This window comes from Vanessa atalanta, chromosome 6 (assembly GCF_905147765.1).
Source record: "Vanessa atalanta chromosome 6, ilVanAtal1.2, whole genome shotgun sequence".
In the NCBI taxonomy this organism is placed as follows: domain Eukaryota; kingdom Metazoa; phylum Arthropoda; class Insecta; order Lepidoptera; family Nymphalidae; genus Vanessa; species Vanessa atalanta.
The window spans coordinates 5,804,333-6,092,690 of NC_061876.1; the positions used below are offsets into that span (position 1 = coordinate 5,804,333).

The 288,358-nt window shown below is 31.8% G+C and overlaps 10 protein-coding genes across 15 annotated transcripts; 6 read left to right on the forward strand and 4 right to left on the reverse strand.

Moving 5' to 3' along the window:
* Window positions 1-715: 715 nt before the first annotated feature.
* LOC125064849 (late secretory pathway protein AVL9 homolog) lies at window positions 716-5,420 on the forward strand. The gene is made up of 7 exons (XM_047672131.1): window positions 716-895; window positions 1,127-1,324; window positions 1,463-1,679; window positions 1,750-1,939; window positions 2,655-3,373; window positions 3,495-3,678; window positions 3,943-5,420. The coding sequence occupies exons 1-7, from the start codon at window positions 827-829 to the stop codon at window positions 4,259-4,261; spliced, it is 1,896 nt and encodes a 631-aa protein (XP_047528087.1). The 5' UTR covers window positions 716-826; the 3' UTR covers window positions 4,262-5,420.
* A 607-nt stretch (window positions 5,421-6,027) lies between these two features.
* LOC125064845 (kinase D-interacting substrate of 220 kDa B) lies at window positions 6,028-54,782 on the reverse strand. Of its 3 annotated transcripts, XM_047672113.1 has the most exons (28): window positions 25,798-26,465; window positions 24,691-24,825; window positions 23,839-24,036; window positions 22,157-22,266; window positions 21,348-21,568; window positions 20,255-20,412; window positions 19,425-19,628; window positions 18,965-19,108; window positions 18,453-18,750; window positions 17,738-17,945; window positions 17,371-17,508; window positions 15,512-15,682; window positions 15,220-15,336; window positions 14,715-14,922; window positions 14,463-14,642; window positions 14,022-14,036; window positions 13,476-13,670; window positions 13,049-13,331; window positions 12,665-12,830; window positions 12,354-12,532; window positions 11,790-11,905; window positions 11,361-11,651; window positions 10,951-11,115; window positions 10,765-10,867; window positions 10,594-10,691; window positions 10,355-10,372; window positions 8,946-9,060; window positions 6,028-7,193 (listed from the first exon to the last, which is right to left on the reverse strand). In XM_047672113.1, exons 1-28 carry the CDS (start codon window positions 26,299-26,301, stop codon window positions 6,382-6,384), a joined length of 5,550 nt encoding a protein of 1,849 aa, XP_047528069.1. In that variant the 5' UTR covers window positions 26,302-26,465; the 3' UTR covers window positions 6,028-6,381. The 3 variants fall into 3 exon arrangements, with proteins under 3 accessions (XP_047528069.1, XP_047528071.1, XP_047528070.1); XM_047672115.1 differs by lacking the exons at window positions 14,022-14,036; window positions 25,798-26,465 and adding an exon at window positions 54,333-54,782; XM_047672114.1 differs by lacking the exon at window positions 10,355-10,372 and having other exon boundaries at window positions 25,798-26,464.
* A 1,689-nt stretch (window positions 54,783-56,471) lies between these two features.
* Window positions 56,472-58,544, forward strand: LOC125064852 (tRNA (guanine-N(7)-)-methyltransferase). Its single transcript, XM_047672137.1, has 6 exons — window positions 56,472-56,683; window positions 57,081-57,199; window positions 57,353-57,537; window positions 57,622-57,735; window positions 57,817-57,918; window positions 58,004-58,544. Exons 1-6 carry the CDS (start codon window positions 56,610-56,612, stop codon window positions 58,127-58,129), a joined length of 720 nt encoding a protein of 239 aa, XP_047528093.1. The 5' UTR covers window positions 56,472-56,609; the 3' UTR covers window positions 58,130-58,544.
* Window positions 58,545-58,657: 113 nt separating this feature from the next.
* Window positions 58,658-63,137, reverse strand: LOC125064846 (tetratricopeptide repeat protein 37). 2 transcript variants are annotated; one of them, XM_047672116.1, is made up of 2 exons: window positions 63,012-63,137; window positions 58,658-62,930 (listed from the first exon to the last, which is right to left on the reverse strand). In XM_047672116.1, exon 2 carries the CDS (start codon window positions 62,928-62,930, stop codon window positions 59,112-59,114), a length of 3,819 nt encoding a protein of 1,272 aa, XP_047528072.1. In that variant the 5' UTR covers window positions 63,012-63,137; the 3' UTR covers window positions 58,658-59,111. The 2 variants fall into 2 exon arrangements, with proteins under 2 accessions (XP_047528072.1, XP_047528074.1); XM_047672118.1 differs by having other exon boundaries at window positions 63,020-63,135.
* A 1,247-nt stretch (window positions 63,138-64,384) lies between these two features.
* LOC125064679 (rotatin-like) lies at window positions 64,385-91,468 on the forward strand. Its single transcript, XM_047671846.1, has 33 exons — window positions 64,385-64,582; window positions 64,668-64,855; window positions 65,352-65,548; window positions 65,631-65,741; window positions 65,835-66,030; window positions 66,196-66,333; window positions 66,409-66,621; window positions 66,895-67,064; window positions 67,163-67,370; window positions 67,478-67,936; window positions 68,062-68,206; window positions 68,559-68,708; window positions 69,040-69,164; window positions 69,388-69,602; window positions 69,851-69,987; window positions 70,309-70,521; window positions 70,696-70,936; window positions 71,062-71,234; window positions 72,089-72,358; window positions 73,353-73,573; window positions 74,508-74,670; window positions 75,212-75,342; window positions 85,154-85,262; window positions 85,799-86,021; window positions 86,489-86,646; window positions 87,001-87,165; window positions 87,999-88,268; window positions 89,202-89,380; window positions 89,533-89,731; window positions 89,999-90,168; window positions 90,364-90,565; window positions 90,842-90,945; window positions 91,204-91,468. The coding sequence occupies exons 1-33, from the start codon at window positions 64,540-64,542 to the stop codon at window positions 91,345-91,347; spliced, it is 6,030 nt and encodes a 2,009-aa protein (XP_047527802.1). The 5' UTR covers window positions 64,385-64,539; the 3' UTR covers window positions 91,348-91,468.
* LOC125064850 (cytochrome P450 6a2-like) lies at window positions 79,939-83,330 on the forward strand. Its single transcript, XM_047672132.1, has 2 exons — window positions 79,939-81,424; window positions 82,506-83,330. The coding sequence occupies exons 1-2, from the start codon at window positions 80,110-80,112 to the stop codon at window positions 82,670-82,672; spliced, it is 1,482 nt and encodes a 493-aa protein (XP_047528088.1). The 5' UTR covers window positions 79,939-80,109; the 3' UTR covers window positions 82,673-83,330.
* Window positions 91,469-93,278: 1,810 nt separating the features above from the next.
* On the forward strand, window positions 93,279-174,689 carry LOC125064851 (inositol-trisphosphate 3-kinase homolog). 3 transcript variants are annotated; one of them, XM_047672133.1, is made up of 5 exons: window positions 93,279-93,714; window positions 95,626-95,727; window positions 96,183-96,239; window positions 173,176-173,337; window positions 173,557-174,689. In XM_047672133.1, exons 1-5 carry the CDS (start codon window positions 93,640-93,642, stop codon window positions 174,475-174,477), a joined length of 1,317 nt encoding a protein of 438 aa, XP_047528089.1. In that variant the 5' UTR covers window positions 93,279-93,639; the 3' UTR covers window positions 174,478-174,689. The 3 variants fall into 3 exon arrangements, with proteins under 3 accessions (XP_047528089.1, XP_047528090.1, XP_047528091.1); XM_047672134.1 differs by lacking the exons at window positions 93,279-93,714; window positions 95,626-95,727; window positions 96,183-96,239 and adding an exon at window positions 153,501-153,732; XM_047672135.1 differs by lacking the exons at window positions 93,279-93,714; window positions 95,626-95,727; window positions 96,183-96,239 and adding an exon at window positions 172,835-173,054.
* A 1,354-nt stretch (window positions 174,690-176,043) lies between these two features.
* Window positions 176,044-179,230, reverse strand: LOC125064848 (protein claret segregational-like). The gene is made up of 2 exons (XM_047672130.1): window positions 179,105-179,230; window positions 176,044-178,860 (listed from the first exon to the last, which is right to left on the reverse strand). Exon 2 carries the CDS (start codon window positions 178,858-178,860, stop codon window positions 176,962-176,964), a length of 1,899 nt encoding a protein of 632 aa, XP_047528086.1. The 5' UTR covers window positions 179,105-179,230; the 3' UTR covers window positions 176,044-176,961.
* A 539-nt stretch (window positions 179,231-179,769) lies between these two features.
* LOC125064901 (7SK snRNA methylphosphate capping enzyme bin3-like) lies at window positions 179,770-183,467 on the forward strand. Its single transcript, XM_047672210.1, has 5 exons — window positions 179,770-181,118; window positions 181,281-181,471; window positions 181,732-182,087; window positions 182,237-182,461; window positions 182,831-183,467. Exons 1-5 carry the CDS (start codon window positions 180,061-180,063, stop codon window positions 183,374-183,376), a joined length of 2,376 nt encoding a protein of 791 aa, XP_047528166.1. The 5' UTR covers window positions 179,770-180,060; the 3' UTR covers window positions 183,377-183,467.
* A 67,643-nt stretch (window positions 183,468-251,110) lies between these two features.
* Window positions 251,111-280,779, reverse strand: LOC125064677 (G-protein coupled receptor dmsr-1-like). Its single transcript, XM_047671844.1, has 6 exons — window positions 280,623-280,779; window positions 265,599-266,463; window positions 262,595-262,775; window positions 256,792-256,958; window positions 253,527-253,598; window positions 251,111-251,501 (listed from the first exon to the last, which is right to left on the reverse strand). The coding sequence occupies exons 2-5, from the start codon at window positions 266,364-266,366 to the stop codon at window positions 253,581-253,583; spliced, it is 1,134 nt and encodes a 377-aa protein (XP_047527800.1). The 5' UTR covers window positions 266,367-266,463; window positions 280,623-280,779; the 3' UTR covers window positions 251,111-251,501; window positions 253,527-253,580.
* Between the last annotated feature and the right edge of the window lie 7,579 nt (window positions 280,780-288,358).

The following is a 288,358-nucleotide window of genomic DNA, read 5'->3' on the forward strand; positions in this document are numbered from 1 at the left end:
TATAACCCCAACCATATGTTATACGTGTTCAATTTGTAGTTTAATGACAGTTAGCAGTTAGCATTTGAAATTACTAAAATGATTTCTGATGTATACATCCTGCAGAATGTCTGATAGTACCTTTATAAATAAGGCAAAATTTTATTTCTGTGATAATTTAATTTGTATCTTGTCGCGTAATGTAAAGTTAATTTCAGTATTTTCTAGAAATTATATAGTTTGTTTTCCACAGTGTCCAGAATCAGCCTGAACTTGTTTTAATTATATCAAACAGCACTAAATATTTTTTTAAATTTTTAAAATATTTTTGTGTAAAAAGCTTTGCATGTGTTTTTCCTATGTGGCCTCAAGCAGCATGCCACCATATTGAGTAAACTTTCCACAGTGCATTGCATTTCCAGAGCTGGGCAAGCAGTTATTTTAATTTTCTAGCGGCGATGATTGATAAAAAAATATATTTGAATGCTTGATGTTAATTACTATATTATATTCAAACTTCAAGCAATTAATAGCATTAATTTAGAGTGGTCGATTTAGCCTAATATAGGTATAAGAAAATAAATTGTAGCTGTTTTTGGGCTAATATTTTAATATGTTTTTGAATTTTAATAATATATTATGTAAGTACGGAACACAGCAGATACTAATTTTTTGTTGCCAACACTGACTCTTACGATGTCTAACTAATGTCAATAACTAATAAGTCAAATCAGTCGGTCTATGACGCAAAGTTATTCATATTTGTGACTGTAAAATTGTTCTTGAATTTATAATATATTTGCGAAACTATGTTTTCATTAAGTTGGAAAGAAATTATTTAATCAAAATGTCGTCTATAAATGAACCTGTGTTGAACATTATAGTGGTGGGCTTCCACCATAAGAAAGGTTGCCAGGTAGGCGTCATGAATATTCTTTAATCAATACTGTTTTTGTGAAAAATAACAAACATTTCAGAAGCAAGCCATCGTAATATATATTTTTTAATATCATGTAAAACGTGTAAAAGTACAGCGAGGTATATTAAAATATATAAAATATGAATTTTATTAAATTATATAAAGAATAATATAATATTCATTGGTTATAATATTTTTCTTGCTTTCTTTAACCTGGTAATTGTACAGGTGGAGCATTGTTACCCCGAGTTGGTTGCCGGCCGTCCCTCGGAACTTCCACCTGCATGGCGCTATCTACCAGCTTTGGCTTTACCAGATGGATCTCACAACTATCTTTCTGATACAATATTTTTTAGCCTACCAGGATTGACTGAACCAGCACATACAGTTTATGGTATATCCTGTTTTCGACAGATACCATTGGAAGTAAGAATATAATAATATAATATTGTAATAGAATAATGAATATGTTAATCCTTTCTGATATTGCTGGTGTATTTACTGTTATGAATTATCATTTTATTGGATGTAAATTTTAAATCTTAATTATTATTTATTTTCTAGCAAGTGGCCCAAAAAACAGAAGATATGACAAGGAGTTCAGTCCAAAAAAGCGTCTGTGTGATATGTCGAGTGCCTCTCTTTGGTCGTCTTGCTGTGAAAATGGAGTTAGTTGTTAGAGCATGGTTCTTGCAGGGTGATTTTTCACAGACAAAACTTCTTGAGGATGCCTTTAAACATCTTAATAGTTGTCCAGTTCAAATAGATCAAGCTTTTGAGGGTAAGAAAAATCCAATTAAATGTTATGTAAAAACCTTTGTAAATTTTCTTAATTCCTAATTTATTTGTAGGTTTTTCAGTTCAAAAATTAGTAGAAAGTTGGCGACATAAAGCGTTATTGCTATTTAAATTGTTACTATTGAGAAGAAAAGTTCTTATATATGGATCCCCAGCCGGTGCATTGTCAGCAGCTTTGTTGACGCTTATATCTCTCATGCCACGCTGCTTAGAATATGGATTATCTCAATCAGCAAATGTTGTGTAAGTAAGATATTATTTGGGTAGAATTAAAAAATACTTCTTATTTTGTATTGTAGAATGTATAACATTTTTAAGATAAAAATGGATAACCTGATCAAAAATAGAAATGGATTAAACATAGAATAAGCATACTATCTCCTTATATATTTATTTTCCTTTAGTTTCCCTACTCAGTATTTTTTAGTTGTCACTTGTTCTACTTTAGAATCTACATGTTACCATTGTTTTTTATAGCAAAAGCTTTATCATTGTATGGTGTCATTTTTAGCCTAAATCATAATGATGGACTAAGAAGTAAACTAATAAACAATTTTTTTCAATGTCTTTAACATATTTTTTTTTTAATTGTGCCTTTAGAAACAATATGTCAATGTTTCATTGTGAGATGCTATTAAATAGTTGTTCAGTGTAGGCGGGAGCCATAGTAAAGGGATTATACTGTATGGTTTTCTGTAACAAACAAGTTAGTTCTAAAGATAATTTTTATATATTTAGAATAGGTAAGCACACTGGCAAGCTCACTTGATGGGTGGTTACTATAGATTTTGTCCTTGGGAATTAAGATGTTATGTCCTTGCTCACTCATCTTTCATCATATAGTGCTCTTTGGCAGTAGAATATGTGATGAGTGCATGAAATGTGATATGATGAATTTGGGATAAGTAACCTATCTGTATCTGAAGAGATATGCCATTAAATATAGCATTTTTTTTAGGCTCTCAAGGCCATTATCTCCAATTCCTCCTGTGATACAGGAGGATAAAAAACTAGATATTGCTGATACAGATTCTTTTAAAGAGCCTCTTGTTAATGGATCAAATCAATTAGATGAAGAACTGTCCCCAAAAGAGACTGGAAACATGTTGGAAGAAAAAGATAGAGTCAGCAGACAGAGCTTTGATGAGTCAATATTATCAGATGTTGTTGACCGTCAAGAATTATCAAGTGGGAGAGAAAAATGCCACAGCATTGGGGAAAAATATAAAATACAGAAGTCAGTGGTGGAATCTCAGCAAAGTCCTACTATGGCCAGGGATATGAGCGTTGATGGATTATACAACTTAACTGGTCAGATTGATCAAACTGAATGTGGATTCCCATTGCCATTGTTTGAGGATGGATATATTTGCTTACCCTATTTATCGCTCCAATATTTAGATTTATTGTCTGATCCAGCTGTGCAAGGGTTCGTCGTTGGTGCATCTAATGTACTGTTCAAGCAGAAGAGGCAATTGTTTGATGTATTAGTAGAGGTCAATGAAATGAGGATAGAAACCGCAGATATGAGCCTCAGGAGGCAGTTAACTCTTGGCACAGAAGATCTTCGATTTGCAGACCATGTAGTGCGTCATGCTTCTACTCAAGGTGACACTTGGATAAGAGATCAATTTGCTAGTTATTTAATTTACTTATTAAGAACGTCACTCTTGCCAGGTAAATATTAAATTTGTATTTGTTTTTTTTTTTTAATTTTAATTATCAATTAAATTTAATTATTATATATTAAATTTAAAAATTTAAATATCAAATCTAATGAATATTTTCCATTTTGCAGAGGGAAGTAGGGAAATCGAGTCTTATAATACCCAATTTATGGCTGCATTTAAATCAACGCCGGCGTATGAAAAATGGTTAAAAGAGACAAACAATGCAGAAATTGAATCCTTTATAAATCTCACTCCAATGCACCCCTTCTCTGGACAGTTGTCGGTAGCCGATATGAAGCTAAAACTGGCACAGTAATTATATATACTTTTCATTTTTACCAAAAATTTATCAACTTGCTCTGAAGCTCTGTGGTGGAGTAAAGCTGCAAACCTCTTTTAAAGCACAGCTGGGCGGTGGGATATTTATAGATTGTGTGTGTGACACAACCTAACCTAACCTAACCTAACATTTTTTCGAGAATACTATAATAACAGAGTCAAGAGCTTGATTAAAGAGCAATTATGAAATAAATGTAATCTTTATAGAATTTGTAATGATAAGAATCTAATTCGCAGCACGATGTCGACGACGGAGGGTGGGCGCAAAGTGTCGGCGGCGGTGGCCAGCACGGGGCGCGCGGTGGCCAGCACGTCGCGCGCGGTGGGCGGCGCGCTGTCGCACGCGCGCGGCGCGTTGTCGGGCTGGTGGAGCGCGCTTACCGCGCCCGCGCCCGCCGCGCTGGACGGCGCCGACCCGTGCGACGCGTCCGACGCGGACGAATACGAGCACGACAGCGAGGACAACAGGCGCCATCCCGACGCGGAGGCGGATCCGCCCGACAAGTTCATCGAGGACGATACCGCCACGAGTATTAGTAAAATACGAGTCATTTGAAGTGTGATACTTAAATTAGTCAATTGTTAAATCGTTCCCTGACGTCGTGTAAGTGTAGCTACTTTAGTTTAATGTCGCTTCCGACTACTCCACAGTGTGATTATGAATCTTCATAATTTTTTGTTTTAATTTTTTTATACAAATTATAGTAATCACTTATCTAGTTAGTTGTACAGCCAGTTAGTAATGACAAAGTTTAATTTATATTTTTAATAACTAAAAGAAAAACTGAATCGTAAACTTTCAATTATGGTACCTTGTAAATACGAAATAGTTCGATTTTTTATAAATACAGTAAAGTGCGACGCGTAAATTAAAATCTGTTAAACAATCCTTTATAAAACCACTAATAGTGCTCTGTACTTAAAAAAATATGCCAAAAGAAATAAATTAACTCCGTAATCGAAATATTTGTATAACGAAGAAATGATTAAGTGCTAGCCACTTTTATTAAGTTATAATGTGAAGAGATTATGTTTTATGTTGATTTAATTGTATTTTTTTACTTGAAAAAATTGTTAAAAATTATTTACATTTAATTTGCCATAGTTGTTAATATTGAATATTATTTAAATCCGTGTAATGTTTATAGTAAGCATACCAGAAATTTTAAATATCATAATTGGTCTGAAGTGTTATAACTAAACATCAAAATTTAAGAAAGCTAATTGCATTTTTCACATTATACGTATATATGTATATTAGAAAAAAAATGAAATATTAACGGCGAAACATTTTTAAACTATTTGTATATTTCAATTATCGAATAATAATTTAGATCGGAAAGCAGTTAGTGTTATAAAGAAATGCTTATAATTAATATGGTCAGTATTTCTAGTGACGTATCTCTCTTTTTAATAATTTTAGTAAGCCTTGTGTTGACATAAAATTGGCGAAACAATATATCAAATTAGTCACAATCTGAAGTTGTATAAATATGTAAAGGGAAATTATTAGATAACTGATGTATAGTTATAACATATTTTTATAACGACCATTTTACAGGGAATAACTTAGTGTTAAAGTTTTAATTCAATGAAATTATACCTTTCAACATGCGTGTACTCTTCATTTCTGTATCTGCAGAATATATAGTAATATAAGTTTTGTTATTTATAATGTAGACATGTAGTGATTCCGCTCGTATGTATAATTTGTGATCTCTAATATATACTTATTGTTGATATTTTATTTATAGTAAACAATAAATATAATTTAATTTAAAAACATACCGTATTTTTGTTTGTTAACCTAAAATATCATATATACATAATTATTTTAAACATTAAATTTGAATTCCGTAGATATTATCTTTGCCTATTGTTAAATTTAAGTTTTATGTCCAAATAGTAATAAGTAAAGCATACACCTTAATACAAAATTTTAATATAATAAAACAAAAGCGTAAATTTAGTGTTCGTTGATTTCCATAAAGGACATATAAATTAATAATTTGAAACAAATACGGGGTCTCCTGCTAGTTCTTTTCAAATAAACTTACATTTCGAGTCAACTTAATGTGAACATGACAAATGCAAAAGTGCTCTTAGAATCATAGAAGTAATTAAGCAAATTTTATAAAATTAAAATATCTAAAGATTTTGCTTATTATATAGAACTCTTCGCTTCACTTAAGTAACTAATATATATATACTGAATAAATAATGTATGCCGCTGTAGTTTTGCATCGATTCGAAACGATTGAATACTAATTTTGAATAGGAAGCATGTTTTATTTAGTTGTGGTCAAAATAAAAAGCAATACGTGGTTATTGATATTTCTTATGCTACATATTTATTATTTTGTAAACAGAATTTACGGAAAGCTAGTTTTACTAGCACATTAAGATAACGTAGTTATATCTACGCGATTATTTACTAAGCATTATGATTGTATTAACTGTCAAATTAAGTACATAGAATTACTAACATTAAAATATTAGGGATATCGAAGATATTATAAGTTTTATTAAACGTGTCAAAGTTTTAACAGCACAAATATGCTTAAGCATTAAATTGATCGATGATAGGAATCACGCTTTCGGCGCTCATCAATGTCGATGTTTCCATTAAAAAGCCTTAGCGGCGACTGGTAACTCAAACCCAGAAGCGATGCACGTTCATACGGCAGAATCCGGCTCGTGCCAGGGGGGATCCGAGTCCAGTGCGTCCTGCCGCCAAAGGCCGCGCAGCCCTTCCGAAGCGCCGTGTGCCAACAGCCTCATGTTGTAGGGCTCCATCATGTCGTACAGCGCCTCGCTCGGCTCCCCGCCGAGACGCGTCCGCGACGTCACGCGTGCGCAGCCCTTGCTCTCCGGCAGCAGGTCGAAGTCTGCGGCGCTGCCTCGCGGCGACTCCAAGTCGGTCGCGTCCGACCGCGGCGAGAAGTCCGTGCTGGCAGTCGCGTCCCGCGGGCTGCCGCACTCCACGCCCACGGGCCGCGGCGCGCTCGCGTCGCCGTGTCGCGAGCTCGAAGGTGAAGGGCCCGCCGGTGACGGACTAGAGTCCACGGAGCCCTGGGGCGCGGCGCACGGTGGGGACGCGACGAGGGGCGCCGACTCGTCGTCGCTTCCGGGCTCGTCCCGCGGGGGACTACGATCGCGGGAAGCGGGTGCGCGCGATACGATCTTATCCTTGAGCCTAACGAGCCGCTCCGCGGAGCCTACCTTGCGGAGGACGTCGGCGGTCCGGCGGAGGCCGCGCAGCTTGAGGTCGAGGATCGGGGAGCCGGTGCGCGTGGAGTCCTCGACGGAGAGCGAGCGCGCCGAGAGGCGGGCGTCGGGCGCGTCGTCGACGAGGCGCAGCGATGAGGGCCGCGGGCGGGTGAGCGCGCGGCGCGGGCGCGGCCGCACGGAGAGCGCCACGCGCGCGTCCTCGTCCTCGTTCTCCACGTTGAAGCTGACGGTGGGCGGGCGCGGCTCGCGAGCCTCGTCTGAAAGCAAGGGGTCGTCAGGCGAGGACGCTCGAGGCGATGCGGAGCGCCGCGACCGGGCGAGCGTCGACCCTAAGAATCCTTGGGGTAAAGTTACTTAGCGATCAGAAAATAAAACAACCTTTGATTTTTGAAATCATTTATTTTTATAAATTTATAATTTAACTACCTACGGAATGATATAATTACTGGAAGTCTATATGGCGAGGAATCTAGCTATCTTATAACTCTTTCGATATTACTTTGTTTGATATGTTCGTTAACATCAGATCTAATACAATACTAAAATCAGTATACGAAATATCACTAGGACTCGTTTACATATGTAAATGAATCGAGCTACAAAGCGTTAAAAATGTCTTTTATAAGTACTTTTATTCAATACGTTAACATGAGTACATAAGTAAGTACGACATCGGTTACACTCAGAAAACAATTCTATATTTAAATAACAGTTTCGAGAATATCTTTTTACTACAAAATAAAAGAAAACAAGGAACTTAAATGAATTCCTTAATTTAAACAGTTGATTGAGTTCACAATGTAAAGAATTGTGGACAAAAGTTCCTCCAAAATAGTAATAGGACATTCATTGAATGTTATTATAATGTGCACATCACAACCGGAAGTAGAGGCGAGAACCAACAAAATATATGAATAAAACTTACATTCTACATACTGCAAAAAAATAGGAATGATAAATAAAAACTAACCTAAGCAAAAAAAAATCTATACAATAATATTAATATAGCCTCAAAATACATGCAAGTAGACTACGATTTGTAAAGAGGAATCTAAAGTTTTAGGCATTATAACAGTGAAAATGTTTTATAAAAAGTAGTTATCACGTACTTTTTCAATAATACATTAGCATAAATGTCCACAGCTCTAAAAAGTTTCACTTTTAAAATATTATTATTACATTAAATATTATCAATATTTCTTCATACAAAATACCATCTGTGTTTAAAATTCTAGAGGAAGTAAACATAGCTATGCTAAATAATTATGATGGCATAATGAGATCTTGTATAAAGTCTCCCATGTTTTAATATTAAAACTATAAGTAAAAAATAATAATAATTAAGCTTTATTAATTAACAGGCCGATGGAAATGGAACACACTCTCAATGTTTTGCTACAATTCTTGTGTGTGTATGTATGTGTGTGTTAGGGAAAAAATCACGCTGAAATTAAATTTATGTTTGGTATTTTTTATGACGTGTAAGACTTTTTAGATTGCCATTACATACTATAAAAATGGGTAAGCTATTTTACATTTAGTAAAAAAAATGTTACAGTACAATGCATGAAGTACAAAAAAATTACTTTTTAAGTGTAATCGCTTTACTTTTACCTATAAATGAAAAAAAAAAACGCGTATCGCACCATAATACGAGACTACAATAATTAACGTTCATGTTTAACCGGTGTCGATATGTACTACAGTATTTATCAAATACGCTATACTTTTTCACGGGGACGTGATTTTAAATTCTTAACATAATCAGGCAAAATCCATACAAAAAGAATCGTGGCACTAATATCACAGAAATACGTCATCGGAAAGGTTGACTATCACATGTTCGGGGCGCTGCTCGCCCTCCTCCGAGGAGGTGTCGTTGTGTGAAGCTGTGGAGGCGGTGGAGGGGTCGGACGGGTCGGAGGGGCTGCCGGTGGGTGCAGGGGAAACGGAGAGGGCTCGTAGAGGAGGCGCGGGGGGGAACTCGCGGATGGTGCGCAGAGCCTCACCTGAGGGCGCAGGAGCATCGGGGAGGGCAGAGGACTCCGACTGGAGCACGTCTTCCATTGCCTCTTCATTAAGGGTTTGTAGCGCACCACATATCATTTGTTCTTCGAGTGTCACCTGTAACATACAAATAACTTATTTACTGTTTTTGATAAGATTTACTAACTTTACATATATAGTGTAACTACTGTCACTTATGCTGATTTTTTATACATATATCTTGCAATTTATTTTAGCTTCGGGTTGTTTGTGTATGAATAGTATTAATACACTTTATAATGACGAATAATCATTTCTATTTTTGCAAATATAAACAATGCCAAAAATTATATTAGATTATGATCAATACGTAACATTGGCGAAATAATCTGTAAGAATTGAATTGAATGATCAATTATCAATTTTTAATGAAATCTGACACTAACAACGTGATTTTAAAATGATTATTACTACTACAATTTTAAATGACACGAAGGGTAAACAGTAGCGGAGTTATACTATATAATGTCATGACTATGGCATAGACTAAACGAGAGTGTACAGGTGTGTAAAACGTTTGGTACAAAATTAGTAAATGCTTCATCAATTTTTTATCCAATCTAACTTCCAATGTTGGCTAGTTTTTTTAGGTCCAAGTTTTTCAAACTGAATTAAAATTACACTTATCCTACTTATGTTTAAATGTTAGATGTTGCTTAAATTTTAATGGAAGTGCTTTTTTATGGTAAGCCTGACCTGATACACCTAGAAGTGGCTCTGCTAAAAGGAGCTCCTCGACGTTTATCAGCAAAGACCCGAAATTTTGTATATATACGAGTTATATTGTTTTTAAAACTTTTTTTTCAATATATTTTTCCTCTCGCTTTGATGTAAGCTTTGGGAGTGCCTTCTTGAAAAGAGACGGAAGTTTGTACGATGTAAGTTCTATTTGATTGAACTTTTGAGCGCGTGCAGTGTTTGAGTTGCCCATCAGATTGTAACCCATTTACTGAGAGGATAGCATATTAATGTTGGTTATGACCAAGTTGAATTATATGTTACATAGGATAAGGATCGTTCAATTTTTATTATGTACGTTACAATTGCAGGAAGAATTTTTCGACACTATTCTCGCTTATACATAACGTAATTTTAAATATAAAATTACTGAAAATGGAATGAATATAAGTGTTTAAGAAATCCAGAACGAAACGTTTTTATTTGAGTTGTAATTCGCTATCAAAATAATAGATAAATAGATTTTGAGTGAAAGGTGGAACCTACTGCACACAGTAAAGACTTTCTTGTTTATTTATGTTTCGTGTCATTTGAAAGTGCCGTAACTTAATAATTTAACCATGCTTAACGAACAAAATCAAAATAAAATAAATGTAATGACAATTTTATGGTAAATAAATTTAATTCGTCTGACCTGGTACTCCGCAAAATGCTGCAAGTGCAAAAATACAGATAATAAGTCACTATATCTGGATAAGACATATTTCAAAGTTCCACCAGTATCTTCCGTAACGTAAGAAAATTTAAAATTTCTTTTATATCCTCAGAAATTGAAATTTATGACTATTTATTTTGGCCTATTCATCCTCGTGTTTGGGACATAATTATTTCTAACTTTAGAAAGTATTTTCATGAAATATTCTTTTTCATTACCTGTTTTTCAACATTAGACGGGCGACTTCTTTGGTGTTCCAATACTGGTCGAGGTTTGATGGAATCAGGTTCAGATTCAACAGATTTATCCGCTACAACTGAAATTAAATATAAAGCTTCAACCCTTTCCACAGTTCCAAAAAACATAATTATTATGTATTCACAACTCACCAGTGACAGAGGGCGCTGTAATCGGCACGCTCGCTTCCAGTTCGCGTAAGTTCATTATGAGCATTTTGAACAGCTCCCAGTCACCAAACGGTAAATTTAATATCTGAAAAGTCAATGATGATGAGATGAATGATTAATTAGTGTGTTATTATTTTTTAAACAGTACATTTCGTCACAACAACGCACCGGCTTGAGGTCGTTCAGCCGGCACACGGCGAGCACGAGGCCGCACACGCGGTGCGCCTGCAGCGCCGCCGCCGCCGCGCCGCCTCCCGCGCCCAGCGCCGCGCGCGCCACCGCGCACACGCGCTCCACGCTCAGCGCCGACAGCCGCAGCGCCGCCGTGTCGCCCTGCGCCGGCGCATGGTTAGCCACTCGTAATGTGTAATTATATATATCTTATTAATGTTTTTTTTTTAACCAAAGATACACATTTTGGCAAAGTCAAATGGCAGAATTTCATCCTTAGACCTACATTTTGCACAGAGACGATACTTGGCAGCCTTTACCAAAATTACTTGCCTTATCGAAATGAAATGAATAGTCGAACATTAGTTGACTTATAGGAAACACAGATATAGAATTATTTCACTCACCAGTCCAGGAAAAGCAGTCCGGAGCAAAACTGTGGGGTTGACTGCGACTGGGGGGACGATCTGTGTGGGCACCGCGTACTCGGACTGTGTTTGTGAGTAAGGCTGCGTCTGTGAGTAGGGCTGTGCCTGCGAGTAGGGCTGTGTCTGCGAGTAAGGCTGTGCCTGCGAGTAGGGTTGCGTCTGCGCGGGAGGAGCGAATGTGTTCGCCCATCCCACCCATAAAGGCGGCTGTGCTGGTACTAATGTACTCGTTGTTCCCGTTGTTGTGGATTGAGCAATCGTTGTGACTTTCTGTTTAAAAGTAAAATATATTCGATGCTTTCTAAATTGATCAAGACAAGTACTACTACTTAAGCAATATCTATGGATGATATTAAAATTTACGAGTTCTCTGTTTTATGTGTTACTGCAACGCTCTATTACGTGTACCTGTTTCTTATGGAATGGTTTGGAATGCGGTTGTCGGTTGCCGTGCGGGCCCCACTGCACGGTAGCGGCGCCGCCTGCACCTATGTCTTCTTCCGCGCCCGCCTGAACTTGTTCCTCTGAAATTATAAATGCGTCTTTTGCTTTAAATAGAGTCTAATTGAATGAGCGTGTTGTATATAAATATTTGAGTGATCACAAGTATTGAAATCTTTAGCATAAGTCGTTTTTTTTTATAATTGGCAATTAAAATCATTGGATACATTCAGACTAATATACTGATATAATAGATGATATATTTAAATTTGGGCCTCGACAGCCGAATTATATAAAATTAACATTTACTGTGCTTCCAAAGTAAACTCAAAGGAATGAATAGAATATACGACACATGTTTTCATTTTTTTTTTGTATATTTTTGCTAATTTCAATATTTTTTTTAATCTTTAGTCCATTAATTAATGTGCCGCATTATTTCGATAGTTTTTAAAAGAACTTCCATAGAAAGTTGGCGAGGGAGCAGATTTTTTGTAGTGTCACATGTGAGACATTGTACTTATATTATACCTTTAATAACTTTCTTAATATACGGGTCGAGATTAATTGTGAATGGCAGAAATATCTTGAGGTCAGCAGCAGTGAGTGTTGCGCGGTGAAAGCTCAGGAATACTTCTAGTTTGCGCTCGTCGCGGTCTAACTCCATCAGGGTGCTCGCCTCCCGAAGTCCTCCTATTAGTGGTCGTACTCTGTGAATTAGGTTATTTTATTTTACTTTCAGGATAACAGAGCGAATGAGTGTCTATTGATAAGCGGTAGTCTTTTTCCATAGACATGGAGAAGTGTAAGCAACTTTAATACATAATTAATTTTATTCTTACTTTTCGTATATATGTTTCAGAGAAGTAGAATCATCAATGTGTTCTTCGTATGTTTCGTGGTGGTAAATGATCCACGAGGTGCGGTACGGCCACTGTTCTGTCAGATTCACCCACGATGCCAACTGGTACCAATTGAACTCAATTTGAAACGCTTTTAGAAGGCGACCTGAAATTTAACGTATAAAATATGTATAAATGCAAAGAACAAAATTTTATGGCTAAAAAAATATACGAGATAGAGCCTAATCTAATCGTCTGCGTCTATCAGCTTTTTATTTGGATCCACGAGAAAAGTATGCGACAAACTAATGACGTCCGTCATAAAGATAACTTTGGAAGCTGAGTTTGGGAGCTGAGGAATGAGAGCCAAAAAAGCATTCGGACCCGTGACGTAGAGCACGTTCATGAGGCGGCGCATGCTGCGCGGGTTGACGTCGCTGAAGTAGTCGTCGGTGAGCAGCACGCGGCCCAGGTCGGCGGCGCCGGCGGCGGGCGGGGGCGCGCGGTGCAGGCCCGAGGCCACGGACGACGCCACCGACTCCGACATGCGCAGGCGCCCCGCGCGCTCCCCGCGCTCCGCCCGCTCGCCGCGCTCCCCGCGCGCGCCCTTGATGCGCTCCTGGCTCGACATCAGCTCCGACGTGGACGACAGCCGCCGCGCCGACACCTGACGCGATCGAGACGATTATGAGTGACTTCTAGCTCATTCGGTTTTGTATGCTCGTTATAGATATACGTATCGGCTTATATTACGATGTATGTTTGTATTTAAATTGTACATTATTGTATCTTAAACTTGCTATTATCTTACGGATCGCTGCAAAGAGGTGCTGAAGTCGTCCGAGGCGAGGGTTTGGAAGCGGCGCGTGGCGGTCTGTTGCGCCACCTTCACGCGGCGCAGGGCAGAGTTTTGCAGGTAGAAGGGCAGCTGCACCATGTTCCGCAGGTAGTCCCATCCTCCGATGTTACTCTCGGACAACGCTCGACGACTGTTTATCTCTACTGCCTGAATGATGGGTTGGGGAGACATTGTACGTGAACAAGTTTGGGTAACCGAACAGATTATATAAGCTGCGTTGATCGTTCCATATAGTCATGTATTATTATTTATAGAAATAAGTAAGAGTTTTATGGTAATGTATTACGGAACTATTTACATTTGGTAATTTAAAAATTCTAAAAAATTAAAACGTTTTCATGCAACATCAAAGGCAAAATAATATAAATTCACAATAACGGGAACAAAATCTAAATAAGTCCGATCATGCAAGCACACGATAAGACATCGACATCGATGTCCGTGAGCACAACACTGGCGGTCGGACAGTCTAACGAACACACCCAACACTTAACTAACCTCCATCCAAGCAACCTGCGCATTTGAAATTTTTGATAAATTGCCTATTTTAATGAAAACTACCAAAAGGTATCATATACAATATATTAGTTATATTTATGTTTTATATTATTTGAATTGCCATCAAAATTAAAAAAGAATTAATGTTTAGAAAAAGTAGTGAAATAAATCGGTGTATGCTAATGTGCTCGGAACTCGATATTATTATATCGTATAAGTACAATATGTTTTTAAAATCAAGTGAATGCTGAGCCTATTAATGGAGTACTGAAAAAATATATTTTTAGGAAAATTGTAATAATGATTCTTCAGTTTATTTGATTGAAGAATAATATAGTTGATAATATATTCATATAATATACTAGAAATAAATAGAAGTATAATTTAAAAGGAAAAGGATGAGTCCTTCGCAGTAATATGTTGGTGTAATTTTGTATTTACCTTGCTGATAATGTGCGGGTCAATGGCTAACAGCAGTATGAAGGGGCTCTTGGGGTCCGAGCAGAGCGCGTGCACGGCATTGAGCAGCGCCAGCACCTTCTCCTGCTCGCAGCTGTCCAGAGCGTCCACCACCACCACCAGCCGCGTCTGCTGCCCGGTGAAGGCATCCAGGCATGACACCTAACGAGGGTTCGGTCGATGAGTATCGGATGTCGGCTACCCGACGGCACGAGCGAGTCGACGAGCCCTCACCGTGTGCGTGAGCGCCTGCACCTCGGGGCGGAGCGCGGCGGCGTGCGCGCGGTCGCGGCGGATGTTGCGCGCGAGGCGGGCCAGGCGCGCGCGCGGCGGCAGCGCCAGCGCGGCCAGCGCGCGCGCGCCCGCGTACAGGTTGGCGAGCAGCACGGCGCCCGCCGCCGCGCACGCGCCCACCATCAGCCCCTGTTGCACGTCACGCCGCCTGACACACCGCGCGGCCCGGCTCAATCTCGACGCTCGCGTGCACGAGCGCCGAAGCTGAGTCGGGGTTTATATGGGGAACTTTTTTAGAGCTCGACTGGGAAAGTAGACTGAGCCGAACCGACGAGAATTGAATTATAGTTATTAGTGTATATAGTTTTACTTAGAAAACTGTCATGCGATGCCTTCATATTTTTCTTCCAATGAACACGATAGTAGTACTAATACTAATAAAAAATGGATATTATTGGCAAGAGTTTAAAATGTTGTAAATATACTAAATAAATTGTATTCTTACGATGGGTCCGTCTCACTGTCCGTGAAGTATATAATGAGTACACAGACTCCGACGAGCACGCAGGTAAAGCTCAATTCGAATGTTATTATGTGCGGAATGCAACAAGCTCGGCGCCATCTGAAACGAAAGATTTATTACCTGTCTATCTTTATCGACATTTATAAATCTTTAGTATAACCGGTACTGATATTTTCCAACTCGAAACATAATATTCGTTAATTAATAGGAAACATTTTATAAAACAGCTCGCTTTAACAGCAAGGCCCAAAGATGCAGGCAGGCAGGTACTAACTTCCAGCCGGACGTAGAGGACACGGGGCGCGGGCGGAAGGCGCGCGCGAGGCGGGTGCACACGCGGCCGTACTGGCACTCCAGCGCCTCGGCCAAGCTGCCGATCATTTGCACCACCATCGCCTCGCCCTCCTGTCCCGCGCCGCCTTTCATGCCTTCCGTGAAGTGAAACCTGCAGTAACCATTGCTCGATAAATTTCCCACTTGGACTTATTAAATTACTAACGATATTTTCTTAATAAATATATTTGTATTTCTCTAAGGACTCACTGCAAACCCTAATTTAACTTTGTATATATTAAGGTTCTGTTCTGTTACTTATTTTCCGTTAGAGAGAGCAACAGTTTTTGTTGACATACCGCACGCGTGCCATAGTTAGAGTTTTTATCATAATACATTACCGATACAAGAAATAGGTAACTACTGACCTTTAGAGTAGTTAATTCGATAATAGGTATTGTTGCTTATTAGATTAAAAAAGAATTTCATCCAACAATAATAGAAATGAATTATAACCTTGTCTATATATGTGATAAGTGAGTATGCACCACGTCACAAATTCTACCGCAAGATATCAATATTTAGATTATGTTCCAGTTTGACGGGTGAGTGTGCCACAGTGAGTGTAACTGCAGTAGCAAGGGCCTTAATATCTTAGTTCCCAAAGTTTGGCAGTTTGTTTCGCATTGGCGATGTAAGGAGTGATGTGCCGGTGACCACGTACTATCAGAAGGCAATTGTAAAAAAAAGAAAGAATATGGAAAATATTCACTTAAAATGTATTGTACTTCAATCTAATATTCAAAATGAGTTTCGTGAATGATTTCAAATTCTATCGTTTAATTATTATTTTTTTATGATATCGGTAGGCGGACGAGCAAATGGGCAACCTGATGGTGGTCACCACCGCCCATAGTTGTAAGAAATATTAACCATTCCTTACATCATCAATGCGCCATCAAGCTTGGGTACTAAGATGTTACGTCCCTTGTGTTACACTGGCTCACTCACACTTCAAAACGGAACACAAAAATACTGAGTACTGCTGTTTGGCGGTAGAATATCTGATGAGTGAGTGGTACCTACCCAGACAGGCTTGCACAAAGCCCTACCACCAAGTAAATAATTAATAAATAATTGCAAAAACTTCGCTTTCTTATTTCAAAATATGAGGCAACAAAAATTGATTCATTCATTATTGTTTGTTTAATGTTGAACTTTCTTTACCATGTTTTACAATGATAGGACAGAAATTGCAAAATAGTATTATTTAAAATCAGGAACAAAGGATATAGATCTTGTATGACATGTATTTAAACAAGCGACAATGCTTGGCAATATTTTTATTTTTATAATGTTTTTTTATAGGTCAGTCATGTGGTTGTAGTGACTAACTTGGCAAGTATGGCTAAATAGTGTGTAAATAATAATGATGACTAATATTAATTCTTCAACAAGTCATTGCTTTTCATTCCGACACCAAATTACGAAATCAATATTTATATGCCAATAAATACTATTGTAAATAACAATACAATAAACGAACCTTAGATTTACATATTCCATCCGATTTGGAAATAACTAATAGTATAAGTTCATTTATAGTGTCCATTTGATTACTTAAATATTTAGTTTTTTCTTAATATGTATTTTTTTTTTCATTAATATGTATATAAAATAATAACTGAAAATTTCTAGGTATATTGTCAATGTTGTTTCATTTTGAAACCTCATGTCCCTTTCCGGTCTCTCTTTGCTTATGGCACTCCAAATGAATAATATGATATTTATTTCACTTATTGTTTCTATGGATTCAATATATGAAGCATAACAGTTGTATAAAGATTACAAAGTTGCTACCTTATGGGCGTAGCGGGCAGCGCACGAGGGTCGTCAGGTCCAGGAGGATGGCAAAACATCACTTGCAGCAACAACAGCAGAGAGCTGAATCGGCGTCCCAGGGCTCCCACCATTCCACCCGCCCACCACCATTCGTATCTAGTAAAAAAAAGTTTAATCGTTAAAGTTATTTTATTATTTTATAATAACAATTGAATGTATCTATTTCTATACTGACATACAATAAGTATTTTTTGTATACACTAGGTAAATAGTATGTATAGTATACAAAATAGTGATGTATCTTATCTTTTTAACAATTAAAAAAAAAGTATCAAAATAATCAAGGAATAACAAGTGGGCTCGATTAATTGTCAGAGACACTCACCTATTGCCCAGGTACCACAGCAAGTAGAAGGTGAGGTAGAGCGCGGCGAAGAGTGCGAACAGCACGCAGAGGGCGACGTACGCCGGCGCGCCCGCCACCGCGGCCACGGCGGCCGCCGCCAGCGACACGTGCCACGCCGCCCACGACACCGCCCACGACCACGCCCAGCCCGTCTCGCTCCACTGCCGGGCGAAGTTCTTCATCTCCTCTGAGGGAACGTTGCTTTTAAACTCGGATTGAAAGCTACTTCTTCCGATTCGAAGGGTGCCAGTCTGCTCACAGGTATAACAGATATGACACCTAAGAGCGTATAGCCGGTTTAAATAATGGTATATATTCCTCACAATGTTAGTGTATAAAACCGTGGTGTACACTGCATCACGTGATTGTTTACCAAACTTCGTCCTACCTCTCATATAAATTCATATCGAGTATTAGGGGCTCTTAGTCCAATAAATATATTATACGTGTTAAGTCACCGCTACATATTGTCGCTCTTAGGTAAGATATTTTATCGTTTTTAATGATATACTATTTGGCAAGTCTAGCTGACACCCGTCACGAGTCTCGATTGGCTCATTAAGCATGTGACGGTGGCACCTGCGATGGCATCAATCTATGCGGATTAGATTTGTGATTTAAGTGTCTCGTTTGAAAATTAACTTATAGATCATTGCAAGTGAGTTGTTCCATATTTGATTGTAATGTTACTTACCTTTGAGTTTGTTGAGCAAAAACGATTTTCCAGATCCCCATCTAGCGTAGAGACCCACGGTGATGGGGACGGACAGACTCGGTTCTGAGAGCATATCAGCTAAAGCTGCGCTGTACAGCTCGTAGCCGAGCATGTTTTCATTGTCTTCATTAGTGTTTAACTTTCGCGCACCGAATATTTGACCCAGTATTGTCTTGTTGTAGCTCATGTCGATATTGTACGGCGTTTCGTTCATTTTATTAGGTTTGTACAGAAGTTGGCTATTTTTTGGATTTCTTAGTAGAATTTCCACTATTTGCTAAAAATAAATTTTTAATTATTATTAGGAAATATAACAACAGTTATAATTTTATTCCAACATTATATATATAAAGGAGCTCAAAAATTATAATCAGGATTACTAAGAAACTTTATATATTTTATACAATAATATTTATTATATATTTTTAATATCTCTCTACAAGGCATAACTGTTATACCTAAGTGAATTTAAAGTGGTCCAGGAGACTGACCTTGGAGCGCGCCCGCATGGCGACGTGCAGCGCGGTGTCGCCGCGGTTGTCTGCGGCGGCCACACGTGCGCGGCGCTCTAGCAGCAGCGCCACCACCTCCGCGTTGCGCGAGCGCACCGCACGCAGCAGCGCCGTGTCGCCGCTCTGTGGAACGTGTTTATTTATTTAATGGGTTGAAATCTCAGGTCAGGCCCGTAAAAAGTTACTGGTCATTGATTATTTTTCAAGAAATCTTAGATTAGTCTAGAGCTTAGAAGTCGGTAACATATGCCTAAATTACGTAAAAGTACCTAAATCGGTTAAAACTGAACTTAACGAATTCCAGTGAAAATCAAAGTGCCTCACTTTTAACATCTGATATAATTGAGTGATCGCATAAACACTTGTGTACTTTTTAATGAATCTCATTTTTAACCACTGTATATTTCACATAAGGCAGTATAATCCAAAAAAACCTTACGCTAGTACAATGTTCCAAATCTGGATTAGACGCCAGAAGTAGTTTCATTATGGCAACATGTCCTTTCTCTACGGCCGTGTACACTGGGGTTTTCTTTTCTTTCCCGGGAAGATCGACATCCACGTGCTTTTTTAGTAACGCCTCCACTATATTCTTATATCCTCCCTTCACTGCGTATATTAGAGGAGTATCTTTTGAGTGATCCTGAAAAAGATAATAGACAGAGATAATTGTAATAAAATAGATTACGAAAGGCTACAAAAATCACTAGATTAGTTAAAGCAAATCTGCTACGTTAAACATTTGATAGAAAATGTTATTTCATTCGCATTAAAATGAATTTATATTAATAATTATACGAGTGTATTATTAATAAGACACAACATGTTTAAGCGATGTGTCAAGTTTTATAGGTCATAACGTATTTACCGGAAAATTTGTGAACCGGTAATGTCACTAATTTATCGAGTAAAGACTTAAATTTGGCATCACATTTATTACAAGGTTACATTGAAGCTGTCATAATTAAAGCTAATGACAAATTGAATCGAGCACATTTGGACTGTAATTACCTTTCAGACTTTACAAATAAATTACTTAATTATATAGAAATACTATTTATTAATCAGTTATAAAAATGTAATTGTTTTTATTTATTTGATATAAAAAATATATAACAAAAATTATCAATAAAACTACAGACTGTACCAATATTTGTATGGATAGATACACTTTGGTAAATATTCAAGGGATGACCGAGCTATTGTTAAGTGTCTCTTACAAAGCAGTAAGTGTGGCAGTAGCTTTGATTTTTAAATATGAAAAATTACCTGTACGTTAATATAAGCCCCTGAGTTTATCAAAGCGAGTGCAATATCGTAGAAACCTTCTTTGCAAGCGATGGCCAACGCCGTGCAGCCGTCCTTGTCCAATGCGTTTACATTCGGTTTATGCTCCAACAACATTTGAACTATTTCAAAATGGTTACCTGTAAGATTAAATTCATAGTAATATTTAATTATTATTAAACAAAGATATCGAAAACGACTACTATTACTACTACTCTATGAATACTTGTGTAGTTATTCCTTTCATAAAAATATATTCTGATTTTTTAGTGTGGTTTAATTAGTCTCCCTTAGTATTGTGATACTTATTATTACGATGTAAAATATATTGTTCCTTTTAAATGTTCTTTATTTTTATTTTTTTTTTGAAACGAGGAATATTTGGTGTAAGTTAACATATATTTTTAGGCAACAATTGCTGACAAAAACGGAAGCAACGTAACTGAATTTTGTATATTTCACGTAATCACGTAGTATATCCACGCCTTGACAGGCCGTTAGCAAGTTCTTGTAGATCAATAATTTATGAATAAAATTAGTTTTACAAACTCGAACATAATGAGTCTTATACAGAATGATTTGCTTCTTAGTTTTTTGCTTACTATGCAAAATTCAATTAAATATAATTTTCATTATCATAGTATAAGTGATATACCCACACTATGATACAATTTCCCGTATAAAATGTAAAAAATATCGTTATTTTAATTTATTGTATAAACAGTTGCATGCTTTCAGTTTGGCTACCAACCAAAAGTGGCGTAAGTTTGCCGCGGTGCTGTCAAGAGTAAATGTTTTCCTGGAGCTTCAAAGACAAAATCTTGTTATATTGCGATATTTGGCATTCGGACAATATTAGTCACATACGTGACTAATATTGTTTATATTAAAACAATATTTATCGAGAGGGAAACAATTATATAATTATTTATTGTTGCCAAAATGTTTTAAGCTAAAATGACCGATATATTTTATTTTTATAAATAACGCCTAGTTACTTAATAATTATTTCGTTTTATAATTCGAATTCGATTCCGTTATAAATGGTGGTCGCGCGTGAAGTCGTGACACGGACCGTGGGTGGCCTGCAGCAGCGGCGTCCAGCAGTACATGCCGGAGGTGTTGGACTCGGCGCCGGCGCGCAGCAGCGCGGCGCAGGACGCGACGTCGCCGGCGCGCGCGGCCCACGTGAGCGCGGACGTGGCGTACTTGTCGCACGAGTTGGGCCGCGCGCCCGCCGCCAGCAGACGCGCCACTACGCCGCTGTGTCGCCGCCCCGCCGCCCATACTAGTGAACTACGACAACAAGGACGCTGATTACACTTTATATTTTGAGTTGTGGTCCTGATTTGACAAATATAACTACTTATTCAATTACTAATTACCCAGATCGTTAGCAAAACAATACTATAATAATTTCAACAGTTATGCCATTGGTGGCTTGTTTATGATCTGTATATTCTCCATTCTTATATTAGTAATTAGATGTGCTATAAAGTATGTAAGTTATTGTACTGTTTGTTACGTAGACCCCGATATGAATACAATTTATGAATATACTCCTTGATTTTAATTTTAATCTTAAACTTAGTGACTTTTCAGACTAGACTACGCAAGAGATATAATTGTACCCCTTTTATTGTGAGTGCAAACAGGGTTTACTCTTTCTCTCCTCAATCTTAAAGTCCAATGGAATGGCAATCTGACGCGAACGTAGCGTTTACAGTACCAATAGCTCTAGATGCTTTCCGGAGCACGGTAGTACAAACATCGCGAATGTTATTAACTCGGGACTGTTACCGAGAATTACTTGACATACATTTCATATTTCACGACATCTGAAGAGGTTAGCCATTAGACTAATGAAGTATTTGCTATACGTACTTGATATTATAGTTTCCATGCGCATGAACATCAGCACCTTTTTCAAGGAGCAATGTAACAATTTCCTCGTGTCCTTTGTAGGCGGCCCACATGAGAGGCGACCATCCACCCTGTAATAAAATGTTGATGCAAAAATTGATAGCTAAAATCGAACACTTATTACTTTTTATTTTCAAAGAATCCTAATATGATAACTTGCCTAAAATTGTGAAGAGGGAATGACATTGTCTTGTTCTAAACCGATTTAAATTGGTTATACAGAAACCCGGAATATAAGTTTTCAAAAATTAGATGAAATGATAAATCCTGAACTTTATTCAAGAAATAACATAATTTTCATATTATTTGAAAACAATTGCTCAAAATCCAAAAGTTGAGGCAGCCGTATAGGACACGATATATGCAGCAACAAAAGTATTGTTGGTATAAATAATATATCAAACAAATGAAACAGCGGATCCTCCAATTTTACACACAGACCTGACGCACGTTTTTGTACATACATAGAAAGAATTCATTAAATGGTGCGTGTATTTGCATACAAATTGGTTTATGTATAAAAAATCAAGGTCGATTATATTCAGTCAGTCATTTTCCATACATTAACATATATTTATTATGAAAATCGTCTTAATTGATTTAAAGTAAATATTGTTGAAGGCATTCAATGGGCGACACATTTCAAATACAAGAGCGCTCGAGAACAAAGAATCCATTATAAGGAATGCATTACACTGGTCGTCATTATTAGGCGGGTAAAACATTCTATAAATACAATGTTATTGTTAAAAGAAGTTATATTATAAGTATACTTTATACAGATTTAAGAATGTGGGGATGTCGCTGATTTCTTGGCAATGATCCACCTCAAGTATAAATATACAAATTTTTGGTGCACAGTCCAGAATACACATGGTCAATGCTCTATTATAGTTATTTGGGTCACAATCAGTCATAACATCTCTCAAACGGAACATAATTCAAAGCTTTCAAAAATATGGAAAATATTACGCGCTGTCGAATATTAATTCGAACGTCACCCATTTATTGAATACCATACGTAACAGATAAAAACAGTTACGAAAATTGAATTGCCAAAAGGAAACAAAATACATTTATATCAAACACATATCTTAATTATATTTCTATCAAAGTGTCTAAGGAGCAAATATTTCGACAAATAAATAAGAGTTGGACATACATTAATACAAAATCTAAATGTAAAGATACAGTGAAATTCAATCTACTTATTTTAAAAACAAATAAAAGTAACTTTATATGTTTGTAGTTATATATATATGTATTAATTATTTACATCACATGTATAATAATGAATGTTTTGAGTAGCCAAGTGTAATACAAGTAACTATAAGTAACGTGTGTTTTATAATTGGATTCATAAGACTTAGTATAATATGTATGTATTACATATCTTTTTCAAATAGTTTATAATAGGTTTAAGTTCGCATTCCAATGTATCAGCATTACTGGAGATAAGTGACAAGTAAAAGATCACGTACTATGCTAGCATGCAGAATTTAAACTAGTGTTAAGCACGGTCTTGCTGGAGTATTCCATTGTTTAATTGTAGACACGTGAACTATCTACTCGAATAGTTACTTTTATAATGGTTAGGTATAGTTTGTAGGTGCAATCGATCGCAATATATAATTATAACTTACACAATCTCTGGAATCAACTTGGGCACCAGCGTCGAGAAGCTCTTGAACAATTGATATATGTCCCCCTCTAGCGGCGAAAGCGAGCGACGTCCACCCGTCGGTGTCGGCCGCGCAAGCGTCCGCGCCCGCTCCGAGCAGCAACCGCGCGGCCACAACGCGCCCGTTTTCGCTTGCGCACATGAGCGCTGTTGTACCATTCTAAATCATTAATTATATGTATCAGTTTTTATTTATTTTTCGTCTTATCTGTATTTGTATTTTTTAGTAGTTGAAAATTGGTGGTGCTGGTGTCACGGATAAAAAGTATCCTATGCGCTATTCCAGACTATATAATCTATCTCTATTCTAAATTTCATTCCGATCAGATCAGCCATCCTGGCATAATTGAGTTATAATCATCCCCATCAAAACCTTCACATTTATAATATTAACAAGGCACAGATAACTTAATAAGTGTATTGAGTAAAGGTTTAATATAAAATGTACTAAAAATTGTAAATAAATTTAAAACTAAGCAATAACTAAATTGAATTGAGACGTAATTAAATATAAAAAATCGTGTTTTTGTTCCAAAAACAAAAATATATTTTATCAATGTAGTAGGTTAATTACAATTTTATCTTTGCCAAAATGAAAAACAACAATAAAAGTTATTTTCTTCCCCTTCAATTACAAAGGCTGAATACATGACATTCAAACATTGCTGCTTTGTTTAAGAACAACATCGTACCTTTAGTGTTCTTGGAATCTTTCGAGTACCTCCTTCGTTCGCATAACTGACAAAACGTTTTGTACGTTTTATATTTATTTCATTTTTGTAAGTATCGATTTATCAAAGTTACTTATACAAACCTCGTCTCTGTCGTCGACATTGATGTTTCTGTTGGACGATAGATAGTTCTGAAGTTCATTCCCGTCGCTGTTCACCAATTGAGAGAGCGTCTTGAAGCACGCCAGGGACACCATCGACTCGCTCCGATGGAGGCTCTGTTGCCAAAGCAATATGAATCATTATACATTTTTAATTTATATCGTTAGACACATAAACTCACAGCGTTACGCTATCGAAAACCAATACATAATTTTTTGGGTAAAATTAAAGTATGTGAGTATAGGAGAAAAAAAAATGTTTTAGTAACTTATTGCATGAACTTTTTTCACAAGCTAAATTGTAAGCAAATAATTTAGATATCTTCTATAGCTGTTATTGCTATTTTGTTAAGATTAAAGTATATCAAATGTACTCAGGTAAGTATTTACCAGATGTAAAATAAAATGATGTTAAATAATAAAAAAATATGGTCAATTTTATGTTACACGCAGGCTCAATACGTCAAAATCATGCAGGTAACATTGAGTAATAATAGTCTATTATATGCATTGATTAAAATAACACCTCAGTCGCTTGCAAGCTCCAACGTAACATGGCCACAACACTTATCAATTTCAGGAGTTAATTAATTTATTTCAAGTAAAATACTCGAGAACTTGTTAACGTTTGCACACTACAGCTCAGAATGTATGTAATGAATACAAATTATAGATATAATGATAAAGAGAGATATCACAAGGCAATTCCATAAACTACACAATAGTGTTTACAGGCTGAAATGACGTTTTATTAGTATTTATATCCTCATATTAATTATGTATTCGGACTGATACGCTAATCTACATTTGATATATATATGTTACAAATAACTTAATACAAATCCTTATATATCAACGCAAAATACTCGTTCAGATAAGTATCTACTGAGTATAAAATCATTTGTATTTTATATTTATCAGATTGAATATTGGTCTTAAATGATTTTCTTTTAAAAAAAATGAATGAGACATAAAATAACAAAACATGCACAAGTTAGTAGATACAAGGATGTTGTGTTTATCAAACACAGCCACTCAGTGTTGTTATTAATTGGAAGGCACAACACTAGTAATGATTTCAGCGCAGACCGTATTTGAGTGTCGACGGAGAGCGAAACCATGGAATGGGAACCCATGACTGAACCGGCGATGTTCTCCTGGCGGCGCCGTGACGGTAAACCGAGGCACGTTGAGGTGTGGGCCTGCAGACAAGGGGCCTATGTGTTCGTTGCCACTGCCAATTTGCAGATGCATAAATGAAGGCCGTCGGAGCTTATGCAGAAGCGGCGGCGCCAACATTGCACCCGCGAAGCTGTTACTTTTAGCTCGCTGTGTTGCAGGGCCCTCTTCCGGTTTGTCCAGTTCGGCTACATCGGGCTTATCAGATTTATCTGATCGCATTGAATCTGATTGACTGCGGTCAGTATCCGACGATGAGGCTGACTCTTGAGCCACCTCCTGGAGCGAATCTGGTAACGCTGGTGGCCTGGACACATTTCGCGGCTTGTGTATATTTGCAATAAGGCAGCGGATATGTACGTATTCATTATTATCGGTGTTTGATGGTGTAGGCAGTTCGGGCATACGGGACATATCGCGGCGGTACACATAATACTATGAGCGCGCAGCAAAACGTCCAGTGACAGATTTGCGAGCGTCGTGACTAAGCCGCGTGGGGAACTCGGACTGTCTCGCGTGATCACGATGGGCGGATACTATTTAGAGAGCAACGTAGTGAGGGCGGGCGGAGGGCGGATGCAATGAATGAACGCGACGGATACGTACTAAAGAATAGGTACTGTAGGTTCTTAAAGAAAGACGTTTGAAGATCGCGGAGGCGGTGCGATGGACGGCTCGCTCCGAGGGTAGCATGTCGCTCGGTGTCCGGGCACAGTGTGTCGGTGAGTCGACAGTCGACTATGAGATTGATACCAGTGCCCGAGTCAAAGCCCTCCCCACCGACGCTGTTGTTCTCTAGGTTTTTTAAATATCATGTATAGATTTTTTACGGAATCTAAAGATCATAATGTGAATGAAATAGTTTTTTTGTTATAAAGGAAACACTACGTCATGTTTAAAGAAAACAAAACGGGTTAGCCTACGGTGAACTGCTGAGAGGAAAATGTTGTATTCTAAATAAGCGTGATTGCGCAAAAAACACGTTATTTTTTTCAATTAAATTAAGTTTATACATCAAATAACAATATATATACAAAATAATGCTAATTAAAAATGATGTAAAACAGTGTCCGGCATATCGTTCCGCATTCCTGAGCTACGATAAATATAAGCCTATGTTATGTGAGAGGTTAAATAATTATTGAAATTTCGATTGAACTTGAATCAATTAAAGTCAACGTACTTTATCATAACGATGCTGTAAGAATCATCGCTTACTTCATACTCATTGTGTTCGTAATAACCAGTTCGTGAGATCTAGTTAGTGGTATCAGAGAGCAAAAGCAAAAAGGATTGAAGGTGAAGATCCGCAACGCATGCGAAGGTAAAAAGAATAACGGGGTTACAGGATTCCGCCCAGTCGAGCGCCATGCTGTGACCGCTCGTCTGGAAATGTGTGCCTATTACGTTCTTCGACTAATCGTGTTGTGTATAAGGATAAAATTATTGGCATAAACATCTATAAAACATAAAAATTATATATTACTCATTAATCTGACATTACCAAATAAAAAACAAAATATATAAGTTGCATATTAATAACTATAAGGCCAAATATAATTTTAGCTGAGAAAAGTATCCATCGCCATTTACAAATATAAATGTATCATTTACATTACGTAGGTTAGTTAAAATATATCGAAATGTTAAAAGTTAAAACACTGTTTTATTTCAAAATAATTATCCTAAACATGAAACTACGATTCGGTAGTTAGGTTAACCTTTGTAAATACGTAAAAGGAAGTAATTAATATTTAATATTTGGGTACTATTAATAATAAATGACTGTCAGAATTTTCATATTTATAATTCAATTTTTGCATGCAATTAAAACATGTGTAAATATTTATAATATTTTTTTGCATTAGCAGCCCGTAAATGTCCCACTGCTGGGATAAAGGCCTCCTCTCCCTTTGAGGAGAAGGTTTGGAGCATATTCCACCACGCTGCTCCAATGCGGGTTGGCGGAATACACATGTGGTAGAATTTCGTTGAAATTAGACACATGCAGGTTTCCTCACGATGTTTTCCTTCACCGCCGAGCACGAGATGAATTATAAACACAAATTAAGCACATGAAATTTCAGTGGTGCTTGCCTGGGTTTGAACCCGAAATCATCGGTTAAGATGCACGCGTTCTAACCACTGGGCCATCTCGGCTCATTTATTTATAATATATATTATTATAAAGTCTATTTACCTATGTTTAATATAAAGTCGTAATATAATTATAGATGAATACAGTATATATTACGTCAGGCACGCATTTTTATTTTTTAAATAAAATAATTGTGATGTAGTAAGAAATATTTGTAAAAAACTATCAAATTAATTCTAAAGATATACTTTTGAGACTTTAAATTGCCAGGAAAATTTTAGTGTTCAAAAATGCTCTCGATAACATCGTCGAATACAAAAAGGAAACGACATACAAAGTTAATTGAATAACAGTTGTGTCTCCATAAAAAAACGGTCGCCTAAATGATAATCAAAATAGCAACATTTTTACACGATACAATAGCAATATTTTTTTTAAACGAATACTTTTTTCTGCACTATTAATAATTAAGAATATTTGTTTGTAAGATTTATAAAAACATTCTATATTAAAATTCTGGAGGGCAACGTTCCAGTTGGGAAGATAACCGAGGCTAATAATTATACGTCATTAATAATGGCGTCAGTTACTGTAAATATACCTGACGCGATCGCTCATATACATATTAGTACATATATAATATATATATATATAGGAGACGTCATTACTCATTTATGCCAGTGTAACAAGCAGCAATAAATACGTTTTCTGACAAGCTCATATATGATTTCAAAATTACGATAAAACTTTGTTTTAATTGATGTAATGGTGGACTTCTTCATAATTGAAGCGTAAAGCTTTTTATTTTTTAATATCAGTATACCAAGATTTATTCACCACGTAAACTTATCGGAGTTGTAATAAAATAACAAATATAATCAAATATGTTATTTTTTTGCTGCCTTAACTCTGAGTCCTTACTCGCGTTATTATCGGCATGCGTCAGTATGCACGCCGATAATAATTTAAGGTAGAAGGGCGCGCCTTCTTGAGTAAATAAATCTATAATATAATTACCAAACACAAAGTATTGTGAAAAATAAAATAATTTCATTGTACCTGTCCATAAGTCCGTATAAAAGAAGCCGCACGTAGCATTTCGTCCAAGTGTCATCAGTCATTAATCGCTTGAAGCTATTTTAAACTTACATGAATCACATATATAGTATACGAATAATTTTTCATTTCCTATTCGATAGTTACGACAAAACACAGTGAACATGCTACTGGATATTTCTAACTTTTATACGGTGGCTCGGTAAACTCGGATTGTTTAATGTCGGATAAAATCGTTTTCTTTAAACAAAAAGGGTTTATCTGATAATCGGATGTTTTCTTGCACCATAATTTACTCGCGGCCCATAAAATATTATAAGATAATATAGTTTACCGTTAAACCTCGGTGAACTGATTACATAGTTAGCTCTTATGAATTTCAATGCCATTATCCGTTAAAATAAACGCTAGTGAGGATTCATGCCCAGATACAATTACACGGTAGCAACAGGTTATAGGCGATCATCCTGTTAACTAAGTAGTACTTAGTTGCTTATTTTCCATCTTTCACCGTGTACGTTTCAATAATTTAAAAAGGAAATTAAATTCATTAATCATTACTTATTTTAATGATTAGTTAACTAATTATTCATATTAATTAATGATTTAATTAGACTCATAATACATATTATAGTAGTTAAATAAAATGGTTACAATGAATACATTTTATGGTTTGAAGTAACATAATGTTAGGCACTATAACAATGAAACCGACATGAATCGAAATAAATTCAGTCACGCGTATTCGTTATGTCAAAGTGGGACACCGTAGTGGATAATGCATGGCGGATTATAAATTGTGATTACAACAGAAGAGGCATTAACAAACTAAACAAAACAGTAATTTTAATTTATTCTTGTCAAAAATTGTTGCTTACTCAGGAAACATTTATAAAGTGAACAAAAAACTGACTCGAGTGACCTTATTTTTATTATTGAGTTAGTAGTATTTTTGTATGCTTCTAATGTTAAAAAAAGTTATTTACTTCACATATATTGGCACTGCCAGCTGCTAATGCATCTGTGTCGAATTTAAAAATATATTAATGCGCTTTCGGCGCGACACCTTCGTCAGTTATTACTATCTGAACCCGCGGCTATACACGCGCGGAATGATAAAACTTCACATCATATACAAAGTTTTTTTCTCAAAAATCGTCTAAGCAACCGAAAAGTTATATTAAAATGAATCAAATAATGATTCGCCCCATACATACCTCCACCCACTTTTTACAACCTAAAGGGAGGATTTCTGTAATACAAACCTACAATATAACCTTTTTTTCTTCCGCGAGACTCGGAAATATCTCCTTACCAAAATTCATCTAAATCGGTTCAGCGGTTTAAGCGTGAAGAGATAGCTGAGCTACATTCGCATTTATAATAAATATTAAGTAAGGATTCTTGATGTGCTAAATATTAAATTTGAGTTATTAGATTAATTTAAAGAATGATGCAATGCATGCCCCTTAAAAAAAAGGAAATAATATATATATATATATATATATATATATATATTGCGTGGCTTTTACACATCACGAAACTAAGGTCTCATAACATAAGTTTCATAATGATTTTTTTTGTTCTTAAGGCATTTATGGAGAAAAAATATCAAAAAAATATTGAAATAATATCTTTTTCCGTCTCGCATTTTTAAATTTGGAACGATTATTATTGTTTTAATATTGACGAATAACCAGTGTTTATTCGTTTTTATAAATCAGAAGAAAAAAATAGATTTTAATTGATATTTTTTTTTTTTAATAAATTTTTTAAGTTGCATTTTTGACTTATTTTGAAAAATTCTACAAAACGTTATAGCTCAAAAATGGTTCAATTCTGCATCATGCATATGGGGGTTAAAATTATCGCAAATAATCACCCCTATCACCTCCTAACGAGAATACGTCGAATTACCAATAACCCTGTGTAATAAGTACAAGTATATCACTGACTTATTTTGTGAATTTTAAATTTCGAGCAAAAATGCAAGTTACATTAAGAAACTGAAGATCTAACAAGATTTGAACCCACGGTCTTGTATCCCAGTAGAGTAATTTAGAGGGGTTATTCCACTGGAATAAGCTCCACTTAGCCAAGCTCAAGAGGAGAGAGGCCTCGTCAACTGTAAAGCAATGGAAAATTTATGGGCTGTTACTGTTTTTTATCACAGCGTATTCCGGTATTTATAAATTATAAGGTACGCATTAATAAATTATTTTCACACTTTAATGATATTTTGGAGATAAACTTTAAGAAAAACTATAAAAGTTAATTAAAAAAAATTTCATATGATCTTTAAAACAAAATGTCAAAAATAAGTTGGAAACTTGTAATATTGACCAGTGAGAATGTTAATTTGACTTGCGTTTTAAACTAAGCATTTATATTTGGAAATCTTATATTTAAAAAAAAATCATATTACTTACGAAAATTCATTAAAAAAGGGGATACTACGTAATGTAACAATTTCCAACTGAAACACGTTATCCTCTAAGTGTTTTTAAGAATTTTACAACATCAATATCAGTTTCAAACTAATAATATTAAAACGCTTTACGCATGAACACTTAAACACAATACAATTATATGCTTTATAGAACAAATAAATACACAATCACCTCATTGGTTATTGTTTCGCTTAACGCATCTCTCATGAATCTGTAATATGGAAACACGCTTCCATAACTCCTCGGTACTCTAAATGGGAGGACGATAGGACGCCTCTCGGCAGAATCTGATGAAGAAGAGGCCGCTACCCTATCCATCCAAGCAGACATTTCACATAATTTTGTTTAAAACATTATCACTTTCACTCTTCACTTGTATGTCAACTCGCAATACAATCACTTAAAATAATAAACTTATACATTTTAATAAACGTGGGTAAGCATAATAAAAACATATATGACGGGCTTACAACAAGTGATTCGGTCCTGCGGCCACCGACGTGCCACTTGTATTGATAAGAATTGATTGAAGTAATATTATTAAATTAAACAGGAGTGCTTATCACAGTTATCACTTTATTTGCAGAGTCCTACACGTAGGCAGTGTTAATGCGTGTTGGATGCGTGCCTATAATATTGAATTTTAACGTGTTTAAAATGTGTGTGTGTTTATAATATAACGTTTAAAAAATTACATTAATTAAATAAAAGTGTTTTATAAAAGCTAATTATTGTGGCAAAAAATAAATTGATAATTATTTAGATGTAGTAACGATACTTTAAGTTATTTTCGTTAACTATCATTAAAACGATTACTTAATTTAAAAAAAACATATATATTAAAAGCTTTCATGGGAAATCTTGAAAAGTTGAATTTATTTTTAAAATGATTCCTATGTATTGTAATGAGATGAAACGCACGAACAATTATTATAAATAACACAACGCCATCTATTGGCGAATGTTTATACTAAATTATTCATTATCGAACGATGTTGATTCGAGCATTCTACACCTGAAAGATATTTTAATAACGCATAATGCATGCAGATGGCGTTACTAGCTACTTTATTTCATAAGTATATATCCTAAAAAATACTTCAGCTTTTGTGTTGTATATTGGTGAAAGTAAAATAGTTGGTAACGGTTTCTTTACGTAAATAAAATATAAAATAGATTGCCGATAAAAAATTACGATATGAGTTTATGAAGAGTTGAATATCTAAATGAAATTAAAATTAAGAAACACAGAGGATATAAAAAGTGAAAATAAAATATCTCGAAGGATACCCGGTTAAAACGAAGTACGCTATGTATCTATATAGCAATACTATTGATTACGGCAATACTATCGATAGTATCGCTAGCTCTCTGTTACCAATACTATTGGTAGCAGCGATACTATTGATACTATCGATAGTATCGATAGTTTTGGACAATAGTCCAAAACTATCGATAGTATATATATAGTTTAGGTTAAAAGTAATGGTTTTTGCAATACTATCGATAGGTTATTGATACTATCGCTAACACCTTAACTACAGATAGTCTATCGATAGTCTATCGATAGTGGACTATCGATATGCAACACTACTATGTAATACATATCAGTAACAATTAAATAAATGAACAACGCTAGAATAATTAAATGACAAGACATAGAATTGTTATTAAAAAAGCCGAGAAGAATTAAAACGATACCAAAAAATAACTTAAAATAATGTTTTATAAAACCGTGATACTAAAAGAGGTCAGAGAGAAAAAGAAAGAGTTGGAAAGGTCGCCTGGAGGGGGATGAGGCTTTTTCATTATGTGACGATTTCTGCCAGTTCACTCTATTGTAAATCGTGTTGAAGAACTTTGTTCCAACAAAGACCGATGATTTATTAAAGACTATTACCTACCTTAATCTATATAATAATAAGTAAATAGTATATAACAAAGTCGCTTAAAATTTCTGTCTGTAACTCCGCTTACTTCTTCTTAGCAACTCAACGGATTTCGATAGTTTTCTCAAGTAGAAAGAGCGAAAAACGGCGAAATGTACCTATTGTAAATATTTAGTACAAATCGCTGAAGTGTTTTATTAAAAGTTTTATTTAATGGTTATCATAAGGTTTACCTTAAAGTATACTTTAAAACAATGTTCAATAATATAATAATCATTTAATTAAATTTATCTATTACAGATTAGTAAAAAAACTATCATCATAAGTATTTTTTATGCAAATAAATATTTTAGTTACCCAGGACATTTAATACAGATTAACTTCGTCTTTTACATCTTATCATTCGAATGAATACTTAAGAAGATATTAACTTGTTCTTTTATTATTATTTTTTTAATTCTTCGCTTTGGAACGAACGCAAAAAATATGTAACAATATTATTTTGAAATTTTTGTAGTTAAAATTTCCTAAATTTCATTCCATAAGACGTGGTCAAATTTTGACCTGTTTCACAGTAAAATTACGACTTAAACCAATTTTTATAATATTTCTCATGTGTCATATTTTTATAAACAAATAAATAAACGAACGTTATAAAATACATATACCTACTTCATATTTCCTTGCTAAGCGCAATTCTCATTTTTTTAAATTAAATTGAAATTGTGAAGTATCTCGGGTCGCTGGTTATGAATAAAATTAAAATTTAAAAAAAAACTACAAAAAATACGCAATGTTTATCTTATTTATTATTATTTTAAAGAGATATCCATTTTATAACTCTGTTAACTATTAAACAAAGTCGTTTACCTACGTTGACACCAAATTAACAATTTCCTGACGGTTAAATTGGATATGCTTCCGTAACTCATGCCCGTGGGGTTAAGTGTCCATAAATAAATGAAAATGTAGTTTTTAAAAATATGATTATATCATAATCATATTTTTTAATAACTATATTTTATGTGATACAATGAATAGTGCCAATTTATAATTTAATTTTCCTTTAAACTTACTATCATTAGTTTTTTTTTTAAATTATGAAAATAACTAATCAAATTTAAATGATAAACCGAAGTGAGAGTAGATAGAGGAAGGTTATGACGGAGTTATGGCTGAGAAATGGGAAACAAAGCAGCGGCAATAGGGTCCACAACATTGCCGAGCCTCGTCTCGAATCTGATCTAGGGACAGGACCGAGCGGTTTAAGGAATGATGTTAATAATAACGCGGTTAATTCTTATCAGTATGCCTAGGTAATAAATTCAAGATATTTTTAGTTTTTGAATTTCGAATTACAAATATATGTTTTTTATTTAATTTACCAAAATCCACGGGCTCACAGTGGCCGGTGCCTTTTTAAACATTCTGCTTTAATAAATTTGGGCGTTTTATATTTTATATTATTACTGATCTACGCTGGATTTCGAGCTAGTCGTCTTCTTGGAAGACGTGACCCACATTGACTTATAAACACATTTGGTCTCACATTTTAGTTTCACACACATTGAAACAATTAAAAAGCTTTACTGCAACCGAGCTGGCTCTGCTTCGCGCATTGAATTACAAATATTAAAAATTGATAAGTTTTATTGATAACACGCGTGCCGATTTTTTAAATTAAATTTTAATTTTTGCGATCTAACATAACGGGTGTCAACAATAAACAAGTGATAAAAATTAAGGCTAACCTGCAATTGTGTAAAGTTACATTTTATTACAGTATACGAGGAGTCGTATATTAAAAGGGTGATTTTGGGGGTTTTCATAAAATATAAAAGCGCCACACATGCCGCCCTCTGTACCGCCAAAACTGTACTGTTACCGCCAAATTATATGTCAATAGCGCATATCGTTATATTGTTGTGATTATTAAACTTGTTTAAGTTGTTTTTCTATATACTAGAGAACGTCCGGTGATCGAAATTCGAGCGTATTTATAGTTGAAAATTTAAGGTAAACAAATAAATTTAAATATATCGAACATTTTTGTCTATACTTATTTCTATTTTTTTTTTTATTGTTACACACATATACGTCAATAACTACCAAACATAAAAAAGGAGAGTAAGGTACTGTACTGTTTTGTCTTTTCATATACTATGATGATATTATTATACAGAATAAATAAAAAGCAAAACTAATTCTTTTAACAGCAACAATAACACCCATTTGAAACCGCTAGCGAGTTGTTGCCTGCGCAGGCGGGCAGGTACAGGTAGCCCGCGTCAATACAAACAGATGGCGGTTGTCGCTAACAAAGCCAGTATGGGTGGATGCCCAATAAAAATGTGCACTTTATCATAAAAAGTCATATAACTACTTTATTTATATTTTATTGGTAATGTAAAAAAAACTTTTATTATTATATTTTTTGTCACGAAATTGCTATAAAGCAAGATGTATTTATAATATACCTATTACATTCTAAGCTAAAAGGCGCAAAAAATCGATGTGGAATAAGTTTTAAACACTCGTACGCGGATAACTCTATTCTTGTTATTAGTACAAAATACTGTTAAGTGTTTAATTTGTAAAATTTGTGATCGGTGTACTGTCTCTTTCTTTTCATATGTCTCTATCCTATTCTTCAGTTGTATAAATCACTACTTTCTTGTAGACGTCATCGCCCACACAGTAACAAAGAGGATGGAGGCACTCTTTCGGTCTTGCCTTTTAGCTATTAAATATTACACCTAACACTTGTAACATGACATACCTATATCATGATTATCTGCGATCGATAATCCTTTCAGTGTTTATGTCGCGAACTCGTGAAGTATCACTCGAAGTATCATTCGTACTACTTTCAAACTTCCTCTCATATACCTACTCACTTCGTGTGCCGTCCAGACACGTATCATAATTTATGTAACTTATTACGAAATCATTACTAATTTTATGATAAAGTAACTCTGTATGTTCGTCTGTTACGCTATCAAAATAACTGATATTTATGCAGTTTGGTAGTAGTAATTTTGAGAAATTATTATTATAAAATAATATTACCAAAACTTATTTGTACATTTAAAATTTTTTTAACTAAGGTAAATACCTCAATCATTTTCGAAAATTAGTGTTGAAAGCAATAACGCTGCGATTCAAAAGTCTTATCTACAAAAACAAACTTAAAAACTAAATACCGCAGTATTTGTTTTGTAAATCGTAGTTTTGACAAATTATTATAACAAATCCTAATTAATAAATACAGAATAAAGTAATTAACATGTATACATAATTATCTAATTCATAAATGATTATTTAAATTAATCAAATAAAAAAATCATGTTTTATCTTATTTATTGTCAAACTATAAAACAATTGATATTTATATTTTTATACATGTTTTGTATACATGACATGTGAAGATAAATAATTAGCGTCATCATGTGCAAACTATTGTATCTGGGGATCGCAGACATTTTATTGCAGGGATATAAATAGAGCTAAAGAAAATACACGTGAGATGTGACACCTATTCATTCTTATAATAACATAATGCTTCACATAATTTCCAATCAATAGCCATATCTAGAAGAACAGATTTTATAAATACGATAATTACGTAAATATTGTTAATTTTAGGAAATGTCCAGGTATTAAGTTAAATTGAAATTTTGCAATTTCAAAATTAACTTTGTAGGACGTACTCGTAAAATACAGAATTAGGGAAATTCAAAGCTGCATTTAAAATAGGTCGACGGGTTTTTGTCGTATCAAGGCCAGTACTGAATAGTTTTTTAATTTTCATTCAATTAAGTATAAAGCAACCTATAGATGTCTAACTGTTGACATATTATCCTACGGGTTGTGATATATGATTAAAAAAGGAAGGTATTATATCACAACCCGTAGGATCATCTTGGTAAAATGCTCCAAACTATCTCCTACATACAGAGCCTTTGCCCAACAGGGGCACATTTTTGGGTTCTTTACTGTATTTGATATGGGATTGAGATTTTATGATTTGTTTAATAGAAATAACATAAAAACCAAAGTCGACAATACGTAGCTACTATGCAATCAACAATATTTTCAATCGGCTCTTTACTATTTAATAAAAACTTAACACGTAGGTATATAATTAAAACAAGGTTACGAATTTCAATCAACTGCGATAAGGAACGACCTATCGTCTATCAATATCAAGAACCATTGAAAGTCACTGATTTATGAGTCTTAATAATAGACATGACAAAGTATCAAAGCGTGATAAGATCGAAGTCATTGTTTCACAGATAGCCGTGTGATAAAAAAAAAATATCGTGCTGGTTGAGATATTTTTCCGACTACGGAACTTTTATTAATTATTATTTTATAAATCTTGTATGACTTATAGTAACATATAATTCGAGGTCGATCATTCCTAAGTTACAATTGTTATGAGATAATTTACAAAGTTATCTTGGCGTCATTCCACCGATTGCAAGACTGTTTGGAAGCCGTGCCCCTTAATTAAGAAATCGCGCAACGAGGAGTCATAATTCACTCACACGATTGTGGCGATAGCTAGGATTACTAGTTTATGCTTGTTGATACACCGAACTTTTTAAATAAGATGAATACATTCATATATATATATATATATATACATTCTAAAAAGGACAATATTAATCTTCAATGTTTTGTATTTCAATTAAATATTCATATCCTCGATCGATTTCGACCATAGTTGCTATTCACGGCAGAGAATAGCGAACTACGCAGGAGATATTATAGTGTGTGTGTTGTGTTTGCACAAACACAGATACGCCCTCTATTCCCTCATTGCCATGATCCGGTGGACACGGCCGGAGAGTTTTTGTTTTTCCGAGGCAAGGAATGGTAAATATTACCAACTTCCAACACCGAGTTTCTACTAACGATTTCATCAGAACTGCACGAAGAACCTCGGTCTGCAGCTTTGATAACCTTTCAAAAAACGACAGTTTCTCTATTATAATTATAAAGTGTTTTTATATTATAAATACAACGTTTATATATTGAAACAAGAATCAATTGCAACTCGTTTATTCCAAGGCCATCTCTTCACAAGGTACATGGGATTTATTGGAGTGCAACATTAAATAGCGAAGGCAAAATGTTATATGTTTTAAGGCTATTTCCGCCACAATAAAAGACTATCATACTTGTTAAACTATGTCAATATAAACGAAGAAATCAACAACAATGCTCTTGACTAATAATAACAGTTCATAAGAAACATTTATACTACCTGTAGGCAAATACGACCTCGTTTGTGATTCGTGGAAAATTTGTGTTTATCGTCTAAAACAGCCGTAAAACAGGAAAGTTATACGTATACATTAGCTATTAACCTTCAGAGGACACTGTTCGTATTCGGGACACATCATAATCTTATCTATTTCATGTTCTGCATTTGTAAAATCACACATTTGTCTTCGATTCATCGCAAGCAATAGGCGCGTGAATGTATACAGTATAAGCGTGACGCTACTACCGTTATTTTTCAAAGAAAATGAATCATTTTTTATTCGATTATTGGAAACTATATTTATATGAAACAATTAGTGTATAAATCGTACAATCTATCTCACTCGTTATATATGTATGATCCAATTACAATCAAAGGGAAGATAGGTAAGCAAATCAATATACTGAGCACCCATGAATAGACATTGCCATTACAAAAGGTATTGTGTGCTATACGTACTTCAATAGCAAATGTGTTGCTAACCGTTGAAATCAGTGATCGTATTTAAAGTATATTTTTCTTCATATAAAAATCACCCAATGTATCTTAGTTAGAACTTTAGCTATCGTCAAGTCCTATTGATAAAGGCGTCACAATTGGGACAAGGTGATGATGTCAGACAAAATTAACCAAACGCGTTTTACCCGACTTTGAGTCCACACACCCCGTCCGAGCAAACCAAGCTTTGTGCAAATGAAGGGACGCGATCTTTTTGCGTGATTACGTAATTCGTATAAAATTAATGATTATATAATATGTACATATATGTACATATAAATATATATATTTATACATACATAAAAAAACGTAAGGTTAAAATTTAACAAATGCTATTAAATGTTAATCAAAGTCAAGCAAGAATAAGAATAAGAAATATGAAAAACTTTTAACCTTTATTCCTCAAGTTCATAGAAAACCTGGACAACAAGCAAACGTTGTATAAAATTATAACGCTTTATATAACATAGAAATAGTTGAAGGCCTTACGGAATATGAAGGGTTGGCTTATTTATTCATCACTCATTTGGTAATTTCAGGATGATAGAAGATACTTTTCCTTGCTCTATATTCTCTGTCTAGCTCTATATAAATGCTCTATATTATTTACTTTAACAGCTTTATCATACTGGGTTACTGAAGCAGTTTATTGAGGCCGCTCGAAACTCAAAATACCCTCAAGTTATCTAGCATAATTATTAACATAAAATATTTATTCAAACGGTTATGTTCAGTTGGTACGATTTACCTTTCATATATTTTGAATTGTATCTTGGGAAATATATTATTTATTGATAGACTGAAAAGACGAAAAAAGTATGATGAATTGAATACAATTTATAGTCAAGATAAAATTCTAAGCTTATCTAAAGTAACTCTCCTTATCCTACATGATATATATAGTAGGTAGGATTAGTAGGTTAGGTATTAGGTAGGTAGGATTAGTATTATCAAGCAAACATTGATTCAAACAATTCCATAAATAAATGCATTATTTTAAAGAACATGAACACTTCTTACATTTTAGCCCTTACTTAAATAAAATCTTATTGTCAATACCTACGTTTCGTTGAAAAATTAATGGAATAACCGATAAATCAATTCGACTGTCATGAAAACGTATTAAAATAAATTTGTAGACCTAAGAATAGGTAAAAGGAACGCCTTGTTGAGTAAGCAAGCTAACATAATAATACCATGTGGCAAAGTAGTTTCAGCCAGTTTCCGCAGTGTTCGCGAGCCGGGATTGTGAGCGTACGACTTCTTACGGTCAAATTAAAGTTTTAACTATCTAACTCAGGGACTTTGTCGTAAAGAAACACAAGATGAATTTTAAAAAAGGATACTAAATTTTAATTACATACGTAATTGTTAGAAGTCCAATGTATTTTTATATGTTAGTATTTTATTCTTTGTTAACTAGAAACGTAAAATCTCATTTCAGACGTACGTATTGCGACTCTTTCTTTTACTGACAAACGGTAAAAAAAAGTGGTGATTAAGCTTGTTCCACAAGAAGGTTTTATCTAAGTAAAAGTAAAATACCAGCCTATGAATGACCCAGAATTAGGCTGAGGTCTCCTTTTAAGGAGAAGCTTTTGAGAATATTTCTCGGTGTTGGTGGATACACATGTTACAGATTTTTACCCGGCACATCCAGGTTTTCTAATGATGTTTTCCTTCACCGCCGAAAATCAGATAAATTATAAATATAAATTTAGCACCTGAAAATTAAATAATGATTGCCCGTGCTTAAGATCCACGTGTTCATACCACTGAGCTGCTCCAGCCATAATATATATATCTAAAAAAAATTGTTTAAAAAAAAACACCTGTAACATTTTCTGAGATTATATTCAAGGAGTGGTTATTGCACTTAGTACAGAAATGTAGATACAAAAGTTAAGGATGTTTTAATAAGCTTTAATGCTCTTTTTTGATTTCAACGATTTACATCTACTTTACGAAAGAAATTAAATTAAATTTTATAATAATCACAAGATGTGATCGTACTTTAAAATTTCGAACTCCTGGACACATTAAATTAAATTTAAAAATTAGAAACGACATTTTTACAATATAATTATTAAATGTAAAGATAAAAAGCCAGTATTTACTCCCGACGAATACTAACAGTAAGACATTTTTGAATTAAAAGATTTGTAAACACCTTCTTAAAATAAAGTTTCAAAGTGAGGTTAATTTTATTTCATTCATTACGTCAACATATTGAGCATTTGTAAACTCATAAAATATTAATCCGTTTTGCCGAGAGTATTTTCCAAACACTGGTTACTTTACGCACACATTGAAAACATTGTAAACATGCCACCGCTACGCACACCAACAAATACTAGCAGCTTAATAATGTGCCTTGTTTGTTCTACACGGCTCCGTCTTATCTTATTCTTTGGTCTGAAAATATTAATTTTAACCTTTTATTTGAGTAAAAAAATAAATTTTACGTATAGTAATTGAAACCACTAGCTTGAGAGAGAATTATATTCGAAAAAGAAGCATTTTCTTATTAAAGTTAATAACCATTAATTTAATATAGGCACTTATTATGACACTCGGATATATCTAAGAATTCTAACAATACCACATATTTATATCAACTTTAATTTGTACAGGCATTTAACAATGTTAGTGTAATAAATAAACTTACACACCCAAAAAAGGGAGTGTAATGTTTTCACGAACCCTTGAGGCTCTCATGTAAAAATACGTGGGACGAATGGCAACTGGTATTATAAAATCACCTTTTTGTATGACAGCTACGTTGTTAATTAAAAAAAAAAACACATTTCAACTTTTACAAAATAAAGTAGTAAAAATGTTTGTTTAATTCAATATACATTTAGTTTCTTATTGCCAACGAAAGCTTTGTTTACTGTTCCTGCAGCACAGTGGTCGTAATTGTTATTTATTGCAGTTTGGGTAATAGACTTATCTTAGCTTAACACCGATTTATTTTCTACAATAGAAAAAAGAACTGTTTTCGACTAAACCGTAATTAAAATATACGCCAAATGTTATGTATTGTAATAATATTATTCGATAAGTAAATACCTATTCACAATATATATCTACAAATATTTTATTGGTAAGTACTACTTACATACTAATGTGATTATAAGCAACATAGTATTTGAGAAAATTACATAAATAATCTTTTCATACATATATCTTTTGTGTGACGTTTTATGTTCGTTGTTAGCTTCACAATTATTTTTGTAAGTGCATTTACAGCAAGCAGTTTAAATAAACCGCTATGCATTTTCTGTGACCAAATCTGTAAAATATACACATACATGGTTTAACTAAACACGAATAATTTCTAATTTATATGCTCAACAAATTGCAAAGTTGCTGTTGTTGGTTATTTAATAAACAGCTAAAATACGTAGCTCGCTATGACTCCCTTGAGCCACTCACGAAGATCACTAACATTCACCCTACCTATCCTAGCGTCTCCACCCCGCACAGTTTATGCACGCATTTATAAATTACATTTTTATAAAATTACTAAAAATTTTATCTTTATAAAATCACTTGACTGATACGAATATAAGTAATTATATATGACATTGTAAATTACCCACTTTCCATATAAAAACGTGAACAATGCGTGTATCTTTGATCCGCAATACTATAAAGTCGAATATATTATCAGATTTTTTTATGATGACAGTAATTTCTACAAAAAAAATATAACTCAATTAAATATAAAAGGTTAATGAACGCATAACAATTATCATAAAGCGTAATGTTATTCAAACGTTATATAATTAAATGTTATAGAATAAAAATCTGAACAAGGAATAATTTAAGCCACTAATTGGCTAGCTTTTAAAATTTTCTATGTCATGGCTGTTGAGAATTTTAAAATCGTATAAAATATGAGTTTATAGATAAAACAGAAATCGCTCGGGTTATCGGTACATGGCGCTCAGAATTATTACCGAGCTAAGAGACTAAACAACTCGTAATACAGTAAATCGTTTTCAATGGCCTGTCACTTATTCTAGTTATGTATTTCAAATCTTTCTATTCATTTATATTGTATACCATTTTAGAAACAGATATTTGTATGTTGCGTTCTAAAAAATAATAGACGTAGATAACTTTATTGTATTCGTGCAAATTAAAGGAAACGTACGTGTTCATTTTATAATTATTTTAATAGATAATATATTATTTGATTGTTAATTAGAAAGTATGTAAGTATTAACTACCGGCACTGTGAATTAATAGTCTAGTCTTCAATTTAATTTCTTCCTGTATTAGTTATTACGCATTTAACCATAAAATGTTTAAAAAAATACGTCGACATAACTACATCAAAAGCCAGTCAAACGAGCAGTTATATCGCGTTTAAAAGATTTATCTGAATCTTTGATATAACTATTTTTGTATAAACTTTTTACTAAAGAAAAAAATATATGAAGGCACAATAAAATCTACATCAGGAAAATAAGTTCACTTGCTTTACAGTTATTTTAAAAAAGATAACTTTATATATAACTAATGAGGAATGTTGTTCATTTTGGGTATCATTGTACATATGTTTACAGGTTGTGTTAGTACGTTATGCACCTCAATAAGTAAATTACAAATAATTATGTGTTTATTTTATTATGCCAACATTATCTGATTACACTAGTATTAGTATTACTTGCTTAGAATAATATTTAGGTAGGTACTTGAGACTTATGTCAATATGCGTGGAACTCTATCAAGGCATTGCAATGAAAATTTATATGGTACTATAGTGCTCGTTCTGTTTAACCTTAATTATTCTGATCAAGTACTTATATTATACACATTTATTATGTAGGTGGTATCTTATGAATATTTTTAGTACTATTGATGTAATGCGTAATTTATATAGGAAGACCTCAATTAACCTGTATTAATTAAAGAAAAAGTGCATTGCACAATAATGAAAACGGAAAGATTGTTTGAATTTTATAAGTATAGACAAGGCTAGACAACATTTTTTACTATAATTAATGTTCCGTTTTTTTTTTCAATATTGTATTCATTACCATTTGCCGTCGTCTCGATTTTTTTTATTTTCGACAGTATTATTAATCCCATCCTTAACACATTTGTGAATATCCTAAGTTTCTGCTTCCCTATACTTCTATAAATAAGTAGTTTTATATTGGTATTATTATTTGTAAAATAAATATATTGTGCTTTAGATAAGACAAACGTGTCGATGAAATCTCAGCTTAATAGATTGGGAGTTATCAGTAATTTGTCATTTTTGACGATTAATAGCTCTAATTAAATATAAATCAGTGTAATACTAAATAAAATGAAAAAAAAAATATGTTTACAGTTTTTTTCGAATAATTAATTGCGTCTAAGTCTCTAAACCGCTTGTTATGAATTATTGTCATAGCGATATCCTGGAACCTGGCTTAAAACATACAGGATGGATTTAAGAAAAAATTATATGTGAACAGAAAACGACAAAAAATCCAAACTAAAATTAGTTACCATTCATTAAAATATTAAGTAAAGTATGACTTATAATAGAGTATTTATAATTGGGTGTGTGATGAACAGAACCGAGTGTCCAAAATTTCACTCGATTGAGTACTAACAAATTGGCACTTTACACAAAACGTAAATGTTGACGTTCAGCTGTTTTCTTATTTAACTAATATCACGATCCAGTTCGGTTTGGTCGAAGTTGGATCAGAATACAATCGAGATCGTATCATCGCTGATATAGGTAGAATTGAAATAAAACTAGTTTTTAACGGATTTAATCGCGTATATTAATTATTTTTAACATCCCGACGTTTCGAGCACTTTGCAGTGTTCGTGGTCACGGGCAGGCAGTCTGCCCGTGACCACTACGCGATTTAATCCGTTAAAAACTAGTTTTATTTCAATGTGTAATAATCGCGAAAATCTAAGACAACATTAGGTAGAATTGATCCAAAGTTACGACTAAGCTGTGATTTATTTTTGTGACGATTAGTTGAAGTTAAATCGGAATAGAATCGAGAACGTATCATTTTAAGGCCTTTTGGGTAGGTATAACCCACTCGTAAGATATTCTACCGCCAAATGCAGTCCTCAATTTTGCTGTGTTCGGTTTGAAGGGTGTGTGAGCCAGTGTAACTACCGGCACTAGAGACATAATATCTTAGTTTCCAAGTTGGTAGCGCATTGGCGATGAAATATGTTTAATATTTCTTAGAGTGCCATAGTGTATGGGCGATGGGCGCCCACTTACCATCAGGTGGCCACTTTGTTCGTCCACCTACATATATTATAAAATAAAAAATCATAACCGTTATTAAATAGTAGAATTATCCCCTGATTTTAAATTTGACCACACACGAACAAGTGAATTTAAATAAATTTTAGTAAATATAAATTAAAATTAAAGAATGACTTCGTATTTCTTTAATTAACACATAAATAAATTATTCTAAAGATCTGTTGCATAGTGTACGGTTATAATCGGTACGAGTAGGATACATAACGTTATACATAGCCCATAACAAATGTTTTGTTCTTAGTTTCCTACATTAATTTTGATCGTATCTCCATACTTATGTACTAACACATAATTACATACAATAATATATTGTGTGTATTTTTTATAATAGATGCGGGAAAATTTTCAAGTCTATAAATTAAGATAGTCATAACTTTACCATTACTTGCTTAACCTCGTATTGTATATAAAATAATCTTTTTAACGTACATTCACAGAGTATATTCGTTTAATGTTATTATAAAATGCATGTTTATTAATACTCCATTCATTTTACGCTATCTTATCCTACCCTGCGCCCTTGACATTTACCCGTGTAGTCATGTTAGATTATTCACGGAAGGCTACCCTAATAAGACTGATGTTCGTTTCACTTTAACTAATACAATAGATTACCTTCGTACAGTTTAATCCATTTTAAAACCCTTAAAGAACGTCCTTGGCATGACACTGGCTTAAACTACTACAGTTTTGCTAATAATATTATGTTTTCATAATACTTTAAGATTATTAGATAGATATTAAAATAAATATTATTACTGTTGTTCAAGAAGGTTTTTCATCCTTTTCATATATTTTTAAAGTTGCCTAAGTACAACGTAGTTCCTGACGTGACCTTTCATCATGCCAAATACTATCAGAATCGATTAAGCAGTTTTCTCGTCAAAATCAAACAGAAGTACGATTATTTACGCATTTCATTTATGAGTATGGTTTGATTGCCCGATGCCTCACTAAATTAACTGGATCACGTGTCGGATTAGACTAAACTCATTAAAAAAACGCTGACACTCACGTTTAAAAAGGCATTTCGAAATATGACAAGCAAGTGCGTCTATTATAAAATTATAAATATACATTTTATATGCATTGTTTAATTACACAACTTACACAGTGACATTTTTTAAGTATATTAATACTGACAACCAGCAGTAACTATGTGACCGACGAGAAAACATATCGTAATAAATTAAGTATTACCATATGAAACCATCAAAGGCATAAATTGTATGTATGTACATGTATGTAAGTAAATTAGTTATTGTTCCTTAAACTCAATAAATTTACGGAACCTGCCTCGTAAGGTCTAGTGATCAGTTTATACGCATGCAGATCCTTAAAAACTCGGATTTAAATCTGAGTCGGACCTATAAAAGTTTTCTTTCAGAATTAATTCGAATTTTGAGAGTGTTATTCACTACGTGTTACTGTAGTGTCTGCGTCTGATTGTTTACGCATCGGACACATCGTTAATTCATATTCCACATATAGTATTTATTCCCTTACATTTATAATTAAAGAAAAGAAATATGATCATTGTAATATATTGATAACTAAAAAAAACAATGAATTATTGAGCATTAGATACACTATAAAAGATTAACGTAATAATTGCATGATTTAGTTAGGTTTGACGTCATAAAAGATTTAAAAGTGCTAGTTACGCTTGCTTCATAATTATAATTGCAAAGTCAGTTTAAGTATGTAGGCATAAAGATAAGGCTTGAACAACAATAGAGCCGTTATTTGAGAGGTATAGTTACTTTAATGATCTGTAATAATACCTATTACCTATTTAAAAAAATACAGTTTAAAGCGCTTTTTAAATTATTTAAAGTATTACATAAAACTAAATTAAAGAAGATTATTTATGGCAATTATCATTATGGCAATTGTATAATATATAATAAGAATGAATGTATGAATAATCAAAAATTATAAATTAAATCTATATTTTCTTTAGAATTGATTTGAAGTACGAGTTAGTAGATCGGTATAATAACATTTCTAGATCTTCAAATTACATTTATCTGATTTGGTTTGACTTAATCATCAATTAAAGTCGAAAGGCTTTTTTTATTTTGTACAGGTTAGGCGAACTGGCAAAATTAACGACCTGATCGTAAGACCACGACTCATAGAATGGCAATGTGAATAATATTTATCAACCTGAACTTCAATGCAACACCAACCTACGCATTCGCCTGAAGCTACTCTGGTTTGCAAACCGGAACTCAAAAATACTATGTATTTCTGTTTAGAGGAAGAATATATGACGAGTGGGTGGTACTTACCGAGACGTTTACACAAAGCCCTACCATCAAGTAAAGGTTAGTCCTTAACTCAATGTTGTTTGAAAATGTCTTGTGCTCTAATCTCTTACGAAAGTTTAAAACAAATTAAAAATCGCTAGGGGGTAAATCTGAAATTATTATTTCAACGATATCTGAAGTGGTGGCTTGAACCGGTTTTAAAGGGCAGAGGTCGTCTTCAATAGATTCTCAACCTGGTTTAAAGATACCATGCTACGTGTAAAACATGGTTTTCAAAGTCACCAATGTTTTATCAGCATAAACGGCTTACATCTTGGTCTATACCTACAACAGCTCAATGTTCAATTCAATTTCTCTGTTAATGAAGGTTTATTCAGTTGTTACTTGAATTATTATTACCAAAGGATACGTCATACAGTTAAAACTTGGTACATATATACTTTCACGACTTCCCAATTAAGAGAGAGTGAACAACTAGCTCACTTGAGCTTTATGAATTACATTTACTTATAAATCAATTAGATGCTACTTGTAACTGTCAAATGCACTATATAAAATAAACAGTGAATCTTGTCATGGCGATGTAGGATTATCAAAGATTTGATATAACGATATCTAGAACCCAGAAGTAGGTACAAAGTACCCAATCTGTAAATTGTTGTAGAAAATCCCACCTCTTTCTTATTGTTTTTATTTTTAATATCATTCCATATACATAATTCAATTACTTCAAAATTATTGGGTTATATATTTCGAAAGGATAACCTCAATAAAAATGACTATAGAATATTAAGCGCGTTTACGAGCCTCTATATAAGTGGTATTTTGATTGATTTTGAACGACCAATCTGTAATTGTGCAAACAAATGAAACAGATAACCTCGTTTTTTTAATATATGAACTAATCGATTAGAGAAATAGGTTTGTGTTATATCTATCGATACTTATAAAATCGTTTGTCCTGGCTGACTATTAACATACAGCTAATACTGCCTTGTCTAAAAAGCTGAAGTTTGGAAAATAGATTTATTTCATAGCGTTAGCATACATGAAGAAAAGATCTTTGGAAATTTCAACTTTAGGGGCGAAATACGATAAATTTTACACGTACGAAGTTGGGATATGAGAGGTAGTAAGCATATAAGTTTAAAGCATCTTAAGCATATTGTGTAATAGTCGTTCGTAATAGAGCGTCATTCGTAGTAACGTACTAGCCGCGACTGCAGTTTCAATTGTCAGGATTAAATTGAATGGACGCGACTCATTGCTAGTAATTGATCAGCGTTGTCATACAAATCACTCATTCCACGCAGCTGTGAAGAATATCGCAGTTTGTATAAATAAAACATTTATCATTGAAATAGAATTTGAAACTAAATTCAGTAGCGTTAACAAGAGATAAAAAAATATACTAATATATTTTCTTTTTTATTTTGTTTTCTTTTATGTAAATGGGCTATCTGATGGTAAGTGGTCACCACCGCCCAAAGACAATGGCGCTGTAAGAAATATTACCCCTTTCTTACATCGAAAACGCGCTACCAACCTTGAATGCTAAGATGTTATGTCCCTTGTGCCTGTAGTTACACTGGCTCACTCATCCTTCAAACCGGAATACAACAATACTGAGTACTGGTGTTTGGCGGTAGAATCTATTATGAGTGAGTAACCTACCCAGACGGGCTTGTACAAAACCCTACCACCACACAAAGTTTTTACTTTTCTTTTTTTAAGAATTCATGCATAATTGCGAAAATAGCATTTCAATAACATCAATAAGGAATAAAAAGATGTATCAAATTTATAAAAATATACCAATATTATAAAAAAATAAGTTTTACTCGCTTATTTCTTCGGATTTACGAAACTTTTACACCAATTGAACTATCAAATTATAATAGTCAATAGTTTCAGAGTGGACTTGCTAAATTTTGTACATAATATATTAAAATTTAAGCAGCTTTCAGAATAGTCAGAACGAAATGCGGCCAAGCGCTTTCCAAGTTAGCGTTGCCAAAACTATAATAAATACAAAAAGTATTGTATATGAGATTTGTAAATATCTAAGAACTACTATTACTACTAAAATCATCATTTTGTTTATCTGAAGGCTTTAGAAATGTTTATTATTTATTTATATATTCAAACAAACTAAACCTAAGTGTAGGGAAATCAAGTTATTATAACTAATAAAATTTGTTCCTACGCTTGTGAGCTCAATGTTGTTATTTGTATCTCCATGGCAAACATTTGAGAATTTACGAAATTAATACCCATACTGAAATCTTAATTAAGCTAGCCTCAGTAACGCGTCGCCTAACGATTTCATAGATACTTTTGTGAGTACATTTTCTGAGCTTCCTATAATAATTGCCTTTCCATCAATCACCATTCATCAAAACACGAAACAGCAGTGCGATTTTGTAAGAAATCACTTCGTATCTCACTCGTGAAATATTGGCAATCGACATAGTCGCCAAGTTGTCTAAAAACGATCGCATTTTTACGAGAGTCATAGTCTCATGACGTCACCGCTATCCTACAAAACCAAGAAGATGAAGTACTTATCGACCCGTCCTCGATTTTGTTATTTCTTTTTAATAATTTAATTGTTCTTAACCTTTCATTTTACAATCTAACAGCATAAACTTATCTATAATCTAATATTAAATATATGGATCATAAAAGATGTAACAGTTATTTCTTACGTGTATTTTATTTGTAGCAATTTTTACCTATTCAGTAGTGTATATGTTGTCTTCGCAACCATTAGTCATAAAAACCTTTAACTATTGAATTTAAAATTTCAAAGAAATAGCTTCTTTGACTTTATCAATGATACTCTACCGACACTACTGACGTAAAGACGGTTTAATGGAGAGTATATTCTTAATTGATAAATTTATTTGGAAGACAATACAATACAGTTTTTTAATTTCTGATTATTTTTTTAACTTTAAATGATAATATCGCGTATTTGGCTTTATCAAAAGATATACGAGAATCTACTTTTATGAATACCAATAATGTATTATTAAAATTCCTTGAATAATAAATATACATGAAACATTACAAGATGAAACTAACGCAGAAGTAGTTTTGTCGCTTTAAGTAAGTTTCAAGTTATATATTTTTTCCAGATTGTTTATTTCTTAATAATGATGATTATTTTTTATTTTCTACCTAAATAAACGTACACGACATTATATTACATAAAATGAAATGGAATAGGAAGGGACAAAGGCACCCATACTAAGTAAAACTTCCCTGGATTACAAAAATAACTAATTGCTTTAAAGTGCATGTTAGGGGTAAAATATATGATGAGATCGTTTTTTAATAATCTAGGTGTATTTAAGGTTGTATGTGTGTGTGATCATATAAAGGTCATATGATCATATAAGGATTTAGAGAAAATCTCCTTTCCTATTTAATTTTTAAGGAAACTATAATATTCTATAATGTCCATTTTGCCTAAACGCAAAGATTATAAACTATAGGTTTTATAACAAAACTGTTATTTTTATTCATACTTTATATTTTTAAATTTATACGGTTGCTTACATCAATGTAGGTAAAAAATCTTTTAACGATAAGAAGACATAAATTATGTACTAAGTCAATACATTAATATGTCATAGTTCAATTATAAAACGATAATATAATAATCTTAATATATCATATAGAAATTAAATTATTTAATACTAGTTGTCGACCGTGGATTCGTTAGCGATTTAGGGCTGGTCGTCAAATATAGGCTTAAAAAATGGCCGGCGTGGCCTAAGCCCTCCCTTTGAGTTCAAGCTTCCTTCATTCGAAATTTTATCAAATTCGGTTCAGTGGTTTGGGCATCAAAGAGCAACAGACAGACAGACATTCGCCTTTATATTATTAGTACAGATGCTATATATGTCTATACTATAAATCATAATATGATGTTGTTTACTTTGGGAACACCGGTACATCCTCGTGCGACGTCATCGTACGTCAGAAAATACGAATGATACGCTCGGTTTGTGTTTTCAATAAACACGCGGCATCCAGCTAACTCCTAACTTCAGTTTGTGGTAATATGACATTTTCATTTGATATGTTATACGAATAGGCTGAAAAAGTACTGGCAAAATTTTAAACTATGTGTACCTAATGCCTTCAAAGATTAGTCATAACATGAGTAATCAAATCTAGCACACACTATTGTGAAACAATCATAGTGATGCTATGGATTTGCGAAAAAACGGCGTTTTGAATGTCGGCGAAACTGTAATCGGAATTTTGGAAGTAATATTAAAGTAAGTGTAATAGTATATATGTGTATAAATATATATTAATCATAAACTCTTAGTAGTGCACAAATAGCTGAGTTATTAGCAAAGCACATGAAATACGTGAATCTAAGGTTTGTTTATCTTTTATCCTACTTCCATTGGAATAGGCTTTAAGTTTTATATATTAATAGCGTAAGCCGATTTTTGTACCAGTTATTATGGCACGATAGCTGCACATACAAAAACGGTTATGGTCTCATTTTGAAGATGACCAGCCGTAGATGTGCAGAAAATTAAAAAGGACTATTGATTGCAATTTACTAAATTTTTACTATTTAACAAATAATTAATTTTAGAGAGCAGAAAAATGTTACTGGCTCTTTAGACAGCAGTACTACGGCAAAAAGAGGTTTCATCATTCATTTTGGGTTTTTAAATGAATTCAAATCATTTTTAATTCATTTGAAATTTCTAAAAAATCTTTTTAATAAACGCGAAGTTTATTAGGTAGCCCACTAGTATAAATCATTTTTGTAATTAAAGTATTTAAGAAACTTAAAATTTCACAAGCCACAGTGACCATCGACGAATTGATTGACCAAATTGACGAGTTACTACTTTTGATTATTTAACTATGAACGTTTACAACGTCAACGGTATGTGTCCTATGAAATTACAAATGATCTGATATATCTGTTGACGATGGAAAACATCATGCAATTGTATATATCACACATGAAATAATTATAATATCACGGTTTTCACAATAAATCTTACTCTTAATCTTAAATACATTTACTTTGAAAGATTTATAATACAATAACTTATGTACTGTATATATGCAATAAATCGTTGTTATAAATCTTTGGATAAAACATTTTTTCCCGTTATAACAAAAATATCAACATTTCAGTATTTAAAAAATAATACATTAAATAAATAAAACCTAAACTAACCTGTATTAGCGAATTCGCAGAATTTTTACTGCGATGGCATTAATACAGAAGTACCAAAATTACAAAAATGGTTTTGACCATAATTCAACGACAGTATTTAAAACGGGATATTTACCATGTTTTTTATTTTTATTTGTTGGAGCTCGATATTACGACATTATCTACGAATGTCTTGTTCACGAGACATAAATAATTCAACAACTTTAGAAAAAGTAGTTACAAACGAAAAGACACGATAAGCGACATGTTAATAGTATTTTCTTGTTTATTAAAATCGTTTGGAAAAAGGTTTAGAATTTTAAAATTCTTCATTTAATAATTTTAATGCAAAATGGAATTCTAACAACGATATTCAATAATTACACATATTAAATTCAATATTCAGCGGCCTTGTTCTATTGTTCTACAAGTTACGAGGTCGTGGGTTCAAAAATTAGGGCCATGACAGTTAAATTTAATGCGGTTTTCTACCAAGATATTCTACGTAGCTGTCCGTACTTTGTATGTTGTTAGCGTGAAAAGCATGTTATTACATAAATTCGCTGGTCCACATCCCCGCTCTGGACATCACGTTTTTTATACAAAAAAAAATATTTTAAAATCAAAATACATTGTTAAAACTGATTTGAAATATAGAATGATACGTGAAATACGTTTCGAAATCTTATTAAAGCAAAAACAATATAATCTTATCTTGATTTGATTTGCTTAAAATTTTTAAGATATTATATAACTTAAATTTTCAACGATCAATTTATTTTCTTGTAATAATTAACATTAAAATTGAATTAACTCAATAATTATTATTGACTTTGTTATGCATAAGTTTTATCATTTAGTAAATAGTAATAATAATAATGTGGGTACTATTACCGTTAACGTAATACCTATAAAAATGCTGGCAATATAAAAATACTTAAAATTAAGGATACTTAACACTATTAAGCATTTAAATGAACGACCTTTACTTTATGACATTTTCAGCGTTTCTATGTTTATTATAAATAAAAACAAAATCACAAGTTCAGTTATATTGATTGCAGCTTCGAGATAATGACCTAGATTTTTTATGGTTACGGTATTGTTAGATTAAAGAAAAAGGAGACCAAGGCTACAGAGACAAAGAATCAGTTGCGTAAACATCAATTTGGTAAAAGCATCTCGTTTCCCAAATGTTTGAAGAAAGTTCATCGCTTTGTTTTGTTTAAATAATATTAAACCAAGACTGACATGATATCAGTTGAAAGTTACATGACACAATGACATAAAAACAGCCGTCATAGGGGGGCAACCAGCAACACAACAGCGATTTACAAGTTTGCGTAAAAATATCAAAGAAGAGAGAGAAAGAAACATTGTGGTTTAATATCTATACCTCGTTAGCTTTATGCGGTTCTCCGCCCCAAATATCTCTCCAATGAATAAGGTGATGAAGATGGTTCTTATAATTGTGATGGCGATTTTCGCGTTTCTTGCGAAAATCGGTGGGGGACGGCGGTGCAGTAAGTGATTGTCGTCGTGCACTGCCCATAGCTACGACGACCGGGGTCTGTGAATTCAGCAGCCTTTCGGTCTCTGGCTCATCAGACGAAATACTATCGGTGAGCAATCGAGCCGACCTCGAAGCGCCTCTGCTCAAGCTATATTGAGAGTCTTCCTTCTTCATTTTGTTACACGGCACTAAGAAAACAAGCACTAAATGAGTAACAACAATCGCGGATCGGAGTACAATGTTATGAACGCCTCGCAAACGTTGATAACATTCCGCGAAGTTTTGATAAGCGCGGTCTGTATGAGTGGGATGGCGGGCGTGTGGCGCGGGCGACGCCAGCCTCAGACTGCGGCGCGGTGCGGCGCTGCCCAACGCACGTGGGTGCCGAAGTTCCGACGTCAAAACAACGCACTTTCGTATGCCACGAGTGTCAACTGCATCTTGCGAATATTCGAATCAAATTTAATTTTGGTGTTTGGTGTGATTTAATTTCGATGACTGAACATTATTTATAGATGTTTCTATTTTATTATTGGATATTAAATACTTTTATATTTTGCTTTTATATTTTATTATTTTTTGCTGTAATATTAAAGGTTTTTTTCTTCAAAATTGACAATTATTTTATTTTCAAAACAAATTTAAATATACAGACAAAGAAACATTTGATAAAAAATGCACATATGAAATATATAAACCTATAAGCTGTGACAAAGCATTAAAAATGTTACATGTCAATGATAAATATCTTAATTGTAAAACTTGAAGCATAATCTAATCAAAATTTCTTTCCTTCTTACTTTTCTCCCCCATTATTCTCTGATTGCCATGTACAAAGTGTAATAGAAACTACTTTCCATTAGCTATCTAAGCAAGAAAATTAATGTCACAAACATGATATAATGAATCATTCCTAAATTTTTTATATGGTTTCCGATTAAGAACTAATAGATATGCGCTTAAACCCCAAGAGGAATTTATAAAAAATTTCAAACACATTTTGTCTGCCCCAGAATTAAGAAAACTCTAAAAGGAGATGGGGCCTGGAAGTTATAAGAAAAAATTTCAAGTAATTTTTGTATTATAAATGAAAAAGGCATGAAAAATAATTTATATGAATAACCTTAACAGATGAGGAAAACCTTATAAAATTGAGAATATAATTTACCTTAAGGTGGTTTTATATTTTTCTAATTTACTGTGATCCATGGACACAAGGAACCTATTACAAAATAATATTGGAATTAATTCAACAACGGAATTGTTACTGAATCAATAGTGAATTGTAAAATAAAACTTTAATATATCATATTTATAGTGTGGGAGCATAATATTTAGAAATAGAAATACACTCATATTTTCAATAAAACTTGCACTTACTTGAACTGCAGTTTCCGTTTAAAGAACAATGAGTATAGGGTCCTCTGCAATGTACATATCTCAAAGTCACTACACAAACTAATTTTAATATATTTAAATTAAGAAATATATTTTATTGTTTCGGGATTTTCAATATATCCACATTAAATGGAAAAATTGAAAAGACAAACAGAAACAGTCCAATCTCAGTTTCAAATTCAGTTGACTTATACATTGACATGATTGACATTTGGCAATGGTAAAAAAATGTACCGAAGTTCAAACCCCAAAAAGTCAATTTCACTAGGACAAAAATAGAATCAGACTATATAGAATGTAGTAGTTAAAATTACAATCAATATAGTGAAATAAAAATTATAGTTTATATCGTGGTTTTTTTTTATGTATACGTTATAAGAAATGTAAAAAACGATGTAATTAAATTTTATTTAAACAGAATGAATGTATGAAAAACATTTATATATGCAGATTTAAAAAAAATAGGGAGGTAGTGAAAATGAACTATAATTTATTGACAATATTAGTATTTTTTTAGTTTATTGGATTAATTTTTACAAAAGTGAATATGTTTTGTTATTTGTTTAGTGAAATTGGTTTAATTTTTTAGTGGCAATGATTTTAAGATTCTTCGTGACTATTGACATGTCGATGTCAGATCAGTTAGTACTTTAGTAATGCCAAAAATCAAAATGAGTTATCAACAATACCACATGTGTTTTACAAAAGATTAAGTTTTGATTATCAAACGATTTATGAAATATAGCTTAAACTTAAATTAAAATGTCTCTTCCACAAAAGAAATACTACAGGCAACGCGCTCATTCTAATCCTATCGCTGATCATTGTTTTGAATAGTGAGTATTTAAACCAGTATAAATTTGGATATTTTCAATTCGGTTATTTTATTATAAATGATTACAATAACTATGTAATCTGGGCAATATTTATTCAAGATACACTAAAAGTGAAATTTTAATATAAAATCAAATAAGATATTTATTTTAAAAGTTCCAATAAGTGTACTGTAAAATTTTAATAACAGAGACAAGTAGCAGTATTGCAATGTATTATTAGTAGATAAATATATATTTCTAAAAGTAACATACAGTTCTTAGTTCATCATTCAACATACATGGTTGAACTCACATTCTTCAGATTAATTTATTTTAACCTGTCCATCTCAGCAAATTAATTAGATAATTTATTGTTATTAATACAGATAAGCTTTCTAAGCTGCCTCTTTTCTTGTAGCCCTTCTCATCCAGATGAATATGATTGGTCAGAGTTATATCCAGTTTTGAAGAAAGATAGCGCTATTAAGAATCAAGTTGAATTCTTAGATGTTGGTTGTGGATATGGTGGACTTTTAGGTAAATATTAATTTAGGTATTATATTAATGATCTCCCATGTTGCAGAAAGTATATAGTAAAGTAAAAAATATAATATGAATATATATTTGTACATAATGATTTTAAAAGAAGACTTTTTTAACAATATAATTATGTACAAAATTAATTTCCAGTTACTCTTTCACCAATGTTTCCGGAAAATCTTATGTTAGGTCTAGAGATACGTGTTAAAGTCTCAGATTATGTGAATGACAGAATACAAGCCTTACGATCTCAATGTGAAGATAAATATCAAAACATTGCAGTTCTAAGAACAAATGCTATGAAATATTTACCAAATTTTTTCCATAAGGGTCAGGTAATAAGTTTTTTAAATGTATCTTAAATTTAATAAATGTTACTAAATTGCATCAAAATTGACAAAAGAAATGATTTGTTCCAGCTTAAAAAAATGTTTTTTTTGTATCCAGATCCACATTTTAAAAAAGCTAAGCACAAATGGAGAATTATAAATAAATGGTTACTCTCTGAATATGCTTATGTGCTGGCTGAGCAGGTTAGTTTCATAATTGTAATTAACAAAATATAGATGTGCTAGATTTTGTTTCAAATATACATCCAATTGTATTTTTTGTAGGGTATTGTTTACACAATAACAGATGTAAAAGATTTACATGAATGGATGGTAACACATTTTGAAGAACATCCATTGTTTGAAAGAATTTCTGATGAAGAATTGGTAAGTTTTCTGAAGTTGTCATTAAATATTAGTAGGTACAAAATTGTATATATTTACTTTACAATATTATGCTTTTTTATTTTAGAAAGATGATAAAATTGTGGATAAACTCTATGAAAGTACAGAAGAAGGACAGAAGGTTACAAGAAATAATGGAGATAAGTTTCTAGCTGTCTTTAAAAGAATACCAGATGATATACTCCGACAATAATAAATAATTTATCATGCATTCATAAAAATGTTCTTTCTTTCAACCACACCATATATGTAGTTATAATGAGAATAATAAAATATTTTTGCAATATTAGCTACTAGCTCCAAAATAATAGAATAAAATTAATTTTGTAAAATTTTTCAGTAATAACCATTGACTTGTATATATAATACTAGTGATTTTTTAAGTTCTTATGTCTATTCACTCACTTTTACTTACAAATTAAGTAGGTGATGTTGTCAAGAGCGCTTACAAGATGTCTTAGATGTGCGATGACTAAGAGTAAAGACAGCAAAAAAATACAAATTAAATAATATTTGTATATGATATTGATATTTTATTAAAAAAAACCTTTATGACATGTATTTGCTTACATTGTGGTGCTTATAATATTAAAGCTCTTCAAAAAATATTAGTATTGAGTTATTTTTATCAATGTTTTTTTGAACAATATCATGAACAAAAAGTTAAAAATCGTAACATAGGATCGATTTCGGCAACCTGGAAAACTTCAAGTTGACGTTTAGAAGGTATGGCTGTAGATGGCTGAATCCGAAACCGAAGCTTCGGTCGGACGTAGCGATATAAGTATGGTAAGTTTATAATAAATCTAGAAAAATAAAGGTAAACTGTTAAAAATTTATAAATAATGAAAGATACTACTTACCTACTTGATTGTAATGTTACTAGTTGTAGCTATTGCGTTGTGACGGAGAATCTTGCACATTTATTAAATTAGAAACGATAAGGGAAAGATAAAAACATTAAGAGAAATGTATTTCTGGCATCTTTACTCATAAACCATGCGATACATTTATAAATGCCTAATAATATTATATAATTATTGATATAAACGTATAAATTAATTTTAAGCATTAAACTTAATTTAAAACAAATCATCTTATAAATTAAAAAATGTCGTTACAATTCAAAAGCAAACAATTAAAAAATGTCTTTATAAATAAAAACATTTGTGATTTCAGGAAGATAATTGTTTATTTAATTTTTTTTCTAAAAGATTAACCCACCTACTTAGAACTCTAGTTGTTTCAAGATTTTTTCGCATGTGACCAGCTCTATTTAAAATCCAATTTGTTCTTTTTGACCACATTTTATTGTTTAAAACAGAGAAAAGTAATGCAGCCCAAATGTCTGATTGGCATGGATACATGTGAAGGCCTCCTTTAGCTAATAACATTGCTTTCTTTCTGTCTCCTACAATATGCTCTGCAATACTGGCAGTAGCAAGCATTTTGGCTGTTATTGCAAAGTTTTTATTTTCACAATTGTAAGCAGAGCACAAAGCTCTTTGTGCGCAACAACTAGCGATTTTAGCTTTTGTATTGGTTACATTTAGACAATATTGGGCCAAGCAAAACCATAGATGTGTATTGTCAGGATGATCATGGAGCGCATCACTCATTATTTTAATTGCTTGATTTAAATCTTTATCCACTACAAGATAAGACTTCAAAAATCCAATATCATAACCATATCTACTGTCTTTTTCATACTTTTGTAGTTCACTCAATGCTAATTTTGACAAACCTTGATCTGCATGAATTAACCCTAAAGAGCATATAGCAAATAAGCTGTTTGCTGTTGGTTTCTTTTGTGATACTTGAATACTATGAAAGAGCAATGTTTTGGCATCATCCATATCTTTAAACATGTATACTATTCCAGCCATTGCAACCAAAAGATCAGCTTTGTCATCATCAGTATTGCTAAGCCATTGCAAAGCTGTGTCATATGCGGAATATGCTTCTTCATAGAGCCCCTTTTTAAATAATCCAAATGCTAAGCCACACGCCGAATTTAGGCTAGCTTCTGTAATAGCTTTGTAAATTTTAATAGCTTCATCATATTTTTCTAATCGTAACAAAATTCTTCCAATATTCAATAGAATTATATTTTGGTAGTCTTCTTCTGCATACTGTAATGCTTTTTGATATGATTCTAAAGCTGCAGATAGAAGCCCACTCCTTTCTTGGAGAATACCAAGAATATTACAAGAACAAGCATTGTTTGGTTCATAAGTAGAAAACCACATTATTAAATCCATGGCATAAGGTATAGCATCAAGACTGTCTATAACATATTTTAATTCAGAACTATTTTTGTAATCATCATGTTTAATAGTGCGACATACCCAATCAGCATATCCAAGAGCACTTTCAGGGTGGTAGCCTAACCGAGATGCATGTCTGAAAAGATCCATTGCTTCTTCTTCACGAATTACTTCTGCTATTAATCCTTGGCCAATCCAACTAAGAGGATAAGAAGGCGAAGTTGATTGCCCACGCCAGAAACAGTAATTAGCAAGTTTATGTTGATTCATCTTCAAATAAAGAGTTCCAAGATTACACCATACATCTGCCACAGACCATTTTCTCGTAACTAATAATGCCTTAATTAAACAATGTTGAGCAAGTGCATACTTTTTTCTAAAAATACATATTCTACCCAGCAAGTTCCAATTTCGCCAAGCGGAAGGTTTCAATTTAATGCAAGCCACTGTTAATTGATAAGAAATCTGACAGTGCATCATATTATTTGATGCAAGATAGTAATCAAGGTATGTAGAGGCTAGCTCATATGATGTAAATTGAAGTTTCTGTTTTGCAATCATCGAATAACATGCTAAAGCTTGAGGATAAATGTCTAAGTTTTCTTTTCTTGATACTTCCATGTTTTCGTCCGTTTTTAGCCATGCAAAACAGAATTCTTTAGGTAGTTTAGTTAAAAAAATTAATGCATTTCCTAGCAAGTTCCAAAAACATAAAAACTTTTTCTCTTTGGATAGAGCTTTAATTATATAGTCAATAGCATTTTGAGCTGTATCTCGAGCACTGCCATATAATTTAGCATTAAATTTTTTCATTGCAATTCTCAAATATGTTTCTGCAATTCCTTTTAAAGCTAACATTGAGTATGGTTGAATTTCGAGAACTTTTTTGAAGGTTGAAATTGCATCTTCATATTGTGTTAATATAGAATGTATATATCCAATTCTAGTAAGGCAGTGTATTTTATTAGAATTCATCTTAATTACTTTATTATAAGCTTTTAATGCAGATGTAAATGATCCTCTTGAAAAGTAGGCATCTGCTAAGCACTCAAAAGCAACTATGTCATTGTGATTGCTTTTAATTACATTTCTAAACTGAATAATAGCATTTTCCCACTCTCTACTGTTTATGTAATGAAGTCCTAATCGAAAGCTTATCCATGACTGATTTAGCATAGCATTCTGGCTAGCTTTATATAATAATTCATAATTGTTATCCTTAAGTTGTAGTTTTATATACACATCACTTAAATGCTTTATAACATTGCAATCTGAATTGTTTAGACTATAGGCTTTTTCATAACATTTTTTTGCTTTAGCATAATCTGTTTTACAGTGATGATAATACATTCCCAAATACAAAAAAGTTTCAGCATGCTCAGAATCAAGTTTGGCAGCTTTAAGTAAATTTAGATGTGATTTGTCATATTCTTGCAACTCCCAATATGCTTTGCTGATGTAAAATAATTTTAATGGGGTGTCCATTATTTTTTCTAACAAGGCAATTGCCTCGTTGTATTTTTTTTGCTTTAAAAGGGAAAGAGCTTCAAGCTGAAGATAATATTCTGTTGTCTGGAGGTTTTTCATGATATGATCAGCTTGTTCATTGACCTCTATATAGCATTTTGCTAGAATTGCCAGTTCATTTACATTGAAAATTTCTGTAGGTATTTCCTTTGAAACAGTTATTGCTTGTTTCCATTTCTGTTGTTCAGCCAGTGATAAGAATAAAAACTTCTTTAAAACTATTGCAAAATTGTTATCTCTAACTTTAATTAAAAAGTTTGTTGCTAGTTTTTGTGCAACTGACCACTTTTTCAACATAATTGAACATTTTATTATAAATGTGGCCTCAGTAACATCTGCTTCTTGGTAATTTACCAATGGAACACACTGTTTATAAGCATCTAAATATAAGCCTTTGTTGTAACAAATCATACTATTTAGAAGAGCAGGATATTTAGAATTTTCAATTCCTAAAATTATTTTGTCTTTATATCTTTCCACATCAAGCCCACAGAAAGATTCATGTTTTATAAAATTTGTACATAAGTATTTACATAACCATTCACGAAATACAACACTAGATTCAAAATAACATAATTGCAGCACTTCTTCTATTGCTTCAACATAATTATTTTTTTGTAAAATTACTTTTCCTAACAAGATGTATATGGAATCATTACAATCTTTTGAAACAATAACTTTCAGACAATCAATTAGTTTTATAATATACTCTTCTTCACACATTATATCTGATTTTACAAGTTCAAGCAATGACTTTTCAGCAATTACATATATTTTCGCATCAGGCTTTTTATCCATAAAATTTAATATAATACTAATCGCTTTACTGTTTTTGAGAAAGCATCCAAGCTCACCAATCTTACTTATGATTTCCAATGTTTTTTCTTCATCTATTTGTAACTTTAACATCTCATCATAAATTGATAAAAGTTTAATTTTAGATGCAGTGTCATCTTTCTTTTCGTAATAATTGGCAAGACCTTGCCATGCTAATGGAACATCTGGTTTACTTGCTATTGCGTTTTGATAAGCTAGTGGTGCTTGATCAGATTCCTGTAACGATTTTCCGAGTAAAACAAGTCCTAAATAATTCTGCTTATCTTTTCTTAATATGTTCTTGCAACATTCTTGTGCTTCTTTGTAGTTCTTTTCGTCAATTAATTTTCTTGCTTCTTTAAGAAGCGTTTTTAAATCGGCCATCTGAAATAAACATATTTTTGATATAAAAATTTAGCAGCTGTCGCAAAATTAGTTAATACATTATTAAATTTATTTGACAACCTTCGTACTTTAACAAAAGATACAAAAATATTATAAATGCATTTGAACAATTTATTTTATGATTGACTTAAACCGGCAGGAAGAATTATTCAATGTTAGTCACTTTTCAGTTTTACGAGTTTTCCGATCAATTTTGATTTTTGACATTTGACGTGTATTATGGTACAATATGACTGCCCTACACATTGTAACCTATTCCGGTAAATATAAGATTCATACATTGATGGATTGACATAATCTTTTACTAACGACAACTAGAATCTTCAAAAAGTAAGCCATGATACGGAGCTCAATGGCGTAAGACTCTATTCATAGCAGTCCCTGTCATCTCAAATTTTTGATAAGAGTTAGTAAAATTGTAATTTCATTGAATACAGACAGACAGGACGAATAATAAAAAACATATGCAAGAACTAAAATGTTAATAGTGATAATAGGGTGAATTAACTTATTTTGTTTCAAACGATGTTTCTTAGAAAAACAAAACAAAATCGTCTTTTTTGGTAACAAAGAATGGGATATCATTATTTTTATATTTACATATAAGATGCCATTAATGATAAAAGAAAACATATAAAAAAAATGAAATAAAAACAAGATAGCTAAATATCATTTCTAGTTCGGTCACAAAATGACTTTGTGTATTTTCCTTTTAAATCATACTGAGTACACGTAGCAAGATCAATTATTATGCATTTTTGTTATAAGTTTAAATTATTTAGTATACATTAAAATCAGTTGGCATTCTATGAACTCTTAAATTATTTAATAATATCACTAAAAACATTATGTCATCAATTTTTCATCATTTCTGTTTTCTTATACTTAATTTAATTTAATAGAATAATATTATGCAACGGTCGCTTCCCATGCCATTAATCTACCAAGTCAATTACAGTCGTACGTGTTAGATTTAAATGTGAAAAACGATACTGTTTTGATAAGTTTTACATTTATATGGCAGTAGAATATTAATTAGTGAGTTGAGTCACCCAGTAATACACTAATGTAAATAACCATACTTGAATGCAAAATAATTTGTACTTTTCATTCTACACAGTAATGATTCTTACAGTACCAATTATTTTATTAAATATTTATTATTATTATTATTATTATGTATTACAAGATGGTATTTCAGATGTATAGCAATCCTTAATTTGGAAAGCATAGTTTAAGTTATGACAGTTGAAATTTATAATCTGTACATAGAGCAATACAAAGTACAAACAAAAACATGTCAAATTTTGAAATTTGAATCTTCTTATAGTTTACATATTATTTGAATTGGTAAATAATAATTAATAAATATTAAACACTTTTAACAATTATCCTTTTCATTGTTCAAGTAGGAATTATAAATGCATTTGTTATATTATTGGAAAAATAGAATACAAACATTTATGTTTCCTAATTGAATTAGAAATACAAATAAAATCATTGTAATCGAGACATAATATCATTATATATAAACAGTACCTTTATAAAACTAAAGTAATAACAAATTACAAACATTTATTTATGTACAATGTCGCCGGTAGAATTATCATCTGCTTATATTCGCAAATTAAGTAAGTACTTTGATTTTGATTTTGTTGGCTTTAACTTTTTCTCTTAAATTAAATTAAAATGTATTATTATGATTTTTTTACATAGATCATCCTCTTAAAGAAATACGTGAAAGAACATTACAATTATTAGTGACGAAGCTTCGACTAGGATGGGAATTGGAGGATGAGTTGGGTGGAACGAGAGAATTACTTGAAGCCTTGCTGGCTTGGTTCCATGTCCAAGAACCTTCATTGCAACGTGAAGCTCTGGAATTATTGCTTACTGTTGTTAAAGTATGTTGGTCCTATTATGTCATAATATAACGAAAGATAAAGCAATCATAAAAAAGTAATCTTCTATTTGAATAATATTTTATTTGAAGGCTATATAAAATGATTTTGACATATATTGTGTATACAAAAAGATCTGCAATGTTTTTAACTTAATAAGATTAAAACAGTGGCAGGTCCACTTTTAGGAATATGTTCCAACATTCTATATTTTTTATTTTATGGATGGGCAAATTGCTGGTGGCAAAAGGCCACTACCACACAACCATTGGTACTAAGAAATATTAACCTTTTCTTGCATAACATCATTGAGCCACCAACATAAGATTTTATGCCCATTGTCCCTGCAGTTACAATTGCTCACTCACTCTTCAAACCAGAACACAACAAAAATACAAAGTACTGTTTGGCAGTAGAAAATCTGATGAGTGGGTGGTAACTGGTGACCCAGTCAAACTTGCTAAAAAAAAGCTATTATATGTTCATTTTTAATTTTCAGACTAAAGCTGGATCATACATAGCCAAAGAATTTAATATTGATAAAATTTTGCTAACTTTAAATAAAATTAAACCTAAATTAGTACCAAATGCCATTGATGTGTTTGATGATATTGTGGAAACTCTTAATTTTATGTATACTGTTGATTCTCAAGTAAATGTCAATATTCCCCATCTCAATCTAACACCAGAGACAAGGTTTGTGTGTAGAATTCTTTATTATTATTTTTTTCAAAATTTATTTTGTACTATGAATGTCAAATGTAATTTGTTTTCATAGTTCAGCAAGTAATGGATCAAGTAGCAGCTATTATAACATAGGATTAAATAAGATGTCTTCAAATGGGACTCCAGATTTAAATGAAGACCTAGATACATATAAAACAGAAAAGTAAGCACACATTTTTTTATAGAATATGTCTGTTAGTAATTATGTTAAACATTTAGTTTAATATATAATATAAAATCATTTTGTTATTTCTAGATGTCATCCTGATGGTGTCAATATACTTCTTTTACCTTGGGTGGATTTGAGCCCGTCTGATTTTAAAACAATTGTCCTTATAGGAGATTCATTAAAAGTTTTAAAATCAACCCGTCGGTGTTGTCGATTCATCAGAGATGTCTTTTTAAGAGATTTTCCTGTGGAGATATTTTTAAATCGACCTGTTATAATTAAGGTAAGTTTAAGTAATTTTTTTATATACAGTGACATAATTCATCATATTTAAAGATTAAATTTTGCATGGTGATATGGAAAGATAAGAAATTAAAAAATAATAGTGTAAAATTGTCATACAAAGTAAAAATGTTTAGCATTTAGTAATAAGTGTATTAAATTACAGACTTTATTAGCTATATGTGATGGACAAAGTGGAGGACATCCAGGAGAAGCCTTACACACACTTTTATGCATAACACAATCATTACATACAAGATTTTCAACTTTATTCTCTTTGGACTTGGTATCGCAACCATTTAAGGTTTCTTATTTTATTTTTCTTTATTTTATTTTAAAGTTTTTTGAACAAATAAGCTAATAAATAAACCTCTTTTAGGTTTCAGATGATAAAGAGAGTAATGATGATATAAATGCAGAGCTGGAACAATTTGCAGGCAACTTTTCACAACCAGTGGATGATGCTTTAGTTACATTGAGACAGTTGCCAGTTCCAGTATATGCATTGGATGCTGCACAAACTGTACTGACAATAATGACTCGTAGTGTAGTTTTAGTTGACTCCAATGATGATAATGGTGTCATTGATATGGTAATTTCAATTTGCCTCATTGTGTAAGATTAGCTTAAAACACGGTAGATTAAGTCTTAATAAAAGATCAAAGTATTTGGTTTTCAGTCAAATAATTTTGAGTAGCATAAATTCTTATTATTTGATAAATTAATTAATCTGGTATGGCAAACGTTTTGAGACTGGCAATATGCCATTCGGTTATTATAATTGTACATTGAGAAAAGATTTAACTTTAGCACTAAGTCTAAAATAAGTGATCTACAGTAATGATATGATATTATGTTATTGCAGAATGATTTTAACACAGGTTTATGTCTTGTTGAAAGTCTGATTGAGCTACTGTTAAGATGTGTCAGTGAAACTTTCTGGGTTCAAGACCACTCATCAAAAATACACAGAGATATTGCTCATAAAGCATGTATGGTTATGCGGATGTTGGGCGAATTAATGACGAAATTCAAGTAAGTAGTGAAGAAGATATCTCATATTAACAATTATAAAATATTCATCATAATTTCTTCTATAGAGGTGCTTTCGCTAACTTATATAAATGTTTTAGAGCATCATGTAACAGAGATCCAGAGCGCTCGCATCACAGAGTGGCGTGGCTGCGTACAGTGTCATGTGGCGAACGGCTTCTGAATTGGACTAGAAACTCAGCTTTGGCCCCTACCTCGATTATAGTAGCTTTACAAGCGGCTCTTATTGATCCAGCTTTGGAACTTCTGTACCCAACGCTTGCTAAAAAATTGGCCGCCGTTATATTTGTATGTTTTTTATTAATATACCTTGCAACCTACAGACACATACACTCACAATAACTAAATTATTGAATGTGATATCTACCTTTAATGTATGTTGTTTATTTTGACAGAACTCCAAGTCATTAGTGGATCAAGAGTACAAAAGTAAATATAGAGAGTTAAATAAATTATTCGTCAGTATGGACTATGCCGTTCAGTTCATGAAGCAAAAAGAATCTAGCAGAATATCTAAGAATATCCTTACCTGTATTAAAAATTCTATTCCAATATTATATTTAAATGTTGGTGATAATTATTTAAAAGATATTGCAGAAATTTTGATGAGAAAATCTAAAGATCTAGATCTTTGTGACAGTGATTGGTCTATAGCACGAAGCATTGCGTTAAATCTGATGGCACACAGCTTGGAATGGGTGCAGGTCAGCTTCTACAAAATGTTAAGCGAAATGGTGAAATCGGTTCTGATGGGAGAAGACGAATACCAATCTGAAAATGAGAAGTGTCTGACTTTAATATGTGATGTCGGAATTTTGACTGAAATATGTTGTCACGGATTATCTTCAGAGAAGGTAGGTGTACCTTACACACAAAAAAAAACAAAATGTAAGTCTTTAGTCTTCCGGTCGTGAAATGACCGAGTTTAAAGTAACAAGGACAAGAGAATGACGTTGAAGCTGTGATGTTGTGTTCGTAGGTGGGGAGTAGCGCGAGCGAGATCGTGCTGTACGTACTGCGCGGGCGCCTGGTGCTATCGGCCGGCTGCTGGTGGCGGCTGCTGGCCAGCCTGCTGCCGGTGTTGCCGCTGCTGCACGTGTACGCGGCACACGACACACAGTTAGGTAATTTGGTTTAGAATCAGGATACTTAGTATGCGGTGGAGTGTAGAGTATATTTATTTATCTATATCTTAGTAGTACGACTAAGATTATACGAGTATACTAACATATATATTATAGATACTTTATGCATTATTTACTTTTGTTTACCATGCCCAAAAATAATAATGAACTAAAGTAAAAATTATTCGATAATATCGAAAAAATTGTATAAAGTCTAAAACGATCTTTATATAGAATTGTCTTCCCCCGAACTTGGAGTATACTATTATGTATGTTAATAGTTAAATAATTTTAAATAGAGTCGCGTGGCATATTGACATTTCATTATTATATATGTGTTTGTTTTTTTCAGGAAAAGCAATCTGTAAATCTTTGGAGCCCGATATAGTTGAATGTATGGGAATTCCTAATGCAGAAATGATTGCAGGGCTTATTAGACTGTTGTTTGTGAACTGCGCTCCTGTACAATTGGATGCTGCATACGCTCTATGTCGACAATTAGGTGAGTAATTGTTCTTATTATTCTGGTATGGTATTATATCTGATTTATCTGCTCGCTTAAGATATTGCAGATCCTGAGATATTGAGTTAATATTTTTCGGTTCGAGCCATTAAAAGGTATCGGATTTTTTTTTCTGTCAAGAAGAAATAGACAGCAGTTGGCAGAGTTTTCATTTTCGTGTCTCTAAAAGCGCGCAAGCTGTTTTTTTCTGACACAAATATTTCTCACCCTTTTGCACAGCAATATCTGCTCTGAGACCCCTTAACAAGTTTACATACAATGTTTATATACGATGGTTATTACTTTTAAGCATTAAATATTTATTTTGCAGATGACGAAAGATTTTTGCCACCTCGAGATTCACTGCGTTCCGATGTCATACTGAATGCTCTGAGACGCCTCGAAGTACAAGATTTCAATATCGACCAATCCAGCTCGCCATCGAAGAATCCACAGGTTATAATGTTTTTTTATAAAAAGTGCATAATGTTTTTGTTATTAAATATTTAATTATAGAGATGTTATAGTAATTTAAATTTTGTTTTTGGTTATTGAAGTGAACTTCAAATTCGAAGTTATCTTTTTTGGTGCGATTCAAGCTCAATTATTATTCATGTAGGTGGGTAATAGTTAGATCATTAGTTTTTTTTTACAATAATTAACATTAATACACTTTCAGACAGCTGGTCTACTCCAGATCATTGAAGTGTTAAAACAAGACTTAGTTCTGAATGAGACATTAGAATATACGGCTCAAGGTCACAGTCGGCCGGCCCTCGAGCCGTCTCTACGTCGCAGCACGTTGCAGCAGCTGGCCGTGATGATGCGTCAGCAAGAATTGCACGAAACATTTCTTCAAAGTGACGGACTCAATCTCGTTGTTTCTCTTCTCAGGTTTGTGAATTTGTTTATGAAGCTGGTCAAGTCAAATGAGACTTTTCATTGAGAGATATTTCACACAAAAATGTTTCACCTAGAAAAGTAGAAGTGGTGTTTTAAAAATAAATTTGTTAAATAAACTAATAAACAATTTACTTATGAGTGTGTGAAATATGAAAGTAAAAATCTAAATAAAAGCAATATTTAAAATAAACTAAGATATTATTTGTATTAGATTAATTAATTTATTGTTCTTGTTCTAGATTGTCTCTGATGGTAGATGATTATCTAGCGTTTCCTGAATGCGCCATCAGCTGTGTATCGGTTCTGAATAGTATTTGTTTTGTGAGCCGACATAATTTGGTGAAAATATCGGATTTACCCTTATTATTGATTAGAGGTAAATATTTTTTTTTTAAATTATAGGTCTCCTAGCGATTTATAAGTTGCAAGATCTCGTTTTTTAAACTATTTTGCCAACGAGTGGAAACTTTTATAACTCGGTGTGTGAATATCAGTAATTATGTAAGACTAAAGTTCGCTAGTCTTTTCTTAATTTAATAATGGTGTATTTAATGCTAGATATAAATTATAACATACAAACAGAATAGGATGCTATAATTTATTGTTTCCTTATATTAAACTAATAAATAAATATTAACGTAACCTGGAGTTTAGAAAGAATTTGAAATAACCGTATTAATAAAAAGCACCTTTGCAGTGATTCTAGTATTTCCCGCAAACGACAGCAGCGTGTTGACGTGCGCGCAGCTGCTGGCGCTGCTGGCGTGGGCGGGGTTCGCCCTGCAAGAGCTGGACGCCTCTCGCCGACGTGTGCCGGCCTTACCCCTGAATGTTATTCAGCGGACATCCCTCCCCTTCACCGCCAATAGCTACTGGAGTACCAGTCCCAACACTGAACATTCGTCTGTGGGTGAGTCGATGTAGCGAAGCGAAGCGGGGTGAACGAGATATTTTGAACGATAGTAGTACGCGTATCATGTTTTAGACATTATATAACATTTATGTCTTATAAATTGACCATGTATAATATATTCAGTAGCTTCAAGCTATATTTAATTATAACCTAAGTGATGACTTTGCTCAGAATGGTTGCTAACGGAGGACGCGTGGCGGAGCGCGATCCAGGTTCGCTGGTGGTGGTCGCGCCGCGGTAGCGCTTCGCTCCTCCACGGTGCTTCGCCCCTGGGACCGGAGGCTCCGCCCCCGCGAGAGGTGCGTTTGCTGCGGTCGGCCAGTGTGAGTCACTCCTGCGCCTGCCTTCTGCTGGCGTTGGAGAATGCGACGTCGCACGCACAAGTCACCGACGCCTTGAATATGATGCAAAGGTAAAGTCAGCCTGGTCGTAGTATTGTTTAATATTTCTCTAACTAAATTTTGAATAAACTTACGTTACGTGTGCTTAAGACTTTTAGTCGCATATTTGTAAGAAGTATGTATTATTGTCTCTTAGCTATACATACCTAGTCCCAGCTTCTCCAACCTGCGCTACAGAGCTGGAGGAGCTGCCCTGGCACCACACGCGCAGGTTCCTGAGCGCTCCACCGGCGTCCTCCCGCGACACTGCGCTGTTGATTTCGCTGCTGCAATTTATTATTGCTTATATGGACAATATACCAAAAGAAGGTATCACGTTCAAGGTTCTCTTTCGCGTTGGAAACTTTCGGAAACCAGCGTCCATTACAGGGTTATAATTAACTCTTACCCGCTAAAACTTGGGGAGACTGCGGGATAGTGTCGATATAACGCATTTGCGGCTCCTCTCATGCTTGGTCCGCTCATTGCAATCTCCTTTGGTGAAGGTGATCTTGGCCGACCTAATTTCTCGCTATTGCGTGCGGCAGCGTGAGTCTTCAGCTGCCGTCCTCCCCAGGTCTCCCCGTTTGATTAAGGCCTTGCGAGGACCCCATCTCAAGTGATGGCCCAGGGTGACGTCTTTTCGTTGTCAATTGACAATCTGTTAAATATATAAGTCTAATATTACGTTAGTTTAAGTTACAAGATTTCATGAAATATTGTTTGCCCTAATTTGTTATGATATGCATAAAAAATATATATACGAATCGGGCTTTAGCTATTTGGAATAAATTTCAAATTGCCCTTGTTATAATTTGTATAGTTGTGTATTTTGTTTAAAAATGGTAAGTGGTCATCATCGTTAATAGACGTTGAAAGATTAATAAAATATATTCCATTCATCGCTAATGTGCTGTGAGCCATAGAATCAAGATGTTATGTTCCATATTTATTTATTAATTCTAATCAACCACGCAGTTTCATGTGTGTCAGTGGACGTACATGTTGCAAAAGTTCATTCATCACATGCGAGTATCCTCACGACGAAGGAAACTTCGCCGCCGAGCACGAGATGAATTATTAACGCAAATTATGCACTTAAACATCGGTGCTTGTCCGAATTTGGAACTGCATTTTTCGGTTAAGATTAACGTGTTCATTTCGTTTTCTTGTTTTTCTACTAGACGTCTCATTATCCTGGATAAAGACTTCGTTCATCGGCAGCGACGCCGTCATAATATCCCTGCTGAGTCGAGACCGTCTCTATCCTCACCAAACTGTGCAAGAGGATATTGAGTTGATCCAGCTACGCATTCACATCGTCAAAGTGCTGCTGAGATGTGTCCTACTCGTGGAGCAGCAGGGCGACTTTAGCTGCTGCAGGATGGAGAGTCTCCTGAAGATTTTACTCAGTTGCTTGGAGAGGATCGATTTGAAAAATTTTCATACGCTTGGTAAGTTTAAACCATTTTGTTTTAAAATTCGTATATGTCATGGAGTTTTCTCTTTGCACAATTTTCTTTGGTAAAGGAAACGCATATAATTGGAAAGATTTATCTTTTGATAAATACTAATGATGTTCATACATTTATCGTTCACGTATGTATATATAGATATTACGTTGTATAGTAAAATTATGGATAAGTGTATTTTTTTCATTACAAGCTTTGAATGAACTTAAACATTTTATATGTATGGGTTTTGAAAACAATTCCGTTCATCAGATTGAGTTGATATTGCCACTTGGTGCGGGTTACCATAAAATATCATATAAATTATATAAAAAAATAATGCAGCTTAGTTCATAGATTAAATGAAACCTTGCTGTGATGATTTACTAATTACATTATTTTGTAAATACGTTAACACTGTTTTCATAATACAAATACGACAATGGTTCGTAAATGGTCATAATACACAAAACGGAAATGAATAAAAACATATGTTACAAATTACACACAAACAATGACTTCATTTTGCATTATTATGCGTTTCTTTCGCCATATGTTCTGCATGGTGTCGGCGTGTAACAAGAAATATTAGCCGTTGCATCCGATCGCTAATTATATTAGCAGTGTGTAAATACATAGCGATAATTACCTATATAGATAGGTCATAGCTGTACATGTTCCATAAAGTAAATGTACTTAGGTACATAATACACATTACAATTTTTTACGGCTTTTTATTTTCCATGTATTATAAACACAGGATTAATTAAATTTTATTGATATCATAATTAATAATATAACAATATAATTCAATTAATTTATCGACTGACTTATTGATTTAGACTTAAAACTCAAATCAATTCATGTACAACACCTTTCTTCGCCTCGTACGTTTTATCGAAGAATATTATTATCTACATCTTAGTCATACGTTTCAATACATGTAGTTCTAATAACGTCGATTACGATACTCGTCTGTAACGTGCAAGTATTCCAGGATATCTCAACGAGCTGATACGCTGCATAAGATACGCGACGCATTCTCGGTACTGCGACTTATCGGAGGAAACTGTAATCCAGAGCTTGAAAATAATGACGCATGCTTTGAGCGGATGCGCGTCCGGCGCCGGACGGAAGGGCCGCGCGAGCCGCCGCGACGCGCTGCTCGCGCTGCTGGCGCTGCTGCGCCGCGCCGAGCTCGCGCGCGTGCCGCCGCAGGTATGCCCGCCCCCCTGCGCTCGTATCAAAATACTCGTTACCTATTTTATTTTATTTTCATTAGGACAACCAAGAGTAGATACACTCACATTCAAAAAAAAAAAAAAATTACATTTCAAAATTATCAAGGCAAAAGTTCTACTACTTACAGGTAGCCTCACCATGTATTGACATTATCATATTACACAATGTCATTATTAAAAATATGAATTAAACATAAGCATAATAATTAAAAATAAGAAATATAATACATTTTTTTAATTATTATATAATAAATAATAATTAATAAGATAATCCATATGATTACAACTGAACACAAAATTCTTTATTTTAATATAAATATAATTTAATAGTTTTTTTTATGTAATGTTGGGGGTTCAATTTACAAAAACTATTTGCACACATAAATAAAAAGACAAATGTCCTGATAATTCGAATTCTTCGTCTATGCTTAAGGTCTTTAATTTGTAAATTTTTGTGTATACGTATAAAGATATTATCGATTTTATCTGTTTATAATATACATATATGCAAGATAATCATAGAGAATGGTTATAGTGGTACAGTGAAGTAGGCTATAGTGTAACTACTAGTGTGTATAATTTTTAATATTTATAGAGAAAAATTACCATCGGATAAGTCTGGTCTTGATTCGGTATATTGTATTTGTCTCAACATGCGTTTAACCTGTAATTGTATTCAGATCAGTTGTTATTTACGACTCGGGGCTTTATATCATTGTGCTCAAATTCACTTCTTAATAGGAGATGATTTGGAGCTTAATTCATCAGGCGTCTGCAGAAGCATGGTATCCTGTTGCGATATACGGATATAGGATGCAGTCACGATGTCATCTTACGATACCTTCCAATGCATTAATTATTTATTAATACATATTTAGTACCTCAAAATTTGTTGTGACTTACTTGCGTAGAGATGGAGCGAGTCGTGGGAGGGCGCGGCGCTGCGGGCGGCGCTGAGCGCGGCGGGCGCGGGCGGCGCGGGCGGCGCGGGCGGCGCGGGGCTGCGCGGCGCCGCGCTGCACGTGCTGGCTGCGCTCGCGCACCACGCTCCGCTGCACACGCAGATACTTCAGCGTGAGCATCCCTAGTCTCTTGCCACACCTACGATGTCCAGGAGACAATTCTATCGAATCGAAACGTTATCGTTGCCCTTCAGCCGTTTTCCTATTTTGTTTTCACAAAGATTACATTAGAATCGGGAATGTATCGTAACCGTTACAAACTAGTAGAATTGGTCGCCAGTTACGAATTAACTGAGAACTATTTTTGTGAAGAATAGTCAAATTTCGATCGGAATCGATCGTTGTAACTTAGTAGAATTACCCCCCTGAAATTCTCGGATTAATTCAATTATAAATATTACAAGACATTTTAGTGGTTTTTGAAGATCGGGCTAGTCACTTTGTTTGTCTATTGGTGTACGCGTCACACAAAATTGGATGGATTTTAATAAAATTGCATAATGGGGAAAAGAGTTTAGTATCTTTTGATATTAGTATCATTTAAAAAATATACTTAAAAGACACAGAAACATTGCTTAATGCAGCAACGCAGAAATTTAAAATCAATGTAATGGTTTATTTAAATATATAATTAAGTCTTAAAATTTTGGCAGATATTGAAAAAGAGGCGTTGTGCCAGTACGCTATAGAGATGTTCTCCCGACCCGGTGAAGCGAACCTCGTGCGAGCGGCTGCGGCTGCCTTGCTCACCACTCTCACCTCGAGGACATCCTCTCATACTCAGGTTAGTGTGATCCTGGGCTAATACATAAAATCTGAAATATACATATATATGTTCGTATAGTATGACTTTGCATGTGATAATTTCTTAAGCAGACGGCTAGCCTTGTAGGGGACACCCTTACGACGTGCGAATTCTGAGCTCATAAGTAGCCTCTTAACAGCTTAATTCAGTCTCAATTAGAACTGTGAGAAACGATAAATAATTACATTTAGTTTATTTTATGTAACTATGTAAAAACGTAGAAATTTTATTGTTTTATTTGTATCAGTATAGTAGTATAACTTGGTGGTAGGGCTCGTCCGCCAACCGATATTGTAAAAAAAAATCAGTAAGACATTGTACTCTGACATTTCACTAATACTCAGTACTCGATTATATTAAAATCCGGCTGGGGCACATTACAAAAATAAATAGTTGATATAACCTTGATTTAGAGAAAGATTTTATAACAAAATGCTTGTGTTCTTTATTTAAAATTAAATTTAGCGCATAATTATAACATTTATTCTAAGTTGTCTTAAGGGCAATTAAAAATAAAAATATTTGAATTGTAAACTCTTCGCCTGTCAAGTGATGTCACAGGTCCGATGCTGTTGCTCAGCGGCCGGACTTTAGGCGTTAAGCTTAAATGACAACAGCTTGTAAAGAATATCGATCATATGATTTTCTACCTCTGCTACTTTATATTGGTAAAGAGCACCTTATTCGACATGGAATTACTGAAGCCTACAAAAAAATTTAAAAAACATAATACTTTTAAATCATAACTCAGAAGAAACGCATAAAAGGACTCGGAAAAGCACAAAAGCTCTGGATTACTTAAAATCCAAAGTTTCTGTGCTTTATTTAAACTATTTACAACAAATAAAGTTTATTAAGATTCTCGGATATAATTTCTTATTTCATGTTTTTTCACGAATGATTCTGCGCTTCTTATTCAAGTATATGTCTTGTATCGCTGTTCAGTAAATGAATTATATATTTTATGTGTCATAATTTTACCGCATTATTTTCCTGTTACTTGCCGTTTTACGACATAACTACTTTGTATAGTATTTTACGAGTTTCAGATTTACAACGCGATGGTTAATTGAGTACAATGAATTATAATGATTTTTTTTTTTAATTTTGTAATAGCCTATTTTTCTGAGATCAAGTGCACTTCTGCCACGGAGAGTTTACTGGCTTCTATTAAGATTTTCTTGACTAAAAGTCCAATAACTTTGTGTGACTCAACCTGATGTTCAAAGATCAAACTCACAGTTGGGTATGCATGTACGAACGCGAACATCGAAACACAATCTTTGCTTCATACGTATGGAAGTAAATTAACAAAACGAACACGATCATAATTGTACTTGAGTTCACAAATAACAGTCATGTGCTTTCGATCTCGGTAGCCTTAGTTCCACCATTGGAACCGACCGATCCGAACCATTGAATTGGACTATAGTACAGCAGCCGAAACTAATTTACGAATAGTTACGTAATAATATTTTTGTCAATACATAACGTATTAATTTAATCATGAACATGTTAGATTCAATGTTCGTTAGTGGCATCTACGTAAACAAAATCGTCACGTACCAACGTATCGATTTTAATTAAACTAATCCGTACGTAAGTACATACACGGCTTAAGACTTTGGGATCACCGTATAAGCTAGCCAGTAGACCAACAAGGCAGTAATTATAGGTACAAAGGACAACCCGTCTTCATTTTAAATTCTGCTTGGTAGAGCAATGACGATATAATAAATGGCTTCATATAAATACTTCGTAAAATGTAAATAAGCAGAGGTGAGCGATTCCGAAGCCGACAATTTGCCTGTCTGCCTTCCTGATATATCATAAGCTTCGGCACGCATGGTTTGAGTCTATATTTAAATTAAACGCTTTTTTTTCAAATATTTCCAACGAATGTTTTTAAAATAAGAACAAGTATACCTATTTTCGCCTGTAGTAGGTACGACAGTAGCCATAGGAATCAGGATAGAACATGCGACGCGGCATCGCTATGCGTATTCCGTCGAAGAAACTGGAAATTAATTATATATTTAAATAACCCTCCACAGCCGATGGGTAATGTTTATGATTCGCTTTTGTCAATTAGAATATTTAAATTATCGCTATAAATTTTCTTGTACTGGCTCTATTTTATCGACTGCTATTATAAGACGTTTAGAGAACAAAAGACAGAAATATTTATTAGTACTCTTAAATAGGACGTTCTATAATCATATATAAATTATAGTAACCGCAGTTGTACGCGCACTGAATGTTGAGGACCACCTACGTCGGTGATGTGAGATAGCACTCTATAGGATCGGGTGCGTCAGTAAAAATGACATGTTTATATGGTACTAAATAGTCTTGACCGTTTTGAATATTACGAATTCATTGAATAAATATAATTGTTATGGTTACTGTACTATTTTATAATGGTTTGACTGTAATTACATTATTTATATGGTTTTTAATCAATGCTATAATGTATCGGATGAAATTGCGTTCGGATATAATTTTATTAATTAATTTGTTTTCAATGTGTACAAAGAATAAACTGTTACCCATTTTTTCAGTGACAATATTGAATAGTAGGCAGTTCAAAACATCGAGTTTTGACAATGATTAGGCTTACAAAAAAAGTATTAGAAACTGATTAATAAAAAAAATGTTAATTTAAATAATCTCGATGTAATGCGATTAAATTTTAGCGTGAAAAGTAACGATGTTTACGTTACCATGTGCTAAGTTATTTCTGTTCAAGTATACCTAGACTTTATGCACTTTAAATATTACATACTTATATAATGAACATTGTGTGTGGCTATTCCGATGGGTATTTCCCAAGTGAAAACAAACAGCGATAATATAAACGCCAAACCGCCGCGCGCCGGCTCCCATAAATATCTAGCGTTTATTGTTCAGTAACTTCAAAGTAGTCTAATAATATTATATATCAATACAATGTGTGAAGTATAAAATATTTATTATTATCGTCCATTGTTTCCGATTGAAAATAGATGATTATCTGAGTCAAACGTGTTATAGTCCAAATGTTTTGCTTCATTCAACTTTCAATTTTTATATTTATATCTTAAATGTACGTGTCATATTGTTACTAAAATAGTAAATAAAATACAAAAAAGGGTATTTTAAAGTAGCAACGTCTTCACATATAAATGCGTAATGTAGGTGGTTATGACACGAAAATTAATTAAACAGATTAATAAAAAGCGAACACGATAAACTGTCCGGCATCTGGAATGCGTAATTTGTTTCTTATTGCTTATTCTTGTTTTGGAATACAATGGATGTTATAAAAACGTGTATACATCATTATAGTTATAAAACTGATGGTAACTGAGCGGGGAGTAGAATGAGCATATGAAACGAAACATTTTACGTTCGAAATTTTAGGATATTGGTAATCTACAAGCAGAATATTTATCTTATTCATCTCGCCAATGGTATTGCGATAATATAACCATAATATAACCCACCAATAATTTTCTAATGATCTCAGACATAAAATATTTTTAACGATTGATCAGTTTCAAAACCAAAACGTTTATTATATGTAGAATGGTTTATGAATTGATCCTCTTCATATTGGTTGTTTGAATTGATGGAATTTCAAATATGTTATATCGATTTGAAGATTTTCGAATGAAACCAACTTAAAAATATTTTATCAATTAGTCTTATTCACTATCAGTCCTAGCTGATTATGAAAAACCGATTGTTGGATATACCATGATCGAAGACACGGATAAGATCCATAGCAATCTTCTCATATGGATAAACGTATCTGAAATATTTTAGGAATATAATAATTACTAAAAAGTAATATTGTTAATGTATAAATCTCATTGTTTGATGTATAATATTGGACTACGTCAAAAGGCTATGTTAGAGTAGGGTCTATACCGGAGAAATCTGTAGTAATAATCAGTGTACAGTGTAATTAGTAGTTAAAAAGCCCAAGTTCTTAAAAGTGATGACAAAACATAATACAATTAACTTCATAAACTTTGCTTCCTTATTTTGAGTTGCTTTGGGGATAAATAAGGAATGCTTAAGCTTTCACGCGCACGTGGTTTCCCACTCAGGGTCACGCTTCGTTGTTTTCGATTGCATAAAGTAGAAATGCAGGTTACATTACTGTAGTGTTTAAATATTAGCATGCAAATATTATAACATTTCCTGTCGTCGTGTCGATTATTTAACGTTGAGTAACGTTAACGCGATTATATCAATTTCTTCAAAATTATTTCTTTTAGGTACAGAAATATCCATCTATAGTTTTACATTCAATTAAAAAAGCCAATTTAATTATATAAAGAAAATAATTATAACGATCACTAATTATTTTCAAATGTAAGAATCGGGTTTATTAATAAAATAGTCTTTCTTAATTCGGAGGTGACAATTGAACTCATTCATAATGTGAAAAAACGCCCTAAGGATAGGCATGCGGGTGGGGTTATATGCAAGTCACGGACGTGGTACGTCAACATATGTGACCTTGAAGCTACTCGTAGAGCTTATCTTGACGCTCACTTACGATAAATGCTCATTCGATTTCTGGCCGCGGCCGCCACAAGCGCCGCGCATTGCCACATAAATTGAATCGTGCACGCGTACTTATTGTTTACTATACAAATAACAGCAAATATTTAGTTTTCTGCAGTATGATAGCTATATAACACAGAGTGTATTGCGAATTTTAATTGTTTATAGACTTTTGTTTATGAAGTAAACATGTGTGTTAGTGTTATTCTATTTGGGATTGTACTTTTGTTGGTGATTGTACTTGCAATATTTCACTATGGCACGAACGGAAGAAAGTATTGGAACGTCAGAAATGTTCCATACAGAGAACCTTGTCCAATATTCGGAAACTTTGGTGCAACATTAACAATGCGTCGCAGTTATACGAAAATGCTACAGCTATTTTACGATCAATTTCGAGATAAAAGATACGTCGGCATTTTCCAAGCGAGAAGACCTGCCTTATTTTTGATAGACTTAGATTTAGTGAAGACAGTACTTTCAAAAGAGTTTCCAAATTTTAGTGATCGGATTTCAGTCGCCACAGATACACGTCGAGAACCACTTTTGCGGAATGTAGCCAACATGAGCGGTTCTGAATGGCAGAAAATGCGCCACATTATAACGCCCACATTTTCCTCAGCTAAAATGAAAGCTATGTTCCCTTTAGTGGCCGATTGTGCAAAAACACTAAAAGCCACTCTTGCTTTCGAGTCATTTGAAGATATTGAGGTTCCGAAGTTAATGTGTCGTTTCACTACCGACGTTATTGGAAGCTGTGCATTCGGTGTTGATCCTGGCTCCCTCAAAGACAGCCAATCACCATTTTTAATTATGTCGCAAAAGATGTTCAAAGCAGACCGTACAACTATATTGAAACGGTACTGTCGTACATTTTTCCCACGAATATTCAAACTTTTAAATCTCAAAACCTACTCATTGGACGTTGAAGTATTTTTTACTAATATAATTAAACGAGTCCTAACAGAAAGACGAAAGACTGGCGAGCAGCGAAGTGATTTTCTTCAACTTATGCTAAATGTGCAAAAAACTGAAACAGGATTTCCTATGACCGATGAATTAATAACATCAAATTCTTTTATATTTATGTTAGCTGGCCTAGAAACGTCGGCAACTACATTATCGTTCTGTTTGTATGAGCTAGCGCAAGATCAAGATCTGCAAAACAAGTTAAGAAATGAAATAGTTGAATGCTTCGATCGTTTTAACGGCTTAAATTATGAAGCTGTTTGTGCGATGCGTTTAGTCACTCAAACATACTTAGAAACATTAAGAATGCATCCACCGACACCACTCACTACCCGGCTGTGTACAGCTCCTTGCACATTGCCTGGCACCGATTTGAAAATGAAAGCGCGAGATGCGCTTCTTGTCCCAATACATTGTATTCAAAGGGATCCCAAGTATTTTTCCAATCCTGATAAATTTGATCCAGACCGATTTCAAGATGATTTGAATCCGACGGGCTTCATTGCGTTTGGTGAAGGACCTAGGAGCTGTCCAGGTATGTACCCGTTTCGTTTTACTAAACGGTTTTATTTTGTTAGGTACGAGAGTGATAATATTTCCAATTATCTCGGCGAAGCGTTGAATGTTTTTAAACAACTGCGACGAATTACACAATCGAAAGTCAAATTAAAATTTCTGAATGCTCAGGTAATTCAAATCATTTCGAAGAATGTAGAAATTAATATGCGAATAATTAATTTGTACGACGGCTTGTATGAAATTTACCTTTTAAATTTCGTTGAATGTTTTCAAACATTTTTTGATAATAATAGTTCTGTATTTGTATTTTACAATTTATTTATAGTTATTTATACATTTCAAGTGTCGTTTTGACGTCCACTTGTTTGATAACGTATCTAACCTAATTTTTTTAGATGACGTGAAAGTAGTTTTGTGGAAAAAATGAAAATGATTGAGTTTTATTTGAGAAATGAATCAGTGATACTATGTGCTATGGGTTAAAAGAGGTCAGAATATAATAGTCGTACAGATTGTTTTGATAGTTAACCGTTATCAATCTAATAAAGCCGGTTCTATATGTACAACTTTTTATGTGTAGGTAATTTATTTAATTTATTAATCTTTAATAGATTTAATATAATCGTTATAAAGGCGATCTGTATTTCTATAATTGATGTTACTTGTTTAATGATTTGAAAATGAATAAACAAATCGATGTGAACGATTTAATTGTAAGATATGTAAGGTTAACGATGTAAACCTTAGTTGCACTCTACGTTAGCCAGCGATGTCATGAATATCACGACTTGAATCGAATCTGTGTGATACTGAGCGTACATGTATTGTAGGTATATACCAATATCAACATATTGGTACAAAATGTGTCCGAATGTGTCATTGATTTAAAAATAAAACAAACTATAATGTCGAATCAACTTTTATTAAATTCATGTAAAGAGTTTAGTAGTGCTCTAAATTCAATTGTGATTAATATAAAAAAAAAATCAAAAATTTAGTTAGAATATTTGACCCACAAAATTTAAAATAAAAATATACGTATTAATAGGTAGATAATTAATATGATGTAGATATTTAAAAAAATAAATCGATTTCAGGTGCCCGTTTCGCGCAGTTGATGGTGGCAGCTGGTCTTGCAACGGTCCTTCAAAATTTCACCGTTGAGCCTTGCGCAAGAACTACTCCCAATATTCACTATGACACTAGGAGCGTCATGCTCAAAAATAAAGGTAGCATTTGGCTAAGATTTAGACCGCTCGAATAATTGAATATGCAATGAGGAAATCTGTTAATTATCACTTATACCAAAAACATTTGAATATAAATATTTGGTAATTGGAATGAAGTAAGGAAAAACAGGCGAGAAGAAATCACACAGATGACCAAAGATATCACAAATATTCAGACAACATATAATGGACGTGACAATCAACAAAGAATACGAAGAATAAATAATCAAGACGAATTATATTACATACGTAAAGATTGTTTACAAAAAATATGAGTGGTAGCTTAAAGTTTAAATTAAATTTATAGTGGATAAATACATCACGTATTTATTAAATTTTCAGTATTATTGCTCTAATAAACCTCGATAATGTATACCAGCAGTAGGTACAATGATAAATCTTATCTGACATTACTGAAATATTGTTTTTATTTAGAACTTAATCGATCGATGATGAACGTTTATGATTTAATATAAATTAATTACATCATTATCAGTTTTGCAATTTAAAAAGTCTTATATTGGCATAGAGTATATAATTAATCGAAGTTTATTGATTTTTACGTAAAATTATGAAAAATATTAGGACTGAATATGTACCTAAGTAATTTTAAGCTATGTTTATACTTTGTAGATTATTGTAGTACATTTAAAGGGATACTTAATTTAATAATAAGATAATTATCAATCTCAACTCTTGTTTTATTCACCGCTTTGTAGTGGTCGATGACATTAAAAACAACACAACATCAATACGACGTCCTCTTAAGCTCAAGTATCTTATATTCAACGTTAATATTTGCTTATTTCTACTCGGAATTGGTTTTTTAATACTTTTTCTGTTGTCGAATATTCAAATATGTTCTTAAGACAGATAATATAAATTAAAAAGAAAATGTAAAATTGAAAATGACTCACAACGCTCGAACTTAATCTTAAAAATTTTAATAAGGTATGATCCGATTAAGTGTTTATATTAAGATATCTTGGTGATAAGGATTTATGCAGGTATTCTACCACCAAACAGCAATATTGTATTGTTGTGTTCCGGTTAAAATGCTAGTGAGTGTGCTAGTGTTATAACAGGTACAAGGGACATAATATATTAGTTTCCAAGGTTGGTAGCGGATTGAGGCCAATGTCTATGGACGGTAACTTACCATTATGGCCCATTATGGCCCAATTGCCAGTCGGCTTATCGATATTTAAACAAACTTCTTTTCGTCCCTCTGTCTTCAAACGAAAACAAAATTGTTAAGATTAGCACAAACGTACGTACAGACGCGACTGAGGACTTAAGTTTTTTATTATTTTCATTATTTAACCACAATCCATCCATTGGCCCGTCCACCTCGACCAATGAATAGAAAAAGTTTAGAAGTGACGAAAATATCGTGTCTTGCGTCTATAAAATGTATTCGGCTGTTATCAGTACATTGGGATAAATTTTTCAAAGATTACTTATCGATCGTTGTTAGTAACGACTTGACAACATCAGCTTATTAAATTGTTATATACTCAAGTCATCATAATTTTTATATAATTGCAAATGTATCCAAAGGATTCGTTGTTGTTTTAACTACCTTGTTTTGTTGTTAATTGAATTTTAAGTATTTTTAGTAAGACTAAAGTTATTATCTCTGGTATATGAGTAATTGTTGCTTTGTATTTAGCTCGTGTATGTATGATAAGTATTTAGTTTTTCATAAATATATTGATAAATATAATCATATTCAAATATACTATATTTAAATGTGAAAATATATATTTATAAATAAATATATATTTATAAAGCCTTTACAGTTAAAATCTAAATAAATTTTATTTATATTATATTTTTCCTATGTATGGCATTAGTTGTCGTCCGCGGTTTCGCTCGCGTTTTAAGGGTTTGTCGTAAAAAATTAGTTTTTGTCCTGCGTCGGAGCTCAAACTTCCTTCATATCAAATTTCATTAATACAATTCAGTAGTTTGGCCTTGAAAGAGCAATAGAGAAACAGGCAGACATACAGAGTCACTTTCGCATTTGTACTATTAGTATAGATTAAGTATCCATAACAACAAAGTTCTAAGTACTAAGCTAAACAGTTAAATCTCTTGATGAATCTTTTTGGTAGGTCCGTCATCGATCAACAACTTATGTTTCGTAAAAAAATAAATGAAAGCCCCGTTCTGATTTTGTCTGGCTACATGAATTTCACATTTGATTCCCTTTCAAACTTTCAACACTATATTTTCTCTTATTGTATGCACTTTTATCATATATTTATATTTTTATAACTTCAGAGTTGAATTTAATCCAAACAAATTGTATTGTATTTTATATTATTTGTCATACATTAAATTTATTAAATTTTTTGTGGTCTCATAGACTAGAAAACCGAGGTCACAAACAAACTCACGCACGCGAACACATACAAACATACTTACGTATGATGTGATGTGATTGCGAATTAAATCCGTACAGAGGTAATGAAAATTTATAACTCAAGAGATTTTCGTTATTTTTTTTACAGACTTTAGAACATGATATTTTGCGTTCTATGGAGGAAGGTTATTTCTTGGAAGATTGTATGAACATACTAGTGGAATTCCTCAATGATAAAGATTATAAAAGTTATCTAGGTGAGTCAAAACAGGTAAAATATTACGAATGATATGCTGATACATTCGGATTAAATAGTTTATCGTAAATTCCATAAGAACAGATAGCTTTCCAATGCGATTGTATTTCATTCAGCACTCGTTATATCATATGTCATTTTAATAAGCATAATCGTGACAGTAATCGATATGGTTGAGTATGCCATGTACACTTGCATTTAGTAAAAAAAAAACGTTTAATTGGATATTTAAACATATTTAAATAATTGATTTTATGTTTTAATTTTCCTTTTATTTTGAAGTTCATCGACGAAAAACTCTCCTGATAAAAGGAGAAATTGGCGTTTAACCACCCTACTCTATTGTGGCTACTGCATTATGTTACAATTTATATAAACTGCAAAAATTTACTGGTTATTACTTGTTCACCAATTTGAATTAGTTTTGAGTCTTTGGACTGGCCTCTTATTGGAATGAACAAAATTCAAATTGAACGGTTTAAATTGTATATAATAATGTTTTTTATAATAATGCTTCCTTTTTTTTTGCTATTTCAGAACCGAATGTACCGTTATCGGTGTTAGAACGTGGATCAGAATTGGAGGTGCGTGCGCAAAAAAGCAACGAAATTAACTTGTCACCTTTGCTACCGTTTCAAAAGCCTCCACCCACTGGGGATTTGGTCGTCGCAGTAGCTGACGTCATTCACAATATTACAATTTACAAAACTGCTCCAGTAAAAGCGTGGAATGAACAAGGTCTTTATAGGGTATTGTTCAGGTACGTTGAATTAATGCGGATTGTTTCACATTTGCTATGTATATGTAGTATGTATGCAGTGTGTGTCGGATGGATGAGGATGGATTGAATACGAAATTAGTGTATACGACGAAGTTTGAGAGGACCGCTCGAGATAGAACAATGGGACTTGTGCTTTAGAGATGAATGATAAAAAATGCATTAGTGAAAATAGAGGTGAATGGAAGAGCATACGTCAGTGTATTGTTTTTCCAAAGTAAATAGGACAATGGACAATGATAGTTGTTGTGTATAAATAAATACCGGATGTTGGTTTAAAATTATGTCTTTTTATAGCACTCAAACATTAATAAGTAACGGATGTTGCTTATTCTTGTCGTAGAGAACAAAAACATCGCGATGTTTTTCATACTTTGATTTTAAATTTACAAATACATATATATATATTGCTGCTCATATGCCAATGTGTGGCGTGTATCCGCGTACAGATGCGCGGCGCGGGGCGGCGGCGCGGCGCGGCGCGTGCGCGGCGCGGCGTGCGGCGCGCTGGCGGCGGCGGCCGCGCACAAGTGCGTGCGCGCCTCGCTCGCCGCCACCAAGGACTGTCTCTACAACTTGCTGGTCACGCTGACACCTGTAAATGAAGGTAATTTTTTATTTTTTCTTGAATGGTTTTAAATAAGGATAAAAAACAAATTTACGGATAAATACTTAAAAAGATTGCCTATCTATCTGCTATGTCTATGGAGCCGTATAACAATAGCGGTTATAATTGGTAATAATAGAAGTCTTGTGTTGTGTGTGTCATTTTAAACATTTCGTGATCGATACGTGTTCTTTAAATGTCGACAGAAAACCCCCAATATTAATAGTGGTAACTAGTTCACTAAATCCAAACTATATATATATATATATATATATATAAATATATAAAATGATGATAAATCAATGATTTTTAAATTTTAATTATATAATACACTTATTTCTATTATTGTTTTAGAAGATACAGACGTAGATTGTATATATGCGCGTGCGCAAGCGTTGCACCTCCTGGCCGCCTTGTTGAGCGAGCGTGCGGCCTGTGACACCGTGTGGTGGGAATTAAAGAAGAACAACTTGATGCTCTTCCATCTGTTGCTTCAGGCTTTGGAAAGTGACGATCATGGTACGCAATTGTTTTCTTTAAGCGATAGAAATATGTATATTAAAAAGAATATTATTAGAAAACCAATAAGATATATATCCTATAATTATTCATTTTACATATACTAGGTATTTCTTAATGTGTTGAAAGTTTAAAAATTACGTCATTCCATTACAAAAACACACTAATACAAATTTACTGTTTTTGTAATATAACATAATGGCCATCTATTTAAATATCATGTTCTTAACGCTATTCCTATTATAAGGTTTTTAGGTAACTTGTGATTTTGATTGCAAAATTGGAATTGCATATTGCAAAATTTAAAATTGTCCCCCATAAATTATAAATATTATTAGATAGTATGTAATCTAAATTCATTTAGATGTATAAAATATCTTACGAGCTATCTTTTCTTTTTCTTATGACAAAGTAGATATTTTAATTATGAAAAAATATTTCTTAGAGTTATCTAATATTATATTTAGTTTAATGAATGTTGAACATCAAATTTAATCGATTTTAATATGTTATCTATGATATATTTTTTTTAACTCGATCTATTAATTTAAAACTCTTGTCAAAAATCATTGGTAAATAAAGGATATTAATCAATACGAGATTATATATATGATAAAAAGGCGTGCACTCAGTATTTGTTGAGTATCATGCAGTATATATATATATGTATAATTTTAATTGTACTTTACTACATAAACTTTGTAAATAAAATAATGGAAAAGTTAAACTATTGAGTTTCTTGCCGGTTCCTCTTAGTAGAATCTACATCAAGATAGTTGAAAGAAAAAAAAAATTGGTTGTGATTTTAATATTTATTGTTTTATAATTTTCAGAGTTACAAGAAGCCGCAATGCACTGCTTAACGCAGTTGGCTCGGTCGTTATCTCACAATAAATGTAACGATAAATCTAAAGATCAAAGCCACGTCGATTTCTTCAATGATTTTCCATCGCCACAAGCACGGGAAGCAGATGACAGGCTATGCGCCGGTGACAGTGCAAGGAACGATTGTCAGCCGGAATATATAGTTGAGGAGTTTTGTAAGATAATGATGAATATGTATCAAGATCTCACCGATAAAAAGAAGTGTCTTTCCAGTCAAGGTAAACCAAATATGTAAACATTTGACTATTTGTTAGAACAAGCTATATAATCTACGTCGAATAACAAAAATATTTATTGCGACATACGAGTATCTTTATATACAAAAGCGAAATACCAGTCACTGATTAATTCATGATTAATCTCAGAAACTATAACACCTACAAACTTAAAATTTGGCATGTAGATTCCTTATAGGGTGTAGACATCCGCTAAGAATGAATTTTTACGAAACTTCAATCCTAATGGGGGTAAAACGGGGCTTGGATGTTTGTGTTTTATTAATTTCGCCCGAGTAAAGCCGCAGGATCGACTAATATTTTAATATGCGAAGAGATATTTTTGTACTCCTTTTTAAGCATATTGAGTGAAATGAAACGTATAAGATTTGGCACAGCTAAAGTTTATATGGACAAGAAATGCATTAAGCGAAAATGTATTTTGTACTACTGTATGTATTATTATACTAATTACCAATATCAAATACAATAGTCAGTCTGTAGTCATACTTAAAAGCCAATAACGCGTTTTAAACATTTAGTGTTTTTAGTGCCAATCATGCATAACAAGCTTTTGCTATCATTCTATTTTTAAACACTTCATGATATTAAAGCATAGAAAAATAATAAACTAATAAATACGTTCATAATTATACCTAGCATATAATAAAAATATAACATTGAATATGTATCTATTTACGAAATATTACAAAAATCATTTTTTAGAAAAATGGAAAACTTCATAACTTTTGTCACAAAGTGACTTGAGTCAATTTTGACAAAGATTGTCAATTTAAATAGTCTTTATGGAAGTATTTATGGAAGATTGGCCGCCAAAGACCATTTATTTATCAGGACACCAAAGATAGCTAATTCAGAAATATCAGTGGTATCCAGAGAGTCTCGATCCGTCAGTCCATATTGCGACCGTTGCAGACGAGACGTGGTCGCTGGTGTGCAGCTGCCTGTGCTCGCTGCAGCGCGCGAGCGGGCGCGCCCGCGCCTACTGCGTGCACCGCCGCTTCCCGCGCGCGCTTGTCGGCGCCCTGCAGAGCCTTCGCGACGCGCTCTCGCTGCGAGGGAAACCGGTCGACGTTATTAAAAATGCTGATCATGTTCGTAGTTTATTTATGAAAATATTTATGAGTAAATGATACGTTATTAACCGTTGTGCCTTTTTTTGCATTCTGAACCAGTGATCAAGTTTAAGGTCTAGAAAGTACTTGTAAGTCTGTTTGAGTAAAAATATTTTAATTAAATGTTTCAGGAACCAACCCTCAACACTTTAAACTGGGTTCTGACGCTCATCACCTGCTCGATGTTCGAATGTCCACACGCCAAAGATCTCTTTGCGGAGGATTTGGCCCTCTCCCTCATCAGACTGTGGCCTTGGTGTATGATGACTGAATCTTTGAGAGATTCTCTTATGAGTTTGCTTGTTACCTTCACCAATGATTGTTCTAGAGGTAAAAAATGTCGCTAGTATCATTAAAAACCCATTTATGTGTTTATTTTGCCGTGTTGTTATTGTCAAAATAGAATATAGCCACCATATTTCAATCCGAAGGCATTAATAGCCTCTTACGGGATTTTTCGTGTAGCTCCTCCATGAATACTGTTAGCATTTAGCGTCTTAAAAACTATTGCGGAGTATTTATAAATCATCATGTGTTTTATGCTATTTGTAACATTACTGTGAATATATAATAATTATAAGATGATTATAATTTTAGCGTGGTCAAGCATGTGCAGCTGCGTCGGCGGACGCAGTCTGCTAAACGAAGTTTGCTCGCTGGTCAATCGTGAAGCCTCACGTCCGCGGCCCACTTCCCTCCTGCAGCGCGCACTGCGGATATTGAGACACTGTGCACCCCACCAGCACTGTAGAACTATAATAATTAAGGTATGTTCTGGTCGGTCTTTGTCATTGGTTCATTGGCCTATTGTTCCGTTTTCAAAGAATTGAAATAGAATCTATAATTACTGTGCACAATTATACTTCTGTTACAATTATTAAACGACAAAAAAATTATAACAGAAATATTTGCACTACATTTAGAAACGGGACGGATACTTCCAAAGTACGTTTTTATTTCAGAACGACATCCTGTCCCGCATGAACAAGGTGAGCGGGCGGCGCGGCTGCGCGCCCGACGAGTGGTGCCGGCTGGGCGAGGCGCTGTCGCGGCACGCGGAGGGCGCGGCGGCGCTGCTGGCGGGCGCGCGCGCGGCGCCGGCGCGCCTGCTGCCCGCGCTGGCGCACGCCGCGCACCACCAGCGACTGGCGTTCCTGCAGTCGCGTGAGTTCGCGGGCGCACAGTGATAGTGTGCTCCCCGACGTTACGATAAAGCATTATTACTATTTTTTGATAGATGCTCATAGAATTTACAAATTGAACTATCAAATGTAAAGAAATACTAATCATTTAAATATAATGATATAATAGTTTTTTTAATTGGAAATATTGAATATAATATTAAAATTTACTATTAAATTTTGAATGTGTAACGCATTTATAAAAAATACGCACATAAAAATGTAAATCCGAAGTAACTCCCATCTTTCTTCACAATAGCGGATCTATTGGATCTTTTGTCGAGCAGCCTCCTCACAGGCGACACTTCGGAGATCGTGTCGGCGGCGCGGGCGGTGTGGGCGCTCGCGGCTAACAACCACAGGGTATTAATACTGATATATTTTATCATAAACAAATTGAATACGTTGACGGTCTACATTTTGCGACTAGAATAAACGCCTCGTGAATTGTAGTTATAGCAAAACGTTTTCTTTATTTTCTATTGAGTAATAAATCATGTGGCGTATAATTTTATGATGGTGTTGTTTGTGGATTTATTGTTGTGTCAATTTTGATATCTGAATATTTTGTAATGATAAAGTCCCTATTGTAACATTATATATCGGTTATTTCTCTTTCAGGCTAAATTAGTCCTTCGTAGCGCGGGTATGCCAGTAGCTGTGCAGTCGTCCCTACATCGCTTGCAAAAGAACGCCTCAGACGAGGCTACGAAGCGCGCCATCCAACTTCTTACTTATACACAAACCGTCCTGCAAGCTACATGATTTAATTTAATTAAGGATATTATTTGGTCAATCATATACGATGTTAATTTTAACGTTGTTTAGTAATTTTTTATGAATTTAATATAAAATATACAATTTTACTATTATTTATATGTATGTACTGTAATTTAGAAAAAGGAATATTGTATGTAGTTTCGTACCATTTGATAAAAAAATAAGATTGAATACAATTAAATCGCTGTTTTATTTACCATTATAATTTTATGACGAATGTTTACTTTATATACCGATAAAGCATTATCATATTATGTAATGTATATAGCATCCAACATTCTAGCAGCGTATTGTTCGTGCGCGCCAAAGGAGTGAAGGCATTCGTCCCTCAGAGAGCCTTGTGAATTATGAACATTTTTATATATAAAGTACCTTATAGTCCTTTCGAAGTATAATATGAAACAAATATATATATATATTCGCTTACTTCTTCTAGACTTCTAGATTATCACTATTAGAAAGAGCGATAATGAGCGATAATCGAGAAAGGTATGTGTATATATTTCGTTAGCATATTGTACAAAATGGCGGAGCTATGGCGGTGTTTCGTGTTTAAAAAACTGATATCGTTCTTAAAAAAAAAAAAAGCTTATGTGGCTAACGCTGGCTGAACCTTAGGAGATTCATCAAAACTCGTACTGGAAAATTATAGGTCTTAAAAAGACCTACAATTAAGTCTGCAATAACGTGTTGTAGAGTGTCTTTTAAAGTGCACACAAAAACTTTTGACACGCTTCACCCTCGTTTTAAGAGGGTGGTGCGGTTACGTTTATATTAGTTTAAGTTAAAAAAGTAGCCTATGTTCTTCCTTGGTATTCACATTTGCTTCATGCTAAATTTCATGAAGTTCGGTTCAGTGGTTTGGTCGTGAAAGCGTAACAGAGTGATTTTCGCATTTATAATATTAATATAGATAGATTAGAATTAAATGTGAGGTTATTTGCGAAACCATTTTATTCATTTCATTAGTATTCCTTATTCAGATAAATATGTTAGTTACCTTGGGCATTTTTTATATATTAAAATTGCTTTAAACGAATTCAAAATTACATGCAACTAAAAAAATGCTTTCCTACGAAACGCGGTGGTCGGATAACAATAAAATTTTGTCATCAGCATTTAGCAAAACTTTTAAGCCTTGTGTAAATTTTAATATTTCTCATTTATGACATACTTATTTATATTAAATAATAACTGTTATAAAATTAATGGCCTATGATTTTCGTGCTAAGCGCACTTCTTATTATATTTATTAGTAAAATTCACCTGTGCGAAGCCGAGTCGAATCACTAGTATATATTAAAATCGTATAAAAAGTAGGTACTATATACTATAGCATAGTATTATTAACTTATCATACATATTTATATTTTATAAATATAATAAACCTGCATCATAATATACATTGTTAAACCAAAAAATATAAAACTTATACTAGAGGATTTGCGATTCAGAGGTTATTACAAGCACCACAATTACATGCTCAAGTAGGACAACGTGGGCTTACGGCATGCTTTTTGTGAAGCTACATACAACCTTTAAATAGTTTTGCTTAAATTTTTTTTTACATTTTTGTTGTTATAGTACACAAGAAGTTAAATTAGTTATTTAACTTAACTATCGCCAATTATACCTATGCCATTTATGTAAACCAGGATAATTTATCGTATGAATTGTATTACAGCTGGGAAATATAAAATAATTGTAACAGACCATACATTTATTTCTATTACATACTTAATTTTAGGCGAGCGACGCATATTTAAAGTAAGTATATTAAAATATTAAATATGTCTGAAATTAAAGCAATTGGTCATAATTTTTAAATAAAGAAGGTAGACGCAACTTAAGTAATGATAGGAAGTGCGTCTAGGATGACCGTGACGGTTAATCGTTAACTTTGGTATGTTCCGATTATCTTGTCTTGTTCGATTCGATAAGCCAAACGACGTTAGCGTACATTCCGGTTCGTACGACGATCGACGCGATTTTTACGAAGGGAAGCTTACATTACTCATTATCGCCATAAAGCGTGATAATTCGCGTTTGTCTGGCCGCCGGGCAAGCGTCAGTAAGATCGCGCCCCTGCCGCGGCACCCGCGCGCTGTTCTAGTGCAGTGTAGTACGCGTCCACAAAGTTGATCAATAAGGAACAATGAATCCGCGAGACGGTCGCGATCGGCGGACTGCCATCTGACCCTTAAAGTCGTGGGATTACGACGAATCTGTATTGCGCCCTTCTCCGGTGACGGCTGATTGTGATTTGAATTAGAGATAATGTCGTCTCCACGATTTCAATTTCCGCCAGAGAGTTATTCTGCCGTTTACACCAGCGATGTAACGAGTGTAAATGTGAGTATGTTTGTAGCCGATAGTGGCGAGTGGCGACGTTATCGATACGCGACATGCGTGTGCGCGGCGTCAAGGCCACGACGGTACACAACAGTGCGTTCAACTCCATTTGTCAAATATGCCAATAATAAATTAGTTCCTATGTGCATCGTGCAATATTAATAATAAAATATTTTGTTTAAGTAATTAAAAGAAAATAGTGAGCTATTTCTACAGCATGTTCATCACATGTATTTAACAATGATGTTTAATATAATTTTCTTATTTCCATTATTTATTGTGATAAGAAGCGTTACTAGTTCGTTACGACGTTTTTGTAGCAATAGTGAGTACACATATCGGAAGCTACATATGCTTTGTTCTTTTGTTCAATCAAGGTTATAAGACGTAGATTGTGCCCATAAAGCTGGAATAGGGTGTAGATGTTTACATTATCGTATTTTGCCTTTGCTGCTACTAACGCTTATAAATATCGGTTTTAACTAAACCATATAATTATTCTCGTAATTATATCTATAGCAAATAGGTAGTGAAATAATAAATAATAACGTTTAATGTGTTATGCCCCTACTGTATGTGTCACACGTATAGGTACCTACGTTATTTGATTGAAGAAGTAGGTACGAATGGCTTTTACAGGATATTATATATTTATTTTAACAATTTATTTTGACATACGTATTAAATAATTGATTTAAAATTGTATTTATCTCTTTAATAATTACACATATTGGTACGCATTGTCATAAATTTGTGTTCCATATTAATGTATTACTTTAACATAACGCAATAATATGAAGAAACAAAAGTTCATTCATCAAACACTTTTTGAAATATGAATAATTTCATAAAAAGTTTCCCAAAATGTGATTTATATGAATTATCTCATATAATGTTAAATCTGTGTTTTATACAATTCATGTTAAATAAGAATATCATTAATATTAAGCAAGCTTTGTTTAAAGGTTAATAAATTTTCTGAACGCTGCACAAATACATCAAAATATCAAGCTTCCTTTAGATCTTAAATCAAAGTTTAACAAACTGAAGATCGAGTGAAATGATATCGATAGGTACTATTTGATTGCAGAAGCTATAATCAGTATTATTCTCTACTAAAAGACTAAGCAACATTTTTCCTACAAATCGATGTCAAACATTAAGTGTAAAATCTATTTGAACAGCCTGTACTGTTTGTACTCTCTTTAGAATCTCGTTAATATGAACTTTACAATGCTTTATTTTATAGTAATGAAGGGCTTTTGCGAACGTTATTTGAAAGTGCTTTTATAAAGCGTGCAATGAGACTTACTAAACCATACCGGATATTCTCCATTATCTTAATTGTCAACTGTATTGAAAAAAGATGTAAGAAAAAATTGTAACTGCAATGTAATTTTCATGTTAAAGCGTAAAAACATTGCTTGTTTAAAATGTAAGAACAATAACATGAAGATTCGGTTTATTATTTTTAAACAGAAATAGAAAAACCTACAAAAACTTACGATGCGTTGATAAACTCCTATCATAAAAATGTAATTTTAACATAGACATTTGTAAAAGTATACAACTCACTTTGAAGTCTTATTTTTTGTTTAATTTAGTAATCGCGGAATGTGAATCTTCAAGGAACAGTTTTGTTTTTAAATATTTATATTAAAAAAAAAAAACCAATCATGCTTTACCGATTTTCTATAAATTACGTACAATCGTTTATAATTTTTTGTAAAACTTTCCGTTATCTACCTATTTTAAATAGGCACCCGATTCAGTCTAGTAAACAAAGTTCTGAGTCCTGCACAAACCTAAACCACCAATAGCAAAGACTTATGTGAATAATTTTAAATCATATTTGGAGGTGGAAAACTGAATATAGGCGAATTTTACAATGTTTTTTTTTTTTCTAAACAGGTGAACTACAAATCGGTGAAAAATGAACCTGAAGAGGCAGTATTACCGGTTACTGGTGCCAGCACGCCTCCGGTTTCACTTTTCAGCTGCTTTCATTGCGCTGTAAGTAGCTTAATAGTTTACCTTGGTAATAGGTATCTTTTCGACGCATTGGCCTCATGGCAGCAATAGGTAGATATTGACTTTTGATAATAAAGGAAAGATCTTAACCCAATTCGCTAAATACCTTAGATTATTAAGTTACTTAAGTCGACAGAGATGCTGACTCAGCTATCTTTTACAAAAGTACCTAATACTAGATAAGATTTGTGTAAACTGATTCTTGTAGGTATATACATAAGTACTAGCATTTATATCAGTGGAAAAAATCTTGTTTGTCTCCCAAAGTATACGCGCGGTTTTTTTTGGATTTTTAGATGAATACTAAGAAGATGAACTTTTAACGATTACTATTGAATAAAAATAAATATAATAACAACAAGCTCTTTTTAATTACTCGAAATTCGTTTATTAATCATACATTTAAGAAAAGCTTTAATACTATCATATTTTTTCAGTTTTCAAATAGCTTCAAAGTGATCGGAAAAGAAGAGAAGAAAGTAAGGAAAACTAAGGTAAGAACTTTATCATTTAGTTTTATCATAATTATTCGAATGGAATCAAAAAGTTTTTAATATACGATGACGCAAAACCTACCATCATAACAAGAATTATTCAAGCATTGTATGACGTTGAACTATTTTAATATAAATTTAGGTACTAATTTGGAAACAGATTATATTTGTAAAATACTAAAACTCATCAACTACGGTATGCGTTGTTTCTGTTTAAGTAGGCGAAAGTATGTGACTCAAAATGTGTATTTACTGTTCGATCGGTAATGATAAATTAACATCACTTGAGATGTTCTGGCACAAACCCAGTCGGCTAGGCTGTAAATGTTGTTTTCGCTGCCAATTTTCTAAAGAAAGAAAATAAATTCTTTGAATTTCTTGACAGAAAACCGCAATGGCGTTTAATGATTTGAACCTGTGATCTCGGGATCTGCTGTCTTTTAAACCCATTCCGTCAACGAGGCTAGTATAATATAATGCTAGATATAATAATAAATATCTATTTTATAAACCCTCAATATAATGAAACAACTCAAATTATTTCGTACATATTTAAATTGTAATCAATATTAGAAACGTGATTGAATGTAGGTAGAAAACTAATCCATAAAAAAATAATAAAATGGAATCAGAAGGCGTTATTCTTCTACCATTTACAAAGAAAAGATAAACAATATTTGAATTTAAAAAGTAGACGTCGAGAAATCAAATGCAAATCGAGTAGGTAGAGTGTGTAGAGTGTTCTAGTCTCGAAGCTTTGTTGTCCTTTTGACTTTGAGGTTGAAAACTATATCAATATGTAAGAACTTCATATTATACTTCTGACGGGAAATGTATGACTTTTTTATTAGAATTAATTCTGGAAAAATCCTGGATTATACTTACGTGTGCGAGCGGTGAGTGACCGGGCGACCGGCGACCGGCCACCGGCGCCGGCTGATCACGTTTTTTTCTTTAATAATCTCCTGAGATCGCTTCCTTTCTTTCATCTCTTCCATTACACGTGATTGCATAAGTGATGATATTTCATAAAATGTTTACTGTGGTAGTGTTGTGATATTGAATAATTTATATTATATAAAGGAAGGTGAAATGTTACATATGTAACAACATTTTTGATAAATATGTAGCTAAAAAGATCAATAAGTTCCCAACACATCTAGTGTGTTGTTTCAAAATAAATTATCAATACATAATTATAACTATAAATAGAAAACGTGATTTGGTAAATGAATTATTATTAGTTTCCTGCATATTAAATTAATTTTTTTTTTGATTGATGTCGTAAAAAAGTCGTGACGTATATAATTATATATTAAAAGTATTTTGTTCCGTATTAACTAGTTTAATCAAGTCATGATTAGGTTGGCAGTTTAATTCATCTTAACCAACTTATATTTGCAAGTGAAAGTACTCATGTACTTACAATTTTTTATAAACAAAATGGCTCATACTCCATATTATGGTTATCTGTTTTTTCACCATAGTTACTTTTAAATATACCCAAAGATGTTTTGATGCGAATGTGCTTTTATGGTACCAAGGCATTAAGCCATAAATCCAAAAACTCCATTTGTTTTTTCTAAATTTCTTACTTATTATACTTGCAGTTACTTTTTAGTTTTGCGACAATTTATAAAAATATCAATAGTAATTTGTGCAATCAAAGTTATTCGGATCATTCACTAAAGTTTACTTAACTATTTACGAGGTTTTAAGCTCTGCCAACAGAGCTGCCATCTGCGGGCTGATACTGTTCATTTTTAATAGTGAAACTCATTATTAATAGTTTAATTCTTTCTTTCTTAATTGGACCGACCTGGAAAATTAAACTCGGAGTCTACAGCTAATGATTTCACAGTACATTTCTTTTTGCATATATTTTGCATAGTACGCAGTAGGAATATAATCCGAAAAAACAAATCTACCTTATTATATATTTCAATGACAAAGACTTGCGTCGATTTTAAAAGAAAAGCAAAATTCAAAATTCACAAACATTAATACTAAGTGGGCGCAGAGTCACGTGTATGTCGCTACTTTTTTTTAAATTAGTTTAGTCGGTGTTTTAATTTGCTATCACTTGCCGGGAACACGTGTTTGGGAAACTATGTCTTACTTTATATTGTAAACACGTCAACTTTGTGTCTGTTTGCTTTTTCCTAATTCAAACCTAAACTGCTATTCCGATTAATATGGAACGTTCACATTATTTTAATATAAAGTTTCAGAACCGTGTTTTTATGTTGTATTATATTTAGTAGTAGTAGAAATATTTTAATGGAATAAAGAAAACATTCAGTAGTTTTAGAGATATTGCAAGATATTATTATTATTTTTATGTTTTTTTTAATATAAAGGTTGGTGGGCGTGCAAATGGGCCATCTGATGGTAAGTGGTCACCACCACCCAAAGTAAATGGCACTGTAAGAAATATTAACCTCAAATCGGCAATGCGCCACCAAACTTGGGAACTAAAATGTTATGTCCCTTGTGCCTGTAGTTACAATGGCTCATACACCCTTCAAACCGGCACAGAACAATACTGAGTACTGCTGTTTGGCTGTAGAATATCTGATGAGTGGGTGGTACCTACTCAGGTGGGCTTGCACAAAACCCTACCACTAAGTGAAAAAATCTGAAAAATCAACATAAAAATATTATTCGTCTCAAGTTAGGACGTCTACAGTAGGTACTATATATAAAAGGCAATGTCCTGAATGAGTGCCAACTATCACAACAATCATAGTTTAAACATTACGAGATAACAAATAAAATTTTAAAACATAGACAAGATGCACTAAATTTTTTTGTTTTTTAATTATTTTTTAGGGTTGTTGCACTCTCACAAGCTTCTATTATGTCCAGTCGTTCCAATTAAAATGTGTAAAATGTCTTACTGATAAAAAAGATTTTACATGTTTATGAAATTAGATAAACGGTCGTGCTTAAAATAATATTAATACATTTTTTAAACTTTTCTACGACGTCACAGCTTAACCGACTAATAAGTAGTTAATTATTATATTTTACGCGTTAAATCCGCTGGAGAATTGACACCCCGCTGAGGCATTGCATGCCAACGACACACAGTTCACAATATCTGATTAGGTTCCACGTGGAAGAGAAAATTGAAGTAGTATTTGCACACACTGTATAATATTAGAGTTATAAAATATTATTAAACCATTTTTTTAAATAAAAAAAGTTATGGCACCTAATTGGCTTTACGATACGAAAATATATCTATATATTTATCATGGGGATATTGATGTGATATAATTTTGTTATGTACTCTGTTACGGTGAGCATTATGTCACCATGATACATAAATTTTGTATTCATATTCTATTATCTCTACATGAAAAACATAAAAAAACTATGAATTTATTCGATTGTAAATCTTGCTATAGTGTGATAATACTGTTGTGTAACTTGTCTATTTTTTATGTAACTTTGTTACGTAAAATATGTTCAAACACGTTCCTGAAAAATCTATCGAGACTATTGAAAAAGCGAAAGAAATGATTGAATATTGCTGACTTTTGTTAATAGAAAGTGGACTGTAAAAGAAAATTTCAGTTTCATTAATAAAAGAAAGTCTCTTTTAAAATAAAATAAATAAAAAGGGCAGTTGATTGAATGAATCTTGACATGATAGAAGGTGCACCTCGCCCTTAAATTCAAAATTTCATTACCAATCGAAATAGGTCTTATAGGTTAGGCTGTGTTAATATAGTGAGATAGTAAGGCTATTTCTTTTTATATACTGATAGCTAATAAGATATATATATATGTATATGTGTATATAGTGTATTCGGAGGGGATGGTGTCTAACTAATTTTGTTTTGAATTTGGCAGACACTGATGCTTAATTTACACAATCAGATTTATATTTTTTATTGTGTTCCTAAATAACATTATTTAAATCTGATCTTTTGATTTCGATTCAAAATTATCATCAAATTTGTATATAAAAAAATTATATTCTATACCTACTTCATTAACAACTTATTTAAAAAGGTGCTGATAGTTTACAGGCTGTTGAAAATTCTTAAAGATGAAGTATTAATGTGTTTTTTAGGAGAACAAAAAAATGTTAGTAACGTGTTATAATCTTATATATGTATACAGTCGTTATATGATAAAATAATTGCGAAATAACATTACGAAAATACTGTTAGCAAAAAAAATAATTGAAAAAAATAATTTCGGAAGGCACGATATTACTGCACATACATATATGGAGTACTTGAAAAAAATCATATTTAACTAAAATAAAGTTAATACTATGAACGAAAGGCGGTGTTACCGCTAAGAGAGAAAATTTGGATAAAGGACATGAAATTTATAAAGCGGTACAATAAGCGGTAAAAGTTCAAGGATAAATTTAATTCGTTTACTTATAAATGGCATATAAATATTATCATTTTATACACACATACACATATTCGTAAATATATCCTAAAAATAATGTATATTTATATATTAATATTACTTATATGCAATAAAACACAGACAAGAAAGCGAATTACTAAAAATGTCTTAAAAATATTCACACGATGACAACGACATATTACGAATACATTATTTTTTAAATTAATAATGAATTTTCAAATAAATGACAACGTATGACCCAAACGATGGGAAGTCGTCATTTCCTCCATAGACAATAGAACTATAAGAATATTAACGGATTTGTTTTGCCGTTATAATAATAATAATTTATTCGGAAAGCGATACCCGGCCTTTCAACGTTTACCTTTGCCTTGTAACTGATCTACATTAACTGTAAAAAAATATTTGTATTCAGAGAGTGAACTTCAAAAGTAATATCATTCTACCTGTAAAGTCACGTTGGGATAGATACTTTCAAAAACGTGATTTTCTAAATCTGAATGATCATTAATATGAATGAATGAAAGGTATTGTCGGACATTTGAATAATTATTACAAAGATAGGTTTACTGGTTAAGCGTTTATTTTGAACAACAATAAAGAATTGTCGTACTATTCGATTTCATTATTCAGTTTGTTTTTGAGGCTTGAAGCAGTTTTAATTTCTGTTTATCTCATCCCAATGACATTTAAAAAACGAACATAATACTATTTAAAGTGACCAATATTTATAATATTTTTTAATTTAAAGGTATTCTATTGTGCAGACCACCAACCATTGATATTTGCATTGTAATAAATATCCCTTACATTGTTAAAGCGTAACCAACTTTAGAAATAAGATTTTATGTGTCTTGGAGTTGCGTCTTTAGTTACACTTGATCATTCCCCCTTTAAACCAAGACACAACCATATTTTACTTTTAATATTTCGCGATGAAATATGTTATGCGCGGTAGGTACCTATCCAGAATGGCTTGCACCAAGGCCTAGTAAAACCTGACAACAGTTATTGCAGAGGTGAACAATATTGAATGGCAATTATTGGCTCACGAGCTCATACACACGTTGGCTCATAAACATTATACTTATCATATCTTGCTCCATCATATGGTATTTTTTTCGGAATTAGTATAACTTTTTACCTTGGGTTTCGCTTTCACAATGAACTTCGTAACTGAATGAGTTCTGAATGAAAAGTTAGAAAGGCTGCCAAACCTTGTCTCTAACGTAAATTGTGCTGCTTATAAGTAGACGATGAACCCTTTTGTGATCATTGTTTATTATACATTATTTCAAATCATGTAGGTAAAATTAAATGATCAGTAATTAAGATGATTAAGTTTATTATTTTTGTATCGGAATAAAATTTAAATTCAGAACTTGATTATGCGGCCGTGATTGGGTAGCCAAATTTATACCACCAGTAGTGTCGGAGGAAATAAGCGACAACATTTGGATATACAGATACGAGAGTGATCTTATTTTCGGTTTCGTTATTTTCGAATTAACGAAAACTTAAAACTCACACATTTTTTGTCGAGTTATTTTTACATAAAACCTTATTATTTATTAAAATACAAACTCTATTAATCATTAATATACAGTAGGTATGTACAGAAAGTAATGAAGTCATTTAAAAAAAATACCTTGTATATTAATGGTACTTAAAATAAATTAGAAATCTAAATATACATATTTTAATCAAGTTTAATTTTAATTATTTTACATATATTGGATTTAGCGGATATATAGTAAATTTAAATAAGATTGCGCACTTTTTGATCGTTTTGTTTGATACTCAAAGTTATTAACATTGCATTAATAACCCACCCAGGTTTCATTGACTTATGCCTAAACCCTTTTCTGGGGGAATCCAACGAGAAATCAACAATAACAATCAGTTAATCTTTAAAGAGGCTTTCAGTATGTAGATTTTGTATATACTACATTTAAATTAAAATATTCTGCATGAAAATTAAGGTTAACCAATTCCACGTGTTTTGCATGTTCCTAAACTGCCGAAATAGGATTTCCCACTTAATTATTTATTTATAAATTCTCGACGTTATTCAGACTTGAGTTCCAAGATCATAAAGAACGAACAGCACATAAAAAAGTAATCAATATTTTGTAATTTCTGTAGGTAAAAATCGAGTTCTTTTAAAGCAACAATATTCGGTTTTTTTTTTAAATGACCAGTGCCAGAATTGATATTTTGGCTTTTCTATTCCTATGGCAGTCGCCCAATATAACTATTTAAGTATAAAAACGTGAATAATTTGAATATTTTTATTAGGTTTTATTTCTGAAATGTGTTTTGAACATGTTTTTGAGTTTTCAAACGTTGACTTGTTTGTGGCATCACGGTTGAAGCATTTACTAAAATAAAACTTACGAACTAAGTCACCCCATAAATTTTACCACACACCTTAGGCTCGGGGCCTGAAAAAAAAATTTTTTTCTTATTATATTTTCATTTATATTATTGCGACGTAGGTCGTGGTATACACATTATTAAATATAAAATCAGTCTATCAATTTATTTTGAGACCTAATTTTTCTTTCTTACCTAAATTGAATTGTGCCTATTGGTCAAATAAGGAAACTTGCATATGTATTGCATTGTAATATCCTTTGCAAAATATGGCAACGTACGAGTTAACTATATAAAATTATCAATGTACTAAATGAAACAAAATCAAACAATAAATGAAGCATGTTTTCACTGTCATAATTTCAAACACATCTAGTCATACGAATATTTTTATTTAATAAAAATAATATTTATGTATCTACGCATATTAACAGATTATGGACATAACACTATTGACGTATTTTATGGTAATTCACAAGTAAAATGTTTTTTAAAACTGGCTTTTTTAGCACAACGAATAACTTAAACCTTGTTGTAATATGAGTGCGCTACGAACAGCGAGGAAGCAGACGGATCGGCTATGTAGGGCTATTTCGGCTCAGATAAGCAGGCAGGAGGCGAGCCGATGCTGGCAGAGGTCAGTATTGACGTCAATGAGTCACGTGATCGCGTACCGATACCTACGAGCGCGGAATCGCTGATGCCTTGAGCGTTGATCGCTGACAATGCTATGCGATGCGCGGGCGCACCGCACGCCGCGGCGCCTCGCATCTCGCGTCTCTACACTGGCGTCTGCGCAGACTTTACATATAAACTAAGCGCCACACATGATAATTATATTAAATCAAAACAAACATAACTCCTCGTTAGTTAAACAGACGATAAAAACATTTATAGCTACATTTATACATAGTTGTAATTAGTTGCACCCATATATACACTTGATAAGAATTAACATTAAATTCGTTATACAATTTTAAAGTTTTATACGTTGAATAATTTATTTTTCAGTTATATTAGAAAAAATAAAATATTCAGTTGTGAACGATAAATAAGTTTTTACTTACAAAGGCAAGGTCAAGGCCAATCACTTAAAAAAAAAAGCTATTGCCCAAATCTAAGTCCTAATATAAAATACATAAAAGTTAGCTAATCTTTGTACCTCAATAAATATTTGAAAAATACGCTTGATAATAACAAAGATTTGAAGTGATTTAGATCAAACTATTATGATTAATAAGACTATAATATTAAGATTAAATTTATTTAATAATATTTGGTTAGTAAGAAATAAATTTATTAAAAACAAATAAAACAAACAATTTTCGCAACCCTCTACAAAATAGTCCTTAGAGATTTTTGCACACCTCGAACGCGAAGCTATATCCGGTAATATGCTATTAGCGTAATAATATAAATCACGGTCAATTTGTATTTTCAAATAATGACAGTTTAATAAAACAATAGAAAACTTAACTGAATTATACGAAACTGTAAATATATTTCGTAGCTTTGTATCTTTGGTGATTAAATCGGATAGACTTTAGAGAAAATCCGGATAACATATATCTGAATATAGTGAAGTTTCGAATAAAAAAAATACTACGTATAGTGTTGTGACATTTAAAGAGGAATAAAATTATCAACTTGAAATTTTACATTTTTTTGTTTATGTAAGCAAATTTTGTTGCAATCGTACGTACAGCTTCCATAGAGTTACAACAATTCGTCAGGCGCTTGGTATAATGTAGTAAATATGGTAAATTGATGTTATATGTTACAAAACGTAATAAAAGTTTCTTTATAACCGATTTAAAAAAAGAAGGAGCGGTTTTTTAAGTCTTATATTTATTATTTTTGTCATTTATGAACCGATTTGAAAGGGTCTTTTATCCTTACTTAGGTTGGGCCCATTTAAATTTGAAAAAATATTATCCCGTTCCTCCATCTATCTATATCAAATCAAATCAAATCAAATATTTACTAATAAGATATTTTCAAAAATTATATTAGAATTATCAACGATGTAGTAGTATCATGTTTTTTTCAAATCTATGACAATAACAAAACTGTTATTGGAAAATACGTCTTTTCAGAATAAAAATGTGGGTTTTTCTATACAAACAAATGGTATTGTTTTCAAATAATTTGTTTGTACTTGTGCGTAGTTTGTGTTTGACATAAGTTACAAAAAATATATATAATAGCTATACTAGAAGTATACATAAGCAACCCGTAAATGTCCCACTGCTGGGATAAAGGCCTCCTCTCCCTTTCAGGAGAAGGTTTGGAGCATATTCCACCACGCTGCTCCAATGCGGGTTGGCGGAATACACATGTGGCTGAATTTCGTTGAAATTAGACACATGCAGGTTTCCTCACGATGTTTTCCTTCACCGCCGAGCACGAGATGAATTATAAACACAAATTAAGCACATGAAATTTCAGTGGTGCCTGCCTGGGTTTGAACCCGAAATCATCGGTTAAGATGCACGCGTTCTAACCACTGGGCCATCTCGGCTCTTACATACTAGAAGTATACGATAAGTATAATTTTAGGATATCGCTTCAGTTTTTAAACTGTAAGTACTATAGTATTTTTTTATTGCACTTTTGCCATCGGACCACCAAACTAAAATGTTATATATATTTACTACTAGTACGCTACTTAGCAGAATAAATGACGAATGTTTTGGCAGATACCAAGAAATAATTGAGCAAGCCCTACCACCAAGTGAAGTTTTCGTCAAGTAGAAAAATTAAGAAAAAAAAAACACTTTTAATTTAAATTAGTTAGTGTCTTGGAAATGTCAAATATCTTTAAATAAAGACAAATCAAACAAAACTTAATTTTCTTACAATGATTTTAAGGTGAATACCCACAGTCCCGAGTCCACAGATAACTTCCGATTTTGTTTGCCTCATGAAATTTGAATGATTATAATTCGTGACGTCAATCTATTTAATACGAATTGCTATTTATGATATATTTCGTCACACTGTATTATGTTTATGGACATTTTAAAGTGTAGAGTCAACTGCCGGTTATTTTATTTACGGGCGGTTGGTGGAACTTAGTTCCATATTTAAAATACAGAAAAAGCAAGTTTTATGTACTGGGAGGTTTCCTTATATTAAAACTTTATTGAACTATAATTTTTGCTAGGATAAGTATCTAGACATAAATGATTGTATATACAACAGCATATAGTTTCTATATTGAAATCAATGAAAAACAAAAATATAATGGATAATCGGAGGCAATATTTGTTAAGTTTTGTTACTCTGTCCGTTTGTCTCGAAATCACTCGTTTTTTTTACATACTTACATAGCATGGCATTGCTTAAATTGTTTAATAGGCCAAGTTAAAAATAACTATGGAATCTTATTATAAAAACGAATACCGCCACCCAGGAAGGATGTTTTAACTTTGCGAAATCGGACACTATCTATACAATGATTGTCACCGTTTTTTTTTAATAAGATCTGTATTATTGGGTATATACATAATATTGTTGTAAACTTATTGTAAAGCCACTTTAAGTATACTCACTCAATTATAGTTATCCCGAAGGGAATCTCGAGCAGTATCAACATCACTTAGGTGTCTAACTTTTCTAAATGCGTATGCTGTGAAGCTGCTATAATTTAATCAATCTTAATTTTTGAAGAGTAATGTTTAAATTCATTTATTTATGAACGTATCTAAGTAAAAATTAAAATATAACGTAATTTTAATGAGTTTGTTTGATGTATAAAATACTTTAGTTTACCAAATTATAAAAATTAAATATCCATATCAGCAATTCCGAACACGGGCGTTTCTTAGTATTAGAAAAGTGATGCCACAATCTACCACGCTTACCCAGTGCTAGTTCAAGATAAGACATTGCTTCTGAAAGTCGGAAGCGCATTCCGTCGGAGCAAATTTTTGTGCTGCGGGCCAACAGCTTCCACACTAGGCTCACGTGACATTTTATATTTTTTATGCATTATTATTATCAAATGACCCTAAACCTTAAAATAACTGGATGATAATTTATCATCGCGACAAGCTGATGATTCCATGCGGATAAAGCCACGATTTTAGGTGGTAAAATTATCTTATTCATATGTGGTGTGCGCTATACTCTTCTGAATAAAACATTTTTGTGTTAATTTTCGTACTTTTCAATCTATTTCAAATCATCCAATTCAGCTGATAATCGGGAGTTGACTGTGCTATCAACCAATATTTATGATCTTTCAGCCAGTAAACAATAATGTTTCTGTTATAGGTAGGTATATATGTATATATACATATTTAGCTTGGCTTACAAGGGATCAGCGATTGTTTTTTTTTTTTGAATAATTAGGTAAGTGTTTACTTTAATAATCTGAGCAATTTATACTCAATGTATGTTTTATATTACTTCCTTTATGATAAACTGAGAAAGGCGTTTCGAATTTGTATTGGCTTTAAAAGCAGTTTGTGTTCGTTATCGTAGATTAAATAAGTATATGTATATATTTATTTTTTAACAAAATGATAAATTTCTTAAAATTTACATACATACGTTTCATTGGATAAAGTTAAGTAAAATAATTAGACGGTAATGTTCTACTGCGACGTAAGCGTTTATAAACTTATATAAGATGGAAGGCAATATAATCGAAATTCGTTATTATCGAAAATATTTAATTCAATACATAATATGTCTTTTCCATACATATTGGCATGTTGTACAAATGAAATCGACGATCACTGTGTGTCTGCCTGAATAAAATTAAGAATTTAATTGTATTTATTTATATCGTGAGACTTGCACATGTCGAAGGTTATTGTTTCCAAAAAAACCTCAGGCGAACAGCGTGGTGGAATGACCTCTAAACCTTCTCCAACACCGAAAAAGAAGAGGTATTTGCCCAGCAGTGACCAGAGATTGATATTACAAGTCATCAATATTATTATTATTATAACGATACAATTAAAAAACAATTACTATACTACGGTTGTCAATTTAAGTATATTTATAAAAATTACAGGTAAAAAAACATACACGTGTCAAGCTGCAAGAAGGTTTAAAAGATTAAACGATTTAAAAATATATTTAATTAAATTGGTGACTTATATTATTTTTATTTTTTTATAATTCAACTTATTTCAATATACATAAATTTCAATGTATTTAATATAAATCGTTGTATCGCTATTTTTCGGTTTTATTAGTTAGTGAGCCAGGTTTAATACAATGTACCTACGTAACATTTTAGATCCCGTAGCGCATTGAGAGTGCTAGAAGTGTTTGCTTATATTTCATACTGTGCCATTGTCTTTTAGTGAAGGTGGCCCATTTGATTGTATGCATTCCTAAATTAACTTAAAAATAAAAACTGAAGTATTTAACATAAAACCTACTTTCACCTTTTCTCATAAAATCTCAAGTTCCACTTAAAAGTAATGTTGACCAGTAAAAGTAGAAGTTCCACAGTTGCTTTCACTGCCTTGGTTATATAGAAGTAGTATACTTAAGATATTTATTTCAATGTTATTACTGTATAATTACGCCGAGCCCTGACGATTCTAGCGGCTCGTTAATTTCGTAATGGATTTTACGTAGGTGCTTGCTAATAGCATAAGTTCTTTGAACGAATAAATGTTCTCTAAAATAGATTAAATTACGAATCGTCATTAAGAAGCCGGTCATCGAATTGGTTAATTATTAGAACGATTAAAATGTGTAATCGTTCCCTGCCTGCAGTCACGTAGGCTTTTCGGCTCAAAAAAGGCACGTGCCCTACGTTAGATGTCGAAGGTTATACATACATGCAATAAAGTTTATGTGCTACTAATTTTATGTGGAATGTATTGCAATCAACATTTAATTAGTTCTAGGAATCCCTTTCGATTTATTTTACTCGACCGCGGAGGATATATGATTTCAACAGGTTACCTGTATCTAGGAGTATAGTCATCTGTAACCGCATGATAAACCTATCTAAAAATTGCATCTGATAAAGTGGGTATGTGACGTTACGTTAAATTTATTAAGGGTCTAGAAGATATATTGTCCAGTTTTTAATTAGTTTTCTGAAACCAAACGCATTTCGTTCAGATACGTTAAAAATTTCAACTTTAGTTTAAAATGTCACAATTTGTTATCAAAGAAAGTGTATAAATTGGTTTTTTAAATGTTGATTATGGAAATATATATATATTATTATTATATATATTTATGGAAATCATTGTCAAAACTATGGATAATATTGTTTATTGCATAAAAATAGATGAATTTTATGAGAATTTAAAATATTAAATATAGTCTAAGACCCAATATTATTTAAAACCGTGTCTGGATATATTCTTGAAACTGTAGTTTCGAATATGGACCTACGCACTCGCTCTTTATGTCCAGTCTATAAGTTACTATAATATGTACTATATCTTACTATACAGTGCATTTGTTATTTGGGTTTTCTTAAAGTAGCATATTAATTACTTTTTATGTTTTTTACGTGATATTAGTGCGATTGGAAAATGTCCATCTGATGACAAGCCCACCACCCACAGACCTTGGCACAGTAATAAATGTTAACCATCCTTACATCGCCAATACGCCACCAACCTTGGAAACTAAGATTTCCTTGTTTGTATTTCAGTGTTACTTCTGCTTTCATTTTAGTGTAATTATTACAAAATATAAATTTATAAAAATAAAATTCTTATCATATAAAAAACATAATAAAATAAATTGTTTACTCATGCGACACAAATCAGTTCTTTATTTCCACAACGTAATTACACATTATATAAATATGGCTATTTCCGTATAAATACTTATCATGTGTGCTGCAGGTATTCCATTATGTCTGTCGTTGTTAGCGGGAAAATCAAATGGCAGTGAGTAAACGCTTTTACACTGAAAACAATATGCGGTGTGGTTTTTTGGTAAAATTAAATTAACAGCCTTTGTCAATGACTTGTGTTTTAAGTTTTTAATGTCATCTTTATTAATAATTAGCAACGCTCACTCTGGGTTATTATTAATATTGGCGTTCGGTGTTGAAAGAGAATATCATGCTGCTTTAGCAAGGGTAGAATTAAATTCAGTCACACATTACGTACCTCGCATGCAGCAGCGTAATATTTTATTAGCTTTTGTATATAAGGAGGACATTCGTATAAAGCATTGATTAATATGGGTTTGTATATAATATTTGGATATATATTTAATACGAAAGCATAATTTAATTTTATTTATAAAAGAAATATTTACATTATGGCTTTATTTATATACATATAAAATTACAAAATATCTACTGTAAATCACGACCGCGTGGTAGGAGCCAAGAATGCTAGCAGGATGTCACCAAATGAAATAATCGGAGATGAATTCCAATTGTATAATATTTTTAATATGAAATCATCAGTAAAGCTAAAAGTAAACCAGAACAAATACACAGTATTCTTTGCATAACAATTTCATGATACCTAAAACTACTACGTCAATACAGGATGATTAATTATAATGATTGCAGAATGCCATTAGGGGCAGTGTGATTTTTTTATGATTGGTGTTCCAATTAAGAAGTGATAGTACTATTTATGTAAACCAATTAACGCTAAGCGTACGTGACTGAATCCAACTGTGTCAACGACTAATGGCTGCTTTGTGAATCTTTTAATCGCGATTTAATTCTTTTTTAATATCGAATTCTTAATTTCTGTGAGTTTTCCTTATACATACTGAGGAGAGCAAAAGGGGAGCATCTTAGGCACGTGTTGTCACTTTGAGGGTATTCCTCTTCGTCAACTAAGTCTCGGTATTAACTTAATCTGTTCTAAGAGATTACATGTCGTTTTTAAAATAAACTTAACTCGATTTTTTTTATAGAAATAAAACGGTTACGTTCTTTGATTGTTTCGTGGATTTTGAATTTAAAAACTCACTCACGATACAGACGTATCTTTGCTTCGATTAGAAACATCTTGATGATAGGATATTTAATAATAAGGGTAGAAAACTAGTGTTTGAGTCTTTTACTCTGTGTTTATTAATCGATATCTCCGTCGATTGTTAAAGACTTTAACGAATCTATTTTTTATGACATAATATTTTGATGGTAATTCCATGTAAACGAGAAGAACAAGTTCTAGCAATAAGGAAAATTATGGTGTCTAAATTGAACAAATCTATGTCCATAATTAAAATAAAAACACCAAACAAACACACCTATTTATAGCTCAAAGTGAAAAAAAATATAAAAAAAATAATTTATGATATGAATGAATATTAAAGTTCTGTATATATGCCGACGAGTGTTTGGTACGGTTACTTACATATGAACATCGACTCCAAAAATAGCCGATTCGTTTTTTTTTGCGGTTTGCGATTGTTTATTTTTTTCCATAATTATTTTTCATTGAAACATATCGTCATGCATGCTATATAAAAAAAAAAAAAAACCAATGTTTGAACGTATTTAACGTTCAAAGAAAGAAAGTTTTTAATTATACTTCTAAAAATATATATTTAGAGAATTTACTTACATTATTTACTATGAAAATAAAAACATAAAAGATCTGGGTTATACATGTAATATATTTTTAGTATATAATTAAGGATTTGGTTCGCAAACCGCATCGCATGGATAAAAGAAACGTTTTTAAAAGGAAATAATATTTTTAGCACAGTAAACTTTATATTATTACGAATTTTGATAATTTACGATATATTTCTATATAATTCTTATCCACTTAGAGTTTCGAAACTTTATGCTACTTTGATAAAACTTTTATTTTTAAGAGGAATCTATACCTCTTATATCTCTTCGAGCTCTGTTAAAAATATACCTTACATTTTGTTAAGATTAACATATTTTGTATAATTTTCATAATATAATACGTCGCATGGTATTTAGGAAATAACATTAATTTGGTGTACAGAAATATATCAATTAAATTGATCGTACTTCATGGGTTAATAAGAAGTATATATAACAAGAGGCTATTTCGAAATCGGAATTAAGTGTCATCATGTGTTTTAACATTTCCGGAAAGTGGTCTCAGATCGATAAATTATACGGGAATAATAAGAAGCCTCCGTCTGAGCGTATACACTCAGAGTTTATTTATTATAAACGATACACTATAAATTTTGATGTCGCATTGTTTGAGTATTGCCAGTGTAGGGTAAAGGGCAACGCTCAGACCTCGGACCGAGCTAAGAATGCAGACGTTCGGGGTAAACGGACTTTATCCCGTAGATGCATAATTCAGAAGGTGTATCATTGACCCCTTGTATCTGACTTCGTTTAATGCAACCAACGTTTTGTCCAATTAATACAAAGTCCTTTTGCGAATTTGAATATACCTACCGCTTTACGACATTTAGTAATCACAGAAGTTACATTATACTGGTAATATCTTAAATTTAAAGACTGCGCTATTAACTTTCGTTGTTTGCAAAATGTTGATAGGAATTGAATATCGTGCAGCCAAGCTAAATTAATCTGTCTGGTCTATAATTAAGTTTTCATAAAGTACATTCAAGTTTTACGTAGATCTAAGTAACAAAATATTTATTAATCTATATTCAGAACTGATATATGTTAACAGCGGTCAAAACGCTCCTGTTGCTAAATTTAAAAAAAATGTAAAGGAGGTTGTTAAACTAGTAGTGAGTTGAATTGAACTGTTATACTTTGCCCCCTTAAGCTTCTATCGCCGGTTCTTCTCATGTTCGAGTATTTTCTTTTCAGAAACGATGGTATTGTTTGACAATCAATAAGTGAGTGTTATTCTTCTATTTTGAATAAATGATTTGATTCGGTTTGATTTAAGTATGGTAAAAAAACTCAGTTTTTTCAAATAGGAGCGAAGAAAGATTTGCTAAGTGGTTAGAAAATTTGAATGTGAACCGAAGATCGCGGGTCCAAAGAAGGGCGAGCACCACTGTGTTTTCATTTGTTTAATTTTTGTTTATAATCCATCTTATATTCAGCCATAAAGGGATTCATACATCGTGACGAAACCTACATGTGTCCTATGAAATTCCATCACCCGGGTATCCGCAAACCCGTATTGGACATGCATGATGGAATAAGCTGTAAATCTTTTCATAGCGATAGTAAAAAGAACCTTTACCCAGTCGTAGGAGATATATCTGCTATGTATTTCAGAAATCATTAGTCAATTACAATCCACTACTGGACATAGGACTCTCCCAAAGTGCGCCATATCTCCCGCCTTTCGCATCCGATCGAGTCCCGCCACCTTCTTTTGGTCATCGGTCCACCCGGCTGGGGATACCCTACGCAGCGTTTGCCGATTTGCACTCTAGGACTCGTCTGTCAGAACGGGCATAGAAATACGTGGCCAGTCCACTGCCACTTTAGTCTTCTAATCTTGTAAGCTATGTCGGTTACTCTGGTTCTTCTCCGGATTACCTCATTTCTGATTTTATCCTTCAAAGGTACTCCGAGCATAGTTCGTTCCATAACACGCTATACGGCCTTTAATTTGTAGATATTGGTTTAGTAGATCCAGTCAGGCATTACAAAATAATCGTCACGTAATTTTTTAGTACAGATATAGATTTATGAAATCGTCAAAATCCTTTTATTATCATAATAACATTTTCAATAAAGTAAGGGCGAATTCAAAACCGTCAACTTAATAACTAAATATTTGCAGAATATCTGTACATGAATTCTTCATTTATTTAAATCTTACCTTTACGGGGCAAGAAACAACCATTATTCATCAACAGTAACGTCAGCATGTAATCTACAAAAGATTAAGCCCCGTATAAGTACTCGTATCACTATGGAAAAAGAAATCAAATATCACATCATATCACTGAAATCTTCTATCAGAAATATAAAAATGTATTTTTTTCAGAAATAAAACATTCCCGTTGCTTATTTCTCAAATAAAGGCATATATATTTTTTTATAAACATAAAATACATGTTTGATGACATAGGTGTTAATCAAATTAAATTAGGATCGTTGACGTCATTGAACGCCTTGGAATTTAAAATAATAGAATTTTAATCAAACTAAATGCTTAATAAATTGTTCTTGAGCGAATCGATATGAAAACATACGCTACGAGTATAAGTTCATAGTGTCGTTGAGCTTATGGCGTTGATTTAATATAAATAATTCGTATTGATGTAATTTAGTTAATTTAAACTGTTTTTGTATTTTCATGCAAAGATTGTAATGGTTTATTTTAAGCTATCGTAAAAAAAAATCTTATATACTTTAGCAATGTTATTAACAGATTATATACTATATTTATCCAAAACAAAAGATTTGTATACTACGCCTTATGGTGTGAACGAACAGACTAATAAGGGACTATTAGAAATATGAAACTTAGTATTAATATTTACAAATATAACTGCTGTAAAATAGTGTCCCGGCTTCACATGGTTTGAATGAAGAAATTAGGTATGTTGCACGTTTTTATTGAGGAAAAAATATTATGAAGAAAAAAATATAGGTATGTATATTTACGGCCAGGAATTTTCGCGGCCGTACACAACACACTAAAGTTACACCACAATAGGATGAATGATTTAGCAACGTATATATATATAAGTATATCGAAGAGAAACATTTTCAACAGAATTAATTACTTATATTGTTCAAAATGGTGATTTAAAATCACCATTTTGAACTCGTAACATTTACAATTTTATATAGATGTAAATGTTATAAATTCAAATTAAATAATAATTGTTTTATAAAAATGTAGCCTTAGCCTTAGAACAGGTTTGGTTTGCGAAAAAAGAGTGATCGGTGAGTGATTGGGGTTAAACGTAGGTTAGATCATAATTGGGTGCGACAGCAGTCAGCAGGCAGTTTAAATATAAAATGATGTGCGTCCGACTCACGGCTCCTGCGCGTGCCACGAAGGCGTACTACGCACTCTTTACTGTCTTACTTTTTTGTTTAAGACAAACTTGACTAAAAGTTTTAAGTAACATCATAATCATAATAATTAAAGATATAAACATTTGATCATCAATAGCACTGACACCTATAACAAAAGTGTAATTTCACATATTAATAAATAGATTCACATTTGTCAAGTTGATGTTGGTAATAATTATTAAAGTGGATTTAAACTACGATTTCGCGAGCCTTTTAATAATTTGGTACATACTTATTTATAATAACGACATCCTAGTTTGAAAAAACTTGTGTTATTATTTATATTTAAGGATAAATAGTACGTGGGAAGTGAGTCTGTGGGCGCCAAGTGGACGGACAATCGGTCACAACGAGAGCGCGTGCTAACGACGCCCTCGAGTCGCCTGCGCACTGTTCGCTCCAATCACAACCACTGTTGGCCACTTGTATACCCATTAATAGTTTGTGTAACGTATTATCTATTTATATTGCAGATAAACTGGCCATAATGGATTGACATTCATCACATCCATAACCGAGTGTGAATCACTTTTATTAAGCTTTAGCTACCTGAAATGTAGATATAAGTACATCATAAGAACCGCGGACCATTTCGGTACGCAATGATTACAACACGCATCTGAAGATCGCGTTTTGAAGCTCATTTCAGCAAACAATCCAATGTGTCTTGGATTCAAATGTGGCACATTCATCCGACACATGCAGTTTTCTTCAAGATGTCTTTGAACTCAAAATTATAATTTTATTAAGACAAATGGTAATGTTGTTTGAGCTAATTAAGGTTCTGTGGCAATTTTCCCACCGTGATTTACAATAAATTTTAATAGAATTACAATCTTAAAACTATTATTTGGCTCGGTTTTACAACAAGAATGAGTGTGAAAATTAATCAAATTAACGAATACTTCATTTATACACATCGCCCACGACTTCACGAATTTTAATAATATCTTATTAAGCATATAAAAAGTAAATATTTCTTTGTAAAATACATACAAGAAATTATAAATTATAATGTTTTAATGGTTTCGCTGATTCAATCGCTGATACTGACATTAGCATTTTTGGGTAGCATTATGTAAATTGCCCATTTGAAATTAGTATAGGCACAAAGCTTTTACATGTAAAGGGTACGGTTTGTTTTGCAAATGAAAAATTCGAATTAAAATTCTTCACTCTTTGACGCATTTGAGCGTAGGTAGTATAGAATTAATTTTAGTGAGGGACAAGTTTGCCGACGTCTAAACAAAGAAATGGACTCCGATATAATTTTTGGCAAAATTAAATGAAACAGATTCGTTGTATTGTAGCTCATGACTGTTTAATATACGTCTTGCGATAGACAATAGTAATAGAATAATACTACAGATCTGATACAACAATTTGATGTTTATATGTGATAAGTAAATGATAAACTTAACCGTACTGAACCTGATATTTAAAAAAAAATAATCTAAAGTCATACTTTAAAAATTCGGAATCATGTCTAAGATGGAATCCCTACGTGAACGCGGTCGGGCACGCGGAGGTCAACCGCCCCAGTAATCATCTACATTTGATTATCACAGTGATTGTCCGCGGGTAGTATTTTAAGAAGCTTCTATATTAATATTAAAGAGGTGGTTGCTGCATATTCAGCGCGACCTCGGCCATGGACCGGTCATCCGGCGAATCACTCACGACGACGGTCGGTATGAAAGCGAACACTCAAGATACTTGGACAACCCCCACTTGCGTGCATTATAATGCCTAAATATTAATCTAAAATAAAAGTGGGGTTAATATAGTCCTGCCTATTTTTATCATAAAGTCAATAAAAAAATCTAATTGTCCTGTAGTGACATATATTATAATAATTTTATTATTTACTCATTTTTTAGTAAACTATAAATATTTTGTATACATACTAGTATGTTAATCGTATATGGAAGTGACGTTACTTTCAATCTTTGACTCCCGGTGGAGCACGTTGGGTTCAATGCTCCACGGAGAAAAAACTATAAGCGACGCTTTTGAATTATTCTATCACATAAATAATAATAAATATTAACACTGACCACACAAGAATTCTTGCTACAGAGGAAAATGTGTAACGAAACCCCAACGACAAACAATTCCCTTAAAAAAACGTGTAAAAAAACTCGTTAATAATTTTTACTACCTATATTATACAAGATATATATTTAACAAGATTTAATTGCGACTTTATATAAGTGTTTTTTTTTTTGTAAAATTCCGAAATGTTATCATTGACGTAATCCGAGCATAAAAGTATAAAGTTAGTATAAATATAAATTACGCTTACATCGCTATATGATATTTCGTAACTTGCGTTATGATAACAAAGTGAAGTGTACTCGAATAATTAATTTGCATGAATTAAGTAAACCGCCTTTTAATAGACATGACGTATTTAGCGTTAAAAAAAATAATACGTAACATCATTAATGGTGTAAATATGTTTTAAATTTAATTATTAAAACTGATCATGAATGTATATAATAATCTTTGAGAATATTATTAATTAAAAAATAATTATAAAAATTTATCAACTTGTAAATGTCTCGCTGCAGGGTTGATGACTCCTTTTTGTTCTTTGAGAAAGTTAGAAGCCAATACGCAACTCTAATGGGGATTGGAGGATTAATGTGGTGAGGTTCTCCTTCAACACTGAGTGCGAAGTCTATTTTAAATACATATTGAGGACATGAAAATTGTTGGTGCTTGCCTAGGTTGATCCCACAATATTCGGTAAAGATTAAGCTGTTCTTACCACAGGACCATCTTGGTTATTTCTTTTTATAATGTAATCTGTTACAAATAATATATGTATGTATATTAAAAAAAATTGCTTTAAATAAAACTATGCGATATGTACGCTAATATTATTTATAATACTTTGATGCAACATTGCGGATATAATTATGATGCTGAGAAAATCTATATACTTTTCTTACATCACGTGGATAATCGGACTTACCTGTCGTCTACCACAATACGCCACCTCATGCATACAGATTGCTTCATTACTGAATTCGATATAAACAATTGTCTCTCGGGCCCACCCATGTTGATGTTGTATACAGAAGGCATAGATTCATTACAAAATTATTTTTGGAGTGTTCAGTAGATCTACCTTGTTTATTAAGTCTCAGGTGGAAATCCTGAATTGGACCAATGAGAAGTTGCTGAGTTTTTCTGCCAAGCAATTCTCAGTAAGTGAAACTATTCAGAGTAAGTTAATCTCGTGTCTAGAAAAGCAAAGGCGGTGTTCCTTTGCCTGATCTCTCTCCGGTCCGGTCGAGTAGCAATGCCATCAAGTTATTAGAAAGAGTGTACTCTGTATTTGCACACAGACCTCTACTCCCCTCTGTGACGTTAGAATCTAATTTGAAAACTAACATGCTAGCTAGAATATATTTTCATTATTTTCATGTAGGAATTATTCAAGACGGTTAATTTCAAATTTCAATGAAAATCTTAAGTCAGGGTAAAAATATTCAACTTAAAATATTAATATAGAAATATGTATTTATCGTACCGGAAATGATCGTTTTCAAATATAAGTAAATTGTTTAATGTTATGAGCAGAATAAAAAAAAATGTTTATTAAAAAATATAAATCGGGAATTATGCGGAACGCGCTAAAAACATCAATCCACGTCAAGCAGTGTCACCCGTGTCGTTTATCTGAGAGGTCATGTTAGGCGAGTCATACGAGTTTTTTTAACATCAAGGTCATTGATGATCTAGATTCATTTTATTTTCCGAAGATAAAAAGCTTAAAATGCATACAGAACATATAAATCGCAAACATACTAAGAAGTTTAAGTTTTTGTTAATTTGACTCTATGTTTATTTCTATATTATTTAATTTAAATAAGAAAGTTTTATGGCTGTTATTTAAGATATATCATAGTTTTTTTTATATACTTCGATATTCAACGATATTTTTTATTTTTTAATGTAACCTCCTTTCCGGGAAAACACCTCACGACATTTTCTAGCGAAAACATAACGAATGTCAGAGATTATTCAAGCTATTCGTTTCAATTCGATGTCAAATGTTGTTTATTTGTCTTTTGTTTCTTTGTGTTTGGAATAAGATATACTCTTCAACTTTTTACTTATCTTACAACGAATTGATTATCATACCGCCATTTCTCTTGTTTATCATAGTACAAAACAAGTTGGGTAGGAATATAATTTAAAATAACATTTTATAAAAACAAAATAATTATCAAAATATTTTAAGAATTTGTTGTTATTCGAAAATAAACACATATTTCACACAATTACTCTTATTTAATTACATCGTATTACAATAAGAAACGATCACATATAAACTATTATTATAAATTATTACTTACATAAAGTAAAAGTCTGTAAATGTCCAACGGCTTGGCTAAGGCTTGCTTTTTTTTTGAGAAGTTTTTGAGCTTCATGATAAGTACATATACAAGAATACAGTTCTTCGACTTATTTGAAAACTTGTATCATTTTCCTTCTTTTTAATGGCTGACTAAATTCAATCAAGTAAAAACACAAATAAAACAGCAACACCAAAAAATACATGTTTACTTCAATTGTATAAATAATGTGTTTCTTCTTGTATTCTTTTAATTATGTATACACACAATACAAATTAGAGATTCATCTAAGATATTACTCGCATGTCATCAGGTAAAGGTACTGTCAATTAGATCAACAAATATATACACATAAAAGAGCAACATCGTTTAGATGTGAGTACATGTCTCTATCTAAAACTAAAAAGCACTACTCAGCACACTTATACATAAATTGTGGTAATAATTAATTTCTTAGAGTATGACAATCCGCGACAAGTGTATCCAGTATCCATCAAACACGGATCAGCATTGTGGAATAAGCTCTAAAACTTCTTCTCAGGAGAGAAACTCACCAGTTAGTGGACAGTAAGGGACTATTATTTTATATACAAAAGCGCCATTGGTAAACTATATAAGATTGATACATCATCAGATAGGTGTAAACATTGGAAAATATTTAAATGTATACGTTGAATAACATATTAAAATACGAAGTAATTATCATAAATTTAAAAAATATAATTATTATTTTAATAATTACATCATTTTTTGTTGTGTGCTGATAATAGAGCACCACATCTTCGCTTCGTGTTCGAGGTGTGCAAAAACTATGATTAATTATAAACGGTAGGAGTATTCCTCTCATAAATCAGCTTAAAATCTATTTTTATGACATCGTTCATATGTCACGTGATTACGGCGTAAAATATTATTGTTGATGTATTTATAATATAATCTAATTTACATATAATTACCTAATTTCCATTAGACATTTATTATATTGTACTTGGCTATTGACGTCATATAAATATATTAAAGAAGAATGTCAATGAAACGGGTTCCGCTGGTTATATTTATGATGTTATAATTGATTATATTTTCAAATTTTATTAAATCGAAAGAATGCCGATCAGTTTTCTCTTCCTTGTGACTAAATTTAAATCACTATATTAAGTTATTTTTTTTTTACTTAGCGGATTTTTTTGTTTTTAAATCTAAAAATCGAACAATAAATTGTTCGATTTGTGGCACTTGTGACTATTCCCTGCCTATCTTAGTTAAAATATAATTTTACGTTTAAATTTCTTATATTTAAATATCGGTTTGGCTCGTGATTTCGTCTAGTTAGTTAGGATCCATATAACGTTGACTTTGTGTAATAACCGTGTTCTTTTAGAGCGTCAGAGATTATAAATTCAATCGACTATAGAGGAGTCAAATAAAACCAGGTTTATCTTTTAAATGCGTTTTTAATATAAATATTTTGTTTAATTAATTTGAATAATAATAATCGAATGTATGAGATACCGGTCCCATTTCCTTTAACACCTCTTACGAGTAGCTGAAGGATGTCGCTCCTACCCATCTTTATATATTTAACTGTTTTGAAAAATATAAAAGGGGGAGGAGGTTGAAATGGCCCCGCGCCCGCCATCAACTGTAGATTCCAACCATAGATCGGTGAACCTTCCTCGAACATGGGAAGTGCGATTTTATAGTGTGCAAACACTTTGTTAAATAATATATGAACTAGAACTAAAGTCCAGCAGGTATCACAGCCATAACTGAGGTGTATAAAAGACTAATAGTCTTATAAATAAATCAAGACCGTAGTCTAGCGGATAGCACAGTAATAACTATGTTATTCAAATCGACGATTAGACTTAAAAATAAATCAACAAACTAGACCGTGGTCCAGTGGGTTTCACAGTCGTAACTGCGGTGTTTATAAAGTAGCCAATGCTACAACAATAATAATAAAAATAAGGATCAAAGTCCCATAAATAGTCAATCAGTCATAGCTGAGGAAATCTGTAGTCAATGGGTTTAACCCTGGATTATCATTGCATTAAATCACTGTTTCTCATACCAGTTCAAGTGCACGACCATCAGGCGGCCTAATGCAAGCACAACGTTATTCGTTGCTATATCCACTGTCGCAGAGTGTCGTTTTATCGTAAGATAATACGTATTAATTCCAAACATAGTGGAATAATATTCAATTAAACTCATAGATTACCGCGTAGGAATCATTTAAGTGGATTTAACATAATTTGTCATATTTTCTACCGTAGTAGGTTATAAAATATGAATATATAAATGATATACGTATAATCGTATTCTTTCTTATAACTAAGACTTACATCTAAGACTTATAACTAAGACTTAAAACTAAATCGAACGTTTTCTTAACTAGCTTATAAACCTTATAAACGCTTCGCGTATCACGTTTTACTTAAATCTATAACTATACAGTGGATATACTTAACTCTACAACAGGCACACACCCTACAATCGATTACTTAAACCAGCTTTGAACTCAGATCATTATTTGCATGTGATAATCAACTTCAAAGAGATATACGCAGTCTTATTACTAAACTAGGTGTCCTACTACAATATTTCTTATAATATCCTTAACACTGGGCTAAGGAGGCGTCCCTAAAAGGACGAACATTTTGCTACAAACGACACTTCTCGTATAAAGCGATTAGTGCGCCATATATGTATAGTGATGCCAGCCTGGATGAAATCCATTATTTGGGTCCTTCACTGCATGAACGTATCACTTCAGCATTATTACAGCCTCCGCAACGCCCTGCAACATTCGGTCGTGATTCTGGTACTACCGATTGATGAGAGACATCAATAACGACATCGTAACGTCAACCAGCCATAGCTCAGTACCACATAGCACATATACTACTCTAGTAACCCGGTAAGACAGAGTGAGGGACATTACCGTATCGCCAAAGACGTTATACAGTAACCTCAAACCCCGAAACTATCTCACGTAGGCAGCCTCATTGGTAACAGAAGGAGGGACACTACCGTATCGCCGAAGACGTTATACAGTAACATCACACCTCGCAACTGCATCACCTAAGCAAATTCAAGACGACATCGCCACGAGGGACACTAATGCAGCGACTCTCGGTCGAGCCACACAGCCTCAGACCACGCGTCGAATCATCAAGAATCCACCAGAGTATATTCAGTACAGTACTCGTGCGCGATCATTTTGCATGTGCATAGTACAAATATATTATAAAGGTTTTGTTATTTAACAATAAAAATCTTAAAACATCAACATCATTAGATCGTTGTCGTCGTGATCGTATCAAACAGTTATACCAAACTTGGATCTGTTTACTGATAATAATTGTGGAGTTTTAGAACGACCGGTTTACGAACTTACGTCCGTCGATCGACACAGTTTTACATGAAGAGTATTTATTTCGACCGTTATACGAACTTACAACCGTCGATCGTCACAGTTTTACATGAAGATTATTGATTTCGACCGCTATACGAACTTACATCCGTCGATCGACACAGTTTTACATGAAGAGTATTTATTTCGACCGCTATACGAACTTACATCCGTCGATCGTCACAGTTTTACAATATAATATCGCTACAACTTGCTCCGCTTACGGTTTACAAGAATCTGCAACATGGAAGACAAAGTTGACAAGCAATATGTTTAGTTATTTTACAAATTAATTATTATTGAAAGAAGTTCAATCATTATTTATAGCCTTATTGCTATTTGTTAATATACTTGATTTAAATTTCATAATTAATAGTCACCGTGGTAACCCTTTACTATCAGTATGCATCGCCCAGTACATACTTTTTTGCAATTAGATATTATCGCAAGACGGCTACCATCAAACCGTTTCTATATCATATTAATTTCATTATTATATTTTATTCGAGGTTAACCCCGACCTTCTTTATATCGCTTATATATAATAAATATAATGTCTCATTGAGAACACTCATTCATATGACGGCCTGCCATACCGTCATTTGTAATAATCATTTGTATTATTTATAGGTAAAGTGCACGAAGCACATTCTCATTATAATTATATTTTGCCATGCATCCACCATTGATATATGAGTAGGCACTACACCGACACACGGATCTGCGCCACTCCTATATTTTAGAATAATCAACCATAGCTAGCAGCCTCGCAGTATAACCCGCACAGCTGCACCGCCTAGTATCATTTCTTATTATGTAATTTGATATGCATTATTGCACGCGGCCGATGCGGCGAGCGCAACACTCCACGCGTCCAATTTGAACCGAGCTGCCAAGCATCATACCCCTATATATGCTTTCACGAGAGTATGACATTCGGCGCAGGTCAGCCTTAAATCTATAGAATTTTGTATGGAAAAAGGCTGGCGCCGAGATTTTTTATCAAAAAGTGGCACGTCATTTTCTTCGCCAATACACGAACATATCCATGAATACACGAACGATTTCACCAAAAACGTATGAAAAAAGGTAAGCTTGATATAATGTCATTCCTTTATTATTCCATGTATATGTATACATTTACTATGCAATCTCATGAATTTATTTGTATGTATGTTTTTATGTTTCTATATATGACATATAATTCTATATATGTATGTATGTATGCATGTATGTAAACTCTCCAAAACAACTTGACCAATTTTGATTAAATTTTAATATGTGCTTAACTAAGTCTACGGACGGCTTATATTGGACCCGGTAGGTGGCGCTGCGACCGATGTTATGTTTTATATATAAAAAAAAAAAATGTATTAAAATAACAATAATTCATTCTCACGTATTTATGTAAATAGTATAGTATAGTCCGTTACATCCAACCCCCTAAATTATATGAAGTTTATCGGAATATAATTTACTCCTAAATAAATTAATTATTTTATCTTGTTTTTTACAATATACGTGTATTCAAATATTGCAAAAAATATATATATTCAAAGTAGGAACCTCGCTTATAACTATATAGCTTCCTAAAAATATTAATAAGGTGTATCTTGATGGCCGCCCATCTCCCCTCCAACTAAATCTATATAATCAAAACATATCTATACAATCATATAATTAATTTGTTAAGATTTATTCAGTTCAAAATTTTTTTTTTTTTTTTTAAGCGATCAGATGGATTTATGCTTTTTTCTTTTTTTTTCTATCTTATTCTATGTATTCATTTCCTTGTTTTAGATTAATAGATGTAATTGAGCCATCACCGACCCGACCAAACTTTTAGTTTCTATACATTTATTTAAAAAAACAAAATTCGGTTATATACAATTTATAAATAGCCTAATTTAACAATCATCAACCTTCTCTTAAAATGATTATAATCTGTATTATGACTAATTTTAATTAACACTATTACATTTTATACTATACTATAGAATATCGTAATCAAATATATAAAATATCAATATGTTAAATCAATTAAATTCCAAAATCCAAATTTTATTTTTCCCTATTTTATGAATTTATTATTATATTATTTTTATTATTATTGTAAATATTTCTCAAAAGAGTCCTGAGCACAACTTATTTTTTTATATAAGCATTGTACAAGTTCTCATATTTGTGTATAGTTTACTTATTTATATTTCAAAATATAATAAGGCCCAATTATGTACTAAGTGTAATATCTAGATAAATGGATTGCATTAAAATTACCACGTATTTCTTTTGTTTTTGGATTCATTAACGTATATACATTTTCAAAGGGAACGGCTGCGATTAAATATGGTCCCTCGTATAATAATTCGAATTTACTTATCTCTTTCTTTTGAGCATTTGAACGTGTCGATCTTCTAATTTTAACTAAATTTCCAATATGAAACTGAATCAGTTTATGTGTTTTATTGAATTTAACTTGCCTTGTTTCGCTCGAACGTTTAATGTTTACGCGAACCTGTTGTCGTACCTTTTCGGAGTCAATTATTGACTTTGAGCTATGCAATAACTTGTCGATCGATAAAGTGGGTCTTTTACCATAAAGTACTTCATTTGGTGTAAATCCTATGCTATCATGGTATGTATTATTATAAAGATCTTCTACCCTTGGAAGTATTGTAACCCACGACTTATGTTTGTGGTGACAATATGTACGGAAGAGTCTCCCTAGTTCTTTGTTAACTCTTTCTGTCGTGTTTGGCCTTGGATTACGCACGGTTGTGTTAATTGTTTTTATGTTAAGTTCCTCGAGACCTTTTTTGAATATTTTACTAATAAATTGTGACCCGTTATCGGTCATAACACTGTATATTTTTAAAATTTTATTAAATTGTTTAATTTTTGTTAAACATGAACGCCCGGTAGCTTTACGCAGTGGATACAATTTTATATATTTACTAAAGGAATCCTGTATAACTAAAATAAATGTATAACCGAAAGTACCTGATGGTAAGGGACCATAGAGATCAGCCATTACTATTTCACCTACATCATTAGTAATGATTGACTGACAAGGCCCAACATATTTTATATTATTACTTTTCGAAAGCTGACATAAATGACACTTTCTAATTATATCTTTTACGTGCTTAGATAAATTTTTCCAGAACATTCTTTCTCTTATGTATTTTATAATTTTATAAGCGCCTTGGTGACCCATCTCTTCGTGTACCTGGTTAACTATTTCTTCCCTTAATATAGCTGGTATATAAACTACTTCACATTTATTAGTTTTGTAATAATATATATTGTTTCTAAAGGTAATTCTATTTTTGTAGCGATTATTTTGACCATTAATGATTTCATGAATTTCATTATCTTCACCCTGAAGCTTAGGCAATTGTTTGAGCTTTAATAATAGTGACTTATTGTCTTTACCGAGATAGAAAATCTGCGGTAACTTGTTTTTTGCCTCTTGAATTTTGTAAGTATTCGGAGGATACCTCGATAAAATATCGGCTACTATGTTGCTTTTGCCTGTTATGTACTCTATTTTATAATTAAACTGTTCCAAATAAAGTATCCACCTTGTAACTCTACTATTAAATAAATTCCAATTTTTAATAAATAATAATGCTTTGTGATCTGTTTTTATAATGACTCTACTTCCTCTTAAATATGTTTCGAATTTCTTTAAGTTAGAAATTACTGCAAAAAACTCCTGTTCGGTTATAGTCCAATTTAACTCAGCTCCTTTTAAAGCTCTACTATGGAAGCCCAAGACTTTCATTTCATCATTATTTCCTAACTGATACAAAACCCCTGCGAAACCGATTCCAGATGAGTCAGTTTGTAAGTAATAAGGTTTTTGGAAATCTGGATGTTGAAGTTCTATTGTCTGTATAAATTGTTTTTTAGTTAATTCAAAAGCTTTTTGTTCTTTGTCTGTCCATGACCACTTTTTATCTTTCTTAAGTAATTTACATAGTGGTAAAGTACATAATGCGTAATTGGGAATAAAGCGTCTATAAAAATTACATAACCCTAAGAAAGCTCGTAAGTGCTTAATCTTTTTTGGAACAGGAAAATTTTGTATAGCCAACACCTTATCAGGATCCGTACGAATACCTTTTGTTGATATGATAAAGCCAAGCATCTTGACTTCATCACAAAGAAACTCACATTTCTCTATATTGCATGTCATTCCGGCCTTTTCTAACTTCGACAAAACAATGTCTATGTGGTCTATGTGATTTTCAATAGTCCCAGAGGTTATTATGGCTAAATCATCTAGGTAATTAACACAAAAATCTCGAACTTCCGGGCCTAGCACTTGGTCCATTGCTCGACTAAAACTTCCTACTGAAGTCTTTAGGCCTTGTGGTAACACATTGTATACAAATGATTTTCCATTGAAAGAAAACCCTGTATATTTTCTACTATGCAAGCTAATTGGTATTTGAAAGTATGCATTATTTAAGTCTATCGTGGTAATATAATTACACCCATGAAATGAATTTAAAACGTCTAATTGCAACGGCGGTTTTTCAGTCTCTGCAATCATATTCTTATTAATTTCCCTAGCATCTAAGAGAACTCTTATGGTTCCATCACGCTTTAAAGTGAAAGTCAGCGGACTACTATAAGGCGTTGAAGCCCTTGAAATAATATTTAATTCCTCAAGTTCCTTAAGTTTTCCCTCCATTTTCTGTCTATAGGCGTAAGGTATAGGATATGATTTTTTCACAATGGGTTTATTATTAGTCATTATTATCTCATGCTCGTAGCAATTACAACGCCCTAATTTTTTAGTAAAAACGTTTTTATATTTATATAGCATTTTTAAAAGGTTTTGTTTAACATGGTGAGAAATATCTGTCCCTAATTTAATTTTTTCTAAAACATAGTCGAAATTTTCTTGAGCAATAGTCATTACAGTCTTATTTAACCATGTATTGCGGTTTACGATAGGTATAATGTACTCTATATTATTCTTCGTTAACTTTATTTGCATATGTTCTTTTCTAAAATCTAAAATTATTTCATTTTGTTTGATCCAATTGAATCCCAATATAACTGATCGTGACAAATTAGGCACAATTAAGTAACCAATGTCTAAAGTTAAGTTTCCTATCTCAGTTGGTATCATCACCATTTGTTGTATTTTTGAACTACTTAAACCTATTGCACCCTTAATTTGTATTGCTTTAACTGGCATCATAGGCAAATTAAAATGCTTAAGCTCAAGATAAGTTAATTCTGATATGCAAGTGATATCACTACCCGTATCGAGTAATGCATCTAATTCTAACGTAATTAACTTAACGGGAATTTCACATCTTATGTTCGTATCACTTAAATCTAAGTTTTCGTGTTCCTCAAAAACGTTTAGAACTTCATGTTCTACAACATATTTTTCCTTGTTACAGTTTGATATAAACAGTTGAACCATCTGATTTTCGATGTCTTCCTTATAATAACCAAATCCCGTTCTATCTCTCTGTCCAACAGCTTGTATTGGTCGGAGTATGCCTCTACCATTAAATTTTCTGCCTAGTGGTTGTCCAGGCAACCAGCCAGTTTTTAACATCATACACAAAGCTTCATCCCCTGATTTAACAGCTGAGACGGGGTCGTTTTGTTCAGCCATATTTAGTTTAAATTATTGTAATGAGATACATTATTATAATCTCCATTGCAATCGTTTTCATATTCAGTATAATCATTGTGAATTAAATTTGTTTGATGGTTTTGTCGCTGGTAATTTTTATTGTAATCTTGCTTCTGCCGATCTTTATATGGATGCTGAATATCATTTCTATTAATATAACGTTCTCTGTTATTACTCATATCTTTTATAATTTTTGGTTTGGAACTTTGTGGTGTCAACCCGTCGTCCTGTTTATTGATGTCATCGAGATTTCGCAAAAAATCAGTTAATTCGATAACTGTATCTCCTTTTGACATTGCCCACATTTGTTGTATATGTCTCGGATAATGCCTAATCATGTCTGAAACTAGTTGTTGTTCTGGTATGGTGAAAGATAGCATTCGAACTTGGCTAGTTAGGCTTAAAAAGTGACCGAGCATGGTGGGGTGTTGTACTTTATTCCATTTTGCACATACAATATCTCTTCTTATTTTATTTTGTTCTGACTCTCCCCAGTAAGTATGAAGAAAGTCAGTTTTAAAGTCTTCTAGAGACTTCCATTGAGGAGAGTATAGTCTCGCCCAATCTCTAGTTTCACCTTGTAAACATTCATAAATTAAATCTAATTCTTTTCCTTTACTTGGAATTTTTCTAAGATACGCGGTTAAATCTTCTAAAAATGTGACGGGATGATTTTTATTTTTATCGAATTTTGGTTTCTCTGTAGCTATGTTTAAAATATTGTAAGGAGTATTTTCAATTACTATATTTGAAGAGGACGCCGGTTGTTGTGACTCTACAGTCCTCTCATTTCTTTGTTGTAATTCCCGTTCTAAATTATTAATTTTCATCTCCATTACACGTGTTGAACGTTTCATTAACTTGTAAAGTGTCACAAGTTTTTGTCGTCTTGCAACGGAAGGTCGTATGGTTCTAGCATTGCTGCTTTGTGTGGGTTCTATTCTCTCTGAATTACGATCATTTGCACTTTCTTGGGTTTGTTTGCGACGTTGCGCAAGTGGTTGATTGATATCATCATTGTCATTTTGTCTATTCCTTTTTCTAACCATTTTGTTATATAGTTGTTAAGCTAGTCAGAAAATTAAATAACAATAACAATATATTGTTATTCTAGTAACGTTCAATATAAGTATTTAGCACTTTTATTAACACTTTTAGTCTAATAATTGTCACTATACACAAGTAGTTTTAATTCTTATTACTCTGAATATTCATTAAACTCGATATGCACCTAAAACAAAAGAAAAGTATTACAACCCCCAGACTCCTCAAACTTTACAACCCCCAGACTGTAAAGGTTATAAAGCCTATTTGAACATATAAATCTCTTTAGACTCTTTCCAATTCACGGACAACAAATTGTAGGCTTTCGCCTACTTTTAAAATTAAGAATTAGCCGATTTGACCATCCTGGTCGCGGCACCAAATTGTGCCTATTCCCTGCCTATCTTAGTTAAAATATAATTTTACGTTTAAATTTCTTATATTTAAATATCGGTTTGGCTCGTGATTTCGTCTAGTTAGTTAGGATCCATATAACGTTGACTTTGTGTAATAACCGTGTTCTTTTAGAGCGTCAGAGATTATAAATTCAATCGACTATAGAGGAGTCAAATAAAACCAGGTTTATCTTTTAAATGCGTTTTTAATATAAATATTTTGTTTAATTAATTTGAATAATAATAATCGAATGTATGAGATACCGGTCCCATTTCCTTTAACACCTCTTACGAGTAGCTGAAGGATGTCGCTCCTACCCATCTTTATATATTTAACTGTTTTGAAAAATATAAAAGGGGGAGGAGGTTGAAATGGCCCCGCGCCCGCCATCAACTGTAGATTCCAACCATAGATCGGTGAACCTTCCTCGAACATGGGAAGTGCGATTTTATAGTGTGCAAACACTTTGTTAAATAATATATGAACTAGAACTAAAGTCCAGCAGGTATCACAGCCATAACTGAGGTGTATAAAAGACTAATAGTCTTATAAATAAATCAAGACCGTAGTCTAGCGGATAGCACAGTAATAACTATGTTATTCAAATCGACGATTAGACTTAAAAATAAATCAACAAACTAGACCGTGGTCCAGTGGGTTTCACAGTCGTAACTGCGGTGTTTATAAAGTAGCCAATGCTACAACAATAATAATAAAAATAAGGATCAAAGTCCCATAAATAGTCAATCAGTCATAGCTGAGGAAATCTGTAGTCAATGGGTTTAACCCTGGATTATCATTGCATTAAATCACTGTTTCTCATACCAGTTCAAGTGCACGACCATCAGGCGGCCTAATGCAAGCACAACGTTATTCGTTGCTATATCCACTGTCGCAGAGTGTCGTTTTATCGTAAGATAATACGTATTAATTCCAAACATAGTGGAATAATATTCAATTAAACTCATAGATTACCGCGTAGGAATCATTTAAGTGGATTTAACATAATTTGTCATATTTTCTACCGTAGTAGGTTATAAAATATGAATATATAAATGATATACGTATAATCGTATTCTTTCTTATAACTAAGACTTACATCTAAGACTTATAACTAAGACTTAAAACTAAATCGAACGTTTTCTTAACTAGCTTATAAACCTTATAAACGCTTCGCGTATCACGTTTTACTTAAATCTATAACTATACAGTGGATATACTTAACTCTACAACAGGCACACACCCTACAATCGATTACTTAAACCAGCTTTGAACTCAGATCATTATTTGCATGTGATAATCAACTTCAAAGAGATATACGCAGTCTTATTACTAAACTAGGTGTCCTACTACAATATTTCTTATAATATCCTTAACACTGGGCTAAGGAGGCGTCCCTAAAAGGACGAACATTTTGCTACAAACGACACTTCTCGTATAAAGCGATTAGTGCGCCATATATGTATAGTGATGCCAGCCTGGATGAAATCCATTATTTGGGTCCTTCACTGCATGAACGTATCACTTCAGCATTATTACAGCCTCCGCAACGCCCTGCAACATTCGGTCGTGATTCTGGTACTACCGATTGATGAGAGACATCAATAACGACATCGTAACGTCAACCAGCCATAGCTCAGTACCACATAGCACATATACTACTCTAGTAACCCGGTAAGACAGAGTGAGGGACATTACCGTATCGCCAAAGACGTTATACAGTAACCTCAAACCCCGAAACTATCTCACGTAGGCAGCCTCATTGGTAACAGAAGGAGGGACACTACCGTATCGCCGAAGACGTTATACAGTAACATCACACCTCGCAACTGCATCACCTAAGCAAATTCAAGACGACATCGCCACGAGGGACACTAATGCAGCGACTCTCGGTCGAGCCACACAGCCTCAGACCACGCGTCGAATCATCAAGAATCCACCAGAGTATATTCAGTACAGTACTCGTGCGCGATCATTTTGCATGTGCATAGTACAAATATATTATAAAGGTTTTGTTATTTAACAATAAAAATCTTAAAACATCAACATCATTAGATCGTTGTCGTCGTGATCGTATCAAACAGTTATACCAAACTTGGATCTGTTTACTGATAATAATTGTGGAGTTTTAGAACGACCGGTTTACGAACTTACGTCCGTCGATCGACACAGTTTTACATGAAGAGTATTTATTTCGACCGTTATACGAACTTACAACCGTCGATCGTCACAGTTTTACATGAAGATTATTGATTTCGACCGCTATACGAACTTACATCCGTCGATCGACACAGTTTTACATGAAGAGTATTTATTTCGACCGCTATACGAACTTACATCCGTCGATCGTCACAGTTTTACAATATAATATCGCTACAACTTGCTCCGCTTACGGTTTACAAGAATCTGCAACATGGAAGACAAAGTTGACAAGCAATATGTTTAGTTATTTTACAAATTAATTATTATTGAAAGAAGTTCAATCATTATTTATAGCCTTATTGCTATTTGTTAATATACTTGATTTAAATTTCATAATTAATAGTCACCGTGGTAACCCTTTACTATCAGTATGCATCGCCCAGTACATACTTTTTTGCAATTAGATATTATCGCAAGACGGCTACCATCAAACCGTTTCTATATCATATTAATTTCATTATTATATTTTATTCGAGGTTAACCCCGACCTTCTTTATATCGCTTTTATATAATAAATATAATGTCTCATTGAGAACACTCATTCATATGACGGCCTGCCATACCGTCATTTGTAATAATCATTTGTATTATTTATAGGTAAAGTGCACGAAGCACATTCTCATTATAATTATATTTTGCCATGCATCCACCATTGATATATGAGTAGGCACTACACCGACACACGGATCTGCGCCACTCCTATATTTTAGAATAATCAACCATAGCTAGCAGCCTCGCAGTATAACCCGCACAGCTGCACCGCCTAGTATCATTTCTTATTATGTAATTTGATATGCATTATTGCACGCGGCCGATGCGGCGAGCGCAACACTCCACGCGTCCAATTTGAACCGAGCTGCCAAGCATCATACCCCTATATATGCTTTCACGAGAGTATGACATTCGGCGCAGGTCAGCCTTAAATCTATAGAATTTTGTATGGAAAAAGGCTGGCGCCGAGATTTTTTATCAAAAAGTGGCACGTCATTTTCTTCGCCAATACACGAACATATCCATGAATACACGAACGATTTCACCAAAAACGTATGAAAAAAGGTAAGCTTGATATAATGTCATTCCTTTATTATTCCATGTATATGTATACATTTACTATGCAATCTCATGAATTTATTTGTATGTATGTTTTTATGTTTCTATATATGACATATAATTCTATATATGTATGTATGTATGCATGTATGTAAACTCTCCAAAACAACTTGACCAATTTTGATTAAATTTTAATATGTGCTTAACTAAGTCTACGGACGGCTTATATTGGACCCGGTAGGTGGCGCTGCGACCGATGTTATGTTTTATATATAAAAAAAAAAAATGTATTAAAATAACAATAATTCATTCTCACGTATTTATGTAAATAGTATAGTATAGTCCGTTACACACTGTTCATTAAAATAGTTATTTATTAGTTATTTCATTGAAGCATTATTTTGTCGTCTGTGAGTAAAATTGCATTTGATAATGTACTTTTTACTATATATGCAACTTTATTACATTGAATTTCAGTTGGTGAACCTTGAGAAAAAAAAATAGTTAGCCATAATATTTTTAAGATACGAAATCTAATTAAAATATATTATTTATCCTTGAAAGAACTGCTCTAAATTAGCATGTTAGAAGCCTTTTTATAAAATTGTTTTTGCTACTTTTTAGCCCAAGATTGAGAATTTATTTATAAGAGCTACCGCTATAATCTTATCTATAAGATATTTATTTGCAATTGGATCGATGAGGCAGTCCAAATTTACAAAATATAGTCCTAAAGTCCCAATACATATTGAAATTATAATATTATATTTACTATAGGTAGTATTGTCCCGCCTCAATAGGCGCCGCCTGGACTAGGGTGTTCTCGGTACTCCAGGAATCCCCCAGGCCGAACGTCAGGGCGTCACGGAAGCGTGACGTCACCCGAAGAGACGTTTTTTTGTGGGTATTCCGGTGTACTAGGGCGCCCTAACGAACACTAACCAAATGGAATCCCTCAAACGCGTAAGGCGTTTTGCAATAATCAAAATATAGTCGTTGTCCTCATTGTATCGTACGATTATTTGTAATATTTGTACAATCAACCGTTAATTAATTACAAACATTCAATTTATTGAAAAATAATGTATATAAAACTGGTAAATTCTATATTATTTACTCGCTTGATTATTATTTGTGTCATAACAGAGCATTGTGGCGACATAGTCGTTAATAAACATTATGGACCACGTATGTCGCTACCATTGTAAGCTGCGTTGTCAATTGATAGCGCTTCAAAAAAAGGTATAAGTATATACATATATGATGATATATTTGTATATATGTTGATATATCAATATGTGTTTTGCTTGTATCGGTATATAGAGACTCTTGAGAGTACTTAAGATTTGATGTTAAAGTAATCAATTTTCAAGATTTTTGTTTTAAATATCATTAAAAATACGTATTTGACTAATGACATCATTGAATTTATATGCTATTATTTTGGGTTAAAAACATCGTGAATGTCCAAATAAAAGTAGTAATCTGCATGAGTAATAATTACCTTTTTACAATTACGTTCAGAGATAATGCAGACAGAAAATCCGGACGAATAAAAATTAACGACAAATTTCTCTCTTTTTGTCACTAGTAATGTGACATTTGAAAGAAGAAGACGACTCATTGGTTAATAATTAGTTAAATAGTACAGAGTGTTTATTAGTAAGTAGGTATAATATATATGTCATTAATAATAATGAGATGTGACCCCACGACTAATCTCTTACTTATATTTGTACAAAACTATATTGATAATTTAGCAATTAAATCGAAGGTAACATATAACGTTCGCTGGTTTGCACCGTTAAAACATTTAATAAATAATAATGAATTAAATTATTATTAAATTTAATAAAACATTTTTTTTAAATATTATTTTCATTTTCAATAAATAATCATCCTGATTATTATACGTGTCTTCCAGAATATATTTTATTGAGATAAGCTCGCTGACTTTTGATCCTTGGTATAATATATTTTTTTAAATATATTTTTCACATCTAGATAGTAATAGTAGTCTCAAAATAAAATTCATCTGGGTTGACTAAGCTGTCGATTGTGGCATTTAGTCCAGTCGTTGGCCAGACAACAACAATATAAGGTTAATATGTATAATAAAAATATTAATATGAAAAAATACGTAAAACAGACAGCGCAACGTAATCAGCAACTTCTGCACGCATCAACGTATAATATCATTTTCAATCACCGTTCCATCACGTTATTTGTACTTTTTTCCACGCAGTAACTTAGTGGTAGATTGGTTGATCGCACCTAGTTTCGTCAGCAAACATAAGATCTTGGGTATGATCGGATTGGCTAACCACGATATATGTATATCATAACTCTAAGGCCGTCTTATTATTGAGAACAGTTATCTATTGCAGCTGTAATAATATTTTGAAATTATCTACATGGTTTTTCTTGAGAAAGTATAGGATGGGCAACTGTAGGCATTGACGTCAGTGAGTACGTTTCATAATTTCACAAAGCATTGTGCCTGCGCATCATAATGGTAGTCGCTGACTTAGCACATTGTTATAACGTCCTGTAATTTGACAGAACATTTTTGAGTTTATGACATTTCCATGACGCAGGTAGTATTACATAACGTATTATGTGTTTTTATATTTCTGTTTTATAAAGTATTTTCCTTCAACGTATGTAAATTGTTGTATCTTTTTTGTTAGTGACGATTGTCCTTTTTTACTATTAATAATAAAGTCGTACAAATACGAGTTATTTTTTTTTAACTTAATTTTGGAATATAATTATGTATAAAATTGTATATTAGACTTTTGTATGTGTGTTAATCTATTTTTTTTTAATAAGAATACAGTAATAAAATAAAAACAGCAGTTAATGTAAGAAAATACTGCTTATTCTGATACACTTAAAATAATGCTCTATTTTATCATCGATATTTTATTAATGAACTTATTGGTTGGCAATTTAAATAACTAGTTGGGTTGGCTTTTAGTAAACGTCAATGTATTTAATGAAACCAAATTTATGGGTAGAAGAATATGCAAGAAATTCTTCCTTCTTGGCAAACAACATGTGGATAAGTTATGGGTTGCGTAATCATCTGTCTGCGCAAGCGCGGAGGTAGGCGAGTCACGTCTATTGCGCGCTTCGACACGAGATGCGCACCAGCAAACTAATGGAGCTGGCTCAAAGCTCGCCTCTAGTAATGACGTTAATCTTTACACGCATCCAGCATATTCAATTGTTGCTAATTGTTTTATTAATAACTAACTTACATTTTATGGAAAAGAAAAATTAAATATTTGCAGAAAAATTTTATTTTAGACTAATATGTAGCAGGTTGTATAACACTAATCTTTAAACACATTTGATTAAATTAATAATATATTTTTTTAATTTATTATTAATTACAGACAAAATTTAAATATTAGAAAAAATACATTAAAAAAATATAAATAAAAAAGAGATATATGAGAGCTTAATTAAATGTCTGCTATAATAAACTTAACTTTAAATTTAGTGCCACAGTAGGAATTAATAGCGACTTCTTCCTATACATAATTATTACATTTATGTATATATAATGAATAAATGTTACTTAGGTGTTAGAAATGTAGTAAAAACGGTAAATATCTGACATATTGACAATCAATGTTTGACAATTGTTTTAACGAATACAAATAATCAAATCAAAATATGATTTATTCAAGTAGGCTCATAAAAGTACAATAGACTCGCCATGTTGGTGTTGAAATTAATGTAAAGCTAGCAAAAAGGAAAGTAGATTCTACCAAGAAATTACTATTATTATTGTATTTACTCTTTTCCACCATTACACTATGCAAAAAAAGTACAATTCATATACATAATTATATACATATATCCTGCCTAGAAATCAACAAATACGAAGTCCACGTACACTTTTTTATCATTTATATAATCTTATATTGAGTAATATACCGTATTAATATGTTTTTTTGACATGAGCTTCAAATTTTTTACTAGCTAAATGTTAAAAAAAGCTGTCGAATCTTATTATAGAAACAACGTGCTCAAAAAAGGATGTATGTATTAACTTTGCGAACTCGGAAACTAGGTGTTATTAGAACCTTATTTGTATCTTTCCATCTTGTGTGTACAAAAAGGTTGACACCGTTTCTTTCAAAAACAAATATTATTGTGAATATACATAATATTTTTGTATACATTTTGTGAAGCAACTGTAAGTATACCGACTTTATAAAAAGCATCGCGTATCAATATCTATAGCATTTTGCTTTGGGGTAACGCACCCTGCGTTACCCCAAAATGCTGTAAAACATAATGCTATAAACGTAACCAAATTATACTAATCGAGCGGTATCAACATCAGTTAGTTGTCTTAACTTTTCTAACCGCATACGCTGCGTAGCTAAGTTTTTCTGGAACGATAAATGAGGATTCCACTGAAGTGATTCCTAGAAATATTGTTGTATCAGTTACATTAAGATCAAAGTGTTTAAAAGATAACTTTAAATTTTCCTTTCTTACATGAGGTGAGGCAAACAGTATAGTATATGTAGCATTTTGTATACATTTTTGTATTCATCGTCATAATTAGCTCCTTTCTTGTCGACTTTAAACAGTAATATGTTTTCATCAGTAAATAATACAATATCACAAATATCTCTAACATACAAAGGAAGATCATTTATATACTACAAAATAAAAAAGAAACCAAAATTGATCCCTGTGGAACAGTGATAATACAGAACCAGAAGACTTTATTCCATTAATAGACCTGTTAAATTCCTTGATTCGAGTATGAAGCAATAGATCTACCATTGACACCATAATGTTTTTGCTCGTACAAAAGCGTTTCGTACTCTTTACAATCAAATGCTTTAGACAAATCACATAACACGCCAATAGCATTCTGTGATTTCTTCCACGCATCGTATTGTATATATCGTATTGTATATAAGTATCAACTAGTTATGAGCGACCTCTAGTAAATTTTATGATTTTTTTATTTTAGTATTTATACTAAAATGAACCAGAAATCGCTTTAACATCATTTTTAACTATAATTACACAAATCTTTTGTTCCGTTTTAAATTTTAATAAATCAGAAAATGAACCCGTTTACAAACACTTGTTAAAAATTAAGGCGAAATCATAAATGATTAGATGCACAGACCGACCCCATAGGTCATTTGTTCTTTTAATGTTAAGACTTTTAAATGTCTAATGCAGTAAATTGTTCGAATATAAATTCAACGCTACATTTGGAAAGATTATTTTTTAATAGTTTATTGGCTCCTAAGTTAGATGATTTTAAGCGGAAAGTTGCCACTTCCAAATCCAATTGTATATTTCATAAGTTTAATTCCATAGGTAAAATTTCCTTTTTAGGTTTACAACAAACACTGTTAGTTACATAGGAAGTAGCCTTGATTTTATAATCTGAAATTAGGATTTTTTCAATTATAATATGTTTTTATTAATATTAATTAATTGCACAACAGTATTTTTCACATTATCCATCTTTATGCGGTTTTTTTTTAAATATGTATAAAATACTAGAACCTACAATGAAAAGTATTTTGTCAAAATGTTGACTAACGTAACAAGGCTCAATACTTATTGTAACTGCAACAAGGAATTTAATAAATACTTTGCCAACTCGATTGATATCGATTTTATTATTTACGACATTAAAGGTAAACGATATGTTAACAAACATACATTATTAACATATTTTTATTGTACAAGTGCCCAGGCGCCAGCTGCGTGTATTCAGTGACCCGGCGCTTACGACAGACTTATACGTGGGTTATCAGGCTGGTCTGGGCTCTTTTCAATGTATCGTCTCAGAACACTGTCACCGGAACAAATCTTAGTAGCCTGATGCCCTATTTATATATTAAATCCGTCTGTGCAGACTAGATTTGGTTATTTTAATTATAATATTAATCTTATTTCTATCGATATAAATATTACCTACTAAAACCTTTTTTTGTACTGTTGTACTAATATAATTGTGCGATTCATTAAAAAATAAATAATTCAAGAAACGAATGGCTAGTCGTACGTAAAAGTGTTTCTATTGTATTGTATTATATTATTATCTGTGCACCAAATTCGCTCGGGATGATATCGAACAGGATCAGCTATGGTATGGATAAGATGGAGTATTAACAGAAAAGATTTTTATTTAACCGCGTGTTTCTTGCGTTACGTTTAGTTTGTTCTTTTTTTTCGATGTACGGAAATTATCAATATCTTTTAGTTACGGTTACGACCGTAATTATTTTCAAATGAAATAAAAACCTGTCAGTTTTGCTGCTTATGCACAAAAAGCTTTAATATCCCCTTAATTGGTCTAAACACATCGAATTGTAAAAAAATAATTACGTAATTACTTACACATACTCGCAGATATTTTACTAGTATGTGTCACTGGGCGTTGATATAAAGGAAGACGACATTACTTTTTTAATTTCAATTCAATTCTTAGTTTAATGGCTTTCTGATGAGCCAGCAAGGAAATTAGGATTTTTTTTTTCATTATAGAAGCATTACACTTTCTTATTCTGCCTGTCAAAAATCTTGCTCCGGTTCAAAAATAAGAACCTCGGTCCAGAAAATAACAAGCGAATGACTCAATTTTAACAATTATGAGTTTCCTTTCAATAGCCAAGTCATTTTGTTTATTTAAAATAGCTTGGAGTCGACATTTGGAATCCAAGTTGTCCAATTGTGTAAAAAGTAATTAGTTAAAATACCCTCTAGCACAGAAACTATATTTAACTATTCTTAACAGTTCTTTTAAATTTAAATGGTTTTATATTTTTTGATAGATTGTTGTCTGGCACGGCCTGTTGTAGAAGCGTATACATTATCCCACAAAAGAGTTATTGACTCGGTATGATCGGATAATAGTAGGTAGTTACAAGTTTATGTTTCTAGTGTTAACGATTTCTGGAAAGATCTTTTATGTTTTTGCGTACATTATTGAATTTATATTGAGAAGCGACAGTAATTCCTTAAATCTTTTTGGGCTCACTTTATAAATTGTACTTACGAATAGTCCTCTTCTGCAGAACAAAATCTTATTAATGTCGCCAGCCTTATCCTAATGTCTTCTACATTATGATAAGGCCATAGGACATTATAACATGAAAATTACTAAAATACACAAGGCAAGTATCTACGTCGATCAAATGTTCATTTTTTACTGTGATGGTTGCAGAGCTGAGTTTATTCTCCGATTTGTTTATATGAGAGGCCCAGTGACGTTTGTTGTTTCTACAATACCAAATGCTTCACCATTTAAAATAACCTTTATTTTTACACATCTTACAATAGATACTTTAATTACAAACGATGTTAGATAGTTATTAATTAACTGTACCAATGTACTATTTCATAGTTCGAGCATTTTTTGTTATTAATACGGTACTTGAGAGAAAATTTAACAGTTATTTGCACAATATAAGTAGATGGCAGTAACATTGTTGATTGACTGTTCGCTGCGGATCCTACAAATATACATATTGATCGACGTTTATATTAGCCCGCTTCTAAGAGTGAAACGATGCAGTTATATGGCTTAACCTTCCTCGAATGGAATATCAAATACAAAAAAATATATTCAAATAGGACTGGTAGTTGTCACGCAGACCTACGACAAGCTTTATAATATATCAAATGTGACGTGAGATTTTTTTTTTGACATTATAATGTAAATGTAATTTATATTTATAAAACAATATTGTATACCTTCGTGTACAAAATGCAATACAAAATCGGCGGATTTGTATATAAAAAAAAAATGCATAGAACGTTCCGTAGTACGTTCCGTTCACATTTAATCTATATGATCATGACATTATTCGACAACTAATGTCATACACATTATAAAATGTGACATATCTTACCTTACCTCTTTTGAAAGTGCATGATATTGACCCTTGTATATTTGACAGGTTAAAACAGGATGTGCAAATGTGGTTTTCTGCGTTTGTAACTTTGTTGCCATAGTGACAGTTGTTTGTGTGTTAAGCAGGTAGGAAACATGTAGTTTCTGCTAAATTATTCTGTAAAAAATAGACGTAGAATAGTTGACACTACATTTCCCTATTGCACAATGACTGCCTTTATTTGGTTTACTCATGAAGACTTTTGTGGGTCATTATAAGCTCCGGTGCTGGTGAGGCTACTGTGCATTGTGCATGGCTCTGTAGTATTCTGCTGCTTGCAGTGGCGTAGCTATCGTAGGGCCAGGTGGTGCAGTGCACCAGGGCCCCTGAGCTCTGGGGGCCCTCTAACCTAAGCTATGAAAAGAGCTTTGAATAGAGATGAAGTATGGATTTAACTTACTAATGATATGTTCAATTCACTGTATCCTGTATCCTATTCTTATTCCTATCTATAATTTTGAAGGCCAATATACGTTGAAGAGGGGGCAAGGGCACGATTCTTTTTCTATGCACCGGGGCCCTTACCCACCTAGCTACGCCACTGGCTGCTTGTATTTAGAATTTAAGTTCAGAAATCCACGAAGCCTGTAAACCGACCGTTTGCTATAAAATGTAATAGATATATTAAATTCTGAATTTACTGACGTGGTTGAAGTCGTCTTTGTCAACAATAAACATTCGCACGCTTTATTGTGCACATCTTCCGTTTGTACGATGTATGTTTACGTACGACGCGGACGTATTAATTGATTGTGACCACGGATGCGGCTATAATATTATCGTTTTTGCTCTTATCCATGTTATATTGGAATTATATTTGTTGACGTTACAGTTTATTTCCAAAAAAAATCTTTCTCTAGTCGGTAACTCTTTTCTGGCATATAAAAGAAAACATGTATCATACTTAAGAAAACTACTAGGAAATAAGAGATGTTTGGTCACCTCACTCACAATGCGTTCAAAACGTGAGAAATGCAGGCTATCGACTCGATAATGAGTAATCGCAAGCGGACGTTTCAATTAAACTGTCGATTCACGTGAAATGAAACGCGACCGGGAATGGCAAAAGAAAAGGTAATTTAAATATCCACACAAAAAAACGATTGTATAAGATAACTTCGATTACCACAATTTATAAATCTAAGTTTATTTTTCTTCATTGTGAATCAATGGATGTTAGAAATATTATGAACTTTAAATTCTAACGAAAATGAACGGAATATTAATCGAATTCTATTACATTATTTTGTAAAAAACGTTATTATTAAATAAATAATAAAATATATATCGAATATCAGTGTACGACATGCTAGAATTATCACCGAATATAATATTTAAATTGTTTTATAAATTAAATAGTAACTTAACTTATGATTTTATTTTAACTAAATCTGCTCTCTGAACAAATATATATTTATAACCTTTTTTTATAAATTATTTTAGAAATGAAGGCACTAAGTAAGTTTTTCTTAAATATAGATTGTTATCTATGTAACATTAGTGATAATAGTTAAATGGCCTCAACACAGGACGCGTTTATCATGTCCACTTCCAAAGACAAAACCAAAAATTATCAAAGTCGTGAATGTCATATCAGAATGCTTTTATGACCATAACATATAACGTAAACATTTGGATTTGCTTATATTCCGTTTTACTTGTGAGTAGTTTAACTATAAAAAGTACTTGTAATTTAACATTAATGCCCTTAGTGATAAACTTATAAGTTGTATCTTACTAGTATACCTGTAGTATACCTAAGTTATAGTTAGTTATAAAAAGATTAAAATAAAAGTTATTAAATTGCGCTTTGCGTAACGTTTAATTGTAAACGTGTTGCACGTCTTAAATGATATATATATACTTTATGTTTTGTATACATACGTACATATACATATCAATTATACGTAGATGTAATGATAGTAACGGTGTAGGCATCGTAAATTATATGTTCAAACGTCAAATAAATCAATCGTTATAAGATTCCAGAAATAACAAAAGTGATATAACATACAATATCTCTTATAGTACGATTCAATTAACAAACTGGTCTTGATCAAATCAAAACTTGATTTATAATGCAAGTTGATATTGCCATTACCAATTAGTAGGTATAGTAGTTTTACTTATTATATTACACATACAAATTGTGCCCGCGACTTCGTGCGCGTTTGAATTTACCAAAAAAGTTATTATGTATTATAGCCTAGGTTTCTCCTTATTACATCAGCTAACTTGAACTTTCACTTAAGCCAGTGAAAGTCCCGTCAAAATTGGTCCAGCCGTTCCAGAGGTTAGCCGGAAGAAACAGACAGACAAACAGACAAAAATTTTAAAAAAAGCTATGTTGGTATATATGTACCGTGCATACATACATATGCGTAGTTAAAAAGCGGTTATTTTAATATTACAAACAGACACTTATATGTATAGATATAGATTGTGCAAAGGTACATTTATATTGTTGAAAGGTATTCATTAAACGGTTATATTATTATCCAAATATTCAAAATGTCGAGAAAAAAATTCAAGTGCCGCTCGGAGTCTGAAAATGGCCGTGTGTCTTCCAACTCATGCGGGAAACAACTGTTTTTGGTCATATCGAATTTGTGGTCTATCGTATTATGAGAGCCGGGCTAGAGAGAGTATACTTGCACTTGCCCAACAACTATTGTTTAAATATGTCCGGCGCAGTAAGCTGGTCCCTATCGTTCAGGAGTATATCACCATTTGAATCTAAAATTACTGTTGTAATAATCAACCAGCCTTTATATTTTATTGTTCTAAGAGGGACGTTTAATTTAAAGTATTATGTTGTTACTTATTAAAACGGTAAAAGTATTTATATATTATTAGCTTTCGTAGTTAGCTTAGACTATATATTCGTAGATAAATAAACTTTTTTAATGTATATTTTGTGTTTGTGTCTCAGTGTTAATCACATTGCATATATCTTAGCATGTTGAGAGGTCAGGATTTAAATGGAAATATAAGTGATAACAAAAAAAAAGAACTAAAAACAGGCTATTATCTGAATGGCCATTTTGTATAAATTATCTTATATTTATGATTATACTTAGTGAGTTTTCAGCGAGGCACATTTGTTCAATCTCAAAAATGTAAATGAGAATTTATTTCATCTTGATCTGCTAAAAGAATGTCACTTTGAACTGGTTCATAAAATCAAAATTCTTCCTTATTGCGCTTGTCAAGAAATATGAATATATATTCTAAATTTAAAAAGTCTATGACCGATAGTTTAAGCTCATTAATCAGTTGGACGAAATTCGTTTATAATTCAGCTGCGAAACTTGACCCACACGTAAACTAAAATTAATATGTTAAGTTAAATCAAAGCTTGGAACAATTAAAATTGTGCAGTAGAAATGTATCCATATCTCTGCAAACACTACAATCCACTACTATGTTATTCATAGATATTCTCCAAAACATTCAATGAAAACACGACATGAATTAGTCTATACAAGTTGCATGCTATGTAAATCTACCTGTCACACAGAACTCCGCAACATTTATTTAGGAAGCCGAAACGAATAATTACGTGCTCTTTAATAAATATGTATAGCGAGGTGACCGATTGACGTCAACGGCCTTAACGTGGCGCGTTCGAAGTTTGTGCGCCGCGCTTGCTCCGCGTCCGCGTGCGGGGCACGCTGAGCACTTGCCGCATCCGTTCCCGATGATTCGTATTTCGTCTCGCTACGCCATGCGCCACCCTGCTTTAAGCGGACATTTACCTCACATTCTGGATCATTCTTGGACTCCATCGTAAAATTAACCGAATGATTTATTCATATATGATAAAATCTATCTCCCTCGTTTTTTAATGATATTAAGTAAAAGGAATTATTTAGGAGTTTTTATGATAACATTATATTGACGATTCAAAGTACAAATATTTTATCGGATGGAAAATTACAATGTAACGTTTAAAATTAAAATAGTACAGTGTTGAGATGAATGTTAATGTTAAATTATGTATATTACAATAATTGAAAATATTAATGCATTTATATTTTTATCTATTGGTAAAAGTTGTTGTAAGAATTATTGTATAATTCTTTAATAAGTTTTTATTAGTAAGTATTGCCACCTTGGTTAAGTTTTGTAGTCACTTTTGTAGTTTTTATTCTCAACGATGACTGCTACTGACGATTGTGCAGGAGACATTATAAGACACAAGTGATTGTGCAATCCGACCGGAAGGACTTCGACAAGACCAACGGCTTTAGCTTAGGAGGAATTGTAAACAGTATTAACTTTCAAACTCCGAGCTGATACTGGGTTTTTTTTTGTAATGATACAGTTTGAGTACTCTTTCGATCGCTGACAATTCCTATTTCCAAAGCTATGGGGTTTCGAAGTTCACAGAAATACATGATAAAGGCGAACATTCTCAAATATTTTGATACATATTTCCACCTAGGTTAGATTTTATTTTCAGCAATAGTAGTGTTAGATATAGTGTAAACGCTAAGGAGGGAGAGTTCGGAATACAAACGCCTGATACTAAATACTGAAAAATGAAATTGATAAAAATTATAAGGATAAAAATATTATTATTGACAAATGGAAGCACTCCATATAAATGAAGTACTCAATCAACCCTATAAAATATTCACTCGACCATGACCGACCATGACCTGAATACAGGACCTCTGAATCTGCAGCCATATACGCTAGTCACTCGACCAACGAGGTCAACCTATACAGACAGAGAATTCAATATTCACTATCTCTACAAGTTTATTAAACAAATTATTATCAAGTAATGGCAAGTATCGTTAACACTAAGTGTAGGATACTTCGTTTTATGATACGGTAGAATATAATTATAATTACTTCCATTACATGAGAAAGATATTACCAGATGTTAGTCTCATATGGATATGTATCTGACTATACCTTCAATTTGTTCCAAGAACTGCAAAATTGCGGAAAAAAACGGGAATTTACAACTGTTTTACGCAAATTACTTTGAGGAAAAATTGTTTATACAAAAACATGTGCAATTATTTATAACACTTTTGAGAAGGTCCAATGCGGGTACACATTTCTCGTCCGCCCCATGCAAGTTTCCTCAAGACGTTTTATTCACCGGCAAGAACGCTATGAAATTACACAAATAATATAAATTAACCACATGACAATTCAATGGTGCTTACTAGGATGATCACGTATTTTTACTAAACACTAGGCCATCTCATATTATGTTTGTAGAACGCTATTTTTACAAATTTATATCCATAATTTAATAATAATATTAACGACTATTAAAGGGTAATAACATGAGGATAAATATTAGTAGTTATACATAATAGTACGGACATTAAGATTTGAACCTCAGATCGTGCGGTCACTTATATGCAATAATAAATGATGATAGACAACCGGTTTTATCTACTTTATTGGAATGCTTTTGTTTATTTTAAATATGTACAAACTATCTGTGTTTTGTGATAGAGTTAAATCATTTTTGTTTTTATAAAGATTTCTTTTTAAACAGGCAGTAAACAGTTCAGTGCATTTTTCTCCATTTAGTCAAAGGATTTATATTTTTCTGTTTGATGGCAATTGAAGAACTTTCGTACTATCAAAAAATTAAAAAGTTAAAAAGCAAAATTAAAAAACTGTTCTAAATATGCAAGATGATATGTTTTCTTAAAATTTTAAATTATGCTCTTCGTTTTTTTAACCAATATTTAACCAATCGTGAACGCTGCTTTTAATAATTGTGTGCTATCTAAATTATTATCTTACTTTAACAAGTGTTATAATAATAACAGCTATTTCCCGCAACTTTATCTGTGCTTAATATACTTCTTCGTAAATTCTGAAAATAGTTAACATATACACTTATCCAAAGTCCACTTTACTTCTTTTCATTTATTTATTTGAAAAACCATCGGCATATACACAAAAACAATACAATCAAAAATACACGGACCGATGCAGTGTGATACACCACTTCCGGTATTTAAAACTCTATTCAATTACAATAAAAAAAGTAATACATTCTTAAATTAAATAATAAAGACCTAAACAAGCACAAACAGACCAAGATATCGACCAAAAGCTTTAACATAAACACAATAATTGTAACCATACAATTTTTCTTCTTTATAAAATGTCATCAGTACTTAATTGTAATTAATGTGGTTTTATCGTGACAAGGTACCAAACAGACAGACAATTACTTTCGCATTTATATTTTGTACTATTAGTCTGATTAGTTTAATATTTACACTAATATTTTAATAAGCATACAGGACATTGTGATCCCTGGAAAATTACAACTACTGAACATTGAACAACGTTTTTTAATTGTTGTTTTCCCGATCAATATTACTAACCATTGTTATTGCGTGCATAAAATTAGATCATGCGATTACATATACACCTCTAACAGGGCATTGGAAAAAAATAAACAAATGTATTTCAAGCGAATGTCAATAAACATATAGAAACACTGAATTTTAATTCTTATTATTATCTTTATTAATTTTTATAACTATATCGTTCGTTTACTGCAATAAATCATTAACTACAAGAAAAAAACACTTACGTCGGGGACTTACGTTAATTATTATTAATGATTTATTTATCTAGTTGATATTAATAATAAAGTACACATTTTTTTTTAAAAAATAACTGTCAACTAGAGAAAAAAATAGTGTGAACATGACTCCTAATATTATTTATTAATATCTATTTAGACGAATTATTCTATCATTAAAGTAATTTATGTGTTTTGAATTAATGCATTCGTGCTGTGTAAATGCACCGTTTTCATATTTTAAATGACTGAACTGATACTTAATCTTTACTTAAACGACCACGTAAATAGTTACCGCAACGACGTTGATATGAATAAGTATGTGAGACTATTGCTTAAACGTAAAAGATAAACCACGAAACGTTTTCTAAAAACAGAGCTGAAACGATAATATTAAATTATTTTGCAATTTTCTATGATACCTCTTGACGCTCGACGATACGTGACAAAAATACTTCAAAGATACGAAAGGGGTTTGCAGACTGGCTGTCATTCTTACTTCTTTAATTGATTAAAGAAGTATTAATAACTCAAACCTGCCTCATTGGTAGGTACTAAGGTAAGGTACATATTGTTTTTTTCGTAGAGATTCTCAATAGTAAGCAGAAGTTTGTATGTAAGTTGTAATTAGTACTTACATTCCCGTGCTTCGTCAAGCAAAATAATTTTAACGTATTTTTAGCTAAGAAATTTATTTTTAAGATGCATATGTAATAAGCATATGTGCATAATATGCATAGAAACTCGAAAGTCATCGAAACTCGTTTCATATCGTGTTATAGGTATAAATTTAACATCATATGGAATTTTAATATTATATGGAAATGTGTTTAACTTTTTGGATCAGGCACTTTTATAGATTGTTACTATGTATTTACTAGGTATTTACTGAGTATTTAGTGTATCACATAAAAAAACAGGATTGGAAAAAGATCTATTATTTCATAAAAATTATAAGCGCTCTTAAACTTAATGGTAGAAATTTCTAGAACTCTGTCTGGTAAGTACTACCCAGTCATCACATATTCTACCGCCAAACAGCAATACTAAGTGTTATTGTGTTACCGTTTAAGGGATAAGTGAGCCAGTGTAACTACAGGCCAGAGTGATAACTTATCACCAGATAGCCCATTTTCAAGTGTACCAACTATTCTCAATAAATAAAAATATAACTAAAAATTAAATTTATTTGTTCAAAACAGTTTACCTATTTAATTATACTACATAAAATTGTCGTTTTCTTAACAAAACGGTAGACGAGTTAATTTTGATAAGATACATTCGTCATAAGGTAAAGACGAAAGAGGAAGAGGAATGTAAAGCGAACGCGTATAATAGATTTATTAAACCCTTAAATACTATTTCTTACGTGATACGTTTTCGATTCTATTCCGAACGAATTTCGGCTATTCCTCACAATAATAAATCTCTGCTTAATCGTAACCGACAGCCAATTTTAATTTTGTCTGTTAAAAATAGGATAAGTACATAGTGCACGTTATAAAAATCACTAGATAAAAATGTTACAATAACGATACAAATAAAAATAAAAATTCAAAACAAACAAAACATTTTTTAAAACCACGACGCATCTTTGCTCTCTCACTGAACGATAAGATTTTTAGCAACTTATTTAAAAAAGAATTATTTGAAATATAACTTTTTATTAACTGCAGTCTTTTTAATGACTCTTATATTTTGTTATTTCATTTATTTATTATATGTAAATACCACAAGTCATCTTATCTATCTTTTATTGTTATAATACTAGCCTACAATCTCACACTGTATACATGTAAATAAAAAATTGTATAATTTACTATAAACCGGATCTGTTCATGGTCGTTATGGCCCATTTTTACTATTATTATTATAATGTGTTTATTAATTGAAATAAAAATACAAAAGGATTAAAACCATTGGCCTTAAGGTCTCTCGTAATTGTTTTCGCTAACAAAGCAACAGCTGTATATAGTTTCAAATAATTTGATACTAGCGACCGTGCTTATCTCAAAGGAGGATCACGAGCTATTGACGTAAGCAACTACAGGGTCGCTGTATACTCGCAAGTACGCAACTATCGGTCACATAACACACCCATACTTGTATTGTCACCGCCGTGCAATAAAAGTTATTTGTATTCCACATTGTCTTGCCGCTCATGAAATTTTTCACGTTTTGCGCGTTCTTTTATTATTGCTTAAGTTTTTTTTTACATATTATCTTTACCTGAAAGTTTTTTTTAGGTCGTAAGTTTTTATTCGAAAATCGTAAGCCGTCGAGTAATGAGAACTCTTAAAAATATTTAAAAACGCTTTATTAAATTTCATTTAACAATAATTTATATAAATTATAGTCACTTAAGAACCTAGAAGAGTCATATTCGTTTCTGAATATTATCTATAATAATAGCCATAATATAATAGAGTAGAAAAATATTTTTATTACACGTGGTATTTTAGTGCTACGTTAGACCCAGCGGACCTATTATTATTCCTGAACCATTCAATTGTTTTTCAATATAAATATTTTATGTAGCCCCTTAGTTTACCTGTGCGAAGCCGGGTTGCTAGTAATAAATAAAATATGATTCTATAGGTTTATTTTTAATTTTAACCGACCTTAAAAAAGAAGGAGGTTCTCTGTCGGTTGTATGGAAAGGTGTCCCTTCCTTACCTTTTAATATGAATGAATTGTTTAAAGTTAAAATTATATCAATATATATAATTAGAATTGAATAAAGTTTAAATGTTTACACTGAAAGACTTATTGGTTTAGAGTTAGAGGTAATTTCGTAGCTAGTATTTACGAATAAGTTTACGAATAAATTTACAACACTATTTTTCGACATCAATTTCCAATACATTTCAAACAAAAAATAACGATCTTCCTTACAAACTTTCGTCTCCTATCTCTCTCTGATTGATGGTATGAGATTTCAAATATCTTGCCTTAGTGCTCATCTATGTGATTTAAGGGGGGCTCATATGCCGTAATTTATGATTATTTTAAATTACGGAATAGTTAATATATAATAATCACTAAACGTTTACTTGTATAAATTACGGTGGACTTGGGATCAGAATCTTCATTATTGTTCATCTTGACGTGCGTCTGACATGGTTATTAATTATATTTCCAACAATACATCATATATCCTCATTAATTTACAATCGCTTGGCATATTATAAGCGATAATAAACTTGCTTTCTTAAAAATATTGCTGTACTTTATTTAATATGAATTAACCGAAGCGAATAAATTTTCAATGGTAGAATTATATAGTGTATATAATATACTGATGGAATTTTATCTATATGTATGGATAAATTTGCTTTTGATTTTTATTTTCTACAAAAATGACTCCTGTTATTGAGTCACCTTTCATAGTCATTGGCAATTCAATAATGCCACACATGTACATGCCAATACCAGAGCTTAGTCCAAAAATTTATGATTGAATATTCTTTGCTAAAACAATAACTTAATGCTTTTCAATCCGGGGAAATCAAAGCAAAGCTAACAAGTTACTGTTTGATCAAAGAATATTTTTTATAAGATGTTGCCATACTTACACAAATAAACAGTAAAATTTCTAAAAATTTTGTTTTTTTTTTTAAAGTACCTAAATATGTAAACAACTATTTATCATGTTAAAATATAATAAGATTATAATGTACTTGCATTTCATTTCCTTTTGTGTATTTATCTTAATGATCTGTTTGTCACTTTCCCCTAACGGCCATTAAACCTGTGACGCCAACAGCCATGACCTACCAAACACTCATTATGTTAACCGAGATTAGATAAAACGTTTGAAAAATTAAAGATGAATACATCATATAAATTCTCCCTCTTGAAATTTGACCGATAGAACTCAGAATGATGATAGGATGAATACACGCAAAATTAGCCCTTTCTGTTTTGAGATACAGATTAATTTCGCTGAATTTGTGTTGCTGGCAAGTCTCACCCACAGAGCATTCGTATCTCTATAATAAGAATTACCGCCATAGTACGCAGGACGCTTCCGACCAGCGGGGGAGGGATAAACGGGTTATATAGACGTTATAGAGGTGTTCGCCATTTCTAGATTTATCTAAAAGTCCTGGACATAATCCTAATAATCAAAAAGTTTGACTTAGTGATATTATTTTATGTAATTGTGTTGTATATAAAACTTAAACGCTGCCAACGTTGAACGCAATAATCAAGAGGTTATGTTGACAAAGGATTTGTGTGTGACAGTAAGTAAACTCATTGATGATTTTTCGGACTACATATATAGTTTTAAAAGAACGATATTAGTCATAATGCTCTGTGATTATGTATTTCTGGAACTCTCGATACTCAACGTTTATTACTAAGTATAATGAGAAGTCCGCCACGAATCATTGTTTTTGTTCCATATTTAGAATAATTGAGTTTTAAAAAACATATTAAAATAATTGCTTCGTATTTGAAAGTTTGTTTGTTGAAGTTTTGTTATTTTAAAACCGATTGTTTTAGAATTTCTGATCCTAATAAGTTTTGAGAATAGTGTTATTTCTAGAAGGAATATAATAATATAACAAATAAAAGAATATTTATTGTGTTCTAAATTACGTTCCAGGAGTGTTCTTTTGATACGCTCTCGGTAAACAACATTAAAAGTAATATTTTTTGTATAAATTTGAGATAAAAGTATACATACATATATGACCTGTTTCGCGGCATAAACTATATAACATAACTGCCAAATTTTATTAGAATTTAGTCCAGCCATTCGAACGTGTTTGAAGGACAAAACCGACAAACACCCAATCAAAGTAACTTTCACATTTACGAGTACGTAAATATATTGTTATTAACACAATAAATAACAATCAAAACAGATTCTTGTTTAATTTCGATTCTATGATATTACTTCATTTTTAAATAGTTATCAACCTAAAAAGTTTGTATTCTAATCAAATTTTAGCTCACGAGTGAAAACCAGTTTTATTCTATACTGTAAACGCTTAGGTATTTATTTATATGTGACGTAAAGTTCTAGAAGTTATCATATTATATTGAATTTTATTTGCAATCTGATTTTAAAGTTTTACAACATCTGCATTTATTTTTCAAATTTAGAAATAAAGTTTATGTTTAAGCGTCTCATATATTAGGCGTATAGTAGAGTATATTTATCATTTTACGTGTTTTTCCTCGGTACAGTAATGATGTACCTAATTAATTTAAATTGCTGAACTAAACGTGCAATGGCCAATGAGAAAAATCTATGAGCGACAACATAGAAGTCGTCGTGTAGGTTAATCAATGCTTTATTTAACTCTCCATAAGAAATTTATTGTTGTTTTTCTTACTCTTGTATCATAATAAACGTTAATTTTTAAAGTAATTATGTTTTATCTCTTCGTTGTGAGCGTCAAATGAGTATTTATTGAATATTATTCCATAACAATAATTTAAAAAAATAATAATTATAGTATGTAGTATAATTAGTAATTTGTTGGTATAATATTTTTTTTCTTCCTGAATATTTAATACCAAAACGAGTTCATCTCAATATACATATAGTAACTATACTTTTGAAACGGCAGCTATTAATATGCTATGTTATGGATTTTTTTTAACTACGCTTATGAATCACGGGTAACTGACGAAAGCTTCTCTAGTTGTAGGGAAAAAGTTATGAATTAAGCTACTATCGTTGTGAATAAGTATACATAGTATTCCATTACAACATTTATTTATAGTAAAAGCGGGTCAGGTCGGTGGCCTGTCGGACGGCCAGGGAAAGTCACTCGAGCGTGGGTAAATAATTGTATAGTTTCTTTTTGCAAACGCGGCATATCGGGTACGCATGCGCGGGGCGTACGATACGTCAGTGTTGCGTGGAACCTACGTTCACTTCGGACGCGCAAATAGCGCTGGGGATCCATGTTAGCGCTCTTGGATGTACTTATGGATAAAAAGTGTTTGTGTGCGTGTTGCTGACAATGAGTGGTACGGGTGTGAAGTCCCGGGGCGCCGAGACAGTCTCCCTGCCGACCGATCTCCCCGTCCGGTTGTACATGCGCGCGCTGCGTCAATATCAGAAGTTGATCGACTTAAAGCGATTCTCCCAGGAAAAAGTAAGCGGAAATGTCGTTGCATATTATAAGTTGCATCGCTTATACATTTGGAGTCAGGACGTGCCTGATTTAATGGAATTTCATCGGTAGTTCAGTAACCTCGTATTTATAAGTAATTTAGGTTGAAACTATTCAAATAAACCTCGGTTGCAGTATATTTGACTACTTCTCCCGTGTTATTTGATTAGCTTAGTACTTTATAATTTTGTATTACCATAGTGTTTTCATTTTTATCTCTTGTAAATGTTTTGATAACACTAACGATACTAACAACCATTACATAGTCTGGTATGATTATGACAACACAATCACAATAAACAAATTAATTAATTCATACATTATATGAGTAATTGTACGTATTTTGAATTATTTAATGGTTACCGTTTACAATTTATGTATAACTAAACAATTTATACATGTATTATTTATGTAACTTAATAAAACTGTACGTATAATCGAACTTGTAATTAAGAACAAAAAATATATTGATATAAACACGCATGTCAAAATAATAATTAAAATTAATTAATCAAACCCAATCAACATACGACACAGTAACTCTATACGAATATAACGATATTTATATTTGCATACATGTTTCAATTAACACAGCCAAACAACACTATGAATATAAGTTTTCTGTTAAATTTTATTCAATTCAATATTTTAATTTCAATTCAATATTTTCGTTAGTACTGTAATTAATCTATGCAGAAATATACTAAGGTTTTTTATATCCTTTAAATGTTAATGGTAGACTGTGTTTTAATAATTTTAATGAGTTTTGTGCGTAATTAAAATTAAACATATAAATTTATTAAAGATATGTACATATGTATGTAGTATATATGTATGTTAATTTTAGGTTTTAAGATAGTATACTATCAAGGAGGATTACCACACAGCTTTGCTTCACCTTGGCATCGATGGCAATGTAACTCTTATTGCTTAAGGGATTAGGTCCATGTTGCAATAAAAGAGAGTCACGCACTCCACCGCGCGGTACATAGTCAAGGTTGTAAGCGTCGGCGGACAGACGCCTCTGAGGCTCCATAAGCTTACGATAACAGATGACCTTATATTATATCGAAAGAATCATTTTATGCGTATTGTTTTTTATTTTTTTTTATTTCATGCAATTTTAGGGAAATCGACAGTACAGTAGATTTGTGGCGATTTCTTTTTAAAAATGTAATCAAAAATACTTACCAGTGTTGCCCTATACAAACGCATCTACTTTCGTTTTATATTAGAAATAATTTACTGCCTGCACGTTATGACGAACGAAATAAGAAAATTATTAAAATAAAATACATTTTTACAGTGAAGTCATTCTTTATTCTTCTAAAGATTTACTCCTTGTCTCACTCCTATTCATTCCTATGACAAAAATGTATGAAACAGATATAAATATATTCTAAAATAAATATACGCGAATGAAAGCGCGGTACGCATATTATATGAACATTTGTTTGTTAATCGTATACAAGCCGATGTCAACGACAGGTTATTATATTGTTGAGCTTTGTACATTAAACTTTCGATTATATATCGCGGAATCTTCATACCCTTTACACTTTCTTATTCTATAATCTCATAAGTTGCGTCATTATTTAAATGGTTAATATTTAAGTAAATAAAATTTATTTAGATCAAAGGACCTGGCGGCCAATTCTACTAATATAATTATTATGATACGTTCCCGGTTCTGTTCTGATTTAACTTCGACAGAACATATCGTACATTTCGACGGAATATTTGTATTCTTTTTTTTTTAATTTGATATATATTTACTTTTGTTATTTTATGTGAAAATGGTGTGTTCACTTGTAATCGGTTGTACATAGTTGCTTTTAATTTAATGTTAAGTGACCTTTGGATGTATATTATGTTGGCCGTTGGGGATCCAAATAAATAAATAAATCTGGATCGTTGTGTTATTAGAACAGGAAAACCGCTGAGCGGCAACGATTACGTTTCGATTCGATTGCGTTAATGTGACAACTTGTATGTAGAATTGGCGCCCAGTGAAAAAAATAGCTTGTTTGGCTTCTTATTGATTTACGATCATGTGGCCAGTTTATTAACCGACGTAATTTTCGTCCGCTTTCCTACTTCATAATATATTAAACCCCTGTACTATATAATATGATAAAATTCCATTACGAAAACTAGTACATAATGAGTGGTCGTTAATATTTATTATTCACTAGACATTTTAGCATACAATGTATATGTAATGAATGAATTTCAAGTAAGTTTTTAACGTACGTTTTTAACGTAAGTAACCATTATATATTCGATCATGTATACGTCATTATCGTAATTATTAAAGTTAGCGAAATCATTTAGTAAATGAACGAGGCGAGGTGACAAATAAAGGCGCAAGAGCACTAGTCACGCCTCCTGTCTCTGTCCTGCAACTTTCGACTTGAAATTCTTATCGTTTAGAAAGTACAAGCTGCTATTTTCACTTGTGACGCAAATGTAGAATTAAGTACTCTCTTTTCTTTTAGGATATTTGGTACTACAATACCTATTCTTTGCGAATTTATAACATTATCGTTGAATATTTATTTTTCAAATTTCACATTCATAAATGTAATTCCTTACACGGACATGTAACACTTACGATGCTCTACATTTGTTTTAACAGGAAAGGCCAGCCTTAAGGTCAGCATTGAACATTTCACAGACACGTTAAGCATTTAACTCGTCAAACATGAGCTATTTTCAATTCATTCGATGTTCTAGTCCTAGTCTTATTCTCCTTCAGTCGATCTTGTTCAATCGAGCTCATTATAGATCACCACAGACCACATAGACCACCAGCGTTTTATTCTGAAAATCATCAGCGATAGATTGTCAAGCACTAAAACATTTAGTATACGTACAGAGGTCACGGGTGTTACTTTTATATTATAATAGGTTTACGTATTGTATTAAATGAATTAGCTTTTTTACAGTTGAGACATAGGTACATATTTTATTAATAGTATAGCCTAGCTAGAGTTTCAATGTGCCTTACAATCGAAATAATCCATATAAGTTTGGCTCTCTCTTAACTCTCTATAAGTACATGGGATTCTAAATTTTAAATAATTATAATTAGATATTGTTTTAATTTATATTTTATAGTATTCGATTTGGTTTCTAGATTCGTATCTTCGAGAGTACAGACATGTTTAAAATAGCATATTTAGATTTCTTATTACTTCGAATAGCATTTTTGAATATATTGGAATAAATGTAAGTTTTAGTAATGTAGGCTAAATTATGTTTAAAAATATTAATATACTCATTAATATTAAATTATCGTTTTAGTATTCATATAATAACCGTCTAATCCTACTTACCCTGTCACTGTAACATTGCTTATTGATAATTCGACTTAATTTTTATAGATGAATATTGTTTTTACTAAATAACTTAATGTATATTTTTTTCCAAACAAGCGAATAAAACACCCAGTTCGTGTTTTTGTTGATTTGTTTCAAGGAAATCTTTTAAAATAAGTTATTGTAGCATTGATCGAAAACATTGACAAGTTTTGCAGTCATTACCAGTCAGGTTTTTTTTTTTTTGTAGAATGAAGGTAGACAGACGGGCAAATGGGGTACCCGATGGTAAGTGGTGACCACTATCAATAGACAATAACGCTGTAAGTAATATTTACCAACAACCTCGGGAACTAAGATGTTATGTCCCTTGTGCCTGTGGTTACACTGGCTGACTTACCCTTCAAACCGATACACAACAATAGGTACTAAGTATTGCTGCTTGGCGTTAGAATATATGATGAGTGGGTGGTACCTTTGAAACAACAGAGGCTTGCACAAAATCCTACAAACAAGTAGTAATAGTCAGTCTTCCCCAGATAAGAAGCTACCTCAACGTATTAAATAAGAAAAACATATATGCCATCGATTATCGCAATGCTGAAATAAATATTTGTACGTACTCGTCACTAAAATTTAAGTAAAATACATTTTTATTATCGAAATGTTATTTATGGCGGTAATTTATGCTTATGTCATTTACATGAACTAAAGATATTATATTCGGAACTGTTGCGACATTACTTTATTTTTAGCTTTGGTTATTTTTAATTAAATATTTTTTGATAAAGTAGACACTATGCCTACTTCTACAACGATATAACGCTGTGTAATTTGTTGCCTACTTTTTGTGATCTCATACTCGCTTTGAGCTTGATTTAATTTAGGATAATATGTATTTTGTTTCAATTAATATTATTATTATTATTATTTATTATGTTTATGGCTTCTGTCAATAGGTTGACAATTCTGCCAGTGTCAGGGTTGAAAAATACACGTGGTTGCCTAAAATTTTGTTTCAATAAAGATGCATTCGTCTTTTGACATATTTTATTATCTGGGACAACTCGTTTAATTACTTTAAAGGTAACATTTTGACAGTATTCGACGATATAACTTACTATTATAATAAATATGCAGACTAACAAAGCGGTCACCAGGTACAACTTATTTTACTCTAAACCTTCAAAGTTTAAAGATCTTTGGAGTCAAATGTCAAATAGAATCAAAATGGCCGAAAATACTTCTCTCCTTTTTTGCTTGTGTAAATGAAGTTGTCTATTTCGAGCGTCTTGACACTTGTCATGGTGTGAACGCAATCGTATAATGTTGAACTCGTACTACTGAATGCATTTGCATTTATGAAGTATTTACTTCATAGACGTTTTCGAGCAAACGTTATTAATGCAAGAAGTATTGCAACTCGTACTACTGATGTTAAGTAATGACCCCATAGATATTGGTGCAGAAATATTAACAATTTGTCAACAAAAAACTTATACTGTCTGTAATTACACTGGCTCACTCACCCTTCAAACGGATCACGACTGACTCAGTAGAACTGTTTAATGGTAATAATTTAAAACATGTTATAAAATCCTTTATTTCCTTTCTAAAAAAAGTAACCTATACAAGAATCATCAACATTTTTTAGCCACATACAGTGCATACAGTATACGTATATATACATTAACATAGACATTTATAAATTTGATCACAATATTTCAAAAGGAATAAAAATCATGTCTCCAAAATAAAAATCGAAAAATTTTTCTAAAGACTTGTTGTTAAAGACTTGTTTTAAATACAAAGAAACATTAACATTTTGTTCTACTTCCCATTTAACTTCGAAATCATCTTTGTCTCTCGTGAATCGCTTGACGAATTGAATAAAAACACACATTTGTGTTGGTTTTATTTAAAGTGAAACCACTTTTAATTATTTCATGTAGACTTGCTACTAAATGATACTCAGAACCTTATTATGTGTACAGCCATAAAAATGTTTTGGTGATTTATATCATTTGAGTGAATAAATTATATTATGTATTACCTAGCAACTTCAAATTCATTTATATAACGAATAAAACTATATTTATCCTGTCTTATTGTTCGCTAGCTAAATAGTTTTTCTCATTATTCATATTATAAATATGTGAAAATTGTTTATAATATATAAATAATATACATATATATACCTGAAAGTGTTATCTAGGATTAGTGTTATAATGAAAATAATTAATTTCATCAGCCAGTAATGTTAAAGAACTTTTCTGTTTACTTATGTAATGAAACATCACGCGATAATTTAAAGCGTGGTGATATAATTTATCGACTAAAATAGACCAGTCTTATTCTTTAAAAACGAATTAAAATGTAAGATAACCCCTGATATGTACTAAATATAAAACGCGATGACGTCAATCAATTACCATTGTTTGATTAGCATAGTATTAATTGTATACTAAGTGTCTTCAATCAAATTAAAACATATTTATCCGGCTTATGAGTTCAATTGTAATGATATACTTTTTAAACTTGTTTTTACCTGCGGTTTAGGTAACACCGATTTTTATATCGTAATAATGCATTCGATGACGTACGTTTTTGATTTTATCTACAGAGAATTTTTATTTTATGCAGAGAGATAAAACAAGAGAATAAAATATTGTTGAGCGTTGACTACCTACAGTTCTAGTTTGTTTAAAGTTACTTTGGTCACAGGTTTTAAGGAGAATAATGATCTAAGAGTAATTTTAATTTTAGTGAATCATGTGCTAACTTAGTAATTAGTAAAAAAAAATCACATGTTTACTTACGAATGAGAACAAAAGTTGGTAAAATTCGTATGAGAAAGTGAAAATGGCTTGAAGTATTTTACTGACTATCGTCATAATAGGGAAGGGATAAGACGGTGCGGGCGTTTAGTTAATGTTTACATTTCCTATTTAACTAATTACTATTATCGGCTTGTTTCATTGCCCATGCAAAGTCGAGTTGAGTGCCTATTAAATCTAATAAAAAAAAAACTTAGCATATTTACGCTAAATTTAGATCACTTTTTTTAAAGCATAATGAAGTAACCTTAAGTAGATTCATATTACTTAATTATCCTTTGCATTAATTTAAAAAATATTCAACATAATATTCGATTTTAAAACTTCGATCTTTATGTAATACTATTTTACTTCTAACAATTATTGTTCAGTTACTTGCAAGGCATATTACAAAAGAGTTACGTATGCAGTATGTACATAACATGTCATATATTAAGACGAATGAAACTGCATTTCTTAGCGTAAATAGCTGACATTTTAAAATACACGTGTAAATCATTTAAAAATATATTTGTCTCTGCGACTTAACATTATAGAATTATAAATAACGGAAGTCATATAACCGATACTTCCCGGGTTTTATCATGACGTTATCTAACTGTAACATATGACATATGTATACATACACATGTATCCATGGATAACAAAGTTTACCATGTATATTAAATATTATAAAGATAAATATATTCATTGTGTACCGTTAATATGATAAATATATCATTATTTGCATATCAGGTAAAGTTAAAAATAAAATGTCAAAAATGACGGATCAATATTTAAAAAAAAACTACAAAAAAGTTTGTAGACTTTATCAGTATATATTTATCGAGCAGGCTTTATAATATTGTATATCACTATAAATTTTTTGGTGATAAAAATGTTTGTGACCGTAAAATATTAGATACGTATCACCTAGAGATCAATACAGTTTGGTTGCCAATGTTCCGTTCCGATACAGTGACTCACTACACTAAGAGTCTTCACTTGCTTAATTTTTTGTCAGCTTTTGAGGTACCTTAACAACTTTTAAAATCACAAAAAAATACTACATTTATATGATATATGAGTAATAATATAAGATATTACTCATAGATCTCAAACAAAGTTAAAAATTCTCGCTATATTAAATATATTTATAATAAACACAACTATTAAATTGCTATAAATATAACAAGATTTAACATTATACTTATATTTTATAATGAGTAATTTCATTGAGTTCATAGTTATCTCGCTCAAGAAAAAGTATTTAAAAAAAGTTAATATTGTATTTTCTATTGCGTTTAAGGTCTCAGATAACAGAATATTTGGCAAAAAAGTAAATACAAGTTCAGTTGGAGTTACAAAATAGATTAGGAGTCAGCATCGAACATATGACTTTCACATCGCAAGGCGACCGTGATTAGTATTTGTTGAGGCTTTGTTTTCGTTTAAGTCGTTAAATACGTACGTCATTGATTAATACTAGATACAAGTCACGACTTTTATGATAAGATTTGATTATAATCTCGATAAGTAGGTGATTTACACAAGACAAACGACGTCGATAAGTTATAATTTTAATTTTACATCTGTGGTTTATCTGACGCGTCATGTTCGCTTCTCCCAGACGTGTCAGAAATACTCACGTATGTATATCCTATTGTATTGTTTTGGTTATCGATGTTGTACAAAAATCATAAAAATCAATTATGCCTTTTTTAATTTTAATTTGTAGAGATCTTTGTCTTATAGATAATATAATATAAACATGATACAGTTACAATTTAATTTTTGTTAATTTCAACTGTACCAAAAAATATAGCATCTATGTACTATTAAATCACGGAATCAATTTCATGTAAACTAACAAGTCACTCAATGAAATTATAAAATGGGTCAACGATTCAAGAAATTATACCCTCGAGTAAGCTTGTGGTCGTGCCGTTGAAACGGATGGATTCATTTAGGTCATTTATCACACGTCATTTCTGCTGTTTCATTGTAGTACTTATAAAAATATTTTACTTCAAATAATAGAAAATGCTTTAATTTTTTTAAAAATATTGTTACATGTCGGTGGTTTTTTGTTAAACATAAAAACTTAAAAACAAATGAGTTCAGTCCAAAACAGTACAATCTGTCAGTCATTTATGTAGAGGATTTATAGGTATTAAGCATGTCAGCGGCACCCATGGATTGTGCAATCACGTTTGAAGGACGCGACAAGTGTACCCATTACACAATCAAAATAACATAAGCTATACAGCAGAGTGGTTTTACCGATCCATTGAATATCTTACGATTTTGAAGAAAAACACCAAAAAAAAAATGTTACGAAATATCACATTCCAAAAAAGTAAAGCATATTACACAATACTATAAAATTATATTGTTTTTATATTTACTTTAGGTTGATTTAGTAAAAATGGTATGTAATGTTTTTTAACAAAACTTTATTTTTGACTACATTTTGAATTACTTATTATAATTTTTCGTTATATAACAAAGTATAAAATCTTTTAAAAAGTTATCAATTTTCTGGTACCAAAATAATACTTTAAAACCGGATATTAATAGCACATTTGACGTAAAACAATTTATTTCTAAAGAACTTCTCGCGACAGATAACTTATGACAATTGAAAATATAATTAACACACTACGAGCTAAAATTCACGTAGTGATGCTAAATTTTGAATATCTACATACATACAACATAATATGAATCTTCAGAAATTTTAATATTAAATCGACGTTATGAAGAAGCCTTTAGGGATAAAAAAACAAATTAAATATTTATAACCTTTATATGAGCCCAGTCAATAAATTTAAGTCTGAAAATGTCGAAACAAGTTTTGAATTATTGAAAAGTGACGCACTTTATAGCCTTGCGGAGATGCGCTCTATTTCATAACAAGCAATTGTACAAAGACAAAGAAAAACATAAATACACGGGCATTTATTTAAATAAACAGGGTGTCTTTGGGACACATTTTGACACATTTGCAATTATATCTGCATAACCAAAATCCTCTAAGGCTAACGTAGATATATCTCTAGTAATTTGAGTACAGTTATGAGGGGAAGTTTCTGCGACTATAGATATGAGGGGAAGTCTATGGACTATCAAATCATTGTCTTTTAGTTTGTTGAACAAAATAAGCCGACTTTTTTCTGAGACATTAAATGCAGTAAAGATTCTTTCGATTCTTCTGTGCCTTAGCCGGTATTCAAGTCAAACAACATCAAAGTCAGTCCAGTAGTTTCCACGTGATAACCGCGACACAGGAACATACTTTTGTATCAGTAAATTATACATTCTTGTATTGAATGGGCATTGACTAAGCAGTTTATCTGCTACGTACTGGCATTAATAACATCTTGTACATTGGCAACCTTGCTTGTGAACGTCGTATTACAGTATTAAGTTAAAGTCTATTTTCTCTTTTTCTTACACATTCGATTTCACATTCGAAAGAAGAAGACAATATTATATAACTTATCACAACACTAACATACATACATATATAGGCATTAGCGAAGACAGGATTTTGTTTAGTTTTCGAAAGGCTCAAGCTTGTATAAATTTGGATTAGGGTGAAGTTATGTACTAGTTGTCATGACAATCGATGATGTTAACGATCTATTAGTAGTAAGAAACAGTATCAGTTACTAATTATAATAAAACAAATTGTTTTATGGAAATTACAATTTTAACTAATTAATTGTAGTGTAGTAGTTAAAAGTATGTTGTATATATATATGGAACAATGGATAATGCTTAATTGAGCTGATGTAATTTAAACTTACCAACAGATCGTAAGTTCAAACTAGATCAGACCAAACCAGGTCAGACAAAAGTAGTTCCCACTTTTTTATTTATCTTTTATTAAATTCCTTACTAACAATTATTCTCCAAGGGTAAACTCGAAATTCACCCCTTTTCCAAATGAAATAAATAAAAATGGGGCCTTTAATAATAACATTCAAGGAATACACGCAAGATAAAAACGTATTACTATAAATCAGTTTTCAACATATTATAACTAGTGAGATACGATGTGTCTTCTTACAGACAGAAAATTACTTTGCAAATAACACTGTATAATTAGTATTTGGTATTCTTAATCCAATAAGTTATAACGTCAACTACAGAATTTGCAATTGGCAAAAGGAAAACCTTTTGTATTGACATATTAGAAATGGTTTTTCAAGCCATAATTATCACTATTATTTGTCTCGCCCTATTGCCTCACTGGTGACAGGAGGGCTGCTTCATTATTTTGCCCAGACAATCGTAATTGCGATTCGACTGGGATATGCTGCTAGCAATTTTTCCACCATTCCACGCGGTCATGATTTGTACAGTAATTATTTTGAATTTATAATTCTATATAGTTAATAATTAGGCTTAATGTTAATAATTCTCATATAAATAAAGTTTATATATTATCACTCGTGTATATAAATGGAAATAAAGCGTTATTAACTAAAAACTTACGCGTTTTCATCATATATAAATATATTTATACGTCTTTTTTGTTTAGTTGTCGTGTAAAGCTTGATCGGACAATGAGCTAGGAGGTAAACTGTCTCTTTATATATATGTTGGAGGTGATCAACAGGACACATAGGATAAACATGAACATCGCTTCCTCTTCCGCTACGTATCCTGAATTTTGATTGAATTATTTTATGTTTCATTGAAGTAAACATGCCAATTATGAGTTGCCAATTTTTGATGGATTAAAAATATGGTTCTTCAACAATTTAATTTTCGTTAAAACAGTATTCATTTTTAAAATATGATTATTCCGTTAAATACTAGGCGTAAGTTTAGCGATTCTATTTGTCGATATCAAATATCGATGATATTTTCGAATTATACCTCAATCATAATATATACACGACATATAATTTATTTGAAACAAAAACATGTCCTACAGTCTAAATCGATTATACGATACTATATTTATGGGCTTGTGTGCGTGTGTTATATGTTTTAATGGAGCTTGTGTTCACACTGCATCATCATTTGAATAATTAAAGAATTTTAATAAATTTTATTATATCATATGGGTTTTAATCATTTCGTGGTTTAACCCATACAAATATCACTAGACTGCTATAACCATTGTTATAAATGATACAGAATTATGCAAGAAATTAAATAAAAAAGTGGTTCTGCATTAAGGCTTTAAAGAGGTTGTTTTCATCATAAATGGAATTAATTAACGACAAAATATGCATACTTCAATCTTTCCTATCGTTTATTTATGTTACATGTATAGAGAATTTATAAGGTAACATTGCAACTGTCCCCAGTGGCTTGACTTGGTTAGCGGTGCGTGCGGCGTGTCCTCATGCCAAAGCCATGGTACTATAGAGTTCCGCTTCGGGCAACAGTACAACACTTGGTCTGTTATTTTGTATTCGCCAGTGCGGGTTTCCGCTTGCCGATATCATTAACATTTGACCCCGAATTGAATGAGCTGACAAACCAAGTCGTGATGGTTATCCTCGAACGATAAGAGATCAATCTTGCTTGTTAATGTTATCAAATAAGTACGATAAATAAAGACGTTATAGGCTGTATTCATTAACTTTAATGATGTTAAGTTCATTTTATTATCTTTTAAGGATGTGGTAAAATAGCATGCCAAATATAGCAGTAACTCAGCCCGAATATATTTCGTATAATGTTAAAATATTCACATACATAATTTCATAAGTGCAGCCTAACCCTCAAGCCCTCTAACTTTAAAATACACATATGCCTAGTAGTTAATTAATTATTAATCGTTCGCGAGCGTTGAAGAAGGAAAATGTCGTGAGGAAACTTAAAAGATATATAAGAAAATCAAACAGTATTATATCCGATCACACGAGGGTAACAACGTCGTGGTATAAACCTCCAATAGTTTTCCTTATACGTTGGAGGACTTCATTCAGCAATGAAAAATACAGCTCCCTATTTGACTTTACTCGCAGAAACAGGATAATGATTAGTACATTAAATTACTATTGTAATAACGATGTTACTATTGTTTATTTGTCACACGCAGTCGAAGCCGCGGGCAAAAACTAGTTATTAATAAAAGAGATTAACTCAGACCATACACTCAAGAGTATTCTCATGTCAAAACAAAATACCTAATATATTTACAATTTATTTCGTTTTCGTGCATTCTTGCACGCTCGCTTCCTACCGGCTATATGTCCATTGTTTAAACTTTTCTTCCTTTTGTTGTTGCTTTAAATTTGTTAAATTTACATAATGCCTCATTGCGACCATTATTGTTATTATCCGATTTTTTGTTAATCTTTTTGGTATAATCTATTAACATTCACATTTGTAGTCGGCGACTAGTAAGCGACTTTTCGGCAGAGTGCCGAATAACTGGTTACTTTTATTATAAATATCTCTTGATAAAATGTACATAGGAGGAACACACACATAGAAGGTTACACTTTTCATAAATCATTAACCAATTGGTTAAAAATATCCATACGAGAGACTTTATTTTAGACAGGATGAAATTTTAATTATCTTAAGTTCTTAAGCTTTATTTCAATTATCATAAGCTCTATTACTTTAATGGATAATAAAAGTTTATTTTTTACATAATAACACCGCACTGACCTGTGCAAAGCAAAAATCAAGAGGCCAATTTGTCAGCCGACTTCAACCAACTAATTGGTTAGTCGGCTAGTCGGCTAAAGTTACAATCGGCACATCTCTAAAAATATTATATATTAGAAAATCTATAGCAAAGTTCTATGTTCCATTGTTTATTGATACATAATGCATTAAAAAGATTGTTTACAAGTAATAAATAATTTTTAATTTTTAATAAACAGTTAGATCATATTATTTCTAGGTTAAAGGTTTTATTTTCGTTTTAAGCAATGTAGTTCAAAGTTAATATTTGAACATTATTCACTGTGTTATTAAAAAATGAGTCACAGCAAAAGACTAAAACGTTTATAAATGTTTATTAATATGGTTGTTGGGAATGATTGTACAGCTGTGTCAACAGGGACCACCTGCGTACCCAGATTGTCCTGCGTCATATTTCGACATCTACAACAATCCCATTCAATATCAGCCTCTTAGTAAGTAAATATATTAATTGTAAGAGGTTTTCGTCAAAACAATCGATCTGACGTAATCGAGACTTTTTATTTGCTAACAGAATTAGCTTATGAATGCGATTGTACAATTATATTTATTAATTATATCGTAAATTTTTAATTTTGAACATCATATTGTGTAATGATCAGTTTAAACATATATATACGTAGCTGATCATAAATCCTTTATAGTATACTTTATATTCCATTGTAATATTTAGTCTAGGTTTTAAAAATATCGCCTGCCTGTCTGTCTGAAAATAAGTTCACATATTTTGACATATGTAGATAGAGACGGTGACACAGCGTCGCTACGCCTTCTCGCCATAAAGAGTATTTGGTTCGATGCGGTTACAAATATTATGATGACGTGGGTTTATCTATTGAATCAATATTATACATACATATATGTAATTTTAATGAATATACTAACGATGTCTGTTTATTAAGAGAGAATCACACTGCTTTTTTTATTCTAATTTTTAATTATAACTGGTTCGTAAGTGGTGTTCATTCAGTGCTCAAATTTTGACCTTAATGATTATTGTACGTTCGAAGAATAAACAATATTTGAATTTATATTATTTTTGTTACTGTAAATTTTTAACTGACATCAAAAACAAAAAGGTAATAAATTTGGAAGATTTTTTTAAAAGCTTTTTACCTCATAACTTCTTCATTTATAAACCATTTTGGATTTTTTTTGTCTGGGACGTAATACAATCGTTATTTTTTATTGTAAAAAAAAAAAACATATTTATTTTTATTGTTTACACTAAAGTCAATAGCTACCAAGCAAAATCGGTATACAAACATAGGGGAATAATGGTTTACCTGTTTCTATTAATATATAATACCCAAAAAGCTTGTGTAAAAACTATTAACGGTTTTCATTAAAATGTTGCCAGCGCAAATAGCTCTTATCATTCACACATAAATTAGCAGGAAATAATAATGAATCTGCTGTCGTCACATGATCAGCGGTTAACAACAACTACATACATGTTTATATTAAAATTATAATTCATAAATACCTGTTTCGAATTTACTAATTAAATAATTGATTTAAAACAAGACAACTTGAACGTATTGGTATGGTTTCTTTTCTCACATTTAATATATCGTGTACGTATTCTATATTCAAGGAGTCATTAGGTATTATTTTAACCTTACAATATTAATGACATAAATACATAAGTGACCATGAGCAGTGACCGGTAAAAATATGTACTTTAATAATGCCTACGTCATGTTAGTTAGATAAGTAGATTGGTATCATATCTCGTAGCACACAAAATCTTAATTATTTAATTCTTAATAAAATTAGCACAAAATAATTGAATATCACTGGCGCCTTTTGGATGTTTGTGTCATTTTGAGATTTAATATATTATCACATCTCATATATATTGCGAGAGCAAACTGGCATAATCTATTAGCTGGTGCTAAACATATTTGATTTGAACATACCGACACGACCACCGCTGTATTATAAACATCGGAAAAGTACGGGGGCATTATGACAATGCATTCGCGCATCTTTTGTTACCCAATCCTTTCAAACAGGAGGGCATCGTGCATTCATTTTATTCTAGTTTAGATCATCGTCTGACAAACGCTTCAAATATGCACTTGAGGTTGTGAACGTATAATCTAAAGCGAAATACCAGTCACTGATTAATCACGAAATCTCAGAAACTATAACAACTACAAACTTGAAATTTGGCAAGTAGATTCCTTATAGGGTGTAGACATCCGTTAAGAATTTACTAAACTACCCCTAAAGGGGGTAAAACGGGATTGAAAGTTTGTGTTTTATAACCCACGTGCGGATAAAGCCGCAGGTTCAGCTAGTAATAATATGAATAAGTGTGTATATATTTTTACTGTCGTGTGCGTTTGTAATAGTTCAATTTATCTTAAAGGGAAATTTATGTTTATATTAAGAGTAATCGCTTTTTGTTTGTTTTATTACGATTAAACTTATATTCTTTTCAAGGATATGTTATTCATGTTTTATTTGACCTACTAGCCGATAAAACTCGATAAGCATATCAAATGTATGGACGTGAATTTATATAGTGCAGCGAAATCGATATGCAATTTTGGCCTTCAGAGGTGCATTAAATCCACGCGCTGTCTGTGCATAATGTACTGCGCAAAGGCAATATATGCATTCTGCAACTATGTAACTTTCTTGTGATGACCCTGACCCGACTAAGCTGTTCAACAGGGGACGGTGTATCAAGTAAACAACTTACTCATTGTTCCTTCTTTTACATAAGTAGATGTTGCGGTTACTAACAGTTTCACTTTTAGTTAGTTAGGTACAGTGTATTTTATTGGTTTGATTTGAACTATTTCGATAACTTTTACATATAATAATATGACAGTCAGTTTCCTTTTATATGGTAATTCTAATTTTAATAAAACTTTTCTTTACGATAATATTATACAGAGGGTATTATTGGCATAATACATAGTATTGTAATTATCGTTTTAGAACTAACGAAGTTTGTTAAGTATATTTTTTTATCACATTAGTCTTATTACTAAAAACACTTAATACTCGGTTTAATTTCTTCTAGTAATTATTATTAATATCACAAAGTAAATAATATTTCTACGTTTTAATAAGACAATATAATATTGAAGTCATTAAAATATATTTTCTCTTTATGATTTATCCCGTGAATTTCTGTTATGCCTGTCTCAAGCTACTATTATTACGAGTATAATGATTCTTAATGTCACGTGATGGCCGTCCATGTAGGTGTTCTCTATTTTTGCGTAATGATCTTAACGTCTACCGAGCATGATATCATTGTCTCAGTTATAATCATACTTAAATTATAAGGAGACACGCTTTGTTTTTTCTGATTCTTCAAAATTCACGGAAAAATCACTATTTTATAATACTATAGACTTAGCCTTATTATTATGTTAATATAGATATTGTAATTGTTAGAGATAACGCGTACACTTATAACTTAGTCGAAGATATAATCTTCATCCGGTTTTTTTTAGTTAACAGTGGCAAACTAAAAAATATTTTGTAATTTCTAAAAATATTGATTGCTAGCGCTTTAAACTAACGAATTTTACCTTTAATATTATAAAGCATGAATCAAGGAATGTATTAATAAATTAATTAATTTAAAGCTAGTGTCACTCATGTATGAAGTAAGGATTTAATCATAAAACAATAATGAAAATCCGATTATGTTATGGCGGAATTTAAAAACCTACATAGAATATGAACCAACCTACGTAAGAAATATAAACCAATCCTAACAACGTCAATGCACCAAGAACCTTGGGAATTAAGATGTTAAGCCCCTTGTGCCTGTTACACTGGCTCACTCACCCTTCAAACCAGAACACAACAATACTAAGTATCACTGTGTGGCGGTAGAATATTTGAGAGGGTTATAAGATTTATGAAAATGACTCTACTGTCGATTATTCTTAGTTCTGTTGTATTTATCGTGACTACAATTCACATTTGAATCAACATTTGCTCAGTACGATCTACATGGTCAAGATAATCTTTTTTAAACATATCAAATATTCGTAAATAGCTGTCTTTTAATATGTTTATTTAATCACCTTATCATTAATTTTGGTCTCGTTAGCGTAATATTATCGCATCATATAAAATATAACAGCTGCCTACCGTTATACTTAGGTATATGTGTAGAAAAAAAACATTTTTCTCATACATATATTTAGACATGTGTAATATTCACGCTATCTAAAATGTTTACTAAAAACTTATTGTACACAAAACTACCTTTTGTACCTAAACACAACAGAGAAAACGAAAAACGAACATGTTTTTTCTTTTTCTTTTTATAGTTATTTTACATTTGAGCAAATTGAAGGTTTGATTTATAAATGTCAATAATAAAAAAAAAAATAGAAAATTATTTGAATTGGTAGAAATAACCGTCCAAGCCATAGGCATTCATAAAGTAGTTGCATTGTGCAGCCTTCAAACGAATAATTTCAAAGACCAGTCACGTTTTAGGCAGCGGCATGACAATCAGAAATACGTCATGGGTCCGAAAAATCTATTCAGTGCTTATTTCAATACACGCTTATGTCCAAAAGTGAGTGAGGTACGTCATACGTACATGTACGCTAAAGTCGAGCCTCAGAAGTTAGGGCGTCACGTTTGGATGCGAGCGAACTTGTATCTTCCCTTTACGTCATAATATTCTAAGGACACGGCCTTACGTCACATGTTCATGCTCCGTTTCAATTACTTTAATACGTAATACGTAATGTATACCAGAAGGCAACCTAATATTTTAAGTCAAAAAAAAACGTCATATGTTTTATTATTATAGCTGTTGTTGACAGTCGACTGTTTGTGGTTGTTACGAAAAAAAAATTATCAAGTTAATAAAAAATGTAAATCTATTACAAAAATATAAAGAAACGATTTTATCTCTATAATCATTTAGAAGTACCCATAATCTCGAAGTGAAGGTTAGGTTTGTTTTTTTAATATCTGTTATAACGGATCTTATAAACTAATATTCTTATTTTATATGTAAATGAAAAAAAAAATCGAATTATTCAAGTGATGACCCATGTCGGTAAATAAATAAAACTTAACTAAACATTAATCGTGTACTTATTCATGATCAATTATTAATAGTGAATAAGTGATAATTACTTGCTAATACAATTAATATTACGTAATTTTAATAAATCAATTTAATTGTTTATATACATATATTTATAGGTACGTATATATATTTTTAGGTTTTTTTTAAATAATAATCACGTCATGCTTATGATTTACTTGATTAATACGACTAAATCGAAGTTCTCGGTATTATATAAAGTAACTATCTTGACGTATGAGTTCGCTCCTACTGTCTATTTCTTTATTTATATAGAAAAAATAGATATAAATAACAATTTTGTATAGCGTATAAAACATAGAACACAACTATTCACCAATCAATTATTACTAAAAAAATTAAGTAATGTTACTCAACACATTGTACCTATTCATTATGATATAATACACAGTGTAAGTAGGCGTTATTAATATTATGATTTAAGTATAATAAATATTTTTTGCCTTTTGAGAAACACATAAAACATATATAAAAATAGATGTCCGTCTCGACCATCCGCTCGCAAATTAGAATTTATTATACCCCACCGGGCTATTCCAAAACCCTACAGGGCCTCAATCAAATACACACAAAAAAATGATGGAAATCAGTAAAACCACTTATGAGGAGTTCAGTTACATACACACGTTCATAAGTTTTATATAGAAATTATTTTTATAGTTACTAATACTTTTTGTTGGGCGATACTTAATGATATAAAAACATACCTGTTATGCTTTGGAAAGATGTGTTTTTTATTATTTCCTCATGTAGGCTAAAAAATACATTAATTTTTAGCCTACTTGAGAAAATTATGCTTCGTTGATATTTACAAATTTCTATACCGATAAATACTAAAATGAAATGAATACCTATGTGTCATCTTAATGATTAATCTTACAATTATACATACTTTCACTTTCGGCTATTATTAATGGGCACGTTTGCTAAACAGAAACAAACAAATTTCATAATAAGTCTCTCTATTAACAAGCCGGGCACAAGTAGCTGTACTGATCACCGAACGACAAATGTTGTCATTTACTGAATTTAGGCTTAGTGAAAAACGGCGTCAAGAAAACTTAATGTATCGGCCTGAGGAAGGAAAGCGGTGAGGGCGCGGGTGCGGCGCCGACGTCACGAGAAAGCCGAGGTCTCTATATAAGCACGCATAACCCTCCCGCTGGCACTACTCGCAAGCTAGCAATAGACGTTAAGTCACGCACGTTGATCGCTTCTCGCGCGTTACTCGCTATCGCTCATTCGTGTTAGTACTTCCTCCGCACGCACTCGTACATCATGACCGTATCCAGCAAGATGAACAGTGTTTCCCGCCAGTCGGTGCTGAGCCGGCTCGGCCCTGGCGGGCTACTCTATGCCGCAAATAAAATCCTAGCGGTACGTCATCGCATTGTGTGGTGTTTTTATTATCTTATATGGAAGTGAACGATATTTTATAGTGATAATATGTGTTTGTGTGCGATTGGTGTTTTCAATTTGTGTTTTCCATTATTCTCAGGTTGCTGCTGGTAAAGATGAGGATCGTTGGCGTAGTAAGAACGAAGGAGCTTTGTTCAAGCGCTGGAAGCGCACTACGTCTTCTGTGGAGACCACTCCAGCCGCTCCTGCACCAACCACACCTTCGTCACAACCTTCTGATTTGCTCAAATTCTTAGCTATTGTAAGTAATATTTTTTTATATTTAATGTTATAACAAAAAATAATGTCCTAAAAAATACATTTAATTATCTTTAATATAAAATACTCTTGCTGAATTACATCAAATTACCAAGTACTGTTTTAGTTATAAAAATGAGAATATTTCAAAATATTTAAACCTTTACTTTTGATGAAATATTTTTCTTATTTTGTTTTTAATTAATTATTGTCTTTGTTACAGAATGCATTAGAGCTTTCAGCGCCAGCATCTGATGCTCTGCTTAAGTCGCGATCATCGGAATGGTTCCAGTTGTCCGGACACCCAGGCTCCTTGGCACCCGCTGGTCCCGGTACGGTTTGGAAGCGAAGGGCAGCTGGCGATCACCCCGCACACAACCCTGAGCGCGACGCTTATGAAGCACTAGCGGCATGTCCACATATGCGCTCTGCTATTCCTCGCTTCTACAGAGAACTAGAATATGGCGGTGAACATTTTATTGAGTTGCAAGATCTTCTCCATGGTTTCCGCGACCCTCATGTAATGGATATCAAAATGGGCACTCGTACATTCTTAGAAGACGAAGTCAGTAATGCCCGTGCTAGATCGGACCTATATGAGAAAATGGTTCGCCTAGATCCTAATGCACCCACCGAAGCTGAACACGTCGCACGCGCAGTCACTAAGTTACGTTACATGCAATTCCGTGAACAATGTTCATCGTCCGCGGAACAAGGATTTCGTATTGAAGCTGTGAAACTCCCTGGCCAACCACCACTCACAGATCTCCAAAAAGTGAAAGAACCAAAGCAACTAACTGCTGCAGTCGCTCGTTTCTTTGGCAACGATGAACGAGCTCGTCACGCAATAGCTACTCGTCTTCGAGAGATTAGAAGTCTGTTTGAAAAGTCTGACTTCTTCCGAACACATGAAATTGTTGGTAGCAGCATTTTTATTATTTACGACGACGAGCGAGTCGGCGCATGGCTTATCGATTTCGCTAAGACTCGACGTGTACCAAATGAAATAAAAGTTACCCATAGGGAGCCCTGGCAACAGGGCAATCATGAAGAAGGTTTCTTATATGGATTAGATAGGCTAATAAATACGATAGAAACAGCAAGACTTTCTGAAGCAATGACAGAACCGGATGTGTCACGTTGAACATTCGGCGAGAGGAAGTTGGACTCGCCCTGCATTGACTGCACCATTTGCTTGGCCTTAGTGCCCAGTGCCACTCCCATAGCGCCAAAGCTGAAGCTTGGAGATGTACAGAAAAACTACGTTTGTGTTTGTTCATATGAAAGAGAATGCGATGTATTATTTATTAATTTGATCTAGTCCTAAAATTCTTAATTATACGTTTTTGATTTAAATGTTGTTGTTTTTAAAATTTCCTTTCAAGGCATAATACCATAAAAAACTTAGGCTTTTTAACTAATTTATAGTACAATTATTCAGTCATAATCCATGGCCACACTATAATAATGCTAAATAATAAGATTAAAAATATATTTTATCTATAAATTAACAGATAAATTTGAAGGTTTAAGTTAGCAGCGCCATCTAGAATACTTGTCAAAAAGCAATGGTTTTCTCTAATAGCATAAGAGGGCATTAGCAGTCGACATATTAACCTGAGATTTTTTTATTATACTTAGTTATCTGTATTTATCATATTAATGACTTGAGTAGATATTAAGTTATATTTATACAAATATAAAAATTATAGGACTTTATGTTTGTAATTATAATAATAATCCCTGAAATGCTCGGACCGAGCATTTCAGGGATCATCTACCGAGCAGCTCGGTAGACAGTAACGTAGTAAATTTTAATAATTACACAGGTAGACAGACATTTTAATGATTATGCAAATAATTTGAGCATTAAAAATATTTTAAGTGCGTTCTAGTATAACTATAGTAAATCTAAAATTCGAACAAATTATTTGTTTACGCTTTCTTCGCAAACGTTTTCTATTAGAAGGTATGATTTTTTTACGATATATTTAAAGGCAAATATATATGCGGTACCTTACTGTAATGTTCACAGGTAAGATCGATTTACAAATTAAATTACACAGATATTATATTTAAATATCAGGTAGCTGTGCACACATAGTCTTCACCGCCTTTTTTACATATCCTGTTTTCCCGCGTTTTCGCGATATGTGTCACTCGAGGAGACAGATACATAAATACAGATAATATATATGCATATAAAATATAAATCTAATACTAATTATTATGTTATTAGAATCTGTGTATACTACACTTAGGTACTACATTTAAAGGACCTAACGAATATCTCACTTTTGGAAGGATGTATTAACTTTGCGCGGGTGGAAACTTTGTGTTACGTTTACCTTATTTCTTGTGCTTACACTACAAATGGCGTAAATTTTATCAAAACCTTATTTATCGTTGGCACTTGCGTGAAGATTTCTGTGTAATACCGTCGAAGAAAAGGAGGTGAAAGCAGTATAGGATAAACAGAATAAAGAAGCGACAATGTAACACATGCTCAACATCAGCCAATTTTAATGGAATAAGGATATTATTGGTGTATTTCCAGATGATTTTCAAGTTTTTTAAATGTAGTATAAATAATTACAAGAATAAAAGAAAATGTATATTCATTGAAAATTGTTATAATTACAAATTAAATTAACAAACTACATCATTATCAGATTAAATTTTTAAATTCTTACATGTACATATAAGTAGAAAAATTAAAAATAACACCTTACTGAACAGATTACTTCAAGATAATGTGTTTTTAGAAATACAATTCAATTGAATTGAATAGGATATAAATGAAAAGTAGTAATAAACATACCTAATAGATATTTCATAAAAGCAGATATGATATTCTTTGATCTACCCAATAAATTAAACTTTAAAATGTCAAATTCAACCTGCCAATTTGTAAAAAAATAACAATAATAATTTCCTAAATAAGTCAATTAGGCATTTTATAAGTAGGAATTTAAAGTGAGTCAATTGTTAGAACTTCACCTGTATATGGTACTCAAAGACCTGCCTTAAAAGGATCAAATTCAAATTATGACAATTTGTAAAATTATATTATTTTATTGCCATAGTATTTATATAAACAGTAAGTAAATTAATCTGTCATTATTTTAGTTCAGTTAACACAATACTTCAAAATATTTCAATATCAACTCACATTCTTTAGAATGTATATGAACTTTCACACTATTTATTTTATTTAATAATATATCGAATTCCACATTTATAGTAACAAATCCAAAAAAATGCTTCTAAAACTTTTGTATAAAAATAATGAGACTTGTTATTTTGTAATAGCTATTTAAGGTCATTTGAATAATTAAAACTATAAGAGCTCTTGATTATCTAAAATCCCACAATATTTCAAAATACTATAGAACAACAGTAAAAACATTTATCGGTGGAATATTCAGTGGGAAGTTAGTACTACATGTAAAAATTAACTATAAAACAAAATAGTAAAGCACATTTAGTTATACCACTTATTAATAGTATTCAATACAAATATGTATGTTAAAGCAGAATACTGATAATATTCAATTCACAGTAGATGGTATAACTATAGGTGTTCATGTGTACTACATTCTAAAGCAAAATATTGTCAATGTAAAAATTATAATGAGTCAACCATTGTTATATTTTTCTTGGCTTTTACAGTTCGGCAGCTGTTAACTTTTGTGGCAAATCTTAAGGAGTTAAGAGTCTCATTGAAACTTTCATCAAATTGATTAACATTAACCAACATAAGAGTTTTTGAATTGCCACCTAGACTTGGCATTAGTAAATGTGTAAGCTTAGAATTTCTGTATGGGATATGGGACTGATTAGTCTGTAGAGATAATATCACCTTTGAAAGTTCCGAAAGTGATCTGTTAATGTGTTTTGTTTCATCCATTCTTTGAGTGGTTTTCCCACTCTCAGATCCAGCTAAGTCCACCAAATTTAAATTACTAGTAAATTTTTCCTTACGCTTTTCATTAATAGCTGCTATTTTAATTTGTGCAACTGAATGAGATCTGGAGCTCCTCTCGTTGTTCAATGTAGCCGCAGTTTGTCTGTTACGTTGAGCAAATATCAACAATCTGATGAAATCATGAGAGCTCTTCACTTCTTCTTCTTTCAAGTTGGATACATACAAATCTGTGCCTTTCGAATTAACCATCTTTATGTCATGACTTTCTTGTTCCTTACTTGAGTTTAACAAATCATAAATTATTTCATTGTAAATTTCTAAAAAGGATGCTTTAATTGTCAATTCCCATCCCATTCTTTTAAGATCTTCCATACATGTGAATATCATATTTATTGCTCGTGGTATAATACCATACTGTTCAACTCCACAACCACCTTCCATGGTATAAGTTTTTCCAGAGCCAGTTTGACCATATGCAAAAATACACACATTATAACCATCTAGTGCAGATTGTACCATTGGAGACACTTCAGCAAAGACATCCTCTTGAGAGGAGTGTGGTGTAAATATCCCATCAAATGAGAAAGAATGTTGTGATTTTCCTTTTCTTGCAGAATTCAGAAGTTCAATCTTTTCAACTTCTATAGAACATGCATCAAGGACATTAAGATTGTACAAAGGCTTGGATGCTTCTGACTCAAGTGGAGGTCGTACTCTACAGTAGACCCTAATATTACCTTTTAAATCTTGCACTGTGTTCCGTAAAACTCTTTGATCTCTATACATAGTCGCTAAAATATTTTGCAAAGCCTCAGAGTCTGTTTTATTTTTTGTTATTGTGGAAACTGCATCCTTATAATCTAATTGCAATTTGTCATATTCTACAGATATTTTCTTAAGGTGATCAGTCAAAACCCTTAAAGCCTCAGTTTCTTCATTAAGACTTTTATGACGTCGAGTCAAATCATCAAATTCTGTTTTAAGTTTATCAAATTCCATTATTTTTAACTTCAAGCTTTTAGTTACGTCATCTAAAAGTTTACTTTTATTATTTAATTCCTCATTCTCCCGTTTCTGTATTTCATAATCCAGCTTTAGGCTTTCATATTCATTAGACTTCTGTCTCAAGTCTTTGAGAGTGTTTAATAATTTATCCTTCAATGTATCTCTTTCAGTAATACTTCCTTCAACTGTTTCTTTAACTTTTTCATATTCGTCTGATACTTCCAAATGTTTGTCCCTTAAATCATTCAATTCACTTTTCATGGCTTTATGTTTTTCCACCAAGTCATTGAATCTGGCTTTGTAATCATAAGGAGCAATCCTAGGTGCTACAGTAGTCGTCTTTTTTTCGACTTTAGTTGTTTTATTAGGTACCGTAGCGGAGGAAGGTGCTGTAGCTGATCTTTTAAGGCGGGGCGCAGCTACAGTGTTGGCGGATGTTGTACTTCGCATTGGTTTTGTATGATTTAATAGTAAGCTTTTTTTATCAGCGTCACTGAGCCCAATGCCTAATGTTCGCGTTGTATTACGCCCATTTGTAAATGTGGGTTTATTCTCTTTTGTAGCAGTAGAAGGAAATTTCGGAATGCGAGACATCTGAAAAATAAAACAAAACAATCTAAGTACAATAAAATAGTAGAAGTACTTACGACGTATTACAATTAATTCTTTATTCATGACAACCCTTCTATTTTCATTTCAGAGCTACAAAATATGACGATACTAATTTGAAGTTAACGAAAATAAAAATCTAAAATACTGTAGCATTTAATAAAAATAATAACTTAAAGTATTTACAGTATCATTGAAAACACTTGAAAAACTTTCACTTGACACGTACCTTATTTATTTATTTAAATATTACATTAAAACAACATTCACTTGAAACACGAACAATTGTTTCGTTTGTCAGATTAGTAAACGGACGCAATAATTTAAAATTCGAATATTTACGCTTGTTCGTGATTGTGTTGCCACTTTTAAAATGAATAGATGTTTATTAATATTCAATTATTTCATGTATTAAATTTACATTTCATGAAAAAATGATGTTTAATTTCATTTCTTTTAATATATATTTTATTAGTAGAGTTGCCAAAAATTCTAAAATTACTACCTACCTGATCTTATTATAAAAGAAATAAATTTTAAGTATGAAATATTGACGGTACGACACTGCAAATACAATAATCCAATATGACGAGTATTATTATTTCACTATATAAAATTATAAATTTCCCATAACGCACGTGTCTAAAAGATAGTTGATATCCAAATATATTAAGACAGTTATATTAATACATAAAATATAATATCAACATAATTGTAGTAAAATTTGAATTATTTTAAATTATAATTTACGTAATGTGTTGTCATGTTAGTAATTAATAAATGTTTTACAATGCAAAATTATTATATCTGTGGGTTACTGTATAATAGATATGTAATCTATGTAAACATGAGATTATTTAACTTTGCAACACTATACGAAAGTCAAATTGCCATTTTCCTATTTGTTTCGGTGTGTGCAGTGTGGCGAATAATTGACGAAATCATATTGTTTTTATATTTTGTCTAATAGGAAAAATATTATCGTCAGGTAAAGTTTAGGCGAATGATATTTGTGATGTATCAATCCCATATTATATTTTACATCAAGCGTATATACATTCGTTAGACCTGTTTATCACCATTGACGGATGTCCTTGTACATTTTGCAAGAAACGAAGTGGCGGTAAATTTAAGTTTTAATTTTTTCTAGACTTAATATGTAATTTTTTTTTATTTTGAATAAAAATGGGTAGCTCAGAAGAAAATGTTATTACTGGTGAAAATAAAAGTGAGTGTGAAATCGTCGAAAATGACGCCGGTGATATTTCGGAAAATGATAACACAGACATTACGGAACAATCACTAAATATGAGTGCATCATCAAATGTACCTCCGAACGATGCCAATTCTTCAAAGGAGGTCGATAATTCTGCTGCTGGAAGCTCAAAGAAAACGAAAAAGAAATTCAGACACGGTAAAAAAGGTCATGTTCCTTCTAAGGACAATCAGGAAAGATGTACCGTTCGAAGGCTTCATCATTCTGGCACAAAATTTAAACAAAGTAAGAAACGAGCACAAAGTTTTCCTTCTATATCAAAATTCTTTCTACCTTATAAAAGGCCGCGCAAGGAAGCTTTTATTCCTCCTACTAAATTTCTCCTCGGTGGTAACATATCTGATCCTCTAAATCTTAATAGCCTGCAAGATGAAGATGTGAATAGAGCAATGAATGCTGTTACACCAGAATCTTCACCACTTCCAACACCACCAAGGCATAAGGCTAAGATAGATGTTATTATACCACCTAATATTAGAGATCCTCTTAATCTAATGGAACCCTTAGATAATGAAGAATATGAGAAAAGACTAGAAATGCAGCAACGGAAGCCTCGTAAGAAACCACGAATAAGACGTCGTACAACTGAGACAACCATAACTACAGTTGAAGTTGTAACAGAAAAAGAAGAAGGCATTAAAGAGCCTCTACCACCTGAACCATCTACATCTGCATCTGCATCTATTTCAAAATCACGTAAGAGATCATGCAGTGAAAGTGAAAATAGCTTACTGAAGGGTAAAGATGGCAAAAAGTTGCGACGGATGGACTCGTTGGATAAAATTGTTAGTCCTGTAGTTCCACAGCCTGGTGCTTGGATGCGGGCTCGTCCACAACAGAGAACAGCTACACAAGAACGACCAGCTTCACCACACAGGACTAAGCTAAAAAGTGTATCAGAAGAAGAACAAAAAATGCCAACATTTCATCCAAAAAATTCAAGATATCAATATGGAAATTATGATAGGTGAGAAAAAAATAATTGTTGTCAATTTATATTTAAAAAAATAATTATATATATAATTCAATATATTTAAATAAATATACAAAACAATTAAATAAAAGTAATTTAAATGTAAATATAATTGGCCATAGTAATTTTATTTAAAATGTTGTTTGATTTTTACAGGTATTATGGATATCGTAACTTGAATGCCATGATGGATATAAGGCTGCAAGTGTTTGAAATGCACCGGCATCTATTTCAGAACAAGGATGTTCTAGACATTGGATGCAATGTAGGGCATATCTCTATAGCGGTAGCACGCACACTTGGTGCTAAATCAGTTGTTGGAATGGATATCGACCCAGTTCTTATTGGTGTGTATAATTTATGTCAAAATAGTATTTATAGCATTAATATCACTTTGAATAAAACATGTTTTGTAACATATTTTTTATATATTAGTTTATTATTTTCTAAAAAAGGTTGGATAAACCTGGGCTTTATTTTTATTGCTGTGAAGGAACCTTGTTTTTTAATATATATGCTGTTAGTTTTGTATAAATATTTGATAATTTAATAAGTATCAACAGTAACATATTTTGATATTAAATTTATTCCATAATTATCTTTACAGGGAGAGCAAGAAAAAACCTAAGATCTTTTATACCAGTTCCATCAGAACAACCAAAGACAGAGGATGATAAGAAAACTGAAGGAGATGAAAAAAAGATTGATTGTGATAAATGTGAAGAAAAAAAATGTGAAGATTGTATTTCTACAGATCCGAAACATGATAAGGAAGATGATCCTAAGAAGACATTAACCGGGAGAAAATTACGAAAACCGAGAAAGAATAGAAAGTCAATTCATAAACAGGAACATGGGCAATGCTTCTTCCCTATGTCAATGTCCATGATGTTTGGTCCACTTGGTGATCCAAAGGCTGAAGATTCAATGCCTGGGTTTCCCTATAATGTCACATTTAAACAGGTATGCCTTATATAATATATAATTTAATTTTTATTTTACAGAAATTAATGGATATGCCTTTTGTTCCTCATCCATCTTTTAAACTTCCGTTTTTAAAATGTACTATATAAATATATTTTTTTAATGAATGAAAAATCTCTAACTTTCAGGGTAACTATGTACCTCGTGAGGATGTAGCAATAGGATCTGGAATGGAAAGTCCACAGTTTGACCTGATTCTATGCCTATCTACCACAAAATGGCTTCACCTCAACTGGGGTGACTCGGGCCTAAAACGTGCGTTTCGAAGAATGTTTGCTGATCTTCGTCCTGGAGGAAAACTCGTGTTAGAAGCCCAGAACTGGGCTAGCTATAAGAAGAAGAAGCGCTTAACAGTAAGTAATCCTTTAACATTAATTATAATATACAATATAAATTTGATAAAAAATGTGATATTAAGTAAGATATAAAATTCATCCAAAGTGAAATATATATTTCATATTATTTGCAAATTATGAAGTGAAGAGAAAAAATATAAATGCATAAACAGACAGAATAGAAATTGTTGTTACATTTTCCATAATATATATCAAATTCCCTTTTAAGTTCTCAACAAAGTGAGAAGTGTTCAAAAAGTCACTAACATTTACTTTACTAGATAAATTTTATAAATCTTTTATACCCTTTCAATCCATTTAATTTCAAGCTTAACAATTATTGTACTTTAATATAAAAAAATAATATTACTATTTTAATTGTTACAGCCAACTATTTATGAAAATTTCAATTCAATAGAGCTTTTTCCTAACAAATTTCGAGAATATCTCCTATCGCCGGAAGTCGGATTCAGCAAATGTTGCATTTTGGGAGTACCACAACACGCAAGTAAAGGTTTCCGGAGGCCTATACAACTGTACATCAAGGGTGACTTCACCCCGAGCAAAGCGCGGTGGTCAGACGCGTACGCGCCGTCGTCGCACCACCGGCCCGAGGCGGAGCCGCCGCGCCGGACGGTGTACGCGCCGGTCGCGCCCGCCTACCGGCCCAGCGACGACGCGCCGTCCTGCGGGGCCGTGACGCCCTACTCGCCGAACCTGGACTGTTACGCCGACGACTCCCCGTTCTACAACCCGCGCAGCGACTCGTATGCGCCGTCGTACCAGCCGCAGCGGCCGACGGTGTACGCCACGCTGCCGTCGCCGCTGGGCAGTGCGTCGCCCGCCGCGTCGCCGGCCGCGTCCCCCGCGCCGCACGCGTCGCCCGCGCCCGACCCGCTGTCGGCGCGTGGCTTCCCGACGCACGACGACTGAACGTCCGCCTCTCGTTTATGTAAATAATTGTAGATCCCCTAAGATTATGTTTCGATAGGCTGAAAATATTTTATAATATTATATTCGTAACGTATTAAGCTACTGATGTGTTTTATTTCCCATCTTTCTGTAAATTCGAATAATATTCTTATTTTTCGTAGTAACATCGAAGTCGACGTTGAATATTAGTAATATTAATTAACAGTTTTTTTTTTGTCAGTGTTCTACCTCACCTACGCTTTGATATATGTATATAAATAGCTTGAATGTAATAAAATTTTCGTTAAAAAATACATCATCATAACATAGTATATAAAAAAAAGGGTTTTTAGAGGTTTCTAAAGTGATGTAAATAAACACATGTTTTGAGGTTACATTGCAAACGCTTGTCGAACGCTACGAGATAGATCAAAATAATGTGCTGCAGTATTGTACACTTTTAAAAGGTCTTCAAAAAATTTCGCGAAGGTATGTTTATCTCTTAGGGATAATCTACAATAACCAATTTTTATCCTTTATTTTTTACGAAAAATAATGGCTTATTTTCGAAGCAATTTTAATACATTGTGCATTTAATATAGACCAATATGGTCATTTACAGCATGTCATTTAAAATATATTATAAATTTAAAACGCAGGGTCAAAGCGGTTTGTATTGTCTAATGACAATAAAACTGAACGTTAAGAATATCTTATATTCTGTAGTATATTTATTTTCAGCATTGCACCCGTGCGAAGCCGGGGCGAGTCACTAGTTTACAGTATAATTATTAAATTATTCGAAAATCCAATGTTGTCCAAAATGTATATATCGCCAACATTTGTTTTCATATTTTATCTTAGACAAACGAGATGTACGTTCTCCATGCTTATTAGGTATTTTATATCAATAATAATATAAAATATTACAAGAATTTAAATCAATACAATATTAATTTGCTAGCGTATCTCCCAAGTCTCGGTAAATGATTTATACTGTAAATTCTACAAAAAGTCTCTTCGTGGGAGAGTTCACGGGAGGGATAGTGATAGATTAGTAAGACTGTAATGTGTTTGAGTGAGAATACAATTCATAATATTTTTTGGTATCTACCCCATAATTTTTCTCTTTAGTATATTTTGTTAATTAATTCAATATTTAAGGTATTAAGAGCTTAATATTCAAGTGTTCCTTTTTAAAATGCAAGATTACGTATATTCGGTAAATTGTAAGAAAAGTTTAATTGTTCATAAGGTTTTTGTCGTTTAAGATTCGTTAGGCCTAGTTTAGTACGTCGTTCTCATTTCAAAAGGAAATCCGGTCCTTAAATCTCATTACCATAAAACTGTCGCTTTAATCCTTTCAAGCAACACAGACTATATTATGTCTGTCTAAATACTTACATTTCAAGCACACGAGTTGTCTTCAATAGTTATTTTTATAAAGCTTTCAAGGTCTACAGGCTACTTACGCATGACAATAAAATGTATTTTGTATAGCATATTCATAGTATGTTTTTTCCTTTCAAACAACGACAAAGGGTTACATAAAAACTTACACGTGCAAAACTAAAGGTCCGATGTACCTTTCAAAATGTATACATATTCATATACATTAGATTCGATGTTTACATCTATCGGCCGTTTTGTGAAGGTGATGTTTTACCCAGAATTTTAATAACCACCAATTTTGATGTTACCCGTCTTTGTCTCAATTTGTTATTAGGTTTTTTTTTTTAATTATATGCTCCTTCATACTTTTTTATGCTCTGACTCATCTAGAAATCCAAAATATTAAAATGCTTTAATTCAAAAGCTATAAACATTGAATCCATATCGATGATAGTTTTTAAAAAATTGCCTTTGAGAGACTATACATTTATTACTACTTTAATAATACAATATAGTTTCTTTTTTGAATTATAATAGTTTTTTCAATAAATTGACTATTCTCAGACATTATTCAAACCTGGTTTGCCGATACTTTGAATTAAGAGCGTATTTGTGGATTGCCATAATTTTCTAATATAAATTCCAAACCGATCATTTCAATACAATGTTGTCTATTGCAGTTGATCAAAATAGAATAATATTTTGTCCCTTTTACTCCACGAATCATTTCATTTCTCAATGATTCATGAAAGTAATTCTAGATTTCGATTGTGACACAAATTATAGTGCGTTGATTTTTTTGCCGTTAATGTATTTCATGTGTTTTTTCAATTTAAGTCAAGTAGGTGTAAAACAAAACGATTGTAAACACACCAAAGCTGAGCACGCAAATATCGGACAAGTGTATTCAATTCAAACGAATATTAACGTGGTATTTCTTTTTTGCCAGATGTTTGCTAGGTTTTGTGATGAGTAGTCCACTTAATGTATGCATGGACTGCAAGGTCGTAGGCGGCCCACGTCGCCCACGCCTGACGCCTCTTTCATTTCGTCACCTTGCGCTATGGTCGGTATGATACATATGATTGAAGCACGGCAAGACGATGGCCGATGAATATTGAAGCTTCACACATTCATCAAAACTTTACGTTTGTCTTAGAATTGGTTAATGTTCATAATTTTCTTCTAGTTATCGTGGTTTAGTTTCTTTTTTTAATATAATAGCATAGATATGATATTGAAAGTACATAATCATTTTATATGATTTTCAAATCCTGGATAATGTACATACAATACATACTTTTAGGACAATATATATATAAAGACCATATTTGGAAGATCTTATCATTATGTATGTTAAGGTCTTCAAAATATGTACCGAAAAGTCCACAAGAGAATAAAATACAGTCTATTTTTATAGATAAATCAAGCTACGAATTTTATGGTTCCAAAAACGTTTTGTTGAAAGAATGCCTAGTACAAAACTCAGCCAAAGTGATTAAAGATAATCTTCTCTGATGTATTAAAACGTACTAGAGCTACGGGATGGATGTCGAGATCTATTGGCGCGTTACTGATTGCATTATAAATATTATTATGTTATTGATTATTAACATCATGTGTACTGCTCATTCATAATGTTGGGGACAAATCTTAATTTCACTCTTGCGAAAATGTCTTAACCAGCTCTTACAGCTGGTTAACCTATATCAGTAGTGTCTGAAGTCAGCATTAAATGTTATCCATTTCTTTATATTAAATGCTGTTTTTTTAAATGTGATGTTCATGTTTATTTTTTATGTGTTATAATATTATATCTGGGCGGCTTTAAGGACGTATGTATATACATACATACATATCTTACGCCAATCTTTCTTTAATAATAATTAAAGGATATATTTACATCCTTCAATTATTATTAAAAGAAAGTATGTGCCCTATATATCTAAGTAATCGTAAATATAAATAAAAAATACAGAAATTTAAAAATGAATTTGAAATGGAAAAACTGCAGCGCTAACCCCAAATAAATGGGATAAGGCAAGCGTATGATGAATATATAATAAATGATGGTTGCGGTTTCACCCGGTTTAAAAGGATAGTTTTGTGGAAAAATATATATTTTTCAGGCTGCTACGTTAAATTAAATTATATTTAATTAAATATTAATTGGTCAAATTTATGTATAAATGTGGCTTATATGGAGTCCTCCGCCATACTCACCAAGTAGTCAGTTAGATCAGCCAAATTCATCTAATTATTTAAATCAGACATTTTGCAAAAATATACCGCAGTGTGAATATTTTAGAGTTTCAAGCCGTCATTAAATTGGCAATTCAGTGTAGCTTCAGTCGAGATGGCCCAGTGGTTAGAACGTGTGCATCTTAACCGATGATTTCGGGTTCAAACCCAGGCAGGCACCACTGAATTTTCATGTGCTTAATTTGTGTTTATAATTCATCTCGTGCTCGGCGGTGAAGGAAAACATCATAAGGAAACCTGCATGTGTCTAATTTCAACGAAATTCTGCCACATGTGTATTCCACCAACCCACATTGGAGCAGCGTGGTGGAATATGCTCCATACCTTCTCCTAAAAAGGGAGAGGAGGCCTTAGCAGTGAGAAATTTACAGGCTGTTTATGTTTATGTTTATGTATATAGCTTCAGTGGTTTCTAAGCGTCCAGTTTATTCAACTATATGGAACCCACTATGAAAATAAACCATATCGTCATACATCATCCGTACATTTTTACAAATATATTTATGATCCTATTGTAATATTTCAGCACATATTACAATAGGTTCATAAATAAAATATATAATTAAATTTTTTTTATTTTTTTTATTTTTAATAATATAAAATTGTTATATAAAATCATATTTAAAATAGTCTCTCCTGGTTCCCACCCGACGCAAAGCTGCCCATAATGCAGGCTGCATTTCCACGCTGTACGGCAATGGACAACCTCTGCGCCAGGTAGGACCCGGAGCGGCTGTCAAATCCCCTCTCTCTAAGGCGATAGCCAATCTCCCTGATTAAAGCAAGTAATTTAATTAAAATAGTTTTTTGTTGTATAAATATATAAGGGATCGGCAAATGGTGGTAGCTACCTGATGGTAAATTGTATCCACCGTTCATGGACACTTTTTTTCGTTTGAAAAACGCATTTCGCGTTTCCCCCACTTGAACGGTACCCTCTCCGTCATAAGGGTGGGCGTCAAATGATCGCTTTTGCGTATCCAATGCGTATGTATGGCCGACCATCAGGACGTCACGGTAGTATTACCGTGACGTCCTGATGGTCGGCCCGTCTAATTCTTAGGGGGCCTCCAATTCTTAGGGGGGATTCCTGGGGCTGAGAACCTTCTTAGCCACTGCGATGCCTATTGAGGCGGAGGTAGAAGGTACCACTCATAGACACTAGTTAATTCACAATTCAAATCGGAACACAATAAGTAAGTAGGTATTGCTGTTGCTGAATTGGCGGAAAGGCATGTAATGAGTGGGTCAGGTTATAGGATTCTAATATCTTATTAATTTATTCATTGTTTAACATCTAATCTGAAACGGAAGTTAAAAGAACGTTTACTCTATCTTTTAAAAATAATTAAATCCATTAGGTTAGAAAATCTTTGCTAAATATAAAATTTATAAATTATATTTCATAAACAGTCTTTTTCCTACTTTACTTTACCTTTTATGATTCTGACGTCTAGTTTTATCTGCTACGTTGAAGGCAAGCAGCAACTTTGTTGTTCCACCATAAATTCTTTGATTTTTCTTAATCGTTAATATTTTATTTAGAACTACGTTCAATATTTTATATGATCCAAATAAATACGATTTCAATATTATATAATTTTGTATTTATTGTGAAAAAAGGGGTTGAAAACACGTGACACTAGTTTTGTATTTATGTATTGTAATGGAACTGAAATTAAATATTATTTTATTGATGTACCAGATACATAAAAGTTATTACCATTGCAATACAGTGAAAATTGATTACACCAACACCCATTGGAGCACCGTGGTGGAATTAGCTCCAAACGTTCTCCTCAAAAGGAGAGGAGGGCTAAGCCCAACTGTGGGACATTTACAGGCACATTAATATATGTTATAGTTTTGTGTTACTAAAGAAAAGTGATTTGTTATTTAATTATTTAAATTTTATACTAGGACTTAACGTCACAAAAAAGGTATGACACGTAAATCTTCCAATTACTCGGGTGATCAAATCTAAGGTGGACATTTGCGTAGCGGTGACCAAAATGAGTTTTCCATGAGGATTTAGCCTACTAATTTTATATTTCTGAATAATTTCAGCGATTACTTAATATAACTTTAATATAAAAATAAAATCTGACGTTAAAAAAGGAATCTTACCCGGTAGCTGGACAAATACCTCTTTTGTTAATACGATTTTGAGGTCTCAGGCTTGACCTTTTCCATATACGTCCATCTACAAGTCAATTTAATACCATATTGATATTCAAACGAAATGGTAGTTTAGGTAATGGATTAAACTAATTTTACAAGTAATATTTTGATAATTTTGTGTACATGTATAAAGATTCATATGTAAATATTAAACAGGGCTCATCGTCTATATATTATTTCGGTCCTGGGTTCGATTCACAAGATAGGCCAGTAAAAAGTATTTCACCCAGAAATTCTTAGTACATAGATCGGAATCTACAATATCGCACTCACGTGTCCCGAAAAACGTGTAAAGCTTCCAAAACGAGTCCCAGAGACTCCGATAAGATTGGTCACCGTGAACTCCGTTGAACTCTGTAGGTACTGATAATTTAGGATAATCCTACTGATGATTTAGGAGAACTTTAGAGGTTTTTAGTAATTCTTTGAGTTAAAAGATTCTCATTAACTGATGGAACACTTTTTTACGAACCTACCTGTATTATTCTAAAAGGGTTAATACCTACTCATCGTTTAGATTATTATTAAGCGATGAATACAATCCTTTTAAGTCTGCGATTTATATTCACCCTTTAAAATATTTTTATTTGGAGGAGGCATAATTACTACTTGTACTGTGCTTGTAGTTTACTTTTGGTTATCATTATTGGAAAATTAAATACTTATTAACAATGTTTAATGTTTAATATACAAAAAAAACATAAAATGATCCAAACTGTTACGGAATTTTATAAAGTTACATAATCTGTAGTGAAAATCTTTTCTTAAGGAAAACATAATTTCTTAATAAAAAATTAAAAAAAAACCAATTGTTTTGGCATTATATAAACATGTCCTTAAAAAGAAAAAAATAAAATAAAAAATATAAGTTTTTCAAATTGTTCTAATATTGGTACGGTACTTTCATTTAAAACCTGAATGATAGGTTCATTATGGATTAAAATTACTTATAATATTTCTCAATATTTGGCACAATGCTAATTAAACTCTTCTTAAGGCGTTGATATACATACGTAAAGTGGCTTTTTTTGAATTACATTAAAACATTTTTTCACAGTGATTGTTCAAAAATAAGTTGGTTTACAGCATTTATTCTAGGTAACGATAATTATATTTTATTGTATACCCTTAGCTCAACATATTGTTGCATCTCCATATCTCTGACCCCTTTGGGGTATAAACGATTTAAATGCTATAAAATGCGGTACAAACTTAGTAAAATCGAATAGAACCCCAAAAATATAATTATTGTTTATAAATTTTATAAGATTTTTTTTAAGAAATAAATAAGCAAAGCATGCACCCCTCATTTACATAACTATTCGCTGTTTTCTTTTAAACTACATCACAAGATTTTTTATCGATATCAGCATATTGAAATATAACACCAAGAGAATCTTCGGCTTATTTTTGCAATATATTTTAACGATTTTGTTACGTAATTGATGCTGGAGAAGATTTGTGCTGAAGAGACTAGTGACGCTTCTTCGCAAACACAGTGCACGAAGAGTGCTTGCTAACACTCCCCGTGCATGTTAGGTGGGTGTCATCAACCTCTACCAAGAGTGTGCCTTAACGAAGTGTGCCGCGTTTATCTGCGCAATGGTAGCGAAAGAAATGAGAGAGGAGAATAAAGAAAAACGAAGTAATGTATAGAATTAAAAAAAAACGTAATAAGAAAATTAGAAAGTATTACACGATATTACGAGATAAAAGAGTTTACAAAAAATAAATAAAATGTGATAAAACTCAAATACAGATTTCAATATTTTAAGCCTAAAGAAGACTAGTAAGAATTAATAAAACTGTGCGGTATTTTTTGTAATAGGATTAAAATTGTATTAAGCGTATTTTTTTGATTTTTAACCGACTTCAAAAAAAGAAGAAGGCTCTCAAGTCGGTTCTATTTAACGAAACTTCGTCACTTATGAACAGAATTTGAAAGTTCTTATTATACTTGGGATACTTCCCGTTTGGTTGCATTTAAATTTGAAGATTTTTTCCTTTTTATGGGTTGTATTTTGTTTTTTTTCGTTGTTTTATATTATTTTGTATCTATACTGTTTCATTAGAAGTCTAAATATTATAAAGAATCGCTCTGTTTACTTACCTATTTTTGCTAATAATAAGTATGCAAAGTGCCAATTAATTATATTCTCTTAAACTAAAATTAAAAACAAATATTGTCAGATCGTGTTCTAAAAAATTGGCATAAAATGAATGCTGGAATTTATGTTAAATATTTTAAGAAAAAAAAAATACAAATTCCCTTTGAGAGTTCTATAAATATAAATATTATACAAAAATGTTTTAGATTTTTATACTGAATTTTATTTATCCATAGTAAGTCAAGGATACTTATAATATATTTGAACAAAGCTGCTGGCTTGATTAAATTTACAAACAAACTATAGACAGATTTTTTACCAAAAGGTTTCTTCTTTGTATTAGTTGTGTCTCGTATGAACAAAATAATAATTTCGTGCAGGTCTACGACATACCTATTCACTATTACAGATCATTAAAAATAATGACTTTAATTGACAACCTATATCCCCAAAATTCGTATAATCGTATTATATTTCCATATTAAATCCATAAAATTCAATGACAAGAAGTTCAACGGGCAGCCATGTTTAACGTTTACGGGTGCGTTCAGTAAGTGTATTCCAAAAAATAACTTCGTGAAGGGGTACGGTAAACACAATGGAAACTTATATAAATTAAATTATTAATAAATGATAAACCGTATTTGTTTCGTTTTATTTAATTTAAGGGTAACTATTTTACTGTGTATGAAAATTCTGTGTAAAATAGTTTCACGGCAATAAGTTGTTCATTTTTAAATAAAGTGATAGATATATTAAACAATAAATCAATAAATTATTTCGAGTTTTCACGTAAACTGTTTAAATTATATTATATATTTGAAAAAACAAAATTTATTTACATTAATTCAATTGTTAATGGTCAATTGTCCTTTATTATATAACGCAACGAACCAACGAAAATGTAGGTACAGTGCCAGCAAAACCCTTCTAAGTCATAAAAGGACGTGTCGGATCGCTTAAGCATATCGTCACCCCAATATACATTTATGTGTGTATATGTGTCCCCTGAAACTATAAAATAACACATTTCACTCCTATATACAGTTATGTCGTAATAATGTTAATCGTGCTTGCCGAAAAAAGGAAATATCATCATGTTTTGCCTCTGCTTGTAGCCTATAATTTTACTAATTGTTTTTCTTCTCTTCTAGATTTAATCCAATCCAATTAATCACTTAGTATTATAATATATCTTTACCAAGTTTAATAAAATAACGTCCAGACTCTTATTAAAGTTTTACTTAATTGTTTTCAGATTTCTTCACATATATCAAAAACTATATAATAGAACAGAAATATATACCTATAATAAATGTGTCAAATATATGAATATTATAAACAGCTCTAAATAATTATTGCTACATTGTTGAAGAAATATGTAAAAAAGATAGTTTATTTTTGAACATTGACATGATAGTGTAAGCAATATCATTATTGCTTCCTATTTTAAAATGCTTCGGTTTTCCGAATCTTTATAAGCAAGTGACTAGGTGACCAATTGCCTTAAATATTCACAATAATTTTAGCTTTCGTAATCTAACAAGAGCATCTTGACATTATTCACCAGACAATGTAAATGCTATTCGTATCCAGCGTCGTGAATACGGTGCTATATAACGTCACCAATTACTGTGGTCCGTGGTACCGCCTCTAGTAAATCTTCCTTATCTGTATTTTATAGTTTAATTTGTGTGCAATTAAGAGTATTTGTATTGTATTTTATAATATCTAATATGTATTATTTAAATGGCTAATGCGCCATCAAAATAAGTCTGCCTGTAGTTACAACTATTGCTGTTTGTTAAATATCTGATTAGTGAATGGTACCGACTCAGGCGGGTTCACAAAAACCCTACTACCAAGTAATATATAGTGGTCGTGATCTGATATTGTAATATAGAAAAAAACATTATATTTACCATCAATGCGGGATCTTATATGTTAGGTCCCTTTAATCTATAAATAAACTGATATAAAATAGATATATAGATATCTGAAGCCTTGACTTTATAAGCCGATACAATACGCTCATACATATATGTGTATGTATTCTACGAATGTAATGACTCTTCATTATGCGGGTTTCAGGTAAAGTCAATAGTCGCTCCTATTTCGGCAAATAATAATCTAATAATTTGGTTTGAGGTTAACTATTGTTCAGAAATAATTTTAATAGAATACTGTTATGCACAATTTTGTATGAATACAGCTAAAACTATTGGCCCTCCGTTTTTGAATAAATATATCTTTAAAAATAAATATACATTGCATGATTATACGAATATTACGATATTGCTGATGCAAAAATGAATACTCAAAATATATACTTTTTTAAATACTAATAAACGTATTCATAAAATCAATAAAAACTTGTTTAATACATCGCTACGTTTTCTTGTACTTAATTTGTGTTTATAATTCATCTCGTGCTCGGCGGTGAAAGAAAACATCTTTAGAAAATCTTCATGTGTCGGATGTAAGTCTGCCACATGTGTGCCACAACGCGAATTGGAACAGCGCGGCGGAATAAGCTTCAAACATTATCATTAAGGTTTTAATTTTATGAAGTATGCATTTATTATTATTATATCATATATATTACTATGCATATTTAAGTATATTATTTATATTTATGTAACATTTAAATACAATAAATCCCATCTCTTTATTTAGTTTACGAGATGTTTTTTGGTACAAGTCCGCCTTAGTCCTATTGTTGAGTGTATGACTATACATATATGCTGACGTTAACTTGTAATATTTACTCGTTTTCTCTACCTTCGAGCTAGAACACAGCAATACATTTTAAAGATGCTTGGCGATAGAATAATGTATATAAGCTCAGACTCTGGTATCTCAAAAGTTGTATATGAGCACAAATGTAATTATTACTGTAGAAAATAATTACATCAAATTAATAATCATCATAATCAAATAATAATTACTATTACAACATCGAAAAGCTATTTGATTACGAATAAAAAGTCAATTTAGTGACGACATTTTACATTTACTTAAATTACAAATGTTTTTTAACCTCTGATACACAAACAAAAATATTGAAATTAAAAAAAAAAAGAAAATAAAGTAAATTGAGATATAAATTAAAGTTTATAAAACAAACAATTTTATATTTATTAGTTTTAATTACAACACAAGTGTATAAAATGTGTAAAGTTGTGTAATGTTTTCAGTCAATCCTATTTTGTTTAGATTATTTACGTAAATCAAAAATTAAAAAGGTTTTCAAAAATAAAAATTGTAGCTTTACGAGTGCTTCATTTGGGGCGGAAGCCATACAATGGAGGTATTCTGTAAGAAGAATACTAGCGTGAAATGTCAGAATCTGACTATTAATTACATATTAAGACACGTATCAAAATAGCGTAATTCCTTAGTTAATTCTTACAGAATCCCCCTGTTGTTCATCGATCAAGAACTTTTTCACTATCAGATAATTATATAAGCGATTCTATATATAACTGTCAATACTGATACCGGTCTGTAATTATTAGGATCAGATCTACTTCCGGATTTAAAAATATGTCTGACTTTAACATTTTTGAGTGTCTTATGAAAAAACCCCAGTTAATAAGCATTCATTTATGCACTTTGCCTAACTTTTTCAGCAGGTACCGCTTTCAAATATTTGATAGCTTTTGTACTTATTCCGATAAGTCCACTACTAGTGTTGCTGTCTAATTTTTTAATTATTTTCGATATCTCATTCTTGCTTCGATATCTATAGGGTCTTAACTGTTTTAGTGCACTGAAAGACCAAATGTCAAATCAGATATATTTATAAATCCGGAAGTAGATCTGATCCTAATAATTATAGACCAGAGATAAATACAGACTATTAAACAAATATTGTTATATAAGATATATTTAGGACTACATATAAAGTAGCAATACTTTATACACTTTAATTAATATAACGCTACGACTACGTTAAATAAATTAAAGCAATATTGTATAAAAATATCTTGTACTTACTTTGCGATGAAACGTATTTTTAATTTGCAAGTTGATAACTGACGTACCACCCACACGTACCACCCACACGCAGGCGTCGCAGAATGCACGGGGCCTAGCCGTTTTCCATTAGATTGCAATTTTAATGATTTTATTGCGTTACTTTCAATCCTTTGTTAAACTGCATATTTTATTCAGTACTTTTAAAGTAATTGCTACTTAACCAAACAAAAAGCAAAGCTGTGACGGTAATCATTGAAGTTGAAATAAATTAATTTGAAAAGTTATTATTAAAGTCTTATACGTCAGTTCTGAAAAGTCATTTTAACTTTGGTAAAAAATTTAAGTATAGCGAATAATAAGAAAGTAGAAAATTTATTAATTATACAATATTTTCTCATCAGCATGCATCAGCATGGTTTTATTGTAGTGTTTAAGAGTTTATCTATTGGAACGACCGATTTGATAAGAACGACATAAAAATAAGTTTAAATCTTCACATTTAGTTTATGGAAGTATGTGTGCATGTTTGTTTTTGTGAGAGAGTCATGAGTATGATAAATTTGCTTACATTACAAATGTGTGATTCGATATTAAAACGATAAAATATATAATTGATTATTTAAACATAAAAATAACACTAAATTAAAATACAGTAAAATTTCAAAATTAAACGCGAAATAACGGTAGTATTGTTGTCTAATTTAATTTGCATAAACTGTCTCTCGTTCTGCAAACATAAATAGATAGTACCTAAATTAAATTGCAAATTAAGGGTCTGGTCGACCTTATCTGTGTAATCTAACAATTTACCGATTATTCCTCTTGAAGAGCGGTATTTAATGTTAACCTCGAACTCAAACAAGGAAACTACTAACACATGAGTAAATATATAAACAGATTAGCCGTTTAGAAATTCCACGAAAGAGTAGTCCACGAAAGACAGGGATTCTAAATAGTTTATCATATAATATCAATATTAAAATGATTTATTTTTCGGATTCAGATAACTTTGTATGAATTTGTAGAGGATCTCTAAAATTTCTGGGTATAAATAATTATATCAGGTGATCACTAAAAAAATTATTAAATCTTGCAATTTTGTTCAGTAATTTTGATCAGTTTCAGAGATATTAGAATCTTGTAAACACATACCTATTTATACTTTTATCAGAGCGTGAAAATTCGGGTAGGACATTTTTAAAATAAATGTATTATGAATATGACATTTATAAAAATAAAATATAATGAAAGACAAAATATGTGCAATTTAATTAAAAGGATAAAAATCAAAATAAATATAAATTATAATAATAAATAAATAGATAAGAAAGCTCTTTGTGTCTTTGGCGGCTAAATCCAGCCTATCCGCGTTTGCTTAAATGTATATTTAACGATAAACAGACGATAGATAGATTTAAAACGATAGACAGACGAAAAGATCGATTCACTAATAATAATTTGTTTAAAAAAAGGAACGGAGTAAAATCCCTTATGTAACTCGTGTGATGTCGGGAAAATATATCTGATGATTCTATTATATCTTATCTGTATAATTATTGTATATGGGATGTTTTTTGACTCTTTTATATATGTCGGCGCAAACGCTTTAAATTGATTATTTAATCAAGTTATTTCTAATTAATTTGTAAATAAGTTGTTGTTTATTGTTTAAAAATCAGAAATGAATTAATATTTGTGAAAACTAAACATAAAAATGAATTTTAAATGTTATTTCATTGATTGAACACCTGTGTTCAACAGGTGTTGTTATTATGATGTTTGCTATAAAAAGCAGTGCGACGGTTGCTCGGGGTTACCTAACAGACTCAGGCGACCTATGCACGTCCTGAACGACGAAGACGATAGCTTCACTATCGCAAACGCACAATTAGTAGTAGGGAAAACAACAACCACCACACTACACAACTCACACCCACAGCGTTTCCGCCGGCGGAAACGAGGACCCGGATTGGCGACGTCACGGAGGCGGCCGTGACGTCAGTAAATTCTATCAGTGCTTAAATTCACACCCCACCGACTACGTTCTGAGCCGAGGTGCGATCTCATAGGAGACACCCTCAGGACGAACGACACTCTCGAGCCCAAAAGGGTTCACTCTAAGGCAGAGTCGTAACACTCGCCCCAACGTTCGGTGACGCTGTAAAGGCCAGTAGGGCCAACAGCAATACTCAACCATGATACAAAAAAAAAAATTGCTCGGGGTTCATTCTCATTCGAGCCGTCGGACTGTTCAGACGAACGTTGTGTCCTGATCGATTGTTGAATAAACCTATTATTTTGCTGAAATAGTTTTATTATTTCATTGCAAAATGAGCCATCAAGATCATGTTGGTTTTTAAAAATAACCCTGGAGGAACTTCTCCGTCATATACAATTATGTTTTTTATGTATTTAGGATCCATTACAATATCGTTACCGACATTTAGGTGTGATTAATATTAATTATTATGAGATTTGATAAAAATATATATTTGGATGAAATAATTTAAATTATATTTTACTTTAACAATTAATAGACACTGAAATTATGAATGAATGGATTCGACAGAAATTATGAGGATGACAGACATGAAACCGAAAACATACTCGTATCATGGCTTTATTCGAAGTCATGTAAATAAAACCATTCACAACTAAATTAATATTAAAGATAATAAACTGTGGTATTTCAAATATATTTATATAATACTAGCGACCCGCCCCGGCTTCGCACGGGTGCAATGCTGATACTAAATATACTATAGAATGTCTCTAAAATTATCAGTGTTTCTCTACTATATTGTGCATGTATTATACATATAAACCTTCCTCTTGAAATAATCTATCTATTTAAAAAAAACGCATCAAAATCCGTTGTATAATTGTAAAGATCTAAGCAGACATAGGGACAGACAGCGGTAAGCGACTTTGTTTTATACTATGTAATGATTTAAAATCTTGTTTCACTTACTTGTATTTACCTGAAAAAATAGGCAGTGAACCTTATTATCCAATTTATTGATAAAATATGACAATAAAAAATTCGTAAACGAATTTAAGAACCGTCTGGCAAAGTGCACTGAATATATTTTGGGCTAAAGATTCTGACTTAAAAACGGTATGACCTCTTCAAAAACGAGTGGTTAGAGCTATTTGTAATCTTAGAACTAGACTTCTTTAAGCATATTTGGTAAAACAATAGCTTTGATATCCATAACAATATCGATGGATTTCATAGAAACAGTGACAATCATTGTATAAAATACGAGCAGTAAAGGTAAACTTGTAACACTAAGCTTTCAAATTCGAGAGTGTACAAAAATATTTAAACAAATTAATTTATTTTGAAAAGAAAACAAAGATTTTGTTTTTGAATTATTTATATATATAGACATTTTTCATAAATATCTTATAACTTGAAACCTCAAGATGATAAACTACTTAGAAGTATATAGTTATCGCAAAACACAACGGCTAAATGAAAAAGATTAAAAAAAAATGGCGGTACACATACGTGCCCTTAAAGGGTTATGAAAATTAGTCTGGACTTAGACTGTATTATTAAGTATGTAATATTACGCTGTATTAATTACTTGTTTTACGGGCCTCGGTATAGTAACACTGCTAACTTCTACGGAAAAAATATCCTGAATTTGAAATCAGAACATTATAAATCGATAGTCACCCCGCCCACGAGGTATTTATAATGAGGATAACTTTAATAGTGCAACAGCTTGTTTAAAATTGGAAGCTGATACTTTAATAGTAGTTACATGAAAGTTATAAAGCAGCACTTAAAGTATAACGATGAAATAACATTTAGTTTAAATGTAGATACCTAACTATGCTCACGTGTTTATTCTCGTTTGATTTTTATTTTTTTATTTCGAAGAACTTTGGGTATATTTTTCTTTATACAAGATTTGTAAAAAGAGATGTGTTGTAATACCGTTGTGTTCTTTGACAAGTATAATTATTTCGAAGTAGGCTCTCAAGTAACGAATGCTTCAATGAAATTGTGCGTTCGCTGTTTCGATAAAAGTAGAGCGCGGCTTCAGACCCTTTTGAGTGTTCGCTCTAAGTTTTCAATGTCTTCATTTTTTAAATTTACCTGATTTATTTCTTAATATTATGGTTTCGCCTGTAATTAAAACAAAATGGTTCAGTTCATATGTAATTTATATGTTAATCTCGGTCGAACTCAATTTCAGCCAGCGGAAAATATTTTATATCTGATTTCAAGTGAAAACGAGCTGTAAGCAATAACGATTTTATTTTAATATTTATGACATTCGATTTTCCATGTCTTTGATGGCATGTAGAAGATTAGAAATAGATATAATTTTCACCACTGGACCTTATTTATAAAATACATAAATTATTCCAATCCTATAAGCATTTCTATTCATAATATAGCTAAGACACTCCAAGTATTGCGGACTAAAATAAAAAATGAAGTTTTTATTTCTAAGTAAAATGTTTGCTATATAAGGTTTTTGGCAATTGAACGTATAAAGTTACAAGAAGTTTACAAATAAGTTGTTTGAACTGTTCTGTACTGTATATATCATAATTTGACTTATATTATATAAACTCATTTTTTTTTTCAAAATTAGTTAAAGTACTTTGTATAGGATTTCTTTCTTTCTTCGGATTACATTGAACTTATTTAGTACTTTCTATAATAAATAATCGATTATTTTTGATCCACCATAAATGAACAGCCGGTAAAGGCCGCTCTCCTATTGAGGAGTTTTGGAGTGGATCCAGATTTGGTAGAATTTCATTGAAATTAGACCCAATTTTCATTTTTCAACGCCGAATTCTTGTTATATTTCATCTCGTGAGATGAAATAGAACAAGAATTTAGCACACTATCACGGCTCACTACCTTCATTAGCTTCTATTATCTTGAAAGAAAAATATATATTTCTTTTTTTTGATTTAACAGTGTGTGTTTTTTAAATGATCTTATAAAATCTATTTTGAAGTTTGTATTAAAGTTTATGAAGTATTCGTACTGCTTGAATTTTGAATAATATTGTACCTTCCATACAAAGCGGGTACAATATTGAGTTACGCATTCTCAATGTCATATTATAAATAGCCCTCACAGGTCATCTTCCATAGAGTTAATAGCAATTTGTACCCAATTACGGATATGATGAAAATCAACGACGTATTTCCTCGAAGTTCTACAAGCTTCGAGAGAGTGAATTACGTTGGCGCTTTCGTAACATAGCAACAGTTAGGGCAGGAAGCAACGATATATAAAGCACTGTCATATTTTTTCCGTAGTATCTCGCCTAAACAGAACCGTAGCGGGGTTTACAAAAAACCTTCAGTTCATAGTTCACAAACACCAAAAAAGTTCAGCTCTAGATAAAAAAAAAAAAAAAATCCAGTTTTTTGTCCCAATGGGCCACTTCATGTTAAATAGTTACCACCGTGCATGGAGATTTATAATGTAGCTACTTATATATTTCATTTTTAATTTTGAACTACATAGATTTGACCTCAAAGTCTAGTTAATGGGTAGCAAACTTGCTTTATACTCGCTCTTAAGTTATTCCATCAACAATAATAACGAAAATTTGAACGTTCCTAATCCGAATGAAATTAACTTATGAATCCACGATTCATAAGTTCATTTCATTATTATTTAATTTACAGACAACTTCATTTTACTTAGATGGATAATTATTAAATTAGCAGTTAATTTGGTATGGAGCAAATTGCTCTTATAACACTGATATAACACTTTATCTTTTATAAAGCTTAATGTGAGTGGCTGGGCTCTGATTAATTATATAGCTCTCGTTAAAAACTCCTCAACGATAAATTGAGCGACAAGATTCGGAGGTAGACTAAACCAATTAAAAGAGTAATTACTTTTGAGTTTCACTTAAGTTATTTTCTGCTATCTTGATCAAGGAATACAGCAAACGATATTGTGTACGTACATGCTTAAATGCAATTTTATTGTAGGAACTGACCGTCCAACAAAACGATAATTTAATAATACTAAGACTTAAATCAAAAACTGAAAACTCCCATTGTTTTAAATGCCAGTAGGTGTTACTCGTATATGCTATTGTAATAAATGCTAGGTACATAGGTCCAAAGTAATAAACAATCTCATGGTAACATGTTTCTTTACATTGTTTTTGCAAGTGACCCAAATGAAAGACATTTAACGTCAAAAAAGATTTTTAATATTTGTCTGTATGTATAGGTAGGTTTTACCTCTGACAGGTGTCATCCTTCTGCCATTAATGTTGGCAAATATCAGCGGATCCTACACCACTTGAGTCACTTGGTAGCTAGAAAAGGCGGCACACGGCGACATGGGTGCTCTGGTAAGTACCTGCACGGATTAGCCAGGCGGGAGGTGACACCCACCTATCATTAAATCGGCTTCGAATACGGCGCGCAATATTAATCTGTTAGTGAGCCGCTTGGGGGCCGAGGTGCTTTCCCTGATGGCCATTATCGGCGGAGACCTTTCACTGCCCAGCGTGATAAAAACCTTGCTCGGAAGTGAGAGGTGAAGGCGTCGGCGCTATGCGTATCTTTTCTCCATGCTGTAAGCATCACTGGGGTTCACTGTATACGGGAATCCTTCTAGAATGCATAAGCGATATTCACAAGCGATCTCGTGGTATCCTTCAAAAGGATGGAGAGGCTACTACTGGTTTTTAGTGGGTATTCTGGCATTTGCCGTTGAATCTCACATAGCCCCACTTCATGCGGGTGAAACGCGCAAATGCGTTTTTACAGCAAGTTAATATATAAGGCGTACTCTAGGTATTGGAGGCTCACATAGGTCACCGTAGAATGCGCAATAATCCTATGAACGTTGATTTTTTTTAGTGACAGTTAACAGTGCAGTATGGGTGCTACTATATCTCACACCCCCACCTCACGTGGGGGAAACGCATAAATGCATTATTCAGCGAAACGAACACAAGTATTTATTTATATTTACCTTACATCAACTGAAAATATAAATATGTTAACTCTCATACTTTTTTACAACACAAATATAGGTATTAGGTACAGCAAAACATTATTATAAAATAATATAAAAATGTAATGAATTCATGTATTTTGTAAGAAAATCGCTTTTGATAGAACGTGCAGTACAAAATTTTACAAATATCGTATGTCTATCAACGCGTGCATCAATTATTATTTAATGGATACGATAAAAGCAACATACACATGAAATAGCATGTTAATAGATTATATTTTTATCCTAGAAAACAAAAACGTTCTTAAAAATATTAAAAATACTCATGCAAACATCAAGCATTATCTTAATAATTTAAGTAAAAAATTAGTTAAGCGAGCGAGTCCTTTTTAGTTTGACACTATTAAAATATAATATATAAATAAAAATCTTGGAGTTTATTCTCGAATATCTTTTACATTTTAATGTGAAATATTGACGCGCCTCAGGGTAAGAACAACTTTTATGCCGTGACATCGAAGGGAATGATGTTCTCTTATGCTTTCATGCTCCCTCTCTTTGTTCTCTTCTCCCTTGTGTGTGTGCAAAATAATAATAAAATGGTTATGTATCTTTATTTATTTATGGTTTTCATTAAATATAAGTATAACTTTTCAATAACCATATCTTTCTACGCTTTGTAGGCCTGAGCTATTATTTTTTAATGAAGTGTCTTATTTTCAATATAAACGTTTACCAAAAGGATATCAGATTATTAAGAGCTATACGAGTACATAATAGATATACAACATACTATATTCTTACGTAATTGCATCTCGGCGCACTCGTCTGCCACAAATATGTCCGACCGACTGACCCAGTAATCTAATTTCACTGTTGCCAGTAAATAGTCATTTTCAAATTGGTATACTAAGCTACCTAAAGCAGGATGGAAAATTCGTACAACAAATATATATAATTATATTTTTATAATATTTTTATGGTTGTTGAGGTGGTTGCAAGAATTTCTGAATATGATTTGTTTAAATTTCATACAGAAATTAAAGTTTAAATCGTTACAGTTTCATTGGATCCAGTCCTTTTAATAGATGCAGCGTTTCAAATGTGTGAGTTATATTTTTTAAAGTTATATATCTCTTACTTAAGCTAAAGTAATCCTTAAAAAAACACGAGGCAGATTTTATTCGGCTGTACAATGTAGAAAAAAAGCTCTTCAAGCTATTTTTCAGTACGAATGAATATAATTCATCTATTTGAAAAAAGAAAAAGGTAGTATAATACACAATAAAATTAAAGCAGAATTATGCTTAAAAAATGATTAGAGCCTCCCGGACGCCCGTTTGTTATAATCCCTATAGAAACATATATACCGCGAATACCAACAATTCATATTAAAAACATTACAAAAACGTCAGTACCTCAAATTGTTTCTTTTTATAATAATTTATTCTTAGATTTTGTACGATTCTGAAAATAACACCTAAAAGCAGACATGAACAAATTATACAAATAAATCATTGGTAAGGATGCAGCGCTGCCTTGGTGACAGACGAGGTCTTTCATATTTCTTATGGTACAATTATCGCTACTAATAATATCTGCATAGTAACGAACTCATATGGTAATATTGTTTGCTAGTTAAGTAATCAAGACTAATCATTATGCCTGAAATCCGAAAAAGTACTCACAACCAAACATGTTTAGAATATCGCAATAATGAGAAAAATTCAAGATCTCGGCAAAACATTATCCCAGATGAAATGATGTATTCCTCTGTTAGAACTTGCGTACGCAATTAAAAAAATAATTTACAAAATCATCGCAGCCCTCTTAATTCTTTAGTGCGAAAAACATTCATTTAATTTCACATTTGGACGTAGTTGAAGTGATTTTTATTATTGGAATTTCCATTATACAGAGTTTGATTTCATGTTTTCAAAAGAATCTCTGTGTGTAATAAAAGGTTCTTTGAATTTCAGAAAAATGGTAAGTCAAATGTCAAAGAAACAAATATATTCAACTAAAAACAATAAAACGAAGTTAAAATCTAAACGTTTTTTTATGATATCGGTTAAACATACTTTTACTGAATTTTATTAGCCGTTTGCTTATTTTGTTATTTGATTTATGTTTAACAGATAATACATTTTAAAGGCAGTTTTTCGATAATTGTACTTCGACACTTCTTTGAAAATCATATCAACAACCAATCAAAATTAGACACGACTTGTAGTAAGTATAGATAAAATATACAGCATTTTTATCATGAAAAAGTTGAATATTACACAGAACAGAAACAATCTCTCTAAAATTCAATATGGCTACCAACGCAACGGCGCCCGCGGTCACCTAATAATCTAACCGCCATTGTGAATTCAGAATGCCAGTAACCTCGAAACAGAATAGTGAAATAAAGTTTTTTTGGAAAAGAGTGTATGCAAATAGTATAGTGTAGTGTAGTCTTGTGTATTGGTACTGGGCACTGGGAAAATGTAACAATGGTTTAATTAAAATAAAAGGTAGTAATTATATTACAGTTAACTTTATTTACATAAGAGTTATTAACATGAAGTCCTTAAATATATACAAATATGAGTTAAAAATAGTTACTGTACTTGACCGCGTGGAATGATGGCAAGAATGTTAGCAGCATTTCCCCGGTGAAGAGCAATTCCAATCCTCTGGGCAAAAAACGAACCAGCCCTCCTGTCACCGGTGGAGGCAATAAGGGGAGGTGTTATACTTTTAATTAAGCTTTTTACACCACTACTCCAACGGCCGAGTGTTTCGACTGCAAATGGGACAAAAAAGTAATTTGATATAAGACACGAATACTTAGATCGTATTTTTGCTTCAGCTTTTTCCGCGGCAGCATCGGCGCTTAACTTTTAAAAATGAATATCTAATTCCACTAAACTCAAAGAACAAACGATAGGTGTTTTTTTTAAATTCTATTCCTAAATAGTATAATAAGAAATATATATTATATATTTTTTGATATTAAAGTAAATAAGCTTCATTCCTCTATTAGAAATATAAAAATTGTAAGTATATATTTAGAAAAATATATAGAAGTATTTATTCGCAAAGTTTGACGAAATAAACTCCGATTACGAAAAGAAAGATTATTAAAAGGATGTCGTAAATGAGAAAAACTTGTTAAAAGTACTTGAAAAATTTTGCACGAACTTTCTCATAAATTATTCAAAACAGTCCAAAAATATATTTAAAGCGTAACAAATCACAATAAATTATTTTAATTTATATTTTGATTCAAAGAAGTAATAGAAATATAAAAAATTATATAAATGATAACATTCCATATACCAAGAATTGTTACAAAATAGTAAGTACAAATATAAAGGTTAGAAAAGCCCGTATAAAATAGTGCTCCTAGAAAATATTGCGCGTGTGTTTGACACGTGAATACCTAAAGTACTCTCCTCTGTTTTTGTTTCGTCTCTTGTATGTACGAAATCCTATTCCGTTTCTGGTGTGTTGGAGACTGTTACTATGACTTCTGCTTTAATATGTGCTGACAAAGCGCTCTCTCGAAATTGTAATAGTTTTGTTTCGTGAAATTATTTTAGTTTAAGATTATTTATAAGTAATCTTTAATTTCTAGTAATTATTACTATAGAACTAGTGTTTAACGCTTTGTTAGTTTAATCGACTTGTTCAATTTATATCGCAATATTAGTATTTATTTACGATAATAGGAAAACTTACTCTTAAGACTATTTACTATTCGCTATCATATACGAACGCTCTCTCGATGAAAATAATAAGAATTGATTGGATTAAAAATTAAACAACGATTCGAACATAATTGTGTTACTTGAGTAATTGAAAACGATTGCACCGGATTGTTTGTCGATTTTCGTTGTGAGTTTGGTTAAAAGTTAGCTAGCGAGTAAGTTACGGTACTTTCATGGTTAATCATCTGAATTAGGTATCAGATTGTAAGCGATGCAAGCACTAGTGGCGAATTAGTAAGCTGAAATTCTTATTTCCTTTTTTAATATATTCATAATAATACGAGAATTATTAACAAGCTTTGTCTTTATTTACAATTTTTACAAAACAATAGACGTAAAAATATTTTAACAAAACGTTAAGCAAGCCATGCGCTACTGGAATAGTGTAAAACGGCCAATTATCCAAGAATAATACGCCTTCCAGGAAGACACATGTGCACAACAATAACAAAAAAATGAACACCAAACGATATAGAATATATAATAGAATAAAAATTGTGCAGTACTCTTATGATTTCGATTATGACGCTGCTTGAAGATAAGCATGAAGGATCATCAACCATAGTCATTAAAAAAAAAAGAATAGATAAAAAAAGACACCAAGACACGAATCAAGTCCAAATCAAGTCTCCGTTCGATTTTCAAAAAGAAACAAGAAATACTTGGTGGCAGGGCGTTGCGTAAGCCTGTCTTGGTAGGTACCACCCACTCATCAGTTCTACCGCTAAACAGTCATATTTATTATATCTGTGTTCTAGTTTGAAGGGTGAGTGAACCAGTGTAACTAAAGGCATAAGGGACTCAACATCTCATTTCCTAAGATTCATGGAGCATTGGTGTTGTAAGGAATTGTTAATATTTCTCAAGGAGGTGATATCTATGGGCGATGTTGATCCTATAGCATCGCGTGGCCATTTTCCAGAATAATAAAAATTATTTGCAAGAACAATACAAATTTAAAAAAATGTTGCTACATCAAATTTGATGCAAATAAAAAAATTAAAAGTATTTGTCACAATGTTTTTTAGCATTCGTTTTCATGGTAAACATATTCTTCAGCGCTTTATTTTGATGATTTTGGGTGACAATGATAAAAAGAAAGCGTTGCTTTTATTATTCAACAACTTATTATATTAACGCACATTATATTGTATAACGAATATGTATGCATACATACTTTTTCAGTTTATATTCGACGTATCGCTAGAGCAGCCTCATAATGTCGTATGACGTACAAGCTTATGTATGCGTTATTTATAAGATCTGTAAATGCATGATGTACGTCAATGTGATAGTTTGAGATTTTATAAGTGCAACTATGTGTTATTGCTTAATGAAATTACATGAAAGGGAAAAGTCATAGGGAATTTATTATTTCTGTACGTATCTTAATATAAACATTATTTTTATAACGAAAATATATTCAGAATATCACAAGTAACATCAACATGATTTTTTTTTTAATGTAATTGTAGTCGGACCGGCAAATGTACCATCGGATGTTATGTGGTCACCACCGCCCCTAGACAAAGCTTAATAAGGATTATGAATAAAGGTGTAAGGAAAGGGAAATCCCATCACAAAATAGTGATCTCTCTTAGTCAATCCCACTGAAAGAGTATTGCAAATCATTTCGGGCAATTGGTCTATGCATATAATACATATTAATGGATAACGATTCGAACATAATTGCGCTATGTGTGTAATTGAAAACGATTGCAACGGATTGTTTGTTGATCTTCATTGCGAGTGCGGTTAAAAGTTAGCAAGCGAGTATACTATATTGACGGATAATCGTCTTAATTAAATATTTGAATATATTTTGCGCCCATGCAACCACTAGTGAGCGAAAACCTAATGCGTAATGAGTTATAAGTTATAAATTGTGATTTTAGTAGAATTGGCGTCAATATTTTTTATTAGCATTAGCAGCCTGTAAATTTTCCCACTGCTGGGCTAAAGGCCTCCTCTCCCTTTGAGGTGAAGGTTTGGAGCATATTCCACCACGCTGCTCCAATGCGGGTTGGCGGAATACACATGTGGCAGAATTTCGTTGAAATTAGACACATGCAGGTTTCCTCAGGATGTTTTCCTTCACCGCCGAGCACGAGATGAATTATAAACACAAATTAAGCACATGAAAATTCAGTGGTGCCTGCCTGGGTTTTAACCGATGGTTAAGATGCACGCGTTCTAACCACTGGCCCATTTAACATACGGAAGGTTTTAGCAGAGCATTATTTGGATGTACCTAACATTAACACAACCAAAATTTAGTTTGAAAATGTCGAAATCTTTATTGGAAGTTTTAGAATTTTAATAAAGCCCGTAATATTTTATAAACGCATATGTTTCACATGTGGTGTAGAATACTAAATTATTCTCTACAGGATAATCTTACGTTGAAAACATGTTCGAGCTAATATTTCTTTGATGTTCATAGTTTGTTTAAATGCGAAACTGATGGATACATTTAATCTATGCGGAATTTTAAAATATAATTCAAGCATGCAATACAAGTAAGACAATTCAGTCTACAGATTCCATTTCAAGTCTGTAGTTGTTCCAATAATATTTCAATTGCACCGTTTGTATTTACGGAAGTGAGATTATACAAAGTGGAAACTGGAAACGGGATTGCGAGGCTAGCTATCTTACGGCAATATAGTAACAATAACACGAAAACACCATTAAAAGACTGCTCATGAATTTTTAAGTTGTTTTGTTTGCGTATAAATCATAAGGATTTTTTGTATTAATATATTTTATACCCTACTAGAAAGCTAATTTAAGTAGGTGACTAATATTCGGTGGTTTTAAAATAAATAGTATTTTTTTAACTTTAAAGTTATACCTTTATTACTATAATAACTTTATATTGTATAATATACGACCTACATAAGAATATTTATATTCTTTCTTATATATTTTCTATTATTCTTAAAAATATAACAATGCCAAGCTGAACAATATACGAGTATGATTTGGTTTGTTAAAGAAATATAAAAAGTCATTTACGTGTTAAGAAATAACGCTTCATAGATTAAAAAAGATTAAATGCTACTTTAAAACCGTGAATCTTAATATACCACACGCTAACACACATTGGAGCCAAGAAAATAAATATATATATTTTTATAATAATCTATAATTTATATCATTTTTATTATACTAATATTTATTATTAAATATTGCATATGGTGGATTTTTTTAGAGTAAAAGCTTAAGTGTAACCCATTAAGTTGTTCCGAGATTAAATAAATAAATAAATATTGGACAACATCACATACATTACTCTGATCCCAATGTAAGTAGCTAAAGCACTTGTGTTATGGAAATCAGAAGTAACGACGGTACCACAAACACCCAAACCCAAGACAACATAGAAAACTAATGAATTCGTTCTACATCGACTCGGCCGGGAATCGAACCCGGGACCTCGGAGTGGCGTACCCATGAAAACCGGTGTACACACTACTCGACCACGGAGGTCGTCTAGAGATTATTTACGAATAATATAAACGTAAGTATTTAGTGTTTGATACGATCTTGATAGTGACATATTACTTCTATCTTAGGATTTACGTGTACGTTAATAGTAAGCTATTTATACAATTTCTCAAATTTGGCAAGTATCCAAGCTTTTAAGTGCCAATGCTAAGCTATTTGATGAATTCTTAATATATTATAAAAGTTTTTATACTAAACGACATTTACATGAATATAATTCATATTATTCTTATGTATATTGTAAATATGGTCACTTAGACGAATGGTAGAATGTATATTTTAGTTGCTTTTGCCCGCGACTTCGCGTAGAAGTTGACAATATTTGTATCGGCTCGACTCGGTTTAAGGTAAATCATGCTATTATCAGTAAGAGTGGAACTTCAGACCATTAGGTGTACATATTTGTATGGGTCTTATAATCGTATTATATAAGTAAATATTATTTAGGAGTACTTGATTATTATTATTTTTCGCTTGAAATAACGCATTACGCTTTCGCCGCATCAATCGGGATATGGCAAATACCGGCAACCGAGTGCCGGAATACCCATTAAAAAAACCAACGGTACCCATCCGTCCCTTCGAGGGGCGCCATGGTATTGATTGTTTCTTTGTCTTTTTCCATGGAGCAAGTCAGCGGAGGCACTCTCATCACGTACCTGCTCCGCGGCTTCCTTTTGCGATATGGTGTTTTCGTCTCCTTCCAGCACCTCTCACATCCAAGCTTAGCATTTATTACGCTCGGTAAAGAGAGGTCTCCACCAATAATTTTCGCGAGGGAAAAGCACTAGGGCCCAAACGGCACTCACCATTAGAGTGTGACGCACTGCGTCCGAAAGCGCACCACACTCGCGGTAAGAAGGTGTCACCTCCCACCTGGCTATTCTGTGCAGGTACTTATCTAGGCAACCATATCCGGTAACAACAATGTGCGTCCGCATGAAGGTTAGTGTGCACCCTTTTCTTGCTACCCAGCAATTCAAGTAGGATCAGATCGCCTTCACTGTCGCTAGACATGCTGTTGGGGACCCCAGGTCCTCCCACCTGCAAAATAATGACTATCTGGGCTAAAGCTCATGGATGTAGCCCTGACGAACGTCAGCAATTTTCAATATATAATGAAAAAAAAGGTTATAAGCCTTTAAAGATAGACATATGCTGTTTCGGACTTTATGACTTTTTAAATGGGAACAATTCTGACATAAATGATTTTTGCGAAACTTTAACCGTTTACGCAGCGCACGCAACGAATGTTCTGAAAAGGAATATTTTTGCTCGTTTTTGTAACAATATCATAACATTCCATTCTTCTCCGCTCCGTGTTATTCTATATTACCTAAAGTCTTAATCGATAAATATGACCTATCTAACACTGAACGAATTTTTCAAATTTAACCAGTAGTACCTGAAATAAGCGCGTTCATCCTAATAAACTCTTCAGATTTATGATATAATATTAGTATTGATAGTTTATAAATAAATAAATCTAAATCATTTGCCCGACTGTTATGAACCTTTTGTGAGTTACTCTGCGTATGTCCGGGAACTGGGTTCTGGTCCAAAAATAGGTAATTTTCTTTGTATATTAGTCCCTCTATATAAAAATTTGACCCTTATTCTAACCGTGCGAAGCCGGGACGGGCAGGCAGTTAGATTAAATATATACAGCAATCGTTTTATATTTATAGCCAACAGCTTTTACTAGTTAAGGTAATGCTATTGCTTCAAGCCTTATGTTAAATTCAATTAAAAGATTTAAAAATAAAACATTTTTTTTCGCTTGAACAATGACAAAGAATATATAACAATATTTCAAACCTTTTCCTTTCTGCCTAAGCTTTATTTTGTCTACATAAATATTCCAATATTGGCAAAATTGAATTGGGCAACGTGCCAATGAAAAGATATATTACAAAATAATATAATTTATTTTAAGAGTACAATGTCAAGTGGTTATTTAACTGTAAAAAACATATATTTATAAAATATACAGACTTTTTTTGTATATTGTTTACAATGTTTCCCCTGGCCTTCGTAAATATGTTTCAAGGGTTGCTTTATTAAAAGAAAACGCGGCGCTAACGACGAAATAAAATGAAAAAAAAAGTATGCTCACATCTCGACTCATTTTTTTATAACAAAAATGTGTTAGTAAACTCGTTCTCCCACATGTATCGTGTATATGTTGCTGTTATCATCACTACACATTTTATACTTACTTTATTTTTTTATCTTAACTGAATTGAATGAACTGTAATCATTCTAGTCATAACCGTAGCAAACCATTATTATCGAGTCATAATCTAAACTATATAATATTAGTATATATATACATAATTGTATATTTCTATAATAATATTATAAAAATATAATAATCTCTGTCTGTCTGATGCTCTTTCACAGCCAAACCACAACCAAATTTAATAAAATTTGGTATGAAGTAAGTTTGAATTCTAAGGTAGGACATGCTTTTTATGTATATTACCACAACAAACACACCTTGAAACCAACTCCTGAAAAGCGAGCGAAGCCGCTGGCGACAATTAGTATTCTATAATCAGAAGTGTAATTAACTTTTTTTTTGATTTTCATTTATTTTATATATCATAGCCATTTATTCTGATGGATGTTTTGAATAAAACATTTTTTTCCGTATTTTTTTATCTCAGTTATTTTGAAATTGTTTTTAATACTCTTTTTTTTTTTAAATTAGTATTTAAAATTTTAATTTGATAGTTGTTTGAGCCCTAATTAAATTTAAATGTTAATTTTATTTTAATCCTTATTGCATGCGGTGTTTGCCTATAATTAGCTTATCAATTTGTTTTAGTAGATTTTACGTTTAAAACTGACATGATGTAGGTGGTACACACGTAACAAACTAAAAAAAAGTCTTGCTAGCTATTCTTTCACATTCAGGACATCAAGTTGTTAATAAACAAATGAGACACGTGTTTCGTATGTCGTATAAATAATTTGTATTGCACTTTAAACTGTAGAAGGTTACGCCGTTTTATTTCCTACAGCGTTAAAATTATGCTTCTATTTCTTAATTTAAAGTACGAATTAGCTATTATTTCGTTTAGGTATTCACTTTTTACGCTTACTTTATTCTCTCGGTACATTAAAGAATACATAATGCCGAGATATTATTACGAGTGATTACATTTTTCCCGAGTGGAATAAAATGGCTTTGTTTTATCTATACATAAAACCTTATTAGGTAAAGAGAATAATGGGCCATAATGAATTATTTTATCTTATTACAGAGATTGTAATAAATGTATTAATTTCGTTGGTTATTATTTTGATTTCAGTTCCTATAAAAGTAAATAGTTTTTGCTCAGTAAATCGATTTTTTTTGGTTTGATTATTAAGTTAAAAAATAATTAAATTCACATAGTCAGCTATAGAGATGGGTAGAGATCGTGAATTTGATTATGAAATGGTATTGAATAATACGTAGCTGGATGCCCGCTCAGCACATGCAAGCATATAATGCATACATATCTACATATGAGCGTAATCCCTCAGCTGTCGGTCACAATCAGGATTTAAGCAAAATCGATTATCGATTTTATCATGTTTAATTCCATATGATATAACTTTTTATCTTATTTCTTTTATAAGATCAAGCAAGTTATTAAAGTAGATTCCAATATTGTTAACGTAGCTAGCCGGTTTTATTATATTTTATTATTACTTAAACATTAATTGTTTAGTTTTGAGCAAAAATATGTTACTAAAGAATTAAAAAACATATATATTTAAGTCAACCTAACCCTAGTTCATAAAAGTTAATATTACAATATCTATACATATAATAAAATTGGAGTGTCTGTTTGTAATATTAAAATAACCCATTTTTACTAAATGCATATGTATGTATACACGGTACATAGACCAAAATATTTTTTTTATAATTTTTGTTTGTCTGTCTGTTTGTTCCGGCTAATCTCTGGAACTGTTGAACCGATTTCGACGGGACTTTCGCTGGCGGATGTAATACGGAGTAGCTTAGGCAACTTTTGTTTTAGAATAATATATAGAATAAAAATAAAATCGCTCTATAAAATCCAAATAACTTAAATTCAAACAACGCGCTCGAAGTCGCGGGAACAGCTTGTTAATACATATCGTACTATTGTGTATGGTGATTGATGGTATGCCTTAGGTAGAAATAACCTAGCTATAGGTTATTTCTACCTACGGCATACCATGTTCAAATCTCGGCACTGTGAACTATTATTATGTATCTAGTATCAATTCCTAGTTCTTAGTACTTCTAATCGTATTTAATTGAATTCTTGTGTGACGGAAAATATTATGGAAATTACTTATAGTCTGAAAGCAGATTTTGCTAATATTATTATCTTAGAAATGTTGAAAATAGTAAACATGTATGAGGTGGATAAATAACGTAAATATTAAAGATCAGAATAAAGAGTCATTTCGAAGGAAAACTAAATTGCAAACTCAAACTAAATTGTCCTCGCAGGTGCGACGCATGGTTGGGTTCCATTATTTATAGCAAATGGTTAATAAAAAAAATGTCATCATTATTTTCTAAAATCTTAAATTGGGTTGATAGCTTTCGATAAAGTTAACTGTCAAATGTATTTTCAACACTAGCCGTTCCTTGAGAACTTCTGTTATTTGTTACATCCTTCATTCGAATAGTCACGAAGCTAACATCAATCTTCTAAATGACTTCAAGCTACGGCGGTTGAATTTTTTTTTGCTACTTTTCTAAACGTAAATTTATTAAGACGAAGAATATTTATTTCCATACTATTAGAGAAAATACCTCATGTTTAAGTGGAACTTTCTGATTTTAAATTAGATTTCATCAATTGCAAATACATATGGTATTTCCAATACATTGTCGATACATTGTGGTTGCGAGCCGAAAAGGTTAATACAAATTATATGCAATCTATCGTGAGATAGAGCAAGGCTGTAACGTTTAATTATAAACTTTGGGTAGCCTTGTGAGTATTCAAATCCAAAATTAAAGCTAAAGTTACCATCTGATTGATAACAGGTCTTGACGTGAATATTAAATAGGGTTCTGATCCTACTTTTGCATATACGAAAATTTCAGGGCAATATATTCTGATTAAAAATTACAAAAAAGAAAATTTTAACGAAACCCGGCAGAAGTTGTTCTGCTTTTAAATATCAACTGTTATGGTAATCGGGTATTCGGCTTTAAATAAATACTAAAATCGAAACTATGTTTGTTACTGTGCTTAAATTCGATGCCTCATCATCTGTCATTGTCAAACCATCAAATCATAAATACAATTATGGAAACCCGCTTTGAAGAGGATCAATTTAGGTACAAGACACCGAGCCTAATCAGTCACAATGTGGTAAGGCTTAGATGGTAAAAGGTTTAGAGGCAGACCCGAGGACCGAAGTATAGAATGGTAGAAGCTACCACACAGCAGATGTCGAATATATTACAAATGACTAACCGACCAAAACTAAAATTCAAGTTATTTGTCAATATTTAATGGTAGTTAACTATCAAATAGAGTAAAAATAGCTATACTTAAAATGCAAAATGGTTTACTTATTAATTACACAAATGAATATTTGTGGATGGAGGATTGCACCCCGGCAGGTAGGCGAGACGGCTGGAGGTCAGGGCGACTGGTTAAGAAACCATTGAATTACTCTAATCGATTCCAGCAAGTCTGATGTCAAACCCCTTTACGAATATAACGAAGGGTATAGTTTCAATGGGTCCTACATGCCGCATGACGGAACCCTCAGAAGCAAGAGTCGCTTATTTTTTTGTCTCAGCTGTAATATAATCTTGTCTTAGAGATTATCAGAATGGTCCAGTACTGGGCCTAATAAAGCCGGACTTTGACGCACTGAAGTATAGGCACCTTTGTCTACTAATAGTATGAAAGCCTCTCATCCACGAGACCGCACTTCAGTTCAAGTCCCTTATTATTATCGTAAAATAAAACACATAAAATATCCATATTTTAGTATTACATAAATACTGATTTATTGTTGAAATGTTTGACATGAATGTTTAATACTAAATGAAGATAGGCAAAATATTATTTTAAAAATAGTTTTTAAAATTATAAATGGACTAATAACAAGAGCATGATTTAACTTAGATATATAATTGTTATACTCGTATATAATATATCTTTTGAAATAACTGTAAGTGGCAAAATAAACTTGAAGATCGCTTTGTTTCTCAGTAAGCTGACCTTTTGCAAAAGCCACTGAGAAACTCAATACTTTTCTTTGAGTAGTTGTTTCCGTTGTATTCAAGTTATAAACTAGCATAAAAGAAATATTAATAATATATAAGGTTTATATTACAGGTTTATGCAATATGCATTTAGTTGTTCAAATTATTTATCCATTTAATAAACAATTAAACTGACTCGGACTCGGAAAAATCGGGTACACGAATTCTACATAAATAATTAAGATTGTTTGTGTTTGAAAGCGATTACCTTAAGATCTTCCAGTCCAATTTAAAATTATTTTCATTTAACACCTTATTTGAGAAAGATAGTATACATTTAAAGTAGATTAAGCCGCTCACCAACTCACTCGCTCACTTTTGCATATAAACACGTTCACAAGTACATATACACACACACACGCAACCACTCAAAAAACATATGAGTTCATGCACGATTCATTTGTTAATTAAGCATGTCACAAAAGTAGTCTTATGTTTGTTTTTTGTTTTTTTTTTATTTTCCATTTAATATTATTGTAATACTTGGTGGTAGGGCTTTGTACAAGCCCGCCTGGGTAGGTACCACCCACTCAGCAGATATTCAGTATTGTTGTGTTCCGGTTTGAACGGTGAGTGAGCCAGTGTAACTAAAGGCACAAGGGACATAACATCTTAGTTCCCAAGACTGGTGCCGCATTGGCAATATAAGGAATGGTTAATAATTCTTACAGCGACATTGTCTATGAGCGATGGTGACCACTTACCATCAGCTGGCCTAGTAGGTCGTCTGCCAAATTATAACATAAAAAAAAATTACAACACGCTACTACTCACAGAGGAGTAGCTAGTAATAATATAGTACAGATAGTTTTTAATATAACAAAGCAAGATTTAATAGTTTTTCTTTAATAATAATTATTTAGATTTGTTATGATTATAATGACATTTACATGTAGTAGTATAATATGTAATTTACAGACTTTTCCAAAAGCATGAATGATCGATTTTCACCTTTAAAACTGAAATGTAATAAGTATTTCCAAGAAGATACTAACTTACAGTTTAAAAAGGAGTTTTAAAGTACACTCGCTATCACAGTCACACAACTCTTTAATCTTATAAATGGCACTGCTTTTTATTTATTTCTATTTCAAATGTTTCTACTATTTTATCTTATAACAAATCCTTTTTAAAGTTTATAACTATAACTTTCCTTTATATTTTTTTTATTAATCCTAATTATTGACTAAGATTTTTACGATAGATGGATTGTGTGAAAGACGATATGGTTAGAAAGAATGTTACTTGTGAGATGACGTCCGACAGAGAAGTATGAAAGAAGAAGACATGCTGCGCCGACCCCAAGTAAAATTGGGATAAGGGCAGGAGGATGATGATGGATGATGAATATTGCCTAAGATTTATTTATTACTTATTATATTGTCTGTTGCTTTAACTGGAGCAGTGACGACCTTATATAATGCAGGTCACTTTTATAGTTACGTAATATATCTATTGGTGTTTAAAACCAATATTCTAACACAGAAGTGGCCACTTACCTTCATGTGGGCCATCTGCTCCTATTCCTTCTAGGTATTTGTAAAAAAGGAATGAATAACACTTTCCTAGATAACGTGAACGTATGTGCTAAGTCTGGGTCGTAAATCGGGCAATTTTTCGAAGTGGCGCATTAACAGTTTGAGCTGGTTGATTTATGTAACGATTTATCCCAGATCAATGGAATTGAATGCTAGTAATAGATTCAGATTTGCATCTTTAATCATAATATTCTCAAAAAAAATACAGTTTTCTTCGTTTTTTCCCTACTACTTTTCGAATTTACTTGGAAATAGTTTACAAGTACGCTTATTATTAACATTTTATATAGCTTTTTTTAGTGTAAACTGTTCTTTTTTATTTAAATTCTGGAATGTAACGGTTAATTGTAATAAGATAAGTTTAATTTTGATCACGCCTTTATTTACTCGCTTTGGGCAAAATCCGTGAAAGTGGAGATTTATAATTGATTTTTAACTAACTTTATAATTAGTTAGACGACTTAATTATCGTTATAAATGACTGATTCCACAGAAAGGACTCGCTCGCTGCGATATTAACTATATATATTAACATATGTCACATTTTAAATATCTAGATTAGGTATATTATAATATTGATAGTAGTGGTATATTTATGACTAAAATAATTTTTAATGATATAAGTTTTAAATACAACCAATTGGATTACCTAAAAAAAACAAAAAGTTATTTTTTTGTTTTGATTCATATTTTTATAAATTAAATTTTTGAATTATTTGCAAGAGACGTCTCATGTGTAAAATACTAATCCATACCATGTGTAATTTTAAAACTATTCTGTAATGGTAGGTCCACACGATACAGACTTGGCCCAAACTTTTGTTATACAGACTGTACAGACTTACAAGTAAAAAAGTCTATCGACAAAACGTCTGTACGGACTTTTCGTTACCTCCGACTTTTGGTTGAGGATGGAGAGTTTTTCAAACAATTTTCTTAGTAGTATCGTTGCAAACCCCAGTTGATTAAATATTTAATTTAATTATTTGCTTGAATGAGTGAATATCGGGTAAATCTACAAACTTCTAACAACGCTTTGTTCTCGCTTGCGGTCCGGAAACACACAGTTACGATTATATACAGAAGATGATAAATAATTAATCATATGACTTAAATGTATATTTGTTATAAGAGTACATATGGAAAATAAATTTATATAAATAATTTTATATATATATTTATATAAAATAGCACCAATAGTCGCTTGCTTTATTGTTGTAGAAATATTTTGATCTATACCCAAGGGCGATTCACATTTGTTGCACATTATATTCTCTAAAACTTTCGTAAGAACCTATTCTTAAACTACTTAGTGTTTTTTTTGTACTTAGTGTTTGAAGGGTGAGTGAGCCAGTGTAACTACATGCACAAGGGACATAGCATCTCAGTTCCCAAAATTGGTGGCGCATTGGAGTTGTAAGAAATTATTAAAACATACGACGCCAATGTATGGCCGTGTGACCATTGCCGGTCCGCCATAAACAAAAACCAAGTAAATACTTATATCATATTAGTTCTAGACAGAGATATTGCTTATTGTATGTTGTATTTTGATATATAGAAGAGATAAATGGCAAGAGAAAGAGAATGTAGTCGTATTGTGCTTCGAGTTGGTAGTCTGTGAAGGGTTTGTGTAGAATAATACATTTTAGTGTTAGGGTTAAGCTAATTTATAGTGATGGCTAACCCTTGATTTAGTGTGGCTTGATCAACTTCACCCAGACAACCGACGCAAGGATTTACTTCTCCGTATCTCGTACGGAAGCAATAAATAATGTGTCATGCTCGCTGCTTTATAAAGTGTTCTCGTCCTAGAATTGCAAAGTGATAAATCTCATATAGTGAAATGTTTAAAATAAAGCCTTAAGCGAATATCTTTAGCCTTTAAATGAATCCTAGATATTTGTTCCGACGAATATTTTATACAGTGGGTCCTTGAAATATATATCGAATCTTTTTTGTCCCCGATTTTATTGTAGTAGATATTGAATATGGATTTACAGTTTATGAATATCCTCTTGGAACATTTTTATTTTCCGTCGTAAACTCTTTCATATATTGCGTCAATGAACCGTAACATAAAATATTTCTTCATTTTTCTGTCATGCCGTTCATTCATTCATTCCATTCAGTAATTTACGTGATACGTAATACACAATGATCGTATCATATTATTTAATATCACCAATAAAACTGTTTTTTTTACTGTTGAAGCGAATATAAACCTTTATTTGTTATTAAGAATACGGAATACACAGTCTTCATCGGAAATGTACGTAATTCTTATGAAAATCGTTAACAATAAGAACATTTCTTATTAGAACGTCTAGAAAGCAGGTCACACGCTTGAAATCCATGTATTAGATATGAAGTAAATGTTTTCTTATCGATTGTCTTAAAATAAAGAACTTGGTAAGGGAAAGAAAACCGGAAGTAAGATAGTTTTATAATATACTCAGGTAATATTTTCCAAAAAAAAAGTATCCATTTGTAACGTTTGATCGTATTAATATTCACAACGTAATATTTGCGAAGTACACAAGATGAATACACTAATTGTATAATAAACTTTTGTGTTGCATTGTGTAATTTCAGTAGTTCGGGATGGCAAAGTAAAATTATGTTTTACAATGATGCTCCAATCTCTATCTATATTTTTACAATGATTCACAATCATCCAATTGTTTTCCTTATGACAGCTCAATCATTTTTAAAATAAGAAATAGTGTTACATGCCAGTATTAAATGTTATTCCATGTAAAATAATATTAACTATAGTTTTATAATATGTAATAATAATAATGTGATATTATTAATGATATTATTAATTATGATATCCTATGACGTAGCACCGTATTGGAGGCTAGGGCTAGTTTCTAACAATTGCTTTAATTTTTTTTTATTTGGCAACAGAGGCATTTTGAATGCATTCTGGGATCCTGTTGTAAAATCGTATACATTTCCCCTCTAAAAGGTTACAGGATCTATGCAGTTGAGTTACAGGAATAATGAATTTGTGTTTGTTCCTTGTACCGTGATATGAGTACCAAATTTACTCACAAAATCATTATAATTTAATCATTTTATGAATATATGAGTTGATATCTTGATTTCTTAAATTTATGCCTGGATGAATTTTTAGTTCCTAGGCTATAGTTTGCGTGAATAGCCCTTCTGCAGCAGAAATATTGCGTTTGCCTTAACCCAAAGTATAATACCGTAAGTCATAACACAGTGAAAGTAACTAAAATATAAGCGACCGGTGTCAATATCGGTAAATAGTCTTAATTTTTTTTACCGTAAACCTTCAATCTTCGTTGTATATATGTCAGATACAGATATTATACAGATTAGGTAGAAATTCAAAGCGATACGTTCGAGTTCGTAACAATGCATCGACGTGTACGGGCTTGTATCGTAGCACACAAAGGAATACGTCGAAAAATTGACAATCGGGTAGCAAAAGCGGGGCTCGTGGCGAGAGGATCGACTAGTAGTTTTTAATACTCGGAAGCGCTTGGTGTACTTCTCTTTTGATATCGTACCTAATCAGTATTCTTTCTACCGCTAAATTGCAATAACTAGTGTTCCGATTAAAGGGGTTGGAACAAATAAAAATACAGTGACATACCACATTAGTTGGCCCAATGTTATCGGTGTAATATATATACGCACACAATATATTTACAACAATATCATGTATATTCACAGTAACATTGATCACTTTGATAATATCAGTGATAATCCTTGTATGTGCACAAAAATTAAGGATAACCTTATAACGCCAAGTTTCCCACTCCGCAAAGTCAAGAAATCATTCTTGGAGCAAGGTATCCGTTTCTATTATAAAATTCCGCAGACATTTTTAACTTTGCCGTTTCATAAATTTCAAATCTTTTGTAAAAAATACATTGGTAAAGAAGGTATATTATTCGGTATAAGATTATATAGATGAAAAAAAAGCGCAAAGTTAATGCTTGTTGACTTCCAGGCAGGATTATATATAATTGTATTTAACTAACATAACTGTATTTTTAGATCTTGAAAAGGAGTAACTACTGAGTTTCTTGCCGGTTCTTCTTGGTAGAATCTACATTCCGAACCGGTGGTAGCTTTACTTAATATAGTTTGTTAAATGACGATTCAAAAGTGCTTGTAAAAGCCTACTTGAATAAAATATATCTTGATTTTGGATTTTATCTTTTTGTTATACAGGTTGGTGGACGGAGAAATAGGTACCTGATGATATTAACCATTCCTCACATACGGAACTAAGATGCTTTGTCTTTTGTGCCTATAATAACTCACTCTTAAAACCGGTACACAACTACAAAGCGAAAGTGGGAAAATATCTAAGTAGTATTTGGTACCTATTCAGACGGGCCTGCACGAAGCCCTACCTGATGGTAGGGCTTAAATGTAAAGTAAAATGACACATTATTAACTTCATTTACACTACCATGTGTTTGGGTGTGGCAATGGCTTATCACTCACCATAACATAACCTAAATGCCTTCCGAAAATAATTGTTAAAAAATAGATTATCCAAATGTTTACTTTCTAACATAACCTATAAACGGTACAGGTCAGTCGCCAGCTGAAACAGATAATTTAAAAACTCTGTCTTGCCTTTGTCAAACAAGAAATGTTAGTCCTCTTTCTTGGACCCTCCCGCCTTTTAATTGGTTTTACTCTGTGTAAACGTTGAATACAAATACGGAGAAAATTAATTATCGCTGGGAGAAAGATATACCTTAAATTTTTAATATCGCAGATATCGACGGTTGAAACGGTAAAGGATGTTTTTAAAGTGAAATTTAATGAGAACATTTACCAGATTGTCATTTAAAAATTTATCGTAAAATCTATTTTCGTCATACCAATTACTTTTTAAGCCTTTTTCGTAATTCTACGGCAACGATATAAGTATTGATTAATTTCATTTTATCAAACACATTTTTATTAAATCAGTGATAGTGTTTGAGATATAACGTCCCGGCGTCGCTTTGTGATCTTGCTTTTATATTTGCTGTGTAGAGGTTTATCTCAAAACAAACAATGATAAGAGTGCATGCGCTTGTAATCCGATAGCTGTAGTAGACTCGTAAGCATAATCATGCAACTTCACGAATCTCGGAAACAAATGAATACTTAATTTTTTAGTCCCTTGGCGCCCAGATCATAAAAATATAGCGATATCACACAAAATCCATACCATAACAAATTAATTTCTACTTATTTTGCGTTTTGACTATATTCCATAAGATTATATTTGACAAAATCATCCTATTTTTAATGTAAAAAAACTTACATTAACAGCCTGCAAATTTCCCACTGCTGGGCTAAGGCCGCCTTTCCCTTTGTGAAGAAGGTTTGGAGCACATTCCACCACGCTGCTCTAATGCGGGTTGGTGGAATCACATTTGGCAGATTTTTTTTGAAATTAGTCACATGCAGGTTTCCTCACGATGTTTTCCTTCACCGCCGAGCAGGAGATGAATTACAAACACAAATTAAGCACATGAAAATTCAGCGATGCTTGCCTGGGTTTGAACCCGAAATCTTCGATTAAGATGCAGGCGTTCTTACCATTATGCCATTTCGGCTCATAAAAAAAATAAACACAATATAATTATGAATTAAAATATATTGTATTTTCTCATTTTTGGAATTTTAACTTTACCTGCACGTGTCCCATTTTCGTCGCTCAGTGTAACACGAATGTAACTAATGTTAGGTCGATTTAACACTTTACTTTGTACGTAAATTCGTAAAACCTCTTTTTTTATAGGATCGTTTTCATACTTAAAACGGGAAAGATTAAAACATGCAGATAATAGAACACACACAAGAGTATTATTTAAATTTTAGAATGAGTATTCTGGTTGAGCATAGTTTTGACAATTTATAATTTTTAATCAAATAATTATATCTATTCTATAGCTGTTCGTATCCATCTGCTGCGTTACATGAAGTTTTTACTGTTGAAAAATATTATTTATCGATTTATTTTACAAATAATAGCCGTCAGCCACGAATACTCCTTGGGATGCTTTCGCTGGTGGAATGGCTCTCCACCATCATACAGGTGGACGAGGCGCAGTAGTGCTCGAATAATAAATGCGCTCAAGAAAATTTTAGTACGCTCTTACAACACAAATTTGTTGAGAGTTGGCTCTATTTTACGCTGCCAGAACCACACGGGCTTTACTTGATAGAGTTTCGAATAAAAATGTTCCTTTTATCATATGCTAAACCTAAAATTGGGTTTCTGATTTATACACAGGCATGAGAGCGATCATGCGTTTGACGTATGACGTAGTTATCACGATAAAGTATGGTCGCATAAATCGATGAAATTTTATAAATTATGGTTATAATTGTATTGTGTTTTCTTTGACAACCGTAGTCGTATTTTTCCGACACGTTTTTACAGATTTAAGTAGATTAAGCTGACAATAAATAGCAATTGACACAATTATTGTGTGATATGGGATGAATAGGACCCGAGTTTTCGTCGGTACAAAATAGTTGGTTAACCTTATCCGGACAGAATCAATATCGTATCAGACATTGTTATACTCCTATTTTATAGTATTACATATTTTTTTGGGTACTTTTTGAGACGAACGTGTATTTTTTGAAATATAAGCCACTGGAACAGATAATATCGATATATATTGATTTATGGTTTATAAAAGTATCTTAACTATTTATATAACAGCTGGTAATTTGGTTCTGCCTTTTTTCATCGAAATTGCAATTCAATGATTAAATGATTCATTCATGCACAAACGCGGTCACGATTTTAACCGTAACTATTTTTGAATTTGATTTTCGTTCGTTTTAGCTAAGTTTATAAATATAGTTTTTCCAATATGTATCGATACTGTATTAAACTATGATAGTAAATAAATTCATAGTTTTTGTATTTAAGATTATTTATTTTATATTAAATCAAATATTTTTGACAACATTGTGTTCTAAAGTGAATACTGCTGTTATTGATATTTCGGCTTACCACAAGTTTTACAGTAAAGTTGAGTTTCTGGTAAAATCCTATCTACGTATATTCTCGGTACTTTTCATAATAAATGTGCTTTTAATGTCGCGCGGAAAGTGCTAACATAATGTATACGAATTACACGACTCTCGGAATTTGATTAATATTTTTGTTAGTAATTTTAGTTTATCTTGAAAAATAATTTTAATATAAAAATTACTTACTTCTGGTTTATTTACCTTTTAATTTGTTATATAAAAACTTCGTATTCTTTATATATAAACGTTCCCAGTTCATTCGCTACATCTAAAAAAAGTTGGCAGTGGTACATACGTCTTTTCACTAAATAAATACAAAGGTTCAGTTAAATGATATTGTATATATTAGTTCAAACAAAAATATATTCGGAGAAAGATGTCCAATTTAAAAAAAATAAATAATCGAATTTACTTATCTGACAAACACATTTAATATACAGTTGTAACTGCTCCATATTTAAAAATAAATGCATTTAAACAGGTGACGTTAACTTTAACTAGTTTACGCGGGCACGGTGGTCGAATTGGCATGTCAATTCTAATAAGCTTATTTTTATACTCTTATTTCCTGTAAAAAAATCTTGAAACTATTGCCATAATAAATAAATTTGAAATTGGATCACTCACATGTCTAATGAAAAAGTGTTATCAAAAAATGTATTTGAGAATTACATTAAATTAAGAATTTTTTTAGGATGACATCATTGTGTGTTGAAAAAGTAATAATACTTGTTTCTACTTTAATCTTTTGACTTCTATTCCATTAAATAGGGAGGCATTTTTTTCCTGAAAACAAAACTACTCAACCACATACATGTAACTTAAATAAAAAGAGAATTCGGAGCGTTTCGGAGAAGGTTTTTATTAAATCATATTATAAGTATTTGCAGTTTCACTTGATCTATTCTTTAATTTTTAAGAAGTTTTTCTTACAATTTATCAAATAAATATGATCTCTTAAAGTAGTTCTTAGTGAAAACACATACTTCTTATTTTACTTTTACCTCTATATGGAGACCACCGACATATCGCAATGCGAATACTTGAATATATTGTAAATTTTAGTCTCTTCACGTTTACTTTGCAGGAGCATTTTTAGTGTAAGATAAATTGTAAAACACAGACCTCGCTTTCGAATTTCGAGACCGTGATACTTGTTTATGGTACAGTATCCGTCACGTCAACTAGACTTTGTTAAATACAAAGCAATTTGTTGTTATATAAATTTTATTACATAACGGGTTTTAGAGACGATTCGTTTGAACACTTGAATACTACAAAGAGGGAGAGGGACAAGGGTCGACATGTGTTGATAACGGCTACCATTAAAAACGGTCAAACTAGTTTGAGGCCAATATTAAAAGACGCAACTCAATTCTAGCTATTATTTAATTTCTGTTATATTATAATTACAGTTCCGAGAAGTTATCTGGAAACCGGCTATCTTGGTATGTTATGCGGAGGAATGAGGACCATGTTGTAAGAAAGGTTTTGAGAATGGATGTGGATGGATATACAGGTAGGGGACGACCAAAGAAACGATGGATGGATTGTGTAAAAGACGATATGGTTAGAAATAATGTTACTTGTGAGATGACGCCCGACAGAGAAGTATGGAAGAAGAGGACATGCTGCGCCGACCCCAAGTAAAATTGGGATAAGGGCAGGAGGATGATTATAATTACAGGACCATGAAAAATACCGTTCACAGTTGATAAGTGATGAAATAGAGAGTCTTTTCTATAATATGTCTGCGTTGTAACCAATATATTTTACATGTTTACTTGAATATAGCCGTAATATAGATTTCCTAACGCAGCTAGCTCCGATAACAGTGATAACCTACATGTTTTTTTGCTATATTATTTCTAAAACGCATGTAGGCTCATCACCCACTCACCTACTCCTCAATTTATCTTCATCAAGTATTCTACCGCCAAACAGCAATACTTAATATTTTGGTGATATGATTTAATTATTTAATTACATGTCCAATGTCAAACACTTGTCTCTACAAACGTAATGACATTTATGTAATTTCAGCTGTCACAATCATTCAAGTTAACTTTTTAATATTTTATCTGTTGAAACATAAAACATTTAGGCATAGTCGTATATAATTTGAATGTCGCACTTTATTTTTTGTGCTGCAGTTAATTTGAAATCGATACAAAAAAGACTACGTGAATTGCAATTTGCATTGCAATTTACAGGAGTGATTTAAAATAGATAAAAATCATTTACGAGAAATATTCTATATTTTATATTTCTAATTCGCTTCGAGTAATTTAAAAAAAATGTAATTGTTTACGTATAATATTATTAAATAAAATCGATTCAGAATAAATTTAATCAAGTTGACTAAGAGTATAGCACTTTACAGTGGTCATGTTAAATGATAACGTTGAACGTACAGCTACCGCTGGTTCGAAACGTAGATTCTAACTAGAAGAATTGGCAAGAGGCTCAGTAGTTACTCTTTTTCTTAAATTTAATTACTAAGTCGACATAATATACAACTAAATGTTAATACTCTGTATGGATATCAACTCTACATTAACAGCCTGTAAATTTCCCATTGCTGGGCTAAGGCCTTCCCTTTGAGGAGAAAGTTTGGAGCTAATTCCACCACGCTGTTCCAATGCGGGATGGTAGAAATATCAAATCTACAGTACTATTAATTAAATACTAACTGCACGATTTTGTATTATTTAAATAAAAATTCTTTCTATCAAGCTTTTAATACTAATGCTTAATTTATTAGTAACTAAGTTACCAACATTTACAGGATTTTATTATAATATATTAGGTATGAATTTTGAGGATTCGGAAATGTTGGGGTTGGAAAATGATTATCACATATATTATCAAATCTATCTATATTATTGTGAATAAACGAATTGCGAGTTGTGACGCAGCTGTAAGTACTACTAGTTTATTAAAAACATCCCGATGGGAGTCTCAAGCTTTGGGATCACAAATAGCCAGTCGCTTTTTTTGAAGAATACCTTTTCATCTCTGAAACTTTTGATGTATGTTCATAAAAACATAAAAGATTTTTCTAGGAATTGTTATGTACGGACTGTAAATATCAGGAACAAGTTTATGCTTGTTCTCGACTATGCATGGTTGATTATTACTTTTGTTGGATAATGCATATTTTTACATCATTCGAATGAATACATGATGTTATTATTTTACTTATGCATCAATTGTGATTATAAAAACAAATTAAACACATGACAATTCTATGGTGCTTGCCTGAGGTTGAACCTGTAATCATTGGTTCATGCGTTCTAACCACAAGGCAAACTCAGCTTACGTTATTAAAATACCTGGTAATTATTTTAAAATGAATTATTATTCAATTGATACGTTTGTGGTACAATTCTATTAATAAAATATTGTGTGTCCATTCGTATTATATTACCTTTCACACAATATTAATTATATACCAATATATTGTTACAAACTCTGAAAACTGATTTTAATGAAAATATTCATTTAATCCGAATATTTTAAAACCACTGCGCCATCTCGGCCGAGATGGCACAGTGGTTAGAACGCGTATATCTTAACCGATGATTTCGGGTTCAAACCCAGGCATTGAATTTGCATGTGCTTAATTTGTGTTTATAATTTATCTCGTGCTCGGCGGTGAAAGAAAACATCGTGAGGAAACCTGCATGTGTCTAATTTCAACGAAATTCTGCCACATGTGTATTTAAAACAGAGGGACGTCACGAATTTATTAAATACTGAAATATTGAATGATATTGTTGAATAAAACTGCTAGAAGTCGTTTCGCAATTTTATGATGCAAATATTGTTTTGTTTCTCTGTTTAAAAAACGTTTATTAAGTTCGGTAAAAATTCAGTTGACCTATTTCTGCCCTTTATCTGTAATTGTTTGCGCTTTTTATATTTATTTATTTTATGCCTAGAATTTAAATAGATCTCACGTTTCGTTCTAAAAAATATTGAATTTCGACTAAACTTTGAGAATTATTTTATTCCATGTAGGTACTAAAATAAAAAATCTTATTTAGATTATTGATTTATTTGATGTTTTTGTTCAATTCAAAGTTATTTTGAAAATATTAAGTAATAATAGAACCAACACTAGCTTATACTGTCCTATGGGCCATGAACGCGTGCCTATACTTATGTATACTAAACTTTGTGAAATGTGATTTTAACCATACGATACTTCATAGTCTTTTATTATTATTTAAATATTAATTTCTGATGGTAATATTATTTTCTCTCATATCGTAGTAATTATTTTAATGTTATACACGGCAAGTTAGTAAAATCTGTTAGCGGCAACTAAATCTCCTCTTCTTGTTTTCAAACAACGCAAATAGCTCATAGAGTCAGGAAGTAATCGTATAAAACTAATGTAAAATATAGATAGTAAATTTCTTTAAATGTCTTTCGGAATATAATACTTTGTATAAATATCATTTATTGCATTTGGACGTGCTACACACACATAGACACAAATTATTGTGGATAAGATTAGCATTTACTTGCGACTTCTTACGCGTCGGATAAGTTATTTATCCATCACCTTCCTGTTGTATAACTGTTTGTCCATCTTTTTCGTCCATCTCATAGATTCAAGTTATTATCATAGACAATTTCGTCAAAATTGTCACGGCGGGTTAAGTGGAAATGTAACAAATGAATAACTATGGATAGAGATCCTTTGCCATTTATATTATTAGTAGGTATTTAATATATATCTACCTATATTGTATACATATTTAAATGCCCATCTATTCTGGTTCTGACGTAATCCCTTAATATTTGAAGATCTAATATTGTAGCGCTTTATATAAATTATATTGAAAGGTATTTCATTTAATTCGAATAGTTAAATGAAATACCTATCAAATACCTTAATCGAAAGGCGAAGTGTTAATACTTAAAAATAAACTTATTCTTAGTAAAGTCTATCTTACGAGATTACATATAGCTAATTGAACACGTATGCAAACAAGCGAATAAAACGTAAGGACGATTTAACGCCGGGAGCATTCGCCTATAAAATATAATAAAATTGACAAAAAAAGGACCCGCTGAGTTTTTTTCGCCGGTTCTTCTCAGCTCAAGGTATGTTCTTTTCCGAACCGGTGGTACTAGTCTTTAATTTCACAATCAATAAGTAAGTGTAATTAAAATATTGAATAAAGGGATTTTCAGATCAGAGCAATACATATGTGAGTGAGAAAGTAAAAACGACTGAGTCAACACCAGGCGATTGCTCAAAATTTAATGTTAGATTGTTAAGTTACTAATTAAAAGAGCAGTTCTTCTTTCTTTCTTTATTACCATTATTTACATAATAATAATAAAAAATACGTACAACCATATTTATATTCTGATCCGTTCTAACACAAATAAGTAAACTTTAAATGTTAATGGAACAAGAAGATATTTAAATGTTTTCTTGCCCAATTTGATATAGTAAATGATCCTCTTTTCTCAATGAACGACTCTCTTAAACGAAAATGTTTAATCTACGATCACTTTGCTTGTTAACTATCTAGATATTAAAGACTATCAGGCTGGAACTACTATATTAAATGGAATGCCATTTATTGATTCTACTGGAATCCGACCGCTTTAAATTGAATATCTTCCATCAGTCATTACCGATTTCACCCCGGTGCTCCTCTTAATGTTTCAAGTACAATTCCTGCTGTTCCTCTCAATTCACTTGGGGGAAACTTTTCTTAATGTTTGTGTATCCAATCGAGAAATTAACAATACCGCTGCAGTTAAGGATTTATTGCGGTTACATTAGGGCGGACTTCTCTTGCCTGCAACCAAAGTCAAGCCATCTTTATCTAATTTAACACCTTTAAGGAAGGGATTATTTTTGCCACTGCGTTTCAAGATATCTTGCGTTACTTTCTTTTTGGTTAACAGTTCAAACTATTTCCTATTCGTGTTTTATGTCTGTGACGTGACACTAATACATCAGGTGTTAGTGAGCACTACGGGGTCATTGCACCGCATTTGTAGATCGCTGGTCGTCTGAGCTCTATTTTCGCTCAAGAGCGTAAACTGGATGGCGCTACCTCGCATGTTTACTTTGCACGACGATGACGCAATTACTGACGCATCTTTGCAATACGTAAAGACTTACGCAATACTTGTCTACGTAACTTGGCAGATTTAGTTTTCGAAGCATCTAACATCTTACTGATGCGTGCAACTATACTTTTCAGCAACTCGATAACTTTGCAGCTTCGTGACGTCTCGTGGGACAAAGGTCAGGTAGCTTACACAAACCACGTACACGAATGAGAATCACTATAATATCTTATAGTTTTATTAATATTTTATTAATATAGATTATATCAACGTAGTCGAAGAGAAAATTGTGGGAGACTTTTTCAAATGGCGATAAGCGGCCTACAGCCGTCCTTCTAAGTCCGCGTCGCTATTGCGCCTGAGACAGTGGACGTATGCCCTCCGCGCCCGGTTAGATGTTGCCCATAGCTCTGCTATTTTGGGCGACCACCAGTACACCTGACGGCGCAATAATTTCACCGGGTCCTGGGCATGGCCGCATCACACACCTCCTTTAGAGCACTGCGCAAGCATCCAGTACAAACCTAGTAAAATCGATTGAAACTTCAGACAGGTTTCCTATTCAGTTCACCGAATTTATTTTTTAATTTTTAATTCCTTAAAAAAAAGTCTTAAATGTCGTTACAGAAGGGAAGTCACAATAAATGCGCGTTTTATTTTCAAAAATGAATAAGAAAATTGGATTTATTGTTCTATTAAATTCACTTCTATCAATGGAACTTTATAGTTTGAATTATATATTCACATAATTCATATAAATCGCATCTGTTTCGAAGTAATTTAAATTGTTTTCCATCTAAAGGATTGTCATATTTTTTATATAATATTCTTTATTAGTTTTCTTCAGCCAATCTTCTTATTAAACTTTGAGAGTACCAGATGGGATAAATATTTTTATTCCTAACAATTTCGTTCGTACTCATTATTCTATAATCTTTTTCAATTCTATATATAAACAATTATGAAATAGTTCATATATTCTATTCTATTAACAGTCAAATTTTGCTTAGTTAATTTATAGTTTGCATGTACGTAATTGAATATTAAAACACTAAGTATTATTTGATATAATATGAGGTTAGTTTCATAGTAGATTTCTAGGGGAGGATAGTATTTATCTGACTTGCAGAAAAATTACTGTTTGTTTAACGTTATTAGAATGACTAAATACAAGATCTATTCTTTTACCGTATGCGTTATTGTTGAAATTATATTGAAATAGATTTGTTAACGACATTAATTAATTTATAACAATGCACCTGCTGATTTTTTATAATTTGAAATATTTTTTTTATATTTATTGTCTTCACGAGTCCAATGAATGGCGGGTATACTAAAGTCCCAAGTGATATTGTAAACGATTGCTCCTCGATTATCCTTTCAACGTTCTGGGCAAAACCTTCAAGTACCTCATATTTCATTGGTGAAAGACTATAGATTGCACTTATAGAGATATATTTTGCACCAAATAAAACGTTTACCCACAGATTCTCACATATTCCCACGAGTAAACTTTGTAAGATTGGTATTTCTTAGAAACCGTAATCAAAATTCTCCGCTATCCAGTAATACTGACCGTCTAGATTCACGGTATCTGCGAAAAATACTATAGCAATTCTGCCGTGTTACTGAAAAAGGGCACAACTAACATTTTTTGTGAAATTGAGTTATATATATATTCAGAATCAGGAAAAAAAGGCCTAACTGCCTGATTTTTTGTGGATTTATAGCTACAAAATTAACAGAGATAGTATAAGCTTAAAGGGCACAACTGCACCATTTTTTGAGTTTTATTACAAGAAAAGGGCATATTGTGTGATATGACTTTTAGTTTTACCTTTTTACTTTTATATATTTAATTGAATGGGCATAACTGACGTTCATCAAGTATAAAAGGCTCATGTGGCAATTGTGATTATTTTTTATACCGATACTTAAGCAATTAACGTAGAAAGAAAGGTCACAACTGTTAGTTATACCTTTTCTTTTTAACCCTTACACCTTAAAATGTTAAATAAAAAGGCACATTGACGTTTGTGCCTTTACCACTTAACATTTCTGAACGGAGATGAAGTGAGCGGGGCGAGGTGAGCAGGGACTTTGTACTACTTAAAATAAACGTTTTATTTCTTTATAACTACCTTATTTTGTTTCTAACACAATGTTAATTTATCAGCTTATTATAATATATATAATTATACAATCCCATTGCAGGTACACAATAAAATACATGTCATATTGAAATATAAACAAAATATACAAACAAAATGTCAGAAACTATTTTTAATATTAATTAATAAAAGTTTATTCTAATAATTTAATGATTAATGAATATAAAAAAAATCAATGAAAAGGCACAATAGAGAAAAGGTGCCTTTTCATCATAATATTTTATTTTTTTCTCAAAATTTTACATTGATAAGGCATATTTGGTTATATGTGCCTTTTAAACGTAATATTGCTCTAGTAATGTAATTTTTTATGTTAAGTTAAAAATTAATAAGGTAATTATTAATTATATACATTAAAATAAATATATAGTAATTTCTGTCGTTATATACATACTAATCATAGTCAACTTTTAACATTCACACAAGTTTGAAAATCACACTTCAAAGGTATTTTTTTTAAGAAAATTCCCAAAATATTTTAATCTCGATTTTCTCAACATTTGCAAAATGTTAATTGTGCCTTTTTAAATTGTGACGGCAGAATTGTCAATTGATAAAACATACTAAGGTTAAATATATCGTAAAATAATTTTATAATATGTGAAATGGAAATTCATACTTTCTAAAAGTATAGATCATCCTTCTTGTGTATTTAATTTATGATTGAAATATGTATTTGTCTAAAATATTAATGATTTCAGATCTTTTGGAAGTTAAGCGTAGCCATTTATTATATTTTGGATTAACCAATACAGACAAAACAGCTTTAGGTGTTCCCTTTTTCATCTTCATTCCAAGTTAAAAAAAACTTTTTAAAACAAGCTTATATTGTAATGTTAGTAAATAAAAAAAATACCGGAGTAAATGGTCTTGAGTGTAGTGAATAATATAATTATACTTTAATCGGTAAGATATATTAGTTTCGAATTAATTTGCAAGATTTTATACCGATATATTTAGTCTAGAAAATAACTAAGCTAAGATTAGCCAACGAAATTGAATTTGCATAGTTCCTGAAATGAACTTTTTGAATACACCTGTGTAAACACGTTAATGCTATCTCACTTGCAAAGCACGTTCCGTAAAGGCAGCGACTGAATCTGCTCAAGTGCTCAAACGCCACAAATGCTCCCTTTTATTAAGAAAATATGAATTTACGGCGTTAGTTTTTAAACTTTTTGTACGCGTTCATAAAACGTATAAAAAATTTCGAACAACATAATCTTAAGTCTGTTCCAAGCTTATCGTGATCGTTTGATATGTGACATTTTAATTATGAGAATAATCGTTAATTTTTCCTGTTTTCTGATATACATCATTTTTTATTGATTTTAGTAAGTATCCATAACAAAATAACAAGATATTCTCTTACAATACTAGAAAATCATATAGAATATGAAAATTTAAGGTTTGTTTATATTTACTTTTTATTCGATTGGGAAAAGCTATATGGAAGATCATTAAACCGTCTCATATGGACATAGTACAATGACCTTAAGACGACTCAACGATTTCGACAAAATAATCCAAAAGTATAATATGTCTTCGTCCTCTGACAACACATTTCTTTGTTTTGGTATTTCCCTATATATATAATATCGAATGTAAGTTTTAACTTATTTAATAATAATGCTGCACTCACCATTAAGTGTTTTACACGCTTAAAGGCTTGAATATTGTACTTATTATCATACGATCGAAAGACTACCCTTGAAATACAAAAGGACGCAATAAATTTTAGTATTGACAGATCGATGATATGTTATCGGTTTTCGTTGAGAACCACGTCTCCTCTTTTGTAAAAAGTTCATCGATCATACGCATTGAGAAATATTTTTTAAACGAATAATTGTCTACGTAAAATATATTTATCGACTGTTCCACTAAATCGTTTTATATTTTGAACTGCATTTATATTGTATGCGTTTAAGCTTCTTATTTGGAAATTACTTTATAATAGAGCTTTTTAGCTACCCGTTTTGACTTCGCACGCGTAAAATTAGTTTTTTTATGAAACATATTTTTTTAAATAATAAGTTAAGTTATATATTATAAATCAATGACAATCGGTATTATTATATTATACGTATATTTTTTTATGTGGCCTTTATTCAAGTAATTCTTGCCTAAAACTATAATGACTGGTGGAATATGTAAAACGTAAGCGACATTTTCTAAAAATTATAAAAAAAAAAAACGCTTAATATGCTATTTGTTTTAATAAGGATTAATAATATGTGACGAATGTATTGGACTAAATTTTTTTAACCGACTTCAAAAAGGACGAGGTTCTCAATTCGTCTGTAATTTTCAAGTTTCGAGTGTGTAAATCGATTATGATAATTCTTTTTTTATTTGAAAGCTACTGCTTCCCGTGTAGTTCCATTTCAATTTGGTCTAGTTCTGATGATGGCACCTATAAAAAAATAGATAAGTCTCAAATTTGAATTAAATTAGTGCGCGATTAATGGGCGAATATCACGTTATTTAATACGAAGTTTTTCGTACGACGCCAAATTATATTTCTTCTAATCTATCTTTTTCTGACTAAATCACTTTTTTTTAACATCGTTATTTACTGAAGACTAACGAAATTACGAGTATGTTTAATATTTAACTATCCTCATACTTTATGTTCACATTTGCCTTATAAAATAGAGCGTACGCTAACACAAATATTTTGTACACTTGAAAATATACCAGGACTAAAAGAGCACACAAAACAGAACTTTGTCTATATGTTGTTGCTTATTTGACCTTTCAGAAAACAGAAGGATTATAATAATTTTAATCTCGAATACTTCTTTAAATCAATTGTGGTACTTGCGATTAGTACGTTGCTACTAGATATACACATATTAAAATCATTTGTTTGAAATGTTGTTATTGTGATTTTAAAGTCTGATGCATTTATTAACACACAAATTAGTTTACATTTAACGAAATATGAGAACACAGATTAAAATAACTTTATTTAATATTTCTGTTATGTTATTTTTAAATAATTTATTAAAATATAAACATACATACACAAATATATTTCTATTAAACTATTGTAATTATTATGAAAATTAAGTCGACTGAAATAAAGTAAATATGTTACATTATGTTGCATTGTTTTTTTTTATGATATCCGTAGGCGGACGAGAAAATGGGCCACCTGATGGTAAGTGGTGACCACCGGCCATAGATAAGTATTAACCATTCCTTACATCACTAATGCTCACCAACCTTGGGAACTAAGATATGACGTCCCTTGTGCCTGTAATTACACTGGCTCACTCACCCTTCAAACCGGAACACAACAATATCGAGTAATGCTGTTTGGCGGTAGAATATCTGATTAGTGGGTGGTACCTACCTAGACAAGCTTGCACAAAGCCCTACCACCGAGTAAATAATATAATCTAAACATTGAAAATACAGTTCTAAAAATATTAAAGAGAGATTAAATAATTATTTGTTAATTTATTAAGAAGAAAAGCGTAGGCTAATAGTATTTAAGATTACTTAAGATTAATTCTTCTAAATATTTAAAAAAAAAACCATCTTCTTGACAGGAATATTACTTATTATTTTATACTATAGTTTTTTTTTATTTTTATAATTTAGGTAGAAAATGTTTTATTGAAATTATTTGAGCGCTCTTTCACTTTATAAAGATTATTCCCTCTGACATGATGTATTCAGAGAGGTATATTGCCTGAGGGAAATCAAAAATATGGATATACATACATATATATTCTGATACGTTTTAAAACTTAGATCCTCAAAGCTTTAATCCTGCACTCATACCCAGTATGAAGTAAGGGTTCAGTTAATTAGACGAACTAATGTTTACTTCGCATGGTCCAAAACTCATTATATTATTAATTAGCTTAGTTTAATTAAACCTGGCTTACAATGGGCGAGATGGCCCGGAAAATATAATTAATCTTGTCATCGACGGCCAATGAAAACTTGTATGTGTCGGATCATAATCTTCCACATGTTCATAACGAGCAGATGAAATAAGATCTAAATTAATCAAGAGGTAAAGAAAACTTCAGCCTAGGAGTCTAATATGCGAGCTATTATAAAACTAGCAATAGAATTCAACATTGGAGATTTGAATCTGCATCTGCGTATGGTTGGCATTATATTTTTTTATTTTAGGGAAAGAGAGCAAACGAGTAGGAGGCTCACCTAATGGAAAGTGATTACCACCGCCCATGGACATCTGCAACACCAGGGGGGTTGCAGGTGCGTTGTCGGCTTTTAAGGAATAAGTACGCTCTTTTCTTGAAGGTTTCCAAGTCGTATCGGTTCGGAAAAATTGTGTGAGGCAGAAAATGTCTTAAAAATCGCGCTGTTGTCGATTTCATGATTCGATGTTGTCGGACATCTGGGTGGTGCGGGTGAAATTTAGAATTTTGACGAAATGTCCGAAGGTGAAATTCAGCTGCCGGGATTAATCCAAACAATTCCTCGGAACATTCCCCGTGGAAAATTCGGTAGAAGAAATGCCTGAGATTATCGACAGTTTCGATCTAAACACGCGGTAGCGTGTCAGCCAAGTTCAAGTAACAGAACTGGCTAGCAGCACCGTGTGTAATATTACACGAACCATTTGGAGCCACTTTTGACCTCCTCGTAACTCAAAAACTATTTGACATAAACGTATTACAAGTAAGACAGACACTAGGCTACAATATATTATCCTAAGTTATAAGAAGAAATTATATTATATATAGTAAATAAATAAATTTTAGGAAGGACCATTGAACTTGGCATCCATTTAGATCTCACTTCTTTTGTCGTTGAAGTCAAAAACCAAGGTATATATCATAATATTGGACTTGGCTCTCATTTTTACATTTATGTTTTTGATGGGATTGGATTTACTTTCTGTTTCAGATGATATTTAAATAAAAACTCAACTACTATTTCATTCGAATGTATTTCAACTATTACTGACGAATTTAACTTTCTTTAATGCTTGTATTAGTCATATATGTATATTAATAGTTATTGAGTCATCACTACGTTTTAAACGAGAAGTTTTTGAAAAGCAAGTCCCTTGTACTCGTATTTTATTTACAGTGGTAAAATGTGTTAAACTCCTGTAAATGCTACTTAGTAAAAGTTGTTTAAAAGTTTTTAATGTCACGGACAAGCTGCTGAGCTTTAGCTCGACACAATATTTAAAGTTGTAAACAAAAATACTTTTGCTGTTAAAAGATTCTACTTTTTAAAAGCGATAACGGAAGGGGATGAATTTTATAATATTTAATGTGAAGAAGTTTACATTGTACCAGTTCTTGGTGGCTTTTTTGTTACGAGACTGTATTTTGAGTTTCTATCTGAATAGTTCATTCATTTTGTGTTTTATTTACAGGACATTATAGTAGTTCTATTCATTATTTGTCCTTTATTACGGGTAAAGTAGTCAAATCATAGTAAATAGTCACAAACGGCTACAGAAAAAATCGCTGTAAGAAATATTAAAGATTCTTCATAATCTTAATACTGGAAACAATGTTTATTATTTTATAAAAATCATTTACATTTTACGAAAAGGACAATTTAAATTTTATTAAAAACAAATGGCAATAGAAAATCAGAATTATAAAGCAATAACAGTAGTGCTATTCAGAAAGAATTCTCCGAAACGTGAAAAAAGACTGACTCACAGTAAAACGCTATTTTTTTGCATATCATTATAATTGAAGTCAGTATTGCGTATTATACTTGTTGGTAGGGCCTTGTGTCAGCCCGAGTGGGTAGTTATTGTTGTGTTCCAGTTTGAAGGGTGAGTGAGCCAGTGTAGCTACAGGCACAAGGAATATAACATCTTAGTCCTAAGGTTAGTGGCACAATGGCGACGTAAGGAATAGTTAATATTTTTTACAGCAACGTTGTATATGGTAATGACTATCATCAGGTGGCCCATAGCTCGTCTGCCAAACTATGTAATATAAAATATATATATAGTTGTTGTCAATGTTTCGAGTTGTTCTTAAAGAATACCATTTATGTATCTAATTTTCTTTTGTGACGGAAGAACCAGTGCAATTATACTGTCATGGACAAAGTTATATTTAGTAAAATTAATATAATATGTACGAATAGGTAAATTGTTCTTTTTGTAACTCAATACATAATAACTACTTTAGCTAACTAAAATGTATTTATAATTTTCTGTGAGTTCGAAGACATTCTGTTATATGGGTTGGATTCATAAAAAAATGTGTATGTACATGATTAATCTTCTGTATATATAAATCATTAAATGTTCGTTAGTCCCACTAAATCTCAAAAACAACTCGACCGATTTGAACATTTTTTCGTTGTTTATTTTGTTCGCAATAATATGGTGGTGATTTAAAATAAAAAAATAAAATACGATAACCCAAGAGAACAGCAAAAATAACGAAAATTAAAAAAATTGTATTTTTAATACATAGCGTTCAAATCAAATCAAATCAATTTATTCCAGTAAATTTCACAATGAAGCGTTTTTGAATCGTTGATATTTAAATACCACCATACCAGCGAGAAGAAAGGGAAAGAAACTCGCATAGTTGCTCTTTTCAAAAAAACAGATTTTCAATGCTATTTTTTTACAATAATTAGTGTCCTGTGATGGAACCCAAGCCTAAATCCAGGCGATGTTTTTTACAAAGTACTCTTTTAATGAATAATAAGATTTATTTTTTAATTTAGTCTTAATAAACTTTTTAAATTTTGTAAATGGTAAATTGATTACATTTCCCGGTATCTTATTATATATGTATGTGACTTTTTTTTCACTGTTCGCTGGTACTATCGGTACAAATCTGTCATTTCTTCCGTGCGGTTATATTATATTATAATATAACACTAAAAAATATAAAAATATAATAAAAATTAAAATATAATATAGCATATAGTATAACAAGCAACCAAAACTTTCTATATGAACTAGTTGAATATTTTTTTAATAAAGATATAATATAATTTGGTAAGTCTATATAAAGTACGTTTTCCAAGTTTTAATGATGTAGTTTTTTAGTCTCTTAGACGTCAATTTCACTCAAAATTACATTTGTAATTAAAACGATTGAACTAATCCTGGTATAGCGTGTTCCAAGTAATTTAAGAAGAAAAATAATTTTGCTTTATTTTGCCAGGAATAGTATTCCTTATCTTTTTAATTTATTTTAATTGTACCGTTGCTTAATCTGTTCCTAGTTCTTCCGCAATGATTGATAATTTTACAAAGCTACGTAAAACAAAAAAAAATTAAATTAATTGTTGTTTACTGACATACCTTGTAATTAAAATGGTAAAATAGAGTAACTCCTTAGTTTCTCGTCGGTTCTCGGTAGAATCTACTTTCCAAACCTACTTTACTTTTTTACCTACTTTAAATTTAATTTAACAGCGTAACATGACGATTCAAAAGTGCCTTTATGAGCCTACTTGAATAAATAATATTTTGATTTTGATAACAAGTAAAATAGTTTTCTATTTCAAACTTCATTTCACAGTGTTGTCTTATTGGTGTAATAAATATACCTATTCACAATTTTGTGTATATCGTGATTACTAGGAAGACATAATGAATAACTGACGGACTCCCTCATGGCCCGCAAAAGCAGCGTTGAATATTACAAAATCATTTTACACCGCTTGATTATTATTTCAACTAATTCCTCTCGGGTAATAAAGAATAAAGTTGAAGATGTAAACATCAGCTCTAGCAGACAGGTCTGATTGTATAAACAATGAAAATATATATCCACAAATTCACTGAGCACAACTTATCAGACTACTCGTACCTACTCGTAACTTATGATTGGTATCTCAGCGCAACATGCGACGCATTTATTATGATTCCGATTAATTTGTTCGGTTTCAGCGCTTGCATACAAATTTACGAATCTCCGTCTTCAGTGGGAAACTCCATACTACATATATGTCATATAGAGATAGAATATTAAACTATAACATATTTTAATCCATAATTTACCATTTTATAATCTAGTGTACTATGTAGACATAATATATTGATAATATCTATTAACATTATTTGCATCTTATAGGCCTACAATATTTAAAGATATTTGTACAAATAAATGGCAGTGAAATAGAATAATGGCTCATGCCTGATATGTAAATATTTATAATAGTTATGATTTCCGTTGTCTATATACTCACCGTGCAATCTATTCAAGCACTTCAGCGTTGATTAATTACGGAACACTTTTGATGTGCTTTCGATCAATGTCGCCTACTCACGGACTCGCCATTTCATTAAATTTTTTATCATTTACGACACGCCACTTGAATATCGCAACAACTTTATAGAGCGATGACACTAAAGCTGTCGCTTCGTTTAAAAGTACTAAAAGTATTTTATAAAGTTGACCTATTTCAGAGGGAAGAAGCTAATAGCGAAAGCAGAATGGAGCTCTATATAGGTACCTTCTACCTGGTTTCCACAATTTTATATACTCTTTGTTGTCGTGATAGAAACGCGCAAGCGTAGGTTTGGCATATTGGTTCGTTTGTAAACTTAAAATCTTTAAAAAAATTAAAAGAAAGAACGCCCCAATTTGGCTTTTAAAAATATAAATAAATATGAAAATTTTTGGCTCTAAAATAGAATAATGGGCTAAAAAATACGTTATATTTATTAATTTAGAGTTGAGTTAGCTTAGTTTAGTTTATTATCTATTCCTTACATAGATAATGCACCGCCAACTTTGGTAAAAAAATATATAGCCCTCTTTTCACCAGTGGAGGCAATAAAGCGAGGTGCTATATTTTTAATGAAGATTTTTGCACAACTTTGTATTGATTTTTGACATAATTTGTAACAAGAGATAAATATTTGAATCGTTTGTTCGCATCAGATTTTTTTACAGCGCCTTCGGCTCTTAGTATTGAATACACTGACGGACACATAAACTGAATCAAAGTTCAGGATTACTTTCGAATTAATATTTTTGATAAGTATGTAATTTTTTAGATTAAACTAAAACGCCCAGAATATTCATAAATCATAAAAAAGAAGTTTGAAAATAGAACGATAATATTTATACAATTATGTATATAATTAATTTGACGTAAAAAAAAAGGCCCGCTGAGTTTCTTTCGCCGGTTCTTCTCAGGTCAGGGTGTTTTCTTTTTCCGAACCGGTGGGAGTGTTTAACTTGACAATCAATTAGAAAGTGTAATACTTCTATATTGAATAAAGGAATTTGAGTTTGAGTTTGAGTTTAGAATACAAGAAACATGGAACATTTTGAAATGAGAAAAATAGATAGTAAAAGATAAAATTATAGCCGGGAAAATAAAATGTATGCATAGTCTCAATATCATGATTTATTTAAGTTTGAAATTAATTATTTTTGCTTTTTTTTTAATTTGTGATTTAAATTATTGTTACCAATAGTAATGATTATTTATTAGTCTTTTAAACTCAACAAAAGTTTCGTAGCCGTAAATATAAATACTTCGTCCGAACACCCGCTCAAATTGTGTCATTGTTGCGAACTATTGCTAAAATCGTGATGAACGATTTATTGTTTCAACTTATCTACGAACTCGTTTCCTCACAACGAACAATAAGACGGAAGATTAAGGAAGCGGAAATCACCCCCTTTAGATCAGCAAATGGTCCAAAGATGTCTGCAGCTCCCAGAAAAGCTCGTTCAAGATTTGCGCGTGAACATCTTAATTAAACTGATGAGAAAGGGCCTCTACATTGTTCACCGATGAGTGTAGGACATGTTTAAATGGTGCAAATGTCGAAGAGTGTATTGTCGACGTGGAGAGAGATATACTTAAAGTTGCATTGAGGAGCGTGTTGCTATTGGTGGAGGTGTAGTGGCATTTTGATGATCGGACGGAACTTGTGTTCATTCACATGGTTCGTTAAAACGCTAAAAGAGGCGGTTGGAGGGAACAACGCTATTTAACGAAGATTTTAGAAGCTCACGAAGTACTTTGGGATTATTAGGCAAGAATTTTACCGTAATGCAACAAAAAGGCCCGACTCCACGCCGCATAAGTTGAATTGGTCAGCAGGTAACTCTTATCTTAATCCCATTAACATTTTAATGAACCTTTGGGACAGTTTAAAAAAAGCTGTATGTGCGAGATATCCTTTTCCCGCAACAATGGCAGCACTAAGAACAGCGATTTTACAAGAATAGAACAATATTCCGCAAGACCGTTTGATAACCCTAATCAGATCTATGTACAACCGAGTAGAATCCGTAATAAGGGCACTACTGTTTGAATAAGTCAAACAAAAATATCCTGCGCTGACTTTTTTTTAAATTGTAAAAGCTATTTTTTCAGTAAGCCAACTAAAACCAGTTTTTCCAATATACAAACATACACTTAAGGATATGATACTACGTTGTTATGAAGTTAACAAACCAAAATATAGGTTTAAATTTAAATTTGTATAAAAAGTTTGAATACTTGGTTAAAAATGTTTATTTCAAAGGCGTCTTGAACATTGACACAGCTTAAAAATACATCAGTGTCTCCGACTTGTAATAGCTGTTTTGAGTATTACGTTATAATTATTATTAAATCATCATCATAAGCCAAAGGTAAAATGACTCATATTTATTTATATTTTTAAAACCAAAGGTTATCCTTTTATTTATTTCTTCTAAACTTCAAATTGTCTTCACACGTATTAAATTAAACGTATTTTTTATATCGTTTAAAATGCGAATGCAGATACTATACTATAATATTTAAAGCTCTGAAATATAGAGAAACTGCAGTAAACTGTGTTGAGTTTTAGTTTACGATCGTGAGCTATAAGTGCATCTCATGATCGTAAACTGCAGCTTACCTGGCCAACACACCCGTATGAAGTCTTTTTCACTGCATTAACTCCAATAAAATGTTTTGATACCAGTATTTTTTTTTTTAAATTTGATTCCAAGCAAAGATATTAGTCTGAATTCTGAAACGTCTTGTCGTAGATTTTTATATTCTTTAGCCTTTTTATGGATTTTAGTTGATCTAAATGGACAGATTATTTCAACAGCTTTATTTATGGATAATCATACGATAAGATTATGGCAAGTGAATAAATATGTTGGCCTTTGGATATTTGCGTGATTTAATTTTTTATTTTACAAATAATTAACTTTATACAAAGCATCACTCTATATCGCCTTATTATGCGAATAGAGTCACTTTCACAAGACCAAAGAGGCTGCATTTGACCAAGAGGACATTTGATAAGTAAAAATATCAGGACAAGACTTACTTCGGGATGTTTTTAATAAACAAGCCGAATAAGGTAGTACCGAATTAGGGTATACTTACAGTTGTTTTACAAAATGTTTACAACAATATTATGCTTATTCACAATATTTAAGATATTTTGAGAGAAACGGTGGCAATCATTGTATAGAGAAGAGGAGGAAAGGTAAACTAATAACGCCTAGTTTCTGACTTCGCAAAGTGAATACAACCTTCCTGGGGCACGTTATTTGTTTCTATAATACGACTCCACAGATATTATTATATAACTTGGTCTATTGAAAAATTTAAAGCTCATGCCAATAGAAATTTTGATAAATAAGACTTACTCAAGGAACAACTCAATACAAGATTATATTAATGATAAATAAACGTGGACTTAGCAAATGTTGATTTTTGGGCAGAATATATATACATTTAATTTTACTTTATAGACATACTCTGTAATTAAAATGGTGGGAAAATATATATTAATATACCCCCCCAAATGGTGATAGCATTAAATTTAATTCAACACTGTAATATGACGATTCAAAAGCGCTTTTATGAGTCTACTTAAATATAATTAAGTATGTACATCGATTTTAGTAACAAGAGATTTAAATAGATTAGAAATATTGTTGCATATCGATTGACTATCAATAGTTAAGGTGTTAGCGATAGTATCAATAGTCAATTGCCACGTGACAACACTATCGATAGTATCGATAGCGCCCCATGAGAAATACATTCGATAGTATTGCATAAACCATTACTGATTACTCAATAGTATGGCTCACGGAGAGCTCTCGATACTATCGATAGTTCTATCGATATCCTGAATAGTTTTCGAGATCAACTATCGATAGTCAAACTGCCGAAAGTTCTGCAATGCTGATTAGAAAAATTTAAACAAAAACTATGTTCATCGATTATTATACCGCTATTTATACGAAACTATAAATATGATACTTACACAAAGCAAGTACAAACAGGTACTCTTTGATTGATCGTTTTAACTAAAACTTGTGATTTTCATACCCCACGCAGTACTTACTGGACGCAGTTTTGAAAAAGTATATTATTTCGTTGCCAATATTCAAACAAAGGGTTTGGAATTTGAATATATTCGAATAACAAAATACTTTAAATGACAATTGATATTATATTTTATGTATCCATTGTGACTGAAAGTAAAGCCGCTGAGAAGCCGTGTTGAATGTTGCCTTTGAACGACTGAAAGGCTTTCGTATCTAAATAATTAATTGCTGATCCTTATGTATGTAAATTGTGTTACGCAGCTGCCATTAACAGAGGAGACCTTAATTAATTTGAAAAGGCATGACAGGTCACATGGACATCATCGGATTGTGCAGTATTTTATTAGCTATCCTTTTCTAGTGAATAACCACTGTATCCTAGTAACTTCTCGCTGAATGGTCGGGACTAAAATACAGTTAGCGAGAATATCTCCAAGCCATGTTCCATGATCCGCTACCTATGGAACTCGATATTAGCTTTCAGCTAATGCAATTGAAATCTGTGTTGCCCCTTTTTTGTTTTAATTATATATTTTTTTTTCAAATTATAAGTAAATATAAATAATAAATAAATAAATAAATATTGGACAACATCACATACATTACTCTGATCCCAATGTAAGTAGCTAAAGCACTTGTGTTATTATAAACCTACCGTTGTTAAATATACCTACAGCATATTGTTTAAGCAAAACTTTCAAAAATGTATCCGGCTGATTAAGTGGGAATTAAATTTAATAATCTATGCATTATAAGCTGTGAAAGAAGTTTAAGTAAAATACAACAAAATACCTATTCTTATTTATATGAAAATTAATTTAACGAAACGATGCGATAAACTAATAACATAATCACAATTCAACTGATAAGAAACAACTGAAGATCGTGAAAAAGAATATTTAAATAGATTTGAATCAGCTTAAGTTATTTCCTTTTCGGAAGCTCAACAAATAAAATACGAAGACGTCCAAAGAATGTGGCATAACGTAAACAAAAAACGGCAGCAAAGTTGGTAATGTTAGGTAAATATCAAATTTACCGCGAATATCTTTTGTCTGGCAAATAGTCTTATCCTATAGAAGATTTTATTTTATCCTATAGAATTTGAGAATTTTCCGGGAAACTTTTCCAATTTTTGTTTTTCATAAAAGCTTAATTCGGACTTTTACGAACATTTTATAACAAAAAATAGCCAAACCTGTCTAATGTAATGCGCCGATCTCATGTCTATTGTCACTTCTAACTTAAATCATTTAATTTTTATATGAATCAAATGCAGTTTGTTAGTAGGCATATATGAATTGAAACTTTTATAAAAAATGTATTTTAGAACACTATTAAAGCTAGAAAATAATGGGGAATTAATAAATTGTGTTTCATAAGGTAAATATTAATAGATGACAAATTGTTATATTTTTTTATATGTTTTTGAAAGAAGAATGAACAAACTTAATTATAAGTTATCGCCATTTTCACTGTAAGATGTTAAATCCCTCGTGCCTGTATATATGTATAAGTTTACTAACACATTGTATTAATATTTGGCTGTAGAATAAATAATGAGTAGGTACGTAACCGTACTGTCTGTGGTCAGGGCCTGTATAGACTTGTATACCAGACATACGAATTTCAAACACTCTTTGAAACTGAAAATCAATTACTGTCATCTTATAATCTGTTCGGGTACATTGTTACATGTCATGGACTGCCTCGTTACTGGGTTCAAATCCCAGATCGGCCCGATAAAAAGTTGAATGAAAGTAAAAGACTGAAGTTGGAGGTGTGTGTGTGCTAAAGAGATCTCTCGTGCCTTGGAAAGCACGCAAAGCGGTTGGTTGGAATTTGCCGTCCTATTAAATTATGAGAGTTACGGGAATAGAAAGTGCAAGTCCACTTTCTATTTCTATTTCTATGTTTTTGCGCATACACTAGTATAATACGCTAAAATACGTCCTGCACAGTTGGTCGGTCTCCCATGTGATTGGCTGCCGAAGCCTACAATCGACAATCGAAACGGCATCAAAACATAGATTACTGAAATCTGATATCTATAGGTATGTTTGAAACTCATTTCGAGGTGCCTCACTCGTTTATCAAAATCGATTTTAACCTCGTTAATACATTAAGTTAATGCGTGTACCGTTTAAAATGTGTCAATTATTATAATCGATTTCGCTTATCACTTCCTGACATACCTATCACGATCATGTGCGTTGACTTTTCAGATTATTTGTATAAAATTATTCTACATGAACAAATTTTACTGATGCGATTTTTAAAATAAAAACACTGGCGCACATAAAAACTGTCATAATATTAAGAAGATAAATTTAAACATGTTGTTTTACTTGGTGGTATGCCTTTGTGGATAGGGGCCATCAACTCATTACATTTTCTACCGCTAAGAAGCAATAAGTGTTCCGGTTTGAAGGGTGAGTGAGCTAGTATAATCACACTCCGTACACAAAGAACATGACATATTAGTTCCTAAGCTTATTGCGCATTGGCGATGTAAAATTTTTGCTGACCACTAACCATCATAAAAAAATGTTTACATCAATGAAGATTTTGTAACTAATGCATGTTTTAGAAATCAATTATGATTATAATTTATGTAATAATAATTTCATGTTCTGATTTTGCAACTGTGTTAGAATAAATAAAAAAATAGTAACCTTTATAGTTTTATTGTCTTGTTGAACGGCTGCATCTGGAATATATAAATTGTTCCATAAGTACGATTCATAATTGGTATTTTTGGACACATAAAAGAAATGAACATACTGAGATAAAGGTACTTACTAGTATTCACGTAGCATTTAGCATTTATTACAGTTTTCATATATAACAATATTTGAAAACTGTAATATTTCGATTTCCTTAATTATTTTTTTATTAATTGCAATCTCTTAAATTTCTTAAGATAAATTGTGAAAAATTTTAATTGGGTGAATTTCAATACCTCTTTTTACTTAATTTGAACAGAAATAAGATATTTCGTATTTATTAAGCTTTCGTTAACTTAAAAATATCTTCTACAGTGTTAATTTTGTACGAAAACATTAAGACACCGCTCTTTGTAAGTCTTTTAACTAAATTCTAACCAAACTCGCAAATAAAGGGGAAAAAAATTATAAAAAATCTGTGATTGTATTTTTCAATAACTACTTGTTATAAAAATAAGCTCGATGAACGATGCTCTTGTTAGCTAATTTTCTAATTCTTTACATATAAATCACCTTAAATAAAATAATCAATATTAAAAAAAAAAAACAAAAACAGTACCTATTCATTAAAAATCAAAATAACATAGGTAGTTTAAACGTTAACGAACCGTCCATATTTGGGGTTATGTCTAGACTATAGGAGAGCTTAGTTTCAGTCTAGACGATATCGTATCTATAATTCCATCGGAACATCTTTAGTGGGAAAAAGAATTAAAAAAATATTTGATATAGATATATGGTCTTTATGTTTTTTTATACCTTTTTCGAGGTTTAGTAAGAAACCTACTTAACTAAGAAGACTAGTTTATTTTAGTAATTTTCACAGTCTTATGTCATATGGAATGTTGCTATGGGGTAATGCAGCAGATATTGAAATAGTATTTATTCTGCAGAAAAGAGCTATCCGAACTAACTACAATATTAGCTCTAGGACCTAATTACGCGAAAAATTTAAAGAAATAGGTGCTTCACAATATATTTATGATAATATAATGTTTTTACAGAAAAATATACAAAAGTATTCCATAAAAGCTGATATACATACTATTAATACCAGAAATAAGAATAAACTTTTAAATTTTCACGTTAAAAACAAAACTTTCCGTTTGCATACGGTACAGAGAACGTTTTTGGACAATGGTATACGCAAAAGCATCATATATAATAAGATACCGGGAAATGTAACCAATTTACCATTTATGAAATTTAAAAAGTTTATTAAGACTAAATTGATAAATAAGTCTTATTATTCATTAAAAGAGTACTTTTTAGAAAAAAAAACGCCTGGATTTAGGCTCGGTTTTCATCACAAGACACTAATGATTGTAAAATAACAGCATTGTAAATCTGTTTATTTGAAAAGAGCAACTATGCGAGTTTCTTGCCGTTTCTTCTCGCTGGAGACTGCTTTCTGAAACGGTGGTAGTATTTTAATATTGATTCAAAAACGCTTCGTTGTGAAGTTTACTTGAATAAGCTTGATTTGATTTGAATTATATAAACACTTACATTTACTAAAAAAAAATTATACCACTTACCCTTTATTGCAAATGTGAAGTATTGCACTAAAATCATGTAAGCATAAGTCTGAATTATTGCCGTTTTAATTAATATAATAAACATTTATCAGGTAAACGTGGGCGAAATAATCAAACATAAATGTAAATGTAAGTGTAATGAGGTAAAAACTATTTGAAATACTCGTAATGTGCCTCAATGTTTCCCGCAGGCATTCGCTGATGATACTTCATCGCGGCATAATATCTGCTAATGAAAGAGGCGTGGACATTCAAAACTAGTCGTGTCATATGAAATTAATCAACAGTTGAGGTGTGGCGATTCTTTCCACGAATTAGAATTTCATATATAGCTTGTAATTGGCGAAAAAAACATTACTCTTTTCTGTATGAATATAATTAATGAGACGTACTTTGTGGGCTTACATACATAGTGTTCATGTAATATGTAGTAACAGTCTGTAAAATACCCACTGCTGGGCTCAGGCCTCCTCACATATGAAGGCGAATGTTAGTGGTCTTATTTCACCACAAAATTCCGATGTGGGTTATGTATCATCTTTACTAATAATTATATATGCGAAAGCAACTCTGTTACTTCTTCACGCTACAGCCGCTGAACCGATTTAGATAAAACTTGGTATGAAGATAGTTTGAACCCCGACGACATAGTTACTTTTTTAAATTCACGTCTCGAGCGGACAAAATTGGGGGTGGCAGTAAAGCCGTAGGTTCAGCTAGTATCATATATATCAATTCCGGATATTGAATTGTAAATTTTAATCAATCCGTCACATCAAATATTACAAAGAAAATAAAAGCCTAATTCCTTTCGGTCTGATTATCATGCGTACTTCCTTTGTTAAACACCGACTGATCCAATTTTGAAGAACTGCAAATATATAACTTTGACCCTGAATGTAATGTGGCAAAGCAATAAAATCAAGTATCACACTCTCTTTTGTGAATTGGAGTGTAATGCCGAGTTGAGTAATTAGTTTGCTGGTAAACACCAACAACGTCAAATAATTTATTTATTTAGTTAAAGTTTAAAAACTTTCAGAGAATACGTCCTTTCCTCGAGTCTTAAACCATGTAAAACTTTATATAGAGTCCTCAATTTTCGAAATTATGTTTGCGTTTTAGATAATTACTTTATTCATTTTGCCCGAGGCTTCCACGGGCGAAAATTATATATGAAATGAATATATAGTGAAATTTTAAAATAATCTTCAATTAAATTAGACTTAAAAACGTATACTTACCGCGCACGACAGTAATTCTTTTTCGAGTAGTTATGATCGAAAATAAATATAAATATAAGTGAAAAATAAATCAGACTTATTATATGTAATATTCCAGATTGGTTATCTTATGACAGATGCGAAGATCTAAAGTCAGTAATCACTAAAAAAAAACTAGTGAATTCTTTAAACTAGAACTTTGTATTATTGGTTTGAAGAGGGGTACCGGAGAAAGTTCCGCATGTAAAACAATGCAAACGGAATATATTAACATATTTTTATCGCAGATTGCGTATATTTGCATCTTTTGCTTAGTTACCGATTGCTTTATCTTTCTTATTACTAAAATTTATATTTATACTGTTAATATCAGACAAAACACAACTCAGATCACTCTGATTGTAAATATTTGAATGTATCGACATTTTCATTCAATTTTAAATTATTAATACACAACAGCGTTAGGCTGAGACAATGGTCCGATTCTGCGATTAATACTAAAAATTATATTAATAAAACAACGTTTCTTCTATGATTTTTTTAAATATTTATTTAAATAAGTAAAAAGTAATAAACATTTGGTATCATAGCATTCTTAAAAGATTCAAGAAAAAGTATATATATCGTATAAAATGTTTATACAAAAACAAGATCAATATTGACATAGTGTTCAAGCTTCTTATTTAAAGTATTGTAAAATAATAATACACTTTTTTAACGTATACAACCCTATGATTAAAAAAACACATTTTGGACCCTAACATTTAACTAACAACGGTTAGCTTATAATAAAATATTTTTTAACTATAAATTTAAATATAACTTCATCTAGTTTTTGCGTCTCGGCTCAAAAGACCCAATAACTAGAACTTACACAGAGTATGTACATACATAAGAAATTATATAACACACTTTACAAAATTTACAAGTAATAAATATAATTATTGATAATTATATAATCTTAATGTACTGGTAAAAATGGTAAGATTAAAATTGTAATAGTAATAATATTATTTTACAAAGATTACACCTATTCCATCGATCTTACTCTATAGTATTAGAGGGCGGGATAAACCTGAAAATAAAAATTAAATTAAATCAATAGTATAAAAAAAGGTTCATCAATTTAATTGGTTGTTTGATAATGTTCGTAAATTTATAAATCATTTTATAAAGCAGACTGTTATTGAAATCCTTTGAATGTTGTTAACCATTTAAAAGCGTCCGTACAAAAAGGTTTTACCGGCGAATAGTCCTGAAAAACACGAGTCAGCCACTTTTACGAACTAAAAATAATAACATTCGTTGCCCAGTCGACCTTGATATAATATGAAAAACATATTTATTTCATTGGGGCAGTTGGATCCACTAGTCTTTAACTAATTATAAGCAGCAAGTACCAGGTACATTTTATTATAAATATCATTAGCATCGGTTGAGCGCATATTATATTTTTATTTGTAAATGGTACAAAACATATTTTAGAATATATTATTTTATAACAAACGTCTTTATTTAAATATCGACGCATAAAAATGTTTTTTTTTTCAATAACAAAATGGCTTACTTTAGAGTATAAAAAGCGTAGTGTTTATTGAATTTTATGCGGGATTAGGTTGATAATAAGTTCATAAATTTAATATTATTTGATTGTCGGAACTTTGTAATCGAATTTTCGTGCCGGTTCTTCTCGAATGAATCTACATTCCGAACCAGTGGTAAATTTAATATAATCGCATAAAATAACCATTCAAAAGTGCTTGACTGAAGTAAATTTTGATTTTAAATTTTAAGAATGTCCGTGTATCATTGAATCTGTCATTGCAGTAGTATAAACTACACTTTTCGTACATTTAAATCAATGTGCTAACCATGAGACATAAGATACTGTATCCCTCGTGACCATAACTATTCTTGCTCATGTGCTATTGTAACCAGAACACAATACTGAGTAGTATTAATGTGTTCATCGTGCCCACCCTGACGACCTTGCTAAAATCCTTACTACTGGGAGTATTATATCTTACAGGGAGTATTCTTTACTTACGAAAGTGCTGTTAATAAAATAATGCTATTGATGATATTCTAGTTTTAAATTATGTAAACTCTTAAAATTATGTAAAGTATTACGGGTTATAATATCACAAAATAATTAAATAAATAAATATATATAAAAATTGGACAACATCACACACATTACTCTGATTCCAATGTAAGTAACTAAAGCACTTGTGTTATGGAAAATCAGACGTAACGACGGTACCACAAACACCCAGACCCGAATCGAACCCAGGACCTCGGAGTGGCGTACCCATGAAAACCGGTGTACACATTACTCGACCACGGAGGTCGTCGTTTAACATTTAATTAACTTAAAAAAAATACAAATGAACAAAATATTAAAAAGTACAAATATTGAAATTAATAAAAATGTATGCAGTGGCGCGTGCTGACCGTAAAAATGGTGGAAATTAAAAGCAAAACTAGCATTTCTGTTCATATCATAATGGTAATGTAATAATATATTTTCTGAAGATAGAATTATCTACAGAATACGTGGCGTATATATAATATATTATAATATTTGCTGAGTGACCATATTATTGTTCCAGCATAACACTAAACCATCTGATCCGACGTTGTTAGCTGATGATTGATTCCCGATTGAGTAATTTGTATTATCATTATTAGTTTAATCAACGTTAATTAATTATATCGTCTTAATATTGTAAATTAATTAATAATGTTAGGTTTGTTGTAAGAACCTTTCTGTTACACAGTGTATGCCCTCGAGATAATTATTAATGAACTCACTGGATATACTTAACTTTTAAAACAAAATATCAATTACCTTTAGCCTATACCTTTTATAATAAATTAAAAAAAAAACTGATCATACACTACGTACACGTGATTTAATTGTAGAATAAATTAAAATGAAAGTCAAAATGCTTTTGAGATGTTAAGAAATAGTTAGTTAATAACTTCTTCAATTACCTATACTGATTAATTAGGTATAAACAAGGAATCCATACAATTTTATCGAAAATTCTAGGAGTCGATTTACTTAAATCTAAAGACGAATCTAATTGTTGTTTACCTGTTAAATCTATATAATACTCTCCACCACCCTGGTGAGGGCGGGGATCGGTCGCTATAGCGGACCGGTGACCTGGAACAAAGCCATTTTATTCAAAACATATTTATAAAAATACTTTTATATACGAAATTATTTGACGTTTATGTAATAAAACAAACAGCTTCGTTAATATTAAATATTGAAAAAAAAATGAAACATTGCAAAACGCTTTGAAATGTATGAATATAGGTATGAACAAAATTATTGAATATTTTACATAAAAAAACACGGGTCTTGTGCAAAATGTAAGCATGATATATTTGCAATAATATTCACATTCCTGGTACATTTTTCACCCATATATGATTTAATTGCTTAAAAATAACTAGTACAGTAAAAAAATAACTCGTATTTGAATATTTGTTACCTAAAATTATATACGCAGTAAGACATTTTATTCCCCAAAAATGTATACCCACAATTTGTCTCTTTCAAAATTCGTATGGTAAGTGAAAATATATAATAAAATTGATTTGAGCTCAGTATAGATCATTGAATATATAAAAACTTTATACAATCATTGACTACACGTATTATAATGTATTTATTTACTTACTATATATGTATTTATTTAATATAAATTATCCAATAATTAATTTGTCGACTCCGATCAGATATGGATTTGATGTATATTTTTTACTTTAATAATACGTGTTTAATAGTTATCGGACAATCGGGCTACCTTATGGAAAGCGATCACCATCGCCCCATAGACATTGGTGTTGAAAAAATATTAATCATCCTTACATCGCCATTGCGCCACCAACCTTGGGCACTAAGATGTCATGTCCCTTGTGCCTGTAGTTACACTGGTTTCACACTTGGCCTGTGGACACTCACCCTTCAAACTGGAACAAAACAATCGAAAATATTGCTTTTTGATGATTTAATTGATCTACAAATGTCTAAGTTAATATTTTATAGAGAGCAAATGAAATCTGAAAGGACAAGATATCAATAGCCTCACGATTCAATGTTAATATTTTGTATACATTTCTAATGGAATTACTTACAAATTTAATGACGTCCGGATTATATTCTCTAGACGAGCAAAATAATTTGTTTATATTGTTTTCTTAGGAAGTGACAGGTACTCCATCATTCAACTTTATTTATTCAAAACGTCGCAACTTGAGTTCACGCTTTAACTTGCTAACGCAATTACATCTACGAAGTGTATGAGGAGAAGATTCACCCAAAATTTATTATTGCAATATAACTCGAAATTATTAGTTACTTTGTTAATTAATTTACTAAGCAAGAGACGTTAACATAATCATTCTACTTTTACTCCGTTATTATTGATGGATATATATATTTCAAGAAAAGCTCATTAAATAACAAATTGAGACAAGGATTATTTTGTCATTTTAATAGATCAGGTTGCGTCGAAAGTCATAAATAAAATAGCTACCCCTTGCAAGCTGAGTAATGACCAATTTATGTAAACGAAAAAGGAAAAGGGACGTAGACTTTAATTTAAAATAAATATACAGGCTTTATTCACAGCTAAATCTTTTTTTTGTTTTATTTCAAACTAGCTACAAGTTCCAGCTGCGCAAGGGTAGAATACGAATCTACATAAAACATTCATATTGAAGAACAGACATACAGATGTTTTTTTTTGTTTTTTTTTGACCAAGGACCTTCTTAGGCGAACGCAAAATAAACCAACATTATTTATTACAATTTAATGAATGGTTTAAAAACGCAAAACAAACATATATTTTTTTAATTCAATAGATATAGATAGTCAAAGGCAATACACAAATAAATTAAGCGAATTGTTATTTTTCTCTTATTGATTCGTTTAAACAATTCTAACTTTTTTTACCGGGGTAAATAAGTGAATCAAGTTAGAAACATGCAGCCAGTTACATGTAATATTATGTTTATGAAATCAAAAATACCTTCATAAAGATAAACCTTTGTCAGTTGAAACGTTCAAAGTAGAAATACTGATATGGGTAGCAATGTTATTTTAAAGTATACCCTTGAACCACCGCTACGTGGAAAATATAATCGTATATAATGACTTTATCTCGGACCACCACTTTATTAAAGTGGGCATAACGAACAATAAGTAATTTGTAAACGTATTTACTTTAATGTTAACAGCACATTTCGAAACAAATGTTAATCAAAACAAGAACGTACCTATATACGTTATTTCTGAAATTAAACGAGACTTTATTCGTGTGTACTTTATCTACTGTTAACATCGTAATTTGCAATATTTAACACGTAAAACACATTATTACCTACTGTTCTTAAACGAGATTTTGTTCGCTTGGAATTTGTATATATATTTATAACAATAGCAATGTCCCGAGTGTCTGACTATTTAAATACCAATTCTAAACTAAAAAAAAAAACATTACCTTAGTTTCGTAATGTACAGGTCTATTGAGGTATGATTTTGCTAAAGTTTGATTTTGAGACAAAGGTTTCAGCGAAAATACCAGGTCAAAAAAATTGTTTTTCGTTAAAATCACACTTGAATTTTCCACGAACGAAGTGGCGACAGGAGTGTTGTTATTTCTAATTTACTTCCTTAAGGGTTGATTTAAAAAGTCATTGTCGTTTCCTGACGTTATTCTATCTTATGGCGATAATTACCAAATAAAAAAATAGTTAAAGTTATTCCTAAAAATGAAAAAGACTGACCAATATACTTTTGAATTTATAATCTATATATTCATATAAAAGGTTCAATTGAAAGGTACAACTGTTCTATATCAAGCCAGCTCGTAAAGGTTGCTTTGATGTAGAAACGATAACAGTGAAAAAATATTAAGGACACCATTTTTAAAAGTTATTTGATAAACTATAATATATGTTAATAACCGTTTGTATTTATTCTTTTGAAATAATTTGCAATCATAATTATTTTCGTACAATATTTACGTTGATATTTTGTTTAAGTAATTTACTTGGTCGCAATCATAAGCAAGGTCGCCTGGGTAGGTACCACCCACTCATCGTACTTTCTGCCACCAAGCAATATTGAGTATTATTGTGTTTCGTATTTCGTTTGAAGGGCGAGTAAGCCAGTGTAGCTACAGAACATAACATCTCAGTTCCCAAGGTTGAAGGCCATAGTGATGCGAGAAATGATTTAAAATTTCTTACGGTGCCAATGATAAACTGGTTACTTACCATCATGTGGCCCATTAGCCGGCCAGCCTACATAAAATAAATATATGTTTCCGTTTATTATGCGTACCTGCGTTGTGGGTTCCAGCTTAGTACCGAATTTGGCCGGTTCTTCAGCTGCGTACAGCATCCGTCGAGCTAGTCGAGCGAAGGTACACCTGAATTGCCTACTCATACTACAGTACAGCACGAAGTTCACTGAAGACGTGAATAGTGCCAACACATCCATTAGGTCACCTGAGAACATAATATATTTATTGTAATATTAAACGAAGATATAACTGGAATAGATGACATAGACAAAACCTATTTTATTAAGCCAGACCTTGAGACTGATTCTTGAGTTTAAAAATATTATAGATATAAATTATAAAATTAAAATAAATATGTCGGGAACATTCAGAAATAGCATTTATTTCAGTTCCTTTTTATAACATTACCACTTGATGTGACAACTTACCATCAAGTGGCCACACTTGATGGTAAGTTGTCACCACTGCATATATATATTACATACTAGCGTCGCATTGGCTTAAGACGTAAAAAGTCGCTGGTTTGATCTTGATCCCTTGGAGCATTGTCGTCCCCAATCTTAACACAAGCTTTAAGCTTAATTGGAGATGTAAATAGAAATATTAGTAATAACTTAATTCAATTGGGGCATTAGTATGTAAAAAAAATTACATTGATAGTTGATATACATTATTTTTTTTACATAATGTTTTTATTTGTATTTTTCTTTTATATTCAACAAAATATTTAAATTATTGATAACGATTTTACTACCAATCCTTCATTTAATTATTTCCAAATGTTATTAATTATCTGTATACAATTATATATGTCAAATATAACTTGATTCCAACAGAACAAATTCAAAAATCATAGTCGTAGCAAATACGCCGTGTAATGGTCAGTATTTACCTTAACAAGTTAACTTTATTCTTAAATCGTCATTTAAGATGCTCTCTTATTGGAATGTGCCAGTATTTACTCTGAATCAATATTCAAACTGATACCAAAACAATACAAATTATAGGAGATTAGCAGCAGAATAACTGTTGAGTGTTACGCACCTACATAGGCCTCTTCAGGTACCACGTGTTCTAGCCGCGGTTCGATCTCGGCATATTAATTGTTATGTTGTGACTATGTTTCCGAGGGTATCGTTTAATATTTCACGTGGGTGTGTTTGTTAATGTAAAAACAAAACCTAGTTTTTCCCACATTTGTTTAGCATATATAAATATTTATAATCGTGCGAACTTATAACAAAGAGCTTCCAGTCCAGGAACGATAATCGTCTTAATATTACGATCAAGTTGTATTCAACCGAGATAACACGTGTTGAATGTTCAGTAGGCGTGGGTGTTGTATGTACATAATTGTTTTTATCTCATCGGCAGCTTAATATATTAGACAATTGTTTATTAATAGAATAGTAAATAGAAGCATAATTCTGAGACATAGACATTGATAACATAACACACGCACATAATAGACTAAGATGTTTACGCCCGCATAGGATACATAAAAAATAATTAGTATTTTTGTCAATAAATAGTTATGTAGTAATATGGCGAAGTTAGTTAAGGTTAAATTGACATTAATGTATCTCTTTCAGTCTCTGACAGCACCTCTGGCACTGGCCTGGTCTAACATCTCTTCAGTCTTTTGTTAGTGTGTATACGAGTGAAAGGGATAGAGAATGCACCTGTGTTTATGTACTTTGGCCTGCTTTTTAATGCATGTGTAGTTGTAGTTGGCCAGTCCTTCGGGGCAACGTGGCTTGGTTCATTGAACGCCAAAATACAATTAACTTATTTTCAAATTGTTAAATACTTATTAAGCGATTTTAAATATATATTTCTTTGTTTTAGACTAACATATAATTACAGTTTTTTTTTTAAATTGTATTGCATTTTATCTATTTTTATTAATTTATAAACTTCTCAGTTGGAACTATGTTGGAATGTATTAAAAGGTTTCCATATATTTTTAATGTTATTAATATACGGTAGAAAATTAAATGCAGTACAATATTTTTATGCTTTTTTATCATCATAATACTTTTTTTTTAGTAAAAGGTGTTGTTCAATGGAAATAAATCCACAACTTATACCCCGATTATGTGAAGATTGCAATGAACATCTACAAACACTTAGATACTGAGATTCTGCTATCAGTACACATTTAAAGTTTTCTGCTAACATTTAATTAGAACACGCTTTTAAACTAAAACAACAAGTCTTGTTAAAACCAACTTGAAAACCTCATCTTGAAAATTTTATTACAATTTAATAATAATTTTATATTTATATACGTAATGATAATGTATATTCAAACTTTTCATATATATTTAAATCAGCTAATACGAAATGTAAAGAATAAAAGAAAGATTAAAAGTTTAATTCTCGCGATAAAAGTACTAAAGATTTTTTGTTTTTCTTTTAAACGGAAACTCTTTGAGTGCTCTTAAAAATTATAAAATTATTAAGTGTTCAAGTTATTCACAGCTCACAAAGTATTTGTATTGTCTTAAATTTTTAATCTTTGCTAAGTTTAATATTTTAAAATTTCAACGTATATTTCCCTAAGTCCTTAATAAAATTTCTTGCTATATAATTTAATAATGAATCGAGCAGACGGTCTAAAATCTCAGAATGGAGACACTGAGAGCCAAACGAATATTTAAATTGGCTATTCAATACAGCAAATTTATGATAATTGAAACGTCGAGAATCAACATTTCCCAAGTATATTTGAAAAATTTGGCTTTATGATTTCTACCTTGTATGGCGTCATATGTTTTCATAGATAATATATGATTTTATAACGAAATTATATTTAATATAGTCAAACATATTCTGATACTACAATATATACATCGTGATGCATTTTAAACTCCTTTATTATTCATGTCTACATAATATAAACGCTTTATATTTGTATTAACTCCCAACTTCGTAGCATGACATGAGTCTCAGAGTTTGAATTTACTGTAGAAGTCGATAATTTTAATTAAGGTAACCCTTGAATGTCATTAAAAACGTTTCAATGTAGTTGAAATATAATTTTCATGAAATACGAATAATAACTTTCTTCTTTCTATCAGGCTTAGGAACCGATCTCAACTTCCGAACTAAGTAATTTTGTTTGTTCACCGTTTACTTATAAGTTATTTTTACATCTCCGGTTAGAAGTTACAAGCTAGACATGAACTTGTTGCTGTTTGGTTGCCATTCGCGTTGTTTTGTTGTTATATGACACTCTTTTTAAGATACCTGAGATCCAGATTTATTAAGGATCGAGTGATCGGTGTGCTCTTCTTGGTGATCTGATCAAATATTCCAGTCCACCGCTAACTTGATCCGATGAGTGGAGGTGACAAATTAGGACCTTTTGATAGACGCCTTCTATCTATCGTCCGTTACTTGAAAGGGCTTTGTGCATGCTCGTCTGTAGGTAGGTTAGTACCCACTCATCAGATATTCTACCCCCAAACAGCAGTACTTAGTATTATTGTGAAGAGTGAGTGAGCCAGTGTAACTTCATGCAGGGACATAACATCTTAGTTCCTAAGGTTAGTGGCGCATTGGTGATATAAGGAATGGTTAAATATTTCTTACAGCGCCATTGTCTATGGGCGGTGGTGACCACTCAAACTGGTGGCCCATATGTTAGTCCGCCTACCGATATCACAACAAAAATTGACCTTTATTCCAGGTACACGATAATGGCAAGATTTGAGTAGATTATCGTTACTATAGGATTATGTATCGGTCTCGACATGGCCGAGAGCCAGTTCAGCTTACGACACGCCTGTTCGGCCAGGCGGTTCAGGATAGCGTGTCATAAACGAAAACTCGATATCGTTAAGACGTCTCATAAAAATGTGTTCGAAAAATTATAGGTCTAATATAATCCTAAGATTTTCTTCTAACATTAATTTGTTCTCTCCGAGGACTAGAAGTTTTAAATGAACATCCCTTAATCAATTATGCTAATATCCATTCTGTACTTTTTGATAATTCAAGAAAGCTTCTGGGTTTTACGGTTTACTAAGCTATCTTTATAGAGACAGTCTAAGATAAAGTAATAAATTTTTAATTTTCGGTAGAAAATTAAAGAATATAGATAATATAATATATATAATAATTCCTATACTATAATTCTTATACTAATAAATAGATTGAATAACGCGATCTCATTAAAAAATACAAAAACTATAATCTTATAGACTATATAACTACGTCTATAAGATTCATCATATTATATTATTTTTCATAATATTATACATAGTCTATGAGATAACTCTAATAATATAACGACATCACGTTTGCCAAAATCCATATAGATCTATTCAATTACGAAAGCGTGCTCTTCACAGGAATTTAACTATTTTTTAATAAAATAAACCTAACATATGTACATAATCTATTTTGTATTTTTTTGCTGTCTTTTAGGCACGAGCGATACTCATTCAGCTTAATGCACGCCAATGGAAATAATATAATTATTATTAAATTTGAATAAACTTTAGAAATAAAAATGAAAGGTGCCGTGAGACTCGATTGGAATAAGTTATTTTCGTTATGTATTATGAATTTAATAAGATGCTCAGTGACATAAATGTACAACGGTTGACGATAATTTTTATTTGATTTTTTTATATATATATATCAGCTCATTATGTAATCATCATATAACAACTACATAGTTTGTAAACAGACATGCAAGGGTGTCGTGAAGATAAACATCTTATACTTATTTCCGCCTAGGTGTCATTATTCAAGAGTAACAAATAACAAGGAACTTCGTCGAATAAAAATGATGTAGATAACTATGACGTAATAAGAGTTTCGTTCGACGCTGCTTAATCGAACGCATAGCCTAATTAGTACAGCTCATTGGTCACGGTACCTAGTGGATGAAAATTTAATTAGCTGTTACGAATATTTCAATTAATTTTAAATTTTAAGCACTGAATATTTACCACTTAAGTAGTATGGGATTACTTATATGCATTTATTCGCACCTAACTTATCTCTAAGCTGAAACTAGGAGTTGGTAAATATCGTAAATAGTTCATAAGATCAGAATATCCTCAGATGAGAAGAATTATTATTTGAATAGTAAATACATACTACTATTAAAAATGCCAAAGTAACAGAGTCTGTAACTTTTTCACACTTAAACCGCTGAACCGATTTTAATGAAATTTTGTATGCAGATAGTTTGAGTTCCTGCGAAGGACATAAGGACGTAAACGGTAAAGTTTTATAAATTTCGCAGGGGAAAGCCGCGGGTTTAGCTGGTATTAAATACATTATAATGTATTCTTATTTCATTTAAAAATAAATGGTATCAATATTGGAATAAAAAAAAAGTGTTCTGGCCATTATTACATCATATACTTTAGGATTTAATTAGGTAATTTTCTTTTTTAATATATGAATTTACGACGCTGACTTAACATTAACATTTTATTGACGTCGTAAGAATTTGGCAACTGGTGTAGTAAGATAAGGTTTCTACCAAATGTGCCTTTTTTCTTGTAAATATATTCGTACAGGTCGTAAACCAAGGATACAAGTAATATTCTTGTGACCAATGTAATAGATTTCTACTAAATCGAATGATTTTTATACTTATTTTATAGTATAAACATCATATTAATATTACATACACTATATTAAAAGTATTTTTTATGATTTTATATTAAAGCTACATACATATGTGTATAAAAATATACTAATATTATTTTGTGTTATTTAAAAACTATTCATATCATCTTGTATCAGAAATGAAAATTATTATAACACTAAATTGACGATAATAATTTCACAATGATCAATGTATAAATAACTTACCGAACATACTGTAGCAGCTTTTAAAAAAGTCCGGTGCTAATGCGCTTGCAAGGCCTAAGAGACCTTGAGGTACTTCGGTTGATAGAAAAAGTCCAAGGACCGCTAGCAACATCCTCGTTGTTCGATCAGTCCGGCTCGACCTTCGCGCTGATGACTCGTCAGCCAACGATTGTTTCTCAGCCTTAACATATAGAATCTTCATTAATAATATTCATAATTAACTTCAATGGAATGTTGAATAATCATTTCTTACATAAACTTTATACGAACGTAATAAGTAAGTGATGTCAACCTAGTTTTGCAGACTAGCGTCAAATAAAACACTTATTTAAATTTGTAATATAATAGACTTCTGATCACATAAGCGAAAATGATCTTTTCCAATATCTATTACATGCAGACATAGCAAGTCCCGAAATCATTTCTTTGATCTTAAAGTGTTCCTAAGCGCTCTCCCCGGTGTTCTTCTCAAAGTGAAACTTTTAAGAACGTAAGCGTCTTTGAAGCTCTTAGACGTTGAAGCATTATTTTAACGTGTTGTTCGATTAGAAAAAAAGTACACATTACATTTTTTATATTAATAAATAGCATAAAATATATTTCGGAGAGTGAAGCCCGAATTCTTTGCCGATTACAACAATTTAACTCTAAAATATAATAATGTACATATGACATATTTTGCTACATAAAAAACCGGGTATGGAAATCGAGATATATTTTCAAATAAAAAATCTTGTTCAGTCTCTTGCGGCTCAGAGGTCCAGAGGGCCAATTCTAATTTATGTCAGTTATGATACGGTTCCTATTATATTCCGATCCAATTTCGACCGAACCGCAACTGGATCGTTGTATCACTAGAACAAGAAAACGGCTGAACGGTGTTGATTACGTTTCGATTCTATCGCGATAAAGAGACAATGTGTCATTAGAATTGGAACAAAGCTATTTTAAGTAAAAATCATAGCAGATATGTATGTTGTCCTATAGTATCTCGTGTGATGGAAATTCGCATATTTCGTAACGAATTCAACCAATATTGTACTTACACTATATTTTGAATGACATAAATTTATATTTCTTTCCTTTTATACTTTAATAAAAAATGTCAAAATTATTAAAAGAGACAAATTAAATTATGATATTCCTATGTATACAGATAGCTACTAAATAAAGACATACTTAGATTACTTTTACAGAATCTTAATTCTAGTTTAGGGTTAAGTAATTTTGTCGTAAATAATCGTACCCAGACACTTATTTCACAATGTCATAATAGGTTTTAAGTGTTTTAATAAATACTTCTTAAGAGAAAGAGTCGAACAAATTTTAGCAATATTTTATGGGTCATGTACTTTAGGTGGTGGGTTTAATGATGGGCTGAAAGTTGAAAGTGAATCTTCACGCTATAGACATTTAGTTTACACAAGTCTTCACGCTGTAGACTTTGTAGTTTTTGCATGCATATGACTTAGCATTTAAATAAGAAAAAATCCAGCACAGGTTGCACAAGCAAGCTAGCTTTAATGAACTAAGGGCTGACGCAACGCTAGGTAGATACGAGGTTCAATGTACCGCGATCACCAATGCAGTACACCTAGAAAGGGTACCAAGGGACAGGCAGCTAGCACCGCAATCTGGTAATGTACGAGGATCGAGGTGACCCATTTATTGTACTGGATATTTTAGAAATCTCTACATCACAGCCGTTTAGATTCGCTAACAACTACCCAATGAGAGAGGTATTAATGTGCACAGTCGCAACAAGTCGCAGTAAAAATCATGTTTGGTCAAGACTCCATACCGGTGAGATCGAATGAATTAATTGTATGTTAATTAGATAGCTACGAAGTAACAAATAAACTGTGTATACTTCTACAAAGAGAGTATCCTACCCTCTAAACAAAGAATTTGATAATAGACTAGCAAGATATAATAAAATAACTTTAAAAGGCAGCACCGTTACAAGCTGATAATATATAATTTATTCAAAGCTCATCGTTAAGGTCTTTTCTTAATATGTAACTAATGACGCCAAAAAAACAAAATTAGAATTAAATGGGTTTTTAATTCTCGTATATATTTAGTCACTGAAGAAGTTTCGTTACAATATATTGTATTAACTACAAACATCGTTAGATATAGAGATGGAACTAACTTGCATTAAAAAAAACTACCTTCTATCATGGTTTGAATTCACGATTCATATTAACGATGTTAAAGTTTTACTTTAATATTGTAGCACGTCTGCTTTTAAGGAAACCATGTCTAGAAGCAACAGAAAGACGTGTGGTTTTCACGTCAGACAAAATGAAGATGAGATGAAAATGAAACAAGAAATGTACTCTGTAATTAAAATGTTCTTAAATGTATCTCTAATATATTAGACATACGCTTTTATTTAAATTATACGAATTGTATTAACTTAACATTTTATTGTACAATATAGCAGTAGGTAATATTTTGTACATGTAAGTTTATAAATTCGTATGGCTTAATTCCTCGTTTTACAGTAGGATGACAAAATAAATACCTTATTTCCAATATATTATAATCAAATTTAACCGTAGCAATTTATACAGAATATTTAAAATCATTGCTACCTTCGCTACGTGCCTACATTATATTTTGTAGTTAAAACATAATAATATGTGCCCGAATGTAAGTTTGTATCAAAGATCATATGATGGTTTTGAATATAGAATACTACGATTCATGTGATTCTTCGCTTTCCTACAAATATAAACAAAGCAAAAAATATCTATTTTTTTTCTATTTTACGTTTATTTAATTATTAGGTATTTTACTTGAAGTCTGGAACATATTTTTACAACAATTTGAAACTAATAGATTATGTGTATAAAGCTTAATTTAAAAATTTTCACAATTTTCATTCAACAAAAATTCACTTCCGTAAAAAAATATATTGAATAAAATTGTCTATATCAGAAAACGCTAAGCTATTAAAGTGTAGTAAAACTAATTTATTGTGCCTAATTATACTTGCCTCATTGGATCCGATCGTCGATCTCTTCAGCAACTTTTGCCTTCTTCTTTCTGTTGACGTCAACTTCGATATCAAACAAGTACTCAGTACAGACAAGGCGATACTAGGAACGAGTTTCAAAATAACACTGTATATCCACATGATTGCAGTCACTAATTCTTTGTTTTTAGACATTTCTAACACATACACCGTCCGGTTTTGTGGTAAAGATAAGTCTTCGGCGAATTCTGAATTATTGTGCGGTGTCACTTCACTCGGCACTATATTCATCGCAAAGTATATCGGAAGACATAGGAACGGACAAATTATGTAAGCGCTTACTATCGCTAGAGTCGTGTTTTTTTTACTACACCAGGTTCTGTTCCTTTGCGGGTAAGCGATAGCAACAAACCGCCAGACTGCTAAAGTTACTGCTAGCCAGATTGATATCGTATGAAACGTTTGACTAAAAATTGAATGAAAATATACAAAAACTGCCCAAGTATATGTGTTTTTATTAACTTGTGGTCCTATTTTGATGTTCATGTGCAAAGCATAGGGAATATATTCCAGCATCACGAGGAGATCTGCAACAGCGAGGCCAGTGAGAATAGAATTTGTTGAACTGATCATTTCCCGGCGGCTGAGTACTGCTATGTTAATAGAATTAGTCGCAGATCCAATAATACATATAACTATGGCGATGTAGCCATGTAGTCTACTGTACGCTTTGTTAAAATTTGTGGCACCGGGCACACAATAAGCGTCCGTCGCCGTTGCGTTCGCCATCCTCGCAATTCATCCACAACGTTGCACGCAATCATCAGGTTTGTGACCTTTTCCCTTTTTCATTTCTGTTCAAAACTTCGACGCTCTCCTTTATGATCTGTAAAAAGAAAATAAAAATTATAAATCTCAGAAGATAGTTTCAAAGAAAACATCTTGAAGGTCTTGTAATGTATGAGATTGATTATTTTTAGTCCATCCATTTGTTGTCAAAGTGGGCGCGCTGTGATATTAAATTATCTTATAATAGAATCAAGGTCTTTGTATCTTGGACTCGATAGCATATTCTATTGTATCCATAACAAATGTATCTAATCTATATACGAGTATTCTAATAGTGCTATGTTGACAAACTCATATTATACGGAATGAGTGAATTCATTTCTGAAATGTTGAAAACAAGGTGGTTTTCTGTTGCTGTTATCATTATAGTATGTAGAAACTGTCCGTTAAAATTACAAATGCCAGGAATCCATAACGGTAGGTAACGATGAAACGCGACGAAATTACTCGAACACAGTCTTATTACGTTGACGAATTCAATGAGAAACTGACTGGACAAAAGAGGCACCGCGTAATCCTTCTCTTCTCCGCGGCTGTCCAAGCGGAATACCGAAAATGGCCGTTTGAAAATTTTATGTTCTTTAGTTTTTTTTTTTAAACGAAGATTAAATTTATTATAAAAAACATAGCGGTGAAATTTTTAGAATTATACACTGTAAAGAATTTTGATGTTTTCAATTTAGAATATTTTCAGATTTCACGCGCGCTTCCTTTACACACCCTCTCAAATTTTATATATATATATGTTGAAGTAAAATGAAAGTTGAAAATGAAATGAAAAAAATAATTTAATAACATTTAAGTAATCATGAAAATATAATTTTTTTGCTTTTGTATGAAAAAATGACGAAAAGCGCAGCGTCGTTCTCAGCTTAGTGCTGTTTTATTAAAATCACTAAACATCATTAACATTTTAATATAGCATCGTTAAAAATGGTGTAAAAGCAACAGAGTTGAACATAAATATGCTAACAACACGAATATATATGTCATAAAGGCATTAAATAGTGCTAACAATAATATTCAATTAATTCAATTTCTACCGTAGTTATACTACAAAAAAATATAATTGTAATACTCATAAAATTTGGAGCAATTCATTAAATTTCAATCAAACATTTATTACTTTTGCAAAAGTATGTAGGACTGTAATCCAATGTAGTTCGCTTTATTGTAATGTGAAAGCTAATTTCCCTTATAAAAATGTGATTATTTTTTTTATGCAGTAAATACTTACTTATTTTTAAATATCAACTTTCGGTCTTATGTAAGCCTGGGTTTGTATTACAAGGCAACCTTTTTCGTTCAATTAATCTTTTAGCGGTTTTTTTCTAAAAGATTTTGAGCTAATGATGAAACTTTTTTAATAAAAAATCTTTAAGAATAAACCTACGAGAATAATGTACACAGTACATCCATATAACGTGTAGTTCGGGTAAACCCTGTGGCTTCATCACGGTTATTAAATTTTAGTTGACATGATCGAGAATAGCTTTCAATGTTGAGTGCTATTGAGAGGTAAAATGTTAAATCCCATGATAAAATAAAAGTTAATTGAGTCGTGATGAACGATATCTACACATACCTTTATGTTACCGACGTGCATATCAGATTTTTCTACAGAGAACCGACATAATCCCTCATTAATCGGTGACTGGATCGATAATTTGGTAATATTTGGTTATAGTGCTTACGTAAGCACCAGCAAGACAGGATTATAAGAAAATTAACTTCCAAGAAGTTGAAAAGTGTCGGTTAGAGAGTTAGCGATTTAAACTTTCTTTAGAATTATAACAACTACAAACTTAAAATTCAATATGGAAATTCCTTACAAGTTCAGACAGAATCTTCTTATAAGAATATTTGTTTATAGATGATAATTATATAAAAATAAACACAACATAGAATATGAATAAGATTCGGGTACTAAAAGGCAAGTTACTCGTCACGGCTTCGCACGGGTGCTATTTTTTAACAAAGAAAATGAGAAGGGTGCTTACCCAGAACATATGAAAGTGGTATAGTTATTTTATAACGTTTATTTATTGATTGGTTTATATAAGTGAAAACTATAAATAATATTTTTTTTAATTTAAAATGACGCCAAGGATTACTCTATCACCCGTTTCACAGCGACATTATATTGTATATCGTTGAATATATTTTGAAAATAGAACGCAAAAGTCAATCCTAATCTACATTAAATGCACGAGATATGAAATAGATCGCGGTGTGTTTTAATGACTTCCGATAAAATTCAATATAATGAAAATTTTAAGTCATTACCAATTAAGATAACTTAATAAAATAGATGATACAATTTTTATTATTTATAAAAATTGTATCATCTACTGAACACGAGAAGCTCGTTAAATTAATATAATATTAATTTTGACTTTTATCAAAATTCCATAATTATATTTTAACTCAGTTTTTTTTTTTTACAAATTTATGTCGCCAAGTACGTTAAGTAAGAATTTACGCAATGATTTTGGAATAGTTAACGTTTCTAATAATTTTGAAAAATCTCCGGAATTGGCCAAGATGACGGAGAGTGCTACATCATTACTGATCAAATGCTGACACGTTAATCTCCAATTCTGTCAGGAAATGGTTTTGAAGGCAAACGTATGAAATTTTATACAGTGCAAATATTTGTCAGTTATTCCAAAGTATACATGTATTTGTACTATTTATAGTTTTAAAACACTTTGAGTAATAGTGATAAAAGTGTAAAAGATTTATTGTCTCATCCATCGTATTTTCTCCAGCGCCGACAATAGGGCCGGTTCATTTTTCACTCACAGAATCACAATTGCGGTGCATCGGAAAAATGGCGTAGCATTCGCTCTACCATTCAACGCGGTCACGATAAACTTGTACAGTAATTGCTATTTTTAATTAGGACCTATTTAATTTAATTTAATTGATAATATATTTAAATTCATTTTAAACAAAAAATGTATCGATTGTGACATTTTAAACTGATAGAACCAAGATTTAAAAAAACGCATTTGACAAAGAACATCTCATATCTTATCTAAATAAAATGTTTAATAATAATGTTTCATATCAATGAATAATGATCTTCCGACATCAGATTGGTATTTTATTGCATTTTGATCATTTAATGACGGTTTCCTCTTGATACAGTGCTCAGCGGAGAATAGATTCTTCCCGATGGGAAATAACTGTTCGGTTTGTATTAGTGTTTTATTTTATATATGTGATTCGTACTGACCGATTTCGCCCATGTCAGTCAATCTTAAGGGAGACTAATCAACTACGCAGGACATATTACAGTGCAGTAATTGCGCAAACAGCATGTGTTTGCACACTCTCTATTTCCTTACTCTCACATTGGATGTTAAATCTGATACGACCGGCAAGAGTTCAAAGAGCGCAGAACCAACAGCTGTACTTGCTAGACCCTATAATTTTGTATCAGCCCGACCTGTGAATTGAACCTACTACCACGGCATCTGCGGCCATATATCAAGACCAACAAGTCAGGTAGGCTTAGTTTATATATGTACACGAAGATAAAATTATAAACATACGTTTTTTTTATTCTAGCATTTAAATAAGTTTCCTTTTATGAAATTATCTCCCTCACTATTAAATAGCGCCGCGTAAAGTATTGACATAGCTACCAACGCATATAGCAGGTAAATAAGAAAGATAAACTAAATAACGTTGATTCCTAGAAATTCGTCATGTGGTATATAATTAATAAATGTATGTTAACAATACACAGCACCAAGGGTCGTATCGGCGCTCGTAAAATATGTATTAATATGATTTCACCGTAACACATTGTACTGATGCCAATAATATTATAATATATTATATTTGTCTTGTTGTATATTGAAAATATGTAATGTCAAGTTAATCGATTGGATGTAATGCAAGATTGTGATAGATGCAAGAGTGGTGTACTGCGCCCTACTTAATCTAATATTCACAAATGTATTTTTAGTGCGTCTCTGCATTGTAGCGACAAAGGTCTCCTTAAAGTTCGAGGTCTCTCTGCCTAATTTAATCTGTACTATCACTACATATAATGTTGATTATCAATACCTACGTAGTTTTATCTGAATTGTGTTTTGTTTTTCTTTCACTTAATTCAAAAATTTCCGTACACAATTCCTTACCGTACAATGTCTATTGTATACAATGATTTATCTATCTACCTTAATGAACTGAATAGATTGATTGAATGTAGATTTTAATTTACACTGGAAATCTTCAAAATAGATGCGTAATCAATATTTAAGTAATGGTAAATATAAGAATGTTTTTCATTTAAATATTGTTTTTTTTGTTTCCAGCATATAATATTAATAGCCTGTAAATTTCCCTCTGCTGGGCTAAGACCTCCTCTCCCTTTGAGGAGAAGGCTTGGAGCATATTCCACCACGCTGCTTCAATACCGGTTGGTAGATGTGGCAAAATTTCTTTGTAATTAAACACATGCAGACTTAGAATTAGAATTATAAACCCAAATTAAGCACATGAAAATTCAGTGTTGCTTGCCTGGGTTTGAGCCCGCAATCATCGGTTAAGATGCACACGTTCTAATCACTGGGCCATCTCGGCTTAGTAGCATTTATTTTTCAGCTATATTAATTATAAATTTGCTTAAAAATTGCCTAGGATAAGGTTAATATTATTCCAAGAATGAGTAAATATTAAACGTCCTATTCTGTGCAAGTGTTACCCTTATAACCTTACTTTATGCGTTGAAATTTCTATTAATTTTACTAGAGCACAACTAAATTTTCATCTATTAATATTGTATCCATAATGGAAAGTACTAATTGAACAAAAACAAGTACTACATTTATATCTACAATAAACTGTAATAACAATATTGAGTTTGTTTATATAAACTACGGGATGTCCGTTTTATACATACAAATATCAAATAAATATTCGTTGAAAATCGACATTCAAGAGGTGAAAACAAAAAACTGTGGCAATAAAAATAAATTCAATATTTGAAATAAAAAAAAGTTTCTATGGATTTGTAACAAAGATTATTATTTATTTAAAAAAAATATATTGAATAAATAATATAATAATAATTTAATTTACTACAAAAGACTTCAAATAAATTAGAAACTATTATTGATGATATGATGATAGATTGTAACATAAATGAGAGATTTATCTTATAGTGCTTCTTCAAATTAAGCAACGATCTGGGAACTATTGCGATACACATGATAAGGAAACGAACATATTTTTTACGGCGAAAATATTTAGTTTCAGACATATTTGTTTATCGGATGCCTTTTAACAACGTGTATTTAAAGCGTTATAATATATATGCATAATACATTTTAATCACGTGATCTAGTTTAATAAAAGTATTGAGTTAAAGCAGGGTCTATAGGCAGTTTTCGAAAATTTAAATCAGATGTATTTGCTAATATAAGTTTAAAACTAAGTACAGAGTAATGCTTAAAACCTAGATTAGATTTTTGACAATATTACACTTTAAACATGTGTTTGTTCGTAAAAGGTATACGGTAGAATAATACAAAATAAAGAAAGAGAGTAATAAAGAAAGTCGACATGAACTGTACGTAGGCGAAACCGGGGCCATTAGCTAGTTAAAGATATGCGTCATGTGGTATATCATGCCTTAGAGATTGACAACTGTCCTTACTCGTAGGTCATATTGGTTTGTTAATTTACTTCCTGTATTATTATAATTAAGAATACTGGATTGAGTTAGTTTTTTTAATATTATAAGCAACGGCTATTTATTTTACAACTTTCAGTATTGAAACATTCTTTTAATTTTGTTTGCAAAAGAAATATTTCTCAAAACGCTTGTTGGGCCTTAATATAAAATCATCTAACTTAGCGAGGAACGATAAAGGAAAGACAATTATAAAAACAGGAATTTTCTTGGTCTGAAAGATTTTATATATATTTCCTCGAAACAACGATTTCTCGAGTATATTTTTTTTAAATACAATACAGATGCAACTTAATACATAACGTGCAAAAAACATTCAGGTAAGAAACAATACGCTTTTGTCGTTTCTTAACTGGTATAGATAGGTATAGCTTTGTATTATAACTTTATAAAAAAAAAAAAACTATTGCAACACTATGACTGTTGTGGTTGTTCTTTTTATTTGCAGTTTAAAGAGCAGTTTTATACATAAGACATATAACAAGCACTTGTCTACGAAGCAACATCGATTTTAAGTTTTCAAAGGACATCTCTTTCACTGAGACACATTTTCTACATTATACCTATACAATATTTCTGTTTGTATAATAATTGATTTAAATTTTCAGCACAACCTTCCTTCTTTCTCTCAATCTTTCGTTTCTCGGTTAAAGGTTTTTGCAAAGATTCTATTTTGCCTATTCTCTCCAAGTAAGCTTCAAGCTTCCGCTAGAAGTGGAGTAACAATAGTCTTACGAGTCAGGGAACAAACTGCCACTTTTTCACGTTTGTAGGTAACTGATAAACTATTTAAGGAAAATATTAGGAGAGAGAATCTCTGTACCTAATAAGCCTGATTTAAAATAACGCTTCCTCCTCGTTTAACAGATTTAAATGATTTAGTACAATTTTGTCTAAGAAAATAATGATAAATAATAATGTAACAAGATTTATTTTATTTCTCGCACCTATAAACATTTTTACAAATAAATTAAATATAAAGATATAAATTAATTTCATCAAATACGACTGATGACATTTTTTTTTCCTTATTTTTTATTTCAAACATCGAATCTTAAATTCTATGGATCAGGTAGCTATGAGATTATCTTGTAATGAATTAAAAATCAATTAATGAAATACTCGATCTTTTAATAAAAGAAAAACGATTCTACATTCGGAACTTAAATTTCTTCTTGCAAAAAGAATAATTAAATACAATTTAAATTGGTATCTTAAATTATAAATAGCGTTTGAGATCTAATTATAAAAAATATCAATAAAACTAAACACAACTGGGGGATAAGTGCTAGATCAGTATTTTAACGCCGTCCATGCATAAAATATAGTATCACGTTCAACACGTATATTCTGACTTGGCTTTGTTCTGGATTTTTGTCAATAAAATTACGTAAACAATTCGCAATATATTCACATGTGTGGAACGTGACAGTTTAACTCTGAAAGTAAAGCGCTCATAATTTAATGCCTACACCGAGTACAAGCCAACAAGGTTCTCTTCCAAATGTATAAATTATTCAACTAGCACGTGTAATTTATGTAATTGTATAGAGAGATCTCTAAATAGGTGAGCTAGACTGAACCTACAACGGTATATTTTCGAAGGGGGATTCATGCTACAGAAGCTTATGTTCTGAGTGGGTCAGAGTAACAAGGGATATTACATCTTAGTTCCTAAGATTGTTTGGTTTCTTGGCGATGTAAGGAATGAATCAAATTTATTTACGCTGCTAATGTCTGAAGGCGGTGGTGACCATTAACAGGGATGTGTTTAATCTGACCAACCATATACTAATAAAAAATAAGTCATATGTAATTTTTACATAAGCTTTGTATTCCTTGTTTGATTGTAATTTTTTTTATGTATTGTAAAAAAAAAAGAAGCAATTCAGTTCAACCTAGATAAATACATTTGTAAATCTGTCTGCGAGAATCATGCCAATCAACAAGAAGCTTATAGTATGAAACGTCTTCGTGTGCGTTCACTTTAAGGTTTTTATTATACACCTGTGGTAGATGTATATTAAACAATAACATAATTTAGATAATGGATCTTTACAACCACAGTCAAATGTGCCCGTGTTTCTTGACCAAAAATATCAGATGGCATGAGGAATTTATTTGTCCTTCTTTATTCAACACTGTTCCATACTTGTACTTTTTCAACACGTTAGTTTTTATGCCCGAATACTTAGCAAAACCAATCCAATCCTACAAATTATCATCATCATTTTACAAAAGTTGATGAAGAGGTCGAATATATCTCTGCTCTCCAAAAATGTATTTACCAATATTAATAGGAGAGGTTGAATTCAAGATCTTATAACAACAACGACGAGCAAGGATGATTACCATGTAAATAGAAAATAATAATGTTCAAACTTTACCTGAGATGTCGCCAAAAATACAGATTTAATATAAAATATTATATATAATATTTTATTCTCCCCTAGGAAAATATCCTGTTAATTCTGATAGGACGCTCCTTTCTTTTTACCAAAAATTTAATAAGTATATAATAATTGGGAATCATAAATAAATTAAGTCAGAAAATTTATTTCCTGATACTTTTGTCTTTTGAGCGCAATTTGTAAAAAATAGGTCACTGTGTTTACGTGTATTTTTTTGTAGAATTCAACAGCTGAGACAATAAAATAATAAAAGTCGTTATAATTGACTATATTAGCTTAACTCCCAAATTGGAGTCAGACACACATATATAAAATTAGTAATTGGTGATCCAAGCAAACAGCAATAAATTTATTGGGGCTTTGTTATTAGACTATTTGTCGAATCGTTTCTTTCCTTACGTCATTTCCATTTAGAATCGATGTTTTTATATGAATTACTTTCATGTGTTCCGTAACATTAAAATACTTTATCTACTTATATACATTTACATTTACGAATAATCGAGAAAAGTTAGCGTTGCCATTTAGAAAACATGCATCTACTAATAGTAATCCCAAAGATGCCCTTTAATACTTGCATTACAATAACTATGAATAAGGTAACAAGAGCACGAAGTGAGAAAAGTGAAATTCCACCAAAATGCTCGAGGTACAAGATTTATAACGTACACTCGTTTTAAAACGGCCTTCAAAGTGGAGTTTGGCCTTACTGAACGCACCATTAAGACGGGTCTAAAGTACTCAAACCTATCTGAGTACTTCACTAGACTTCCACTTTGAAGGCTGTTTTAGCTCTAGTTCCCATCCTCATTCCGTTAAAGTTACCAAGGCCACTAGTTAGTAGACTCTGCACTTTAAACTTTTTATATGTAATACGTCTCTTGTCAATCGAGAAGTTAATAAACACTTAATCTTTAATATTAAATATTCAATTATTATTTTGGAAACTAGTGACGTATTATTATCAAATCCATTTAATAAATATTTGTGTATGATAATAATAAATGGAATCAATAAACACAACAAACACTATAACGTTTTTTCCATCATACTAATTTAACATATTTTTCCGACATTGTCTTTTTGGTTTACTATGCACGTTACCTCGCAACTTTCAAAGATTTTAGTGAAGCTTTTACTAAGTCATTGTGTGTTAGCTTTATGAAATACGTTCGTTATTCGCTCGTGCTAAAGGGATATAGAAGATAATATCTCCAACATTCAAACAATCGAATACAACGTCGTATTCATAAGCAACTTCAAATTGAAGCTCGCTTTTAATTCGGTCCCTTTTTGTTTGGGTGTTGCCTTACAGTATCATCAAAAGAGATTTCATAATTCTTCTCTTAGGTTAAATAAATTAATAAAATATAAGTAATAGTTTATAATCGAATTAAAAAAGGAAGGAGTTTGTCAATTCGGTTGATTTTTTTTTATTACATTTGAACTCTGTCGTTTATGAAACGGCTTGGAATTTTTTTGTTATAAATTTATCTTACGTTATTGATTCTGAATATATTTTTTATGTCTTCTCCGGTTGTGAGCAGTCCCAATGTTTCTAATTTGAATACAATAGTCTATTAATTATCATAAGAAAGATTATTTGACGTGTCATGTATATTGGATGAAAAAAATCCTCCACAAACGTATCTGTAAACGGCGTTGTCTCGTTTGAGCAGCTGATGAATACTGACTATGAATTATATAAAACTTGCATAAAATATATAAAAGGTTTTCCAAAAAAAGGACGCATCAAATATTTGTAAAAAAAATAACATTATAACGTTTTCTTGAGCAACATAATTATATAAAAAATATCTAAACAATGGGTTTTTTTCGCTAATAGGCGGATTTACATGCTTGAACGCGCATAACGAGATGACTCGTTACACGTTGTCTGTTAACTTCGCCGCCTGTCAAACAACCCTCGTTATCTTCATATTATATGTATTGTATTGGTTTTGTTTCTTATAGAAAATATATCGCATCACTTAATCAAAATGATTAAACACAATACTATTAATACAAAGATAGCCCGACTCCTTACGTAATCTGCTTTTTGTTCTTGCCAATATTCAGCAGCCTACGCAAAAGGGTTATGTTTTGACAGCGACAAACAATTAATACTTATATATTGCCATAAGTTACAAGCTATGCCAGCATACAATTTGAATTTGGACCTTCCATAATGGGCAGGTGTATACCTAGTGCGACACCGGCATTGACGGGTTTTGAGGATAGTAGCTCTAACATGATCAGACCTACGTCGGACGTTAATGCACGTTCCTCTTGGAGTCTCTGCGTGGTTTATGAAAAAGCGGGCCTTAGTTTCAAATACAAAGATCTACTCACCTGGGCAACTTAATTCCTTGCTAAACGAACGGTTTTCCCACCTCGGCTAGAAAGACTGCCTCTGCGTACTTTTCAATAAAACCACTACAGTGGCTTTGATCGACGTCTTTATTCACAAGTACTCTTAACAAGTTAATGTTTATGACCGTAACTTATACAACAAATTCATAGAATTATCTAATATTAGCATAATAGTTAGAATAGTAGGTTCCGGTTTGTAATTACTGTAGTACCTGAAAACTTCTAGAAAATAATGCATTAATATTAAGACATTTTGGTTAAATTTGTTACTTCCCATTCAAAGTGATTAATTGCTTATCGTCAATATTTGGTTATGAAACGTAGTCATTAATCAGTTTACGAATAAACTATCTAAACAATTTCTCTCATTTATTTTAAAACAATATCAGTGATACATGAATTTAACCTCTAAGTAGAGCTGAAATACAAAATTTTAATCTTTATAAGTTGTAATAGCAGTTCTGCTTTATCTTAATTTAGCCATAATGGTTTACTGGAGTTTCTAACATTAGCAGAAAGAGTATAATTTTTTTTTTATCATTTTTTAAATTATACTTTGAGCTAAAAGTTTTTATGCTGCCAAGACATAGACCATAAGTATGCTATTATCGTAAATTGGATCCAAAGCATGCTCGTTGGAAGTTTCGTCAATAATAAATATGTTTATTCGAAACGACCATCAAATAATATTTGTTCAATTTTCAGGTGTGTTATCTACACGGATGGAAAAGGGTGGAATCTAAGTTAACATAAATGAGTTTTTAAAAATTTGTAATACTTACATTGACTAAACATAGTAAAATATTAGCAAGAATTGTATCCGTATTTTCGCGTTGGAACTGGTGGAGACGGTAAGGCGAGGTGATGTGTTTGTTTTTATTTATGAGCATACATAAAACTAACATGCTTATTGCTGGCAAATGTATACAGCTGGAGATTTATATGAATAGTTACATAATTTCTATAACTTCAGTGAGACCCTTCACTTTAAATGGGAAAATTCAGTCATTTCTTGATAGAAAAAAAATTCCATTGCTGTTTTTTTTTTAATTTGCTTTTATATAAATAAGTTTTATATTATGTTTTCTATCTCAGTATCACAGCAATAAAACACAGTAGGATTTTCTCTAAGGTTCTCGTTGACACGTCCTCTTTTATTCAGAGCATTTCGTTTCCTTCGCCGCAACCACGGAACCGCTATTGCTTTACGCCACATTTAACTGCAGAGAACGGTATACCGTCCGTAGTCTGAACGAAGTCTTTTGTCACGTAACTGAAGTTTGAGTTCCACTTCGGTAAAAAAATAATGTCACTTACGTCTGGAATTATCGCTTTTAAAACAAGCACTTCTCTTTTATTTTATATACGAGGTATTCAAAGGTTGAGATAAAGATAATATATTTTTTTTTATTACACATCTAATCTTCATGATTATAACATAGGTATGAAAAAAGATAGAAACAAACTAAAAAAAATCTTACCTACTAGTAAATGTAGTTTTACTACATTTACTAATAAGTAAGATATTTATTGTTCGTCGTAACTTAGAGCTACGTACCCAAACGAATATATCTTATAATATCGTCAAATTCGATCTCCTTACTAAAAACCTCAATTATTTGTCATCTTTGAGATATTTTCACATTTCAAGCTCATCCTTTGGAGTTTTATAGGGTCATGTTTCTATTGTTATGAGTCTAATTTAAAATCAATGTACTAGAGCAAAAAGCTACACAACATCTGTCGTCGAAAACGATATTCAATAATGATTTCGTATGAAAGGGTATACAGAAATAATTTCTATACGGATAATTTGCTTAACTTCTGAAGCGTGTGAATTTGAGATTTCGATATTATAAATTATAGTAAGTTACATGCACATTATTTAAATATATGGATAATTTAAAAATTCGATAAAAAGATTGTATATTATTTTTTTTATTTTTTTATTAACTATATATTTTTTTTTATTTATCGTTTCATAGCTGATTATTTTGTCATAAACACTTTTTACTATAAAAGCAGAATCCGTCAGAACAAAAGCATAGCTTTATAAAGCGTTAATATTATTCCGCGTTTCATTTCATTTTTATGCTAATTTTCCCATTATCAGAACGAAACAGAAATGATTATGGCCATGAAATCATAGGGTTGTATACTATTTACTTAGTATTTTTTTTTAGTATTACATAACATAAAATAAAAAACTGGAACGCGAAGGAATTTATCAATATATCTTGATAGAAAAACGAACGAGTCATGATCTTATAACAGACATATTTTACAAGTAGAGAGAGATAGCTATATTCAAAATTCACAAGCAATCACTATGGCAATATCATATTAGACTAGAGTGACTACAAAGACAAATGTGCACTCGCTCTATGTATTCATGATTGTATACAACTATGATGGTATAGTTTAACAACATAGCGACGAAAATCGAATTCGAAATGTCTGAGTTATTCGAGGTTCTGAAAGTATTACGTAATTAGCCACGTTAACGAAGTATGTAGCAAATTTGTTAGCAAAATATAAACTTTACGTTGTAACTTATATTATGTACTTTGACGTAAAAGAGTTCATGAGTTAATTTTTTATTAGTAAAATCATTTTGATTGGTATTTAGATGTCGCGTTAATAAACATATTTCAAATACATTTTTGTTATTATTTGTAATTAGCCCTTAAATTACAATAAATAAATAGTCTTATGTATAAATGTATTTTTATTTGATATACAATTATAGTAATTGTATAATATCTATAAATCTTATATTTTAATGTTTCCCTTTTATTGTTGAGACGAAGTAATCCCTACTAACGTCGATAGGATTCAATAATACGATTAGATAAAGAAAGGCATGGAGTATTTTTTTTTAAATCTGAATTCGTTATTATAGTCTTTGATAATGTAAGAAATAGTGGAATTATTTTTTAAGCTTTATAATTGAACGCTTATTACTCAATTAAAAACTTTACCGAAGGAAAAAATCATTGACAAACAAATTACGAAGAAATTTTATGAGCCAGTCAATATTAATAAGAAATCCAATGAATGAACTATGCTAAAAGCGCGACCAAAAATCCCTGAAAATTATCCTGAAATCTCAGTTAATGGCATAGTTACAGTCGTCCCCGCCGAAAGTAACCATTGTTATGTAATCTCGTATATTCATGGCTTATGTATCCTTATACATAGTACAGCCTTCATTGTTTTGTATTATGTATTTGTATATATAGGTATGTATATATTGCTAAAATGGATAACATAATACACGGAAGTAATATGTCGAAATAAAGGATCACAGATTAATATTATATCTAGTTTCCATAATCTTTAGAATACACAATGCTTATATTTTAATAATAATTTTCATAACTGGTCTTATCTATTTTAATGTAAAGTAATTCTTGTAATAAAATTACTTATAATATATGTAGATAATAATTATGATGGCCTTAAAAGTATAAAATTTGCTACTGTACAAAGAATTGAATTGAAAATTCGGTAAACAACTTGAGCGCAGCGTGATTTAGATAACTAAGAAAATAAAACGAAGAATAAATATTTATTCAAAATAAATATCACATAAATTAAATAATGTCAATATTTAAATATAAAAAACTAGATTGGAACATCATATTTTTCCTAGATTACTATGTTATAATTATTTAAATGTATTTATTTTATAAGACTTACCACTTTTTCAATGTTGGCCTCACATGGTTAAGTTCATGGATTCATAATAAAATTATTTACTACGATATTTATTTGTGTGTCAGTAATGTTCGCATCACTTATTTATTCGTTGTTTTTGGGGAAACACGAGGAAAATGCGCGGTAACGTGCGGCGCAGTCGGCGACGAAGTCCACACTGCTGTCCCCTACTAACCAGACCCTGTGTCGCTCTTCGTATTCTTCACTTCGTGCTAACCAGATGCAGAAGAATTTGCTAGAAAAAGAAGGTATTTTTATGACCAAGTTTTTATTTAACGTCACGTGATATAGTATGTGTTGAATGCTTTTTGCAATTAAATAATAACCCAGTTCAAAACGTTGAGGTGATATTTTGCACAACCGTTTGGTGCTTTTGGTTTTGATGACAATAGAACCTTGGATACTTAAATACCGTACATTATTCAATATTCGTGCTAAATAAAAACATGTTAACATTTTACATTTACTTATTTATTATTTTAAATATAGGTCTGTTACCTTGTCAAAGTCATGCAATGCTGTTTATTGTAAAATAATCAAATATTTTTTCTCAGTACCAATTTTACTTAACTTATCAACCATAAAAAATATATTTGGCCTAGGTACTCAATTCTAATTAAATCTGAATAAAAAATAAGCTTTGCCTTCCATATTAATCCATTATTCAGAGAAAAGCGAAACGGTTCTAAAGAAATCAACTAAGCCTTTCATCAAATCCTCTAAACGTAACCCGGGTTGTTAATTAAACCCTTTCATTTTTAATGATAAAATAATTAAAACTAGTTTAGTAATACACATGCTTAAACCATCAAATGTTTTTATTAATATCATACAACTTTTACTGCGCCCGACTTTTACAGATATTTGAACTTGGAAGTCTAATTTATGCAGTTCTGAAACTGTAATTACACACGAATCGTATGAAACACACTCTTCCTCGGGGATCGTTTTAAATTACTGAACTGAAGTTGATATTAAACTATTACTTCATTTTAAAATATTTTGCGTAACCAATATTAATATACATCTTTATATTCGAGAGGCGGGAACGGGTAACTGACAAAATGAACACCGCTCAATGCAAGCATCATTCAGTGCCCTATTTCTTGACTCGTAGCGTCTGCGGTATATCCAATTAATCGGAATAATCAACTCAACTTGACCCTTTAACTTTTATTGAATCGCTAAAGCAAAACTGGTGAGTGAAAAATATTCAGATTTATCATTTAACTTAAGGCGTAAATTTGTTTTTTTTTTTCACGTAAAATATTTAAATGACGCGTTAATTTTATGTAGGTAGCTTAAGCTTTTAAGAAAAAGGAAAATTATATTTGTGTCCTTATTAATTATAATTATATTGATAGCATGTTATACTTAATTTCTTATTCGGTTATTGTTTCGGTATTATAATTAATAAATAATTAAAATTTTCAAACAAGTAGGTACTTTATGTCGTTAAAATGCTATTCACTAACTCTAAAAACAAGATTATAAAAGTTTGTTTAAAAGTGTGCGTCACAATGGCCCGCATGTCAACATATTCGGTTTCAACAAATCGTTTGATCGATTTATTACGTTATCGACTTGTATCAAATAGCTATGTGGGTGCATTTATTTTTATAACAATAAAAAAACTTGCCCAACCGTTTGTTTGTTAGACTTTGATTTTATTTCAAGAAAAATCATAGTTTCTGATACTATGAATTTTTGTATAAAAATCTTTAAAATTTACATATTTTTACTGAAGTTTGACTTAATTGTTAATTTACTTAAAAAATACTCTTAATACTCTTATCTCAGTCATTAATAATTAAGACAATGTTTTGTAAGTATTTACTTAGGAAATACTTCTATGACGTTTTAACATCTGGATTCGAATCTAAATGGAAGATAGAACAAAATACGTAAATATACAATTATCGTAGAATAGTGTTTATTGCTGTAGTAAATATTTTTATTTCCATAATCACTCATTTACATTTTTTTTTTCATTTTTATAATACAATAAATCATTATCAAATTTGATAACATTCTATGATATAGATTATGACCGTCTTAAACAATTATTTCTTGCAAGTTATTATATATTTTAACAAAATACGATTTACACTTTCAAACAACATTATTGCTGATGTTTGTAAGCGATGTTATTTTTTTTTCCAAATAAACTGTACTACAATGAGATACAAAAAATATTATTAAAATCTACATAAATTTATAAAATTGTATGCTTCATTATCGAAAGAACAGCACTATTTTGGCTTACGTTAATTTTTTATAAAAACCCCGTGTCATTTTAGCCTGTAATAACATCTCGCCTCAGGCTACATATAATCTTAAAATAAACTCAGTTTTCATGTACTTAGTTCGGGCTTGAATTCATAACAATCAAAATTTTGAACATTAACTTTATATCCCGATCCTAAGAGGAGATATTTGCCGATTAGTAGGAAATTTGCAACTTTATTAATTCTAACATAGTCATCAACACAGACACGTGTAAATTTCTCTACACAACATTAGTTAGTTACAAAATATTTTGTTACCAACGCGTAATGACAGTTTTGGTTTTGTTTTGATGTAAACGCAGATCATACTTTATAATTGTATATAAAAGGTAACTAATTAAGTCAATTATTTGTACATTATAATAGAAATATACAGGCGTGTATCAAAATTAAACCGTAAAATTTTATATTTCTCTGGTTGCGTCTGGCTAAGGTTTCGGGTTTCATACATAATAATACTCTTTATGACATTCAAAATTAAACTTAACATTATTTATAGTTTAAATTATTTTTATTGGTTCATTTTAAATTTACATTTTGAACAGTTTGTTAAACAAACAAATGTTATCAAAGCTACATCCAAAACCCTATAAAGAAAGGATATTTCTATAAATAAGAACAAAAATGATTAATAGTTGCAGTAAAAGTATTTATTTTGTATGTACTTTATTTCCGTTTATCAAGCTTATCCGGATTATACTTAGTAAGCTTGTGTTAATTTAACAGATTCATTATGGATTGATGAAAATATATGTGTCAGTCAGTCAGTAGGTGTGTGTGTCAGAATTTTTTGGGAAAAATGTAGAGTTTTTCATGATATTATTTTTAGCTGTCAAATACGAGACGAGATAAGAGATTTAAATTATAAAAAGAAAATCTTTAAGTATAAGATTTTCATCTTATTGATAAGATTTAAGCCTGCTGCCTTGTACTTAATTAAGTACTATCTTCTAGGCCTTCTTGGATCATTAACTCAAAATTATAATCCGTAATATCGTCTATTATCGTTAATACGAAGACGAAGTGGGTCGTTAATCATACCTTTATACTTAATAAGCTAAAGAAGCTCATCAATACAATGTAAACATTTACAAGCTGTAACGGAGCATAAACGTATAATCACATAACTCTGTACTGTACTCCAGTACAGAAGTAATCTTGAACTCTTGCACGCACCTTTGTGCATGAAATATGGTATTTGTTTTCAGTTTCAGTTTACTGGATCTAAAACACTATAGAAATGTTATAGTATACTATATTATAAGATACTAATAATGAACTGTCATTTTGATTTGTGGTTTTGAGTAATTAATGTATCCTTTGCTCAATATAATGTCCAAGGTACGTACAGTTATACCATTGACGTTTGAAGTCGCTGAAATTAGTTTTGACTACATATTCGATACATACGTACGTGTACGATATAATATTGTTTATAAATGGACAAAATAACCGAAACCCCATTAAGCTCTTAGAGGTGAAAAGTCGGTTTTAATTTTACTTAATAGCTCTTAGTGTGAGTAATCACATAAATGTGCTACGGGAGTGACCTTGCCTGGATAAAGCAAAATTTTAGCGAGTTGAAATTGAAACTATTTGTAGTACCTGCTTTACTCGTAACTTTTATGTGTGTTCAAAATATGTTTTAAATGTGTGTATTGTGTATGTTGGATTTTCATTTTTCTCTCTGGGCTAATTTAGTTCTTGTCACGTAATAGTATGAGGTAAGAAAAATGTAAAATTACAGTACAATATTTGTAATCACATTTTGTTTTCTATTTCTATGACAAGTCTTTCATCCGAATAATACCCTTGTTTACATTCAGAGATGACTATTAGTATTAAAGGCAGGCGAGATTCCGGTCCTAAAATAGCTACCGAGCCTCTTTTCCCCGTATTCTTGTATTCTTTGGTTATTTAGCACATAAAACCCAAAAATAAAAAATAAAACGGAGTTATTTATCATTTATTTATTTCGAATTCGGCGTTAACATAAATTTATTGAATGTAAAGTAAACAAAACAATATTGTTTATGTACCTATACATTAGGTTATATTAAAAAGCTCTCAGTATTTATTACCATATATTGTTGTTCCACTAAAACGTATAAGAGATTATATTACATACCCTTTTTCAAGCAAATATCATATACAAAGACTGTTTCAGTGTTCAATAGAGTGTCAAACTTTTCTAATATCGCTAAGAGGATGACTACAGCTTACCGCTTTACAGCCATCTGTCGTATTCTGTATGCATATGATATAAGAACAGGAGTTGTGATATTCAAAAAATTAGAATACTTACACCTGCTTGTTTGTGGCTAATTATTTTTAGTCAAAATTTATCAAAATTTTATATACATTTTTGCATCATAGTATAATATATGTTCAATTATAAGAATTATTTAAAATATGTTACATTTAATATAAAAAATGTAATACTAAATACCACACACAAAAGAAATAATGTGATTACTTAAATAATGAAATATATTTTGATGGGGTATTAGAACTGTCCTCCAAATGAAAAAAATAAATTGATCAATCGGAAGTGGCCCACTTCCTGCCTCATAAAAAAACACTTCAGACGATCTTTTCAGCTAGCGCCTCACCTGAAAAAAATATCGTAACGTAACATTCGCTAGAGCGTGACACCATACGGTGCCGGTGCCAGGTAAAAATATACAAATGTAACCTGCTCACTGTAAGCACAGTATTTCCGCAACGGTACTCCGATTTGTTTCGTAGGGAAAATCGACACCAACAATTTATACTCCGCTAATAATTGTTAGCGTAATATAAATCGATTGATTTCAAAAATTGTCTTTAGTTAGCGTTGTACAAATTTGTAACTTCGTTAATTTTGTATATTTCTTCACGATGTTATTAATACGTATAACATGACATATTTTAAGCAACTTGGCACAAAAAAACGATTTTCACTAAAATTCGAGTTAGTGTAGTATTGTAGTTGTCGAAATGTCCGACGATTATGTACATAAATTCGTGCGTGAGTCGCAACGATGCGCCGACCTAATACTGACTTGTAAAATAATACTCACAGTACATACACTTTTTCGAAAATGTTAATCGGGTGAAGTGTGTCGTGTTTGCGAGCCAAGCCGCTTGCCGTACCATCCCTACTTGACAATATAATACAGAGTCTGTCGCCAGCTTTATTCTAACTCGCACAAATGTGTCATCGATGCCATTAAAAGTACCATAATCATCCATATAGCTCATTTCTCTTCTTATTTTTCTTTATCCCATACGAAACTGATTAATTTCAATAAAGACTGGCATATGAAATATTTTGTCTTCTTCTAATTTAGTATTACGAAATAAATATACATATTTTGTTCCAGGAATAAACGTGTTTCAAGGAAAAGGTAAATGAAAAGCGAATTCCAGATTGAAAGGTCAAATAAAGTGGTTCGCTTTTAAAAAAAATACATTTAATATATTTTTGTCGTCATTGCAGCGAAATTAGAAAAACATTGTTTAAAAGTACTTTCACCTTCCGGACTTTCCATTTCAATAGTCATTTTCGATATTTTCCAATCGAAGTAATGTGCTATTTTAGATTCCTGTAAACTGTAGTCAAAAACATAGCTTTTAATATAATATTCTTTTTTTCAAGTATCCTCAATATCTCGTGTAATCGTTTTGATGTATCTCACTTAAGCAAAAAGAAAGTATGAATTTCTTTTAACTCACTTCTTTCAGTATTACTAACTTGGAGAAATACGATGTACTAAATTTTCGCACAGCTGTGCACATTTAATGTACATACTAAACATAAATATGTATACATTTAGTTTTATGACTACGGGACCTATAATTTGAATATACTAACAATAAATTGGTTGATTTTTTATTTATTTCTGCATAATTATATTTGTGCGAACCGACAAACTAAAGTAAAAAGAAACCGTAGAAACATGAATTATAATAGTTTATTACTTATTTTTAGCTTATAACAATGTCTGTATCATAATAATGAAAAAAAGAATTTCATTAATGTTAAAAACATTTTAATAAGCGTCACGCGATTATATTTTGAGACTTGAATATGTTATATGAAATGTTAAATTTGTCCGGTAATTTATAATATTCAATTGTTAAATATTTTGTGTCGTATTTATTGTATAATATCTTTTTTCTTTTTGGAATGAGCAGTAAATTAATATATTATTGTTTTATGTAATTTTATTTGTAGAATAATATAAATATCTGTTTTGTTTGTACTTTTATGATAATGTACATAGTCCTATAATATGGCTATCTTTAATTAGTTATATATTGAAAAATAATATAAGATTACTTTGATATTTGTATAAGATCTTTATCTATAAGGAGTTAAATTCGCATGAATAACTGTTAAAAATTACAAAGAAGTTACTAAGAAGTGAAAACTCAATGTCACTATAATTCATACCGGCCTTTGCACTTAATTTACTCCCTTGATTGCATGTCATCCCCAAGCCTTTGACGGTATCTGTCTACTTGAATTGACTTCCAATTTTTTAGCGACGATTATATTAAGAAAACTGAATTACCTAAAGAACTCAATGTCATATACCTATAAAACAAAAATAACGAAATGTCTATCGTCTCATATTTTGGAGCTTTTCATCTGTGTGTTCCAATTGCTAAGGTTTATATATAATGTCTACGTGTGTGTGATATATCAGTGTATTAATACATTATAAAGATATATGAAAGTTATTCTATAGAGAAAGAAAGACTAACCATCGAAGTGTCTTCAAATAATCCCTTCTGAGATTACTTGTACTGTCTCGTTAGAACAAGAACAATAGTTTTTGTGGCTTTACTCAAATGCCGGGATTAGAAAGAAAGTTTTGTAGGTCACTTTAATGTCAAAGTTTTAGTTTAATCGCTTATCTCATTATAAACATATAACTATATCTGTAAGAGTGGAGTCAAAACAAAGCCAGCTATATTAGATAAAGCCTGTTTTGAAATTATATTTATAAGTGGAATTGTCATTTGGAATTATCTTATCGATGGTATTTTTATCTTTTATTTAGTCAGAACTGATAGCAATTAGGCATATTCAGGATTATCGCTGGCGATCGCAATTACTTCAACGGTTTAGCTTTATCAGACACAAACCCATTATTGCGGCAGATTGAGCGGGAGAAACATGAGATGGTGATTTGGAAAATTGCTTCTAAAACAAAAGCTTATCTTGAATAATGATCTTACACAAATTAAAAAAATCAAAAACCTTACTCAATATCGAAGTATTACGCTTACAGAAAGAAACACCTCAGACCTGAGAAGAACCGGCAGAGATAATTTTCTTTTTATTAATCTTTTAAACTATAGGTAACTGAATAATCATTATTTGTTACAAATGATATAATGTTAGCTTACTTTTATTCATTGATAAGCTACGCTAGAAAT

What these genes read in the sequence shown, in the direction of transcription:
- LOC125064849 (XM_047672131.1), top strand. Translation starts at nt 827, where the DNA reads ATGTCGTCTATAAATGAACCTGTGTTGAACATTATAGTGGTGGGCTTC. An exon ending in TTCGACAGATACCATTGGAA is followed by an intron (nt 1,325 to 1,462) that starts GTAAGAATATAA and finishes TTTATTTTCTAG; the next exon opens with CAAGTGGCCCAAAAAACAGA. An exon ending in AATAGATCAAGCTTTTGAGG is followed by an intron (nt 1,680 to 1,749) that starts GTAAGAAAAATC and finishes ATTTATTTGTAG; the next exon opens with GTTTTTCAGTTCAAAAATTA.
- LOC125064845 (XM_047672113.1), bottom strand. Translation starts at nt 26,301, where the DNA reads ATGTCCCGTATGCCCGAACTGCCTACACCATCAAACACCGATAATAAT. An exon ending in ATTTGGAACATTGTACTAGC is followed by an intron (nt 19,109 to 19,424) that starts GTAAGGTTTTTT and finishes CACGTTCCACAG; the next exon opens with AGCGGCGACACGGCGCTGCT. An exon ending in GAACGTGCTCTACGTCACGG is followed by an intron (nt 12,831 to 13,048) that starts GTCCGAATGCTT and finishes GTTAAATTTCAG; the next exon opens with GTCGCCTTCTAAAAGCGTTT.
- LOC125064852 (XM_047672137.1), top strand. Translation starts at nt 56,610, where the DNA reads ATGTCTCTTCCACAAAAGAAATACTACAGGCAACGCGCTCATTCTAAT. An exon ending in GCTGATCATTGTTTTGAATA is followed by an intron (nt 56,684 to 57,080) that starts GTGAGTATTTAA and finishes CTTTTCTTGTAG; the next exon opens with CCCTTCTCATCCAGATGAAT. An exon ending in ATTTTTTCCATAAGGGTCAG is followed by an intron (nt 57,538 to 57,621) that starts GTAATAAGTTTT and finishes GATTTGTTCCAG; the next exon opens with CTTAAAAAAATGTTTTTTTT.
- LOC125064846 (XM_047672116.1), bottom strand. Translation starts at nt 62,930, where the DNA reads ATGGCCGATTTAAAAACGCTTCTTAAAGAAGCAAGAAAATTAATTGAC.
- LOC125064679 (XM_047671846.1), top strand. Translation starts at nt 64,540, where the DNA reads ATGTCGCCGGTAGAATTATCATCTGCTTATATTCGCAAATTAA. An exon ending in ACGGATTATCTTCAGAGAAG is followed by an intron (nt 67,937 to 68,061) that starts GTAGGTGTACCT and finishes TTGTGTTCGTAG; the next exon opens with GTGGGGAGTAGCGCGAGCGA. An exon ending in GCACACGCAGATACTTCAGC is followed by an intron (nt 74,671 to 75,211) that starts GTGAGCATCCCT and finishes AAATTTTGGCAG; the next exon opens with ATATTGAAAAAGAGGCGTTG.
- LOC125064850 (XM_047672132.1), top strand. Translation starts at nt 80,110, where the DNA reads ATGTGTGTTAGTGTTATTCTATTTGGGATTGTACTTTTGTTGGTGATT. An exon ending in AGGACCTAGGAGCTGTCCAG is followed by an intron (nt 81,425 to 82,505) that starts GTATGTACCCGT and finishes AATCGATTTCAG; the next exon opens with GTGCCCGTTTCGCGCAGTTG.
- LOC125064851 (XM_047672133.1), top strand. Translation starts at nt 93,640, where the DNA reads ATGTCGTCTCCACGATTTCAATTTCCGCCAGAGAGTTATTCTGCCGTT. An exon ending in AGAAAGTAAGGAAAACTAAG is followed by an intron (nt 96,240 to 173,175) that starts GTAAGAACTTTA and finishes CATTATTCTCAG; the next exon opens with GTTGCTGCTGGTAAAGATGA. An exon ending in TGCTCAAATTCTTAGCTATT is followed by an intron (nt 173,338 to 173,556) that starts GTAAGTAATATT and finishes TCTTTGTTACAG; the next exon opens with AATGCATTAGAGCTTTCAGC.
- LOC125064848 (XM_047672130.1), bottom strand. Translation starts at nt 178,860, where the DNA reads ATGTCTCGCATTCCGAAATTTCCTTCTACTGCTACAAAAGAGAATAAA.
- LOC125064901 (XM_047672210.1), top strand. Translation starts at nt 180,061, where the DNA reads ATGGGTAGCTCAGAAGAAAATGTTATTACTGGTGAAAATAAAAGTGAG. An exon ending in ATAATGTCACATTTAAACAG is followed by an intron (nt 182,088 to 182,236) that starts GTATGCCTTATA and finishes TCTAACTTTCAG; the next exon opens with GGTAACTATGTACCTCGTGA. An exon ending in AGAAGAAGAAGCGCTTAACA is followed by an intron (nt 182,462 to 182,830) that starts GTAAGTAATCCT and finishes TAATTGTTACAG; the next exon opens with CCAACTATTTATGAAAATTT.
- LOC125064677 (XM_047671844.1), bottom strand. Translation starts at nt 266,366, where the DNA reads ATGGCGAACGCAACGGCGACGGACGCTTATTGTGTGCCCGGTGCCACA. An exon ending in CGACGATCGGATCCAATGAG is followed by an intron (nt 262,776 to 265,598) that starts GCAAGTATAATT and finishes CTATATGTTAAG; the next exon opens with GCTGAGAAACAATCGTTGGC. An exon ending in AAGCTGCTACAGTATGTTCG is followed by an intron (nt 256,959 to 262,594) that starts GTAAGTTATTTA and finishes TTATGTTCTCAG; the next exon opens with GTGACCTAATGGATGTGTTG.